This window comes from Equus quagga, chromosome 9 (genome assembly GCF_021613505.1).
Source record: "Equus quagga isolate Etosha38 chromosome 9, UCLA_HA_Equagga_1.0, whole genome shotgun sequence".
Lineage (NCBI taxonomy): Eukaryota > Metazoa > Chordata > Mammalia > Perissodactyla > Equidae > Equus > Equus quagga.
In genome coordinates, this window is record NC_060275.1 from 98,512,070 (window position 1) to 98,800,427 (window position 288,358).

General features: G+C 35.1%; 2 pseudogenes; both read left to right on the top strand.

Annotated features, from left to right (window-relative positions):
* Positions 1–18,792: 18,792 nt before the first annotated feature.
* On the top strand, positions 18,793–208,159 carry LOC124244610 (T-box transcription factor T-like; annotated as a pseudogene).
* Positions 208,160–219,510: 11,351 nt separating this feature from the next.
* On the top strand, positions 219,511–220,207 carry LOC124244611 (casein kinase II subunit beta-like; annotated as a pseudogene).
* Positions 220,208–288,358: the final 68,151 nt, after the last annotated feature.

Genomic DNA, 288,358 nt, shown 5'->3' on the forward strand with positions numbered 1-288,358 from the left:
TTGCCCAAGTTCATATAGCTATTAAAGGTGAAGCCAGGAAAAGAACTCCAGGAGTCCACCTCCAGAGCACTCACTATCAGGTCTGTATTAAACAGAAGTTCTTTTATTTAAAGAAGAATAAAATAAATTAAACATTATATTTGCCTGGCTAACTCTGATGGAGAGCTGGTACATATAGATCAGTCAGAAATCTGAAAATGGTTTAGGCTGCACTGCTTGAATGACAGCCTAGCTGATAATGAGTAGGAAGATGACTCACAACCACATGGTAACTCCATTAAAAAGTCTATCAGATTTGTGAACAGAATCCCCTACTTGCCAGGAATACAGTACATTTATTATGTTGCTGCTAAGACTGAGGAGAGTACATAAATTATTCAGGGTAGGGAGAGACATTAATTTTTTTACAATGCAAAAGAGATGATTCATGGAATAAAAGTGATCAGAATTTATTAATATATTTCTGCATTTAAAGTGAATAATTTATTTCATCCTCCCTGTTTGGATAAAACACAGGCATTAGAATAAAACTAACAGCTAACGAATCTAGCTTTATTTCCTAAAATGTGGGTGTGTTTTAAAAATGAAACTTTGATGATATATGTTATAATGAATAATTTGCTAATTGCAAGAATATTTAAGGTTTGATGCTTTTTAAAATTTTTTCTGTTAATAATGAATAAACCAGTGAACAACTGCTATGTTCAAAAGCATATTCTTTCATTTTTCATGCTTTTACATATGTTCATAAATACGATAGAATCAGCTTTGTTTTATTCATCCCACCTGCTCCCTTTTCAATTCTGGATTTGAAATATTTCATTAGCTAGAGTATAAGGATAAATAATTTTGGTATGAATGAAAAGGAGGATTCTGGTGCATTTAATGAATTTTCACAGAGCCAGCCAGGAAATGTAAATTGAGTCCCAACTATGTGCCATGAACTGTTTTACTTGCTAGGGTTTGGGCAATGGACAAGACTTGAATTTACGTTCTCCTGTGGGAAGATATATAAGCACAGATAAAACACAGAAATGTAAATAATCATTCAAGCTTCTGATAGTTATATGTATTCATGAGAGAATTTAAAAAAATGATAGGACAATAGTGTGTGGAGCAGTCCTTTCTAAGGAAACGCTATTTAAAGTTCAAGATTCCTTAAATCTGAGCTGCCTAAGACTTGCTTTGAACAATAGAATGTAGCGGAACTGATGGTGTGCTAGTTCTGGGCCTAAATTAAGACCCTTGTGTTCTGCTGCTTTCAATTCTGTCTATGAGACACAAGTGAGAAGTGTAGTATAGCCTATTAGAAGATAAGAGATCAAGTGGAGGGAGGTGAGTAGTGCTAGTGGACCTAGCTAGACAAGCTCATCCTAGATTAACCGACCACCAGCTGACCCACAGATATATGAGGAAGTCCAGTCTAGATCAATAGAACAACCTGTCTGACTCACGGCTGACTGGACACATGCGAGTGAGCCCAGTCAAGATCAGGAGACAGACCCAACTTACCACCAGCCTGTGAGTAATACTGAGTTCTTACTGTTTAAGTCCCTGCATGCGCACACGTGTAGATGCACACACACATGCACATGTAAACATAGATTTATGGATCATAGGAGACTTACTATGTGCGGGCTCTGTTTCCCTGAGACATACTACCTGATAATGGAGACTGATGCTCCCACAGTCAGGCCAGTGGAAGCTGCAATTTAGGTGAACGCAGCAGTTATCTGCTCTTTAAACACACACAATACACCAAAAACTCAGCCTGCTACCAAGCATAATGTCTCTGTGAGTCATAAATGCAGGGACTATTTAGCTGAGGAACTCTTCTTAAACTCTACTTGAGAGCTTGCCTTCAGAAAGAGAAAAGATTTGGGGCAGAATTATCTGACCCTTTCCACAGTCAGCATCCTGGCATGCTAGTGATAATCCAATCCTTGCCCTTTCTGCAAATTCCTTAGCTTGAGCAGCTTTTGTTGTTTTGTGCTGCTGAAAGAGCTTCTGGGATACATATTGTGTGTATTGTGGTAGTTTATTTCTGCTAATCATTTACAAAATGAGAACTCTACCTAGTGCACACCTTCTTCGGAAACTTGAAGAGCATACTATTGGCACAAAGACCTTGAATCTTAGGAGTATACCTGTGTATAGATGCTATCCATGCTATAATCGATCAAGTACATTCTAAAGTGCTTCCACGTATTAGGGGATTACGAATGCCATCATGCTTGCATCCCAGTCCCACCTCCACCTTGTTAATATGTTCAGCTGCAATGTAACCCATCTTTTAGGATAGATAATATCAGAATTTCATTCCTAATTAATAGCAAATTGCAACCTGTAACTGTTTGATCCCTGAATTGACAGAATTTTCTGTTTAGACAATATTGCATTTGGTATGATTTTTCCTGTTAGGATTACTTCTTGAAGCCCCGTTTTTTATATTTTAATACAAGTTAACTAGCCCATATATCATTGATGGTCACCATAAATTTACCTCTCATTTTGTCTACTGCAGACTAGGAAATTCTATTACTTCATGTATATATTAATTTATACAAATGATAGGGTTTTGGGGTTTTTTTACCCAGATTTTTAGATTAATGGAGAAGTCTGAAGTGTTTGATGTTACTTTACTTGCAAGTTAACATGTTAGCTTGTCTCTCATTCATGGGTACTGGCAGAAGACATGATATTCCTGGGTCAGAGACAAAGGACTTTATTACTCATGGCAACAGCAGTAGTGACAGAACAATATTTTCTCAGGCCAATTCCCAAGCCCTAACTCCCACAGAGAGATGTGAAGAGAGGCAGGTGACATGAGCACATTGAGTAGGTTTTGTTACAGGAATGCTGAGGCTGGGAAGCCTGATTCAGACTTCCCCAAAAGAGAAACTGTCATTGCCTCAGTTCACGAGAAATGCAAAAACCCAAGGGGCCCATGGAGAATTGTTACCGATATGGAATTACAGATCAGGGAATAAGTTTTCAAGTGCAGATGATTGATCTGCTTCCACAAGTGAAAATCTTATTTTGTGGGAAAAATATAAGTAAAATAGAAACAAAGAAAATAGGAGTCTTGTATAGAAAGGAGCAAAATATGGCTCCAATAAATTATATTAATATATATACATTCAAGTTCAAGAGACCAACTGAAAAATAAAACTGTATTCACATAATGTAAGGCTTGGAATGAGGTCGCTGCATCCTAGCTATTTTAATTCTTACGTTTTTGATCCTTAATAAATGTAATTTTAAATTAATTCTTCCTGTGGATCATGCCCTTAGACCTGTGGGGTCTGATGCTAACTTTGGGTGTTCAGTGTCAGAATTATATAGCACTACAACAGTTGGGGTTGAAATGGAATACTATGTATATGCTACTGATTAAAAATATGTATCTTTTGCTCAGATTTCTCTCCTGACTTCTGCCTATGCTGGTCATCCGTCATCTTATTTCTCCCTAAACTGAACTCATCAGTTAGTTTTCTTTCCACACTTACTGGTCCTCCATTGTTTCTGTATTAGTAAATGGCAAACCATATCCACTCATTCTCAAGCCAGAAATAATGAATTCATCTTTGATCCCTCCTCCTTTTACATGTCACATATACAACCATTTGCTTCTCATAACTCTGGGATCTATCCACCTCTCTGAATCTTCACTGTCACCAGCCTAGGCTGGGTCACCATGCTCTGGATTCCCATACTAGTCTTCAAATGCTCTCGCGTGGTCTTTCTATTTCGTCTTCTCCAGTGACGTTCTTCAAATGGCTTCATTTGTCTTTAAGATAAATTATAAACTTTTTCACATATGTTATAAGGCCATTCATTTTCTGAGGCTCATCACTCACCTCTCTCCCCTTGAAGTTCTGTGCTTTAGTTAGACTGTTCTTCAGTTTCCTGTAGTGCTCAGATAAATTCTCACCTCACAGCCTCCCCACATACTGTTCTCTCCTCTCGTATTCTTTCTTTCCCTGGGTTAATATCTATTTATTCCTACAGTCTCAACCATCACATCTTCTGAGGTCCCTTCATAGACCTCAAGGCTACTTGAAATCCACACTCTGTATGTTTCTAATATACCCTGTGTATCGCATATTATTTTTAAATAAATCTACATGAATTATTGAATTCATATCTTTCTGATACAGTAACCTCAGTGAGGGCTTGGAGGGTACTTGTCATGTTCATGAGAATCCCCTAAGCACTTAGAAGTCTGTAAGTCAAATTGAGACAACTCCTTGACTAATACATGGCGATTGTTTTTCCTAGAGTGCCTGAATTTGTTACTCAGAAGTATAACACTTATTAGCTCACATACAAATGTATATTTCAACTAAAAGTACTCTTTTTGAGGTTGAACCTTCTTTTATTCTTATTTTGACATCGTAGCAAGGTTTCTGGCTCTCTGATTTTTTGCCTGTGTTTTGCACACTTGAAAAGCAGGAATAAATTAGAGAATATTTGTCAAATTTCATGCCTGCTTATCAGTAGCACTTCAGGTGCTTTAAGTGGAAGAGAGGAGAAACATCAACGTGAATAAAATCAGTGAACTCTTCCATTTACCACTGCTAGCAGCAGTAAAATCAATCGTATCTAAGAGGCAAAACAGTATGCTAATAACACCTTTTATTCAGGATTGTCAGCTAAGTGGTCGATTTTCACTTTCTACAGCATTATATTAACCCATTCTAGATCTAACTTCTTAAAATACAGCAGACTAAATGATCACTGCTGTTATTTACTGAGGGTTTATTCAGGATATTTTTAGAAGTAATTTTCAGGGATTATTTTATTCCAAAAGGCCCGCCTTTTGGAATAAAAACTATGCAATAGATAATAAATCAACAAATGTTTATTGAGCACCTATTACGGGGCAGGCAGTGTTCTAGTTAATACATCAATAGCCAAGAACAAATTGGATATAAAACTCCATGCTTTCTTGCAGTTTGTATTTTAGTATGGGAAATAGACAATAACAAAATGAATAAATTGCATAATGTATTAGAAGATGATAAGGGCTATAAAGAAACAGAAAGCTGGCAATGGGTTTTGGGGAGTGGTTGTGACAAAGATTCTCTCCTTGACGAAATTCTACTTGGGCTCTCCTGAACTCTCTTTTCAGCTAGGCCCTAACTTTTGGATTTCTGTGTTCATCTCTGCATTGCCCAATTTTAGCAAGAATCCGTCTAAGTCAGTTTAGCCAGAATCCTTGATGTCTAATCCAGTTCCTCAAGATCCACCACCTGCAGGGTGATGTCTGATCACCCTGTTCTGCCTTCAGCAAGAAGACTGTTATGTAAGTTTAGCCAGAATCCCCCCTTACCTCTGACATTACCTCTTAGTAATTCTCCATCCTGCTCCTTGTCTATAAATTCCTACTTTTTCTTGTTGAATATGGAGTTGAGTCTAGTCTTCTCCTCACCAACTACTTCCCTCTTGGAGAGAATAGTGAAAATTTCCTATTGTCTATGCAAACGTAAGAAACAGAGAATAAATATTGCCCTGTTAATCAAGTATATGCATTGGATATATTTTTCTTATATCCTTTTTTCAACTTTTATTTACGGTATCTTTTCAGGAACTGATTTTCTTTCAATCCTTTTAGGCTCATCAGTATTGCAGTACTGTCCACTGCAGTTATGTTTTACTGTTTTTTTCTTAAGGAATCCTTTACAGCCTTGAGTCATCAGATATTCTGCTACAATTCTTTCTAAAACATAAAGTGTTTATTTTGCATGTTATATTTCTTTTTCTTTCTTTTTTTTTTAGGAAGACTAGCCCTGAGCTAACATCTGCTGACAATCCTCCTCTTTTTGCTGAGGAAGACTGGCCTTGAGCTAACATCCATGCCCATCTTCCTCTACTTTATATGTGGGATGCCTGCAACAGTATGGCTTGCCAAGTGGTGCTGTGTCTACACCCTGGATCCGAACTGGATCCAACCTGGAGCCACCGAAGGGGAATGTGTAAACTTAACCACTGCACCACTGGGCCAGCCCCTCATGTTATATTTGAAATACGCACAAAGTTTATTGGTGTTCATTTTATCTAAGTCCATTAGTTGGGAATGTAATGAGTGCAGAAAATGACATGAAACGCAATGAGAAGCTAAATATTAAGTAATGATCAATATTGTTACTTAACAATATGATCAATATTAAATAACAATCTTGTAGTATTGCCTTTCGATTCAGTGAATAGAGGCCCCTAACTAGGTTTCTCTGCTTAAGAGCACAGAAATGCATCAGAATATAAAATATAGTTTTACACCAAATTTTTCAATTTTGTTTTTAGGCAGGTATAACTTAAGTTTAGAAGATAAAACATGTTTTATTTAAGAGTTTGTTATCTTGACTTATATTTTAAAATATTTGTATATATGGCATGTGGACCTGCATTCGTTTTCTTGTCTCAGGCCCCACAGTTGTTCAGAGCAGGCCTATTCACCCATGGTCAGGCAAAAAATATAATAAGACATGAAAAATTGATAGAGTTACATTAAAAATACCCATGATAAAGTCAAAAGTATAAATCAGCAATTAATTATACAGATAAATGTTAAAGAATAGTCACAGATAACCAGATAGGATGATTTAAAAAATTGATCACTTCTTTCTTTTTCTTTTTTCTGCTTTATCTCCCCAAACCCCCCTGTACATAGTTGTATATCTTAGTTGCAGGTCCTTCTAGTTGTGGGATGTGGGACGCCGCCTCAACGTGGCCTGACGAGCGGTGCCATGTCCGCGCTCAGGATCCGAACCCTGCGGGCAGCGGAGTGCGCGACCTTAACCACTCGGCCACGGAGCTGGCCCCCCAAAAATGAATCATTTCTAACTAAAGATTGCATTATATGAGCGACTCTCCCTTAACGTTAAAATATTTAAGATCATTGTCATATATTTTGAATTATCTTTATGAAATAATTACCAAGCTCTTCCAGGTATGTATGTGAAGAAACTGATCTAGGGTTCAAAAAAGAGTCTCTAACCCTCAAATTGAAGGCTATAGGAAATAAAATTGCCAGAACTGGTGTTATTATCCTTGGAAGAATTTTAACACTGAAGGATCCATATGCAATTACTAATGAATGGAATGAATGGATGGATTTAATGTGTAGAAAGATTATTCTAAATCACTGTGTTTCACAATTATTTTTAACAGACTAATCAAACTTTGTAATGTAATATTTTTAATAAACTGGAGGAAAACATTATTTTTGAAATTCAGATATTGTTATAAAATAAAATATCAATATAAGAAATGACTATTGTGGCAAACCTTACAGAATTTTCTCATATCTGCACATATCGGTACAATATCAGTGTGTGTGTATGTGTGTGTGAGTGTATAAATAAGCTGTAAGAAAAAGGTAGAGGATAAAGACAGATAAGAAGTTGAGCTTTGTAGGCCTAAAGCATTATTCTTAAGGAGTATGATTCTAAATCTACTGTTGGTGTTTATTTGATTCAAATTTTAGGACCAATCTGATTAGGTTAAGATTAATTTGGCAATAATAACTAGAAAAATAAAGATTCTGTAGTATCCAACTAGTTAATATTTTGCTTTGCATTTTTTGGTCTTTGATAGAATCAGTTATGTCTAGGGTGTTCTAAGGTTTTCTGAATCTAGAATACTTGATCAATTCCCAGAATGATCCCAACACTTCTATAGGGGATCGTATCTTCATGTTTACTGGATATTTATGTAAGATCCGTATCTACTACATTGCTCAGAGAGCAAGGTGTACTATTAACTTCACGTGTTCTTTCAGCTACAAGCTGCTCCAAGTTGTCTATACTAGACAAAAGAAATGTAGAATTGAAATAAAATAAGCAATACTATTATATGTGATTTTTCTTCCTGACAGATATGATCTGAATTAAAAACGTACTCAATAAACAAGAATAGTGAATCATAAATACCAGCACTAGATAAGAAGATAAGCTTTTTAATTTTCAGCACAATAAACTTTCTGAAATCATTTAGACATTTGTTCTTTAAATGTCTCAGTTTTGAAAATGGGTAAAGAAATTATCCATTCACCCAGTCAAACACAAGTCATATAAATTAAAATTATTTTTGGATCTCTTGAGGTTCATCACTTACATGTCTGAAGCTAGTTATTTTGACTGGGTCATTGAAGCATTATCATTTTGTAGTCGAGCTACTGTCAATCTTTCATTCCACTCTGAATTAATTTTAAACGGAAACGAAAAGAAAAAAATACCTCAGTAGGTCATGGAATTTGTGACGTATACATTTTTTATTTTCTTTGAGGAGAAAATTTAAATTTATTTATCTTTAAATGAACTGTGTAAATCACCTGGGAAATCTTGTTTTTAAATGAAACCAGAGAACACAGTCTACAAAGAGCTAAACTACAGAAGATTACTCTGGAAAAGTGAGATGATGGAAATGGAGAGGTGAAGGAAGATAGTTCTACAGGATAGTAAGAGGAGACCAAAAACTGAGGAGAGGCCCCAAAGCCAACAAAGCCATTATTGCATGACTGCGTAATTCCTAGGCTGCCAAAAGAGCTGTGCTCCCATGTTTTAATCTCATTAATAAAAATGTCAGTTATGGTCATAAAATTATTGTCAAATGACAGATCTGTTAAACACTATATATTTCTTCTTTTCAAAAATGTGTTTTAGAACTATAAAATAATGACTGGTTATAAACAGTTCAATTAACAAGAGACTATAAAGTACGGAGGGATTAATTTTAATTCATGATTCTTTGGGAAGTTATTCTAAAACTAAATTGCTTCTAATTATTTTGAATTTATTTTTCAGTCGCAAAAGGTTTGCTGTAAAATAATTTTCAAACCATTTCTGAAACAAAGCAGCAGCCCAAACACTTTTGGTCTAGCCTTGTATTTCATTAAGTTCTAAGTATTTCAATTACTAAATAATAAGGCTTCACCATCTGGGGGATTAATGCATACAAAATGATCAATTTATTTAAAGTGCACTTATAGTTGTACAGTAAAAAAGTACATTAAAAATCCGTCTTTCAGAAGACAAGACAGATTTCCCAATTGTTTAGGGAAATCTTCACTTCTTCCCAGAGGCCATCATCCATGTTCTGTTAAAATGAACAAGAATTTGAGAGAGATGTGCTATACTCTCAAAAGCAAGTAATATAATTGAAATTAGAAAATAAACAGAACTTTAAAAACAGTACAAAACTTCATGCAAAACTTACCAAATTCAACCAAAACTTTTGCTTGAGGAAAATTTATAATGTTAATGGAATATGTTAAAAAATTATCTGGAATAAAACAAATTTATCTAAATGGTCAAGTAAATAATTTCAGAAATAAAATGTAAACTCAAAGAAAAATACAATAAGGGAATTAAAACTAACAAGTAAATATAACCAGAGATAAACAACAGAATAAAAATCTGGCTTTCTAACATGACTCACAAAAAAGATAAACTTCTGGAAGAGTGTTCAGGGAAAAAGGAAAGGAAGAATGTATATATTAACAGGCAAAACAGAAAAATAAGGCAAAATCACAGACAGATTAAAAAAATATAGAATATTATGATCAATTTTGTAATAATTTTACAAGAAAATGTACCACTACCAGGAGACAACTCAATAAAAACTAACACACCAAGAATTAAAAATCTGGATTGATCTTTAACCCACAAATTTCAGGAAACCAAGACAATAAAATCAGGCTCATTTCTTTTTACTGGCAGTTAAAAGAAAAAAAATCCCACATCATTCTTATAATATATAAAACAGTCCAGAAAAGAGACAGTTTAAACAAAACTCCTCTCCTAATTATGTATTCCATACATAATCACACTATGTGAATACGTAAATATGTAGTTCTTGACGCTAAAACCAGATAAGGATTTTCCAGGAAAAGAAAAAGAAAACCGTAAGCTAATGTCGTGTATTTGCAGTACTCAGTTCCAAAACTCCAAATGAAATGCTAGCAGAATCAATCCAGAAAATGGAAAAAACAATAAACATTTTAAAAAAGTGGAAACAGCCTAACAGTTTTCTCTGTTAGAGGAATAAATAATGTTGTTAGAAAATATTAAGTAGCAGTAAAACAAATGAATTACTTCTATATATATCAGCACAAATAAATCATAGAAAATGTTGAATTATTAAATCCAGGCAAAAAGTATTACATACAATATTATGTGAAATATGTAACTTTTAGGCAAAAAGAATTAATACAATATTATGCAAAATATGTAACTTTCGAACACAAAATGTGTCTACATGTTTGTACAGATGCACCCAAATTCAGTAAAAAGAAAAGGAAATACTTTGTATGACAAAAATGTACACCAAATTTAGTCTAATTTTTAACTCTGGCCAGGGAGAAAGGTGAAAGAGGTGAGTGGAGTTTTTAGATGTATCTGTAGAATCGTATTTCATTATACTTCATGTACATGTTTAAAGCTCAGATGGCCAAATGTTGTTATTGTTGCTATGTGACCCACTGGGGACCTTCCAGGTGTAATTGCAACTGGTGCCTGAACACACAGGGCAAGGAGAGACCTAAGAAAAAGACAGACCGCCGCAGATTGGCAGGTGGCAAGCGTAACAAGCAAGGGAACTTATTCATGAGGCTTGTCGTGGGCGACTACAAAATGAGTAGATTTCCATACTTGCCCACCAGATTTGAAAAGTTATATAGGTGCCATAACTGGATTCAGTCACATACAGGGGGCCTTAACTGGGTTTGGTCATGTACCCAGTCCAGACATTCTTATCACCCCATTACTGTCTCAAGGCTTTATCCTGGGAGCAGCTTCGGGGAATGGGGAAGGAAAGCAGAATGCACATTCCAAAAACGGCTTCCAGAAATGGGAGCTCATATTGCCCGGCTTCAGCTTGAGGGTCAAACCAGCAGTCGTGTTTTGCTGATGACCTCCCACAACAATCATCCATTCACACCTGGATGATTTATGGAAAGTGGCCTGTAATATTAAAGTCTTATTTGAAATTTTCATCAATAAAAATAAGATATTATAAAAATAATATGACTATGATTTTCATAGAAGTAACCTCTTTCAAAATGTCAATTACTTTTCAAATGAACATGTATTAGTAACAAAAGGATGTATAATTCTCAAAAATGTATACACTACAATTTTAAAAGTGGTTTAGAAAAACCTCAATAAATCAATTTTAAAAAGGCTTTCTGAATTAGTATTATACAGTAGCAGAGCTGGTAACTATTTACGAAACCACCGTTTATTTGCTTTTCCATCCCCACTCTACAGAAAGAAACTATAAGACCTAGATACTTTTAAAACCTTCTTCAACAAGCTTACTCAGTTGAGCTTTAATCTAACTTTATAAGTGATGGACTGAAATGTGTCCCCCACCTCCAAATTTATGTTGAAGCCCTAATCACAAATGTTTCTGTATTTGGTGATAGAGCCTTTAAGGAAGTTAATGTTAAATGGGGTCATAAGGGTGGGACGCTAAGCCAATAGAACTCTTGCTCTTATAAGAAGAAGACTAGACACCAGATCTCTCTCTCAAGGCACATACAATAGAAAGGCCATGTTTCTGTGATGAGACCATGAGAAGATGGCTTCCCACAAGCCAGGGAGAGAGGTCTCATCAGAAACCAACCCTGCTGGAACCTTGATCTCGGACTTCCACCCTCCCGAAGCGTGAGAAAATCAACATCTGTTGTTTAAGCCGTGCAGTCTGTGGTATTTTGTTATGGCAGTCCTAGCAAACTAACACAATAGGTAACACACTAATAGGTTTGCTTAAAAGTCCCCTCCACTCATCTATTGAGGATATGTCAAAATTCAGAGTTCACACATTTTAGATTTCTAAGATAAACGAAGTTTATTCTAAATCATTTATTACACAACATGGAGTCTTCCAATAAGAGTAAAATATACGTGATAATATTTTTCAAGTGAAAGAAATATGGTAAGTTTTTTAATCTGACATGGTTTTAATCTGACATGGTTTATCTGTAACTCTTCTGTGTAAGTCCAATTCAGTTCTGTTCTATTTACACTAGCTTAACCTTCCAAAAGTTTACAACTATGTCTTCATTCAAAACCATTTAATTATTTAGGTCATTTTGGCAATTACGATTCTGTATTAAAATTTAAAACATATATTACATTCTCCTATACTTCAAAGGCCGCTTATTTCCATTTTGTTGTTAGTAATTGGAGGTGTTTGAAAATGAAATTACGTGCTGTTATTTCAACTCACAGCCATATTTCCCCAGATGTTTCAAAAGTTGTTCTCTAATTCGCATTCCATCACTTCTTCATTTTAACATGCATTGCACTGGTAGGTCATTATTATAGAATATAATTTTAATAATCCATTTTGATCAAGAAAACGACTCTAACCTTTTTCAGTATTTTGGAGCAAACATATATTCTTCATCCATATATTTAATACTTATGAATGAATCAATTGTTATCTTCATGCATCCCCACATTTTTGTCATCATACTTTCCATCAGCACATTTATAACAATATTTATAATTTATTAAGTTTATCTCTATTTCCTAGCCATTACTGCAGCCATTTGCAAAGCTACGAGTTCTCCATCCCCTTCCTCACAATCTACGGAACTGAAAAGTCACCTGTCGCATGAAGTCAATTTTGAAAATTCTAGCCCATTTTAGGAATTGTTTTTCCCTTTCTTGAATAATGTTCAGAATCTGTAGCACATATTTAAATGCCTAACTATATTCAGACACATAGTTATGCATGTACTTATGGTTAGCTCTTATCTTTGCCTCATTCAGAGGAGAAGGTAGTCAGGCATGTATGCTAATAGGTATACAATACAGTACTATTAACTACAGGCTTTATGCTGCACAGTAGATGTCTAGGACTTAGACTTCAACTTTGTACATTTTGACTAATTCCCCCCAGTTTTCCCCTACCCCAACCCCCTGGCAACAACCCTTCTACTCTCTGCTTCTCTGAGTTTGATACATTTAGATTCTTCACATAAGTGAGATCATGCAGCGTTTGCCCTTCTGTGTCTGGCTTATTTCACTGAGCACAATGTCCTCCAGGTTCACCCTTGTTGAGAATGACAAAATTCCCTCCTTTTTAAGGCTGAATAATATTCCATTGTATGTATATACCACATTTTCTTGAATATTGAGAAGAGAAGGCTAAACACCTAATTGAAAAATGTGCAGAAGTCACAAGCACACATATGTAAGATGATTAGTACACACACACACAGATTTAAAAGTGGCTGTTGAAAATTTTAAAGAATGCTCAACACATAATAAGAGAAATAAAAGTGAAAACTATACTGAGATACCATTTCTTATCTACTATGACAAAGTTTAAAAGTCTAACACTACACTTTATTGCAAGCTACAGGGTAACAGGTACCGTCACATGTAGTTAGTGCATTTGTAAACTTGTATAACTCCTATGTATAGATTATGACATCTTTTAAAACCTACATTTAGATTTACATTTTACACTTAGCAGTTCTATTTAAAGAAATTTACAGGGCTGGCCCAGTGGCACAACTGGTTAAGTTCACATATTCCTCTTTGGCAGCCCAGGGTTTGCCGGTTTGGATCCTGGGTGCTGACCTACACAGCACTTGTCAAGCCATGCTGTGCCAGGAGTCCCACATATAAAGAAAAGGAAGATGGGCACGGATGTTAGCTCAGGGCCAGTTTTCCTCAGCAAAAAGAGGAGGATTGGCAGCAGATGTTAGCTCAGGGCTAATCTTCCTCAAAAAGAAAAAAAAGAAATTTATTCTGAAGTTATACATTCAATAACACAAATATATGCAAAGAAATTCATTGTAGCATCATTTGAAATAGGAAAATATCAGAAACAACCTAGAAACTTACCCCAGGAAACTGGCAGCAAACTATGGTATGTATAACAATGGAATACCATGAAGCCATAAAATAGAATAGAAAGTCTTTTATGACAATGGAGTGATTTCCAGGACAAGCTGTTATGTTAGAAAAAAGCAATGTACCCGTGGATAAATCATAGATCATAGATAGATAGATAGATAATATATATATAATGCTGCTACTTGTAAGAAAATGAGACATATGAGTGCATATTTGTGATCTTACTTTTGAAAAAAGAAAAGAAATGCAGTCCAAAAACCCAAAACTAATTAAATCACTTACCGATAAGAACATCAGTGGGGTAGTGTAAGGATAGAGAATGAGATGAGACTTTGATATTTGAACTCTGTTAATTATTCCCAAAGTTAAATAATACAATTAAATCTAAATTATATAAAACAGGAGGATAAAAACTAAAATTAAACACAAATATAAAAAATAGTTACATAAATTGATAATACACAGAGAATACATACAAGCACCCACACAGAGAATTAATTGTATCAAGCGACTTTGAACGCTATACTTTGATGTGGTATCTTCCTCTCTGGTATATAGTCTTAAGGACAAAAAAACAAAAAGAATCTTGAGGGGCCAGCCCCATAGCCTAGTGGTTAAGTTTGCACGCTCTGCTTCACAGGCCCAGGGTTTCGCTGGTTCGGATCCTGGGCGCAGACATGGCACCGCTCGTCAGGCCATGTTGAGGCGGTGTCCCACATGCCACAACTAGAAGGACCTGCAACTAAGATATACAACTATGTACCAGGGTGATTTGGGGAGATAAAGCAAAAAAATTTAAAAAAAAAAATGATTGGCCACAGTTGTTAGCTCAGGTGCCAATCTTTAAAAGGAGCTATGAATACCAATATGGATAAAGTGAGAAGAATACTCAATTTTGGCTGTGGGATGGTTGGAATTGAAAGTCTAATGTTAACGTAGAGACAGAAAGATGGACGGGTAGACCATCAACAATGCCTGGAAGCCACGACACCAGCATGACTAGACCCCAGCCATGTTTTTGTAAATTGTTCACAATTTATGAAAATAAGCAATTTGGGGTCTGGAGACTGAAAAATACAAACTAAGCCTCCCACAAGTTTATATGTCAGCAATCAAGGATGTTTTTAAAAACTAATGGACACATGTCAAAAAAGTCCTATTAGATGCTCAAATTGTCTCTGTGCTGCCAGTTACAGCTTCTTTGAGTTGGCTTCTGTTTCCTTTCTGAAACTTCTGCCTCAGGATCTTCCCTTTAGCTGTTCATTCTGCTTTGAGCATTCTCTCCCATGTACCCCACAGGCTCACTTCTAGGCCTCGTTCAAATGTCCCCTCTCAGTGAGGTGAACCCTAATCACCCGATTCAAAATTTTCCAAGCCTCACATGCCAGCACTTGTGATTCTCCTCAGCAAGCTCTACTTTTTCCACCACACTTATAATCTTAGAAAATATTGTAGAAATTAGTTATCTTGATTTGTCTTCCTCCCCAACTGAATAAATGCCAATTAAAGCAGGTATTGTTTGCTCGCTTTGTTCACTATTTTTGTATTGTTCACTCACTATTCACTAGACCTGGCCTTGTGCCTAGTGCCTGGCATAAAATACACTCTCAATTAATATCTCTTCTTGCATAAGTTTACCGACTCTTAAGTGTACGTTCTGTCTACTGTATTACAGACACTTCTTTAAATATGGTCATCTGCTGTATGAAATAGAAAAAAGATGAGTTTCAGAAAGCAAATTATTTGTGCAGTTTGAGATTCTGAGTTATTTTTAATACGCTGACTTCTTTCATCACTTATTTCTAACAGGCAATCAAATCTTGTCAATCCCTCCCTCTAAACGCCTTTAAATGTCTCTTTTTATTTACTTGCTAACTCCCACTACCTTACTTCGGGAGCTCATCATCTCACACCTGGATTACTGAAATAGCCTCTCTTCTGACAACTGTACACAAATCATTTTCTGCATCATTCCTTCCTAAATGAGTGTTTAATTTCTCTAAATAACAGCTTTCAAATGTGACTTCCAACTCAAAAATTATCAATGAATCTCACGAGATAGCATCTTCGGTTTTGCTTTCAAAGCACTAAAGAATCTGTTTCTACTTATAGTTATCACTTATCCTTGCCTCATTCCGTACCTTCTCCTCTGAATGACTACAGGCATTTTATTTTATTTTATTTTATGTTATTTTGTAAGTTTTTGTCTTCCAAGTGACCAGAGGAGAAACTGAAAGGAGATACTCTTTAGGTAGACTCCAATTATCACAAGGGTCTAGAATTACTTCTACAAAGTAGGAAGAATCTGATCCTTCAAAAAACTTCCAAACTTCTAAATCCACTTTATTAGGGAATGTGTTTCCAAAAATTCTTAGGAATTAGGAAGAGCAAATCAAGCAAAGAGAGAGAAAGTGAAAAAATGCAATATTGAGTGGCTTTCTCTCTTTTCTCACCAATTGAGGAGATGTATTAAGTATTCCCCAGGACTGTCCAACTTGGGAAGAAAGATGGATGCACTTATTTATAGGCATTCATTTCCAGCTGGTCAAAAGTTCTCTCCATGAATAATTAACTCCCTTGCACTTCGGGATTGTATGGACCTGAGGAAGGGTACTGTCATATTGCACCAACATGAAGGTGGTTGTGACCCATACAAAACTGTATGTTGCAGATGGATGGAAAAGACAGACAGATGAGACAGAGAATACTAATGGTGCCCAAGCAGTGTCAGGTATGATCCACTCATGCACAACTCAGACATGCTCTGTCCCTCCATTAAAACTAATCTATAACTGAGGCACATTAAAAGTGGTAGCTTCAGTGCGCTCCGCTACAGGCCGCCCAGTGTTTCATTGGTTCGAATCCTGGGCGTGGACATGGCACTGCTCATCAAACCACGCTGAGGCAGCGTCCCACATGCCACAACTAGAAGGACCCACAACGAAGAATATACAACTATGTACTGGGGGACTTTGGGGAGAAAAAGGAAAAAAATAAAATGTTTAAAAAAGTGGTAGCTCCAATATCTTCAAAGACTTAATCAAGAAAGCTAATGAAGCGAGTTACAGACTTTGCAACTGTCACTTGCGCCAAGTACGTAATTGATAGCCACCTCCTTCTTTTCACTTATTTTATATTTTCCTCACAGTCAGGTGACACTGTGACTGGCCGGACTGCTTGCCTTTTGTTTGCCTAAAATTTAATTCCAGAGAGTTTCAAGGAGATGGTTTCCTTTTCTTTTGAGAATGAAGTTGCTGTAATTTCACATTCTCTGTTATTTATGGGCACAGAAGCAGCAGAAAAATGCCAAAATTAGTTCCACTGGTTTTAGATTGCCACTACTCTGTAAAAGGAATTCTAGATCCTTGTGGTATTTGGGGTCTGTCAGTAGAGTATCTCCCTATTTTTTACGCTCCTGGTAATTTAGTAGCATGAGGAACCCACAGTGGTCAGATAGTGGCCACAGATTCAAGTTCAGCAGAAACCTAACACTATTCTTTGGTGGAAGACATGCAATCTAACAGGGCCTCAAATCTTGTAGATTCTAAACTTGCAGTGATAATAAGCTTGATTTTTTCAGTTTGATCGTAGAAATGTTAGCCATTTTTTGGCTCCCGGAAATGTTTCTAACAGCTCCTGGAGTGACTGCACTTTATATTGCCTTGTTGGTTCAGCATCCTGGAGGAGAGACAGAACCCCCGCAGAGATCTCTCTGTGGGCTATTGCCTTAGCTAAGATACTTGTATGCTTTTTGAACATGCTATTAGCCTAGAGGTTTCTGATGATACTGTCTATGGTAAGACAAGTGAATTCTGTGGCCAGGTACCCACTGAAGCTCTTCTTTTGATATTAAAAGAGTTAACTATTTAGAGACAAAGTTATGCAAAATATCACAGTACAGACCAGGCATTCTATAAATCTTCAGATGGTGGTGTTTAGAGAGGCAAAACAGTCAGAGAAAGCAGACTCATGCTAAAAATTGGTGGCAGGGGCCACCCCATGGGCAAGTGGTTAAGTTCACGCACCCCGCTTCCACAGCCCAGGGTTTTGCTGGTTCTGATCCTGGGTGTGGACACACGCTATCGCTCATCAGGCCATGCTGAGGCAGCGTCCCACATAGCATAACCAGAAGAACCTACAACTAGAATATATAGCTATGTACTGTGGGGCTTTGGGGAGAAGAAGAAAAGAAAAAGAAGAAGATTGGCAACAGATGTTAGCTCAGGTGCCAATCTTTAAGGAAAAAACATGGTGTCAAATTACTGCCCCTTTCACAAAGGAAGAGGTCTGATGAAACCTTTCATGTTCAGGAATTAGACTATATTGAAGACACAGTATTGGTTTCTATTCATTCTAGTTTGGGATATTTCCAGCAGCAGTAGTTGAGTTAGTCTTTAAGAGACAGAATCCATTTTGTCAGGTACTTGTACATCCTTTGCCTCTGCCATCATGACCAAAGGTTTATGGTCATAGGATAATATACCTGTCTCCTTTATTGTTGAGGACCTCTTTTGGGATGGATAGCTTCTGATGAGCATTAACCTGAGGCACTAAATTTTCACATTTTGTGTTCTCTCCATACATCCAGCCACATCACTCTTTCCTAAACTTGCTTGTCCTTGATCTTTCAATCCTGCTCCTAACAGGTGAGTCATTTACTGAGTCACTTAAGGAGTTATTTTAGGAGAATATTATAGGGTTCTATATGGAGGAGGTGTATGATTACATTTCAGAATTTTTACTCTGACTTCAGAGCAGAGAATAACTTATCAAATGGCAAACAAAGAGAGAGTGAATAAAGAGAGAATAGGTTTTAGATATTAAGAAAAGGGAAGATTGTGAATGGACCAATGAACGTAGTGGAGGGAAGAAGGCAGATAAGTGACTGAATTCAAGACATGTTTCACCTGGGAAAATGGCGACGGCAGCGGTGGCCATAGCTGTGGCAGTGGCAAGGGCACGAGGTCCTCACTCCGCAGAAGAAAAGGAGGGAAGAAGCTGCCTGCTGCCATTTTGCTTGTGGGCTGCCGCTCTCCGTTGCCTTTCCACAGATGCTGAAGATAGCAAACTGGAGGCAGTAAGGTGGATGGAGAGAATTTCTGTCTTTTTCACAGCAATTCACCCAAGATTTGGAGAAGTTTCACTCGTTGTTGGAATAAGTTCTTTACTCTTTTCCCTGAGTAACCCTCAAGTCTGGGTATTTGTGAGCTTGAGCGTGCCGCTCCTGGGTGGAAGGGTAATGACAGTAAGCCCTGGGAATGGCCCCAATCATCACCCTCCGAAGCCATGCACTTTCTCCCACTGCTGAAACCACCTCTGTCCTGGTCTCCCTCTTATCTTCCCCAGTCTGGCCTCCAGCGCAGTGTCACTCCACGCCCAGTAGAGGCCCACGAGGCTTCAGTGTGCAGGCTCCAGGGGCAGCAGATGAAAACGGAGCTGGGAGTCCGAGAACCCAAAGGCAGGTGGAGGCAAAGGAGAAGCAACAAGAAAAATACTGTCCCCTGAAGCCGTCCCCTGCCACCGTGTATGGGGTAAAAAGCTGCCACTGACCTCGGTGCAGTTGCCACGGCTGCCTCCTGCTTCTTGGCCCTGGAGCAGGATTTCCCTCCTGGCGCAGGCGAGAGGATGTAAGGGAGAGATGGGAATTCCTTATGGGGCAGCGATTCAAAGATGAGGGATAGAGAGACGGTTAGCGCCAAGAAAAAAGGAAGCCAAAGAATAAAACAAGGATTTCCCTACTAAAATGAAAAAAAAAAAAAAAAGTTTCAGGTTTGTTACTGATGGGATTCACAATTGATTAAGGAGTCTAATGAACAAATTAAAATGAGCTTGTGTTTGTCTCCAGAAACTGGGTGAATGAGATTGGAAAAGTGAAAAGGAGTAGAGAAATGAGTGAACGGAGCCCTAAGAAAATAAGTTCACTTTTGGACATTGCGTTAGTTTTCTACTGGTGCCATAACAAATTGTCATGATTTATTGATTTAAAATAACACCAATGTAGTGTTACCTCTCAGCTCTGTAAGTCAGGAGTCCTGGAGGGCTTGATGATTTTTCTGCTCCAGCCTTCACAAAACCAGGATCAAGACATCAGCCAGCTAGGCTGTTATCAGGTGGTATTAAAAAGGATCTGCTTCCAAGTTCATTCAGGTTGTTTGTCCAATCTTGGTCCTTGTGGTTGTGTGACTGATGTCCCTACTTCCTCAGTGGCTGTCAGTCAGGGGTAAGCAAAAGCTCCTAGAGGCTACCTGCATTCCTTCTCTTGCTTTCCATATGGCAGCCCCTACAGCAATGACTGGTCTAATCTCTCCCACCCTTACAATATCTTCAAGGGCCCTTTCTACCACACCTCTCTGACTGGTTCTTCTGTGGTCCTCTTCTGCTTTCTTTCTTTTTTTCTTTCTTTCTTTCTTTTTTTTTTTTTTGGTGAGGAAGAGTGGCCCTGAGCTAACATCAGGGCCACTCTCCCTCTGTTTTTCATGTGGGATGCATCCACAGCCGTACTTGATGAGCAGTGTGTAGGTCCATGCCCAGGATCCGAACCTGTGAACCCCTGGCCACCAAAGCAGAATGTTCAAATCCAACCACTATGCCCCTAGGCTGACCCCTTCCTCTTCTGCTTTTAAGGACTCATGTGATTACCTTGGACCTACCCAGGTAATATAGGATAATTCTCCTATTTTAAGGTCAGGTGCAGGCTTTGCAATTCATTTCTTTTGGAGCAGAGCCCTTCTGGAAAGAGGAATAACCTTAATATAATCTCCTTGTGAGCATGCTAAAGATCAGCCTTTCTGGAAAAGATACTCATCTTGTTTACCACCAGACAGACAATGAAGAGTCCTTAGGGATAAAGTACTTTAGCAGTATATTTCTTGCATAGGTTACTTATTGTAAAAAAAATTCAGTTTGTGGATTTATGGAAATATGTTTCCTGAAGTAGCTCCTTTGCATAATCATTGTCTCTTTAGATATTGCCTAGAACGTACCTCATCTTTTAAATTTGAAACTAAGTACGTTCAAATATGAGAGAAAAGGGGCAATTTTGGGAGCCACGTCTGTGTTATAAGATCTCTTCAATAAAATAATGGTTCATTTGTGTCTGGTGTTCAATAATTTATAAAAATTGGTGCTAAGTAAGAGATATGATTAATTTTATTCTGACTTCACTATTCACAGAGTTTTTGTAACGTGTGTGTATGACATCACTCACAAAGGATTTAATATAAAACCCTGGGGAAGAAAAACCCTTAGAGAACAGTCATAGAAAGAGGAGTCCATCAAGAATTGGCTGAAGCTAGAGAATATAGTATGATAGCATAATGGTTAATTTTGTGGGTCTATTTTCCCGGGCCATGGGGTGCCCAGACATTTAGTTAAACATTATTCTGAGTCTGTCTGTGAGGATGTCTTTGGATGAGATTAATATTTATGTCAATACAGTGAGTAAAGCAGATTGCTCTCCATAACGTAGGTGGACCTCATACAATCAGTTGAAGGCCTGCAGAGAACAACAAGGCAGAACCGCCTGTGACTAACAGGGAATTCTTCCTGCCTGACTGCCTTTGAACTGGGGCATCCATTTTTTCCTGCCTTCAGACTCAAACTGAGACATTGACACTTTCTGGGTCTCAGGTGTGCCAACCTTCAGACTGGAACTGCACCATGTTCTTTTCTGGTTTTCAGGCCTTCAAACTTGGACTCGAACCACATCATTGGCGCTCTTCGATCTCCAGCTTGCCAACTACAGATCTTGGGACTCATCAGTCTCCATCATTGTGAGAGCCAATTCCTTATAATCTCTCTCTCTCTCTATCTGGAAGCAAATGACTTGAAGGAGAAAAAAAGAAGAAACATGAAAAATTTACTCAAAAAGACAATGCAAAATTAATACAAAATGTACAATGTTATCTAATATTTGCTGAAATTATTTTTAGGTTTTTATATAAAACCTATTGGTTATATATATATTAATATATATATAATTGGTTATATATAGCTATTGGTTCTATTTTTTGGGGGAACCTTGACTAATACAGATAGAAAGGATGGAAAGAGAATATTTAAAGAAGTAGAAAGTGGTCAATAATATCTAATACTACTCATTGGATTTGGTTGCAAAAGAAGAATAGCAAAGGTCATTAGAGCAGAGTGATGGGGTTGCTAAGGGGTCAGTGAGAGAAGAGAAGGGGAGAAAGTGAAAAGAGCAAGTGTAGATAATTCTACTAACAAAGCTGTCCTGTCTTCCTTGCTAGACTACACTCTTCATCAAAAGGCAATCTCCACCCTTTGTCTATTTTATTCATCCCTTTATTCTCAGCACCCAGGAAAAACTTAACACATATTCAAAAATATACTTTATAACACTGTATAATTTCCAAGCCATAATCTATATACCATCTCATTTGCTTCTCAAAGACAATGTCAGACAATCTTATCATATTTATAAGAGGAAACTGAATCTCAGGCAAGTATGGTTGCAAAACTAGTTAATTGGTGACTGTGGATTGATCTCTTACTTTCCATTTATCTATTTACAAATATGTAAAAGTGCATGTCCTGAAGGCCATGCGTGATAACTCTTGAAAATTTCAAATATAATAAGGCAGTGATTCAAATGATATGCTATCTTACTATTTCAATATTCTTAGTAGTTAAATTATGTATGTGTGTGTTTACATATATTCAATATACATATATTTTTAGGCTTTTAAATAATTGCTTAGTAAATACAGTATGAAACCAAGTAATGCAAAGAACAATTTTCTGAATAGTATCAACTTTTATCATCACACAGTACATGTGTAAACTTAAATTATATGGCTGAAATGAAGAAAAATGAACTAAAGCATGAGGAAAGTTGTGATTTCAAAAGGCAGAGAAACTGAGTTCAGAGACCAATGTGTTTGGTCTTCTTAATTAAGAATTTATGTGGCTGCCCAGTGATGCAGTTCTTAAGTTCGCACATTCTGCTTCGGCTGCCCAGAGTTCACTGATTTGAATCGTGGGTGCAGGCCTACAAACTACTTGTCAAGCCATGCTGTGCCAGGCGTCCCATATATAAAGTAGAAGAAGATGGGCACGAATGTTAGCTCAGGGCCAGTCTTCCTCAGCAAAAAGAGGAGGATTGGCAACAAATGTTAGCTCAGGGCTAATCTTCCTCAAAAAAAAAAAAAAATATGCTGTGTAATATTGACTCATTTGAAGCACTTAAATAAAATAATAATGAAAAAGGAAATATTTACTTTATTTTCTGTAAAACCAGCCCTATATTAGAGAGCTCTGAGAAAAATAACAAAATATCCTCCAACTGTGGATGCTTCCAAACTAGTAATACAGCTGAGGGCAATGAATTTTGCCAGGCACTATGAGTAATCTAAAAAAGGAATGATATGCATTCTCTACCCTCTAGGAGATCTTAACTTACTGTGGGGCGGGGCGGGGGGGAGGCTAATAAGGTAAAGAAAACTCTAATGAGTAATTTAGTAGCACAAAGAAATTGCAACAGGAGAACAAGGAAAATGAATTTAATTTTGAGATGATTGGTTAAATGGGGAAATGTCTTATAAAGTGACTGTTCTTGTACTAAGTCTTGAAAAACAGGTTGATACTAGGCCGTGATTGGCTTGGTTATATGGAAAGAGGACAGATGCATGGTCTTCTGAGGGAAGATGAATAGAAGGAGGAAAAAGAAATGAGAAAGTACGGTCTGCAAAGCAGGAACGATAGACTGTCTACTATAGCTTGGGCCTGGCTTGTGTGTGTGTTTGCGTGTGTGAGTATATGTGTGTATGAGTGTGCACAGCAGTATAGTAGCTTACTGGGTTTAACAACTGTGGTCTAGGATTTGAATAACATGAATAAAAGACCTGATTTGTTGTGTTCGCTAAGTTCCCTGGTTATAAATACCCAGCATGGCTGATTTAAAGCCACTAACATGATGCCACTGAATGCAAAGTTGAGATGAGATTCACCCAGTTGGCTCCAGCCAGTTTTCATTTATGTGTATGCCTGTGTGCGTATGAACAGGGATAAAGCATGTAAATAGAGGAGTGCAAAGGTATAAGATTTAGGACTGGGATAAGGTACATATAACAGAGTACTGTTGGGAAAAAATACAAATCCATTTCTCTTTCATGTAAAAAACATTCTGAAGATAGCAGTCCGGGTTTGAAATAGTGGCTTTCCGAGAGACTCAGTGTTCTTCCATCTCTATGCTCTACTGTCTTTATAAATCAGTTTCACAATATAAAAATCACCTCTTGTCTTTATAAATCAGCTTCAAAACACAAAAATCATCTCTTGGTCCAAGAAGGTTACTGGAGCTTTATCGTCGTGACCATTTTGCTGGCTAGAAAAAGAAGGAAAGTTGTTTTTTTTAAAAAAAATAGGAAAAAGAACGAAGGTACCACTTCTTCTAATGAGAATTTGAGAAGTTTCACCAACACCTTTATTTCCATCTCATCGTCTAAATCTTAGTCGCATTGAGTATATAAATGTAAGAAAGAATCTGAAGTGAATCTTATAGGTTGGAAAATTGTAGGCTTAAACAAAAATCTTTAAAGAAGATCAATAAATAAAAAGATACGTTACAGCAACTTGCAGTCTCTGTCACAAGCTATTGTGGTAGAAGAATAAATTAGGAAATATGCCAGGGTCAGAATTAAGTATCAGCACAGAAAATTTAATATTATTCTGTACCCGTAACTATGAGATTTTTATCATCATTCCCTTTTTTGATATCGTTTACCGCTAGTGGAAAGGATATTTGATTAGAGATACAGAGACTTTGTTGAAATAAATATTCAATTGTCTTATAGGACAATATTGGCAAGAAAATAAGTGACTGTAGATCCTGAAGACTGTAACAAATCTGATGTCAGCTCTATCCACAGACAATAAGATTTTGCTTACCACCAAAATGAAACTAAGAAATGATGTCCAAGACACAGAAAGCATTGCTCCACTATTTTAGGATAGAACATGGATCCTGGAAGAATGGCTTTAAAGTAGAAAGGACAAGAAGGCAAGATGGGACTTTCAAGCTGTGTGATGGAGGAAGGGAATTCCATGTGTATCTGTGATTATATAACAGTAAAAGTCATTTTCTTTCCAGTTACGAATTTTAATCAAAGCACATAAGTGAGCTTTTACCTATATAGTCTGAAGTCACTGAAGCTGTTTGAGGAAACAAAAAAATAGCAAAGTTTAGGTTTCTGCTTAGAAGACTAATTCTGGTGGCAGATATATAATTCATGTATTTTGAATGAGCAGACATAGGCAGCATAAAAAATGGTAATGAACCAAACCCAACAATCCAGGAAGAGAGTAACGGGCTCCAGGTTAAGCTAACAGTAATATTGCAAAGGGAAGGATGGAAGTAAAGAATCTCGTCAAGTTTCATCACTAGGATTTGCAAGCAATTGGCTTTGGAAATTTGAAGAAAATACATCCAGACTTTCCTGTGTGGGTTACTGATAGAATACAGGATTGCTTAACAAGATAGGGCGTGCTTTGGAAAGAAAATATTTGTGGAAGAAAGAAGTACAACCAAATCGAGTAATGTTTATTTTTAAGCATTTGCTAAATATCCAAATATAGGCATTCTGTAATGTCTGTAGAGATAAATATAGGTATGAAATATAGATGACAAATATAGATGTTTAAAAAGCAATCAGTGGAAAACTAGATAGCTTCTGGGAGAAGAGTATGTGACAGAGAAGAAGAGAAGGAGCAAAGACTGGAGTTTGAAAGACTGACAGAGAAAAGGAAGCTGCAGCAAGATTGGGAGGGGGCAGTGATGCAGTTATAGGAACAATTCATCTGCATGAAGTATTAATTTTTGAATGCTGTGCTAATTCCTGCCTTTGTTCTCATAAGAAAATTGAAGACAGATAATAAAAAAACAATGAATCTGTCAGGGCTCTTGACTGCATGCCTCAGAAAATGATTCTAGCTATTTTAAGAAATGGAGAAAATCAGAGGTTCTGAGGAAGGACAAGAGTCTGGGGGCCAGAGTGGCGGCCAGACGCCAGGAGAACTTCCTGGTGTTCAACAATAAGAACAAAAGCCAAGTGCCATGTGGTTCTCACGTGGCACCCATGTGGTGGCCCATAGCATTTGCTTCTGTAACGACTTTTCATCTTACTCTTCCACCTCTAGTTCTCAAAAGTGCTGTTATAGAGACGTTGCCCATCTCTATGACACCTTCCTGCCCTGCGACTGTGCTCAGAGAGGGATCTGGAAAAACTGGCTCCCTGTGGTTCTGAAGGCTGCGCTGCCTCCCTCATTACTACACTCAATGGGGAATTCTAGAAAAGGAAGATGAGGGAGACAGTAGCAGGAAACGGATGTTCAGAGAAACTATGAATATTCGTCATGTGCCGCACACTGAGCTAAAGGGTTAACCTACATGTTCTGAGATAATTATCACAATTTATGTGGCTTTATAATTCTCAATGTTCAGAAAACGAAACTAAAGGATAGAGAGAGTAAAAACTCTAAGGTAACTCAATTTATAAGTGGAGTGAGAATGAAAACTCAGCAAGTTCAACTCCATGTACACATTTGACCAGACTCAGGGCACTTACACTTTAATACCTTTCTATATTATTAACTGGTCCCATACAATTCAGTTAATTAGTGACTGAATTGTAACTACAAACTGTTAACTATTGTCACTTTCAGGGGGTATATAATAACGTGTTCTCTCCCAAGGACTTGGAAATAATGGGAATAAGAATGTGTTCAGACTAAAATTATGAGTTGAATATGTAATAAATGAGGGCATGAATAGATAGCAGGGTGTAAAGGGAACTGTGTCTGTTGGTTCAGAATTTTGGTTGAGACCCTTAAGATTAGAAAAAATAACGGTGTTACAAGGTCAAGTGATGTTCAAAAGTCAATCACCCAACTTGAGAGTATATAAAAGGAAGTAAGAATATTGGTCAAAAAGTTTAAATAGTGGGCATTTAGTGGGAGAGGTTGGTTGAATGCTAAGCACTTTTATTCCTTCCTTTTTATTGGGAAGCGTGAGTCCATGCTTGCTTCCTCCTTACCTCCAACCAGGAAAGGGGATGATTTAAAGAGAAGCAATTGGAAAATATGACCTGTGCCCACCAGAGATTGTGGGGTACAGAGATTAGTGCCAACCCCTTTCTGGATCAGTGTACATGTAGGGTGCTTAATGTGGCCAGCTGTGATAAAAAAGCACAGGGAGAGCAAGTTGACCTTCCAGACTTTGGTAGGTCTTCTCAAAATTCAGGTGGACCTCAGAGTCAGTAGCTGAGTTTGGTTTACCTTAAAAATACTCCAGCCCATGTGAACCAAGCGTCAGTGTGAGTCACCATATCAAAAAGACTCTTGGGGAGTACTTGAGAAAGGTGATCCATAAGGAACTGAGTCACTTGTATCAGAAAGAGATGCAGTGGAAGGTTCTCAAAAAGGCCTTCAAAAATTCTCAGAACAGCCCCACGAAGCAAAGCACTAAAGTCCCCAGAATCAGATTTCAACCAGTCTCCTTGCCTCTGACTCCCTCTACTCCCTGTTACCATTCTGGGATCTGGAGGCAAAAAGTAAGTGAGGAGAAAGAATAAAAGTGAAAATGGGATAAATAGGATCATCCTGTCATGCCCCACTCCCTCCCCACTGCAGGCATTCAACTAAGTCCAGGTGGGATGATGTGAGTACAGGAAAAAGCTTAAATTGGAGGAACAATTGAAGCTTTAATATTAGACTCAACTCTGCTCTTTAATAACTGAGAACAATAAAGCTTCTTAGCAGGTGAAGATGAGCAGAAAGACTAAAGGATATGTCTCAGGTTTTGAGTAGGGAAGGATGATTTGACAGAGCAACTTAAAAGAAAAGTGACAACAATAAAAATTAAAGTTGATTTCTGCTGGCTTACTACTCCAGCTCATTCAATAAATCAGCTTTAGACATAAAAGATCAGCTGAAAAAGGTAAACTGGTTCGGAGTCTGCGAAGTATGACTGTAAATGAATTGAATTCATAAACATATCTAAAGAAAGAATAGGCCAACAATAGGAAATGGACATGGACATCCATGGATGAAAACATTGACAAATGGTACTATAAGACATTAGGCCTAAGAAGATGAGAGAGAAAAATGGGAGAGGGGATAGGATAATTATGTAAATAATTAAATAGAAAAGTGGTTATAGTGATGTCTAAATATTATTAAATTCTTCTCATGTGGGAGACACTCAGCTAAGCATTGCGATAGAGTCAATTATTTTAATCCTTTCAAAAATAACACAAAGTAACTATTATTTCCATTGTACAAATTAAGAAACTGAGTCACAAAGAGGTAAGAGAATTTGCTCAAGGTCATAGGTAGTTAATGTCATCAGAGATGCATACAAAATTATACTAATTAAAAACTTAATTGTTGGAACAAACTATAAGTGTATCAGGTCTTAAGAGGACAGGATAGAGACATTGAATAGGCCTAAAATAGGATTTAGTTTGGCCTTTTGGCCAATTGTGTTAAATCAAGCTAACCTAATTTTTCATTTCACTGAGTCTGTTGCAAATTAAGTCTGATCTCATTAATGTTGTCTAAGTTGAATGCTTTTGGGGGAAAAAAATAACTCTATTAAGCCATAAAGACACAATTAGTGAAATGTATTAGATGTGATTATAATGTGACGGATTATTTTTATAAGCGTACCAAACTTACAGACTCAAATGAATATTGAACTTTATACTATTAACTTTGAAAGAATAGGCCATGTAGTAATGAAGTTTGTCTTGTTGAAAACTTTTTTTCTCCTCATTTTTAAGTTCAGCTCAGAGAAGTTTTCAAGGCATATCAAAAATATCTGCATTTACAGACAAATAATATTAACAAAAAATCATATTACCCAGTTTGATAAGCCAGACTTTTCCCACAATTACTTTGCCATGTTTCTAGAGATCAAATCGATTTTCTAATTACAAAACTATGTATTGAAGGCATTCCTAAGAGTAATTAGAAGATATTATTACAGGGAATATTCCTCAGATAGTTTGAACGGTGGCAGGAACAGCAATAGAAGCTTGGAGACTACTAGGTAATTACTTTGAAAAGACAGCATTCAAAGTATATTTGAAAAGTATTGGTCATGGAATTTTATACTTATACTCTAATAATATTTACTAGTTGAATAATTTCATACATCCTTATGCATCTAGTGATAGGGATTGATTTAAATCAAAAGCTTCAATATATTAATAGTATTAGACCAAGTAACGCCACTTTGAGTTCACATCTCATATCTATAAATAAACAAAATCTTAACTATAGAAAAGAGAGCATTATGCACTACTATTATGGTTCCTATGGAATTACTTATAACTGCACACAATTGCCAGCAGTTTGCTGAAATATGAAATGTTTATCACCATTTTGTGAACCCCTTATGACCATTTTTTTTTTTTTGAGGAAGATTAGTCCTGAGCTAACATCTGCTGCCAATCCTCCTATTTTTGCTGAGGAAGACTGGCCCTGAGCTAACATCTGTGCCCATCTTCCTCTACTTTATATGTGGGATGGCTTGCCATGTTCACACCCGGGATCCAAACCGGTGAACCCTGGGCCACTGAAGTGGAACATGCGCACTTAACCGCTGTGCCACAGGGCCAGCCCCTGAGCATTTTACAAAACAGAAAATGACACATAGCTGAATGGCAGGAAATGCACGAAACATTCAAAAGATGGTTAGTTTAGGTGACAGGTTTATGGATAACTTTCCTTTTCGTTTATTTCCTTTCCTTTCTTTATTTTTTTTCATATTTTCAAATCTTTCAACAAAGTCCAGCATCACGTATTACTAAAATGACAACATATTAATATTCACTATCAGAATAAAAATAAAGGTGGTATAATTATACAAGGCTATGGAGACCAGGAGGTGGGAGAATTGATCGCCATTCAGAGACTGCCTACCACACTCTGTCCTGTGGCTCCCGTGAGTTATGTCCTTCCTATATGCAAAATACACTCACTCCTTTTGAGGGTTTTCAAAAAGCATCTGCTCAAAATCCAGAATCTCATTTTTTATATCAGGTCCAGCTGTGAATGAGGCTCCCTTGTTCTTTAAGTATTTCTTGAATATTGTTCCACTTGATTTCCCCCTGTGAAATTGAGGAGGCGAGTTATCCGCCTTCTCACATAGTCAATAGGAAGCGGTGGGATAGCCCTAGGAGCGCTCTTACAGACATTCTTGTTTAAAATTGGGAGTAATTGGAGGAACGAAGGAATCACTGACCTAGACCAATTCTGCTATCCAGTTAGGCAAATGCTGGACATTTCTTGAATAGATTGCAAGTCCCTGGAATCGTTCTCCATTGCTTTCATTGTCATCCTTTGGAATCTTAGTTCTGCCCTCTGAATTATCCTTCCTTTTCCATTGCTCCTTTGGCTTGTGTTTGCTGTTGAGCAGCAATTTCAGCTTACTTTCTGCCAGCATAATTTGGAGGGTCCAAAGTGTTCTCCTTCTGTACTGTTTCTGTCCCTCTCAGTAAATGCTGGAACTAATTCTGCATGTGTAAATCTTTAAGAAATTTGTGGATCTTTTGTGAGTTTTCTTGGTGACTACTGTATTAGACGAAAGCCTCAACTGCAGATCTTTGTGAGATACATCCCTCTCTATCTTGGCCTTCTGCTGAGGGACAATGCCTTCATTCTTCTTAGAAGCTTACTGTTTGATCGAGAGAATCTATGATGAATACCTTTAAAATCTTTAGAAGATTTTTGTCTTTGGCTTCATCTTTAGACCATATTTTTCTTGCAGGGTCCTGGATTTGAACTTGGCCTGGAAGTCATTGTTTTATTCTAGTATCAAATACCATCTGAAGAGGCTGAGGATTTTCAAAACTCTTGCATCTTACTCCTTTTATTTAATAGTTCCTTCTTCAATTTATCTCCTCTCAACATTTTACTATAAGAAGCGAGAAGTCAGGTGACATCTTCAAAACTTTGGTTAGAATATTAGACAGATACATCCAGTTCCTTAGGTGCGTTTGCTATACTCCATTTAAATGTTATTCCACTGCATAAGAAGAATGCCCTTTTCTACCATCTCAGTAGGTATGTGTGACTGTCCTTTAAGCCCTCACCAGCAACTTCTTCAAGTCTGAAATTCCGTGGTGTGTTCTAGGCATTTTGACTTTTTGCAAATGTTTTCCTGAAAGCTCATTGCCTGGTCCCATATTTTAGGCTTTTGTTACTGCTACTTATTGGTACCAAAATCTGTATTAGATATTTATTATTACACAACAAATTACCAGAAAACCTTAGTTATCTTATAATTTCCGTGAGATATGGTCCAGCATCCAAGTACAGCTTAGCTGGGTGCCTTTCCCATAGTTTTCTTATGAAATTCAGGCAAGTTGTTCCCTGGGGTTGTGGTTTCATCTGGAGATTCGATTGTGGAGGTGGGTGGTGGTCTGAGTCCACATTCATTCATGTGTTTTTGGCAGGCCTTGTCCCCTCATTGCACGGGCTTCTTGACTTGGATGCCTCATGGCCTGGAATCTGACTTCCTTTAGGGTAAGCAAGTTAAGAAAAAGCAAGAGAGAGCATGCAAGAGCACTATTGTGTGCCCAAGATGGAAGCCACAGTCTAATTTCAGAAGTGATACCCTGTCCTTTCTATTGTATTCTATCCATTAGAATTAAGTTAATAAGTTCATTTCCTATGCAAGAAAAGAGAAGGGATACTAGTAGGTTGATATCATTTAAGCCCTTCTTGTAAGTTAGCCACCATTCCAACACTTCCACCAAATTAATTCACCTCTGGTACTTCACATGTGTGAAACACATCCTGATCCACTCTAATGCAGCTCAGAAACACTTGAGCTTGTCCCTGAAAACAACCAAGTAACCAAGTTGTTATGATCCAATCTATATCATAAATTTACACCCTGAACAACTCACCAACATGCTCTATTAAAATGGAAGATACGCATAGAAAATTCAAAACCTGCTTATAAGAACTTTTTGATAGCATGTTACCTCAAATACAGTTTTAATGATCAAAATTGTTAATGTCAGCTATCTTTGGTTCTTTTAGAATTAAGTGAGCTAACTGTTATAAAGAACATAATATAATGCCAACCAAATATTCGTGCTTAATAAATAATAACCACTGCTACTACTATTACAGTCCTGCACCACATAACGACATTTCTGTCAATGACGAGCTGTATATGTGACAGTGGTGCCATAAGATTAGAACCGTATAGCCTAGGTGAGTAGCAGGCTGTACCATCTAGGTTTGTATAGGTACACTCTATGGTGTTCTCACCACAGTGCAATCGCCTAACGATGCATTTCTCAACATAGCCCTGTCGTTAAGTGATGCATGGCTATTATTATCCTTGTAATCATTATTGAATAAATATGCATCACTTTTTAGAAATACAAGAAGTCTCCTTGAAATAGTTGTTGAATGAATAGGTGTAGCCTTTTTAATATTTTTTTCTGTTTTTCCCGCAACACAGGTCTACAAAATACATGGTTAATAAATCATATTTGAACAGATTTTACCTTCCACAATTTAAGACAAATAAATTTGTGCCAATGGCTTATGCCTGGATTCTTCAAACATAAGCAAAGAACAGTTTGCTTTGATATGGAGATCTCCCTATGTTTTAAAAAAATTATTGAAGCATAACATGCATGGTGTAAATACAGAAAACCACCTATATTGGGGGTACTCATATATAGCTTTCTGAATTTTCACAAAGTACTGATGTAAACAGTACACAAATTTAGAAACATTATCGGTAATCCAGAATTTCCTTGAGCTCTGTTCTGGTCTCCACATCCCCAAAAGGGGAACCACTGTTTGAGTTTTTAAACCATAGATTGTTTTGCCTACTTATGAAACTTGTATGATTTTCTACACTTTAGTGTTTGAGTTATTTCACCCTGCAGTATTTGTGAGATCTATCCACACTATTGTCTACATTTATAGATCATTCATTTTCAATGCTGCATAATATTCCACTGTGTGACCCTACCATAATTTATCCATTCTGTTGCTGACTGGAACTTTTTTCAGTTTTTGTATATTATAAATAGTGTTATGACAAACATTCTTATACATATTTTTTGGTAAACATGGTTTGCACTGCTTTTGGGGTATACGCCAGATGTGGACTTATTGGATTGTAGATTATGTATATATTATGTTTTAGTAGATAGTGGCAAAGAGTGTGTGAATGTGTCTGAGAGTTCCCACCAGCAGTTTATGACTGTTTTGTTTGCTCCCCATCTTTGAAAACACTTAGTATCTTTGTAATGCACTGAATGTTTATGTGCCCCCCAAATTCAAATGTTGAAACTCTAATCCCAATGTGATGGTATTTGGAAGTGGGGCCTTTGAGAGGTAGTTAGGTCATGAGAGTGGGGCCCTCTTGAATAGGATTAGTGCCCTTTTAAGAAAAAGCCAGAGAACTAGATAGCGCTCTTTTCTAGCAGGTGAGGATAGAATGAGAAATCTGCTGCCTGCAAACCAGAAGAAGTCTCTCCCCCAACCATGCTGTCACCTTGATCTCTGACTTCCAGCCTACACAACTGTGAGAAATAAATTCTGTTGCGATGTGGCCCAGTTTATGGCATTTTGTTATAGCAGCCCAAACTATGACAACCATCTGCCATTTTTCATTTCATTACCTTCATTTCATTGGGAATATATTGATACCTCATTACGGATTTAATTTATATAAGACATAGGCTCAATCTCTTAATGGAAAGAGTGTTAAACATTGTGGATATCATTAAGTTGCCAGAAAAGAATTAGATATAAGGACTAAAGAGTAATATCCTAATCACATAGTTGGCATGAAAATATCTGTTAAATCAAGTTTATCTTAGAAGGTTAGGAAAGAACATAAATAAATGTTTTGGACCTTATATTTACATAATAAATTGATTTTTTTATTTGTGGTAAACATCATTAATTGCACACACACAATTTTGTATCTACCAAGTAGTATACACAATTTTGTAATCTACCAAGTACATCAATTTTTTGGCAAGGGTAATAGTCATGAGATCCTATTTACAATAATAAAATTTACAGTCATGTTCCTTCTTATCTCATTCACTATTTCCAAAATTTACCCCAAGCTTAAATATTTAATTCTTTAATGTCCTTATAATGATCAACACAAAAGTATAAACTGATTATTAAATATTTTTGTAGATAGTAAAACAGCTTGTAAAATTTCACTGGGACTAGATCTGTAGATTTATTATTGAATTTTCTTAACACTTGAACTTAAAACATTTTTAAATCATCCAGGAAATCAAGAATGTTGAGATAAGATTCAAAATTTACTTGTACTATTCTAATGCTATAGAAAAATTTTATATCACTCAGTTTGGAATTCGAATATTTACCTCATGTATTAATGTCTGATAACAAGGAATAAATTGCAGAATTCTGAATTAAAATTAATTTCAAATTCCACTTCAAAAATTTCATCTTAGATTCTGAAAGTTCTTTAAGTAAGCATGTCACATGTGAACTGCCTATTAGTATTAGAAAAGGCATAAAGAATACAGTTATAAGGAAATTAGTCACTATACTCATTAAATCAGACAATTAAAACATCAAAAATATTAGCATATAAAATAAAAGTGGATTTCATGGAAATGTATACAGCCATATACATAGCATAATAAATTTCTTAAGCTAGATAACTATCTGCAATAAAAATAAGAATAAAAGAAGAAATAAACATAACAATATAAAACTTGGGTATGTATGTGAAGCTTAAAACTATCTTCATTTGCATATCTAATTGCACCTCATGCTAAATCCAATCAAAATTGTAGCTAGATTTGAAATTGGACTCTCAAAGGTATTTGACAGAATGTTCTACAAACCAGGGTCTTGGAGCAAGATATTACAGTCTTTACACTGGGTTTATAGGAAGCCTGCAGAAAATCTAGATTTAGTGTTAGAGAAAAAGTAGCTTTATTTCCTTTCTATCAAAATCAAAATATAATGATGTATATTTTAGTGTAAATTATTATTTTTTTATTGAAGAGTATAATGCTAATCAATAGCCATTTGCTAGGATACCTCATCCACTTTAGGTTGATTTTGTCTTGTTTTTAAGCTTTGGCTTTGAAATATTTCCCACTAGGCTACCAAGAGAAGTCGTCCAGACAACTTAAAGACTATTACTGGAAACGTAGCACTGTGGACTTTAGTTTGTCTGTACCTTTCCATATTTACAGCATAGTTTACATCTGTCAGCCATATTCTATCACTTTTCCATTTTTTATTTATTTTTGCAAATTCAAAAAGAAAGCTAAGTTTAAAACAAACTAAGAGGACCCAGGCAAATGGGTAACATTGGTTTTGATGGTTACACCTTTCCAAGGAATAATCCATTGTTTTAGATAAATAGTAATTTTTTAATATACAGAGTCAATGTTTTTAATTCAAGGGTATCATATTTCTCCCTCTAAAATATTATTGGGCTTTTAGTTGCAGATTTTTAAATTTATCTAACAAGTTTAATAGTTAAGCAGTTTACTTTGTTTTAATGATCTCAAGTTTATAATAGTATTGTTTTGGTATTATAGGAGAAAGAAAAAAGTTATAAAATATGGCTTTTTATCTCAGGAAACTTTCAATTTATTTGTGAGATTGCTACATAAAAAAACATAGTAAAATAATAAATGAATATTTGTGATAATAATATTGAAATATTTACATTGTCTTTATCCAAAATCTGGATTTAAGTTAATAGATAATTCCTTGTTGATTGTGATAATCAGTAGAATATTATAACTAGGACATGAGCTGACTTTGAAAAATGACTAAATGTAGGCAATATAAATAGAGAAAAAGGATCATTTTAATTTTGAGAAGAGATATAAAAGAGTCAATTAAAAACTTGAAGAATTGCAAGAAAGCAAAATATCTGTTAATAAAATCAGAATTTATATATTATGTTTATACACATTTTATATATAACATATAGTTGTCATATATATAATTTTTATATTATCTATATTATTCTATATATAAAATTATATATATTATGTAATGTGTATTGTAATGTATATGATATATATTATATTTTATCTAAGAAACAAAGTGGGAAGATCTTTGAAATTTAAAATAAAACATGCAGACAACTTTAGTATCTAGATTTTTAAGGATGTATTGGAACCACTGAAATTTTTTGAGCATGGAATATAAATATAAATTTAAATGTGTAGCAAGTCAAAGAACAAATTGGACTGGAAAAAGGAGGAAAACAGAAAAGACTCCTGATGTTAGCTTGCTAAGCATGTATAATCAAATAAAATAAAGGAATCACTCCTCACTTTCATAACCATAAGCAACTAGGATCTATATCCTAGAGTTCAAATGTATATATATATTAGATGTTTTTAAACATCCATAAGACATTCTAGATTAAAACAGATATAGACAAGATGAAAATGCGATGAGATTCAGCAACTTACAGAAATTCTTTTAGTCATGTCTCTTGTTTCTCAGTTTCCAAACACGTATGAGTATATAAAAGAAAGTTACCAGTAGTTTTAAATACACTGCACTCAAAATATGCTAATAGTTTTCAGTATATTGTTAGAAGCAGAAATTTTCTTTAAAGCAAATATTTCTTCTATCCTCCAAATTGTAACTTGAGTAACCTCTCTTACTCATGCAGATGCAAGTAGACAAGAGGCTCATTGCCCTGGAGAAGCAGAAAAAAAGGATCGCTTTTTGTGGTTTGCTAGAGGAGAGACCCAACAACTCAATACTCCCATATTTACAGAGCCAGTTGATAGTAAGGAGACACGGAGATTTGGAGGAATATGGGTATGGAAATGTAGTCCTGTTCTCTCTTGACTTTTATTTTAATGCCAGTTAAGGTTTTCTTGTGGGAAAAATAACCGAAAACGTTGTCCAGCAAAAACCATGGGGAGAAGGCAAGACTGGCCTTAAACTACAATCTCCCACAATGACTTTAGGAGCACTACCATTGTCTAATGAGAAAATCTGTCCTAGATGCATTAAGTAAGCCACCCAGGATCACATAGCAAGAAAAATGGCAGAGCAGGATTTGAGCCTTAATAGACTGACTCTGCAATTCTAGCCTTGACCAGATGTTGGTACTCTACAGAGCCTCGGCAGAACTAGTCATGAGGGCGGCCCTTCCATCCCTCCCTCAAGGTGGATGCATTATCAGTTCTCAGTCAGTAATTGCAGAGTCTTTTTCTACATAGGTCATAATCTCTGGAAAAAGCAATGGTAGACTCCAGACTCAAAAGACATAAATGTTCAGGTTTAAGCATATCTGGGTTCAGGTTTAAGCACAAAGAGGAAGAAAAAAGCTCAGCACTAATCTTTTGAGAACCTCATAAGCCTTAGGATATCTTAGAGTTTTCAGAAAAGGAAGGGAAGTTTAACTTGGACATATTGTTATTTTGGTTTTAAATATAAGATAAACCCAGCATTAGCAAAGCTGTCTTTCTTATGAAAAGAGGTATAATGGGTTAAATTGTGATCCCCCCTCAAAAAAAAATATGTCCAAGTCCTAATTCCCAGAACCTGTGAATGTGATCTTATTTGGACCAGGGGCTTTGCAGATGTGATTGAGTAACAGACCTCAAGATGACACCACCATGGATTTAGGGTGGGCCCTAAACACAATAACAATGTCCTTATAGACACACACAGGAGAGAAGACAATGAGAAGATGGAGGCAGAGATTGGAGTTACTCAGGAACCATAGGAAGACTTGGAGCCACCAACCTGGAAGAGATAAGGAGCTGATTCTTCCCTAGAGCCTCTGGGGGGAGCGCTACCCTGACAACATATTCATTTTGGTCACTGGCCTTACAATCAGTGACAGAATAAATTTCTGTTTTCCTAAGCCAATCAGTTTATAGTAATTTTTTACAGCAGCCCTAGGAAACTAATACAACAGGATTAAATAAAAATCAGCCATTCCTAACCTTTCTAATATTGATTATACATTGAAACAAGGAAAATTCTGATCTGGCCACCTTTTAATCTCTCACATGGATATGTAAGTAAAACATTTCAGAGTCCTCTTGGCAATATATCTTTATACTTGATGTGGAACTGCATCAATAACTTGAATGTTATTTGTTTTATCAAAGATGTCAAATCGTTGGAAGAGAGATTTTGTAACGAAAAAATAAAAATGGAATAATTTGTATCTTTGGCTTTCTGGTTATTAAAAGCTCTTTGGAGGTCGTCTTAGTTTTGGATAAGTACTGCTTCAATTTTTGTAGGTAGTGTGAATGCGTAGTTAAGCCTAGTAATTTCAGACAATGTGAGTTAATGTTGAGCTCCAACACTATGAGTTGTGTGTCCTTGGACAATTTGCTTACCTTCTCACAAGAAAAATTTGCTCATCTCTAAAATGAGTAAAATAAGACCACCTGTTATGTAGGAGTTCTGAAGATGAAATAATATAATGAGTGTAGTGTTCTTTTTTATTGTTAATAGGATAATAGTTCTTCAGAGAAGTAGAGCAATGATTGCAAAGATAATACATGAACCATATTTAGCAGAGTGCCAGGCATATGACAGCACAGTCATATTATTATGACTTTCTTTTTATTGCTATTATCACTTATATTATTATTGTGTTTTCAATTTGACTTTAATTATTTCTCAATTGCAGAAAAATGGGGAAAAAGTGTACAAGAATGCAATTTATTCTTTAATATTGAAAAACCTATATAAACCTCATTATAATGATTTGTTCAATTTCAGAGAGAAAAATTTATTTTAACATCTAAAGTTTATTACTTTTACATTAAGTAGTTAATTTTTACTCAAAAATGAATAGGCACTTTATTTGTTAATAGCTTCTCAAATTTTAATTACCTCAGAACATCTGTGTAGTTACCTCATGTGGCAGGCTGCTTAATCAGTTTGTTAATAAGAAGGAGAAAGATTAAAAATATTTCTATTGTTAAGTCTCTTTTTAGGTTCATTGATAAGGTCCATGTAATTCATATGCCCATATAGTCTAAAAGTCTTTTTTACAAATAACTTATGAAATAATTTCTTTAGACAGAGCCCCAGTGTCAATGGAATAATGAAGTAGTACATATCTCTTAAACATTGCTTGCAATGCTTTTTTTTTACACAGAACAATCTTATGAAACACTTGAAAGAAAGTTCAAATATATTTCAAAGTCATTAAGAGTAGAGGTATAGTTTGTTAACTTATCTACTTTACTATAAATATATCGACTGTAATTTGTAATTACTTGTATATTTGGAGAAGTTAGAAGTTCTATTTTTCTTTATAGAAAACTTCTCTTACTTGAGAGATGGATTAAAATAGTTTATTCCTCAGTTTTATTTTATTTTATTTATGCAGTGTCTAAAACAAAACATTTGGGGAGTTTGGTGTCAAGATGGTGGTGTAGGCAGACTCTGAACTCAACTCCTCCCAAGGACACAACAAATTTACAACTACTCTTGGAACACTTACACCTGAGAGAACTTCAAACTGGATAAGAAGAACCCCTGTGACAAGGAACAGTCCTGGCTGAGGTGGAAAAGGCAGGAATTCTTTTCTGAAGAGCAAAAGAACACCTTCCCAAGCTGAGGTGCTTCATGGCAGGCCAGGAGCAACCATAAGGTGTACAGCTTTCCCTGGAGGAGTGGGGGACCTGAGCAGGGGAACGTTACTGCTATAAGCATCTTACGGACTCAGCACAATGAAGACAAGTGTCATAATAGCTGACTTTGCTGGCTACTAACAACAATTGAGAATACTTGCAAAAAAGCTATTTGACATAAGGGGAAAAAGCTAGGTCTTAAAGGCCGCATGCACAAATTCACCTCTTTCAGAAAGCAACATAAATCACCAGAAAGAAAGAAACACAGTCCTTTGGTGAAAAGAGATTTGATAGGCTCTGGGTACATTTGGTGAGAGGTGACATCTCTCCAGGAACTGAGACATTGATGACAGCCATTATTGTGACCTAGTATAGGCATGTTGACACAGACACTGGCATAAGCCATTGAAGTTCTTCCCTTGGTTTGTTAGCCCAGGGTCTGTCCCAGCCACTAGAGTATTGATTTAATCCAGCTCAGCCAGGGCAGGCAGTCTGTCTCAGGGACCAGACCTACCCAACAGCAAGCCCATGGGGCAACTTGTGGGCCTGCATAAGCTGGGTGCCTTGATCCTCTGAAGCTAGGTGAGGGGTTCCACCTCTGCAGGGCAGGGCATGTGTATTAAGCAGGTGGAGTATGTGGAACATTGGTGGAGTGTGTGGGATCTCCACACTGGGGCCACTGGGTCAGCTTTAGGGGGTTGGGGCATGTGCACAGGGCATGACTGTGTTGACAGTATGTGTAGCCCTGTGAGTGGTTGGGAATGTCAGCTGCAGAAGACTTATGCTTCTCAAACAGCCACATTTGGGATCAGCCCCACATTCCAAAGTTTGCAACAATTGGGTGCTTCCATGCCTTGGGCCAGTCCCATTCACTTGAAATCCTCAGAGAGCTGACAAAAAATAGCCTTGCAGGCTGGAGGCTGACAGCAATTGTAAGCCCCTGAGATTGACAATCAGCACACTGAGGGCCTATTCACTTAACAGAAAAACTGCCACAGGAATGTGTTATTAGATCTTGCAGCTAACCGTGCTGGGGCACCCCATTCCTGATAAAGTGACTGAATTTTCCATAGCAGCCACACACAGCTGAGAATTACAACCAACCAGCCAGGGAGACAACCTAGATTCTCTGGGCACCTGCAGCAAGAGCAACCCTGCCACAATAGAAAGATACAAATAGCCTACACATAGGTCACTCCTGGGACATTTGGAACTGGTGACAAGAGGAAAGCACACTGCTGGACATCATAAAGCATCTCTTACATAAGGCAACCTCTCCAAGATCAGGAGATATAGCTGACTCACCTAATACATAGCTATAAGCACAGAGAAAGAATCAAAATCAGGAGGCAAAGGAATATGTTCCAAATAAGGGTACACGACAAAAGCCCAGAAAAAGAACTAAACAAAATAGAAATAAACACTATACTTGACAATTAGTTTAAACAAAGAGTCATAAGGATCCTCACTGATCTTGGGAGAAGAATGGGTGAACTCAATGACACTGTCAACAAAGAATTGGCAAATATAAAAAAAAAAAATCAGAAATGAAGAATACAATGCTGGAAATGAAAAATTCACTAAAGGGACTGAATAGCAGAGTAGATGATACAGAAGAATAGATTAGAGACCTGGATGAAAGACTAGAGGAAATCACCCAACCTGGACAGATAAAAGGAAAGAGGATTAAAAAGAACAAGAACAGTCTAAAGGACCTCTGTGACAATATCAGGTGAATTTGTGTTATAGGTGTACCAGAGAAGAGAGAGACAAAAGGGCAGAGAATCTGTTTGAAGAAATAATAGCTTAAAACTTTCCTAACCTAAGGAAGGAAACAGACATCCAGGTACAGGAAACACAGAAAGCACCAAAGAAGATAAACCCAAAGAGGCCCACACCAAGACATATTATAATGAAAAAGTCAGCAATTAAAGATAAAGAGAGAATCCTAAATGTCACAAGAGAAAGGCAAAAAGTTACGCACAAAGGAAACCCCATAAGTCTGTCTGCTGACTTCTCAGGAGAAACCTAACAGTCTAGAAGAGAGCGGCATGATATATTTCAACTACTGAAAGGAAAATCCCTATAGGTAAGAATAGTCTAGCTGTCAAGGTTATCATTCAGAATGGATGGAGAGATAAAGAGTTTCCCAGACAGAAAAATTAAAAGAGTTTATCATCAGGAAATCAGTCTTATAAGAAATGCTAAAGGGACTTATTTAAGTGGGAAAGAGAAGACCACAAAGAGGAATAAGGAAATTATAAGAAAAAAGAGCAATAAAATCAATGGTAAAGGCAAAAATAAAGTAAATGTATGTAGCAGGTCAACCACCTATGAAGCTAATAGGAAGGTCAAAAGACAAAAGTACTAAAATTACCTATTTTCGTGATTACAGGATAATGGATACACAGGTACACACAAAGAGATTAGGAATGATATTAAAAACATAAAATGTGGGAGGAGGGGAGTAAAAGAGTAGAGCTTTTAGAAAGAGGCCAAACAAGGAGACTATCAATTTAATATAGATTGCTATATGCATAGGTTATTATAGATTAACCTCATGGTAATCACAAACCAGAAACCTATATAAATACGCAAAAAACAAAGAGAAAGGAACTCAAACATAATACTAAAGAAAGCCATCAAACCACAGGGGAAGTGAACAAGAGAAAAAGAAAGTAACAGAGAAGAACTACGAAAACATCCAGAAAAAAAGGTAACAAAATGGCACTAAGTACACAGTTATCAATAGCTACTTTAAATGTCAATGGACTAAATACTCCAATCAAAAGTCAAAAGGAGGCCAATTGGATAAAAAAAAAAAAAAGACCCATTCATATGCTGCATACAAGAAACACACATCAGACCTAAAGACACCCACCAAATGAAAGTGAAGAGATGGAAAAGGATATTTGACGTGAATGGGAATGAAAAGAAGTCTGGGGTAGTAATACTTATATCAGACAAAATAGACTTTAAAACAAAAAGTGTGACAATAGACAAAGAAGGGCACTACGCAATGATAAAGGGAACAATCCAAGAAGAGGATATTACACTTATAAATATCTATGCATCCAACATAGGAGCATGTAAACGTATAAAGTAATTATTAACAGACATAAAAGGAGAAATACACAGTAACACAATAATAGTAGGGGACTTTAATACTCCACTTACACCAATGGATAGATCATCCAACAGGTCTTTAAGGAAATATTGGCCTTAAATGACACATTAGACCAGATGGACTTAGTAGATCTGTACAGAACATTCCATCCAAAAACCACAGAACACACATTCTTTTCAAATGCCCATGGAACATTCTCCAGGAGAGATCACATATTAGGCCATAAAATAAGTCTCAATAAATTTAATAAGATCAAAAAATTACCAAGCATCTTTACTGAGCACAATGGTATGTAACTAGAAATCAACTACAGGAAGGAAGTCAGAAAAGCACAAATATGTGGATATTAAAAAAAAATGCTACTTAACAACAGTTGGGTCAAGGAGTAAGTCAAAGGAGAAATCAAAAAATACCTAGAGACAAATGAAAATGAAAACATGACATGCCAAAATTTATGGGATACAGCAAAAGCAGTTCTAAGAGTGAAGTTTAGAGCAATACAGGCCTACTTCAACAAACAAGAATAATCTTAAATAAGCAATATAACAGTGCACCCAAAGGAACTGGATAAAGAAGAACAAACAAAGGTCAAAATCAGTAGAAGGAAGGAAATAATAAAAATCAGAGCAGAAATAAATGAAATAAAGGCTAAAAAAAATAGAAAAAAATCAATGAAACCAAGAGCTAGTTCTTTGAAAAGATAAACAGGGGCTGGCCCCATGGCCGAGTGGTTAAGATTGCGCACTCCGCTGCAGGTGGCCCAGTGTTTCGTTGGTTCGAATCCTGGGTGCAGACATGGCACTGCTCATCAAACCACGCTGAGGCAGCATCCCACATGTCACAACTAGAAGGACCCACAACTAAGAATATATAACTATGTACCAGGGGGCTTTGGGGAGAAAAAGGAAAAAAAAATTTAGAAAAATCTTCAGAAAAGATAAACGAAATTGACAAATCTTGACATGGACTCACCAAGAAAAGAATAGAAAAGGCTCAAATAAAGAAACTCAGAAATGAAAGAGAAATTAAAATGGACACCTCAGAAAAGCCCAAGATTTTAAGAGAACACTACAAAAAGCTATATGCCAACAAATTGGATAATATAGAAGAAATGGATAAATTCTTAGAATCATACAACTTCCCAAAACTGAATCAAGAATAAATAGATAACTTGAATAGACCAATCACCAGTAAAGAAATTGAAACAATAATTTAAAACCTCTAAAAAATAAAACTCCAGGACCAGATGGCTTCCCTGGTGAATTCTACCAAACTTTCAAAGAAGACTTGATACATATCCTTCTCAAACTCTTCCAAAAAATTTGAAGTTGAATGGAAGCTTCCTAACTCATTTTATGAAACCCACATTATCCCAATACCAAACCAGATAAGGACAACACACAAAAGAAAATTACAGGTCAATATCACTGATGAACATTGATGCAAAATCCTGAGCAAAATACTAGCAAATTGAATATAACAACACATTAAAAAGATCACACACCATGATCAAGTGGGATGTATTCCAGGGATGCAGGGATGGTTCAATATCCACAAGCCAATTAATGTGATACACCACATTAACAAACTGAAGAATAAAAATCACATGATCTTCTCAATAAATGCAGAGAAAGCTCTTGACAAGATACAGTGTCCATTTATGATAAAGCTGAATAAAATGGGAACAGAAGGAAAATATCACAAAATAATAAAGGCTATATATGACAAACCCATAGCTAATATCATTCTCAATGGAGAAAAACTGAAAAGTATCCCTCTAAGAACAGGAACCAGACAAGCATGCCCACTTTCACCACTCTTACTTAACACGGTATTGGAAGTCCTAGCCAGAGCAATCAGGCAAGCAAAAGAAATAAAAGGATCCAAACTGGAAAGGAAGAAGTGAAACTGTCACTATTTGCAAATGATACTATTTTTTGTATAGAAAACTCTAAATAATAGACCAAAAGACTTTGAGAAATAATAAACGAATACGGTCAAGTTTGAGAATACAAAATCAACGTGCAAACTCAGTTGCATTTCTATATACTAACAACAAACTAGTAGAAATAGAAATTAAGAATACAAACTCATTTATAATTGCAACAAGAAGAATAAAATATCAGGAATAAATTTAACCAAAGGTGGGAAAGATCTATACACCAAAAACTATAAAACATTGTTCAAAGAAATTAAAGATAGAAAGAAATGGAAAGATATTCCCTGATCTTGGATTGAAAGAAGCAACATAGTTAAAATGTTTATACCTCCTAAAGCAATCTACAGATTCAATGCAATCCTTATCAAAATTCCAACGTTTTTCACAGAAATAAAACAAAGAATTCTAAAATTTGCATAGAACCACAAAAAATCCCATATAGCCAAAGGAATCCTAAGAAAAAAGAACAAATATGGAGGTATCACATTCTCTAATTTCAAAATACACTATAAAGCTATAGCAACCACATGTAAAACATTACGGTACTGACACAAAAACAGACACACAGATAAATGGAACAGAATTGAGAGCCCAGAAATAAATTCACACATCTATGTACAGTTATTGACAAACAAGCCAAGAACACACAATGGAGAAAGGAAAGTCTCTTCAATAAATGGTGTTGGGAAAACTGGACGGCTGCATGCAAAAGTGTGAAAGTAGCCCATTACCTTACACCGTGCACAAGAATTAACTCGAAATGGATTAAAGACTTGAATATAAGACCTAAAACTGTGAAACTTCTAGAGGAAAACATAGGTAGCATACTCTTCAACATTGGTCTTAGAAGCATATTTTCAAGCACTATATCTGACTGGGCAAGGGAAACAATAGAAAAAATAAATAAATGGGACTACATCAAACTAAAAAGCTTCTGTACAGCAAAGGAAACCATCAACAAAATGAAAAGATGACCTAACGATTGGGAGAAGATATTTGCAAACCATGTATTTGATAATGGAGTAATATTCAAAATATATAAAGAACTCATACATCTCAACCACAAAAAAACCCCTAACCACCCAATTAAAAAATGGTAAAAATATCTGAGCAGACATTTCTCTGAAGAAGATATACAGATGGCCAACAGGCACATGAAAACATGTTCAACATCATCAACTATCAGGGAAATGCAAATCAAAACTACAATGAGATATCACCTCACTCCCATTAGAATGTCTATAATTAACAATGCAGGAAACGTGTTGAAGAGGATGTGGAGAGAAGGGAACCCTTGTACACTGCTGGTGGGAGTGCAAACTGGTGCAGCCACTATGGAAAATAGTATGGAGATTCTTCAAAATATTAAGCATGGAACTACATACCATCCAGCTATTCCACTGCTTGGTATTTATCCAAAGAACATGAAAACACAAATGCATGAAGATACACACACCCCTATTTCCATTGCAGCATTATTTGCAATAGCCAAGACTTGGAAGCAACCTAGGTGCCCATCAAGGGACGAATGGATAAAGAAGATGTGGTATATATACACAATGGAATAATGCTCAGCCATAAGAAACAATGAAATCCAGCCATTTGTGACAACATGGATGGACCTTGATGGTACTATGCTAAGTGAAATATGTCAGAGGGAGAAAGTCAAATACTGTATGATCTCACTCATAACTAGAAGATAAAAACAACAGCAAACAATCACATAGAGACAGTGATTGGATTGATTGTTATGAGAGCGGAAAGGGGGAGGGGGGAGAGTGAAAGGGGAGATTAGGTGCATGTGTGAGTGTTGATGGATTCTGATTGGTCTTTGGGTGGTGAACATGATGTAATCTACACAGAAATTGAAATCAAATGATGTACTCCTGAAATTTATATGTTATAAACCATTGTTGCTACAATAAAAAAAATTAAGGGGACCGTCCTTGTGGTGCAGTGGTTAAGTTCGCGTGCTCCACTTCAGTGACCCAGGGTTCACAGGTTCAGATCCCAGGAGTGGACATACACACTGCTTATCAAGCCATGCTGCGGCAGATGTCCCACATATAAAGTAGAGGAAGATGAGCACAGATGTTAGCTCAGGGCAAGTCTTCCTCAGCAAAAAGGGGAGGATTGGCAGCAGATGTTAATTCAGGGCTAATCTTCCTCAAAAAAAAAAAAAGAAAGAAAAGAAAAAGTGACCATCTTAATCCCTTGGACTTTTCATTTATGCAACAAAGATAATAATACTGACTGCAAAAGGCAGGTATGAGGATTATATGAGTTACATGTACAGCGCGGCCCATAGTGACTGAAATAGTGTAACCTTCCAATAAATTTTAACAGCCTAGTAATTGCTATTGGAGTGAGGAGCTAAAATTCAATAAGCACCTACCATGTGTCTGAAACTGTTCTAGCATCTTACATTATGAATTCATTTTATCATAACAATAATCTTTGAGGTAGATTTTCTCATTATTCCCATCATGCTGGTAGGAAACTGGGAACAGGCAAATAATCATAACAAATAATCCTAGTCTGAGTAAAGCTACTAGAATTGAGTATAAAATTCAGTTCTGCACCAAGGCAATAACCTTAATTAATTTAGCCAAGCAAAAATAAGAAACAAAAAACATTGATTACCTTTGACGACTGACTTCTCCATTTTACACAATATAAATCATGGGATATTGTCCATTTATTCTGTCGTCTCTTACTAACTCAGATTTTCTAAAACAACATGCTCATTAGCACTAAGAACTTCTTAATGAGACAGATACTTTTGAATATGATGAAAGATTAATATAATTCTTCTCATTTCAAAGACAAGAAAATGCTACTAACTTCAAGTTTAAACGGTCTCATTTGATTTAAGGATGTGTAAGACCATACACTCATCCATGCATAAACACACACTCACAGACACACACAGCAACATTCACTTTAGAGCATGTTCTAAATGATAGAAGACAATTTTCTGTAACTCTGATGTCAACAAATTTCTACCCTTAAATTAATAATCTATCCCATTGACTGGCAAGGATCTATGTTTTTATTTTTCTTAGGTTTTAGTAATCATTAGGGGTTATAACCTTCTGATTAACGGGGATAGCTTACGGTTTTGAGCAGGGAGTTTTAGTTCCCCATGCCCAAACCCCACCCTACACCACAAATATTTCATTTTTTCTTTATTCTTTTAGTGCATGTGATCTTGTTTTCAATGCTTCACTATATAACCCTACCGCCATCCTCTCTCATCAAATTGGAAATTAATTTAAGTAAAGGATCGGGAAAAAAATGTTTTATTGTGCTTTGGTAGGTATCGAGGATGTAACCTGGATGATTTACAACGTGCAGTTACGCCCATAAGCTCTGGGCAACTTGAGAAAGTATCTCTGTGCTAACATGAGGAACTGAATGGTCCAGTTAGACTCCCATGAATCAAAGACCTTGCCTAGGATCCAGCCTTGTTAATTTCAAGCATGCAAACAATCAAGGGGCATCGTCAAATAAGGGGAGGTTTTCTCCCAGATCCTTCTGTTTCACATCAGACACATGCTTTCTGACTCAGAGTAGATCAATTCTCTAAATGAACTATGGGGATAATCTTACACGGTAAAGAACGTTTAAGTTTGAGACATCTCTATTTTATATCCCAGGCAGTTGTGTAGCTTACATGACATTCTCCAAAGAGTCATGTCTTGTGAATCCATAGATTCCAGGTTTACTTACTATAAGCAATACTAAACTGGGCTCATTCTGCTAAGAGCAATCCATAGCTAGTACTCTCAGCAAATACCATTAATCTGTTTACTAAAATATCTATCAGGACATTTATAAGGAGATTAGACTACATCTACTACTTGTTTGTTTTCTGCTGGAATATTCTCCTATAATCTGGAGAGAAATGAATCATAGCCCAACTGGCTTAATTCCTTTCTTCTCAGTCTAAATAAATAGAAATGCAATTTATGAGTTAGGGTACAGGATAAACTTAGTTCTTTCTCTGTTGACTAGCCTAATTTATACTCTCTGTCTCTGAATTATGTTGGAAGATCCACATTCAATATAGGAATCCTCTCTAAACCAGAATGTGTCTCAGGAGAATGATATCTGCTTCATGGGCCTGTATCCAGCCACATTACTAGGATTGGTGGCATCAAATAGGTAAGATCATGTCACTGAAAACAGAACAGTGCTTGAGGTGTCTGTTACTGGAGTGCCTGACTCACTGGGATTTCTGAAATCAGCAAAGGGGTAAGATGATTCTGAGTTCTACAGACTTCTTACTGACTATTTGGAATTGTGTGTACTTAAGAATATAACTGACCATTTAAAAATACTGTATCTCAGAAGAGATTGGAAATTTTAATAGATCTTGCAAAGAAATTATTGGTAGGTTTATTAAATTAACTTTAATAACAGCATTTTACAATTATATTTTCTATTAGGTGAAGAATATCTAAATCATATTTTCATCTTTTATTGTATTTAATAGTATCTTGTGGAACATCAAGTAAATCCCAAATCTGATTGCTCATATATATTAGGTTATCTAGTTGACTATCTACATATATCTATATAATATTCTATTTAAATAGACCTACAGAAAGAAATACAGACAGAGATGTGACTTTTAGTCTAAGGTTGGACTTACATTGAGGTTAAAAGAACACAGTCTAGGAAGCAAAATGTAAAATTAAACTTATTTTTTGTTTTTATTGAACTTGGTCCACACACACAAACCTTTTTAAAATCACCCCTTTGATCCCTAGTACATTTATGCTCACACTGTAGCTTTTCCCCAACTTGCCTCCAAAATTCCTGAGTAATATTACCTCTCCTGGAAGCTCTAGCATCAAATTTTTCTTCCTCTTTCCTGCCTGTGTGGTTTGCAAAAATATCTCAGGTTTAGAAAGACTATGCTTAAAGAATGGAGGAGGAAAAGCCTTGAGTAGAACCAGATTCTCCTTTAGAAGAATGGGAATGGAAACATGATGACCCTTGGGTGTTAACAGCACAGGGCCTGCCACATTTTCCACAGGTTAGTGTTTCCAGATCGCTACGAAGTTATGTCACCTATCAATGCCCTCAAACTACGAACTAATCTCACGGGCATGTGAAATGAATCTTAGGCCCCAGGAACTCTTATTTTCATGGATCTTACCCCATATCACATCACACATATTACAATGAAAAGACTTTTAAACGTATTTTGAAACTGAATAATCTTGAGAGGTTATTTATAATTTTGCTTTTGAAGTTATTTAGTTCATTTAATTTATAGCTGGATATAATTGATCTGGAAAAATTCCATATACCAGACAATTTTTGAGAACTAAGATTTTTTTTAACAATTTTCAATTGTAATGATATTGTATGAACCTTATGTTTATATATTAAAAAGTGTAAAATTCTCTAAATTGCCTCCTGACATGTGTTACACTTATTAGGGCTGTCATTTTCCCTTCTTTTAAACCATTAATCTGAGGAAGAATCGATTTTTACAGGACCAATAGCATTTGCATTTAATTTCTTTCCCTTCCAAGACAAATACTTTATTGTTCTAGGAATCCCACTAGACAACAGAAGCAAGGATAGAATCACCTTCCATGCTAAAAGTGTTAAGTTTATGCACATATGTTCTTGAAAATGGTGGAGATTGTGTGGTTGAACCGCTACGGGGGGGTCCCACTTCTTGCTTACCCTGCTACATTAGAAGAAGATCCATTATGCACTCCACAACCCAGCTGTTTAGCTAGCCTTTGAGAGTCACCTGATCAGATTAGGAGATTTGATTTATCTCTATTTCCCCATATGTAGGGTGATTCTGCAAAGAGTAAGATACATGTCAATTTCAGCTTCCCAAGTTTGCCCAAATGCTTCAGGAAACAGTTTCATTAGCATTCCTGCTTCCTGTAAACTACAAGATTCAAATTCCTGTTTTTCCTTTGTCCTGTATAGACTTACCAAGATAAGAATTTGAATGACCCCTTAGACAACATAAGACCAATGCTACTTATCACTGTCTAAGTGTATCTAGCTCCCATAGTACCTTTCACATCTTCCAGGACACATTCCTGGGGTCCAGAGTAGAAAAAAAATCTGCTTGTATAATTTCTTATGCTGGTTTTAACTTCAACTCAATGATTTCTTCTTGAGAGGCAAAATTTCACAAAAATCTGGTAACAAGTGGTTTGCTCCAATTGTTTCAAAGCCATTCTAATTTTAAGACTCAGAGTTGTGACCATATCTTCCAATCTTTGTCATTGCATTTGGACAATAATTTGATCTTATGCTGAGAGAGTAAAGTACAGACCTCCTTTTGATATTTAAAAAGGACTTTGATTGCTGAGGAAACGATGTTACCGTGGAGTTTTTTGGGTTTTTTAGCAAGATTGGCCCTGAGCTAACATCTGTTGCCAATCTTCCTCTTTTTTTTCTCCCCAAAGTCCCAGGACATAGTTGTATATCCTAGTTGTAAGTCATTCTAGTTCTTCTACGTGAGATGATGCCAGAGCATGGCCTGATGAGTGACGCATAGGTCCACGCCCGGGATCTGAACCAGTGGACCCCGGGTCGCCAAAGCAGAGCATACAAAACTTAACCACTCAGCCATGAGGCCAGCCCCTTGGAGTTTTAAAATTAATTTAGCTGCCCAAAACTAAGAGGTTGAAAGCCTAAAAAAGTGAGTTGGTTTCAAAGAAGAAAGGAAGAGATCCTTAAAATTGTGGATTAAGAATCAAAAACTTCCAGTAATCCAGATTTGGAAAGATTTACAGGCTGAAAATAAGAATAGAAATAATACTTTTTATATCCTTTAATGTCTATTCTATTTCTAAAATGCTTTAATGATTATGTATATATGCTATAATATTAAGATGGAAAGATAGCAAACGTAAATTGTAGCTAACTAATTACCTTAACTCTCTGAAAATGAAACCTCTTTTAAAATATTTGTCAATTTTTATATTCTTGAAATTTAATGATCAAAACATATATGTTCAAACTAAAGGAATGTCCTTGTTAGTATTCTACAGAATAAAAATTATATTTTCGTGTAGTGAAGATAGAAGATATGCATTAAAAATATGCCAATGTATATATCATCTTCATTAATAACCTGCTGATATTCTGAGCAGCATAGGGCACAGGTTTTCTCAGAAATGAGAGTTTTCCAAGAATATTTCCCTGTATTCACATTTTTGGCTGTTCCAGATGTTCATAAAGTACCAAATCATTACCTCCCACTGTAACCATCTATGAAACACCTTAGGATGAATCATTTTATTGCTTTAAACTTGGATCTGACTCTTTATGCCTATAGATTTTGCCAACTTGAATAACATGGGGGGCGTGAGTTACATATAATGGGAATAGCACAGAAAAAGGCAAAGAGAAATGAAAGGTTATGGTGTAATTAATAAACTACAAGTCATTTTGTGTGTATTCAACATGTATTTGAGAATTAAATCTAGGGGTAAAATAGTAAGACAGGGCCCTGAATATCAAATTAAAAGCTTGGGTGACCTGTCAGGTAATTGTCTTTAAGATAACCAGTAGAATAGTGCTGTGACTACACATACATTCAAGAAAGACAACTCTAATGCGCTTTAAGACGAAGATTTAAGTTGTATGTCTTTTGAGATTTTCTTTCTTTTATCCGTGTATATGTACAATTTTAATTTAATTCTTTTGATTGTATCATTGGAGAAGGAAAATAAATATAAATATCTATGCTCCATCTGCCATCTTGAGCTAGGAGAAAAAAATAATTTGCCTTACATTGTGATATATATATAATATACAAATTTTTATATATATAGTAAAATAATATAACATATATTATAAAATAATGCTTACATTGAAATTTCCAGAACTAAATTGTGCAAAATTTTTCCAATTATAAAAATATTTCTAAAATGGATGTAGAAATTTATAATAGCTGAGTATTGAGTAGCAATCTACTTTGTTGTTATAATTCAAAAAATAATTTTACCTTATTATCCAATAGAATTAAAGAATCCTTTTCAAGCTTTGATTTATGAAGTATAAAAACAATAATTTCTATATTACTACTTAAGTTCTTGTGTTGGAGTTATTTTTGAAGATCTTTTGATGGGCAGAGAATGCGGTAACTTGTCCTCGTCTATGGCATCACATCTAGTTGATATTGTTGCTGCAGTGTGTGAAAATGCTTAATTTATGTCTTAAAAAGCCTCCTATTCAACTCGTATGTTAACAGCATTAGTTACTGATAATGATTCTATTGCCCATTGTATAGTACTGAAGCCCTAAAAGTGGCTTTTGAAAACCAATTAATTAAACATGAGTTCTTCTGAACTTCTAAAATCTTCTTATATAGTCTCCAAACAATTCTTAGAAAGCAAAGTAACACATGGAAAACTTGAGTTATACAGCCAGATTATAAGCAGTTTGTGAAGGTTATGTTTAAATTTCCATCTAATGCTGAATATTCTAATCTTTGATTAACATCGTCCAAGCAAAAGATTTGACAGATGTCAATATAAGGTTGAATCATCTGTCTTCACTTTTCATTTAACAAGAATTTTTCAGTGATGACTAATTTTATGGAAGTTAACTTTGAATTTTTTGCTGTTCCTTTAAGGAAAAGAAAATCATAATTAAATGAATTTTTCTTGAAGGTAATTTAGGAAGTGTATATTTATATGTGTGTATTTATATAAAATCTCTTTGTGGTAAACATATCCTGGTTTAATGACATCCTCAAAAATGAGAATTTTCATAATTAACTGTGATACAGTAAATATTGAAAATAAAATTTTCCTCCAAATATATGAGGTGAATCTCCACGTGTTTAATAAATAAGGACTCAATCCATTGACTATGTGAATTTGTTAATATTAATTCTGCAATATGAATGCAAATTTAATGTAAAAACACAATTTCATTTGTATTAATACATTTTGAAAGGATGGGGAGATGCTGAGAATTCTGCAACTTTAAATCATCTCCCTTTTCCATGGGATTCTAACTGAAATCTAGCTGCTTCCCTAAGGGTGGAAGATTCTGAGTTGGCAGGGTGCAGAAAGTCTTAACCATGAGATTAACAGTCAACCCGCTTCTGTAATCTAAACACATGGAGTTAGAAACTATCTAAGTTTTCAATTCTTTTTACTATTTTTCCTTGTACATTTCAACAATCACATCTGAGCCAAAATGAATTGACAAATAAAAATGGTTCTCCTTCTAAAGTGCACAGAATCCAGAGAAAGAAATATGCATAAAAACAAACAAACAAAAAACATGGCACATTAGACCTGCTGGAGGAAAGAGATGGCAATAAGAGTAACAAAATTATCAAAAGTTTAATGAGATTCAAGCACATATCATAAATCATTTCCCGGACCTAAATACTAAGATTTCCTAATTAATTCATTCAATGGATAAAATAATCACCCTTGAGTCCTGAATTAATAGTGTTGAATTTCAAAGACAAGGGATATCTCAAAACAGAGTAAAATGACATAAACAAAAGAATGAGGAAAATTATTAAAGATTTAGTGAATATATCCAGAACATTTGAAATAGGAATAATTTATCTTTCAGAAACAGAAAAAAAAAGGTTAATTAAGAAATGATAATTAGGTACAAAATGGAAGATTTTTCTGAACTGAAGAAAGACATGAACTTACACATTGAAAGAAAACTGGATCAAATTGAGAAAAAACCTCAACAACAACAACAACAATCCATGCACTAGAACAATCTTTCAGTTTCTAGGATGAACCAACAAATTAACTTCAGAGAATAACAAATCAGACCACCACTGGAAACTTCAACTGCTCTAGAGAAGTTAGGAGAAAGGGGTATAGTTCCTAAGAATACAGCAGCTACCAAGAATCCTATGCTCTTCTAAAATAGCATTCTTCTACCAACTAGAAAGTAAATATTTGAACGTAGACAATAATTCAGAGACTTTATCACCTGTGTGCGTCTTATGAGGAGAGAGCTTAAGACGAGCCTTAATCAAACAAAAAATGATGCAGAACAAATACATAGTTATGAGATTATAATCAGCTGTGGAATGTAGCAAATCAATGCTAAATACAAATTAGTTTTTGTTTTTTAGGCAGTTAGGAGTATGGACAAAGAGATAAATCATATTAAGCACTAATATGTTATTTTAATCTTTCAGCATTCCTTTAACAGTGGGTTGTTCTTAAAATATGTATGCCTAAAGGCAAGTATAAAAGAATAAATATTAATACATTAATTGACACCAATTTGAAAAAAAAGCTATCATGAGATGAAAATTACAAAAAGATTTACTGCATAGCCTTTGTTTTTAAAAAATCATGTGTTGTACTCATAAAAATTAAAAATGTAAACATATTATCTTTCTGTGTTTTTTTAAAATAAAAGTTCAAGAAAGTGTGAGCATAGTCTTTACAGGTGCTTGATCAATCAGGTGGGAATGGAAACATGAGAGGAACACAACAAATGAGAACAATAAAAATAAAATGAAAATTATAATTTATTGTATCTTAAGAAAATATTTTCCTTTTTGTTGCTTCAAGTGAAATTCTAGGGGACAATGGCACTAATAACCACAATTTTGTTAAAAGAAAAAAATTATACAGTATTATATGTAACTACTGTTAACTACCTTGAGGTAGGAATAATTAAAGATAAATCTTAGTTTTTTCATGGTATATTTTGATCTAATATTGAAATTTCTGTAATAATCAGAATCAAAATGGTAAATCAAGCAATAACAGCAAATGTAAATACAATTTTGACTGCATATAAATAAAAATAATTGATTCAAAACTAACATCTTTCAACTATTAGTCTTCATAACAAGAAATCAAAAGATAATATCTAAAATTGCTAAATCAGGAGGGAACAATGTATGAACACCATTCAGATTAGAAATTGTAAACTGATCAGTTACGGACTGTATTGGCCCTAAAGAAATGTGTGTTTGGCATTAGATTTTTAATTAAGTAAAAATTAATTTTAAAATGAAATTCGTTTGTGCCATACAAAGAAAAATTATATAATGCTCTTGGAAAATAGTCACATGTCTGGCAATAGTAGGTCTGAATTCTGATTTGAAAGCCAAGAATCAATGTAGCCTGAACAGTGAATGACCATGTCCTGTAGACACAGCACATGCTCTGCATGTTCCCATCATCTGCACCCATCCTTATATACCTACATTAAGTCACAGTATCAAATAGGTTTTATTATCAAATAGTACTTATTATCACAGTTCCATCCTATTTTCTACAGTGAAGTTAAAATTTTCTTGGGTTCATGTTTTTATAAAAATTGGAAATATGACATTTGACAAATAGGATTTTTTTTTTTTTTTTCTGAGGAAGATTTTCCCTGATCTAGCATCTATTACAATCCTCCTCTTTTTTTGCTTGAGGAAGATTAGCCCTGAGCTAACATCTGTGTGAGTCTTCCTCTATTTTTTATGTGTGGGACATTTCCACAGCATGGCTGGTGAGTGGAGTAGGTCTGTGCCCAGGATTCGAACCTGTGAACCTGGGCTGCTGGAGAGGAGTGCATGGAAATTTAAACACTTGGCCATGGAGCCTGGCCTGCAATAGGATATTTTTTAAATTTAAAAAAGTGGGAAAAAACATACAATATTGGAAGGAAAGAGCATTTTGTGCGGGTTTATATGAAAACTCATCTTTACAAAGAAATTTAAATTAAATGCCTTTATTAGATAAATAAGTATAAGAACCATGAAGGATATATGAAAAAATTAATGAAGTGAGAAAAGAACTGAAACTTCAAATTAATTGTTTTTCAATAAAAATAACGGATTTTCTATGAAGAGAAATGGTATATTCAATTCTAAAAAAGTTAGAAAAATATTTTCAGATTGCAGATCTATGAAAGACCACACATTTACTGCAGCATAAATTATATTTAAGTGATACAAACAACTTAAAATACAAATCTATCCCAAATAACTGTTGATCTGTGTATTGAAAATATGGCCAAGCCCTGACAGCATGAGTTTTTTGGAAAAAAAGTAATAAATCTTTTGTCATTTTCTACTAGTTGTTGAGAACATGAATATAAATATTACTACCCAATTAAGTAAGTATATTAATGTAGTCTATTAATTTTCAGTGCCTATGGCAAGAACAATATTAGGAAATGATAAATTTGCTTTTTTAGAAAAGTCTTAAAAATGTAATACGGCCAATCTTTACCATTTGACACTTTCAGTTATAGTAAATGAAGGCACATAGCTGTTTAGCAAAAGCAAGCAAAGATTTAAAACAAAGGGCAATAATACTAGGCAGAAGAAGATAACTTTTTAAAAATCAACAAACAGAGCCTTTATTCATAAACCCCTGCGAGACAGGAGGGCAGTGGAGCTGGACAAGTAATCACTAGTAACCAACAGGGTACATCTGTGGCTCCTTTCACTGGAGTGAGACAAAAACGCTTGTAAAAATATAGTAACACTTGTCTAGGGGCTGGCCCAGTGGCATCAGTGGTTAACATCACATGCTCCACTTCAGTGGCCTGGGGTTCATGGGTTTGGATCCCAGGCACAGATCTACACACTGCTCACCAAGCCATGCTGTGGTGGCATCCCACATACAAAAAATAGAGTAAGATTGGCACAGATGTTAGCTCAGGGCCAATCTTCCTCAAGCAAAAAGAGGAAGATTGGCAACAGATGTTAGCTCAGGGCAAATCTTCCTTACCAAAAACAATATATAGTAACACTTGTTTACTAATGTCTGAGATAGTACTTAATTAGTAATATATATGTCACTAATTTTAGAGCCAATGACATTTGTTATATACAACTGGTCTACTTATTTATGACTTTGTAACCCGTGCTAGACTCTCCGGCTCATCTCTAGCCCAGTAAAGATGTAGTCTCATGATACGGGGTAAATAATTTTTGGAATTTTTGCCAAATCTTGCTAGCTTTTCCAAATAGTTCATCGTATTTTATTTTTGTTACAGGGAAACCCTATAGAATTTCAGTTACTTTCTGGGCTGGAATCTTCTGCTCTCTACAACTTGAAATTGGTACAACTAATATTGTTTTGTATCCTCTCTCTAGAAGTAGACTTTTGAAGTACATTTGTAAAGTGCTGCAGCAAAAAAAGCAGGTAAATAGAGTGAGGGTTATTAAAAGAACAGTTCATTTCAGCTCTCCCGTTAAATGGAGAGTTATAAATAAAACCAGAGGAAAAAATAGGACTCCATGATATGAAAGAGTTAGTACATAGAATTTCAAAAACAGTATCCAAAACAACCCAAGGAAAACAATTAAAATAAACATTTTCTTGATACCTCTGACTCAGTTTTATGTCATTAATTCTTGTCTGACAGTTTGGGGTCAGCAGGCTACTCTCAAAGTCATCTGCTTGTTTTGCTGCTCCTGGGTTTCTGGTCTGCCAGTCAATAATTCATCTGCTTTTGTACTGATAGCGTACTGGAGATGCTGATTCTTCGAGTCCTTGGCACAGCTCTCTGTTTTGAAGATCTAAGGCTGTGTCCTTTAGATGTTTCTTTCAGAGGAATTAATAATTGGCCTCTAGTGTATTGCAGGGAGCCTCAGGCAAGGTGAGGGGAGAACAGAAACTAGCCGCTGATGAAATAATGGATGGATTGTGCTGTTTTATTATAGTAATTGACAATATGTGAATAACTTGGAGTGGAATCCTCTATTGGGAGTAAATATATGGATACATCTGTAATTATTTTTAAAAACAGGGATTTTGATGTAAGACTGTGTTATAGACTTGAAAGAACTGATAAATCTCTAGGGCGCTTATTACATTCTAAAGGGTTTGAGCAATAATCCTCACTCAAAGACAGATACTGTAGACTAAGAATTAAATCTGTTGTAAGGGATTTTATTGATAATCATTGTGTCAACTTTACACTTAAATATTTGTATGTCACTATGCATCCAACTAAAAAAAGGAGGGATAAAAATCACCAAAATATAGTCTAAATAATACTTAACCTATATAAAATTAGTCTAGAAAAGATTGGTCTTATGTCTTTGATTTGATTTGAGACACTTCCCACACTGAAAGTTTGAAAAGCAGACAGGCTTATAATACTTTTGAATTAATGTGAAACATATGGAGCACACTAAAAAATATCCATTTATTTATGTCATCTCTCCTTTTATAAATTGAGGGAATACACTTTGGATGCTAAATATCAGCTATATGGGTAGCATTTAGCACTTAATAAAGTTTAAATAAACTCTAGAGGAAACCTCAAGAGTTTATTCTTCCAAATTTAAAAATCTGTGATTGACTGCCATTCACATAATTTAGATCATCACTGAAATTTAGAAAGAAATGTTTGTTTGTATTAAGACATATTAAAATTTACTGATCTTGAGGGAAAAAATAACTTGAAAAAACAAATGTCAGCAGAGACCATTCAACTGAAGGAAGATTACTGGTGCCAGAGTATAAGGAATTATTATAGCCTTGGATAATTACTTAACCAGAGTCATAATATGATATTAAAAGTAAGCATGGCAGAAAGTAGCATAATAACCATTAAAATGTTTAGTGCTCCCCAGGTGATGAGTCCTTGTTTGATTTGAGAAAACCTGTAATCATGATTAGAAGAAACATACAAGCAGAAATTAGATGACTTGAGACTTGAAAGTAGACATACGGGTAAGGTAACAAAACTTGCATTATCTGAGTAGAATACAGAGACTAGAATGGATAATTATTTGTTCCCTAATTTGGAGAGCATATCATCACCTAGGATCATGTTTTTATTTTTTTACACTACCACTTATATCATACTTGTACTTTATTGATATCAATATATCATTGTAGGTATATATCGAAACACACATATATAATCATAATACACCAAATTAATTTTAACATTATCTATGTTTTAAATTTTAAATTTAAGTACAACTGACTTTATCAGCCTAATACAGTGCATATGTTATATTGATTTTGTTATTTTAATCAGAATTATATGAATATCAAACACTTTTATAGGTAATGAAGAAATAAGGAAAAGCTATTGCATGTAATCCAGTACGTTTGTTGTCTGTATTTTTATGAATCTTGCACTCCTTAGGAATATTCTAGACAATCAACATTTATTCTCAAATTACTTCAAGGTCTTAAGTGAAGTAACTCTGTATAAATTCGATGGTTTGTTGCAACACATGAAGTTTAAAAGAAACATTCTTTTTATAATGATATATTTCATTTTACTTGAAGTACATATTTGAACAAAATTAGTGCTTCTTTAAATTTGAAAGACATAACTTTCGTCTGTGTGTTACGGCTTTCTTACTCATATGCCTACCCTCAGTTTTCTTTTGCTCCTAAGGAGTAAATGTCCTTGTGTTTATACCCCAGCCCTTACAAGTGTGATAGAGTCAGATTCCCACTGTGCAGTCCTATCAATGAAGTCTCTCAATGTGTCAGTGATAATAGCATTTCTAATCCCTTTCGTCCTACAATCGGTCCCTTTAGATTGTGCACTTGTCGCTTGTCTCATGTTTCCCAAGAGGTCAACGTGGTTACCATGGTCAGTAGTCTTCATGCTATCACCACAGTGGCCATATTTTCAGCTTACCCGTTATAATCATTCTAGAACATCTACTTAACCTCAGACATGAGCCCTGGCCACTCCAGCTAATGTTCTGAGTTTGCAAAGAAGTATACCCTCCAGTAACTTGGGCAGGGGCCATCCTGTAACCTCGGCAGTCTTTTCCTCTATGGCTTCTCCATATCTGCTCTTTTTTGGGTACTATTTACATGAAATATCTTTTTCCATCCTTTCACTTTCAACCTATGTGTGTGCTTGGATCTAAAGTGAGTCTGTTGTAGACATCAAATAGTTGGATCCTATTTTTGAAATGCCTTCTGCCAATGTATGTCTTGATTCAAAAGTTTAAAACCATTTACAGTAATTAGTAATGATTCAGTAGTTAATCCATTTGAAGTAATTGCTGACAGATGACTTACTATTGCCATTTTGTTACTTGTTTTCTGTATCTTATGGCTTTTTGTACCCCATTTCATCCCTTACTGATTACCTTTATTTTTAGTTGACTTTTGTAGTGACTTGTTCTGATTCTGTTCTCATTTTCTGTTGTATATTCTGCAGACATTTTCTTTGTGGTTACCATTTGTGACTACATATAATATTCTAAAGTTACAGCAATCTATTTTAAACAGAGACCAACTTAACTTCAATCACATACAAAATTCTATTCTTTTACAGCTCCCCCTTTTGCACTTTACAGTACAAAAATACTACTCCCCGTTTAGCATATTAATTCCACAAGTTATATCTTTATATATCGTATATCCATTAACATTGATTTACAATTTTTTTATAGTGTTGCCTTTTAAATCCTATAGAATAATAAAAAGTGGAGAGACAAACCAAAATTATAGTACTACTTCTTTGATATTAGTCCACGTATTTACTTTTACTAGAGAGCTTTATATTTTCATATGGCCTTGAATTATTGGGTAGCGTTCTTTCAGTTCAACTTAAGGGACTCCCTTAGTATTTCTTACAGGGGAAATCTGGTGGTAATGATCTCCCTTAGTTTTTGTTTATCAGGAAATGTCTTAATTTCTCTTGCTTTTTTGAAGGGCAGTTTTATCAGATATAGAATTCTTGGTTGGTAGCTTTTTCTTTCATCACTTTGGATACATCACTCTACTGACTTCTGGCCTGCAAGATTTCTGCTGAGAAATCCATTGATTATCTTGCTAAGGATTCCTTGTACTGTTTTAACAAATCATTTTTGTCTTGCTGCTTTCAAGAATATTCTCTTCATCTATGTCTCTATAATTATAATTACTTATTATAATGACTATAATATGTCTCTGTGTTGGGTTTATCCTGCTTGGATTGTGTCTAAATTCTTGGATTTGATATCCATGTAGTTCTTCAAATTTGGAAAATTTTTGGCCACAGCATGAAGTCTCATAAATCATTATTAATTAAGTAGTAAGAATATCCTTCACTTTTATTTAAATGGAATTTTTTTTACTTTAATACAGTTTTTCACATACACGTATACATTTATATCAACATTGGTACAAAGAATCTAATAAAAAGTGATATGCTCATATGAAAATGGTATGTTAGAGCATCAAGAACTTTTCCTTTGCATTTACAATTTGGCTAGCTGACACAAAAACCTAGCTTTCAGCCTGTCTCAGCATTTGACATGCCTTCCTCACAGAGTTTGTGATTTATAGCTTTTGGTTTCAAGTGAGAGACATGTGACTCTTCCTTTCGCTTGATAACTTGGAGGCCATTGTGGAGCTATTAATGGGCCTAATTTCAATATTGCTGTGTCTCAGGGAACAGGGTTGCCCAGGAAGACGGAGAGAGAGAGGGGAACGGCCAGTTTGTGGAGCAGTCAGAACACACACAACATTTATCAAGTAAGTTCGCAGTCTTACATAGTCACAGTTTGTGGTGCCTCAAAACAATTACAATAGTAACATCAAAGATCACTGATCATGGACCACTGGAACAAATATAATAATGATTAAAAAGTTTGAAATACTGAGAGAATAACCAAAACGTGACACAGAGACATGAAGTGAATAAATGCTGTTGGAGAAATGGCTCTACTAGACTTCCTTGAAGTAGGGTTGCCACAAACTTTCGATTTGGGAAAAACACGCTATCTGCAAAGTGCAATAAAATGAGATATGCTTGTATATTATAGATTTCTGTAAATATTTGCTTTGTCTTCCTTTTCTAAGAAAATCTAAGCTCTAGATAAAAACAAGAGCAACTCATATCATTTTCCTTGAGTTCTTGACACAAGTTTTGCTAAATATTAGTTGAATGAATGACTAAATGACTGCATAACTTAATAACTAAATGAATACCTGTAAAGTTGAATATCTTAATGTTTGTTTATTAGTATAAATTGAAATGTTAAATTTAAAAAAATTTTAGTGAGGTGTAATTGACATCTGAAATGTAAATTTTTGTTAGAAGTAAAAATAATAAAATATCTTTTACTAATACCTCTATTAGCGTAAGTATTACTATTCTGAACTAACTTAGTTGATCATTTTGGAGAAATAGTTCTGCGCATATTGTAAGGGCCCAAGAAATAGTCATTATTTAGTTAATTTACCAGCAATAGTAAATTGTTGACTCATTTCTGAGACACATTTACTAGTGATTTTAATAATCAGTCTTTCAAAGGAAGAACATTTAAAAAGAATAGTACTTGTAATTTTTAAAATAAAAAGAACATGCTCTTCTCAATTCTCTATACACACGCTTATTTATTTACCCATCTTAGTTGCTTGTCAGTTGTTCCAATCTTTATAAATAACTTCAATAATGCAATGGATTTGCAAGTTAAATAGAGGCAATGTCATGGTCAGTTTTATATGTCAACTTGGCTAACCTACAATCCATCAATCAAACACTAATCTAGGTGTTTGTGTGAAGGTATTTTGTAGATACAATTAAATGCAATTAAAATGCTTACTAAGTAAGAGAGATTATGCTAGATAATTTGCATGAGCTTGATTCAGTCAGTCAGAGGCCTTTAGAGAAGAACTGAGGTTTCACTGAAGAAGAAGAAATTCTACCTGAGGACTGAAGCTCTAATTCATGCCTCAGACTTCCTGTCTCTCATTCCCGAGGGCCTGCACTATGGTTGCAGACTTGCCTAGCCAGCCTCCACAATTCTTTACTCTCTCTCTTGATATCTAGAGAGAGAGAGAGAAAGAGAGAGATTCATAGATAAGAAAAACCTGTCTGATCCAAGTGTGCTTTATATTCAACCTTTAATGAGTTAATACATTAAAGGCTCATCCATTTTCTAGATATTAGTAGACAAGTTTTTGGTACAGATTTCTCCTGTGCATTTCCTTGTTCTTAAGAGTTCCATTTAAAAGATCAGTATTAACAGATGTTCAGCCAATCATTTATTATTGAGAATGTGTGTCACAGCATCATGCAACAAATATTTATTTTCAATTTATTAGCTAAATATTAACTATTTTTGTCATGTCTGTATCATAATGAACAACTAATATTAATATATCTAACAAAGTTTACTGTTGTTTCAAACATCCACGTGGGTAATTACCACACCCCATTCATTCTCAATATTTCGTTTCATTAAAATGTAAACAAAAGAAAATGTTTATCAGGGGATATATTGACATTTCCCAAAGGCAGCAGCTAAGTTCTTAATAATTGTAAAACAATGTAAATATTTACTTTAACACAAAAATTGATAAAGTTGTAATTTGTTTTCTTTATGCTATGAAACTGATTACTCCATTCCCTTTATTTATCACTATTACATTGCACCAGTGCTCCCCATCATTAATATATAAAGATAGACATTCTATCAGGAAGATGTGTCACCAAAATAGGGATCAGATAATTCTGATCTTCAGCCCTCTTGCCAAATGCTCTATTTATCTAAGTTTAACTAGCTTAAGAAAAACACAATATTGGAATTTAAAAAACTGCCAAGAAAATAGGCAGTTCAAACCCTGTTGGTCTCAGATCTGTGCTGATCTGCAGTTGACATCTTTCTTTTTTTTTTTTTTTTTGTAAATGAACTATCCCTGCTTTTGAATGAGGAGCATGGCAGAGGTTCTGAGCACAAGACCAATCAGGGGCTCCAATATTCATCCTTCTGATGGAATTTACATTTTGCATAACAGATTTATTGATCACTTTGACTCTTCACCACCATAACGTTGCAATATTATTGAAATAAGGAACATTTTTTCCTTGTAATGTCTAAACATTAACAGCTATTTGGTTTTATATTTAAATTACAGGGAATCTCTCATTTCCTTTCAATCGTTCTCAACAGCCAAAGATGTGGATCACTACTTCCTAGTATCTATTTTTCCTCATATCTCCACCATCCATGAATTCCAGGTCCAATAAAATGTAAATTACTAATGCAAGAATAATTAGGGTTGCTTTTCCCGGGTTTTGGAATTGTGACAGACAGGAAGTGACAGACAAATACTTTGTATGTGGCTGGACATGTCAATTTGGGGTCTATGACAAGTCAAAATCCACCAAATGGATTAGAGGGCAGAAACATCTCGATTCCAAAAAGCAAAAACAAAAACAAAAACAATAAGTAACATGAAGGATACAGAAGAGGTAAAGATGATATGTAGGCATGGTATAGATTATGAAACCATTTTATTTCTTGGCTGTGATTCTGTCTGAGGACAGACTAAGGTCATTCTAGACTTTGGGTCTGATGAATTTGTCATATTACTTTGTTTAAGTGTTCTGGTGTTTATTGTTTGGAATACAAGTAAAATTAACTAATAAAGTCTAGCTGAGTTCTTATTGATAGTAGTTGAATAGTAGAGCCAGCCAAGTTTTAGGCAAAGGGTACATTTCCTTTTCCCCAACCTGAAGTGGGAGTTAAAATGCACTAGAGAGAAAGAAAGGAAGAAGGGGGGAAGGAGAGAATGAAGGGAAAAAGGAAAGAAAAAGAAGAAAGATTAACTCAGCTTTTCTCACATAATTTCTTACATAACTGACAAATGTAATTTGATCTCCTTCTGCTAAGTAAACAGGATTTTAGAATGAAGACAATGTTATAATTATTACTTAAAATCTTATTCATTTTTTGTGGGTTATAAACCTCTGGAAATTTCCCTCAAAGAGGACACAGTAAATATAATTATCTAAATTATTTTATTTATTCTAAGTTCAGTTTACCAGTTTTTACCATTCATGATTAATTGAGTTTGTTTGTTTGTTTTTTGGTGAGGAAGATTCACCCTGAGCTAACATTGGTTGCCAACCTCCTCTTTTTGCTTGAGAAAGATTAGCCGTGAGCTAAGATCTGTGTCAGTCTTCCTCTACTTTGTATGTGGGGTCCCACCACAGCATAGCCAATGAGTGGAGCAGGTCCGTGCCTGGGATTGGTATCAGTGAACGCCAGGCCACCAAAGCGGAGTGTGCAGAACTTTACCCACTTAGCCACGGGGCTGGTCCCTAATTGAGACTTTTTAAATGCAATATATATATATATTTTTTTAAATATATTTCACCACACTTGTACATTACATCTGTAGGACTTATTTATCTTATAACTGGAATTTTGTTCTTTTTGACCACTTTCACCCATTTCACCCACACCCCTGCACCCCACCTTTGGCAACCACCAATCTGTTCTCTTTCTCTATGAGTTTGGGTTTTTCTGGTCTCATTTTATGTTTTGTTTGTTTGTTTAGATTCCACATATTAGTGAGATTATATGGTGTCTTCTATCCATGTTGTTGCAAATTGCAGGATTTTCTTTTCATGGCTGAATAATATTCCATTGTGTATGTGTGTATACCACGTTTTCTTTTTCCATTCATCCATCAATGGACTCTTTGGCTGTTTCCATGTCTTGCTAGTAAATAATGCTGCTATGAACATAGGGATTCAGACATCTTTTCAAGATAGTGACTTTGTTTTCTTCCAATAAATATCCAGACATAGAATTGCTAGGTCATGTGGCAGCTCTATTTTTAATTTTTGGAGGAACATTCATACTGTTTTCCATAGTGGATGCACCAATTGACATTTCTGCCAACAGTGCACAAGCATTCCCTTTTCTCCACATCCTTGTCAAAACTTGTTATTTCTTGTCTTTTTGATGATGGCCATTCTAACAGGTGTGAGGTAATACTTCATCATGGTTTTGATTTGCATTTCCCTAACGAGAGTGATGTTGAGCACCTTTTCATGTACCTGTTGGCCATCTGTATATCTTCTTTGGAAAAATGCCTATTCAGATTCTCTGCCCATCTTTTTTTTCTGCTTTTTCTCCCCAAATCCCCCCCATACTTAGTTGCATATTTTAGTTGTGGGTCCTTCTAGTTTAGGCATGTGGGATGCCACCTCAATGTGGCCTGATGAGCGGTGCCATGTCCGTGCCCAAGATCGGAACTGGTGAAACCCTGGGCTGCCAAATTGGAGTGAGTGAACTTAGCCACTCGGCCATGGGGCCGGCCCCTCTCTGCCCATTTTTAATTGTACTGTTTGGATTTTTGCTATTGCATTGTATGAGTTTTTTGTATATTTTGGATATTAACCCCTTATCAGATATATGATTTGAAAACATTTCCTCTGATTCTGTAGCTTGCTTTTTCATTTTGTTGATATTTTCTTTGCTTTACAAAAGCTTTTTAGTTTGACGTAGTCCCACTTGTTTATTTTTGCTTTTATTGCCTTTGCTTTTGGTGTCAAATCCAAAATATCATTGCCAAGACAATAAATATATTTCTATATGTTCAACAACTTGGAGATTAAACCATCTTCAATCAGCAAAGAATAAGGGAGACAATAAATAGTCTATTAATCATATTTCAAAAAGAAATATTTGAAACAACATTGTAAAATTTTAAAACTCTTTTAAAATTATATTTTTTCTGTTTAGCATCAAACAATCATTTCTTCATTTTAAATCCCTGCATGTTAGTGTATGTGTGTGTATATGGTATCTGTGGGTGTGTGTAAATCCACTTGCTATTAAAATATTGCATTTCGTGAGAACACATCTCACATTTTCTCCTTTTAATCTTCCTGAACAGTATAATCTTCAGCATCAAGCTGTCTTATGGTATCTTATGGTATTGATTCACTATCACCCAGCTCTCATCCCATACGCTGGACATCATTAGATTAGCAAGCAAAATCCAAGGATTGTATATGCTGTCTATAGCCACTGTTGACAAGGTGAGCCATTCTAAGAAGATAGGACAGAGAGCTGTTACTGACATTTCTGCTTCCTGGAAAAAGGAATGCAGCCATGGGAGTGGTGTTATTGCTTAATGCAGTCTGGCATGGGGCTGTAACACAGCTGGGTTTTGGAATAGTTATATCTCCAGATTCCTGATACTCTAAAAATTCTAAGGAAATGATTCCAGCAAATGTAATCAAGATTCCTAAAGTCAAGTCTTACTCAGAAAGAAGGAATTTCTTCAGAGTTAAATATATCATAATGCTGAAAATAGCAAGGTTAAGAAATACGATTGTTTTGAAATTCAGGCTCATTTAGGAATCCTAATTATTTTTAAAAAGATTTTCAGTAGGCAATTTGTTTCACAAATCATATTGCAAACCTCATTTTGCTGATGCTGTTTTGCAGATTTTTTCTGAGAAACAGCAAAGAATTATAGGAAAATAATAGCTACTAATTTATTTCTATTCAATCTTACTTTTTTCTCATACAGCATTTTCAATGAGTTTATATCAACATATGACTCAGTGACCATCTGTGTATAGCAGTTAGGTCTGATATAAATGTTAATGCTTTCTCATCAAATGACTAACCAATTTTTCCTGTTTGTGTGTTAGTTTTTACAAAATCTTATCTTTTATATCTAAATTTTATACAAAAAAGAATGAAAGAAATGCAAAAGAAAAAGACAATTATGCGTAAATATCGTCACTTTTTACAGTAAAGTTAGAGAGATTAAGCAATTCAAGTAGCAAAGTAGTACAAAATAAGAAACATTTGAATCTTTTCATGTCTTCTCATGCTGTCAACTTCAGCAAACTATTATCCATGAGTTACAGGCTATCATCTGAAACTTTGGGGACAGTAACGCTGACTTTTAAAGGCAAACTTAATAATTTGATGTAATAATTTAAATATATGCCATTTTCCCTTTCCATCAACTACCCCAGTTTTGTTTGGCTTTTTGTACGGGGTTTGCTTGTTTTATTTATTTATTTTTTTAAGAGAACATATTTAGCAAAAGACACGCTGAGAAAAGAATGGCTATGGCCCAGGAGACCAGGCAGGAAGGTGACAGCCTTCTCAGGCCTTGCTGGTGGAGAAGTGGCTGGAACAAAGTGGCGAGAAGTGCTGACTGGGTAAGTGTTGGGCGGTGGCAGGCACAGAAAGAAAAAAGCTCCAGCTGGCTCAACACTGTTGCTGGTCGTAAGTAGGACTAACAGTGACCTGCTGCTACCAGTTCGTGCTGCCGACCGGGGTGACTGTCATCCCCTGGTTCCCAGAGGGTGCCCCAAGGGACACAGGACAGGAAGCCCAGGATAGGAAGTGTAACTGTGGGTGAAGGCTAGGAAGAAGCAGGTGCTCTGTGGTGGCCAGGGAAGTTCCAGATGCTGAGGCAAAAGCGCATCCTATTACTTGACGGTGTTCTGCTCTCTCTTCCAGGCACTCTCTGACTAGGGCGCGGACATGGATGATGCCTCTTCTTTGCATAGGCGGGCCAGATCTCTTTGCCTGTCTCCAATAGCAGGTCCCTGTAGGTGCCCTGGGAGTCCTGGATGCTGGGTGTCTTCGTCACCTGCACATAGCCCAAGGAGGGTGGACCAAAGTCCTTAAATACTGGTCCGAAACACGCAGTGCCTCCGGGCACCGAGTCCCACTGATGGCGATGGGACACTAAAGGCTATGGAGAGCAGGGTGCTGGGCCCAGGGGTGCTGGACTGGGGCTGCTGCTGAGGTTGGGGGCAATGGATTTGTACGACATCGCAAACTCCTGGGTGAGTCAGATGGATGAAGCACCAAAATCCGTTCTGAATATATACCCACAAGGATTAAAAGCAGAGTCTCAAAGAGATATTTGTACAACCGTGTTCATGATAACATTATTCACAATAGCCAAAAGGTGGAAACAACCCAAGCATCCATCAACAGATGAAAGGATAAATAAAATGGGATATATATGCACAGTGGAATGTTATTCAGCCTTAAAAAAGGAGATTCTGACATGTTACAACATGAACCTGAGGACATTATGCTAAGTGAAATAAGCCAGGCACAAAAGGAAAATTGTTTGATTCCACTTATATGAGGTACTTAGAGTAGTCAAATTCACAGAACAGAAAGTAATATGGTGGTTGCCAGGGGCTGGGGAGAAAGAAAAATCAGGAGTTGATATTTAATGAGTATAGAGTTTCAGTTTTGCAAGATGAAAAGAGATCTGGAAATTGATTTCACACAGTGTGAATGTACTTAACACTACTGAACAATACACTTAAAAATGGTTCAGATGCTAAATTTTATGTGCATTTTACCACAACTAAAATTAAAAATTTAAAAAGGAAAATAGTGTATAAATGTTAGGAAGACTTTCACTTGTGAATTTTTTGTTTTGTTGTTTTTTTTGTTTAGGAGAAATTTTATAAAGACTAATGCATGACTTGAGGACATCAAACAGAATCTTATTTTGTTACTATGTAGTTGATCTATTTCTACTTTGGTAAGTATTTGAAAACACATAAATCTTATAGTAGATTTTAACATTCATCTAGGGTTCTAATTTTAGACCCCAGTATATGACATCTCTGTAAATTTAAAGAACCGTTGAGCAATTTAAGTAATGGTATCTTGTCCATTTACATAGGAGGAGTAATGATTTTTTTTGAGGTATAGTTGACATATAACGTTATATTAATTTCAGGTGTACAACATAATGATTCGATATTTGTGTATATTATGAAATAATTGTGTAATTGACTAATGATTTTTTCCCTCAGTCAATATTTAAATAAATAGTCTCTGTTATTGTTTTTTCATTAAATATAATCTTCCTAGCAATGGCAGACAGGTAAAATTTTCATGAAGATTCTTGCAAGATGAAAATATGTACTGGAGTGTGACTTCTATACTTTTACTTTGTTTAAAGAAAGGTGAGTTCCTTAATTGATTAGAAAATTATTCAGTGGGATGGGATGAGGACCTAAAACTCTGGAACTTAGTCTGGATAAAATGTGATTGAGTTACAATAGGGAGGTATATAACTGGCAAATTTTTTTGGTTCCTATAGATTACAAAATCCTTTCCACAAAAAGGAATACAATATTTAAATTTTTCTATCAGCACACTTCCACAGTAACAAGTTTCATCTCTTCAATTTTTAAAACCTGTACATATTGTCTCACTGATTATTCTTTATGCATTTGTGGATGACATCCAGATATTTTTATACCATCACAGAGAAAAATGAATCATTTTATCTTCTTGTATGCACCCAATGAAAAATTAAATTAACAAGAGGAAATGTGCTTTTTAAAGGGCATATGTTTCAACGTTCATAAAGAAATTGCCTTACCTTTCCATAAGTTTCTGGAGTGGCTCACTACCTAGCTTATTATTAGATTATGCTCTCTAATCACTTAGTACTGGTTGGTATTAATAAGGTAACTAACTTTTCAAAATCATTCACAAAGTTGAAATTTGAGTGGAACCTAAATTTTCTTGGCAGATAATATGAAGGTGATAGACTCTTCGCTCTGACAATGGCATTCTTTCAGAATCTAAATCACTTTGACCTATTTTTCAGTATTTCAAATTGTAAAACTCCATAAAATTTTTTCATCTGGCCAGGAGCTCTATCAGCAAAATGCATTGCCATCTTCAACTGTAAAGTAATTTATGATCTAATATTAGAGCAAGAGATATTTAAAAATAAATGGATATCTTTTCGTAGCAAGTGCATGAGACATCTTCTCATCTGACAAATTTAAAATTGATGTTTATCAACAAGAGAGAAATGTGGCAAGATACCAAAGTTTAAATTCACTCTATTCTATAAACCTATAGTATAATGAGCTGTCACACATGTCAAAAGCAATCACTGCCTGAATTTCTATCTGCTTTGAACAGAGGGAAAGGTCCATTTTACTGTCTTTGTTTTCCATTCTCACTCACATTAAATTTTTTTGAGGTTTTAGATACAAGTTTTAATAACACATAGTAGAGAAAAAAAACGTTCAGAATATTTTCTATAGTATGTACACAAGTCAAATACACTCCTCCCACCACTCTCCCGGTCTTATCTTCTACACTTTAATAATATACGTGGTGTTATCATGCTTCCTTTAGATATAATAAATATTGCTTTTCATATTTCATGAATGAAAGGTAGGCAAACCTCACCCCTAAAATTATTTAACTTTTACTTATTTATTTTTTATTTAATAACTATCAGTGGAAAAGCATATTACTTGCTAAGCAAGTAGACTGCATGAGAATATACTATTAACTCCATTGACAAATGCACTATGAGAGAGAGCTTTAAAATGATAGAATTATTTTATATTGAAGTTATTTCAGAAAGAAAGCTTTTGTTCTCATATTATCTACATGATATAACTCATGTTTTTACATGAGTTATAAAGTGGCATTTGCCCAAATGAACACAATGCTCTAAATAATTTCTCATGAAGTTAATGGATGCCAAAGTAAAAATTGTACCAGAGTCCATTAAGTTTATGGAACAACGAAATGATTTTGTTTACACATCACTCTTACATCATTTTTAAATGCACTATACAATATTTTAGAAGTACAGACATGTATAAAGATTGATATATCAAGCATCAGTGTGCTCACCATTGAAATTTAAATAATAAAATAGCAAAAATAGTTCAGAAATCTCTTTTGTAATGCTCCCTGATCACCACCTTAACTTCCTTCCCCATCCTACTCCATCCAAGTCAAATAAATTCTCCAGAATGTACATTTGTCATCCACTCATATTTCTACAGATCCTTGCTACACGTGTTTGTAAATAACTGTGTAGTATTATTCTGCATATTGTAAGTGTTATGTTATCATGTATACCATTTCTATTGTCTGTGACATTCTGATTTCTATGCAGGAATATAGTTTATTTCTTGTCATAAGTATATTAGATATATTCAAAACTGTTATGTTGATTAACATTTAAGTTGTTACTATTGTGTTTTTGATATAAACAATACTGATGAGAACAATTCTGTGACTTTCTCCTTGGGCACAGATTGAGTTTGTATAAACCTTGAGCTTCTCTAAGGTTTATACTTAGGAATACAATCACTGTTTTGTAGAATAAGTGTATTTTTAAATATGCAAGGTATTGCCAGATCTCTCTCCAAAAGCAGAAACAATTTGCAACTGAAACAGTGTATAAGTGTTTCCCTTTTTCTACATATTTGACAATATTTGATGTTGTCATGCTTGAGTGGTTCTCAACAGAGGATAATCTTGCCCCTGGCGTATTTGGCTATGTCTGGAATTTTTTTCCTAGTGTGTTCCCTTGAAGTTTTTTGCTTGTATGTTTATTTATTGTGACAAAATATACAAAGCATACAATTTATGATTTTAACATTTTTTAGTTGTATAGTTCTGTGTTATTAAGAATATTCACTTTATATTGTGTGTAGGGGAGGAAGACATTTCCCATACCACTCTGGGTCCTTATGGCTGGACAACAAATTAAATTCACATGAGACAGAATAACAGGAGAAAATTAAATAAAGTTTTATAACATGTATACACGGGAGAGACCCAGAAAAACTGAGTAACTCACCAAAATGGTGGAGGTTCTCATCCTAAATACCATCCTTAGCTAAAGACAAAGGAGGATGCTGGGGGTGGGGAGAGTCAGTTACGAGAGATACCAGAAAAGCACAGTGAACAAGAGGAAGGTTATTACTCAGATTTAAGTCCTTGCCTTCTGCACTGATAAGAGTTTCTAGAGTTAAGGTGGTCTCCCCTTCTTCCTGGTACAGAGAGGGAGACACCTTTAGAGATGGATATTTTCTTTACAAATGTAAATGTCTCTTAACAAAGGGCAAGTAATTCTACTTTTCATAGTTTCTCTCATGTCTGCAGTTTTTAAAAGTAACCAGCCCAAAATAATCCTCATGCTAAAGAGACATATCTTGGGGTGGCCAACTCCAGTCCCCCACATGTACAACCATCACCCTCATCCATCTCCATAATTTTTCATCTTCCTAAACTGAAACTTTGTACCCATTAAACACTGACTCCCCATACCCTCCTCTTCCCAGCCCTTGGCAACCACCATTCTATTTTCTCTCTCTATGAATTTGACTACCTACGTCACATAAGTACAATCAAACTGCATTGTCCTTTTGTTCCTGGCTTATTTCACTTCGTGTAATGTCCTCAAGGGTTTTTTTCATCTTGTAACATGTATCAGAATCTCCTTCTTTTTTAAGTCTGAATAATTATGTGAATATACCTCATTTTGTTTATCCATTTATCTGTCAGTGGACACTTGGATGCTTCCACCTTTTGGCTATTGTGAATAATGCTTTTATAAGCGTGGATGTACAAATGTCTGCTCAAACCCATACTTTTGTTCTTTTGGATCAAAACTGGAATTTTGGATCCAAAAGTGGAATTGTTGGATCATATGGTAATTCCATGGTCAATTTTTAGGAACTGCCATTCTATTTTTCATGGTGGCTGCACCATTTTACATCCCAACAGCAATGAGCAAGTATTACAATTTCTCCACCTCCTCACTAACACTTCTGTTCTTGTCTTCTTTTTTTTGAAATAATAGCCATCACTGTCCGCAAATTTTTGATTGTCACAACCTGCGGGGTGCTATTGACATCCACTGCGTAGAGTTTGGGGATGCTGTCAAACATCCTACACTGCACAGGACAGGGCCCACCACAAAGAAGATCCAGCCCACGATGTCAATAGTGCCAAGGTTGGGAAACTCTGGTTATACTAAATTAACTTTTTTAACAAGTTCATGAATGTAAAATGGCATCTCACTATATATAAGATATACATGTATACATATTATCTAATATTCTTTGTGCAATAATTGCCAATTTCACATTAATTCTTATTGGAAATTTATGTGAATCATTGATAGACTAAATTTATCAAATAAGTCTTTATGATTTTAGTTTTTTAACTACAAATATAGTAAATATCTGCATTAATGGGTACCCTTCATGTTTGATATAAATTCATATCTGTATTTTCTTCTTTAACTAGGCCACAATTTGTAGGAAACTTGAACTTTACCTGTGGCCTTTTCCCATCTTTTACAGTATTGTTTTTGTACTTTAATCCACACTTGTTTAAAAATTATGAATAATTATTACTATTTTCTATTAATAGTTATGCAGGTTTATCAATATTTTGTCAATGTCTTTTTCATCATTGCTTCTTGCATCCCACTGCTATATTCAGGTAGCATTTTCCTTTGTATTAAATTACATCTGGATTAATAAAGGAAACATCCTGCCAGGCACTAAAGAGCATAGACATATTCCATACAATTGAATGACAATCAGGCTGACAGCAACTTTTCATACACAATAATAGAAACCAAAATACAATGGAATAATCTATTTGAAGACTTAAAGAAAATGATTGTCAAACTAGAATCCCATACCCAAGTAGGCTGTCAATTACAGTGAAGACAGAATAAATCCATTTCAAATATAATGAGAGAACATTACTAATAATTCTTCCTTCTAGATATTTAACATGAAAGAAAATAAAATGAAAACGAAGCGGTGCAGTACAAAAAGTAATAGTTAAAAAGAATCTGTCTCCTTGTTTGTTTTTAATTTACCATGCTAGTGACTTAGAGTATTTTTCAATACAAAACAAAATAAAACAAAGGAAAGGCCTTAATTATGGAAAAATCTTTGCCATTACATCAGTGTTCTATTTTTTTGATATTTCACTTAAATTCACAATTGAAGTCCTCCAACCTCTCTTGTTTCTCTTTCTTGTATTTTAGTTGTGCACGTTTCTAAGCACTATTATATGTTTATTTTCTATTTTATTATTTTCAGATCTATTTTATTTCTTTCCTTTTACTTTCTTTGGGTTTTGTTTGTTGTCAGGTTTTAAATTTTTTTTTGCCTCTTGAATAGATATTTTTCCTTTTTTTATAGGACTTTATTTCTGTAGAGCAGTTTTAGCTTTACAGCAATATTGAGAGAAAGGTATAGAGATTTCCCATACGCCCCCTGCTCCCGCACATGTATAACCTCCCCCATTACCAGCATGCCCCACCAGAGTGGAACATTTGTTTCAACTGATGAACCGTGGCACATCATAATCACCCAAAGTCCACAGTTTATGTTATGGTTTACTCCTGTTGTTGCACATTCTATGGGTTTAGACAAATGTGTGATGATATGTATCCATCATCATGGTTAAATAAAGAATATTTTCATTGCCCTAAAAATTCTCCATACGCAGCATATTTGTTCCCTCACAACCCCTAAGAACTCTTGATCTGTCTACTGTCTCCGTATATTTTCTTTTCCAGAATGTCATATATTTGGAATCATCCAGTATATAGCCTTGCCAAATTGGCTTCTTTCACTTAGTAATATGCATTTAAGGTTTCCTCATGTCTTTTCGTGGCTTGATAGCTCATTTATTTTGAATAAATGTGCTGAATAAGATTGCGTTGTCTGAATGTACCACAATTTATTTATCCGTTTGCCTACTGAGGGACATCTTGGTTTCTTCCAAGTTTTGGCAATTATAAATAAAGCTTGATAAACATCCTTTCCCAAGTTTTTGTGTGGATGTGGGTTTTAACTCCTTTGGGTAAATACCAAGGAACCTGATTACTTGATCTTATGATAAGACTATGTTTAGTTTCATAAGAAACCACCAGACTGCCTTTCAAAGTGGTTGTACCATTTGCATTCCCACCAGAAGTGAATGAAATTTCCTTTTGCTCCACATCTTTGCCAGCCTTTGTTGTTGTCAATGTTCCTGATTTAGGCTATTCTGATAGATATATAGGTACATAGGTATTTCCTTGTTGTATTAATTTGCATTTGCCTTATTACATATGATGAGCATATTTTCATAGACTTCTTTGCCATTTATATATCTTTGTTAAGGTGTCTATTAAGGCCTTTGGCTCATTTTTTATTTGGGTTTGTTTTCTTATTTTTGAGTTTTAAGAGTTCTCTGTGTATTTTAGATAACAATTGATTATCAAATGTGTCTTTTACAAATATTTTATCCCAGTCTGTGGCTTGTTTTCTCATTCTCTTGGCATTGTCTTTCACACAGCAGAAGTTTCTAATTTTAGTGAAGTCCAGATTATCCATTATTTCTCTCATGGATTGTGCCTTTGGTGTTGCATTTAGAAAGTCATCACTACACCCAAGATCATCTAGATTTTCTCCTATATCATCTTCTAGGAATTTTATATTTTTGTATTTTACATATAGATCTAAGATTCATTTTGAGTTAATTTTTGTGAGAGTCTTTGTCTTATTTTCCAACTCTATCTCTCTGAACACTTTTTAAAAAATTTATTTCTTTCTTCCTTTCAATTTATTCTGTTAATATTAATTAATATTAATATTAATATTAATATTCCCTCTTTAACTTTGTAAAGTCAGTTTAACCTATCATTTAAGTTTTATATTTCTTCACCAGTAAAATTTGATTATTGATACTTTCACTTCCAGTAGTTCTTGGTAATTTTTCAATCCACCTATGTTCATATTGCAGTTATTTTTAAAGGTTTACATCCCATCTTCTATAACTTGGAATAGTTCATAAAGACTTTCAGATTGCTTTATAATTATAGATTCTCAAGTGGTTGCTCCATTTATTGCACCTATGCACTATCCTTAATTCTATGACATATCTTGTAATTGTTTTTATGAGCTTATCTTCAGCAAAAGTTATCTTACTCAGTTGGATTAGAGTGACCTGGGGTTAGGGGTACACCGCTTCTAAAACTAGATATTTTCATTAGGCTTTTTTCAGTTTTTTATGACTGTTGCTGTTTTTGCAAACTTTTATTCCTTCAGTGCAATTCAGGCTCTTACACGCCCACACCGTAAGGATGGTTTCCTGTCTTTCACATGGAACTTTTGCGTGCACATCTGTTTTCTACCCCAAATCTCCAGTGGTGATCAGAATTTTTTAGATTCTCATTCTTGACTGCCTGACAAATATAAGACATGTACCCGTGAACCTGTTCTCACATTTTAGACCTAATTCTCTGGTTCAGGGCTCCTCATAGTTTCTGTGGCTTCTAATCCCAGTCACTGCATAGTTAAATATTCCCTGATGAGAATTTTTAAATTCAAATATAAAGTGAAAATTCAAATATAAAGTGAAAATTTTCACTTTTGCCAAGTTAATTTGAAAAATGGTAAGAATTACTTTGTATATAATATATATATATAATACTTTTAAAGTCACTACATTAGAGAGGAAGATCCAAGATGGCGCCGTGAGTAGTCCTCTTTGTCTCTCGCCCTTCGAGTCTACAATTATTTGGACACTTATCGCTTGACAAAGGATATCCAGACAGCATCTCAGGACGTCTGAGACACCCACGCGACTATACATCGGAAGGCGGATGGACTTTCCTCCAGGAGGATGTGGAAATAGGTGAAAACTCTCCGACCCCGACGGGCAGCCTAGTACCCGCAAGCGGCTTTCTTCCAACGGACGCCCCCAGAGGATCCACACACATCTAGGGCAGGAGCGAGAACGCAACAGAGGAGCGACGGTGGAAACAGGTGACCAGAACCCTACCTAAACCCCCCGCAATTACTCCTAAACGCAGAGGGAAACTTTGGAGTTGCACACCTGAGCCCGCGGGGAGAGTCTCTCCCCGCCATTGGCGGGGAGACCCAGCCTGGTGCTCGGGGCGCCCGGAGGGTCCCAGAGAGAGACACTGAGGGCACGGAGGTCTCCCAGCTGCCGTTGCCGGCCCCGTGGGTCTAGGGATTGCTGGAGATCTCGGAGAGGACTGGGGCGGGGGGAACTTTCAAAGGCCGGTTCTGCGACCCGGAGGGGAAGCGCCGGAGCTCCGCCCGGGCAGCAGACAAAACTCTCTGTCTGCCATTACAAGAGGGGCCACGCTGAACATTCACAGCTCCAGGAGAGGCCCGGAGAGAATCCCAGAGGGCGGGGCGACCCCCAGCTGCCGTTGCCCGCCCCGTGGGGCTAGGGATTGCCAGAGATCTCGGAGAGGACCGGGGCGGGGGGAACTTTCAAAGGCCGGTTCTGCGACCCGGAGGGGAAGCGCCAGAGCTCCGCCCAGGCAGCAGACAAAACTCTCTGTCTGCCGTTAGCAGAGGGGCCACACTGAGCATTCACGGCTCCGGGAGAGGCCCGGAGAGAATCCCAGAGGGCGGGGCGACCCCCTAGCTGCCGTTGCCCGCCCCGTGAGGCTAGGGATTGCCGGAGATCTCGGAGAGGACTGGGGCTGGAGAGAGTTCCAGAGACCCAGCTTAGTAGCCTAGGGGGAAACCCTACAGGCTCACAGCAGCCTTAGGGAAAGCCTCTGCACAGCACCAGTAGAAGGCACCCAGCCGCCAGCCACAAGGCTGGAAGACCCCAGGGCAAAAGCAGCATAGCTAGGTGCACTAACCACAGACTGTAGAAGATGCCAATAGCTCTCCTGCGACCCATAGAGGACAACTGAGATTTGGTGGGTGCCGACAGCAACGGAGCGACAAATATAAGTGATCCCACCCCTGGCCGCTGGAAAAGCCCATAACACTGTTGCAGACCCCAAGGAGAGAGCACATCTAGGTGGGCTGCAACAGTAGGCACCTGCAGCCTGAAGCCCCCCTGTGACGGCCCCCACGGCAGAGGAGGGAATCCAAAGGGCCACTGTGGCTACGAAGAGGGGCCCAGGCCCAGTTAGCAACTACGGACAGGGTTCCTGGTTGGTGAAGTATAAACAGCTGCTCCCCCCAACGCAGCAGCTGAAACAAGTGAAAGGAGCAACTAAACTCTATCTCCATGCGGAGGCACAAATCAACAACATCAAGCAATATGAAAAAATACATTAAATCTCCAGAACAGAAAGAAAGTAACAAATACACAGAAAACAATCCCCCAAAAAATGAGATATATAACCTAAATGATGATGACTTCAAAACAGCCATCATTAAGATTCTCAATGAGTTAAGAGAGAATTCTGACCGACAACTCAACGAGTTCAGGAGCTATGTCACAAAAGAGTTTGATACGATAAAGAAGAACCAAACAGAAATATTGGAAATGAAGAACACAATAGAGGAGATTAAGAAAAATCTAGATGCTCTGAACAGTAGGGCCGATAATATGGAGGAAAGAATTAGCAATTTGGAAGATGGCAATATAGAATTGTTGCAGGCAGAGGAGGAGAGAGAAGCAAGACTTAAAAGAAATGAAGAAACTCTCCGAGAATTATCAGACACAATTAGGAGATGCAACGTAAGGATTATAGGTATACCAGAGGGAGAAGAGAAGGAGAAAGGGGCAGAAAACCTATTCAAAGAAATAATGGCTGAGAACTTCCCAAATCTGGTGAGGGAGATGGATCTTCAGGTGACAGAAGCCAATAGATCTCCAAACTTTATCAATGCAAGAAGACCAACTCCACGGCATATAGTAGTGAAGCTAGCAAAAGTCAACGACAAGGAGAAAATATTAAGGACAGCCAGGCAAAAGAAACTAACCTACAAAGGAACCACCATCAGGCTATCAGCAGATTTCTCAGCAGAAACTTTACAGGCTAGAAGAGAGTGGAATGATATATTCAAAAATCTGAAGGACAAAAATCTACAGCCGAGAATTCTCTACCCAGCGAAAATATCCTTCAAATACGATGGAGAAATAAAAACTTTCCCAGATAAACAAAAATTAAGGGAGTTCATTGCCACAAAACCTCCTCTTCAGGAAATCCTCAGGAAAACCCTCATTCCTGAAAAATCCAAAAAAGGAAAGGGGCTACAAAACCAAGAGCAGAGGAGATAAGTAGAAGGACAACAACAGAGAGTAGCAGCTCTACATCAGAACAGATTAAACCATGGGACGAGAAACAAAGGAAACTGAAGAAAACCGGAAAACAAGACACAAAATGGGAGTGGTAGGCCCCCACGTCTCAATAATCACTCTAAATGTAAATGGATTGAACTCCCCAATCAAAAGACACAGAGTGGCAGGATGGATCAAAGAACAAGATCCAACAATATGCTGCCTCCAGGAAACACACCTCAGCCCCAAAGACAAACACAGACTCAGAGTGAAGGGATGGAGAACAATACTCCAAGCTAATAATGAACAAAAGAAAGCAGGTGTCGCTATACTAATATCAGACAAGGTAGATTTCAAAGCAAAACAGATAAAGAAAGATAAAGAGGGACAGTATATAATGATAAAAGGGACTCTCCACCAAGAAGACATAACACTTATAAATATATACGCACCCAACACAGGAGCACCAAAATTTGTAAAGCAACTCTTAATAGAATTAAAAGAAGACATCAACAACAATACAATAATAGTAGGGGACCTCAACACACCATTAACACCAATGGACAGAACATCCAGACAGAAAATCAACAAGGAAATAATAGAATTAAATGAAAAATTAGACCAGATGGACTTAATAGATATATATAGAACACTTCATCCAAAAACAGCAGGTTACACATTCTTCTCAAGTGCACATGGAACATTCTCAAGGATTGACCATATTTTGGGAACCAAAGCAAACATCAATAAATACAAGAGAGTTGAAATAATATCAAGCATCTTTTCTGATCATAACGCTATTAAACTAGAAATCAACTACAAGAAAAAAGCAGAGAAAGGTGCAAAAATGTGGAGACTAAACAACACGCTTCTCAACAAACAATGGATCATTGAAGAAATTAAAGAAGAAATCAAATATTATCTGGAGACAAATGAAAATGAGAACAGGACATACCAACTCATTTGGGATGCAGCAAAAGCAGTCCTAAGAGGGAAATTCATTGCAATACAGGCTCACCTCACTAAACAAGAAAAAGCTCACGTAAGCAACCTCAAACGACACCTAACAGAACTAGAAAAAGAAGAACAAACAAAGCCCAGAGCCAGTAGAAGGAGGGAAATAATAAAAATAAGAGCAGAAATAAACGATATTGAAACAAAAAAGACAATAGAAAGGATCAATGAAACAAAGAGTTGGTTCTTCGAAAGAATTAACAAAATTGACAAACCCCTAGCCAGACTCACCAAGAAAAGAAGAGAGAAAGCGCAAATTAATAAAATCAGGAATGACAGAGGAGAAATCACAACAGATACCAATGAAATACAAGAGATCATAAGAGAATACTATGAAAAACTATATGCCAACAAATTGAACAACCTGGAAGAAATGGACAAATTCCTAGACTCCTACAATCTCCCCAAACTGAATCAGGAAGAAATGGAGAATCTGAATAGACCAATCACAAGCAAGGAAATAGAAACGGTAATCAAAAACCTCCCCAAAAACAAGAGTCCAGGACTGGACGGCTTCTCTGGAGAATTCTACCAAACATTCAAAGAAGACTTAATACCTATTCTCCTCAAACTGTTCCAGAAAATTGAGAAAGATGGAGAACTCCCTAACACATTCTATGAAGCCAACATCACTCTGATCCCCAAACCTGACAAGGACAACACAAAGAAGGAGAACTACAGGCCGATATCACTGATGAACATAGATGCAAAAATCCTCAACAAAATTTTGGCAAACTGATTACAGCAATACATCAAAAAGATTATACACCATGATCAAGTGGGATTTATACCAGGGACACAGGGATGGTTCAACATCCGCAAGTCAATCAACGTGATACACTACATCAACAAAATGAAAAACAAAAACCACATGACCATCTCAATAGATGCAGAGAAAGCATTCGACAAGATCCAACACCCATTTATGATAAAAACCCTCAGTAAAATGGGTATAGAAGGAAAGTACCTCAACATAATAAAGGCCATATATGATAGACCCACAGCCAACATCATACTCAATGGACAAAAGCTGAAAGCCATCCCTCTGAGGACAGGAACAAGACAAGGGTGCCCACTTTCACCACTCCTATTCAACATAGTACTGGAGGTGCTGGCCAGAGCAATTCGGCAGGAAAAAGAAATAAAAGGAATCCAAATAGGTAACGAAGAAGTAAAACTCTCGTTGTTTGCAGACGACATGATCCTATACATAGAAAACCCCAAAGAATCCGCAGAAAAACTATTAGAAATAATCAACAACTACAGCAAAGTAGCAGGGTATAAAATTAACGTGCATAAATCAGTAGCATTTCTATACACTAACAATAAACTAACAGAAAAAGAACTCAAGAACTCTATCCCATTCACAATCGCAACGAAAAGAATAAAATACCTTGGGATAAACTTAACCAAGGAAGTGAAGGATCTATACAATGAAAACTACAAGACTTTCTTGAAAGAAATAGGCGATGACATAAAGAGATGGAAAAACATTCCTTGCACATGGATTGGAAGAATAAACATAGTTAAAATGTCCATACTACCTAAAGCAATATACAGATTCAATGCTATCCCAATCAGAATCCCAAGAACATTCTTCACAGAAATTGAACAAACAATCCTAAAATTCATATGGGGGAACAAAAGACGGTGAATTGCTAAAGCAATCCTGAGCAAGAAAAACAAAGCCGGCGGGATCACAACCCCCGAATTCAAAACATACTACAAAGCTACAGTGATCAAAACAGCATGGTACTGGTACAAAAACAGGTCCACAGATCAATGGAACAGAATTGAAAGCCCAGAGATAAAACCACACATCTATGGACAGCTAATCTTCGACAAAGGAGCAGAGGGCCTACAATGGAGAAAAGAAAGTCTCTTCAACAAATGGTGCTGGGAAAACTGGACAGCCACATGCAAAAGATTGAAAATCGACCATTCTTTTTCACCACACACCAAAATAAACTCAAAATGGATCAAAGACCTAAAGATTAGGCCTGAGACAATAAGTCTTTTGGAAGAGAATATAGGCAGTACACTCTTTGACATCAGTTTCAAAAGAATCTTTTCGGACACTGTAACTCCTCAGTTGAGGGAAACAATAGCAAGAATAAACAAATGGGACTTCATCAGACTAAAGAGCTTCTTCACGGCAAGGGAAAACAGAATTGAAACAAAAAAACAGCTCACTAATTGGGAAAAAATATTTACAAGCCACTTATCCGACAAAGGGTTAATCTCTATAATATACAAAGAACTCACACTGCTTAACAACAAAAAAACAAACAACCCGATCAAAAAATGGGCAGAGGACATGAACAGACATTTCTCAAAAGAAGATATGAATATGGCCAATAGACACATGAAAAGATGTTCATCATCACTAATCATCAGGGAAATGTAAATCAAAACTACACTAAGATATCACCTTACCCCCGTTAGATTGGCAAAAACATCCAAAACCAAGAACGACAAATGTTGGAGAGGTTGTGGAGAAAGAGGAACCCTCATACACTGTTGGTGGGAATGCAAACTGGTACAGCCACTATGGAAAACAGTATGGAGATTTCTCAAAAAGTTAAAAATAGAAATACCCTATGACCCAGCCATCCCATTACTGGGTATCTATCCTAAGAACCTGATATCAGATATCTCAAGAGTCCGTTGCACCCCTATGTTCATCGCAGCATTATTTACAATAGCCAAGACGTGGAACCAGCCTACATGTCCAGAAACTGATGATTGGATAAAGAAGATGTGGTATATATACACAATGGAATACTACTCAGCCAAAAAAAAAGACGAAATTGGCCCATTCACAACAACATGGATGGACCTCGAGGGCATTATGTTAAGCGAAATAAGTCAGTCAGAGAAAGACGAACTCTATATTACTCCACTCATAGGTGGAAATTAGTATATTGAGAAGGAGATCTGATCGGTGGTTACCAGGGAAAAGGGGGGGTGGGGGGAGGGCACGGAGGGGGAAGTGGTGTACCCACAACATGACTAACAAAAATGTACAACTGAAATCTCACAAGGTTGTAATCTATCATAACATTAATAAAAAAAAAAAGTCACTACATTAGATGCTATTAGACAATATATAAAAGGATTTATGTGATATCAGCAATACAGGTAAGAAAGAATAATAACAAAAATAACAACAGCTTGTTTTTTAACAGAAACCAGCTACACAAATTTGTGTATAGTTGACAAATGTGTGCCTGATATCCCAAAGGAAAAATTGCATCACATTTTGTCATTTCACTGAACGTGTTCCCACAAAGCTTCTGTTGGCTTTTATACAGAAGGCAAAAATTGTTGTTATCAGACCTCAGTGAATGACACTGTTGAATTTTTAAGATTACCTTGGGACTTAAAGCCAGTAATAACAACATTTCAAGACATATTGTCTTACCATGACCAGGTCAGTAACTTGGACATAAAAGTCAAAGAAAAGTAATGCAAAAGTAATTCTAAATGAAAGCTAAAACAATGATTAAAAAATTGTTTGTTATGTCTTTCAGAAATAGAAAAAGAAACAAGATGATAAACAATGATGAGAATAACGTTTTAAAATAGAATAGCAGAATTGAAAGTTGAAAGTTACTATATTGCAATTTGCCTCAATTAATAAAAAATTCTTAGTCTCTTTCTTAGTCAATTATTCAGTTTGCTTGAGGGTGTCTATATGTTGTTGACTGTATTTATGAGTATATTGTCTGGTGTGTGTAGTACATGTGATGTAAAAATATATTGATGAACATTCCCATACTCAACTTATTTACCAACGTGTCCTCAGAGCCTGGACTTATTAGCCTTCAATATATATCTATTGAAATTTAATGAATAAGTAAATATATATGGATGCAGGATTGAAACCTATCATACCTTCAAAAAAACTCATAATTTATTTGCAAAAAGCAATAATTTATTTTGCTCACGAATTTTCAGCTTGGGTGGGAATGGTGGGGCAACTCCCCTGTGGGCTGGGTAGCATCAGCTGGGGTGGAACAAAGCATGGCTGGATGCAGGATTCAGATAAAGTTCATACATGCCAGTGCCTGGCAGTTGATGCCTCCTATGAGCTGGAAACTCAACTAGTCCCTACCCAAAAAACCTACACATGATCTCTCTAAACACCAGCCCAGAAACTGTATTGTCTATTGTGAGGTTGTTAAAAAGCATCCAAGTAAATGCATGTCACGTATTTATAATAGAATATGCAAATAAACTCAAATGAAAAATTATTTAATTAGTCTTTTTTTGTTTTTTTTGGTGAGGAAGATTCACCCTGAGCTAGCATCCACTGCAATCTTCCTCTTTTTTTGTCTTTTACTTGAGGAAGATTAGCCCTAAGCTAACATCCATGCCAGTCTTCCTCTACCTTGTTTGGAGATTCCTCCACAGCATGGCTGATAAGTGGAGTAGATCTGTGCCCGGGATCCAAACCAGCAAACCCAGGCCTCAGAAGCAGAATGTAAGGAATTTTAACAGGGCCAGCCCCTAGTCTTTACTTCTTAATTAAGCCTTTAAAATCCTTTTAAAGGATATTGTTACATAGCAATGTATTACCTAAATCCTGAATAAATGTCTTTTAATTTTATCATTAAAGGTACTATACAAAACTTCTTTAATAGAACATGCAATATGACATTTATAAGCACACATTTAATAGAAGCATAGAAAGTTAGATAAATATTTATCTGTGAAAAATTAAAATGAGAATTTATCTTCTTTATTAATTATTGAAGTCATGATAAATTCAGAGTAAGACCTAATAAATTAGTGTTGTAGCCATCTGGGGATAAAAGGATAGTCCTCCAACCAAAATTTGATCCAGCCATTGAACCAGATGATGCCACACATTCACATCAAGGGAATGAAAGGGTTATTAGTGAAATGAAGAGTCTTTCTGGGGAGCACGGTAGGTCCCAAGTAGGTCTGAAAATGAATTGAGAGGTCAGGGAAAGATTAGCTTGTTTTTTGAATTTTTTCTGACAGTTGGAGAATGGGACAGGGGTGAGGTTCCTCTGTGCAGGGGATAAAGGAAGGAACACCTGGGATTTCCTATCAGCTTGCCCAAATGCAGAGCAGGAGCGGAAGGGTAAATAGCGAAGCTTAAAAGCTGTCAGCAGGCAAATATAGGATAAAACATCGAGCCAGACTCCTTAATACAAGTAGACACTTGATATTTTTATATACCATATGTAGACTTTTCTAGATAGCATCCTGTGGAGAGCGCTCAAAAATCCTTGACTTCAGAGCACAAGCAAAAATCGTCTTGGAAGCTGAAGCTGGTGTGAGCAGCTGGGTCACTGAAGAAGCCTCTTCCGGAGTCGAGCGTCTGCCCTGGGGCGCCGCTCACTTGATTTCATACAAGATCGCAGGAAACCGTCAGCGGACCTTGGAATTTCAGAAGTGTTTATTTGTCCCACTTTACAGATCAGGCAAGTCGAAATTAAACGCATTAAGAGTGCTTGATAATTTAGAAATGTGCATGTCTCAGGTTGTGTTTATGGCCAATATTAACAGCGATGTATAGATATATAGGTGATGATTTGGAGAAAATAACCTGATATAGATAAACAGATGAAATAAAAACTATAGTTAAAATAATAAATATGATTTTAAAAGCTAAAAAAGATGAGTCAGAAAACTTTATACTTGTCGTTTTAGTCAGCAGCTGGTACTTTGGTCAGATATTATTTGAACTGAGGCTATGTTTTCTCGTTTATCAACAGCTGTTGTCATCACAATATTTAAAAGATAATATTTGACAGAGAAAGGAGGCAGATTGCAAAAGTCATTATTTATAGAATGCTTAAAATGAAAAACAGCCAGAAAATAATTTCATTTTAACTACATTTAAGCGATGTTTCCTTTTGGAGATACAGCAAAAAATGACAATTGCTTTTGTGTTTTGAATAAGCACAATACATGACCTATTGTTCTAGATAAATATACGATTATATATAAACTATTTTATGTAACATGTGAGAAAAAATTATTATTGGCTCTCTATCAAAAATATATGAGAAAAGAAAAATAATAGAGAAAGAAGGCATATATTCTTAGCTAATTTCTTTTAATTAGGCCATGCATTGTATATATCACTTTCTTTCATGCAATGGTTAACGCTCATTGATTACAATCACTTAAATACTTCAAGTAAAACTAATCTATTCAAAATGATCTCATTGTATCTGTTTTCCAAAATAAAGAATAAGTAACAAGAAAATTAAATATCAAAATTTTCAAAGTTGTTTAAAAGTTATATTAAAAGCTATCTAGGGACCAGCCTAGTGGCATAGTGGTTAAGTTCACATGCTTCACTTCGGCACCCCGAGGTTCGATGGTTCCGATCCCAGGCATGGACATGGCACTGCTCATCAAACCATGCTGTGGCAGGTGTCCCACATATAAAGTAGAGGAAGACAGGCATAGATCTTAGCTCAGTGCCCGTCTTCTTCAGCAAAAAGAGGAGGGTTGGTGGCAGATGTTAGCTCAGGGCTAATCCTCAAAAAAAAAAAGCTATCTAAATTTTGACATTTTTTTAATATTTTATTACTACTTACTTTCTCAAGTATAAAGGAACATTTATTCCTTGAATACTGCCACCACATTCTCCTTGCCTCTTAAACTTTTCCAATATCAAGATATATGTTTAAGGGTTATCACTGTTCCTCGTTAAAGGACATTCCATGGATATACAGTGTGTATATATGTATATGTACATATATATACATACACATAAATACACACATACACACAAATATATGTATGGCTGTGTATACATATATAATACACCAAGCAATTATGTGGATGTGGTAGGTAAAGTCTTTTATTATATTATATATCAAGAAGCTATTGAACTAATGTCACATTAAAACCTATGAGCAAATAAAAAATAATTGAAAATAAAATGCTTTTTCTTAAAAGTTGCTTTTAACTTTCCTGTCATAAAATTGAAATTATCTATTAAATATAGTTTTTTCAAGGTAGCTCTCTTAAAACAAAGCACTGAACAATTAAAAAATCTTTGATTTTGTAAGCTTTTAAAACGATAAACATTTTGAACCAGAAGTTTTCGAACTTTTTACAAATTTAGTTTATTCAATTTTTAGAATGTCTGTCACCTATATTGAATTTCTCCACCTCTATAAAATCTAAAATGAAGAAAAAGTAAAAATATTACCCAACTGCTTTCAGAAAAGAGAGAAGAGGACCTTTCCCAAGGTGTTTTTGAGGCTTGCATAAACCGAATGCCAACACATGACAATGACATTATAGTAAAAGAAAATTGTGGAGTAATATCCCTCATAAAACCTAGACACAGAAATTCTTAACACCATATTAGCAAAGTGAATTAAAAATATATTTTAAAAAAATGCATGCCAGGGGCCGGCCCCATGGCCGAGTGGTTAAGATCAAGTGCTCTACTTCGCTGGCCCAGGGTTTCACTGGTCCAGATCCTAGGCACGAACATGGCACACTCATCAGGCCATGCTGAGGTGGCATCCCACATGCCACAACTAGAAGGACCCACAACTAAAATATACAACTATGTACTGGGGGGATTTGGGGAGAAAAAGCAGAAAAAAAAATGCATGCCAGAACAAGTAGGGCTTATCCCAGGAATGCAAAGCTAGTTCAAGGTTCAAAATCAATTAATATAACTTTCCACACTCATAATATAAAGGAGAAATAACTGATTACCTCAAAAGATCCAAAAATTGCATTTGGCAAAACACTCACACTTATTCAAGATAAAAATTTTTCTCCAAGAATTAAAAGGAATTTTCACAATCTGAGAAAAGGCAACTAAGAAAAATTTACCTCTTCAAATTAGTTCATTGTTCAAATGTATTCTCCATAAGCTTGTTGCTATCTTTATTTTATTTCCCTTAATATATGATCTCCAATGAATTAGCATGTACAAAGTTTTTGGAGCTGTGTCTTGCATATTGTATGTACTATGTAATTGTTGGCTTTTAGGATTTACCCTGAGGCACAAGTTTCTTTTTCATCCTGAAGTATCCCATGTTGTCTTCTTATGGAGTGAAATTAGGTATCTTTTACAGCATCGCTCCTCCTAGTCACTTCTCCTAGTGATACAAGTGTTAAAATAACTGCCCACCAAGACATTCTATGTTCTTCCATTAAATCGTCCTCATGCCTGCATCTTATCATTATGGCCAAGGCCATATTTTGTATTAATTTTCTGTTGCTCAAATCTCTGCCTTGCTTTCAGTATCTTTAAAAGACTCATCTGATTAGGTAAAGCTCACCCAGGATAGTTTTTTCATTAAATCAAAATCAACAGATTAGAGATTTTAATTGTACCTGCAAAAATCTGTTTACCTCTGTCATATAACATACTCCAATTGTGGGAGTTACATCCAGCATATTAACAGATTTCACTCACACTTAAAGGAATGATAAAAGGCACATACACACCAGGGAGTGGCAATTTTGGTGGGCATGTTACAATTCTACATACTACTTATTAGAAAGTCTATTTTTACTGTCATCTAAACTTCAGGCTATGCCTTAAACTCCAAGTCTCAGGGATCACCCATAAGTAACCTACATTCTTCTTCCTTCCACCGGTCTTCACTATGTGACCAATAAGCTTCAAAGATTGTGGCTGGGGATATGAATTTGAGTTGTTGTTGTTAGATTAGAAATGAAATTTCCTTTTTTTCCCTCAGTAGAAGAGTAGAGAATGCTAGCTAATAATAATAAATATAGTTAATAATTTGTTAATAAAAATAATAACAATGTGCCCTTATTTAGACTATGTAATGTATTAGCTATGTTATTTCCAATTTTTACAGCTGATTTTGGCCTCTAAATCTCTAGGACCAATGACACATGCTCATCATTTTACTATACTTCTAGCATGGGAGAATATATGGATGTCCATCCATCTTCATTATGCTCTCTGTGGTACCAGTTCTTGCGGCAGTATTATACAATGTTTCCATATTGAACTTAGACATGGCTATGTAACATGCTTATCTAATTGTTTTTTGGTTTTTTGTGGGGTTTTTTTTGAGGAAGACTGGCCCTGAGCTCACATCCATGCCCATCTTCCTCTACTTTCTATGTGGGATGCCTACCACAGCATGGCTTGCCAAGGGATGCCATGTCTACACCCAGGATCCAAACCAGCGAACCCTGGGCCGCCGAAGCAGAACGTGCGAACTTAACTGCTGCGCCACTGGGCCAGCCCCTGTGTTTATCTAATGAATGAGAGTGGAAATGAGGTATATTATTTACAGACTGAGGATTTAAGAAATAGTGAGTGGCTTACCACGATTGTTTTCTTTTCCTTCTTTTTGAAACTATAAAAGTACATATTGTGATGGAGTCCCATTTGCTATTTCAAAATGGACATATAGGATTAGTGATGGTTAAATTTTTGTTGTAAACCACTAGGATTTTTGGGTTGTGAGTTATATCAGGATAATGTAGCTCTATTCAACTGTTTTCCCTAGTTATGGGGCAATTTTGCATATCACTTTTATTATTGTTAATCATTTTTGCTATGGTTGTGTTTATGAGTATGATATGTGAAAACACACTTTAACTAGTTTCCACCTTTACCAGGTTACTTGCAGGTTAAATAATCTATTTTAAAAATCATAGAGCTTAGTTTTATATTGTCTACTTCATTCAAATCCTCATATGATGTGGTCACTTGCCTCAATGAAACAGTTCAGAGCTTACTTTGCCTTATTCTAAATCCCTCTCCTCCTTTTTAACAGCTTTTGATGCATATTTTAGTATGTCTGTGTGTGTGTGTGTGTGTGTGTAAAAGAGAAAGAGAGAGATGTGGTTGTGATCTCCACCTTAACTCCTTGACCAGTCCTTGCCCTCACTGCCCAAAACATGTCATTTTTGAGGATGCCTCACTTGCTCTGACCTCAGACTTTCCATCTCAACGACAATTCATTTTGGTCAGGTCAAGAAAATTCTTCCGGCTCTTCCAGCTCGTGAGGATCAACTAGTTTAACACAGACACATTAATCTGTGTCTTTGCCAGGTTCAGCCACAGTTCCATGTACAGACTCGCACTGAGCAGTAAATTTTTCTCACGGGCTCTTTTTCTTACAGTAGAATCCAGTCATTGTGAAGGGCAGTAGGCCCACGCTCCTCCTATCTATTGCTCTATCATAACTATTCAACCTTATCAAGGATAAGTCAATGAATGTATTTTAAAATCCTGAAAGCAGGATGGTGTATGTCACTTACCCTATGATATTTTATGAAGCCCTAGTAACATTTCGTTCTTTCTGTTCTCACATTTAGATTATGTAAGAAATGAATTGACTTGGCATCAAGAGGAATTTTGAACTAGCCTAATATTTTCAATGCCTGTAAAAATATACAACAAAACCCACGTGATTTTGTCATTTTGAAATAGAACACCTGGCAAGCTTTGACAGACAAATATTTCAGATTTGCCATGCCATTCTTCTGAAGTGAAACTTCAACTCTGTGTCGATCCAATATTGCTCCTAATCACTAATAATCCTTTATGACATATCACGGCAGTATAACACAAAGTGAACTAAAGCATGAGCTTGTACCTACAGAGTCTTAAAAAATGAAATAAAAGTGTTATGTTTGACCCTGGGGTAAGCCTCTTGAGTATGAGCTGTCAAAGAAAATTTTTTTTAAGTTTATTCAAAAGAAACGCAGCATGCTTATTTTTCTATTACTAGTATTTTGACAGTAGGTATATTAAATGATTGAATTAAGTTTTAAGTTTTGAATATACAAAATGAAATAGATTCTAAATTTATTTTAAATGCAATGCTAAACATAAGACATAGAGTAATCATTAAAATGGCAGATTTTCATTTGCATGCAACTCTACCTACCTTTAGAACAGCACTTATACCACAAATGCATTCACACACATTTATTTATTTATTTGTGAGGAAGATTGGCCCTGAACTAACATCTGTTGCCAATCTTCCCCTTTTTTGCTTGAGGAAGATTGTTCCTGAGCTAACATCTGTGCCAATTTTCCTCTATTTTATGTGGGATGCTACCACACTGTGGCTTGATGAGCAGTGCTAGGTCTGTGAACCCTGGGCTGCCAAAGCAGAGCATGCAAACTTAACCACTCTGCCACCAGGCTGGCCCCATATACATTTATTGAAGGCCAGCTTATTATATGTTTTGGCGCAGTTTACCTGTGGTAACAATTATCTTTTCCCTTCAAATAGCTGATAATTTAGACTCAAGTGTGTTTTAGGCAGGGGAGTTTAAACATACATATTTTCACATCCAACAACAATTCTTTCAAGTAAAATAATAAAACATTACACATAAAGGAAACATCAAGGTAAGATTAACACTAACAAAGACAAGAGACTAGATTCAGCAAAGTCTTCGCAGAAAAAGAATGACATGATTTTAGAAGAAATTTCAGAAATAAGCAAAGGAAAAAAATCTATGTAATAATCTATATATATTAGGTTGTGAAGGACTTCAAGACATGCCACCTCAATATGCCACTTTGGGATATTGATTATTTTGGTCTGAAGGCACTGGAAAGCAGCAAATGCTGGGAAAGGCTTTCTCTGGATTCCCTGTATCTGCCTAAAGACAAATTCTGCAAATGGACTTGATTGTCATAAATCTCCTCTCCAGGAGTTTCATCAACAGGGAAATATGGATTCTTATCACAGGAGAGAAGACTAGAAGTTGACACCATACCCAGACAAACTTCATCACAAACTATCCTATCTACCATCTATTCTTCAAAAGGCCCATTTATCTTTCCTAAAAATGATTTACTTTCTCTTAACTTTCCTATATCCTCCAACCCCTTCCTTTATTATGATGGTATGTGAGCCCTCAAATCTCTCCACCTCTTTGGGGCATTCATTTTGTTTCCCTGTGATGCCCCTGTGCATGTGATATTAAAAATTAGTAACTCTGTATACTTTTGCCCTGTTATTCTACTTGTTGTCAGTTTATTTCATAGACCAAGCTCTCCAGCCTAGAAGAGTAGAGGGAATGTCTTTCCTCCCCTACATCTACTAGGGCTGCTATAACAAAATACCACAGACTAGGTGGCTTAAACAGCGGAAATTTATCCTCTCACACTTCAGAAGGCTGGAAGTTCACAATCAACACGCTGGTTGTGTTGGTCTCCCTGCTTGGCTTGAAGACAGCTGCCTTCTTGCTGTGTCGTAACATGGCCTTTCCTTTGTGTGTCTGCACCTGTGGGGGCTGTTCCTCTTTCTATAAGGACGCCAGTCTTATTAGATTATGGCCCCACCCTTATGACCTTTTTTACACTTAATTACCTCCTTAAAAACCCTGTCTCCAAATACAGTCATGTTCTGAGGTACTGCTGGTTAGAGCTTCAACATATAAATTTTGGAGGGACACAGTTCTGGCCATAATAGTACATTATAAAGAAATAGACAAAGAAAGATACTAAGGAACTTGGAAAGTTAGGAAGTGGTAATGCATCTAGAATGGGGAGAATGGATGGGAATGTAAGAATGATTATTATTTTACACAGTTTCTTTATCTTTTTATTTATTGTGCCAAGGTGTGCGTGTATGCATGCATGTGTGTTTGTGTGCTTGGCTTCCTTTTAAATCAGAAGCAGGAGCTGGATTTTCATCAAATGATTTTTTCACTGCATGTAGTATCAGATTTTGTTCTAGATTTCCTATTTTCTTAGTAGTCGAGGATATAAATTTAAGTTGTCATTGAATTTCACTTAGTATTTCACTCAAGATGTCAGCATCTATATTTATAGGTGTTTCACTTCTTTGATTTTGGGGTCTATTTTTGTGATAAATACTACTTCATAAAATAAACTAAATCATTTTCCATCTGCTGTTATCAGACGAAGTTTATATAAAATGGTGATTGTTTTCTTTATCTATTGTTGTATAACAAATCACCCCAGACTGATGTGACTTAGAACAACAACTATTTATTATTTCTCATAATGTTGTGTGCACGTCTGGATAGGTCTTCTGTTGATCTTGTCTGACATCGTTTGTATGACTGTAGTCACGTGATAACTTCACTGGGATTGGAGCCTCTCAGATTGTCTGATTCACACCTCTGCAGTTGGGACGGCTGTTGGCACCGGTGCCTCTGTTCACCCCACTGTTGCCTGTTATCCTCCCAGAGGCTCTTCAGATCATCTTTGATGAATTGTTTCCTACCAGATCCTTAGTGACACATTGAATAACACAAATACAATTCTTTGACTTCCTTCAAAAACCTTGCAATTCAATGTCGGAGATCAAAATATATATAAATAAGTTATTTTGTGTGTTGTGATAGAACACATGATAATATTTTCAGCAAAGAAAAGAATTTATTTTTTATCTGTTTTATAAAGAAGATACACTTAAGGTGAACTATGAATAATGAGTAGATTTTCAACAAAGAAACAGTAACTGGCATAAAAGTAGTCTCTTTGCTTCTTTCATTCTAAATTTTAGTTTTTCCTGTCATTCTATAATTGGCCTTATTGTTTTTTACTTCTAAATTCCTTATATAGGAGAAATTATTAGAATTCAAAACTATAAACCACTGCTAGATGCTAATTATATATTTAAACACACACATAGACAGGTGAATATATAGATAGCCAGATTTTTTTTCCAGGTATCACACAGGATATGCTTATTAAATTATAGATACAATGGTATTGATACCCAATCAAACTCTGGAATGTCAATGACGTCCAATAGATTTCTAGTAATTTTAGGATACATAAATAGCAAATGGCCTTGCTTGCTCTGACATCTTTTACTGTGAATTTCTTACACTTTGATTTGAATCTTGCATTTTTATATTATCAATGCTTGGGAGTCAACCCACATCAGAACCTTTTATTTTAAGAAAAACATTGCCCAATTAATTTCAATAAGCTTATTTTTTGCTTAATATTATATTGAATTATAAATAGATAAGCATTGCTAAATAAGTATTTCAGGTAATAAGTATATTTACCAAAATTGCTGAATATATAGTCAATGTGAATAAATTAAGTATATTTCTGAATAGCAGCATCAAACAATTTGAATATAAAATTTAAAAATACCAAAAATATAAAATCAGAGGAATACATTTAAGAGGTGATTTCCAATACCTCCACAATAAAGAATACAAAATATTGCTGTAAAAACAAGAAAGAAGTACTAAATAATTAAAGAGATACCATATTCATACATAATATTGTTAAAGTATCAACTTCCCTCACATGGATATGTGGTCACTAAAATCCTAATTAAAAAGTCTAAAATTTATTAAAAATTTGGTACAAAGTGAGAAGCTGATTCTAAAATTTAATTTGAAATTCAAAGAATCTAGAACACTTTATATACTCTTGAATAAAATTGTAAGTCATGCATTACAGATTTCAAGAATTACTAAAACATGTATAGTTATTAGCACCATATAGTATTGGCATAAGAATAGGCAGACAATATAGATGGTACCAAAACAGATCCATATATTTAATTTCTTTATTTATATCACAGGTTAAACAAGGGAAATGATGTAGAAGTAATAAATCAATAAAAGACATTGAATCAAGTAATTTGATCTCCATCATAGAAAAAAAAAGAAGTTTAACTCCTATCTTACACCATTCAATGAAACTGACATAACTTAGCTCATAGACATAACTGTGAAAAGAAAAAATGTCTGAAGTCTCTGTAATAAAACAGAGAGGGATATCTGCAATGGGCAAAGATCTCTAATATAGGAGTCAATAAACACTAAAGAATTAATCATTCAAGAGAAACAATTAAAAATTGACTTTCATAATAGAGATTTTTCTCTCCATCAAAGTGAAAACATCAAATAAATAGTGGAAGAAAATATATATTTGCTATATATATTTTTGAAGGACTGACATTCAGAGCATATAAAGGACTTCTACAAGTCAACAAGGAGAAAATAAAAATAATGGGAAAGATTCCTTGAAAAGAATTTTCATATAAAAGGTATTTTAATGGCTAATAAGTATAATAAATGGCAGTCAACATCACTATTCATCAGGGAAATGCAAATTAAAATACATAAAATATTGTTACACAATTACTAGAATAACTACAATTGACTAAGACTGAAAATACGAAGTGTGTGGAATAGCAGAAGGACCTGAATTCTCATACATTTGTGGTAGGGGCATAAAATTATAAAACCACTTTGGGATAACTGATCATTTCTATTAGTTTCATTCCTAAATGTATATACACAAGACAAGTGAGTCCACACAAAGGCAAGAATATTTATAACAGACTTATTCAGAATAGTTAAAATCTGAAAAAAGCCCACATGCTTAAAAAATATAGAATGAATACATTGTGGCAGATCTTATAATGGAAAGCTACAGAGCAGTACAGAAGAATACACTTCTAATATATACAACATGAATAAATCTCATGAACATAGCATGGAGTGAAATCAACTCACAACACAAATATTATCTACTGAATGATTCAATCATGGGAAGTTCCAGGACAGTCAAAGCTAACTGATGATGAGAGAATTCAGAATAGTAGTTAAATCTAGGGGCTGGTTTAGACTAAGAGTCAAGAAAGAACCTTCCTGAGAGCTGGCATTGTTCTCTATCTTGTTCTGGGTAGTGATTACACGGGAGAGTCATCGTCATGATGTACTCGTAGACTTAGTTCACTTCATTAGCTTTACTGTATCTATCTTGCCCCTTGATTTTAAAAAAGAAAGTAAATACTCACATATGTGGAAAATGTGTCTTAGGCAAGTGCTTTTAATTGAGAAATTAATTTTTTTCTTAAGGAATGGTAAATACTCACATATGTGGAAAATGTGTCTTAGGCAAGTGCTTTTAATTGAGAAATTAATTTTTTTCTCAAGGAATGTAATATTCAAAAAGAGGAAATAGTTCACCTTCTTCATTATCAGAAAAAAAGAAATCCTTGTTCTTGCCCCTAACCATTAGACATAAAAGAAACATGTTCGGCTTGTTGTTAATAATCTATTTAAAGGTAATATTATACCATAGAAAGGGTATCGTGTATGGTCTTCTAAAGAACCTTGTTATATAAATGCTGGTAGAAGGGTGGACTTGAGTACGTCAACAATAATTAACAAGTACACAGTCAAAGAGTATTTCCACAAAAATATTTAAACACTGAAGAGTAGTTAGATAATCTAAAACTTTAGGAAAGTACACCATTTCAAAGTTATGTTCAAAGAATAATGTACAGTTGAAGCAAGTCAAGTTCATTATCAGAAAGCAGCCTATCTTTTTAGACATAGCATATAATTTCACACATTTCTGTTTCACGTTTTGAGAGTGTAGTCATTAATGGAGTCTTCTCAAAGAACTGTAGTCCACTGTGAGATTTCTTTTCCTGGTAAAAAGAGTATTATAATTACAAACAAATAAACAAGCAAACTTTGATATGGCAATTAAAATAGCACATGGTGGACATAGTTGCAAAATATGTCATCTAATTAGTTAGTGGGATACTTTGGCTAGTATGTCCTCAATAATGGATCTGTAGTTCTACAAAATTGCAGGCTTCATCAAAGAAACTTTTCTCCATTATGAGAACCTGCCAGTGTGCTATTGGTACCTACCCTATCCTTTTAGAACCTGATATTTAACACATATGTTGTTTTCTGCATTTACCTTTTTTCATCCTTTATCCAGTCTAAAAGAAATCCAAAGGATAATTATTATATTTATAAACGTTTTAAAATACGGAAACTGAGGCTCAGAGAGGTCAAAAATCATGTTCAGGATTACAGTTAAGAGGAAGTAAATGTAAGATTTAAAGTGGTTTATGTTATGTTTCCAGAAGCTGAATTTTATGGGACTAAGAAAACATTATGGCTAACTTTTCTCCACAATCATTATAAATTTTAAATTATGGTCTTATGTATCAATTTTCCAGCATCGGTCTGTGAATCAGCTCTCACGCTGTGGAGCAAAAGAAGTGATTTAGGGTCAAAAGTCACGAACTGAATAACACCTATATTTTTATTTGAGTTCTTTAGTTCCTATCTCATTTATTGTGATCATCTACCATGGAAGATATTAAATTTGTTCTTGAAGTACTAACTATAACCCCTGAAAGATGCTGTTATAATTTAAGCCAGTGTTTTAACATTCATAGAAGGAATAAGTGATACTTTATATGGAGCAAGAAAAGAAAGGCATCTTCACTGTGAAAGATCTTACATATTCTCTCAAACTTCATTATTCAAGAGACAAGACTATAAATCGTAGAGAGGAAGGCTAATGAAGTTTACCAATCCTTATTCTTTAGGAGCACTTGGCTTGACCACATTAGGAGTGACTCTGAGATACAGAGAATTAACTGTCTAGTACATCCATTAATGAAAAAGCAGAGTCTAATGATGACAATTAAATATTGAATATGAAAAAGAGAAATGCAGTGTTATTTTGAGAAGGTATTAGAGAAGCTTAAAAAAAAATCAAATCGAAACAATTATAGATATTTTTACTGTTCCATAACAGTGAAGTTGTGGTAAGTACCTAAGCATTAAGTTTAACAAAATCTTCTTTAGCTAGATTAAAGATTTTACAAAGATAGTGTTAGTGATAGAAGAATAATAACAATTTTAACATTATGTCAATTTCAAATAAAAGACAACATTCTTCAATTAAAATTATGGTTAACTACTAATATATGCCCTATTTTCCACGTTTTTCTATTTTATTACTTGAGCATGAAATAACCATGTAACATTTACTGCAAAAGAAAATAAGCTTTTTGGAGTTAAAAAATATCTGGGACAGATGGAAATTTAAAGCACTGCATACTCTTAGACCTTAGTAATAAGATATTCATTGATTGTATTTTGTTTATGTTTTTTTATTTCTAGAAAGCCAAGAATTAAATCAAGAAACTACTTTTCTTAAATTGAATTTAATCTTAAACATAAAACAAGTGAATGCAGCTTTATTTTATATCTATATATGAATATATTGAATCCTTTATAACTGGTATTGCAAGTTAAGAACATCATAAAATTAAGTAAATACGTATTCTTGTCTCTCAAAATGGGCTTTTGTAAAAAACAAACACTTAACGGATATAATAATAATATTTTCATAAGGTGATTATTTTTAGAAAATTTACTTTCACATTGTATGGATTTAGTCTCCAGTTGTTTTACATCTATCTCATGTGTCTTGAAGAATATTGGGAAAACTCAAATCTTAAAATAATTTACTTTCATTATACATTTATTTATGTACACGTTTACCTTGTCCTTTGTTCATTAATTCTGTATGATCAGGTCTATTAAAGTGACATCGACAAGGTATAAACATGTGTCAGCTTACTTGAGTGATAAGTACCACGCCTGTACTACTGCTAGGAGCTTTTATACCCCAGCCCTTCAAAACCGATAATCTCTCTCTCTTTCTCTGGCACATATAACCCTTGCAGGACATTTGATTCTATCCAAAACATCCATGAGCATATTTTTTCCATGCCACGTGGTTTTGGATAGGATCAAATATCAAGAACTTTTTGGTGTGGACCCAATGTCTCTGTGGACATTTAGGACAGCACCAAACATAACGAGATATCAAAGACTTTTGGGCATGGATGAACCAAATGTCTTACCGACGTTTTCAACAGGACCAAATGTCTGCTAATCCATATAACACACAAACTCTTCACCTTCCCTTCCAAAAATATAACTGGACACATATAAACCAAATTTTGTCCAGCAAACCAAGTTCTACCTTTGTATATTTAAAAAAAAAATCTTAATAGGAGCATTTTGTTGGCATGTTATTGTACTTTCATAGGCTTAATCTTAATTTTTATGAAGAAAGTTTAAAATATGGAAAGAGTTAAGAGACCTCCAAAATAGAGGGAAAATACAAGAACTTTTCTAAAGGGACCTGTTTATATTGTTGGTAACTGGCTCTTCTTTATAATATTAACTGCTTAATCCTCTGCTAAGCATTTATTATCATTTGAATTTATTTACCTTTAAAATTTTACCTCCTATTTTCTCCAAGTAGAACTGTGAGCTCAATGAAAGCAGGAATTCTGTTTGAATTTTTTATCTCTATAACCCCATTTCTAGAACAGAGCATGACAAAGAGTAGGCACTTAATAAGTCATAAGATTTACAAGATAATAAAATATAGTTAATATTTATTTGTTGAGTAAGAAATAAGTGAACAAATGAATCTAAAAATTAGAACTGGAATTCCCATTAAAATATGGCCTACAGAAACTAAGGAAATCTCTTTTGAAAATTGTCCTGAGTAATGTTGGCAATTTAATTCCCAAATTAAATTCTGCTCTTTCATTATAAACATAAATTCGCATTGTAAAAATGAATCTGCATAATCTACATACTCTTAAACTTGTTGAAGTTAATTTAAAGAGCTCAGTGTGCTTTACTCTAATTGGAAACCATAAGTGATGCTATTGGAAATAACTATTAATCTTTATTAAAATAAATTTCAGGTACATTAAATCTCTACAGAGTCATTGATTACGATTGTAAATAATAATTGTGAGTAAAATCATAGCCATGTTAATTATACTAATAACATTTTCATTCTTCTTAGCTAAAGAATAGAAAATTATCTAGATTGAAAATTCCCTGAATTGAGATTGAAATCAAGGATAAAAAATTTACTTCTGCGCTCCAAGTGCTTCCAGTGCCTTCTAATACTAAATTGAAGTGATTGGACTACATAAACTATTGATTGGGATGCCTTGATTCCAACCATCAAATCCCACAGCATATTCATACATTTGGAACAAAAATAAACAACAAAATATAGTCTTCCCAAATAAAGAACAGAAGCACACCATATTTGCTGTGAATATACGTACTTTTAAGATACATTTTATTTTATCATATTGACATTACATAATGACATATTGATATTAATATGCTATATTTTTAATAAGACACTATTTGTTTTGCAACATTCTTAAACTAAATAGTGGATGTCACTTCATTTATTTAGTCTTAATCATCATTAACATATTAAATTAGCTACTGGAGTAAAATTTCAAAAAAGTTAAACACTTCAGAAGGAGATAATTTTGTTATACTTGCCAAACTAGTCTCTTTAATGTATCATCTTAGGTTTCGACATTTCAGTCTGTTACAAGAATCCTTTGTTGATTGGATTTATTTCTTTAAATTCAGTTTATCTCCACCTAAGAGCTACTTTTTGTGACATAACATGATTTACCTGGATATTAGAGGTAAAGCCTGACAATATTTCATCTCCTGCTTAAATATTTGCTACATGATATTAAATTTTCCTTTATTACTCTGGGGAAAAAAAACATTATAAATAAGCTGTATATTGAATTGGTGAGGAAAAGATACATAATAAAGTACCTAATGTGTTATTTTCCTTTCCCTTCATATTTAAAAAATTTAGTTAACCTCCCCAGTAAGTTGCTGAAAAATCACATGATTTTCTTTAGTTCTATCAAATTTTCATTTTTCAAAACACAGAACATTATTTATTCATTCATTATTAAGTGACCACTAGAATAAGTAAAAATAGAAACTGTCAAAAGCATTTTCCTCTAGGAAATGGGGCTACTTGCAGGGAATGGTGAAGTAAGAGATTATTATTTTCATTATAATTGAATTTAATTTCAATAAATCATTATAATGATTTCTCCTATATGATTAGAAAAATCAGGTGCATATTCTACTTTTAATAAAAATTATAAAAATACAAATTCTCAAATATCTGGAATTCAAAAGCAATTTTGAATTTTGTATTATGTGGCCAATGGAAACAGGCTAGAAAAACATGTGCAAAAATAAAATAAACAGAATTATCTTAGATAAGCATAAATGTCAACAAAGAAACAGAACATATTCCAGAGCTTGATAGAGGAGCAAGAGTTCAATGATCAAGAAAATCTCACTGACCAATTCTCTCTTTCCCCCAACCCCTGGTCTTTGACAACCTCAATTCTGCTTTCTACTTCTATGAGTTTGACTATTTTGTATACCTTATATAAATGGAATCATGCAGTATTTGCCCCTCTGTGACTGGCTTATTCCACTTACCATAATGTCCTCCAGATTCATTCATGTTGACACATGTGGCAAGACATCCTTCTTTTTTAAACCGGAATAGTTTCAGTTATGCAAAATGAATAAGTTCTAGAGATCTAATGTACAACATATTGCCTATATTAACAACACTGTATTGCACACTTAAAAATTTAAGTGGGTAGACTTCATATTGTGTCCTCACTACAACAATAATAATAAAAACACTGAAAAGGTGAAATTGAGCAGATACGTAAATGAAGGAGACAGCCTTAGGAAGGTCATTAGACAGACTATTCCATCAGAAGAAAGGAGAAAACATACCTTTAAAATGGAACAATAAAAAGTCCAATCATGGGGCCAGCCCAGCGGTGCAGCGGGTAAGTTCACACATTCTGCTTTGGTGGCCCAGTGTTCACCGGTTTGGATCTCAGGTGTGGACCTACACACCGCATATCAAGCCATGCTGTGGCAGGCATCCCACAAATGAAAAAATGAAGGAAGATGGGCACAGATGTTAGCTCAGGGCCAATCTTCCTCAGCAAAAAAAGAGGAGGATTGGTGGCAGATGTTAACTAAGGGCTAATCTCTCTCAAAAGAGAAAAGAAAAGACCAATCACTGTGAGAAAAGGTAAAATGAACGAGAGAATAGAGAAGTAAGCCAGGTCAGATTGGGCCTTGTAAGCCATGTTAAAAATCTATTCTATATTAGAATTCAAATAGGATTCCAGTTCTAATGGGAATTCATTGCAGTGTTTGAATAGAATGATATGACCTAAAACATATAGTAAAAATACTATCCTCAGTAAAAATTTAATAAAAGAAAAAAATTCTAGAGGAGAAAAAGTTGCACATGGACATGTGGTTGATTACTTCATTGTACCAGCCATAAAAACTTCAAAAGTGAAGATGCTCTTTTTTCAGGGATACTCTATAAATGATGTTTAATTAATTGTGTCTTTCCTGCCTTGGATGGTGTCCTTGGATGAGCATCCCATTCTTGGATGATGACACTGAACTTCTAAATAAAGTCTGTCATTCTACTAAGGGCATTCAATTATTGTAGTCATAATATTTGTGAAGAACCCCCCACATTGAAGCCTATGCTCCAATGAAGTTTCTAGATTAAAAAAAAAAAAAGTCTAAGTTCAGATCTGCTTTTCAGATGATTAAAAAGTAACCATGAAGTATTAATATGATTTTTTTCCAGGATTCACTTGAAGATATATAGCAAATGGTTCCAAATGATATAAATCTAATGAGGAAAATAGCAGAAAGAATTTGAGAGACCACTTTACTTGCCAGTCAAGGAGCAAATAGCAGAGTAACACTGTGGAAGCTGATTCTAGAGATGGGTATCAGTAATGATGGAGGGTAATCTCAAAACCCAAAACCTGAGAGAGATTTGAAAATGGCTCCCAAGATAGAAGCTACATTCTTTCTGTCATGTTTTATGTTTCTTGTTTATAGAAAATTTTGTAGAAAGAAAGAAGAAAGGAAGGAAGGAAGGAAGGGAGGGAAACAAAGGAGAAAGAAACAGAAAATGGCGAAGGTATTTTTCTTCAAGAATTAGTCTTTCCTGGTTAGAGCAAATGTTTAAATAGAACAGTCTGTGCTACAAAGATTTTTGGTGTTGAATAGTTGATAATCATGTCCCTAGAATTAAAATAGATGAGAAGTGTGTTAAATTTGTATAAATAAAAATTCCCAGAGTGTTGAGCGGTATCTGCTTTAGATCGTGATACAGTCATAGCCACTCTTCAACCAATGTACAGTATCAGAGTCATTTTAATAACAAGAAGACTGGCTCCTCTGAGGAAAGACCTAGATCCATAGGCAAAATCGATGCTGTAAATATTCTTCCTAGCTTTCCTCCAAAGATCTCTAAATATTTACCATGGTCACTGTGAACTGGTGCAGGTGACATCATTAGACTTTTCAAGGACTTTTGACACTGGCTCTGACCTCTCACTAATTCCTGGAGATTACAATAATGCTGTGATGCAGTAGTCAGAATAGAGGTTTGTGAAGATCAGATAATCAACGAAGTGTGTCTATCTCAGAGGAGACCCAGTGGGCACCTAAATCCACCCTGTGACTATCTTCTGCCTTCCAAAATACATAATTGAATCACACATAATCAGCAACTGATCCAAATTCCCCAATGAATCCCTGATCCATGGAAAGGACAATTTTATGGTTAAAAAAAAAAGCCCCCAACTCAACAACAAAAAATCAAACAGCCCGATCACGAAATGGACAGGGGATTTGAACAGGCATTTCTCCAAAGAAGATAGATGGATGGCCAATAGGCACATGAAAAGATGCTCATCATCACTGATCATCCGGGAAATGTAAATCAAAACTACGCTAAGATATCACCTTACACCTGTTAGACTGGCTATAATAACAAAGACAAAAAATGACAAATGTTTGAGAGATTGTGGCGAAAAAGAAACCCTCCATACACTGCTGGTGGGAATGCAAACTGGTGCAGCCACTATGGAAAACAGTATGGAGATTTCTCAAAAAATTAAAAATAGAATTATCATATGATCCAGCTATCCCACTACTGGGTATTTATCCAAAGAACATGGAATCAACAATGCAAAGAGATTTATGTACCCCTATATTCATTGCAGCATTATTCACAATAACCAAGATATGGAAGTGATCCAAGTGCCCATCAGCTGATGAATGGAAAAAGAAGTTGGAGTATTTGTGTATATATATACATAATGGAATACTACCCAGCCATAAAAAGGCAAAATCATGCCATTTGCAACAACAGAGATTGACCTTGAGGGTATGATGTTAAGGAAAATATGCCAGATAGAGACAGAAAAACACCGTATGATTTCACTCGTATGTGGAAGATAAACATATGGATAAAGAGAACAGATTAGTAGTCATCAGAGGAGAAGGGGCTCAGGGGGTGGGCAAAAGGGGTAAAAGGCACATATGTATGGTGACAGATAAAAACTAGACTATTGGTAGTGAACACAATGCTGTCTACACAGAAACTGCTAGATAATAATGTACACCTGAAATTACACAGTTATAAACCAATACGACCTCAATAAAATTATTTATTTAATATGCTGGAGTTGATAACTACCACAGCTAGTTCAACTTAACCTATTTTGTCTATAGGTAAATGTGGATGACAATTATAAAATTGGATTATGGAAAATATAGTCATGCACAGACTCCAATTGCATCTCCTGATCCAGATGTAGTTTCAATGCTGGAGCAAATCGTTATATAAGCTGGTAACTTAGAGGCAGCAATAGATATGGAAAATACTCTTTTTCTCTATACTTGTTAGCAAAGAGTATAAGAAGTAGTTTGCTTTCATCTGGCAGGGCCAGAAATACATCTGTACTGTTCTAGCACAGTGTTATATCAGCTGTTAAGCTTTCTATCATAGTCTAATCTGTAATGACCTGAAACACCTCTTAATTCAAAAAGATGTCATGTTTATCCATTATATTTATGATGTAATGATTTTGAATCTGGTGAACAGGAAATAGCAGCAACTCTAGACACATGCATGCCAGAGCTTGACAAACACGTCCTACAAAATTTAGAGGCCTGCCACCTTGGTGAAATTTCTAGGAGGTCCACCTGAGGGGGATTGTTGAAATATCCCTTCCAAGTTGAAGGACAAGTTGCTGCCTCTGGCCCCTCCTGCTGTTAAAAGAAGTTATAACATTCTATGGGCCTCTTTAGATTTTGGATGCAGCGCATATCTCTTTTGCCTGTGTTACTCTTGCCCATTTACTAAGTATTCTGAAAAACTGCTGGTTTTGACTGGGACCAAGAATAAGTCTCTGCAAAAAGTCCATCTGCTAAGAAAGCTGCTCTGCCACTCGTGCCGTATGACCCAACAGATCCAATTTTGCTTTAAGTGTTTGTGGCAGACAGGAATGCTGTAGGGAACATTTTGCAGGCTGGTATAAATGATTCACAGAACAGAGCTTTGGAATTTGGGGACAAAGCTATGACAGTTTCTACTATAATTTTCTACTATAATTTTCCTTATGAGAAATCACTTCTTCTTGCTACCGAGCCTTATTAGAAATGAAGTGCTTTAACATGGGGCAGCCACTTATCATGAACCCTGAGATGCCCATCATGAATTGGGTTTATCTCAAGGAAACCAGTTGCTACTAATAAAGGACACGAATACAAAAATTCAAATTTACTCAGTTCTGTACAGTATGGAGGCTGAACTATGCAAAGAATACTTTAAATTCATTTAATTAAAGTAAGATCATCTTTATATTGAAATGCATATGAGTAAGTCTTAGGCAACTTATAGAATTTATCATGGGAGTAAAATCTTGGAACAAGAAAAAAAAGAGATGTGGAAGCAAAAGGGCTGTGATGAGCCACAGGGTGATAATTGGGTTCCATGGGGAGACTGAGGAAAATAATGATGCCAGAGATTCCACAGTGCAGTCATTTGCAGTTTTGTATTTGGTTATGATTTTCCTCCTCATGCCCAAATCTTAAATAATTGTTCGCTCACACAATCGAAGTTGTCATTGACAATTTGGAGAGTAAAGCAAAAGACACTTTTCTACAATAGGGGTAGGATGTCAGCAGTTGCAAACAATAGGTCTCAATTTTGGTGATTTCAGATTGAGTTGGAAACAATTTCTGAGCAAGAATAGAACTTCCTTGGAAATTAAAAAAAAATATATCTATAATATATTTTACGTATTTATTCACAGCAATAGTGGTAGTTGTAATAACATAAACAATGAAAATGATTGCCAACATTAATGGACACTTTTTCTGATCCAGGTATTGTCAAAGTGCTTTATCTGGATTATCATAGAATTATCACTACAATATATGAGATAAGAGCTATTGTTCCCTCTGTTTTCTGTAAGGACTTTGAGTCACCAAAAAATTAGGAAACTTGCCAAAGATCAAACTTATAATTGAAAGTGACAGGATGTCAAAGTGGGTAGACTTGGCTCCTAACCCCTATACTAGTCCGCTCTCCAGTCACAGAATAGGAGGAGGAGGAGATTTAGCATTTGATTTACATATTAGTTGACTGAGTAATTCTAGAACACCAAGTTTCTTTCGGTTATCAATGTTATATCTGTATTTATTTCCTAACTTTTATTAAGATTAGTTCCCATTTTATTTATATGAGACATAATTGTGACATGAAATAAATATCACTAGAAATATATTTCTCATACTGTCAACACATCGCAAAGTCACTCACTTATGACTGATTAAAACTGAACAAGTACCATTATGTAAACAGCTAAGTTTCATCCTCCATAGGAGTGGTGATTTAGGAAATGCTTTTCATAATAAGTTAAGAAGACTGTAGAAATATCACTTCACCATAAGTGAAACAAAGGAATCAATCCGTTACACAGAAAATGGGTAGTGTGGAAATTGAATTCTGTGACAACTCATTGAACAAACAGTCATGAGCAACCACAATAAAATGTAATTTCCTTTATCTTAAATTCTGTAAAGTTAGCAGTTAAAGCTGGATTCTCATATATGCCATTCCATATAGTTTATCTTTCAAGCAGATGATTTTGTGTCAAATATCTGTAGCAGGGGTAATTCATGAGCTGAGATTTTAGGGGTGAAGAGATCAATGGAACATTGCACTGCCGTTTCTTTGCTCCAAAGTCATAACTGCACAATGTTAATTTTTTTTTTTCAGTTTTGTGTGCGCTCATGTAGCAGCAGGAAAGCATAAGATAATCAAAACAGCAGGGAGCTTCTCTCTACAACTAGAATGAATTTACATTTGTCCATTATGTAAATGATTCTTCACCATTTTCCTACTTGCCTATTTGAAATAGTGGCAGAGTGAATTTCCATGTGCACTTATGAGAATGTTTTCAAAATCTTTATACAATGATGCAATAACACTCATTTTTTCATTAATAGTAAGATAAGTTATTGGTGTTTTTCAGAGATAACAAATTGATCAAATTTCTTTTTATTTTCCTTATTTACCTTGTATATAACTGAACCTGCAAAGTCTGCTAATAGATTTATTACATAAACTGATTTAGTCATGATTATAGTGATTACAGTTTTAATAGTGATCATTAAATATTTTTTTAATAATTAGTAAATCTTCTAAATTTTTCAATTAAAAAGGCACCAATACTATTTATTGAATAAGAAGAAAAATAAAATAAAAATATTTTCATATCTATATTCTGATACATATCCTCAATCAAGAAGTTCTAGAAATTATCAAATAGAAAGTTTCCAGACTCTGCAATGTTCGAATTATGTCTCTCTAGTTACGTTCTCTTGTTTTATAAATATAGTGAATGAATTTTGTTGCAAGTATGAAAGATATTTTCAACCCCAACAGTTAAAGTGCAATTTAAAATGAATGCCATTCTATGTATTTCATTTAATTGTCAACTTTATTTTTGACTCAGTGAATGCCATATATTTTTTATTCCCGAAATTTAGTTCACTTTATAGCTGCTGTGCAAATCGTCACTCACTCAGTCAGTGCAATTAATAACAGATGGCAGGCAAGCAGTAAAAGTGTTCAAACCATTTATTTTCTTTAGTGCAGACTCTTGGGGCATTTTGCTATGGCAGAGGTTTCTCACAGGTAAGCAAGTTTCTGTTGAGTAATGTGTGACTCTTTTCCTGAGAGTATTGTCCAAAGACTAGTCTGATCTCAAGGCACCATTCTTCTCATTGAATACTTCTCCCAAATTGCTCGTCTACTTTTATGCCTTCAACCATCACCTTCGTGATGACAACCCTCATATTTACAACCAGTGCTCTAACTTTTTTGCTTCTCTAATTATGTATTCAAAGCTACTTTCAAAATGTTTATGCTTTAATTTTCTCCCAACCACACAAATTTAATAGTCATTTAAAAAAAAGCTATATTGTTCTTGTGCTTCTTCTTTCCCTACTTTTCTCTTGCGTCAGTACATTATGTCCAGGCTGCCCTCTCCCCAGGCTTGAAGGCTTCCATTCCTTCTATAAGGTCCACTTACTCCCAGTACCTTCAGTTGGCTTTACTCTGAGCTTGTGTGCCTGCTTTAATTCATTTCAAAAAATGCCATTATTTTGTAGTGTCTTTCGTTTTCCAACTAAATCCCTTTGGCATCTAAGACTTTTCTGTAACTGGAAGAATGAGTCTTTTCAGAATCATGCTTATTTCTTAACTATGCAAACCTCCAATTAAGTCATCTTACTATTTCTCTCCATTGTATCTCCCCCTACACACACACACTCACACAAGCACACACAGTCTTTACTCATATTGGCAACTTTTCCTTTCTTCATTTTATGTGTCTCATGGGCAACCCTTTCTGATATGCTCAACTAATTCAAATCATGTAATTTACCCTAAAGCTGCCTCAGAATTTTCTTAAAAATTCCAAGTTTCTTATGCTTAAATATTCCAACACTTCGGTACCTACTTTTTATAATCTTGACCATTGTATGATGCATGGCGATCTGGAATTTAGGGGAAATTTCCAGAAGGAATTTCCATGGGAGGGTGGATGGTCTCTTTCCCTCCCGTCCTAATTAAATACATTGACGTTACTTTACCACAATGCCTTGTTTAGAAATGCCTTTCCTTATTTATATATCAGTTAGATATAATAGTAGAGGTGATAAAAACCAATCGTGATAAAACGGTGTAAATTTCAGGATCTCTATGGGGACCAGGTGCAAAACGTAACTCAGAAGAGGAAATATGAAGGCGAATTCTTTAGAAATTCTCTGAGTTTAAATATAATACTTAGTAAACTTTTACTCTGTTTCAAAATGACACAAGCACGGTTTAAACTAAATGTCTTTAAATTTTTGATGTTTTGGGGCCAGCCCAGTGGCGCAGCGTTAAGTTTGCAGTTCCGCTTTGGCAGCCTGGGATTCGCTGGTTCTGATCCCGGCTGAAGACGTGGCACCACTTGGCAAGCCATGCTGTGGCAGGTGTCCCACAGCAGATGTTAGCTCAGGGCTAATCTTCCTAAAAAAAAAAGGAAGACATTTTTGATGTTTTAAATTTGTGAATGCATTACCCCTCTAATTGGTGCTTAACCACGTTACTTTTGAGACGTGGCAGGATGCAGGCATTACTTCTGCATCATTTTGCCTCCATGCCATTAGATTTAATAATTTAGCCATTAGAAGTTTCTTACACAATCATGTATATGAAGCCGAGAGAGTGGTCTCAGGATGACTTCTCTGCCCTCTATCTGCTGCAAGTGGCCCATCTGTTGAAGGCAGGTACATTCTTGCCACAAAGACAAGATCTCTTTGTACCCATTTTATATTTCTTAATGGTTGTCAGTGAGGGCCAGTGAAGTGCAAAGTAGAGAGTGCAGGGTTGGTTGTCAGAAATAGCATCAATCTGTGGAATACAGGTTGGATAGGAAAGAAAAGGAGCTGATGGATTAGAAACTATGTTAGATTGAGGTCCTCTGGAAATCAAGTTTGAGACAGAGATACATTTGGAGGAGATTTATCAGACAGTGCTCTTGGTAACAACTTCCATAAAGGAGTGAAGGAAACAGTGAGAGTTTGAACTCTGATGTAGCTGAAATAGAGGCTTCATTCAATCCTATTAGAAGCTCTAGTGTTTGGATGGCCGAATAGACTACAAGACCTAAATAAAAATTTGTGATAATGACATAGAGAATATTGAAAAAAAGAAAGATCAAGGAGAAAATAGTGAAAGACTACAAAACTAATCAAATGAAAAGAAAAAATGAAGAAATGAATGAAAAATCATAAATATCATGAAAAACAAATTAGAAATCATAAACTATAAATCTTGGCAGAACACAAGAGGAAATATGTGATATAATTTTGTGTACTGCAATAAATTTGGACATCTTCATATATTAAAAATTTATTTTCAGGCTTACATACAATTTCATGTTGTAAAGCCTTCTAAATAACCATCAACAAGCCAAAAGGATGCATTTTTAATAGATTAATTTATAATTTTTGAAGCCTGGATTTAAGAATAGTGAAGTCAATGTTGGGGTCTGATAAACTCAGTGGATCACCAGGATATTTAAGAAGACAAAAAAATATATTTGGGGTCGGCCCGTGGCCAAGTGGTTAAGTCCATGCGCTCCGCTGCGGCCGCCCAGGGTTCAGATTCTGGGCGCGGACATGGCGCCGCTCATCAGGTCACGTTGAGGCGGCGTCCCACATCCCACAACTAGAATCACCTGCAACTAAGATATACAACTGTGTACAGGGGAGGTTTGGGGAGATAAAGCAGAAAAAAAAAAAAAAAAAAGGTTGGCAACAGTTGTTAGCCCAGGTGCCAACCTTAAAAAAAAAAAGATACTTCAACATCAAAAAAACCCAATATTCATTGTAGTTAAGAATTAAATTAATCAATACATAAAATATTTACTATGCCATTAATAACTCTCAATAACAACTAAAGTTTTCAGGCAGTATAGACTTTGTCCTTTCTTATTTTCCCTATTTTGCAACTTCTCACTCTTCTTCAGGTTTTCACATTTATCCTCTTACTTCCTTTCATCTGCCTCTTTCTCATGTATATTGTTGAAGTTAGATTTATGGGAGTCAAATGAACATACAGTTATGCATCGCTTAATGACTGGGATATGTTCTGAGAAATTCGTTGTTAGGCGATTTTGTGGCTGTACAAACAACATAGAGTGTATTTACAAAAACCTAGATGGTATAGTCCACTACACACGTAGGCTATATGGTACTAATCTTATGGGACCACCATTCTACATGCAGTTGGTCGATGACCAAACTGTCATTATGGGGTGGATAACTGTGTTAAAAATCACTACCTTTAGTAATACTGACTCCTCTGAAAATATGAATTAAAGGTCAAAATATTGCTGAGTGATAGGTGGAAACTCAAAAACAAATAATATTTATTACAAGATAAGCTTATCATCAAATTTGTGAATATGGAAGTAATATTAGAAATTAGATTTATCTGTCAGTACTTCTCTATCAGCAGAAAAGTGATTGTCAATCAATGGAGGAAGACAAACAATGACATTCCACATGGTATCTGGACTCTCAATATTTGTGAATATATTTGACATAGCAAAGAGTTAATGAAATGGTCACTGGGATAAGGAATGGTGTTGGAGGAGATAGTTATAATATCCCTCTGGTAAATGAAATTAGTCTCCTCCTAAATCTAAGAATTATTCAGCTTCTCTAAGGAAAGATGTATTTTTGTTGTTGTCGTTGTTGATGTTATGCTTTTAGGAGGAGAATGAGATGTTAATTTTGGAACAATTGAAATGAAAGAAAGATGTAAAAATAAAATTGAGAAAGGCTAATTCCAGAACTGATTTTCAAAATTGCCTGAGGGAAATAATTTATATTGTCAAAAATCAGAATAGTGATTTCCTTTGGGAATAGCTACAAGAAGCGAGGATGAAGGAGTTTTCTAGACTAAAATGTTTAACAAAATTGGGTATACCCCTAAAACAGTATCAAATTTTTTAATGCTTCAAGCAGACTTGAAATAACTTTTTAATTCATTAATGTATATTATAGAAATAGCACACAAACAGATACAAAAGCTAATCATGGTAATTAATATCTGTATTTGAATCTTGCGGTAGGAAGATTCTAAGATATGCCCCCAAGATTCCTGCCCCCTGGTATAACTGACGTATGATCTGCTTCCCTTGAGTGTGGATGCAATCTGTGAATATGATGGGATATCACTGCTATGGTTAGTTTACTAATAAGCTGACTATGTGTTAATCAAAAGGGGGTTATCCTGACCTAATGAAGTCAGTCTTTAAGAGAAAGTGAAGCATTACAGATGGAAGAAGACAAATGAAGATATTGTCAATTCCATGAATAGTCTATTATAGAAATCAATTTAATGAAACCTACCTTAAGGTCATGGATTTTTTTCTGTTTTCATTGCCTTTTCTATTTTTCATTTTTATTTAATATTATAGATAAAATTATCTAATTTTATTAATTTCAACTCCTACCTTTACTACTTGCATCCTTCTACTTTCTTTGGGCTTAATCTGGACTTCTTTTTTGAGCATCTTAAGGGAAAAGTTTAAGTCATTGTTTCCATATCCCTTTTCTTTCCCAGTATAAGCCATTAAAGTCACACTTCTCAAGACCGCTTCAGTTGTATTGAAAAGTTTTGATCTACTATGCTTTAATGTTCACTCAATTAAAATATTTTCTATTTTCCTCATGAATTTTTTTGTCCCAAGTGTTATCTAGAAGTGAATTGTTTAGTTTCCAAACCTTTTTTGTGGACTGCTTATTTAATTATGTTATATAAATGGAGTCTTACAATATGTAGCATTTTCTGAATGTCTTATTAAACCTAGAATAAATTTTCCAAGGTTCTTCTAGTTGTGGCATATATCAGAACATAATTCCTTCTCATTAATAAATAATATTCTATTGTATGGCTATACCACATTTTATTTGCCTGCAAACCAGTTGGTGGACATTTGGATTGTTTCCACTTTTTGGCTATTATAAACCATGCTGCTATGAAATGTGAATATAAGTTTTGGTGGACATATGTTTTTGTTATTCATAGGTGTATACCTATGAAAAATACGTAGGAGGGGAATTTCTGGGTTTATATGGTAACTCTATGTTTAACATTTTGAGAAACAGCCAAAGTATTTCCCGTAGAGTCTACACTATTTTTTGTTGCCACCATCACTTTCTCAAGATCCTCAAAAACAGGTGTTATGATCTGTTCTTTTGACTTTAGTTATCCTAGTGGATACTAAGTAGTATCACATTCTGAGTTTTATTTGCATTTCCATGATGGCTGATCATGGTGAATATCTTTGCATGTTTTTTGTCTACTGCGTATCTACTTTGCAATATCAGTTAAGATCTTTTGCCTATTTTTAAATTTGGTGGTCTTCTGTTGTTGAGTTGTAATACTTCTTTATGTAGTCTACTATACATCCCTTATCAGATATGTCATTTGCAAATATTGTCATTTTCTTGATGTTGTTCTTTAGAGCAAAAGTTTTTAAGTTTTATGAAGTTAAATTTATATATTATTTTCTGTGGTTGCTTGTGCTTTTGGTGACATGTCTAAGAAACCATTGTCTAATTCAATTTCATAAAGACATTCCTATAATTTTTGTAAAAGTTTTGTATTTTAGCTCTTACATTTCATTCAGTGACCAGTTTTGAGTTAATTTTAGCTATGGTGTGAGAAAGTGATTGAACTACATGTTTGGCATGTGAATATCTTGTTGTATCAGTACTTTTTATTGAAAAGACTGTTCTTTCCCTATTGAATTGTTTTGGCAATCTTGTCAAACACAAATTGGCCATAAATGTAAAAGTTTATTTCTGGACTCTCAATTCTATTCCATTAATCTAAATGTATATCCTTATGCCAGTACCAAATAGTCGAGATTACTGCAGCTTCGGTTTAAGTTTTGAAATCAGAAAATGTGAATCCTCCAGCATTGATACTCTTTTTTTAAGATCATTATTCTATTCTGTATCCCCCTTATACTTCATGTGAATCTTAGGATCACCTTTTCGATTTCTGAAAAACAAATCCAGCTTGAATTTTGATAGGGATTGCAATGAATCTCTAGTTCTATTTGAGTATTGCCATGTAACAATAAACATAGGATGTGCATGCCTGTGGGATGGCCTTTTCCTTTATGTATATCTTTTTTAATTTAGTTTAACAATATTTTTCAATTTTCTCTCCATAAGTCTTGCATTTCTTCTGAAGAAGTTTTTTGCTTTTCATTTTCCCGTACATATATTTGTTCCTAATCCAGGACATAAAACACTTGGTCTTTCACCAATAACTTTGCTATTAGCTGTGAATTTTTCAAGGTATCCTTTAATAAGTTCCTAGCTTTTTGAGTGCTTTTATCATGAAAATGTGTTGAATTTTGGAAAACGCTTTTTCTGCGTCTATTGAGATGATTATGTTCTGTGTGTCATTTAATCTACTAATATAGTGTGTTACATTGATAGTTTTCACTTATTAAATTGACAATGCATTCTTTGGATGTAGGCCAGGTGGCCATATATAACTATTTTCATATGTCATTAGATTCATTTTGTTAGTATTTTTGAAGATTCTTTGTCTATATTCAATATTGGTCTGTAAATTGTTCTCATAATGTCCTTGTACTAGAAGGGGACACCATTCTTATTTCTACGGCAAGAAAACTTTTTTACGCTAATTCATGAACTCATTCTGTTTTTATCATGATACACAGAAATAAAGCAAATTTATATTGACAGGAAAATTTGTAGTCATCATCATGAGGTGTTTCTTTGGAATGGAAGAAAAGCATATAATTTGTACCTGCAAATGCACATTTAAAGAGAAAATTATCAAGTTTTGCTTTATGGTGCTTTTAAGAAAGGTTTTTCTCCATCATTGTTGTCATTTCAAATCCAATAAATTTAAGACGTATATGTAAGGTAGTGTTTATGTCTCATATGTGGTTGTTCTATAAACATCATTTTAAATGTGCAAGATTTTGCATTAAGGTATTATTTCCTAACCTCTCAACGAAAGTTTATAAAGAGCTGATTCTGGCATTCTGTACATTGTAATATAAATGAGCATAGGGTACAATATCGAGCTCTTAACAAAACTGATCATTAACACTCAAGAATGTTTTATGTTGGAGGAAAAACAGAAAAGTTGACTATCATTGAATGGAAAACAGAAGCATGATTATGCTCAGAAAATAAAGGCAGTAAATGGTTCATTTGCTCTCTTTCCATTTGCAGAATTGTAATAAAAATGCCAACTAGATTGATATTTAGGCAAACAGTACATTGCAATAAAGTTAAGATTACTAGAGAAGATGCATTAATACACAACATTCCTCTTTGAGTCTGCTGTTCTATTTCAATTTCAAGAGTACTTGGATAGTTTAATTTCAGTTATAGATACTCATTTAGCTCCTGATTCAAAGAGAGCTCTCTTTTCCATAAAATAAATGTTAACACTTCTAAGCTATTTCATTATACCATGCTGTCTTAGATTTTAATCTTAATATTAAAAAAACACAGCATTTGAAAGAAGTTACAGTCCTGTACATCACATAAAGCACTGCATGCCTTCCTGTTTACACGTTATTAAGCTGCTGTAACAGCAGCTGCATAGAATTTAGCACAACATATGGTGTTGATTCTTTCTCTTTTTTAATGAAAATCTGATTTATAAATCTCTTGCAACAAACTCGTGATGAGATGTTTAGCAAAGCTATAATACATATTACTTGATATTTAAGAATGCCACATTTTTTTTCTTGTGAGCAAAAGGGTGACAGAATTATAAAGGTATGTTGAAAGAGGAGAGGAAATATAATGGAGAGAAAGAGTGAGAAAAAATGTAGAATTATAAGGCTATAGTTAATACCTCCTAAAATGAGTCTCATAAAATAATAAATTTATTTTTAGGGGTTAAATAATTCTTTAAGCAGTAATCTTAGAGCTTTCAAAAATTTTAAACTAGTAAGTATGTACTGTGGGCATTTTGTGTGCTTTACTGACGGAGGGGAGGGGAGTAGTACAGCAGCTATTTCAGGACGTGTAAGGATGCTAAGGAGGACATTTCCAATAAATGTTTTTAATACGAACTATGTAACTTTGTAAGTACAGAAAAGTTGTGTTATCAATTAAAATAGAGTGAAAAGTGTCATACAGACTCTGGGTGTACATTTTCCAAGACAAAACCTTGATGAAACTTGCCTTTCTTGCTCATCAGCTCTTATTTTTCTATTCCTATGGCATTTATTCATTCTACAAATTAACGAGGGACTTGATGTGCTTCCAATCCCTTCTCATGTAACAAATGATTCTGACTAAAATATTTTCCTTAGGTTTTTGAAGATTCCCTGTTATGGTGCCTGGGATCTTTCCACTTATAAAGAGGGACCACTTAAAATATCCTCCAATGGAAATATACATTATCAGTAAAAGACCTAATAAGGGGGAAAACCATCTTTACCACTAAAGTGATATAATGCAGGAGTTTTAAAAAATAGTAGGCTTTCCTTGTATATACATATATGCAGAGAAGCTTTATTTCCCAACCAAGAAGATTTAAACCTCCATACCACCACAAAACTGCTATTACCAAAGCTGCTATCACAAGCTATGCAGCAGCCCTTCTCACAGACAACACTTTCATCATCATCAATGGTGGTATCTTATTTTTCAATGTCACTTGTAGATTACAGATTAGAAATTAGATGTCTTTCTTCATACCATTTACTTAATGTCAAGCATTCATAGGTTCTTGCATTGTGAACTCTAGGATATTTGGAATGACGGTTTCTGTTTTGGGCCTAATCTTTTCTCTCTATTGAGCAAGTAAACTTTCAAGTCTCCACTTCCTCTTTAGTGAGAGCAAGTCCCCAGCCCTCAATTCCTACCAAAGGAGGACCTCCATGTCCTGGAAGAATCTTCTTTACCCTAATTTAGATGTGGCAAAACATGTCTGAATACGGAGACCGGCCCAGTGGTGCAGCAGTTAAGTGCATGTTCCACTTCCTCAGCCCGGGATTCACCGGTTCAGATCCCAGGGGTGGACCTACGCACCACTTGTCAAGCCATGCTGTGGTAGGCACCCCACATATAAAGCGGAGGAAGATGGGCATGGATGTTAGCTCAGGGCCAGTCTTCTTCAACAAAAAAGAGGAGGATTGGCAGCAGATGTTAGCTTAGGGCTAATCTTCCTCAAAAAAAATAAAAATGTCTGAATACTAACATGAGCATCATTCAGCCACAAGCTGGTAACTCTACTACATATAAAACTAATTAAAGCAATATCAGACTCCTAAGAAATAAAACATTTAGAGCTGGGAAAGAAGAAGGAATTAAAAAAAATAGTAACTAATAACTATTATTGAGTAGTATATTTTTGTTTATTTTATTTATAATAAACAACACAGGTCTTATGAAGCCAAGTAATACAGCTTGTAAGATATATTTATAGGTATTTCTAACAGAATTCATGGTACATAGAAATGGCCAGTCAATATTATTGGTATGACTCTCACTACCATTATGCCCACCATCCCTGAAAACAAATAATTTACTGTTGTCTATTGACGTGTCTAGAAAAGGAAATAGTACCAAGGGAAACAACAGATCAGCAGAGAGGAAATTAATTAAATATTAAATTAAATCTTGACAGCAGTCTCTCAGAGGCAGCAAAGAAATTCTGTTTATAATACAAAGCAAACAGACTTAACAGCTTTCCTCATTTATAGTATCTATTAGCTCAATCACAAGAGACACCTGCCCCGAAGTTTCTATTCTCCCAACTCCTATTTTTGACTCCTAAAATCATGAGCTCTACAACCCAGCCTGGTAGATGCATTTATACCTTTCCTTTTTCTTTTTCCTTTCTCACAATGTTTTAGAGGCTTTCTAGTTTAGTTGTCTGTAATTTCAGAATAAGTTGAGTTATTCATCTTTTTCTGAATTTCATTTTAGTGCCTCCCAACAGACTACCATTGAGTAGACTCAGAGAATCCATCTTTTAAATCAAATATTAGACAAAATTCTGTGAATCCTTGTGTGTGAATATTTTTACCCCTGGCATCGTTTCTGTCAATATTATTTTTTCTCTTTCCAACCTTTGCACTGAATTTGAGTTGTTGCACTGATAAACGCTATCAGGTATTCTAGGTTGCGTAGACTCTAAAGACCTGTTAACATGTACCTTTGGGAAACTATTAGAACTGTCTTCAAATTATCCTGCTGAGGCCAGAATTTTCTGATAAATAAATGCTATTAGTTTTGTAACTTATTAATTAAAAAAAATAATGGGAGAAAGTAGTAAAGACCTTCAATTCCAGAGGTTGAGAAAGCTTGGGAAGAGATGGCTGTGAAGTTCTTTTAATTTTGTCCAGCACAGGAAGACTGCTTTTCCTAGCAATACCACTTTTTTCACTTTCATGGCCATCCTAGGCCCTGAAGCTCTTGCTTCTGTGCCTATGACCCTCCCCTCCAGCCACAGTCCCTTGTTGACAGCTGAGTCCTCTCCACTTGGGTCTAGATTCCAAGGCTGGGTCAGTCTAGGTGGGAATTCTCTCACTTGAATATGAAAGTGATGATGATTCTTATGAAGTGTTGGATTTAACTGAATCTATAAGAATATATGTTTGGTAGAGTTGAGTGTTTGGCCACAGTTCAGGATTTATGGTAGAAAAATACTCAGTAGCCACCCAGATTGTAATGGGTGGAATGACTGGTCTGTGTGCAGGATTTTTGTTCCAGAAAGTTGGAAAACTTGGAGCAACTGCAGTAGGTAATGGCTTTCTTCTTGGTCAGACTTTCAGTCACAGTGGCTATGGACAGATCAACTGGAAGACTTGAAAAAGAAACAAAGCAAGAAGACATGATCAAGAAATGAGCAAATAAAGCAGCACCTGAAATCAACATAATTGAAGAAGCAGCAGTATTTATCAAACAGGATATGATGATGTCCGGTGGATTTGTGGGAGGCTATTTGGTAGGGCTTGCATCCTAAGGACAGGAATGTTCTGTCACAATAGACTCAACTGTGAGAAAAAAAAGTGGTGGTGACATGGTAGTGTCTCAGCAATACAAGCCACCAGATTCTCCAGAGCGACAAGAATCAACAAACTGGACAAAGCTGAACACACAACTTAACACTTGCCTTCTGAAGCTTGGCAAACCAGTATCTGGTGACAAACAACCTATATGTATGTGTACAATAGCACTCCTGAGCAAAACATGGCTTTCATTATTTTAAAAATTTGCATCTGTTTGAAAATTAGCCTATAAAATATCACCTTTGGATGTAGATATGGAGAAATAGCAAATCTGAGTTTGTTCCCCAGTGAAATATTACCCTCTTTTTATTTAAAGAAGATATTCTTCATTGTGCTTTATAAGATAGTGCCAATAATTTAAAATTTGTATCATAACTTCAACATTAGAGCTGACTTTTTTGGGTATGTTTGCAATAAACTGAAGAACTGTAGTGCCCTTCTGTGGAAGGTCTTAGAAATAATAGAAGTATTAAAGATATCAGGGCTGGCCTGATGGTGTAGTGGTTAAGTTCACACGGTCTGCTTCAGCAGCCTGGGGTTCACCAGTTCGGATCCTGGGTGCAGACCTACACACCGCTCATCAAGCCATGCTGTGGTGGCTTCCCACATAGAAGAACTAGAAGGACTTACAACTAGAATATACAACTATGTACTGGGGTTTTGGGGAGAAGAAAAAGAGAGAGACTGGCAACAGATGTTAGCTCAGGGCCAATTTTCATCAATGAAAAAAAAGCATACCTAAAAAAAAAATCCATTAAAGATATTAAGTAAATTCTACTCATGTAAAATAATGATAATAGACCAACAATCACTGCCTTTGCAAGTTCTGCAAGTGGATGGGCCCTGATTTAAAAGTTGTTTTTTAAAATTTATGGCATACCTGGTGACATATTTGGTCAGATTAGTGCAGCATGTGTCTCCCAAATCTTACCATTCTGTTTCTCTTGCAAGACCAGAACATGGTGCTGCCTTTTGTGTTCTCTGCTTCTCAGAACAGAAAACAATGACAAAGAACAGGCAAGGTGGCTGGACTTTTAATCCACACTAAACCACAACTTCTTCTTAAAGGAGAATCTTCTAAGGAACTTCTGTTGGGCGTTTTACACGGATTGTAATGAGTTCTGAATGTATACAACTAAATTAAAAGCTATTTTTAATCAGTTGCATAATCATTTCCTCAAGTGAGAGATGACTAATTTTAGTTTTTCTGTTTTCATTTGTGTTCGTTACAACGTTTTCTAAATTATAAGCCTGGAATCAATCATACTTGTGTGTGTGTTAATAAGACCAATCATTTCTAGGGCTGTCTATCTCATGCCATAGTGTATACAAATATTTATATGCAAAAACACTTTTGAAAATTCATGTAGAAAAAATCATATCAGATAGTCCACTGATTAGATTGTACAAATATTGAGTATATTAATAGTTATTCATCAAAACCAATTCTAGGTAAGTACAGGAACAGTAAAGGGAAGTCAGTTTTAAGTCACTCCTTTGTAAGTCAAAATTCAGAGCCTATAGGGTGTTAAAGATATCAGGGACATAATTTAAAAAACGTAAGTGATTGTGCTAAGGATATACTACCACGCTAGCAATTCAGAAATCTTAACAATTAAGGTCAAAGCTCTTGTGATTATTTTGTAGTGCCAGTCTGGGAATATTCTAGGAAGTATTTTCCAAACTTCCTGCATGGTAAGTGTTACCAGACTAGATCGTTAAATATGTTGATTACCAGCCCTCTGCGCTAAGAGGTCCTCATTCAGCAGGTCGTGTTGAGATGGCGTCATCTATAGTTTACTAAGCATCTCATGGGACTCTTCCGGCAAGCTTGAAAATCACCAAGACTAGAGAAAATCCATGACCTTGGCGCACTCTGAGTCTTCTAATCTTCCTATTTGTACTCAAAGTTTGTGAAGCAGGTTATAAGTATTACATTATATAAAGTATTTTATCAGCACTTGCTCACCTGTTCCTACTTGTGACCGACAGCTGTATGAACTATTTGATATATGTTTCATATATTCTTTACTTGGCCTGAAGAATGCACATGCATTCTCAAACTTAATGTGCATAACAATCTCTTGGACAAGTCATTAAAATGCAAATTCATGCTCTGCCACATAGAATCTGATTCATTTGGTCTCTTCTCTCGTGGGACCTAGGAATTCACATTTGAAGTAAGCACTTCTGCTGATTCTGATGAAAGTGCTGTGAGGGTTACATATTGAGAAACCCCACTGTAGATGACTAATAAATTAAAATCACAGTAACTGCTGGGAACCGCCTCAGACTCGATATTCACCTAAATCTAGGCAAACACCCAAATCTAGGAAATACCTCTGTATTTGGGTGTTCTTATCAGCTGCCAACTTATTAACTGAATTTTACAATAATCGATGTACTTGACTCATAGGGCACTATCTTTATTAATTGTAATTATTTTGAGATGCATTCTGTTAAAAAAAGAGCTCAAGGTCAGAACTTCGAGGTGATTTAATTAAAAAAAACTTATATTTTTTGTGACTTAGGTGAACTTTTTTTTAACATCCAAGCAAAAAAGACAAAGTTTGCAATTCTAATTATACTCTTTACCTATGTATCAGAAACTCCACAAAGAAACTGAGATTGTTTCCCTGCAGGAAATCTTAAAATTTTGCAATTCACATTTTTAGTAGGTAAAATACAACTTTCATTACTATGCACAACAAGATAGAGATTTTAGATTTATGTCAGAATTTAAATGTTTCTGATCCTTTTTGCAATAAAATGGTATGCACACGTTTTAAGACAGTTGAATTACTGTGCTTCTCACTAATGATTTGAGTAAATTTTGCATGAATTGTTATAATATTTCTGAACCTCGTTAAATATTGCGTTTGCAGGATTTTATTTTAGAACCACAGCTATCATGTATCTTAATTGTCGTAATCCTGAAAAACAGTGAATACATTTCACTTGGTCAAATTTCCATTCTGACTTCTTTTAAATGTTTAATCTTGAACATCAGATTTAATAGCAAGAGTTGATTCAAAATTTGAAGGTGTCTGATTTGAAGAAGAATGAAACTATCAATCCTATAGTGATTAAAATAATGGATAAACAAATATATTAACCATATGAACAGTTTATTTTATATTGGTGTATCAGTATTATAAATTCAGTAAGATTTGTCAATGTGTTCAGTTTCATGTTTTGTATTCCAGAAGATATAGTCCAATTTAATGAAGAATAATAACACTGGCTTTCTCATGGAGATATTACTACAATGCAATCAGCAAAGCATATCAACAATTTGGGTAAATAGTGCTTGTGTGTGTGTGTGTGTGTGTGTGTGTGTGTGTGAATGCACATGTATGCCTCCGTCCACACACACACATATGTGCTTTAATTAGAATATGTCTTTTAAATACAATTTAATTTGTCAGTATGGACAAGTTTTGATTTCTATTTTGATCAGAGAACATTATTAATTCGATCATGCCACTGATCATTTATTTCTGATTTCCCAAATAATTATTTTAAACAGAAATCATACTTCTCTTTCTCCAGGTTGGTTTTTCTCATGAAACTCATTTGTAGAAAAATAGCATCTTGATGGAGAAAAGGAGAAAGACTGCACAGTCTGACCCCAGATTCAGAGGGATGGCTTCACATCTTCATCCCTGACATCAAAAGGACAGACATCATAACACTTTAAAGCTTGAGCTTTTATTTGATTGAAATTAGTAAGGTACTATGAGCTTTAAATTTGTTTACCTGAAAACATCAAATTTGATATAACTTTTACAATATTATATCCTAATTTACTTTACACATGCCATTGCCATAGTCAAATGCTCTTTTGTTTTGAGAAATGAAAATAAGTTTCCCTTAATGAATATTATTTTGATTTATGTTATACTGTAAGTAATTGTTTTTAATATCTAAGAATTAATACTTTTACAACAATATTTTAAAAACTGAGCAAGTTACAATTTGTGAGAATTTAAAGACCAAAAAAAGTCCTCATTTATGAAATAAAAAATTGAGAAGTGGGGGCCAGCCTGGTGGTGTAGTGGTTAGGTTTATGCTCTCCACGTCCAGGGGCTGGGTTCACAGGTTCAGATCCTGGGCACAGACCTACACATTGCTCATCAGGCCATGCTGTGGCGGCATCCCACATACAAAATAGAGGAAAATTGGCACAGATATTAGCTCAGGGGACAATCTTCCCCACCAAAAATAAAAAATAAAAAAAATTGAGAAGTCATGATTATTACAATTATTAAAGTTTGGTATGAGCAACGCTTAAAAAGATTCATAAACCTGTGTTCCATCTAATATCACTGAATATAACTGATAACTGTGTTTTCAATTCTAGGAAATCATTCTACATACTTATTTGTCCAGGAGATTAGTTAAACAAATGTCCCTAACCTATTTAAATTTGTCATCTCAATTGAAGACAGGTCTCAAGAAAGTGAATTGGTAGACTCTGAAACACATGGACACACTTTGTGGCTGTCCTATTATTGGAGGCTAAAAGGTAATTACAAATCACAGAGGTGGCAGTGGCTCAAAGGGGTCAGGTTAGAAAGACAAGGAGAAAAATTATGGTCTAATTTAAAAGAAGAAAAAGGATTTGTGTTTAAACCCAATTGAGTTATTTAATGAGTAGATTTAGAGAAAGGATGGTTCCCCGTCATACCACTTCAGCATACTGAATAGCTCAAGGGGAAAATATTGCAAGGAAGCTTTAATTAATTTCCTTCATCTAATCCCTCTGTTAACACTGAATGGGCCTCTGTCACATGCATCATATGAATTCCAAGGACAAAGTAAAAGCCGTTTAAAAGTAGTCTTATCCCAGTAAGGTTATTAAGAGACCATTTCTAAGTTCTTCATTAAAGTTAATGCATTTAACACTAATACCATTCAAAATCCATATTACAGTCTAGCCATTTCATAAAATATTGATTGCTTTGGTGTGTCCTTATATACTATCTTATTATGTTTTTAAGCAACTTAGTGAGGCAAAAGTCCAGGTTATTTAGTTCCAACTTGTTGTGAAAGATTGCAACTCTTGTAACAGCTTTAAATAGCAATAGCTCTTAACGTCCTCCTTTGGGGACATGAGTTTCTATATCTAAAATTGAGGGCTAGCCCTATAGCTCTTGTATTTTATCTAGAGTTTTTCTCTCTCAGGGTCACACAAAAGGATAGGAGATTAATGAGGTGACATATTAAAAAGTTTTATGAATGATAAATATTATTCCTACTTCTCCGTAGGAGAAATGGAGTCATATGTAGGTTAAGTAACCATTAAAACAGTTATCCTTTGAAAGGATTCATTTATGCTGCATTTAACTGCATTACAAGTCCTTACTCTCTGCCACTATTCTTAACTGTCACTTTGAGTGCCATAGGTGTGGTGAGGGTAGGTATCGTGTGTAAAAAGATGCAAATTTTGAATCAATTAAACTATCTTTCAAACAGAGATTAATATATCAAGTCTAATGCTCAAAGAACAGATTTTTGCTTACCCATGCCAAAAAACCACTTTTGTTAGCATTTTCTTTAATATAATAGGACGGGAGAAAAAGAGATGGGTTTGCACATAAACGTATTTCTCTTCAGTAAACTTACTTCCTCAAACCTCTAAGACACTTGCAACTGAAAAGATGGTGTAGAAAGAGCTTCACAGTCTATGTTGAAGAGTAGTTCTAGAATACTCCCCCACTGATAGCTGTAGAGCAGGTTTGAAGGGAATGACGACACCTCTCATGATCTCGAGGAAGTTCTTTTTCTTTTTTTTCTTTCAAAACATAGCTTCATTCAGTATTATGACTACAATAGCTTGTTCTATAAGCTCCCACAACATTTTCAGCATAACAGTAATAAAGTATCATTTTAAGGATTAATTTCTTCACCAAGACGTTTGAAAAATATATTTTGAGCATAAGGGCTAGAATGGAAGAGTGTCTTACAGTGTACTGGGAGGGGAAGTGGGAAAGTTAAAGCAAAGTAAAGTAAAAGACACAAAAAGTATCATTTTCTTATACTATTTTACATGAAATAAAATTTAATTAAATAATAATCTGTAGAGTGCTAAGCATAGCAAAGCATGCTAAATTAAATGACAAATAAAATCAGAGACTAAAGAGAAATCTTCATAGATTTATTCATCTGTAGAAATTGGAGCCTAAGATAAAGAAAGGACATGGAGAGAATTATTTTTTAAACTTTCATACAAAATATTAAAAACCCGTTGATATCAAATAAGTTCTTTGTATTTAGGCCTCCAATGTGAGTGGTGGTAGCTATTTCAACATCCCTAAATCTTTCATAAATGAATTTCAAATTTCATATATATATATATGTATGTATGTATGTATGTATATATAGACGAGAAATGTCATGATTTTTTAAAGTAATTAACTCATATGAAAAATAAGAAGAAATGGAGGAGGAAGAGATGAAAGAGAAGGTGGTAGAAGCAGAGGAGAAGGACAAAGGAAATGCATCCTTAGTACCAACAAAAACAAATGATCAAGAGAAAAATGTACTCTACATACAAAGAACTGGGGAGGTCAGCATCTGGCCTTTCTGGAAATCTGCTTTCCTATCATTTGGTCCAATTTACCTTAGGCATAGCCATGTATTTTCCCCTTACTTTCCAAATGCATGGAAACACACTCAAACTCCCCACATTTTCTAAGATCTGACTGGAGTAAGTTCATGTCTTGAACACACAACGAGTTCCCTACTATCATCTAAGCAGAGCCGAAATGTGCCGTGAAACGATACCACAGGGAGGTAAAGCACAGCATAGGGTGATGTACATTTTTGGAAGCAAGCAAAGAAGACTTTCCTAATAGAGGAAAGAACTACCAAAGCTAGTTAAGGCCTGAGATGTTTCGAGGTCCCTGAAAGTAAAAGTTCAACATGAATGAAACATAGTGAGAGAGGAAGAGAACGCTATAGAATGAGCTTAAAGGAGTAGAAAAAAATCATATCAAGAAAAAATCTAAGATTATTCTTAGCTTTGGATTTTATTAAATAGAAAAGAGAAACTATGGAAATACTTTACATGGGATAACAGTGGGACGATTTTCTGTTTGCATAAATTGTTTCCTTTGCAGTGTGAATACTGGGTTGGAAGGGAAAAAAATAGAACTCAGATTAACCGGTTAGGGATCATTTCAGTGATTAAACAGAGAGATGGTGGTAGTTGGAAGGTGACAGTAGAAATAAAGAAAAATGAAGAAGGAAGTAAAATCAAGAACTCTTGGTGACTTGTGAGAGGTGGGCAAAGGTGTGAAGATGTCTTATGTCATAGCTGTATGAATAGAATGTAAATCTTATTTACCAAGAAAAGGATTTTGGAATAGGAGACATTTTGATGGAGTGATATCATGAGTTAAGTCTGGGATGTATAAAGTTTGAGTGGAGTTGTCCAACTGTCTGTAGGATATATCAAGTAGGGAAAATAAAAGAATTCTAGGTGAAAGAGCAAGCATGTGGGTAAAATGGGCTTACAGACAAGCAGAGGTATCAGATTAGATTTAAAACTTACCTTGTCCATTTACAATTTTCCTAATCAAATGATTTTACCTCAATTTCCTCACCTGCATCTCTTGGCACTTATCTCAGAGGATTATTGTGGAAATTCAATGAGATATTATATGTAAGTCACTTGGCATGAGTCTAGAGTTTTATATATATTCACAAGTGTTAACTATTATCATGATCACCATCATCACCATTTAAACCTCTGAGGATGTATGCAGTCTCTTAGAAGGAAGGGTAAATGTCTCAAGAATAAATGAGCAACCTCAGCATTAAGAAGCAAGGTAGAAGAAGAGAATCCAGAACATAAGACTGAGGAATGCAGGCAGCAGTGGAAGTGGAAGAATAATTCTGAAAGTGTTACGCCATAGATAGGAAGAGGGGAGGGTATTTCAACAGGGAGGGCACAACTTTGTCAAAAAACCTGGGTCAAAGGAAGAGGAAGGCTGAAAAAATGTCCACTATTTAACAATAAGGATATATTGAATACAATTGCAAAGAAAATTAAATAAAACATAAAGGTGAAACTGGCATGGTGTGGGCATGAAGTTTTCAGAAGGTAACTATGCATGAGTAGCTGAAGGCTAGTGTTACTGAAACATTTACCCATAACAGATGGCATGGTTTGGGAGATTGAAGAGAGTAAAAGGAGAAGGAAAAGAAAGGAAGCTGACCATTTTGTCAAATGATTGAGGAAAACCTGGGCCATATATGATGGAATTAATCTTGCTATTTTTTTGGAGGAGAGAATGCTTTTGGGGTATGAGAGAATTGAGCTGTGTTCTAGAAGAGAAGCATATGGTCAAATAATCCTCTAAATATGCAAGTATTGCCAATGGCTTGCTTCAATGGAGTAGTGATCATCAGTAACATGATCTCAAGGAAGTGGTGGGAGCAATAAAAGTTTGTGTTGAAAGTTGTTACAACTTGTTTGGTCAATGGTCCATATTGTCTTATACATGGAAATGTTGCATAATATCAATCATATAGATCCAGGGTCATTCCTTAAAGCAGAGACATTTTACAATGTCTCAATCCTATAATATTTCCCCTTCCATACACAGATAATTCTCATAAAATAAAGCCATCTACAGCATCCATGAATTTTCTAGTATTTCAGAGACCATCTCTCCTTGAAAAGAGACTAATTGTCATCAGCACTTGTTCATTTTCAAGCCCCATCAAATTAATTGCAAATCTCACATCAATTATCATATTATTTCTCTCCTTTTCTTCATCAATAAACATCTTGAGAAAATTTCCTACTCTTAATCTCTATTACTTTCTTTTTCACCTTTAGGAGTTTTTCTGCGTCTTAAATGTGGGCATTTCTATAAAAAATTTTTTCTACCTTCTAATCTCTCCTCATTCTCCATATTCTCATGCAGCAATTTGATTTTCAGACGTGTGCTCATTCTGGATGATATGCAGACACTTTCAGCTCAGACTCAATTCTAACTGCTGACATTTTTAGTTCCACACTAGGAGGTAAGGGACTAGGAATGAAATTGAGCAGAAAGTCAGATAGGTAAACTACTGCTGAAACCATGGCTGAGCCGAGGACATGTGATGGTAAATTTATTCCAGATCCCAAGATTGGAATGGTCCTAGAGGGAAGAGGAGATAAATATATTGGACCAACACAAGACGGTCAGCTGGAATTGATATATTAGATTAATCTGGGACTCTGAAAGGACTACACCCTTTTGGAAAAAGTAACAAAAAAACAGTGCATGCTATTAGCATAACAGAAATCTTCTGAAATGGCCTGAGTGCTAGATGGAGAAGGGAGAGAATGTCTCATGAGAAATCATAACTATAATTCTGCTATGTTGTAGGATTGGGGTTTAATTTAACTTAATTTATTTATTTATTGCTGAGGAAGATTCCCCTGAGCTAACACTTGTTGCCTATCTTCCTCTTTTTGCTTGAAGAAGATTTGCCCTGAGTTAATATCTGTACCTATCTTTCTCTATTGTGTATGTGAGTCACCACCACAGCATGGCTGTCAACAAGTAGTGTAGGTCTGTGCCTGGGAGCCAAACTGGGGCTATTGAAGCAGAGCATGCCAAACTTAACTACTAGACCAGTGGGGCTGGCTTGGATTTGGGTTTTAAATTTACACTACCCATAGAGTCAAGAAAACAAACAGTCAAAAAGTTAAAGACATGACTAACTGGTACAACTCCAGAATCTCAGCAGAAACAAAAGAAAATATTTTTCAGGTTAACCGTTCTGGTGGTTATAAAGTATTGATTTGCCTTTTCCCTGATGTCTAATGAAGTTAAACACTTTTTCCTATATGTATTGGTTATTTGGGTGTCTTTCTTTGCAAAAGGCGGGTCCAAGTCTTTTGTTCATTTTCTCCTGAATGTCTGTCTGTTGCTAATAAATTTTTTGAATTTCTTAACAAGTTTTAATGGGTATCTTATAAATATGTGTATTACAAATATATTTTCCTATGCTGAAGTTGGCCTTTTTAGACTCTTAAGCATGTCTTTTGGTGAGTAGAAAGCCTTTCTTTTACATACACTTGAATTTTTTCCTCTATGGTTAGTGGTTTCTGAGTTTAAGAGATCTTTCACATTCACCAGAATTGCTAAAATAAAAAGACAAACAGTACCAAGTGTTGACAACTATATGGAGCAACTGAACATCTAGTGTTAATTGACTCAACTATTTTGAAACTGTCAGTATTGTACTAAAGCTGAACAATATTATTCCATATGACCCAACAATTCCACTCTTAGATATGTAGCCTATATGTATAAATGCCTATGCATACTTAACTAAAAACGTGCACAAAAAACAGTTGGCATCAACTCTACAAATAATAACCCAAAAATGGAAATTCATCAACAATAGAGTGAAAACACAAATTGTGTGATAGTCACACAATGGAATGATAAGGAATAAACTGGGTCTACACACAATAGTTCAAGGTCTGAAGATGATTTTTCCCTCCTTACTGGTAAATTAATCTTTGTATTATTATTTTTTGCCTTGGGGCTCTAAGACTTTTTTTTATCCAAGAAGTCTAAAATTGTCACTTTGGCTGTGTCTTGGCACTGATTATTATGACTACATTTACTCTGCAGCTTTAGATAATTATTTCAATACATAGTTCTATATATTTTTTGAAGTGTTTCTATTTTTGACTTAATTTGTTATTCTCTCTTCTTCAACAACAAACATTATGCATAAGTTAGATCTCTTTTTGTGCCGTATATATCTATCATTTCCTCCCTATTGATACATAAATCTTCATTTTCCCCAGCTAATTAGTGTTTATTCTCTCAAATCATCCCTCTATGTAACTTTTTCAGCCTATTCTTTTTGCAGCTTCCAGAGTACAATATATTTATTTTTCTTTTCCTTTCTTGTTCTTTTCAACCCTGAGTTCAATCAAGACACTTTTTATTGGCTTCTGTTGTCTCATCATTTCTTATGTGAGTCATATCTCCTATTAGATCACCTTTTCCAAAGAAAACCATTTTCTTTAATCTCTTTTATAACATAGAAAAAGTAGATAAGAATTGGATTGTTCTAATTTCTGATTCAACAGTTGCGGTGTGCATTTTTTTCCTGTATCTTTTTGGTACGATCTTTTCATTATTTTTAGTAGTTTTCTAAATTACGTTTTACAATTGTCTATAAATATGTCTTCCAATAATTGTCAAAGTGCTCATTTTTCTAGGATGGCTGTTTACTGAACATTTTATATTGGAGGTTTAAGAGAGTCAGCTTGGGAAACAGGCCTCTTGGACTTAGAAATGTTTTCACAGTACTTTCCTGCCACCTCAGCACTGAAAGTACGTCTCTGCCCTGTATTTCTTTTCCCTTCCTTTTAGTTTTGCACTAAAGTGGTATATTTTAGAGTGTTTGTTTTCATCTGCTTATTTTCTTGTTAGTTCATTGGTAACGTTTTCTTTATTTTTCTTCAATTGTTTGTATATTGGAGGAGTATTCGTGATTGGTGATACAATTAAGTTAGTCGAGATAAATATTAGGAGACCTTATCGTCACTAATCCAGTGAACTTTATTTCAGGCAAGAGGGTATTACAAAAAGCTTGGTGTAAGACAGTAACGTAAGATTTACATTTTAAGAGGATCTGGATCGTACCAGAGTGAAGGAATTTCTAGTAGTCAGGAGAGAGAATGCTCAATATTGATATGTTGGTGCTAGTGAGATATAAAAGAAAATACCTAAAGTGACTAACAAATGGATGTATGAATATGTCTAGACCCAAAATCTCACATACAAAGGAAAAAAAATGTTTTATAATGAAGAGAATGACCTGGAGATTCCTGTGGAGCATATTAGTTTCTTGAGGCAGCTAAAGTCACTTGGTTAATGTGGTTTCACCTTTATTACTCATTCCTTAACAAATATTTGTAGTGCCTACTGTGTGTCAGCCTAAGAGCTAGGTACACAGCAAGGAACGAAACAGAAAATGTTCCAGTCCTCATATATTCTAGTATATGTAGAGTAAGAAGCAGCCTACAAAAAATGAGTGGGAGAACGTATAAAGGAGAGTGTGTAATTGAGGTTGAAAATATACACAATAAGAAAGATAAAATAAGGAAAGAATGATGACATAGAAGCACTTGCTATGTGTTAAGAATAACATAATTACTAACAGTTAAGAACTTTCCATTTAATTCAATGTGTAACAAATTGTTTGCCTCTCTGAATATTCATAGAGATAGTGAGGATGTGAAAGAAAGTATAACTTATCTCTGAAGCATATAGGTAGGAAATTTTATATAAGAGAAAACATAAGAGCTAGAATGATGAATAGATGTGTACTTATGATAGAAAGACAATTTTAGGCAGAAGGGTAGCATAAACAAGTATATGAAGATGAGGACTATAAGGGTCAGAGCAAGGAACACGATATGGGTGAGGATTATATTGAGAAATAAAACTAACTCAGAGAGTTATTTTTGAATTTTGGTAAGAAATGTGGCCTTTTCACTAAAGATACTTGAAAATGTTTTAATAATGGGAAGACATAACATATTGACTTTAGAAATATCACTTGAATTCAATCTAGAACATTGAATTGGAAATAAAAGCCAAGGACACTAGAGTCACGCCTCACTTACAAACAGGGATATATTCTGAGAAATGCATCATTGGGCAATTCATCATTGTGCAAACAACACAGAGTGTACTCACACAAGCCTAAATGGTATAGCCTACTACACATCTAGGCCAAAAGGTACTATGGGACCACCATCATATATGCAGTCTGTCATTGATGAAAAGATCATTATGTTGCACATGACTATTCTTATGAGCTATGTGTCATATTCAATGAGAGAGCTGAGGTTCTGAATTAAAGCACTAATAATAGTAATGGTTAAGGAAAGCGTTTTATTTATTTTTGATGTGCAGGAATGGTGAAGACCAGTTTGATCTGGTTAATGAAAATTTGGGAGTAAAGCTGGTTTGAAAGGAAATATCAGTTTTACAAATGAGGAGTTTGAAGACATCATATAATATACTGGTAGCAACATGGAGTGGACACTTAGTAAGGTACATGGATATGGGCATCAGTTTCATAACAGGTACAGAAATCAGGAAAAACTTCTAGGCTAATAGCAAAACCCAGGGGTGTGTAAGAGATTGCTCAAATTGAGGTATATGTATGTGTATAAATATAGATACACACACATACACACAGAGAGCTAATTCACAAATGAACATGCCCATGTACTTTACACCCAGATCAAGAAAGAAAATCATACACTATGTACTCTTTTGAGTCTCTATTCATTGAGTCAACAGTATGTTTGAGGGAGTCATCTATAGTGCATATAATTTTTAGGTAATTCATTCTCATTCTATGCAGTATTCTATTGTGTAAATGTTCTATAGTTAACCAATTCTGGTGTCACAGGATGAGGACATCAATATTTTTAAGGTTTGACAGGATTATTGAAGTCATAAAACACATAGAAAGGGACATTTCCTGGTGATACATGGTGAACCATGACAAAAATGAGGAAAAGGTATAGAGAACATGAATTTTTTTAATAATATCTGATAGAATGAACATCAGATAAAACAAGAAATGTAAACTTTCCATTATATTTGGCAATTATTGGCAACTTGTTTAAAGCTGTCCAATAGAGAAAGATGGACAGAGTTGAAGAGTCTGGATGAGTAACGTTTGAATAAAAGGAGGAAGAATATAGAGATTGTTGTTTTATGCAATTTTTTTTTCCTCTCCAAAGCCCCCACGCATGGTTGTATATCCTAGTTGCAAGTCCTTCTAGTTCTTCTGTGTGAGCCACCACCACAGCTTGGCAACTGATAGACGAGTGGTGTGGTTCCACGACTGGGAAATGAACCCAGGCTGCTGAAGTGGTAAGAGCAAACTTTAACCACAAGACCATTGGGGCTGGTTCACAAATGTTAATAAATAATATTTCACAATAATTCACAATATTAATAAATCAATATATACTACAGTAGTCACAGGAGTACATAGGTTTTAGAATACTCTTATTGTTGTTGTTATTTATTTTTTACTTATGGTGAGAAATACTTGAATATTTTTATATATACACAGAAAAGAGTGACTGGTAAGAGGACTAAAATTGTAGAAGGAAGAAAACATTCATTTCAGTACTGAAACAGGCAGAAGAGGAAAGAATTCAATGCAGAGACAGTTGATGTCAGTTTGCAAAAGAAATGAGCACCTATCCTTTGCAGCTGAGGAAAATGAAACATATAGTTGAGTTTTTAAATTAAAAATACAAGTTGATTGACAAAGAGAATAGCTATGAATCTTGTGTCTTCCGATCTCCATAATTCTAGTGAAGTGTAAGGCAAGGTTACGAGCTGAGAAAGGAGGATAGCAGTGACATAGAGGTTACTTCACCCTGTGCCATCTTGTAATAGCTAATTCATGGGAAGCTTTAAGGTATGAGGAATTCGAATGGCAAAGTAGTTGAAATGATTGATGAAGATTTAATAGAGAACTGTGGCCAAAAAACAAGTATTGAATCAGAATGAATGGGTTTGAAACCCACTTCTACCACTTATGTATTTTGTGACTTTAAGTTTCAGATTATTCATCTCTAAAATGAGAGAAGAATAATTTATGTGCCTATAAGATTGCTATGAAGATACAATAAAATAATATAGGTAAAATGATAGACACACTATCTCAATAAATATTAGTTGCTCTTTTTTTTTTGATAAGTCAGGAGACCTATAATGACAAGATAAAAACGTTGAGACGTTGATAGAGTAGGAAAACAGCAATGGTTCAAGACAAATGATATATTCATTTTCACTTTTTTAGATAAAAAATAAGTGAAGCAAGGTGAAGGAACTGAAAGGATAAAGTTTTAACAAAGAAAAAATAATAAAGTAGATTAGCATTCATTGTTTAAGATTTGGCAAGACTACACTTGATGTCAAGGTCTAAAATGTAATAAAAATTTACTAGAAAATGGAAAATTGTCTGTGAAGATTCTTAGTAGATTCAGAATGTCTTCATCTTCACGCTTACTTGTCCTTCAACCAATCTCCACTTGTATTTTGCTCTCAATGCTCCAATGACATTGCTTTGCTAAGATCTGATATCTAATTTTATTTCATCTAGCAACAACATTCAATACAATTGAACTCTCCCTCCTTTCTAAAATACTCATAGCTCTTGACTGGCCTCCAAGTTTGTACTCTTTTCTCATGTTCCTCCTACATTCTTGGCTACTCCATCACCATCTTCTAATCAAGTACTGCCTCCTCTCCAGTCATTCTAAGTACTGAATTTGGGTATCTTCAGTATATAGATGGTGTGTAAGTTGTGGATGTAGTTTACTCAGCTCTGGGAAAAAAGTGTGGATAGAAAACAGGAAAGCTCAAATCTGTATTCTGAGTAAATGCAATGTTTAGAACTGCCTAGAATGGAAGGGTCTGTCTTTTTCTACTATGGCTCTGGTTGCTTGAACCAGTAAGAATAGCCACCCATCTCCATGGCTTCCTCTTTCCCATGGTAGGTAGAATAAGCATGATCTACTCTTCCCGTGGTCTCCAATCCAGCCCTTACTAAAGAATTCTAAATAAGCCATATGTGGTTTTCCTCGAACTCCTTAGCCTTTCACTTTTAGCATTATTTTTCTCAGGCCCTTGACCTTCTGGTGGAGTCTTCTACCACAGCACAGAAGTTAAAGTATTTCCACACATCAGGCCACCTTTCTTTCTAAACGCATTGAATGACCAAGTGTATTGCTCGTATCTCTGCCTAATAGGAGTGTTTCCCATCACCAATGCCCTTCAAGGTCAGCCCAAGGGAGAGGGGGACATTATAATCAGATAGCAGTTCACTTTCCCATAGTGACAACAGACCATACCAAATTTTTAACCAGGCCTGTCTTTTCCACTTTATCCTCTACAACCTCTGGTTGAGGGAATCCTTTATAACTCTACCTGATATCATTATTTGTTTCAGATACATCCCTCTTCATCAGATCTGCTGGATTACATACATGCCTAAGTGGTGAGATGCAGTATGATGCAGAACTCTCTTTTCCTCTATGTGTCAGTCAAAACAAGCAACCCTCTAAAACACCATATAAAACACCAGAGCAGTATCTACAAGGCTTCTAAAATCCGAGTATCCTACTTAAGGCCACAGTTCACTTTTTAGTGGCTGGCAGCTCAAAGTATCTTGTAAATTAGGAAAATTTCCTGGGATGTCACAGACCACTAGACCCACATAAACATCACAAGTACAAGAGATCAATGAATCTTTGAAAGATTTCTCTCTCGCCCTGTGGTTTGCCTGTGTCTTATGAGATAAGAGTACATGCCATTTACTGCTTCCCTGGTCTGATCAGCACAATAGCATTACTATGGTGAATCAACAAGTTGTTTTGTGGAATATCAAGATGGCTGAGGTCTTCATGAACTATAACAGAGAGCAAGAGAGTTAACATAGTCCTGTGACAAGATAATTAAAGGTGAAAATCTACTGGTGGAAATAAGATAGCTCTTATCAACTGTGGCCCTGACTGTTTCTAACAAACATCCTATGACTCTAATCAGATTCGGTTTTGTGTAAAGCAGAACAAAGAGATACAACTACTGGGTCAACCAGCCTCAATGGTTTTACTCTTCAAGAGGAGAATTTCTCATCACTCCATTGGGCAAACAAGTGAGAACCAGTCCAGTGCTGGCCAAAGGGAATGAAACCTAGAATGAATAATGAAGGAAGTAGAAGATAACTATCAATTTTGATTCTGAGATCTTCTATAACCCCAGGGACAGTATCTGAGGATGGCCTCTACTTTGAAGGGTTGTACTTCTTCCTTCTTTCTTGAGGAAGAAGTAAGAGCCTCTTTTTATCATAACAGATTTGTATATCATTAGGGTACATAAGTGCTATTTAATTGGCATGAAGGGTAAACTGTTACAGGTTGAGTTAATATAACGCTCATAGCTATTTGGGTCTCATTCACTTCCTTTGCTTCCAAAGTTGAGGAAATCACGTAAATCATGTAAAACCCTGGCTACATGGACTGTGTCTCATCTCTGAATACCACAAGTTGTCTCAGAGTAGCATGGGACCAGGGATGAATATTAGGCATGGCCACTATTGTGCCCTCCAAGGCACAAGTTGCAGCAGCTCCAGCATCCAGTCCAACTGAGCTGGACTCAGGTCAAAGCGGAAATTTCTGCCTCCCTAGTGGCCCAGTTCAGATGAACTAATGCTTCACAAAGATTTTGATTAATAAGACACAGGCTATGGAAAGGAATTAGCATAGAAATGTCTTTCGTTTCTCCTTCAAAGAACTGATCTAATATCAGTGGTGCTATGTGAGCTCATGGAGATGCCCCATAATTGAGAAATCATATTTGTTTTCTTTGAAGCTATGTTCAGTTTGACAAAACATCACATTTAATTTCCTATCTCTCTTTCCTACTATCTTGCTTTCGTTTGACTTCCACCCATCCAATAAAGATGGAGCGTGCAAGATTTGCCTCATGTTCTGCTTGAAACCAAGACCAAAACACAATGTTTATGGAACAGGTATGTAAGATAAAATTGAGGGCAGAGTAGAAGACAGTTTAAGCATTTTACAATCCAATGACCTTATGAGGCACAAAATTTATGCCTTTAGTTACTTATGCTTATGTTCTAACTCTCACAATATTATTGAGACTATAGGCAGTGTTCAAAAGAGCAGAACTAAGAGTTCATACTAAAGGAAAGTCTTTTACAATTGTTTTCCAAAGATAGTTTTTTTCCACTGTGAACGATACAACAAATTAATTTTTCTCCTTGCAGAGCTATAAAAATATTGCAAATAACCTGTCAGTTCTGACCTTTAAAATGATATTAGCCTTTTAATCTCATAATGGTGAAAACGCAATAAAGTGTGGCTGCACATAAATTGTATTTCAAAAGCCCCCACAAAAGACTGGATAAAATAAGAAGCAGAAAAATACGAGATTGTTCAGTACGGTCACATACAGGAAGTGTAAGAGTGTTTATGGGACAATTAATTATTTTTCACATCCAGAAAAGAAACGTGTGTGTGTGTGAGAATCTTGCCACTCTAGGTTGTGTACATAACTGTTTACACCATGTTCAGCAACATCGAATTCAATTTATCCTAATGTTAGAATGAGTTTGAAGAGAAGGACAGTGTCTAATGAAAAATATATGAAACAGTGAAAAGTTTATGCCTATTTGAAGGCAATCTTATATCACATTGAAGTTTACGCACCAATACTAATGAAAAGGGGCAATAAAAGAGGCTCTTTTATGTTAAATTAAAGAAGAGATGGATATTAGACACTCTTTCTTGTTAATGCTTTAGGAAAGCATCTCTCTCAATGAGCTTTCCTTCAAGAAAATACTTGTGTTATGTATAATCAGCAACTCCAATCTGACACATATGTATCTATGATAAGGCTCCAGACTTGTTTCCCTAAACTTCTATGACAACAAAGACAGAGGCTCCAAAGCCATCTCTTTGAGCTTTTGAAATTCTTTATGTAGTTCCAGGTCCAGGGCTCTTGATCAAGAAGCCAGTTACTTCTAGAAAGTAAAGGAATTATGTGGCACTGTGGAGGGTGCTTATATTCTCTCACTTCCAGTCCCTTAGGGTTAAACTTCAGAATGAAAGCCATGTTCCAATCCACAAGTACTGCCTTTAGCAAAGTAGAATTAATTCATAGATCTTTTAACCAATGACTCAGGGAATTTTTAAGAAATAGTCTTCGATATTTGGGGGTAAAAGACATGGAGTCAATATGATATGTGGTTCTCTGTCCTTTCTGAATGAAAAGCTAGATAGGGCCAGTCAATTTGAACTCCAGGCAATGTTAGAGTGTGATAAGGACATAGATGAGCTAGACAACTTTCGGGGGTTACCCACTAATAAGGAGCCGTATAATACAAATAGAATAATCTCCTGTTATACCGCTTAACTTCTTTATTCCTTATAGAGATGACAAACTGTAATTTAGGCCAACTCTCACCTAGACAGCATACACCACCAAAGACAACACCTTTGCTGCTCCTGTCTCTTCTCTTGGTCATACACATTTCCCAGTTTCAAGTTGCAAATTCAAGTTGAACCTGATTCTTACACAAGCCAATGGTGCCTACCTCTACCATGTTACAGTGAAAATTGCAATTGCAATATTCCTCTTAATTATTCATTTTGATCTATATCCCCCTACCACCCCCAGGAAAGCAATGACTTCTTCTGCTGGCCTAACTTTTTATTTTGTTTAATTTGGTATGAGTGTATCTTTCCTTATTTTATTGCTTTAAAAAAAGATAGTTTCAAAAGTGTTTTCAAAACAAGTTTTCAAAAGTGAGCTTGTGTATCCTCTATTATCCCTATAGTTTCTAAGAATAACAAACAAACTCTTGAGTCATCTGACCCAACTTCCAGAAATACTTCATAACATTTTTATACCAATGACTGTAGGTTGGTTGTTTTATTGTATCTATTTCATTTACTATATATAAATGTTTGAGTTATGATGATGATTATAAGAAGCATGAGAATATTTTTATTAAACGGACTTTTAAATTGTCATCATTCATAAATCAATCTATAGATTTAATGTGATCTGAATTAATACTGCAGAAGATTATTTTTGTATAAATTGACAAGTGATTCTAAATATTTTTTGGAAACGCAAGGAACCTAGAAGTTCCCAAATGATTTTGAAACAGAAAAACAAAGTTGGAACACATACACTATCTGATTTCAAGACTTGCTATAAACCTACTTTAATCACATTGGTATGACATTGGTGGAAATACAGAAATATATAACAGTGTAATAGAAGATCAAGAAATAGACATACTCATACACAAGTAATTCATTTTCAACAAAAGTGCCAAAGTAACACAGTGGAGAAAGGGATGTTTTTAGAACAAAGACTGTTGGAACAAGTGGTTACCTATATGGAAAAAATAAGTGAATAACCTCAACTCTTACATTAACCCAACAGAAAATTACCTCAGAATGGATCATAGACCTAAACAGTAAAAATTAGGAATGAAAACAAATGTCTGAACAGGATAAGTTACTGCCAATATTTTACTTAACGGTGAAATTCTAAAATTTTATTTCATGATTGGACACAAGAAGGGTTTTCTACTTTCTCTAATTCTGTTACAAAATGAACTAGAAGTACTAGGTGGTGGAATTAGGCAAGGGAAAGAAATAAAGATTATATAGATTGGATAGGAAGAAATAAAACTGGCTTCATTCACATTGACATGTTTGTGAACATAGAGTATCTTAAGGAATATATAAAAAAGCTCCTAGAACTTCCAAAAGTGTTTAGCCAGGAAACAGGATACAATATCAGTATTCAAGAGTCACTTGTGTTTCTATATACTAGCAAAGAAAAATTGGAGATTGAAAAATTTTAAATACCATTTACAGCAGCATCAAGAAACATGAATACTTTGTAACAAACGGGATAAAGCATATGTAAGTGTGAGAAGTAGAAATTGTAAACCATTGTTGAGATAAATTGGAGAAAACTAAAATAAGTGGAGAAATATGCAACTATAGTTGGAGAGAGACAACATTATCAAGTTATCCCCAAATTGCTCTATAGACTTAGTGCCATCTTTTTTTGGAGAAATCAATAAGCTGATTATAAAATTTATATGTAAATACAAAAGATCTAGAAAAGTTAAAATTCCTTTGGAAGAGAAGAATAAAGGTAGAGAACATACTCTACATAATTTCAAGATTTATTAGAAAACTACAATAATTAAGACAGTGTAGTATTGGCATATGGATAAACAAATAGATCAATGAAACAGAATGGGGATTCTAGAGATAAACTCGCACATATGGTCAAAGGTTCCAAGATCATTCAGTGAAGCAAAGATGGTGCTTTACCATATGTGATGATGGAAGATATGATTTCCCTTTATTTAATAAGTTAAGTTGAAGCAAAAAGCTTGTGCAAAAGACAAGCTATTAAAATATTTGTATGAATTGTTAATTCTTTCTGCCAATTGACTATAGTCGATTTTGTTTCTTTTCATGTTAATTTTTTTGAAAAACAAAATATAATTTCCCTTCACTCATTCATGTATGCAATAAAAATTTACTTAGGAGCCAGCCCTGATAGCCTCATGGTTAAATTTCAGCATGTTCCACTTCAGCGGCCCAGTTTCAGTTCCTGGGCAAGGAGCCACACCACTCCTCTGTCAGTAGCCATGCCATGGCAATGGCTCACAGAGAAGAACTAAAAGGACTTACCACTAGACTTTACGACTATGTACTGAGGCTTTGGGGGGCAAAGACAAAAGAGAGGAAGATTGTCAATAGACGTTAGGGCGAATCTTTCCCAGCAACAAAGAAAAGAAAAAGAAATTTACTTAGCACAAATTATGGGCCAATGAGATGACAGAGAAAATCTAATTGTAAAATCAGACTCATATGAACCAAAATCTTAACTGGTACCAAGCTTTATTAATAATTTCATATGTACATGGAATGAAGCAAAGAGGGGTCTGGCACTGACAATGCTGCTCCCTAGTTTTTTCTTGCTCCATCAGGATGCAGACTATCTCAGTCTGTGAGTTTATACATTACTTATGCAGAAGGGAGCCATTTACATTGTGAAACATTCCAGTTTATATCAGAGAGGTACACATTTTACATGATATTTTCCAGGAAATCATACCCTATAAATCTATAAATTCCGGGTTTATTTACTATAAGCAATGCTAGGTAGACAGAAATATCCTTCTAGACTCACTCTATAGCTAACGATTCTCCAGCTATCAAGTTCTATTTTGTGCCAGGAGTCTGCTTTATCATTTTAGGAACAGGGTTGACCAAGTCACCTCTTTTGTCTCTTGGGATATCTCCTGGTAAAGGGAGGAATTTGATTTCAGGCTTACCACTAATCATTTGTCCCCTAGCCCGTCACTGGACTGGGCACACAGAATCAGCTATTCCCTTTACTTCATCATACCTGACACTGCGAGACTAAGCATTTCACATGAATTAGCACATGCAGTCCCAGCATTATTTCCATATGATAGATGAGGAAGTCAAGGCCCTGAGTATTCAAGTAAATTGTACGAGGCCACACAGGAAGCAGCAGTCAGGGTTTGCTCCAGAATCATTGCCTTTGATCATTAAACTATAGTGTCTCTTCCTGGCTTGTCAAAGTGCTAGAGATATAAAAGCCAAATGTTCAAATGATATTGTATATACAGTAGGTAAGGTAGATGTGGAGTCTGCATTTTTTGAGTCCACATTAACTTTACTCAGGTGTACTGATTATACTGACTTCTGAAAAATGTATTTGATAAATAGAATATTTGAAAAGGGATCAAGCCACTAATTTATTTTGGTTTTGATGTTATTATTTATTTAATATAATACAATCGTCAAAAAAAACTCTAAACTTCTCTTTTAGGATTCTAAAAGTTAATTAAAAGAGAAAATAGCATGTGAAGAATTGTGTCTTTTCCATTAAAATCACAAATGAAAAACAAAATCAAGTAAACCATATGGAGAGATTTCTAACACAGATCTGAGGGGAAAGGTTGATCAGAGCTTAATCTTGGATATGACAAAAATGAGTTAATTAAATGATTATACCATACGGGTTGGCTTTCCAGTCCAACAACAATTCTAAGTTACTAGTGTTCTTCTTGACAGATGAGACTTACGCGTTACAGAAACGGATTCTAATTGAGGGCTCGCCATTTCTCCTATTGCTGTGGCAGAGCGTTATGGTGAATATTAACTTCATATGGTTCATGAGAAATAATGGACTATTGAGAATCTTCACAATAAATTATGCACTTACATTAAAAACAAAACAAAAAATGAAACTTTTTCAAAGAAAGTCTTGCTTTAATTTACTAAATGTTATCATTTAGAACAACGCTTTAGATGCTATAATAATTATTTAAGATGAAAATTCAAAAAAGATTACGAATGTGCATTTTGATACTTTAAATGAGGCACTTAGTGAATTGGATAAAACAAAGAATATAAATACAATTTGCTTGAAAATTCAGCAAGTAAATATTAATTTACATTTTCCAAGGGAGTAATGATAAAAATCAAATCCTACTTTAAAAATTAGTTCCCTAAAACATAGAAAATTAGTTTAAAAATTTAATAACTTTGTACAAGAGGAAAAACCCTTTTAACTGTTACAAAATACCAACTGATTGATGTAAAAAATGCATACACTTCAAATATCATTCTCCTGTATATTTAAAACAGCATATTTTTAAGAAAAAAAAATTCATCCCAAAAAGTGACAAAGATACTTCCAGATGCCCTACCATGAAGTTATTTTTATTCTTTTATTCTTTGCTGAGGAAAATTCTCCATGAGCTAACATCCGTGTCAGTCCTCCTCCATGTTTTTGCATGTGGGACACTTCCACAGCATGGCTGGTGAGTGGAGCAAGTGCACACACAGGATGTGAACTCACGAACCTGGGCCGCAGAAGCAGAACGCACAGAACTTAACCACTTGTCCACAAGGCAGGGCCCCCATGATGTTATTTTTAAGTTACTGCTATGAAAAATAAAAAAAATATTTAACAGAAAATATGTCCCTAATATTTGAAATAACTTGAATGATTCACCTTTGAAAAGTGATTTGCCAAATCATTTGCCTTTGCCTAATGTTTTAAAACATCAGTTAAAGACTACCAGACTACCATGTATTATTCTATATCAAAGCACTTTGGAAGATATAATGTTAGTGTAAAATTATTTATAGGTAATTAAATCCTTATAGACCTGAGGAGTATGAAGGTATATGGTATGATTTCATTCTTAAAATGAAAACCTAATCCAGGTTTGAAATTTTTCTCTCTACTAAAATTCAAAGCACACATAAAATAGGAACTACTTGAAATTGATAGGGTAGTAGCATCTATTTGCTGAGTAATCTTTACAGACCCTATGTAGGTGTCAGTGCAGCAGGAGAGAGGGCTTGAAGGAAGAGAAGGACGTGAAGGACAGGGCAAGCTGCATTTCAAAAAGGGGAGAATGTTCTAGTGTCAGACCAAAGACACGAAAGGCATGGTTGGATTACTTCACAACTTTACCTCGGAATGAAGCTATGTAAAGGTTAAAAAATTTAGGAATAAATCAAATCAGCAGTGTTGCAAATATGACACCAATCCACTGTTTACTGACTACAAGTTCTGTGTTTGTGGGAGTGTGTGTGAGAGAGAGCGAGCGAGTGAGAGCAAGCATCTATGATATTTCCTCCCATCTAATTAGGAGACATCTTAGAATCTTTGGGTCATCTCCTAGGAATATACAGACCGTGGCACTGACAGCTAGAGTCTACTGTGAGAAAGAGATCTGAAAGACGAGGATTTCCTCTGAGAGCTAACATTTTCAGAACAAATTGGGCAGCTGACAAATATTCGGTCTCCAGATCTCAGAAGATAGTTAAAACCAGTGATCTCAGAAGGCCAGGGAAAACAATTACCGAGATTGACTCAGACTCCGAACATTTGTTGTGACTCTCTTCAAAGAACTCTTGGGTGATTTTTTTTTTTTTAAATCAATGCTTGCAGATTTTGCTGAGTTTTCTGAATTTGACTGCCTAGTAGACTCAAGAACTTTTCTGTGGAATAATATATTTTTCTAAAATAGATTTGAATATAAATGAACAAAAATATTCAATCCAAGATTAAAAAAGAAAGAATAAAGCGTGATTTGAATCAAATTCATACATTCTTCTGTATGTGGCATGCATAATACATATATTTCAGATTGCTTATTCTTATTCGTAGATTTTGTTTTATTTTATTTCACTGAATCCTGGCAGCAACTACTCTGCTCTTTATCAACACATATTTTCCGTTTAATTGGAGAAAGAATGATGAATTTTTTAAAACAGTCTAACTTATATACATGTTCCCTACTCTTCAAAAGAGGAGTTTATTTTTCACTTACATTAGATATTCAACTTTAAGAACATAACAGAGAAAGAATATTGAGACTATATATTTAATAATATTTATGAGATTTCTAGTAAGCTTGATATTCCTGGATAAATACATTTTTATACTAAATGACATAGCTTGAATACTTACTCTTCTGTGGAAAAATGATGAGAATTTGGAGTGTTATATTTGTTCTAGGACATCACATTTAAAAATTGGAGAAGCAGTATATAGTGTGATGGTTAAGAACACACATTAGGGACCACACTATTCTGGTTAAATTAATAGATCTGTGTGTTATTTGCTGTGTTTCCTTGAGAAAGTTGTTTAACCTCTCTGGGTCTTCATTCCTCATTTATAAAATGGAGATAATACCTCCAGATCTGCTGTCAGGATTAAATAAAGTAATGCATAAGGAAAACTTTAGAATGAGGTCTGACCCACATTAAAGCAGGGTATGTTAGTGCTTATAAGCAGTCTGTGCTCCTGTCCAGTGAGAAAAATTTTTATTTCACATTCAATTTCCTAGGGGCATTTTATAATAATTAGAATCCACAATAAAATGCACCAAAAAGTTCTCAACACAATTATTTTCACTTCCGCAACATGCTCTCTGCACGTACATATTTCTCCCTTTGACTAATCTGTATTCTACAACTGGTTAACCTACTTTACCCAACTATCTGCCTGCTGATATTATCCTCATAAATTTCATTTGAGATGCTCCCTCCTCCCTTCTAAAGCCTTCCTATTTCCTCCGATATGAATTATTATCTCTGTCTTAAGTCCCATTGTAATGATCACCTCTGTCTAGCAAAGACTGCATTCTGCTTGACTTTTTTCATTCTCATCCAGGTGTTAAATAACTCATCTTTGCATGCCTGAGCTTTAAGTCAACTCATTCTTCACCACATGTATGCTGTTAGCTTTTTCTGTGTTGCTTCACAGATAATTATTATTTTTTTTGGTGAGGAAGATTCACCCTGAGCTAACATCCGTTGCCAATTCCCCCCTTTTTTTTGTTCTTTTTGCTTGTGGCAGATTAGCCCTGAGCTAACATCCGTGCCAGGCTTCCTCTACTTGGTAAGTGGGCTGCCTCCACAGCATGGCTGATGAGTGGAGCGGGTCCACACCCAGGATCCAAACCTGCCAACCCAGCCTGCAGAAGTGGAATGCACAGAACTTTAACCACTGGGCCACGGGGCTGGCCCCACAGATAATTTTTAAATTATAAAACTAACAGTTTTAGCATATTCAGCAGATCTTAATACTTTATATGTAGATTTAATTACCTACATAATGTATTTTAGACAGATTCGATTATTTTCCAAATATTTTTATTTGCAGATATTGAAATAAACATATGCCCTTGCTCTATCTTCTAATTTTATCTTTAAGAAAAGGTATTACTGGGGCCGGCCCAGTAGCACAGAGGTTAAGTTTGCACTCTCTGCTTCTGTGGCCTGAGGTTTCCCACTTTGGATCCCAGGTGTGAACCTATGGGCCGCTGATCAAGCCATGATGTGGTAGGCGTCCCACATATAAAGTAGAGGAAAATGGGCACGGATGTTAGCTCAGGGCCAATCTTCCTCAGCAGAAAAAGAGGAGGATTGGTGGCAGATGTTAGTTCAGGGCTAATCTTCCTCAAAAAAGAGAAGAGAAAAGGTATTACTTTTCCTCTGTATTTACAAATGGTTTTATAACATTTTAAAATTTATTTTTTATATAGTGTTCACCCAGAATATTACAAGCATTGTATATTATATCAATATTACTAAGTTGCTGTAACTTATTTTGTTTATTAACAGGAATATATTTCAAAAGTATACCGTTCAATTAGTTTTTCATTTGAATAATTTACAGAAATGTTTCTTTTAAACCTTCTAAAAATGGGTAACAATGAATAAGAAAATGTCATATAAATTAGTAAATGTTCTCTCTCTTTATTTATATAAGCACATAGCTATAGTCATCATCTTTGGTCATCTAGATGCGAGATAAAGCTAAAAATTCCTATAATTTAAATGAAATGTATACTAAAAACATCAGTAAGAACAAACATTTATATAGCTCTTACTATTTGTCACACACTGTTAAAAGAACTTTATTAATACATTTTTGAAAGACAGAAAAAATTTACACTATTTCTACTGCTAAAAACGATTTTTCCTTGTACTTTTTTGTCTTGTTCAATAATTTTGTTAATAAATGCGTTACTTTGGAGGTGAAAAATGTTGTCTTTTATGCCTTTTTTCTTGTTTTATTTTTAAGAAGTTACTTTCTTTCTGTTTTTCCAAATAAATGTACCACAATGAGTTTTTCACATATTCTGATATTCTATAGAAGAAATTTTGATACACAAATGTTTTCTAACTCCGTCATAAATGACTTATCTTATCGTATAATCATAGAATTATTTTTAATGTAAAGATTGTCCATGGGGTAAAGTTACTCGCTGAATGCAAAATATGTAATTAAAGAGAGTGAAATATAATCTAGGTCTTTTTCTCCCTTTTTCTAGTACTCTTGTTTACAATTCATTGCTTTTCCCTATCACAAAATAAAAGCTTCCTTGTCTATTTATAGGGAATTTTTAATGAAATATTTTCACTCTCTTAATCCATCCCTTTATAGAGGTCCTCCTGTCCCACGTTATCCTCATCCCTATTTGTGAATATGTGTGTACTTGAAAAGTTTTGGATTTTTCTCGAAGAAACCTTCATGGTGATATTTGTCTCTCTACTAGTCCAACTTGGGGCCTCATTCTTTGGAGGAATTATCACCAATTCTTGTAAACTTCAATCTAAATGCAAGAATTAAGGTCATCGGTGTTATTTTTTAAAGGATTTTTTAGCTAGTTTTTGGATAACTATGAGATTGAGCCCATTTTTACACTATCAGTGACTTGAAAATTACTCCAATGAGCAACGGACATGCTCAAATATCACAATCAACAAAATTACTATTTTAGATATGATCATAAGAAAATATTACTAATAAGTGATTAATTTCTTTGGGAAGTATTTTAACATGCAGTTTATTAAGAAACAAAATACAACACACGGTCTGTTTTACTAAATGAATAGCTGATAACTCAAAGTGTTGCCAGTATTGCAGGCTTGGAAGAAGAATTTCTCCTCATGAAATAAATGTTAGCCATGGTATATTTCCTAAAATAATCTAATCCGTTTTTTTGCATGTTAAGTTTTTTGTCTATGAACTTCAACATGTTTTTGAACGTTTCTTATAATGGTGTGCTATGAACTGAGTCATTCGGCACAAATCATTTTCACAGAGTGGCCTGTTCTAGGATTTAGTTGTTTTAACCAATGAGAGCCACTTAAACACAAGAACATCCTTTATTGAGAAATAGGATACTACCTCGAAATGCATTGACAGAGTTTCAGGATATGTGTTATTTAAACTCACTGGGTCCACTCTGAGACAGACCTGAGCTAATAACTAAACAAGACATTTTAGTAATTTTTTTTCACAAAAAGATCATATGTTCAGTCCAAACTAAATATGAATTACCATTCATTCACTCAAAAATATTTATTGAGCACTGACTTAAGGGCAACTTCTCTTCTAGGTTCTGGAATTTCTATAAATTTACAAAAGACATCAGTCCTAAACTCATGGGGCTCAGAGTCCTATAAATCTTAGTCATATTAAAATGTATTTTGTAAAGAACTTTCGTCGTTTCTAAAACTGACTCTCAGTGCCAAAGAGTTAAAAGTAAATTATATACTTTATATAAAATTTCAGTTAATTTAAGCAAAAAAAAAAAGAGATTAGCCTTTAAATTTCAAAAACAACATTACTGGTTATGTGTTCCAGCCTTTACCACATGTAAAATAAGGATGGTTGGACTTTTTCTCTCACTTCCCTAGGAAGCAGTTTTTATTCTGTTAAGAGAGAAGTTCTGGCATTTTCCTTTTTTATTAAAAAGAAACTATCCTCATATTTTTTTACCTGATTTTCACAGCACCAGGACCTAGAATAATCAAAGTCGTTCGCCAGAATGACCATGCACTGTCACAAGGCCATCTACGGCAGCAGTCTATCAACAACGGAATCATTTTTTAAAGTAGAAAAGCCTGGAAGAAGTAAAATGAAATGCCTGCCCTTTAACATTTCAGAACAGGGGAACTGATTCGCTCTGCCCATTCCACTTAAATGTAATAGATGCATTTTTGTCCATGTTCAAGCCACAGAGCTCCTGATGGACATTCTTTTAAAAAATTCCTATAAATAGAATATTTTTTCCTCTCTGCTTATTTTCTTTGGAATGGCAGCTGCCTCAACTTACTGAGATTGAGACCGTTTCCCTGAGGATCAGGTGCCAGGCCAGTAAGACTAATGAACAGTGTGAAAGCTTAGTTTGATATTTGAAAAAATGATAACAATCCATTTATGCATGTGTGTATTTATATATTTATTTACTGCTGTCCATGGGGTTCTATTCCATAGCCTGTGAATTCTAGTCCCGCCGGCCCGATTCAGGATAACTTGCAGACTTCAAAATATGACCAATAAAATATTTTTTCTACTTTTCTTAGTATTTAGCTCAAATAACACTGGGTTTTGTCCATCTTAATAACTAATTCTGAAAAGAAAAGATTATTATTCTTTATTTACTAATAATAGACTCAAAGTTTATCTTCCTATTTTGTCAATTTATGATAATTTCGTAATAACAAAACATTTTTACATTCTTGAAGCTCTACTGGAATCAGTAGATTTTTAGCAACCTTTATTATTTATGTGGCAATTTATAAAGAGTTCATTCATTTGCATTATCTGTTTCTCACAGCGCATTAGTGAAGAATGATGGCCATGGTTTCTATAAATACACATGCTCAGTTGAAGATAACTTTTCTCTAATCCCTTCCTAGCTTGGGTAGAAATGTTTTGAAAGTAAATATTAGATATCTGCATCAAATTACTTTTCAATACCAGTTAAAATAAAAGTATTACTTTTCCATGTACATATTAATATTGTAATTGCATTGCTGTGTGCTGAAAAATGACTCCTCAAAATATATTCACATCCTAAAGCCTGGAATTTGTGGATGTTACCGTGTGTAGCAAAAAACCAGGGGTCCCTCAGAAGGATCCAAGATGGCACCGTGAGTAGTCCTCTTTGTCTCTCCCCCTTCGAGTCTACAATTATTTGGACACTTACCGCTTAACAAAGGATATCCAGACAGCATCTCAGGACGTCTGAGAGACCCACGCGACTATACATCGGAAGGCGGACGGACTTTCCTCCTGGAGGATGTGGAAATAGGTGAAAACTCTCCGACTCCGACCGAACAGCCTAGTACCCGCAAGCGGCTTTCTTCCAATGGACGCCCCCAGAAGATCAACACACATCTAGGGCAGGAGCGAGCACACAACAGAGGAGCAACGGTGGAAACAGGTGACCAGAACCCTACCTAAACCCCCCGCAATTACTCCTAAATGCAGAGGGAAACTCTAGAGTTACACACCTGAGCCCACGGGGAGAGTCTCTCCCCACCATTGGCGGGGAGATCCTGCCTAGTGTTCACGGTGCCCGGAGGGTCCCAGAGAGAATCACTGAGGGTACGGAGGTCCCCCAGCTGCCACTGCCTGCACGGTGGGGCTAGGGATTGCCGGAGATCTCGGAGCAGACTGGGGCTGGGTGAAGCTCCAGAGGCCGACTCCGCGCCCCGGAGGGGAGGCTCCAGAGTTCCGCCTGGGCAGCAGACAAAACTCTCTGTCTGCCATTAGCGGAGGGGCCACGCCCAGCATTCACAAATCCGGGAAAGTCCCGGAGAGAATCCCAGAGGGCGAGGCGACCTCCAGCTGCCGTTGCCCACCCCATGGGGCTAGGGATTGCCGGAGATCTCGGAGATCTCGGAGAGGACTGGGGCTGGGTGAAGCTGCAGAGTCTGGCTCCATGCCCTGGAGGGGAAGCACCAGAGTTCTGCCGGGGCAGCAGACAAAACTCTCTGTCTGCCATTAGAGGAAGGGCTACTCCCAGCATTCACAACTCCGGGAAAGTCCCGGAGAGAATCCCAGAGGGCGAGGTGACCTCCAGCTGCCGTTGCCTGCCCCGTGGGGCTAAGGATTGCCAGAGATCTCGGAGCGGACTTGGGCTGGGTGAAGCTCCAGAGGCCGGCTCTACGCCCCAGAGGGGAAGCTCCAGAATTCCGCCCGGGCAGCAGACAAAACTCTCTGTCTGCCATTAGCGGAGAGGCCACACCCAGCATTCACAACTCGGGGAAAGTCCCGGAGAGAATCCCAGAGGGCGAGGTGACCTCCAGCTGCCGTTGCCCGCCCCGTGGGGCTAGGGATTGCCGGAGATCTTGGAGAGGACTGGGGCTGGGTGAAGCCCCAGAGTTCTGCCCGGGCCGCAGACAAAATTCTCTGTCTGCCATTAGCGGATGGGCCACACCCAGCATCCACAACTCCAGGAAAGTCCTGGAGAGAATCCCAGAGGGCGAGGTGACCTCTAGCTGCCGTTGCCCACCCCGTGGGGCTAGGGATTGCTGGAGATCTCGGAGATCTCGGAGAGGACTGGGGCTGGGTGAAGCTCCAGAGGCCGGCTCCGCGGTCCAGAGGGGAAGCTCCAGAGTTCTGCCCAGGCAGCAGACAAAACTCTCTGTCTGCTATTAGCGGAGGGGCCAGGCCCAGCATCCACAACACCAGGAGGGTCCCGGAGAGGAGAATATCAGGCAGGGCAGCAGCTGACCAGCTACCACTGAAATCAGGATCTCCGGCTACCACCCAAGACAGGGCAAAGGGCTCCCCGAGTTCCTGGGGAATAGGACTGGGGCTGGGTGGAGTTCCAGCGACCCAGCTCGGTAGCCTAGGGGGAAACCCTACAGGCTCACAGCAGCCTCAGGGAAAGCCTCTGCACGGCACTAGTAGAAAGCACCCATCCAGCAGCCACAAGGCTGGAAGACCCCGGGACAAAAGTAGCATAGCTAGGTGAACTAACCACAGACTGTAGAAGATGCCAATAGCTCTCCTGCGACCCATAGAGGACAAGTGAGATTTTGTGGGTGCCGACAGTGATGGAGCGACAAATATACGTGATCCTACCCCTGGCCACTGGAAAAGCCCATAACACCGTTGCAGACCCCAAGGAGGGAGCACGTCGAGGTGGGCTGCAACAGTAGGCACCAGCAGCTGAAGCCCCCCTGTGACGGCCCCCACGGCAGAGGAGGGAATCCAAAGTACCCCTGTGACTACGAGGAGGGGCCCAGGCCCAGTTAGCAACTGTGGATAGGGTTCCTGGTTGGTGCAGTATAAACAGCTGCTCCCCCACCGCAGCAGCAGAAACAAGTGAAAGGAGCAACTAAACTCTATCTCTATGCGGAGGCACAAATCAACAACATCAAGCAATATGAAAAAATACATTAAATCTCCAGAACAGAGGGAAAATAACAAATACACAGAAAACAATCCCAAAGAAAATGAGATATATAACCTAAATGATGATGACTTCAAAACAGCCATCATTAAAATACTCAATGAGTTAAGAGAGAATTCTGACCGACAACTCAACGAGTTCAGGAGCTATGTCACAAAAGAGTTTGATACGATAAAGAAGAACCAAACAGAAATATTGGAAATGAAGAACACAATAGGGGAGATTAAGAAAAATCTAGATGCACTGAACAGTAGGGCCGATGATATGGAGGAAAGAATTAGCAATTTGGAAGATGGCAATATAGAATTGCTGCAGGCAGAGGTGGAGAGAGAAGTAAGACTAAAAAGAAATGAAGAAACTCTCCGAGAATTATCAGACACAATTAGGAGATGCAACGTAAGGATTATAGGTATACCAGAGGGAGAAGAGAAGGAGAAAGGGGCAGAAAGCCTATTCAAAGAAATAATGGCTGAGAACTTCCCAAATCTGGTGAGAGAGATGGATCTTCAGGTGACAGAAGCCAACAGATCTCCAAACTTTATCAATGCAAGAAGACCAACTCCACGGCATATAGTATAGTGAAGCTAGCAAAAGTCAACAACAAGGAGAAAATACTAAGGACAGCCAGGCAAAAGAAACTAACCTACAAAGGAACCCCCATCAGGCTATCAGCAGATTTCTCAGCAGAAACTTTACAGGCTAGAAGAGAGTAGAATGATATATTCAAAACTCTGAAGGACAAAAATCTACAGCCGAGAATTCTCTACCTAGCGAAAATATCCTTCAAATACGATATAGAAATAAAAACTTTCCCAGATAAACAAAAATTAAGGGAGTTCATTGCCACAAAACCTCCTCTTCAGGAAATCTTCAGGAAAACCCTCATTCCTGAAAAATCCAAAAAAGGAAAGGGGCTACAAAACCAAGAGCAGAGGAGATAAGTAGAAGGACAACAACAGAGAGTAGCAGCTCTTCATCAGAACTGATTAAACCATGGGACGAGAAACAAAGGAAATCGAAGAAAACCAGAAAACAAGACACAAAATGGTAGTGGTAGGCCCCCACATCTCAATAATCACTCTAAATGTAAATGGATTGAACTCCCCAATCAAAAGACACAGAGTGGCAGGATGGATCAAAGAACAAGACCCAATAATATGCTGCCTCCAGGAAACACACCTCAGCCCCAAAGACAAACATAGACTCAGAGTGAAGGGATGGATAACAATACTCCAAGCTAATAATGAACAAAAGAAAGCAGGTGTCGCTATACTAATATCAGACAAGGTAGATTTCAAAGCAAAACAGATAAAGAAAGACAAAGAGGGACATTATATAATGATAAAAGAGACTCTCCACCAAGAAGACATAACACTTATAAATATATACACACCCAACACAGGAGCACCGAAATTTGTAAAGCAACTCTTAATAGAACTAAAAGAAGACATCAACAACAATACAATAATAGTAGGGGACCTCAACACACCATTAACACCAATGGACAGAACATCCAGACAGAAAATCAACAAGGAAATAATAGAATTAAATGAAAAATTAGACCAGATGGACTTAATAGATATATATAGAACACTTCATCCAAAAACAGCAGGTTACACATTCTTCTCAAGTGCACATGGAACATTCTCAAGGATTGACCATATTTTGGGAAACAAAGCAAACATCAATAAATACAAGAGAGCTGAAATAATATCAAGCATCTTTTCTAATCATAATTCTATGAAACTAGAAATCAACTACAAGAAAAAAGCAGAGAAAGGTGCAAAAATGTGGAGACTAAACAACACGCTTCTGAACAAACAATGGATCATTGAAGAAATTAAAGAAGAAATCAGATATTATCTGGAGACAAATGAAAATGAGAACACGACATGCCAAATCATTTGGGTTGGAGCAAAAGCAGTCCTAAGAGGGAAATTCATCGCAATACAGGCTCACCTCACTAAACAAGAAAAAGCTCACATAAGCAACCTCAAATGACACCTAACAGAACTAGAAAAAGAAGAACAAACAAAGTCCAGAGTCAGTAGAAGGAGGGAAATAATAAAAATAAGAGCAGATATAAACGATATTGAAACAAAAATGACAATAGAAAGGATCAATGAAACAAAGAGTTGGTTCTTCGAAAGAATTAACAAAATTGACAAACTCCTAGCCAGACTCACCAAGAAAAGAAGAGAGAAATCACAAATAAATAAAATTAGGAATGAGAGAGGAGAAATCACAACAGATACCAATGAAATACAAGAGATCATAAGAGAATACTATGAAAAACTATATGCCAACAAATTGAACAACCTGGAAGAAATGGACAAATTCCTAGACTCCTACAATCTCCCCAAACTGAATCAGGAAGAAATGGAGAATCTGAATAGGCCAATCACAAGTAAGGAAATAGAAACGGTAATCAAAACCCTCCCCAAAAATAGGAGTCCAGGACCAGACGGCTTCTCTGGAGAATTCTACCAAACATTCAAAGAAGACTTAATACCTATTCTTCTCAAACTGTTCCAGAAAATTGAGAAAGATGGAGTACTCCCTAACACATTCTATGAAGCCAACATCACTCTGATCCCCAAACCTGACAAGGACAACACAAAGAAGGAGAATTACAGGCCGATATCACTGATGAACATAGATGCAAAAATCCTCAACAAAATTTTGGCAAACCGAATACAGCAATACATCAAAAAGATTATACACCATGATCAAGTGGGATTTATACCAGGGACACAGGGATGGTTCAACATCCGCAAGTCAATCAACGTGATACACTACATCAACAAAATGATAAACAAAAACCACATGATCATCTCAATAGATGCAGAGAAAGCGTTCGACAAGATCCAACACCCATTTATGATAAAAACCCTCAATAAAATGGGTATAGAAGGAAAGTACCTCAACATAATAAAGGCCATATATGACAGACCCACAGCCAACATCATACTCAATGGACAAAAACTGAAAGCCATCCCTCTGAGGACAGGAACAAGTCAAGGGTGCCCACTTTCACCACTGCTATTCAACATAGTACTGGAGGTGCTGACCAGAGCAATTCGGCAGGAAAAAGAAATAAAAGGAATCCAAATAGGTAACGAAGAAGTAAAACTCTCACGGTTTGCAGATGACATGATCTTATATATAGAAAACCCCAAAGAATCCGCAGAAAAACTATTAGAAATAATCAACAACTACAGCAAAGTAGCAGGGTATAAAATTAACGTGCATAAATCAGTAGCATTTCTATACACTAACAATGAACTAACAGAAAAAGAACTCAGGAACTCAATCCCATTCACAATTGCAATGAAAAGAATAAAATACCTTGGGATAAACTTAACCAAGGAATTGAAGGATCTATACAATGAAAACTACAAGACTTTCTTCAAAGAAATTGACGATGACATAAAGAGATGGAAAGACATTCCATGCACATGGATTGGAAGAATAAACATAGTTAAAATGTCCATACTACCTAAAGCAATCTACAGATTCAATGCTATCCCCATCAGAATCCCAAGAACATTCTTCACAGAAATTGAACAAACAATCCTAAAATTCATATGGGGCAACAAAAGACGGCGAATTGCTAAAGCAATCCTGAGCAAGAAAAACAAAGCCGGCGGAATCACAATCCCCGATTTCCAAACATACTACAAAGCTACAGTGATCAAAACAGCATGGTACTGGTACAAAAACAGGTCCACAGATCAATGGAACAGAATTGAAAGCCCAGAGATAAAACCACACATCTATGGACAGCTAATCTTCGACAAAGGAGCAGAGGGCCTACAATGGAGAAAAGAAAGTCTCTTCAACAAATGGTGCTGGGAAAACTGGACAGCCACATGCAAAAGATTGAAAATTGACCATTCTTTTTCACCACACACCAAAATAAACTCAAAATGGATCAAAGACCTAAAGATTAGGCCTGAGACAATAAGTCTTTTGGAAGAGAATATAGGCAGTACACTCTTTGACATCAGTTTCAAAAGAATCTTTTCGGACACTGTAACTCCTCAGTTGAGGGAAACAATAGAAAGAATAAACAAATGGGACTTCATCAGACTAAAGAGCTTCTTCAAGGCAAAGGAAAACAGGATTGAAACAAAAAAACAGCTCACTAATTGGGAAAAAATATTTACAAGCCACTTATCCGACAAAGGGTTAATCTGCATAATATACAAAGAACTCACACTGCTTAACAACAAAAAAACAAACAACCCGATCAAAAAATGGGCAGAGGACATGAACAGACATTTCTCAAAAGAAGATATGAATATGGCCAATAGACACATGAAAAGATGTTCATCATCACTAATCATCAGGGAAATGTAAATCAAAACTACACTAAGATATCACCTTACCCCCGTTAGATTGGCAAAAACATCCAAAACCAAGAACGACAAATGTTGGAGAGGTTGTGGAGAAAGAGGAACCCTCATACACTGTTGGTGGGAATGCAAACTGGTACAGCCACTATGGAAAACAGTATGGAGATTTCTCAAAAGTTAAAAATAGAAATACCCTATGACCCAGCCATCCCATTACTGGGTATCTATCCTAAGAACCTGAAATCAGATATCTCAAGAGTCCGTTGCACCCCTATGTTCATCGCAGCATTATTTACAATAGCCAAGACGTGGAACCAACCTACATGCCCAGAAACTGATGATTGGATAAAGAAGATGTGGTATATATACACAATGGAATACTACTCAGCCATAAAAAAAGACAAAATTGGCCCATTCACAGCAACGTGGATGGACCTCGAGGGTAGTATGTTATGCGAAATAAGCCAGTCAGAGAAAGACGAACTCTATATGACTCCATTCATAGGTGCAAGTTAGTATATTGATAAGGAGATCTGATCGGTGGTTACCAGGGAAAAGTGGGGGCTGGGGTGAGGGCACAAAGGGGGAAGTGGTGTACCCACAACATGGCTAACAAAAATGTACAACTGAAATCTCACAAGGTTGCAATCTATCATAACATTAATAAAAATAAAAAAAAAAAAAAAAAACCAGGGGTCCTTGCAGATGTGATGAATTAAGTATCCTGAGATGGGAGACTAATCTGGTGTGCCCTACCTGCCATCACATTATCCTTGTAAGAGGGACACAGAGGGAGAGTGTACATACATAGTGGAGAAGGCGATGTGAAGGCGAAGCAGAGAGAGATTTAAAGATGAGGGCCTTGAAGATTGGAGCGATGGGGCCACAAGCAAAGAGACGCCTGCAGGATGGAAAAGTCAAGGAACAAATCCTTCTCTAGAGGCTCTGGAGGGCATATGGCCCTGCCCTCCCCATGATTCTGGTGAAGTGATACTGACTTTGAACTTGTGGCCTCCAGAACCCTGAGAGAATAAATGGAATGCATTTTGGTTGTTTTAAGCCAAGATTCTGATAAATTGTTGCAGCAGCTCTAGGAAACTAAGGAAACTAATACTTATTTAAAATCTGATTCAGTCAGGGTTCCCAAAGAAAGAGAACGAGTAGGAGATATATATATATACACATAACCTGATATAACTATGCTTTGGAAAACTGGCATGGTCTACTAATATATAGTACATATATGCCTATCCAATGATCCAGCAATTTCACTCTCAAGTATATAGATAGAGATAGAGTTAGAGATAGAAAAAGAGAGAGAGAGAGAGAGAATGAGAGAGACAGGAAAAGAGAGAGAGATTTATGGCAAGAAATTGGCTTCTGCGATAGAGGAAGCTGGCTGAGCAAGTCTAAAATCCTCAGGGCAGGCTGTCAGAAAGGGCAAGCTGGGACTCTGGGGCATGACCATTAGTGCTGCAGTCCACAGGCAGAATTCCTTCTTAAGGCCTTTCTGCTAATTGAATCTGACCCACGCAGATTGTCTAGGATGATAGCCTTCAAGTAAATATTAAGAATATTATTTTTAAGGTTAACGAAGAATCGCATCAACAAAATACGTTCACAGGCTAGTGTTTGAATAACCGAAGACTATAGCCTAGGCAAGTTAACACCTAAAGCTATCACAGGTTTAATATATAAATGTGTCTTAGTTTGCTGGGGTTGCCATAACAAAATACCAGAGACTGGATGGTTTAAACAATAGAAGTTTATTCCCTCACACTTGAGCAGGCTGGAAGGTCAAGCTCAAGGTGGTGCAGGTTTGGTTTCTTCAGAGGCCTCCCTCTTGGCCTTGCAGATGGCTACCTTCTTCAAGTGTCCTCACATGTCCTTTTCTCTGTGTGTGTACCCCTGCTATTTCTTTCTCTATGTCCTAACCAATTCTTATAAGGATACCAGTCAAACTGGATTAGGGCCCAACCTACAGACCTCATTTTAGGTTAATCACCTCTTTAAAGGCCCTATCTTCAACTGCAGACACATTCTGAGGTACTGAGGTTCCTACTTCAATGTATGAACTTTGGGAGAACACAATTCAGTCTATAAAAGTATTTTTTTTCCATTGTTCTGATTTAGAAGATACATGGTGGTGGTGTTTTTAGATCTACTTCTGTCTTCAACTTGCTGATGTATAAGTGAATTTTACCGATAATATGCATCTTTTTCTGCAATCATTTTTTGGTTTTGTTATAAGGCTTATGCTAGAGCCAAAAAATGAATATTGCCATTTTTAGCTACTTCTATTGTCTACAATGTTAAAAAACAAAGCAACTGTCTGATCTGTTTTTCAGGTTCTGAAATGTTTGAAACCTATAATCTTCGGAGATTTGTTATAATTCATCAGCAGGACCATTTGTATCTGCCCTTTATGAAGGTATATTGTTGATTACATATTCAATTTTAATGGATATTCGTATATTTAAGGTTTCTTTGTCTAGAATCGATTTCAAGATTTTATGTTGCTGTTTAAAATGATCTAACATTTTTATTTTCAAAATAATTTGGTATAAATTTAAATGGTTTTCCCATGTATTCTAATTTCTTTTGGATTGGTATTGTAGCCCCTTTTTTATAATGTCATATATTTATGTTACATCTTTTTTTCAATTGATGGAATTTGCCAATAATTTGTATAATTTAATAATCTTTTCAGTGAATATGCCTTTTGGCTAAGTGATTGAGTCTTCCTTTTACGCCCCCTCCCATTTTATTGTGTTAACCCCTTTCTTTTTTTTTCTTCTTACATAGACTATTTTTATTAAAAAATGCATTGTGTTTAAGTTAAATAGTAAGTAACGCAAAGAGAAATGAAATGGTAAATAATAACCCCATGTGACCAATCTCCTAAGTTGAAATTTATATTTGGCAAATTCCTTCGTATCTATCCATACTTACCAATGAACCAGTTATAACTTTTTATTTACTTTGAAAACATATCTTCTAAGCCATATTGTTCTATAATATTCTATAAGAATATTTTTTGCAAAATATATTTACATAACATTCTTTATAATTTTTAATGATTCATCATGTTTTCAAAATGATTTAGCTATATACTTTGTTTTGAATATTAATGCCCTAATAAATTTTTTTGTCATAAATAAAGCGTAGTAAACATACTTGTGCATATTACTATGGTGTAGTTCTGCACAGATTTGTATTTGATAAAAGGTATCTATATTTAAATCTTGATAGACAATGCATTATAACAATTAATAATAAATAAATAATGAACTATGACCATCCAGAACTGGGAAAAAATTATTCTCATGTTATCTTCTTGCTTGAATGATTAGCTTATTTACTAATTAGATTTTAGCTAATTCTTTAGACATTGATGTCTTTCTGGGAACTGTTTTTATCATATCATGAATTCATTGGATCATTATCTGTGTGGTTTCTATTTATCCAAGTTTAGTGAGATTTTTCTTAGTGCCCTTATTCCATGTGTGTAAAACATTATAGACTTTTGAATAGGTTGAACATCATTAATATATTGGACACATATGTTATAGATTAAAATATAGAACAGATATCAGTAGATCATTTTTAATACCTAGTAAACCAAGCTTTCCTACGACGTAATTCCTCCTTATTTTTTCCTATTGGTTGCTTGCTTTGCAATGTTTCAACAAAATTGTTTTCAAATTTGAAATGGATTATTTTTTTATTTCTTCTTCCATTTTTTAGAATACTTCCCTCAGGCACATATATGTTATATTATCCAATGCTTCCACATCTCTGATGCTCCTCTATTCTTGTTTACAATAATTTTTATCCATTTGATACAAACCCCTTAACTTTTTTTATCATTTCTACCATAAATACTATTTTGACTGAAATTTATATTGAAAATACTACTTTAATCTTGCTTAAAATTTCCAGGTCTATATCTAGAGATTACATTAGTTTTAAATGTTTTAAATTTTGCTTTTGATGTGTCTACTATAAATATTTTAGTAGCATACTTTTAAAATGGCCAATCTAAGAAAATTTGTCATTTAATACAAGTATTGAATCAATTTACAATTATTGTGATCCATAACATACTTAGTCTCATATCTGATTTTAATTTAAATTGTTCTCTTTTTCTTTTTTCCTGTTTCTGCATTTTCTTGTATTCCATTTAAAAACTTTCCTAGAAACAGTTGTGTATAATATTTATGGTTTCTGTTTTCCCTAGTTCTTAAAAATATCTATCTTCTCTTTACAAATTATACATCTAACTTAAGTAACCATATTTAAATTAAAAACAACTTTGACAGCAACATAAACATATGTTTATCTAGATATCCGTGGTAAAACAAGCAGACAGCAACAAAAACAGCGATACGCAAAACTTCTCCTACAACATGGCAGCACATTTGCACAGACTTTCTTGATCCTTCTCTCATCCATATCTCTAAACCCAAGGGTTGGTCACATCATCTAAAATATATCTTCTTGAGTCTGGCCCAGTGGCAGAGCAATTAAGTTTGCACATTCTGCTTCACCAGCCCGGGGTTTGACGGTTTGGATCCCGGGTGCGGACGTACACACTGCTTATGAAGCCATGCTGTGGCAGGCGTCCCACATATAAAGTAGAGGAAGATGGTCACGGATGTTAGCTCAGGGCCAGTCTTCCTCCGCAAAAAAAGAGGGAGATTGGCAACAGATGTTAGGTCAGGGCTCATCTTCCTCCAAAAAAAAATAAACAAATAAGTAAAAATAAATAAATAAAATATGTCTTCTTGTTTGTAAACTCATATACATACAAACAAAACCTGCAAACAGCCTGTAAGTTCTTAAATGGTAAAAATGTTGACTAAATTATAATACATATAAATAAATACCTATTACACAGGTTTTAGATATTATTTATATGTTCTTCTTGGCCTGCTACCCGTGCTTGTTGTTTCAGGGATAAAAGCAACTTGCAGAGAACTGTGTGTAGTTTCATTTCAACTTTTAGAGAAACAAACGACAAACACATCTACATATGTGTGTGTATGTTTTTGTATGGGTGCATAGTATCCTTTTAAATTCAGGAGTAAAGGCATAGTTATAAAAGTCATATAATAGACAATATTCATTGCTTAAAGAAGCAGGAAAATATTTTATTTCTGCCATTGAATTAAACATGTATTATTTTGTGATACAAATATTGAGTATTTAAATTGCATTACATTCTTAAGCGGTGTTGTCACAAAGTATTTATGTTTTAGTCAGGGTTCTCCAGAGAAACAGAGCCAATAGGATATACATAGATATGCAGACGGAGAACTTTTGTGAAGGATCAGCTCAAGCGATTATGGAGATTGAGAAGTCTCATGATCTGCCATCTGCATGCTAGAGGCCCAGGAAAGCCAGTGTTGTAGATCCACTCCACAGTGGAAGGCCTGAAACCAGGGGAGCCAATTGTGTAAGTCTCAGTGTTTATCTGAAAGCCTGAGAACTGGGAGCACTGACCTCCAAGGGCAGGAGAAGACAGACATCTGAGCTAAAACAGAGAGTAAATTCACCCTTCCTCTCTCATTTTGTTCTATTTAAGCCCTCAGTGGATTGGATAATGTCCACCCAAATTGATGAGGGCAATCTTCTTTACTCAGTCTACTTATTCAAATGCTACTCTCTTTAACACCCTCATGGACACACCCAGAAATAATTATTTTTTCTTTCTTCTTCTTTTTTTTTTTTTGCTGAGGTAGATTTGCCCTGAGCCAACATCCACTTTCAATCTTCTTCCTTTTGCTTGAGGAAGATTGTCCCTGAGCTAACATCTGAAGAATCTTGCTCTATTTTGCATGTGGGACACTACCACAGCATGGCTGCCAACAAGTGGCATAGGTCCATGCCTGGGAACTGAACCCAGGCCACCAAAGCAGTGTGCTGAACTTAACCACTAGGCCACGGGGTCCCCCAGAAATAATGTTTTACCAACTATCTGGGCACTCCTTAGTCCAGTCAAGTTGACACATAAAGTTAACTGTCACAATTTAGCATTAGTTGTGTCTTGTTATCTTTTTAAAAAATTCATTCTATATGTCTTCTTTTTCTCATATGAATTCATTTTCAGTTTTACTGGGAGTATCTATATGATTAATTTTCTTTTCCAGAAAAAAATGGGTATGTAGTTCATTTTTTAATTATTTCTTCAATATTAGTATTTTGGGTTTCTATACTTAAAATTAGATGTAGAATATTTTTCTAATACCTTTTTCTTGCAACACTTACACAAATTGCTGTATTTTTTTGGAGGTTGGAGTCATCCATCAATATATTTTTTATCATCTCATCAGATATTAAGAAATATGTGATTTTTTTAAAGTGTAAATATTCCTTCTTTCTAGCAGTTTGTAGGATTTTATTATTATTTTGAGTGTTCATTAATTTCATCTGAGTGTTTCAAATGAAGCCATCATCAATCTAAAGCATTTTCTTTTCAATTCAGAGAAATGTTCTACTATTTATCTGAATCTTTTTTCACTTTTATTCTTTCTATATTCCTCTCTAGGGTCTATGTTGCTTGCATTTATTTTAAATCCAAAACTCCCTGATAATTAAGTTTTATATTCATATTTTGTAGGAATGCTATGTTCCCAAACTTTACTCAAGATATTTGTTAAGCTAAGGCTATTTATTTCTGCATATATTTTCTTTCTCTAATGGATAGTTCTTTCTCTTTGTTCCAGCTGATGCTTTTCTTCTGTGTTCCCTTCAAGTATGTGGTGATTATGAATTTTCTGTATAAATGTATGATAGTAGGTAACATCGATCAATACTAATGGTTTAACTGGAATCTTGTTAATGCCTCAGCAAAACATTAAATGTTTTTCCCTTTCAAACAGTGGATGCAATTTTAGTTTACTGATTTCTAGCTGTGGCTGTAATTATGCATTTGAGTCTGGTCCAGCTTTTCTGTTGAATAGGAAAGAAGAGACATTCAATTATCTGGAGCACCTCCCACCTTCTCTCTGCAGCTACAATGTCCTCTCTGAGAACCTACTTACTCGATCGATCTCTTTGTATCTCTCTAATTTATTCTGGGCAAATACTATAGATATGGAAAATGATAAGAGGTAACTGACACAGTATTAATGAATTCACACTTGACTATGAGACATCCTCCTTTACTTTCCCGGATCACGTTTCCTGATCTGATGCACTTGGGGAGATTTGAAATCTTACAATTTTGAAATTTATTAATTTTGTCAGCATTGGGTTGTGGAAATTTCAGATTAGGTTTGTACTCAAAGGCAATCTGATTTTGTTGGCTTTATATCTTCCAGCAATCCTCAATAATTTATTCTTCCAAGGGAATCCTCTTGGTTTTTCAGGACCTCCCAGTCTTGAATTTACTTTACTGTTGGTTTACATTATTTTGTGGTTATTTTGTAATTTCAACGTGATTTTAGAAGGAAGAGTTAACACGTCTTCTTAGTCAGACATTTTGAACCCCCAAATCTTGCATTCTTTTACGTAGTATCTCAGTGAGGGAACAGAAGAAACAGTTAACAGCAGCCAGGGAGTCCAGTCTTAATACATTACTACTATTCTCTGAATGTAGTAATGTGAATTTATGTAAATAGCAGTTGAAATTTAATCCCTACTAGAAGGAATTGCACATTCTTAAATGTGATTATTTTAACTTTATTATGATTAATTTTAATAAAATTACATACTGGTTTTCTGGAATCTGATTTTCCATTTATTAAAATCAAAGGTATGATTAATGCATCCACATTAAAAGTGCTTTTAAAAAATTAAGCGAGAAAAAATACGCTAGTAAAGCAAATATGAATTTTATTAGTAAATAAGGAAAGTCACTTGGTTTCAAATAAATTAGAACTAGATATTTCTAGAATTTAAATTGAGTGTAGAATAGAAATCCCATCAAGAATATAGCTTTAGTTCACCAGCTAATACGGTGATTTTTACAATTTATAACTTGGATCTGAATGCAGAAGCACTTGGGTTTCTTTTTCTAACGTGCATTCCAGATCTGCATTCCCCAATATGCTAACGTGATGCACTAGAAACTAAATTTCTCACAAGATTTCCCAGGCCATTCTCATGAGAGACACTGCTCAGAGACAGTGTGTACTCATTTTACTGCTCAAATTAAGGGCTCCACAGAAATAGATAAGAAGATTTGATAATGCTGAAGCAGTACTAACTATAACAAGAGGAGCAATAGTAATAATAACAATCACAAGAGCAAACACAAATTAATTGCTTTATGGTTGTCAGGTGATCTGCTATGAACTTAACATTAATGATTTCTCCTAATCCTTATTTAAAAACCTTAAAGAGCTTCTGCTCATTAAATTCACCCTTCTGACAAAGAATTTAGTCTATAAAATAGGAAGCTCTTTGTCTAATATCCTGTAAGTAGCAAGTGGCAGCGTTTTGTGACACCGGAGACCTTTCTCATAATCTTCCATGCTAGACAGTTCTTTTCAAAATCATAATTAATTTCAATAATGAAAATTAAAAACAAATGTTTCATATAATTTTGATGTATCATGTTAGTGTTTCACGTCACTAATGGAGATATCGCTATAATATTGAATCTTCTCATTGGAGAACAAGGTATTCATTTTCATTTATTCAAGTCTTCTTTTAAGGCTTTCAATGATGTTTACTGTTTCATCCATTGAATTTGTACAAATTTCTTGATCAGATTATTTCTAAGTATTTGATATTCTATTGCAACAGAGATTTTTTTCTTCCGTTATATTTCCCATCAGATTATTAACTTTCATTAGGAAAAGTATTATTTCTAATATGTAATTAGATCTCCAGACAATTCAACAAATTTTTATTTTTAATTTTTTTGTTACATTACTAGAATTTTTCAGGTAAATCACCTGTAAATTGTAAAAATTTTGCACCACTTAGATCTAATTGTTATGCCTCTCATATAATCATGTCTTTGTTGAATAAACACATACTAACCAAGCCACTATGTCTAAGGCTGGAGTGAAAAAAATAAAATTTGTTCTCAGGAAGCTTAAAATTTAATAGGAGTCTCAGGCATCTGTCAAATTACAAAAATGTAATTCCAAACTGATAGATTTCCTTAAGAAAATACAGAGGAAGTTATGACAAGATAGTGCAAAGACATGTGATCAACAGATTAAGTTTTAGGGAAGCTCCAGATATGAGGAAAACCACAGCACCTTGGAGAACCTAAGATCCTGTGCCTGGGGCACAGTCCACAAAGGGGATGAGATAGGACAGTGTTTTTCTATTGTTGTGTCAGGAATTACTTCCAAATTTAATGGTTTCAAACAAAAAAAATGTATTTTCGAACAGTTTCTGGGGATTTGGAATCAGAGTGTGACTTAGTCAAGCGCCTCTGTCTCAAGGTTGATTATGAAATTATAGCCAAGCCATTGACCAGCTTGGGCTATGGTTACACCTAAAGATGCAAGGCTGCGGGTGGGCCCATGGCCAAGTCGTTAAGTTTGTGTGCTCTGCTTTGGCAGCCTGGGGTTCACCAGTTCAGATCCTGGGCACAAACCTACACACTGCTCCTCAAAGCAGGCTGTGGTGGCATCCCACACAGAGGAACTAGAATAACCTGCAACTAAGATACACAACTATGTACTAGGGCTTTGGAGAGAAAAAAAAAAGCATAAGATTGGCAATAGATGTTAGCTCAGGGCTAATCTTCCTCACCAAAAGAAAAAAGACTCAAGGTGTGGAGAGGGGAGAAATCTACTTAAAAGTCCATTCATATGGTTATTAGCAGGCCTCAGTCTCTTGACACATGAGCCTCTTACTTGGCTGCTCCATAACGTGGCATAACACAGTGAACAAATCCAAGAAAATGTGAGAGAGAGGATTCAAGATGGAAGGCTGCCTTTACAGTATAATCTTAGTAATGACAACCCATCTCACTGCTATATTCTACATATTAGAAGCAACTTCATAAGTCCAGCCCCTACCACCCGCAAGCCCTCCCTAACACACTCAGTTATTCGGACATTCCCCACTTTGCTCTCTCTTCTGTTTCCAGGGTGACTGCAAGCTCTGACTGAACCACAAAAATCTTCACATATGCACAACCTGAGGGTGCCTTGCAAAACACCCATGCTGTGCCCCTCCTTTCTCCTGTCTGAGGACTTCTCCTGTCTGAAGCTGGTAGGAGGCCCCATTTGGCTGATTCACTCACACAACTTGAAAGTGTATGGGAGTTAATGCCCCACGAGGTAATGTTTGAAGAAGAGGATGTAGTAATTTATGGGTAAATTCATTCCTATTTCTCTCTTCCAAAAGAAGAAGCCCAAATAAAGTTCCTATGGATTCCTGAGAGTAATCACGGTATCCTGAAATTCGTCTTACTCACTAGCAGGCAATTCAATAGTCCACGCTTGTATTGCCCTGCCTTCTTCCACACCTTCCTCCACTTTGCCTCTCACTTCCATTTCCTAGATCAAACATAACTCCTCTGCCCAAGGCTCAGCTTTCTGGAAAGCTTAAGCTACCAGTTGATACTTAGAATGCTAATCTTCAGGGCGGAATTTTGGAACTGCACTTTACCCTGACTGAAAGCAATAAGAGCACCATGCAGTGGCACAAATACCCAGTGTTTACTTATAATTTGGATGAGGGGCAGGTGGAAGGTGAAAAGCTGAGATATATGATGGCTAAGGCACTTGAGCAATATAACAACAAAAAATATGTGATTATAAAGATCGTGAAGTGGGTTAGCTTTTTTAAAATGCTGCTGAGCCAGCCCCAGTGGCCTAGTGGTTAATTTGGTGCGCTCTGCCTTGGCCACCCAGGTTTGGTCCCCAGGCGCAGACCTACACCATGGGTCTGTCAGCGGCCATGCTGTGGCAGCAGCTCACATACAAAAAAAAAAAGAGGAAGAGTGGCACAGATGTTAGCTCAGGGCACATCTTCCTCCACAAAAAATGTAAAAACTAAATCAAACTAAAAGCTGCTGACTATAAGAATGTACTGTATACAGTTATTATTTTTAACCAAACTTTAGTATAAAAATATGTGACCTTCAGATATTAAAAGTTTGCATTCATATGTCCTTTACCTAGAGCCTCCAGATTTTATTATTTGCTATTTATCCTCTCTCACTCTCTATGTACCTAAACATATGCACACACAGCAATACACATTTTGAATTACACACTTATTAAATATTTGAAACTGAGTTTTGAATACTTCACACTTAAATATTTTAGCATGTATTTCCTTTTTCAAAAACGACATTCTACCTAATTGCAATATAATTATCACACTCAGGAAATTTAACACTGAAATACAAAAATGTTCTTTAATGTGTATACCATGTAGTCAACATACCAATTTTACACAAATATTGCATTGAATACCGTTCATAGTTGTGTGTATTTGTTTGGTTTTTCATCCAAGATCTAATAGAAGATCTCATATTGGATCTGTTGGTCATGTTTCTTGTCTCCTCTAATCTAGAACTGTCCATCCTCCTTGTATTTGTATAATGTGGAGGATTTTGAAGTTGTGGTGGCCATGAGAATTTTCTTTACCTACCTCTAAATCCCAGAAACGAACTTGACTAAGGGCTCCAAGTCCACCACTCTGAAAGCCATCTCTGTGATGATGCTGAGGTCACAGGCTGTCCCTAAAGCAGATTCTCGGAAGACATGGGATTCCTCTTAGAGCTCGTATTGTCAAATGTCCCTTTATTTTTCATTTTTGATATTGGTGATATTTTATTCTGTGTATGGGAAATTTTTTTTCTTCATGACTGCAACTAGACATTTATCAATTTTACTGAGCTTTTCAAAGAATAAGCTTTTACTTTGCATTGATTTGTCTATCGTTTTTCTGTTTTCAATTTCATTACTTTCTTCTCTAGTCTTTATTAACACTTTCTACTTGCTTCAGGTTTACTTTGCCTTGCTTTTCTTTAAATTGATTAAGATGGAATATTAGATTATTGACGTGAGACATTTCTTATTTTCTAATATAAGCATTTAATACTATAAATTACCCTGAAAGCACTGTTTTAGCTCAATCCCAGGTATTTTGAGATACTGTATTTTTATCTGAAGCTCAAACTATTTTTTTCAACTGCTTTTGAGACTTCCTCTTTGACACTGGGTTACTGAGAAGTGGAATGTTTAATTTTCAAATATTTGACCATTTTTCAGATTTATTTCTGTTAATTGATTTATAAATTCCATTATGCTATTAGAATATAGTTGTTATAATTTCTACTCTTTTAAATTGCTTGAGTTTTTTTTTTTTAATGGCCTATCTTGATGAATGTTCAGTGGCTTTGAAAAGAATGTGTATTCTGCTGTGGTTGGGTGAATTGTTCTATAAATGTCAACTAGGACTATTTGGTTGATAGTAACCAAGTCTTCTATTTCCTCTCTGATTTTCTGTCTACTTGTTCTATCAATTACTGTGAGTGGATTGTTGAAATTTCCAATTATAATTTTAAATTCGCCTACTGGTTTTACTAACATTCATTTTTGTCTCATTTATTTTGATGCTTTGTTATTAGAAACATGTACATTTAGGGTCATTATGTCTTCTTGGAGAATTGACCCTTAATCATGATGTAATATCCCATTTTATTCCTGATTATATTTCTTTTTCTGACACTAATAAAGCTTTTCAGCTCTTTTTGGGGTTGTTTTCATGGTCTGTCTTTATCTATCTTCTTACCTTTAACCTATCTTTATCATTATATAGTAACTGCATTTCTTATAGACAATAGAGAATTGGATCTTGCTGTTTGATCCAATTTGACAGTTGAAGTCTTCAGAAAGTTATATTTGAGCCATTCATATTTAATGTGATTATGGATATAGTTAGATTAAAATTTTACCAAATTGCTAGCTGTTTTCTCCTCATTTCACCTATTGTCTGTGTATTCTTGCACTGTTGTCTTTTGTGTTAAATGAAATGAATATTATCTATTATAATATTTTACCCCTCTATTGACCTAATATTATCTCCTCTACTGATATTACTTATACATTTTTTTGTAATTTTTTTAGTGATTTCCTCAGGATTTAAAATATACATGTTTATATCTTTGATTAGTCAAGTTCTACCTTCAAAAGATATACTATTCTTCTGTCATATAAGGACCTTAAAACCAGCCTTAAGATGCCCTAAGGGCAGCAGCGTTGTTGTTCTTTCAGATGAAGGCTTTTGTTTTGTGGTGGGGATAACAGGAAGGATCCTGGTGGAGATTCCTGCCGCTCTCATGTGGCTGTGTTCCTTTCCTCAATCTGCATCACAGGTGACAGTGTGATCTTTCAGAACACCTGCTGTGAGAGGCCTCAGGGGTTCATAAAGAAAGAACATTCCAGAGCATGCAGATTCCCAAGATTTCTTCTGTGCCCAGATATTTCACCTAGTATTGCCAGCCTGCAATCATCTTTCTCCAATTTGTTAGCTATACTAGCTAAGCTCTTCTCACCAGTGTCCTGCTGTGTCTCCCAGTTTTGTTTTGCTTTGTGTTGTTTTGTCTGTATATAACAGTGCTGTTACATTGTTTGGGACATTAGTCTGTGTCCCTTATGTCACCGTCTAAGAAAAACAACCTCACATCTGACTTTGACAAATTTTAAATTCTTAAGTGTGTGTTAACTGCTAGAATTTTTACATGATAGCAAATGTTACACTGGAAATATTTTATGATGAAAAGCCTTTGGAATAAAATGCCCTTGGAATACTGTAAACAAAGTTTTAACATATTAAACAGGGATGTTCTTAAACAGAAGTACTTAGTAAGTTTCTCACAACATGATAAAGCCTTAAATACGTACTTCACTGAGAATGATTGCTTCTATCATAGAACAGTCTTATGCTGAGATCTATTCCATTACTGAAATAGCTGAAAATCAGTGTGTTATTGGGAGATATATATCAGTTGTATATTCACATTGTGAAGCATACTTTATAATAAATGCTCAAGGACTTTAAATTATTATAGTTAAGTGATTTACCCTTGAAATTCAGGGATTGCTGTTATGTATTTTGACTCTCATATTTTATTTAATAGTAAGTTCAGTTGGTTCAGGGTCCTAAACATTTCCAAATGACTACAATTGTTCCAGTGCCAAGCACTTTGGGAAATAATTGCTTTGAATCTCATTTTTTTTATTACTCATCATCTCTACTATTCCATCCAGACAAAAGAATAGTGAAGTAAAAAAGCATTGTTGATTTTCTGGTTATATTACAAAGTCCTCCCATTAACGTGTGCTAATATGCGGTTGTGGTTTTTTTTAAGTTCAAGGACTGAGATCACTGAAAGTTTAAAATAACGAGCTTTAATTTGTATTGGTCTTGTTAGACAGCCTCTGCTATAGAATTATTGTTTTTGAATGAGAGTCACAAAATGCCACAAAAGTCAGATGTGTAAATGTTATGTGGATTAGAATATATTAGCTCAAATTTAGCTTAATTTTAATTTGAAGAAAAGAACAGAACATAACAGAGACATAACAGACAGTCAAGTGAAAGCTGTCATTTCAAACAAACAAGGATAAAGCAGATCACGCCGTTCTACACTTCATAATATGGACAGCCTAGAACTTCTAACACTCTCGATATCTTTGGCTTAATCACATAAAGTTAACACTAAAACTTTGAGCAATTTTTTAGAAGGATTAACAATGTAAACCAACATAAAATATTTGTATATGATCTAAGATTTACTAAATTAAAACTGAATTCCCTATCTGGCTATCTGATATCCAAGAGATCCTTATTGATTTCTTCAATCCATGAAATGAAAAAGCACATTTTCAATTTCCCTTAGTTTTTCTATTAAATGTAAGATAAATGAGTTAAATTCTCTTATTTCTTCTGTTAAATGTAAGACAAGAAGTATTCAAATATACACTATACTGTCTTCTGTCTGAAGACAACGTGTCAGGCTCAATGCTGTTCACCAACCAAATCTATTCAGCCCCACTCTTTTCCTAGTTACTTTTCATCTAGGGAAAGCAACGTAGCATGGTTCCCACAATGAGATGAACTCAAGTCACTGAGTCAAGCTGTGGGGAATATTTTAGAGAATGGCCAGGCTCAGTGTGCATGTACTTTGCTTTTGCACTTAGATACTTCTCCTTCTTTATGCTTGGAACAATGGCAGGTTGTCAGAAGTCCATCGACTATTTTATGAATAGGAGAATGGAATCTCCACACCAAAGATGACAGAGCGGGAAGACAGAATGCACCTGGGTCTTTGATGGCATTGGTCAGGAGCTGCATTTTTAATAGCAACTAACAGCAACAGCAACAAAACACCTAAGAGAGGGGGAGGAGAACAGAGAGAGACTTGTAATGAAGAATATTCTTTTGTTTCCCTCCCTTGTTTGTACTTTCTTTGAGATAGAGCACCATCATAGAATAATGTACCCCAAAAATACTCAGTATTATAGTTATTCAATATGCTTTCCATAAGAAAAAAAAAAATCATTATGTGGTGTGGTTGACCAAATAGAAAAATGTCTCCCCAAGATTTTCTGTTCCCTGGTTATCCAATGATAGCCTAACGAAGCACTAATGTAGGTACTGCTAAGAAGGAATTTTGCACATGGAATTAAGGTTACTAATCCAGTAATTTATATTAGGGAGATTATCCTGCATTATCTGAGTAGGCCTAATGTAATCACACCAGCCCTTAAAAACCAAAAGGAAAGACAGAATAGTCAGTCAGAGATATGAGGCCGGAGAGATTTGGGGAATAAAGGGACTTGACCCACTCTTGCTGGTTTGAAGATGGAGGAACTAAACCAGGAACTAAAGAAGGGTAACAGCCTCTAGAAGTTGAGAAGGATCCCTGATCCCTGGTCAACAGCCAGCTAGAAAACAGAGACTTTTGCCCTACAATCACAAGGAAGGGAATCCTAACAGCAATTTGCATAAGCCTAGAAGTGGGTTCTCCCCTAAAGTCTTCAGAAAGGAACACAGCCCTGCTGACACCTTGATTTTAGCCTTCTGAGTCCCACATGAGCTAGACTTCAGACCTGCTGAACTGTGAGATAATGTCTGTGTTGTTTTAAGCCTCTAAATTTGTGGTAATTTGTTATAGCAACAATATGAAGCAACCATGGTAATATAGGAAAGCCTGTTTAGAAATTTACAAAAAATGCCCTAACATACCAAACCTTTCAAAAATTATTCTCATCAAATTATAACGCAGAGGTCAGAGATCAGAACCCTGAAAAATTACTACTATGAACTAAGTGTTTTAGGGGAAGAAGAGAGAGAAAGTATCATAAGATGCATTCAGAGTACACAGTGTGTGGCACCATGGATGGTTCTTGGTGAGTGGGCTTCCTATCTGAAGTATGAAAAATTAAATGCCAAAAAATCAGACTACTTCATAGTTTTCACTAGCATCAATTTTTCAAGAGAAATGTGAATTAATATAATTTTGGCAGAACATTGATTTTACTAACATTTTCTATTGTCGTAATTGTCAGATTTAAGCTATAATAATATGATTTACTGGGAAATATAGGGAATTTATAATTATGTACTTTTATGTTTTTTGCAAGTAAAGACAAGGTTGATCAAGACTATGTAATCCCATCTATTCACTCTTTTTGTTGTTGTATTCAAATGTCATTCTCTTTAGAAAAGGAAGATGTAGTGTGCAATTGAAAATGAAAGGATTATAGTATTATGAATTATTCATTCATATTAGTGATATGTTCAATCAAAAGTATTAACTGAATAAGCATTATGCCCAATGATTTTTATACATAAATTTACCTACATTGCCACAACACAATGCATATTTTAAATCTATTCAAATTATTTTACACACACACACACAAAGTAAGACTAAGGCATGATTATAAAATTTTACCTCCAAATATCTTATTAGGTGATTAAATAGTAAGTCACACAGAGTACAGTTAATAGTACCAACTATCATTTCATCACCCACTCATAGTATGAAAATATATTGAATAAAAAGTCAACGTTTTATTTATCCAAGTTCCCTAAGCAACTAAGAAAGTATCTAATACATAGACACATAGAAATACTGTGGTAATGAACTTTACATTAATACTTATAAAATTTAAGCAAGAAACTGACCAAGGATAATTGTATAACTGAATAATTGTGTTCTGTCATTTTGAGGAGATTTTTCAAAATAACACTGAAAAATCAAAATTTAGTTTTATTCTTAATTATTTGACACATTTCATTCTTTAAACAAGCACTTGCCATGTAGCGAGTATTGTTCAAGACATTTAGGATATGGAAATGAACAAAGAGAGTCTCAGACTTTAAGAATCTCCTGGACCCATTAGAACGTTTACCAAATACAATAATTAAAGATGCTTTTGAGAAATTTACTCAGTATCCGGCAAAAGACAGAGGAGGAAGTGCTTAACTCAAGCTAGGCCATTTGCTTTTTGTCTGCTTGCTTACTGAGGGAATATCAGTGAAGTCATCTGAGAACAGATATCATGTGACTGTTTAATTATTCTGAAATGGGAAATGAAAGAACATTTAGTATAGATACATTAAATTATTATATGGTGAACAAATTAAATATATTTTTCGTTGAGGTTTTTAAAAATGACAATGTCTCCATATTAATTATGAACTTTAGAAAAAATATAAGTGGAAGAAGAGTAATGAGTTGTATTTTTGGTATTGACTTTGAGGGGATATATTCCAGGCAATGCAGCAGAAGATACAGCTTACAGGGCTATGAAAACTCATGGACCCTTTGAACAATGATGAGTCGTTCAGTTGAGCTGGAGCAGAGAGGTTGTGTGGAGAGTAGTGACAAGGGATGAGTCTGAGAAGCAAGCAGGGGCAAGATCATGAAAGGTCTCAAATATATTGCCAAAGTATTTTGCTTCAAACTAGGCTATGGGAAGTCAATGACAGATGCAAATTACAGAGGCATGGTCATATCTCCATACCAGAAAAATCACACTGCAGCTATGTGGAGGATGGTCACAAGGGAGGCCAGGATTTGAACATGTAAATGAAGAGATATTGAGCACTAGCATTAGCCCAACGCCAGTGGAAATAGGGTGTAGGAGGGGGCTTCGAGAAACACTGAGGACGTAACGTCGGCAAGAGTTTCTGATCCATTTGAAATGAACGGGAGGAACAGCCAAAGGAAGATTCAAGAAACACCTCAACTTCCTGGCTACCAAAACTTAGCCCATCACATATACATAAAACTATGAACTGGGATGAAAGAGATCTTATTTACACTTGGATTTTCAGAACGAGCCTTAACATTTCCTAATAAAGTTTGCCTATAAATTATTCTTCCTTCTCTGTTCTTTCCTAGCACTCAAAAACAATAATTTTACTGTTCCTGTAATCATGGTGTAAGGAGCATGAGAAATATTAATTGCAGAATATTTCCTTTAATAAGCCTTTCTCTCTTATGTTGGAATATTTCAAAGCATAGTTTGTGATATTAAATAAGAAATTAAAAAGATATAATTAATTCTAAAAGGCACTAAGAAATGTAGACGTGCAATCAATACAATCTAACTGGATTAAGAAAACAAAAAATAATAGGGTATTTGTCCTCCACATACATTGCCCACGGATTTGCAGCAGTACACCCAGTACACACACATAGTAATTCATGTAAATGTTATCAGGAAATGCACATGAGATTGCTTTTGTGCAATCCTGAAGACAGGATCCTGAAAGTATACATTTTGCACCAAAATTGGAATCATTTTCCTGATGATAGTGTACAAGTAAGGCTAAGAGCATTGCATTTTTATGAGTAGTCAGTAAATATGGGTGGATCAAATCATTTATTCCTATTAAAAGGTCACACAATATGTTATTCTTGATGATTTCCAATAATATTATGTCATTGAAATAGCGATATAGTTATAGAAAAAATAATTTACACATTAGCAAAGCAGGGTGAAAGAAACAACAAATTACCCATGATAACAATAGCAATTATATATATTTGAGAGAGAGAGAGAGGAAGCTGACTAGCTGATGAGACTCCTGAGCAAAGTCTACCATTACGAGGATTACAGGAATCCAGCAGTGGACAGGAATTTCCTATTCTAGTACCTCAAAGTGCTTAGTCTCTGGGGAAGCACAGTCTGGCATGAACACATTGACCAATCTTGGGGCAGCTGGAGACTGTCAACCAGCTATCTTTCCTGCAGAAATTTCCCTTAAATGGAGATACAGGTAGGACACCTTTCCTCCATTCCTCGCTTCATGTAGATTGTCTTCTCCGTGCATGTTTGGAAAGCAGCTCCTCCATAGTTCTTATGGATCCATGATTCTGAGCGGAAATTAAGGAAGGTTAGTGGGCAGGTGAGTTGTGAGTACCTTTTATACTCATCATCTCCCTCCTAAACTGTCCATACTAATTTCCTCTACACTCTTAACTATAACCATAGGACTTGGTAGCTAACCTGACTTTGTGACCCAGAACTAGCTATGTAATTTGCAGTGTCCAGTGCAAAATGAAATGCAAGGGAATTTCAAGACAGTGACAGCACAGCAATGAACCAAGCATGAGGTCCTTCTAGACATGGGGCCTTTCATGATTGCACAGGTCAAATGCCCATAAAGCTGGCCCTGATGTGGCCCAAACTAAATTTCCAAACGGACTGAGACCTTGGTCATCACCCTTTTTTCTGGCAGAGGTTGCTGCATTCAGCCATTCACAGGTACAAGTGGGTAAGTAACAAATTTTATAGTTAAAATGCATAATAAATTACTAAATTTGGCATGAGGAATTGGGTTAACATTGAGATTTTATATGTAGAGAGAGTAAATCAGAGCTTAGAATTCACTAAAGTATAAAAATGAGGAATTCTATCTTTAAAAATATTTCAATGTCTATACCAGTTGAATTGTATTATTTTAACTATAAGTTACTTTATTTTCATATGTGATTGGATCTTCCAATTTCCTGAAAAGTCTTGTGATTTCTGGAAAAAAAATCAGTGATGTCTTGAAGTTTTGTGATTGCACAAATACATTGTAAACTAATTGAACTAAATTTTAGTGTTCAAAGGTCTCATGTTCTTAGAAGAACTGACACTTTGTGAAAAAAATTGCTTGAAGAAAAAATAATACTCAGGGAAAATATGAAATTTATTTGGTGAAGGATAAAATTAGTCTGTTGGAAAAATGAATATGTCCTGTCCAGTAATTATTAATGACAATAAATATTTATAAAGCATGTTCTAGGCACCAGGTAAATTCTAATTGCTTTTCTCACCATATGATAGATGTACCCATTTTACAGATGTGGAAACAGAATGAGAAAATCTGTGTGAGAATATCTTTGTTTGTTGTTTGTTTCTAAGTTGTGAAAAACTTCTTTGGTTTAATAAGTTTACGAGAATTTTGCTTCTAAGAGATTTACAATGTCAAATATTGAGAGTGTGATATTAATGCTAGTTTAAATATGCTATACTAGATATCATAATAAAATTCATGTTTTTCCTTACGCAGTCTGTTAAGGGTGGGCTGCTTACAAATTTGAACCCCTTAAAATGACTCTGCATTGAATCTCTATGGTAGCTGTGCATTTACCAGAACACACAAAAACCTTTTAGATCATGCTACTCCAGGAGTCACTGGAATGCCCTACATAAGTTTATTATTATTGCTATTTCCATCCTCCAAACTAATATTAAAACTGCTATAATAGAGTTATAAGGAAACAATTGAGGAGGGTTCATGAGAAAGAAAACTGTCTTAGGTGGTCATAGAAAAAAAGGGATTAGAAGATAGGATGTCAAATTTGAAGCACTCTTGTAAGATCAACATACATGATAGTTTATCCCCCTTTTTTGACTATGTTTTAGGATGAATATGGATCTAGGACACATGCTATTTCCACGTATACTGCTGTTTTTGGAAAATGATGATGCATTTCACCATGTCCTCCAGAGTGACTGAAATTCAAGGCAAATGTGGGACCAATCCCTCAACTTTATAGCGATTCTAGTAGAGTTTGCATCTTCATTTCTTAATTTATCTACTTCATTCAACAACTAGGAATATTTGTACTACTTGTGAAGCTGGTTTAAAATTTTGCTGAGGAAGCACAAATCTGTATTCTTGAGTCACAGTCAGAACCAAGTAACTTTAGGGAGAGTAATTTAAAATCCCTGACTTATGGTGACTAGGAAGGGGGGGCAATAAGTGTGTGGAAAGAAAATAAATCTTTAAATTGCCGCTAAGGAAATACATTTCTTTTCCTCTTTAACTGCAATGGTTACGTTCATTTCATGCTAGCATCTTTTATACTGAAGTGTTCATTTGTCACATAATGTTATTTATTTGTTACTTAGAACCTTCTCATAGTCATTCAATTAAATTCAGTGAAGATTAACTGGGTTCTTCCTAAGTGACAAGCAAAGGGCTGGGTTAGGAAGACAACAAGGATTAAGAAATCTTCTATATCTTCAAAGAAATTAGAGTTAAGTGATGGATATTAACACAGAAAAAAGTGGTTTTGTGTAAGAAAAGATAAATGTAGCAATATAAATTTGCACTAAGCTGTGCTTTGGGAGTTTAAAATGAGTGTGCTTGTCTTCCATTTGAGTTTTAAGGAGAGTATACTGAAACTGTGCAGGGAATATGAGTAAAAATTAATATAAATAAATATCTGAAACAAAATATGAAGAATTAGCCCACAGGTATGCAAGGCAAGGTGTATATGGTGATGATTCTATAGAGTTGTGTTAATGTATTGGGTAAGATGTGGAGCTACAGGCTAGGGGATAAATCCGTCCATTCCTGAAGGGCCAGGGGCTGCAAGACTGGGTGCAAAGTCTGGAGACAACCAGCCTAGTTGGAAACTTGACGTCACTTAATTACCTGGGTGCCCTTAGCCAAATTGCTTACTTCTCTCTACCTAAGTTTCTTCATCTGTAAAATGTGCCTGAGCAGAGGTATAGGCTTCACTTGGATGAGCTATGTCAGCATTGGTCCTCTTTGGACCAAAAAAGATAATGTGCTATTGTTCCCCAAACCAATCATTCAAAGGTATTTTTGCTAGTCAACTAATGTTTGCTTGTTCATGCTGTGCTTCCATTAATATTGAAGTACTTTTTGGCTGGAACTCAAGTGACCTTTTTTTGCCCCTTGTCATTATTAGTGTTTACCTCTCTATATCATGATAAATTAGACATCCTCTTGTGAGTTCCCAACTCAGAATATTTGGGTCTAATGAAACTTTGTTTTAACACTTAGAAACTTGCTACATTGTAATATTTCCAATTTATTATTTTTTAGTCACTTGGTGTTCAGTGTTACTCAAATATTCTAATATAAAACTCGTTAAGAAGCTAGGTTTAACATTTGCTATTTCTCAAGGTTTAGAGAAGTAAAGGCAATTAGAGGATATTAACAAATTTTAGCCGTCAGCATAAAAAATTCTCCAGGGTACACTGTCATGATTTTCTTTTAATTGAAGTATTGCTGACATACAATTGTATTAGTTTCAAGTGCATAACATAGTGATTTGACATTTATTTACATTGCAAAATGATCACCCTGATAAGACTAGTTATCATCTGTCATCATACAAAGTTATTCCAATATTGTTGACTATATTCCCTATGCTGTACATTACATCCTCATGGCTTATTTATTTTATGAATTCAACTTTTACCTTCTTCATCTGTTTTGCCATTCTGCACACCTCTCTATCCTCTGACAACCATCAATTTGTTCTCTGTATTTAAGACTCCATTTCTATTGTTTTGTTTGTTCATTTGTTTTGTTTAGATTTCACATATAAGCGAAATCATAAAGTATTATTGTTTCTCTGTCTGGCTTATTTCACTTAGCATAATACCCTCTAGATTCATCCATGTTGTTGCAAATGGGAAGATTTCATTCTTTTTCATGGCTGAGTAATATTCCATTGTCTATGTGTCTCTTTATATGTGTGTATTTATATACCACATCTTTTTTCATTATTTTCTAATTTTTTGCAAGGAAAGATTCACCCTGAGCTAACATCTGTTGCCAATCTTCTTCTCTTTTTCTTTTTCCTCCCCAAAGCCCCAGTGCTTGGTTGTGTGTCCTGGTTGTAAGTCCTTCTGGTTCTTCTATGTGAGCTCTCACCACAGCATGGCAACTGACAGACAGGTGATGTGGTTCCACAACCAGGAAACAAACCTGGGCCACTGAAGCAGTGAGAGCCCCGAACTTTAACCACTAGGCCATCAGTGTGGACTCTACACCACATCTTCTTTATCCATTCATTTACCAATGGCCATTTATGTTACTTTCTTATCTTGACTATTGTAAATAATGTTGCAGTGAATATAGGGGTGTATATATATAACAAATAATCTGATTTTTACAAATAGACAGAGAACCTGAATAGATATTTTTCCAAAGAAGACATAGAGATGGACAACAGGTAGATGAAAAGGTGCTCAACATCACAAATCATCAGGGAAATGCAAATCAAAACACAGTGAAATATCACTTCACATCTTTCAGAATGACTATTATCAAAAAGACAATAAATAACAAGTGCTGGTGAGGACATGGAGAAAAGTGAACCCTCATGCACTGTGGTTGGGAATGTAAATTGGTGCAGACACTATGAAAAACAGTATGGAGGTTCCTCAAAAAATTCAAAATAGGACTATCATATGACCCAGCTGTCCCACGTCTGGGTATTTATCCAAAGAAAATGAAAATAGTAATTTGAAAAAATATACACTATCATGATTTTTCTGGCCTGGGAGTAAAGAAGGGGGGCAGGCAGACCATTTGTAAGAGCTCATCAGAGCAGAAAGGAAATTGTGTGGGGATAGAGGCATGATGAGAGTACTAAAATTCCTCCCTTCCTCTGAGTTTGATTAACGAGGTTTGCTATACCCGTGGTTCTCCTTACCATTCAGTCACCCAGGTCTTGGTGAGAGGGAGTACAAATAGAAGTGGCTGTAGTGACCGGAAGCAGGTAAGGTTGACTGTGCCACTAGAGAGAATTCTCTCACAGAGGCAAGAGCTTAGGAACTGTCTCACAGAGCCATGAGCTTTGGGGCTGCATGCATCCACAATACAGAAGATTTAACAAAACACAAAATGGATTCACTCACAATGCTAGAATAACTAACAATATTGCAAAAGATGCAATGCTCAGCTTTTCTAAGGAAGCCTGAGAATGAATCAGAAACAGAGCAAAGAACAGGTCTCAGCTAAGACAGAAGTGGGGGGGGCTCAAAGAAAATTAGTGGAAATATGAGAATAAATAGACATGCAGACAGACCTCTCCACAAGTATCGTCAGGAAAAAAGAAATTGCCTGACAACTATAGACAAAGACTTATTCATTTTTCTTTTTGAGAAAACTAGCCTGAAAAAGCCAGAAAAGAACCAAATTTTAGAGAAAAGTTAATTCAAAGTATAGAAGAAATTTTCCCATAGAGATTTAGCAATAAAATAAATCCAATAAACAGAAACTCAAAATTGAAAAGGAAAATTGTAGATGTCCATGGAGAATAAGGCAAACCTCACACAGAACTAATAAATGATTAGACATGGCAAGGAAGAGAATAGACATAGCTAAAAATGGAATCATTGACAAAAAGAAAAGTAAAAACTTCTAAAATGATATAGCTTGAAGAAATTAGAAGATAACCGATAATGAGGACAGAAAAAATTCATCCAATTTAAAGACAAGATAATTGGTATTTCTAGACACCTGAACAGTAAGAAGAAAAAGATTTTAAAATAACGTATTTTTCTGAAAGAAAATTGATAAAAGGAGGAATAACTGAATCTGAAGCATACAAGAGCACACTGAGAAATGATACAGATAATTGACACTGAAACATATCCATTTGAAGTCGCAGACCTTCAAGAATAAAAAAGGAATTTAAGCAAGCAAACAGAAAAAGGACATTCACTTTCCTGGGGTGAAATTCAAGCTGGGCCCAGATCTCTTGCAACTGTCAATCAATGCGAGAAGATAAAGGAGCCATCCACACATTTCCCAGGTAAATAAAATACCATCCATAATATGCCTAACTAAGGTGTTGTTCAACTATGAAAACAGAACATCCACATTGTTGAACCTAAAAAGTTAAAAAAAAAAAAAACAACTAACACCTACTGGTCTTTCTTGAAGACGAAATCCAGTGAAACGAAAGGCTCATAGAGAAGCAAGCAAAGGACTAACGTGAGATTTCTTCAGAGCAGACAGAGGGGTCATGTCTGAAAGTCCCAAAGGAAAGCGTGAAAGAAAAATTTTGTACCCAGCCTTTTTTTTATTAATGGAAGAAAGACAACACTCAAGCATTCACAAACATGCGGAAACACAGACATCTGCAAACTGCTTTCCCCAATATTCAAAACAAGCAAAGCAAGACAACAAACAAATTAGACAATTAAATTCAATGAACTAAGAGATAAATGTGACAAAGTAACTTGAGACTGGACAAACTTTAACAAAGAGACTAGTGGCTATGCTGAGCTGTTGTAAAGACTACCAAGGAAAACTAAGAAATGCGAAGACTTTGATACATTTCAATTGCTATTGATGTAGTAATGGGAAATATCTGGAACATTCTGGCATGTTTTTCACACTCGTTATAAACGTTGGAATAATCTTTAAACCAGGTATGGATGCAGTAATGTAGATCCTGAAGCAATCTCAATCTGGCTTTATATGGTGAAAGGACTTAAATCTATTTTAAGATATAATTTGTATTGAACAACTATGGAATTTAAAGCTAGAGCAGAAAAATTTAAGTAACAGAAATAATGAAAATTGGGAGATAATAGGTGGAGATGTGGGAGGAAATTTAAGTGAGCTAATTCTCTGATCTTTCAAAGAAGGATTCAATCCCAATTCAAATTATGCAGCTTTTTAAATTTTGAGAAAAGACAATGCTCCAAACTTTAAATTTTTTTCACAATCTACTTTCTTTTAACTTTAGAAGGATGTTTAAGAAGAATCTTGTATGTGAATAATATAAATTTGTATCTGAAATTCACCATGACTTTCAGTAGTACTTTAGCTTTTTTAAGTACTTCAAATTCAAGTAAGTGTGTTTTGCTAAAATAGCATGCATTTTATAACAACTCCCTGAGAAAGCACAACTTAAAGGTATATGTGAGTACATTATGGGGGAGGTGATCTCAGGGAAAAATGGCAAAGAATAGTGAGAGGGAATCAGAACTAGAGGGAGGGCCAAAACAAAGAGATATTATTACTATCTCTACCTCTGTGGGCTATCGATTGCATGATGCCAAGAGATTGCCTGAGAAGTGATGTGAAGCGTATCTCAGGACAGGGATGCTAAAGAAGAGTGTACTGATCCATCAGCTCCCATTCCATATTTTGCAAAGATTTACTACATAATACACCAATTCCCCTTCACTTTGGGGTTGTGTATCTAAGGCAGCCAGGTTGTATTTAACGTGATTAACTGTCTTTGTTTTCCTGGGACTGAGGGGCTTCCTGAGAGACTTTTGGTGCTAAAAACAGGAAAGGCCTGGGAATACTGGAATGAGTTAGTCTGGTCACCTTATTTATATGCTAGCCCAATGCCTTACTGTCAATAGGGAAGCAACATGGTGGAGGCAAAAGGAACATGATATGGACTTGAGGTGAGATTCTTCTATGCTGAGGAACAGGTCCCTTGAGTGGAGGTGGACTAAGGGAGAGTAAAACAGGACTTCTGAAGTGGTGTGTAGAAATAGACTACAATTTGTAACTATAAGATAGTGTATCTCTCCGAGATTTCTAGGTATCATGTTGCAAAATGGGTCCTCCATTATTGGGAGAAAAATTTTCCATAACTTCTCTTAGAGAGGGGAGGTATGAGTACCATCTGTTATAGAAAACCCTTAAAGGTAGTATCCAGCCACAGTCCTTGAATGGACTCAAATCAGGAGAGTTGGTGAAATAGCAACAGTTCACTCTGTTGTAGGTGACTGGGGAATCTGAGTGACTTACACATGCAATTTGCCTGTGCCCCCCATAACTATCTGGTACAATCCTGATTGTATCATTTTCATTACACAGTCAACTTCAGCTGTGCTCACTTGACTTTATGGCTTAATGATCTGATAATGTCTGGTTGATTATGGGAAGTTCTGGTCTCATGATCACTTGGTGTCCCAGAGTCATGCTTAATTAGAACCCAATGGCGTGTGAGAGGCAGTTATTCAAACGAAGAGTAATATGTCAAATACATCTCAATTAAAAAAAGAAAAAAATAGGTGGTTGAATTAAGTTTGTTATCAGAATTGTTGCATGTGTCATCTTACTAGCTCAATATCTAGACCTGGCTTCCTTCTGGTTTAAGCTCCAGAATTCAGTTGTACTGTAGTAAATTAAGAAGCAGTGTTTGGGAAAGTCCTGCACATAAAATCCATGTAGTTACATACAGCACATACACATGTGCACACACACACACAAATCACCATCCTTTGTACATCTATTTTAAACAGAAAATGGAATGAGCAGGTGAGTAGTTTCGAAGTTGAAGATTTATTCATTTTTTTGAAATTTTGTTTGAGGTAATTTTAGTCAGTTCAACATGAAAATCTATATACCATATGTTGGTTAGCATTGGCCTAAAAATTTACCATATCTACCAGCTTTGTATTAATAGTAATATAAGGTACTATTGTGAGCTGAGTTGTGTGCCTCAAGATATATTCATGTCCTAAACCTTGATATCTATGAATGTGACTTTGTCTCTGCAGATTTAATCAAGTTAAGGTGAGGTTTTATTGATTGTGATAAGCCCTAAATCCAATGACTAGTGTCCTTATTAGGAGAGAGAGACACACAGGGAAAAGGGCCATGTGATGATGGAGACAGAGATTGGAGTGATTCAACTACAAGTCAAGAAATGTCAAGAATTTGCCAGCAACCATCAGAAGCTAGAAAGAGACAAGGAAGGATTCTTCCCTACAGTCTTCAGGGGGAGCATGACCTTGCTAACCCCTTGACTTCAGACTGCTTGCTGCCAGACTGTGAGAAAATAAGTTTCTGTTTCTTTAAGCCACATATTTGTGGTACTTTGTTATAGCAGCCCTAGGATACTAATACAGATACTACGTGTAGCACATTTGCAAGTGATATTTCAATTAGACAAATGTTTCTTTGACATGTTCTTACAAGGATGAGCATTGTATGATTTGTGATTTATGGTTTGCTTCTGTGACCAGATACATGATATGAGCTTTACAACAGCAAGAACAAAAAGTATTAGAAGATGGAACAGTGATGTTTCCCATGAGAGACAATTAGAAATTGGTCTCAGATAGGACTAGAAGTGGAAAATGCAGGATTTCTGTAAAATAAATAGTGGACTATAAGCTTGTTACTTCAATCTCATCTTTTTCAACCCATAGCAAGTACTCCTCCTCAAAAAAAAGCATAGTAGAAAATTTGAGAAATAGAAAAAATTCACAATTTCAAAATACAGACTGAATTATACAGCCAAAAATGTGAAATATTAAGCTAAACGAGAGTACACAATGTGTGTTTTCACAAACTTCCTCAGTCGCCAAGATATATATTTTTTTCCATGAAATTGTGTCATCCTCCATAATCTCTACAAATTAGAGCTCAGATATCCAGCATTATAGGAAGGCTTTCGATACAGTGGGATATATCCTGTTGGGACCCAGATATTTGGAGCAGAAAAGCAAATAACTGGAAAATAAAAACAAACCATTTCTTCTTTTTCCATTATAATCTGATAGTTGTTCCAATGGAAGCTAAATAAGTTAAGAAAGCGGAGGGGTATTGCCATAGGTGGAAGGTTTGTGTCCCCCCAAATTCATATGTTAAAACCTAATCAGTGTGATGATATCTGGTGGTGGAGTCTTTCGGAGGTGATTAAGTCACAGGGTGGAGCACTTAATGGGATTAGTGCCCCTATAAAAGAGACCCAGAGAAATCCCTCCTCCCTCTGCCATGTGAGGACACTGCAAAAGCATATGTGTCTATGAACTACAAAGGGAGGTTTCCCTAGACACCAAATCTGTGAGCACCTTGATCTTGAACTTCCCAGCCTCCAGAACTGTGATAAATAAGGATCTGTTGTTTCTATGCCACCCCATCAATGATATTTTGTTATGGCATCTTGAATAGACTAAGACAGGAACAGAGAGAGACAATCTATGACTATAAGTTGAGAAATGCGATGGATACTGTCTATGGGCTCTCAATACTACACTTTCCTTTCAGTGCTTCTTTTCATACCTCTGAGACATAAACCTAGAAATCACATTTTTCAGACACATTTGCTAGGTAGATTTCTCTTGGTTTCTGTCAGTGGAAGGTACTGGACCGAATTTGGAAGGAAGAAAGAAGGAAGAGGATATTATCTTGCTACCTTTCTTGGCTTCTGTCAGCACCTTGGTCTGTAACTGTAACAGTACTATAAGGTCAAAAGAAGGTATCTTTCCCATGGTCTTCATGTCATAGAACTCCTGTTATTGGCTCAATACAAGGTTGACCTAAGGGAAGCCATATTGTAGAAAATAAACCATGTTGTAACTTTGAATGACCTCTGACTAACTAACCCAGCTGGATATGGACCCTCCAGGAGATCCACCTGTTCTGTAGATTTTATGGCCCCTGCTTGTGCATATACTTCCCAGCTGCGATAAGACGCTAACTTTGTTCTTTTGAGTTCCTTAGGAATGTGATGACCCCCAAACAGAGCATCTATGCTGATAGCCATCGTCAATGACAACTGAAAGATCTGGTGTGCCGACTCCCAGTCTGTAACACCAGAGAGACAACATTCCTAACCCCCTCCCCTATAACCCGCTGGCCTATATAACTGTTTCAAGATTCTGTGCCCCCTTAAGATGGTTCTTTTGGACATTAATCAACAACCATCTTCCCTCTTTCTAGCAAGCTGTAATAAAATGCCCTTTCTCTGCCACCATCTTGCCTCTTGACGTTGGTTTTTGTCTCATGGTGGGCAGATTGTGCCCTTTGTGTGATAACACCTCCACCCTAAGAGACAGGTATGTATGCAGGGGTGGGAGGCAGAGGCAGGCAGACTAGCTCTGCAAATATACTAAAATTCATTGATTTGTTTGTGTTTAAAGTGGGTGAATTTTATAATATGTAACCTATATTTCATAAAGCTGTTTAGAAAAGAAAAGGTGATTTCAGGCAGCAGCTTTGAGAATAGTTTGGAAGCAGTAGGAGTGTAGGCTCCTGGTTTTTGCTTAACAGCGAAATACATTTCCAGCAGTAGCAGACACAGAGAGACAGCTTGCACCTCACACTGTCAGCAGCTTTGGGGCAAAATGAGTTGCGGCTTAAAGGTAGTGACAGTTCCTTGATCTATGAAGAACAACCTTCCTCTTCCCTTAACACATTTAGCCATTCCATCACTCTTGTAACCAATGGTTGGCTATAAATTTCTCTGTACTTAAATACTGAACAGTTTCCCTTTATTGGAATGGACATTGGCTAAATCAAGCAAGGGGCTTTGCTGCATGATAAATCATATCTACCAAATGCATGCTGAATACTAAAGAAGATTTTCTGTTGACCAAACAATTTGTTGAGGAAGAATTTGGAAACAGCATCTTTGAATCCAATCCCCCGATAGCCCCTATTACGAGTTGCCAAATTCTCTGATAAGCATCAAAAATAATTCAAAGATGGGTCATAATTACAAAGAAAATGATATAAGTTCTATGCTATGATATTGTGATTTAGGAAAAACAGTATATATTTGCTCTCTGTCCACCATTCCTAGCTCACAGCTCCCCAAAATCTTGGAATTTCCTAAGTGTTGAGAGTAGAAAATGAGTCTTTTGTTATCTTAATGAGATTGCATTTAGAAAGCACCTAAGGATGGGGGCTGGTTGCCAGTGGAGCCAACTATATGATCAGAGGGTGGAATTTTCAGTCCCACACCTGATCTGCACAAAGGGCTGAGGGGCTGAAGATTGAGCTCAGTCACCAACAGTTAATGATTTAATCAATCATGCCTATGTAATGAAGCCTCCATAAAAAACCAAAAGGATGGAGTTTGAATAGCTTCCAGGTTGGTGAACACATGGAGATGTGGGGAGAGTGGTGCACCTGGAGAGGGCATGGAAGCTTCATGCTCTTTCCTCATACCTAGCCCTATTCATCTGTTCCATCTGGCTGTTCCTGAGTTATATCCTTTTAAAATAAACTGGTGATCTAGTAAGTAAAATGTTTCTCTGACTTCTGTGAGCTACTCTAGCAACTTATTTCAACCCAAGGAGGAGGTTGTGAGAACCTCTGATTTACAGCCACTCTACCAGATGTACAGGAACAACCTGGAACTGGGACTGGCATCCTGAGTTGGAGGAGGTCATTGGAACCTCTAACCTCTAGCTGGTCAGTCAGAAGCACAGGTGATAACACGGGTTTGCAACTGACATCTGAAGTTGAGAGGGGCAGTCTTGTAGGACTGAACCCTTAATCTGTGAAATCGGATGCTAACTCTGGATGGACAGTGTCAGAATTGAGTTAAGTTGTGGAACACCTAGCTGGTGTCAGAGAATTGTCTTTGGATGTGTAGGAAATCTCTTCCCTCCAGACATCAGAATTGAGTCTAGAGCTCTTATTACATGCACAAATCTTTTTTCTTTAAATCAATAAAAGGACATTTCTGATGAAAAGATGGTCACAGAAAAATAAAGTAAAAATGAAGAAAATCATTCTCCAAATTCTCAAAGAATTTATAGATAATATCACCTTTATAAATAATAAGTGAAACGTGAACAGTGAGAAACAAGTGTTCAAAGAAGACTTTATATGATGCCCAAAGAATATGAAAGTGAGTTGGAAAATGTCACAACATGACAAAAAAGTAAAATTAGTACCATATAGCCTAGGTGTGTAGTAGGCCATACCATCTAGGTTTGTGTAAGTACACTCTATGATGTTCGCACAACGACAAAATTACCTAAGGACACACTTCTTAGAATGTATCTGTTTTAAGTAATGTGTGACTGTATCTAGATAGAGAAGAGACAGAGGAAGAGGTGGAACTGGGCTAGGGATAAATAGGATTTCCATTTTCTTCATCTTGTCCTTAGAAAAGAATTTGCAGTAGATTCTGGTGAGTTTGACTAGAAAAGCAGAATCCAAGTTGTCTATAAGTAGTTCACAGGAAGGACATAGATACAGTTTAAATTTCATTCTGAGTGGTATTGAGTGACTTGAGTCTGAAAAAGCTGTAAGCATAGAAATAATTGAGCTTTGCATATTGACAATACTCCCTTATGGAGACACAGTCAAAGTTAGGGAGTCTGGAAACCATAGGAAGCTGACTGAAAACTCCTACTTTTGCTCTGATCATTGTGGCTACCTCACTTGCCCTTCTATGACTTTCCTTAAATAAAAATTAACCTTAACATATTTGGGCAGAAGTGAGGGTGGGTGGAAATGGGTGGCTACTTCCGTCAATTCAAAAAACATATTGTAGCTCTCACTATCTAATCAGCTGATTTGAGCTCCATTCTCCCCTTTTCTTACTTTATCACCATCTAGCCTTCTTCCCCAGGAGATTCAGACCTTGTTACTCATAAATGGTGTAACTTTGTGCTTACTTTACCTTTATACTCAAAAGTTTTCTTTATGATCAAAGGATAACTTGGCTGATTATAAAATTTTTGCATCACATTTTCTTCCTCTCAGTGTATTTTAGATACTGATCAAACTGTCTTCTGGTATTGAATATTGCTGTGAAGAATTTGAATCCATTTGATATTTCACACTAGTGGGAAGCATGACTTTTTCCCCTGCCTATTCCTAGGATTCTTTCTTTGTACTTGAATTTTAACATCTTTACCAGAATACGCTTTGATTTGGAATGTTAGGTATGAATGTTAGGTATCATTATTTCTTGGGAATCTTTGAGCTCCTTCAGTCTGCACATTTAATTTGTCTTTATTTTAGAAAAGTTTTTAAAAATTATACTTTTGACCCTTTCTATGTTTTAAATGTTTCATTTGCTTAGTATTTCTTAAAAATATCAATAATACATATTAGATATACTCTTTTTTGTCTATAATTCCTTCTATGATCATATTACAGTCCTCGTTCTTTCTCCCTTTCCCTCTTCCTCTCTCTGATAATCACTTTCATAATTACTTATGAACATCTAACTTTTCTACCTTTAATGGGCATTTATTCTCTGCACTGGCATCTCCAATGATAGAAATCACAGATCAAGTTTATGAGGATCATAAATTTTAAAGTAAAATATTAGGCTTTTTGAGATTTTTATTTCTATTGTTGTAGTTATATGGTGCCCTACATAAAATAACCCATACAAATATCAATGTTCCCTGGCCAACTATCATACAAAATAAGATACCTTGGAAAAACTACTTTTCAGAAATTAAGATGTCTCAATGGTAAAGAGAATAGTAAAGTACTATTTCAATAGACCTTATTAAATTACCCAGCCCAGGGACTCACAAACTTTGATGGTGTTCACCAAGGTAAGCATATGTCGAACTCACCTATCTTACCCATTCTTAATGGTCAGGGGAAAAATAGAGTCACGGTAATAACAAAGTGTTGAAAGATAGGTAACTGTGTTTTGGGAGGTGTGATTTATTCTTCTGTACTTACTATAAAGATATTAATTATTTAAATTTAAGTATTAACTTCAATATTTATTTGGATATATATTCATTGAATGGATTTTGAATATATCAGACATATTATTTTTATGAGCTTACAGGAAAATTATAGTTAAACAACCATATTTCATAACTACATACCATAGACTAATCAAATAATTATAATAAGTACAATAAGCAAGAGTAATTTATAAATTAACAACAAAAATAGCATCATTAATTAATTAATATAATCAATTTGAGATATCACTGTCAATGACATAAAAATAAAAAATTCCCTTCTGAAAAGGCCACATATATATATATACATATATATATGTGTGTGTATATATATATATACACAGTAGAAGGTCTATATATATATAGTATATATATATATACACAAAAGGCCACATATATATACACATATGTATATGTGTATATATATATATATGTATGTGTATATATATATATATACAGTAGAAGGTAATTTCTGAAGTAGCCAAAATTTATGTCAATATTCTCAAAGCTTCTAGTATTGAAATGAACCCAATTATTAGGTTCTTAGAAACAAAATCCTGATGTTTATAAAAATGAGGGTCTATCAGTTTGCACTTGATTTCACTATAAAAAAGACATTTATTTCTTCAAAAGCTCACAGTCCAATAAACATAAGCCTTCAATATACCTACAAGCACACTTTAAGACTCCCTGGCCCAGATAATGATGATATTCCATCCAACAGCACAAGAGAGAGCCAGATCGCCCCTTAAATAGAGAAATGAAAGGACAAAATATTTTCCTTTGTTGTTGGATTATTGGGTGAGTTAGCTAGTCACATTTCCCACACAAATCACTTCTTAGAGAATGCCTACATGATAGATATGCAGTATCCTACATACAGAATCCAAACATAGTAAACACTCAATACACGTTTATTAAATGAAGAAATGAATGCTCCATATATAAGACTATTCATGATTATGTTCTGAATGTTTCATACTAGGGATACACAATTGTAGCTATTTAGATAGATAACTAATAACTTTCAAAAATAGTCTAAAATTCCTAACATATACACTGCTATGTTATTTAAACTCCAAGATAATAATTTCTTTAATTTACGCTTGTATATATGGCTTTATTTTGTGATATTTCAATGAAACTGCTCAAATGTTACCTCTCTTTACTACTGTTTTCCAGGCAATATAATTCCATTGGTAGGAAAGACAAAAGGTGTGACGAATAAAAACAAATTAAGAACAATGTGAAGGAAACTGTAAAATATATTCATGAGTTGGTTAGTAAGTGTAATTTTTATTTAAGAATCTAAATGTGGCATTTAACGTATTACATCCATGGAAATTGTTATTATGGTAAACAAACTTTTTCCACATTCAATTTAGACTTTACATCTATCATAATTTAGTTTCATTATAATCCTATTTTTCATTCTAGTACTGAACAGTTTTCACTTTTTTATCCTATATTTGCTCTCATAATTGGAGTTATTAATCTAAGGCAGATAATTATTCTAAAAACCTAAATATCAGATTATTAAAATTACACATTTGGGGGGTAAATTTCTTCAAATCATCCATCTCATTTTAACTGTATTAAACTAGTATACATTACAACAAATAAAAGAAAAAATGTATAGAAATGATGCACACCATACATTTATTAAATAATGAATTTCCATTTTGTAGATTTTTAGGTTTTTTTGCTTCCCTTTTTAATGGAATACAAAACCTTAAATTTTTATAAAATAAGCAAAACAGTATGTACAATGTATATTTATATTGGTGAGCATTAAAAAATAAAGGTGAATCACCTGCCTAGCTTCTAGAACAGAAGTAAAATCTTGGTGCTTCTCATTAAAGAAACCATATTGGCATTTTGTTTTTCTCATGTGCTTCTAAAAAGCACTTTTAGATGAAAACATAAAATTATTAAAAAAAGAGTAAGTCATCAAGAGGTTGAAAATTTTGTAATAGTGATTAATAGACAAAGAGGAAAAATGACAGCCTAATTTTCAAGCATAGAGCAAGGGGAGACCATTTTCCTGTTGTTATCCAGGGAGACTCGGTGCTCAGACTCAGGAGGAAAGTGAAGAAATATGGATGAAAATAGAAGAATTTATTAATGACTTTTTTATGAGATAACTGCTCTAATCATGTAACTAGTATACTTCCCACCAACCTATTGATGCCCTAAGAATGGAAGCATCAGGCATTTTCCCCAAAGCAAAACATTAGAACGTTTACCCTTAAAGCAGCACTGTCACATTGATGTTTTAGAGATGGTATAAATGTTCTATTACCTGCTCTGTCCAATATGGTAACTACTGGTCACATGTGGTTGCTTTATAGCTAATATGGTATTGATTTAAATTGTTAATTTTACTTAAATGTAAATTTTAATATCATTTCATTTTAATCAATTTAAATTAATTTACATTTAAATTTTAGCTTCTAGGAAGGTGGATAAATTATACTTTTCCCTAGTCCTCTCACTAAGTACAACTAAAAACTCTAGGTATTATATACAAAACAAACACAAAAGATTCTGAAAGATGAAGAAAATATAAGAAATTCTTAAGATTCGTTAAGATAAGATAAAGAGACAAAGATAAGATCTGATAAGGAATTCTGTGTCGAGGAATGATACAGTGGTGAGTTTCTGAGGTTTGATTTTTGCTTCATATATCTCAGACATGGAGCTGAAGAAGCTGAAAACACGGAAGAGCCAACAGGCCCAGAAAATACAAGCTCTGCAAAAAGACTGCCCTCTTGAGCCAAAAGACCAGGAGAGAGCAGCCTGGCAAGATAGTAAATTTTTAGACAATAAATGTTGCACTCCAGGAAAACATTATAAAACAATGGTGGCTACACTCCTTACATTGAAGAAGAAGAGAAAGAGGACATGCTGAAAAAGTACTTGAAGAAATTATGGCTGAAAGCATCTCAAACTTGGCAAAAGACGTGAACATACAAATTCAAGAAACTAAGCAAATCCCAAACAGGATAGAAATTCACACTGAGACACATCCTACTGAAACTTCTGAAAACTAAAAACAAAAATCTTGACAGTAGTGGAAAAAAAATGACAGTGTACCTAAAAAGGGAGAAACTATAGAAATGGTAACCATTTTCTCATAAACAGTCAAGGCAAGAATAAAGTGACACAATTTTTAAGGGCTGAAATAAAAGAATTATCAATCCACAGTCCTATATCTAATGAAAATATCCTTCAGGAATGAAAGGAAAGTCTTCTCAAATGAAAGAAAATGAAAAGATTTGTTGCCAGTGGATATACTCTAAAAACATTTTTTAAATTTACTGAATAGTAAGGAAATGATAAAAGAAGAAAACTTGAAAATTTGGAAGAAGAAAGAATAGAGGAAGCAAAACCAAATAATTCTATGTACAACTTTCCTTTTTCTCTTGAGTCTTCTAAATTATGATTAATGGTTGAAGCAGTAATTATAATAATAATCATTATTTAAAGTGATTCTAAACATTTAAGACGATTATATTATAAATTGGGCTGTATAAAGTGACTTAAGATTTCTAGGCTTTATTCAAACTGGTAACCGGATGATACTAGTGGACTGTGCTAAGTTATGCATATATAATACAACACCTAGGACCACTACAAAAGTATACTAAGAGGTGCATTCAAAAATACTCATTAAATCAAAATGGAATTCTAAAAGAAGGTGTTCAAATAACCCACAGGAGGATAGAAAACGGAAAAATGGAGAGAATACACAGAAAACAAGAAAAATAAAGTGATAGATTTAAGCCTAAATATATCAATAATGACATAAAATGTAAACAATATAATGCACTACTTAAGAAGTAGAGATTGCCAGAGTGGATTAAAAAAATCACTCAACTATACACTGTCTGCAAGAAGCACACTTCAAATATAACTGCATAAGCATATTGAAATGAATAGGATGGAAAAACGTCTTCATGTGAAGAATGCAGGAGTCACTATATTGGTATCAGAAAAAGCAGACTTCAGAGCAAACACAAAAGTATCAGAGACAGAGAGAACTTTATTATAATAAATGGACCAAACCACCAATATGACATAATCCTAAGTGTGTATGCATGCATATAACATAATGCAAATAAAAGAACTACAAAATACATGAGGCAAAAACTGATGAAACTGAGAGGAGAAATAAACAGATGCACAGATAGAGCTGTAATGGTAACACTCCTCTCTCAACAATTGATAGAACAAGTAGACAGGAAATCTTCAAGGATAACGAAGAAGTTGAAATCATCAAAAACCAAGAGGGTAATGTTGACATTTATAGATTATTCCATCCAATAACAACAGAATGCATGTTCTTTTCATGCACCCATGGAACATATATCAAGATAGACCATATATTGGGCCATGAAATATAGCTCAAAAAATTTGAGCTGAAATCATACACAGCAAGTTCTCCAGCTGCAGGAGAATCAAACTGGAAATCAATAACAGAAAGATAATAGGAAAATCTTTAAATACTTGGAAACTAAACAGCACACTTCTAAGTGATCCATGGGTTAAAGAGAAAGTTTGAAGGAAACCTAAAAAATTAATTGAATTGCATAGAAATGAAATACAACATATCAAATCTTATGGAACACTGTTAAAACTATGTCAAGAGAAATGAATAGCAATAAGGGTATACTTAAGAAAAGAAGAAACAGAGAGCAAAGTAAACCAGAAGCAAGCAGAATAAAGGAAATCATAAAGATAAGAATAGCAATCAATGAAATTGAAGACAGAAAAATGATCAAGAAAATCAATGAAACAAAGAGCTGGTTCTTTGAAAAGTTTAATAAAATTGGCAAACTTTTAACAAGTCTGACAAAGTAAAAAGGTGATTTGTGAATATCAACGTAGGACGAAGGGATATCAATATGGACTTTGCAGACTTCAAAAGGATAATAAGTGCATACTATGAATAACTCTACATGCATAAATATGATATATTAAATGAAATGGACCAATTCCTAAAAAAATACAATCTAACACATTTACCCACTATGAAATGGATCATGTGCATAGCTCAATAACCGATAAAGGAATTGAATTTCTAATTAAAAAAAACTTCCGAAAAGAAAATATCCAGTTGTTATGTGGTTTCATTGGAGACTTCTACCAAATATTTAGAGAAAAATTAAGATGAATCCTTCAGAATCTCTTTCAGAAGATAGAAGAGGAAGAAACACTTTCAATTCATTTTATGAAGGTTCTATTACAGTAATATCAAAATAAGAAAAAGACAATACACAAAAAGAAAGCTACCAACCAATATCCATCATGAAATCAATGCAGAAATCCTAGCAAATTATTAATAAATAGAATATAGCAATATACAAAAAGAATTATACACTATTTCCAATTGATATTTATTTTCAGCACACAAGGCCAGTTCAATATTCAGAAAACATCAATGTAATGCACCCAACTAACGTCTTAAGAAAAATTGCTTGATCATATAATTCAATGCAGAAAAAGGATTTGACAAATTTCACAACCCACTCATGATGTAAAAGAGCAAAAACAAACAGAAAACTCTGAACAAAGTAGAAATAGAAAGGGACTTATTCCACTTGATAAACAGCATCTATCAAAAACAAAAACAAAAGTCCTACAGTTAACTTCATACTTAATGGTGAAAGACTAAACTATTTCCCCCCTTAACATTAAGATCAGGACCAAGGCTAGGCTACTGAGTCTCACCTCTCTCATTTAACATAGTATGGGAAGTTGTAGCAAGTGCAATAAGACAAGAAAAGTAATTAAAAGATGTATGGGAAAGGAAGAAATAAAATTTCTTTTTTTGTGTATAATCAAGATGACAATTATATATAAAGAAAAATCTAGTAACACACATACACTCAAAAACACCCTTCTAGAATTAATAAGTCCAACAAGGTTACAGAATAGAAGATAAATATAAAATATTGTATTTTTATATGCTAGGAATTAAATGGACACTGAAATTAAAAATCCAATGTTACTTATAACCACTTTGAAAAATGAAATACACCTAAAATAACCAAATATTTACAAGACCTGTCATTGGAAAACTATAAAATGTTGAGAAAAAAATCAAAGAAGTTCTAAATACAGTCATGCATCACTCAACAACAAGAATATGTTCTGAGAAATGTGTCATAAGATGATTTCATTGTTGTGTGAACATTATAGAGTATACTGAGGGTGAACAAAATTTGCCACCCCAAAATGTGTCTCTTTAACATGAGGGTTATTTTAGGCTGATGATTTTTAAGAAACAAAAGACTTAAGTCTTGCTTGTTACCTCCCCCTTAACTGGCTAAAATAATTCAGATTAAAAGACCTATCTTAGGGCCTGGCCCCGTGGCCAAGTGGTTAAGTTCACGTGCTCCGCTGCAGGCAGCCCAGTGTTTCGTGGGTTCCAATCCTGGATGCAGACATGGCGCTGCTTATCAAACCACGCTGAGGCAGCGTCCCACATGCCACAACTAGAAGGACCCACAATGAAGAATATACAACTATGTACCAGGGGGCTTTGGGGAGAAAAAGGAAAAATAAAATCTTTAAAAGACCTATCTTAGGAAGTGAGCTATCACCTTAGCATAACATGAACTAGGTGGTAAACAGGGAGGAACCTAGAAAAGCCTGTTTGTTGGGCTTCTATTTCTCTGTGACTAAACAGATACTTGTTTTCCAAACATTTGCTGCTTTCACTCACCTGTGAGTTATCGTCCTTCCCTTTGAAGTCCCTGACTCTCCTCACCCCCAACATATTCTTTTATCTTTAGCTGAGGATGGTATTTAGGTAGGCTTTGGCCATTTTGATGAGCTACTCAGTTTTCCTGGGTTTCTCTCATGTATACATGCTAGTAAACTTTTGTTTGTTTTTCTCCTCTTATTCTGTCTCATACCAATTTAATTCTTAGACTAGCCAGGAGAACATAGAAGGGTAGAAGAAAATTTTTTCCTCTCCTATAGTACTCATGCAAACCTAGATGGTATAGCCTACTATACACATAGGCTATATGGTACTAATCATATGGGATTACCATCCTGTAGGCAGTCTGTCATTATCCAAAACATCATTATGTGGTGCATGATTGTAAATGTAAAGACATGCAGTGTTTGTAGATTGGAAGATTCAACTTGATAATTGTATCAGTTTACAAGGGTTATCATAACAAAGTATCATAGACTGGTTAGCTTAAATAACAGAAACATGTTTTCTCACCATCCTGGAGACTAAAAGTCTGAGATCAAGTTGTCAACCGGCTTATATTTAGCCTAAGACCTGTTTTCTTGACTTGTAGATGGCCATCTACTCTCTGTGCTGTCACACGGTCTTCCCATGTGTGTGTCTCTGTCCTAATTGCCAGTTGTGTTGGATTAGGGACCACTCTAATTACTCATTTTAATTTAATTGCTTTTATATATAGTCATAGTCACAGATTGTTAAATCTGGGAATAAGACTTCAACACCCAAATTTTGAGGAGACAGGATTCAGCTCATAACAGTAAGGACATCAATTCTACAAAAATTGATATGTAAGTTTTAACCAATTCCCACCAAAACACCAGCAAGAATTTTTGTATAGACTAGATTATTTTGAAATATAAATAGAAAACAGCAACAAAACTGGAAGAGCTACAATAATTTTGAAAATGAAGAACATAGCAGAAGGAATAAATCTACCCAATTTTAGGCCTTATACTATCTATAGTAGTCAAGACAGTGTGGCATTGGTGGAGGAATAGACACACAGGTCAATGGAAGTGAATACAAAATTCAGAAATAGACCCACAAATATGACCAAATGATTTTTTACAAAACTGAAAGGAAAACAATTCAATAGAGAAAGGTTGCTTTTTCAACCAATGGTACCAGAACAGTTTGATAGGCAAAGAAAGCAAGCCTTGACCTAAGTCACAAGCCTTATCTGATAATTAACTGAAAATGGATTACGAAGTTAAATGTAAAATATAAAATATAAAACTTTTAGTAAAAACTTAGGAGAAGGTCTTTGGAATGCTGAATGTTCTTAGATTTTCACACGAAAGACACCATTTATAAAAAGAAAAATTGATAAATTGTCCTCCATAGAAATTAAAAGCTTTTGGTCTGTGAAAGACCTGTTAATAGCATAAGACAAGCTGTAGAGAGGGAGAAATATTTGTAAACCACATACCCAACAAGGGACTAGTATTTACAATATATAAAGAACTCTCAAAACTCAATGGTAATAAATAAATAAATAACAAGCAGAAAAAATAGAAGTTGACAAAAGACATTTCTCCTAAGAGGATATACAGATGGTAAACAAGCATATGAAAGGATATTGAACAGCATGAGCTGTAAAGAAAATGCTAATTAAAACTACAATAAGATGTGATTATATACCTATGATAATGGGCCAAATAATGCCACTATAGTGACACCACCAGATGCTGGCAAAGATATAGGGAAACTGAATCTCTCAAGTATTACTGAGGGGAATTCAAAGTGGGCCAGCCACTATGGAAATCAATTTGGCAGTCTCTTAGGAAAAAAACATGCAATTATGATATGATCCAGCAATTGCTCTCTTGAACACTTATCCCAGAGAAATTAAAATTTATGTTCACACGAAAACCCATCTATAAATGTTTATAGCAGTTTTATTTGTAACTCAAGGCTCAAAATGACCCAGATGGGGGCCGGCCCAGTGGCGCAGCTATTAAGATGGTAAGTTCCACTTCAGTGGCCCGGGGTTCACTGGTTCAGATCCCGGGTGCGGACCTATGCACTGCTTGTCAAGCCATGCTGTGGTAAGCATCCCACCTATAAACTAGAGGAAGATGGGCACGGATGTTAGCTCAAGGCCAATCTTCCTCAGCAAAAAGAGGAGGATTGGCAGCAGATGTTAGCTCAGGGCTAATCTTCCTCAAAAAAAAAAAAATGACCTAGATGTTCTTCAGTGGGTGAAAGCTTAACTCATGGAATACTACTCAGTAATAAGTAGCGAGAGACTATTGGCAAACACAGCAACTTGGATGAGTCTCCAGAGAGTTATGCTGAGAGATAAAACCAAAGTGACAAAACTGAGTGAAAAAATCTACATGCTATCAGATTCCATTTATATAATGTTATAGAAACTATGAAATTACAGAAAAGGAGAACAGATTACTGTTTCCCAAGGGTTAATAAAGAGGTACATGTGTCTATAAAAGGACAACATGAGGGATCCTTGGAGTGACGGACTTGTTCTCTGTCTTGACAATAACAGCGCCAATATCCTGGCTGTAGCTCTGGTCTGTGAGAAGTCATCCCTGAGAGAAACTGGGTGATGAGGACATGAGAACCTTCTGGAGTATTTCTTGCAACTGCTAGTGAATCTACACTTACCTCAAAATGACAATTTTCTTAAAAAAAATAAAGGAATAATAGTTAAATCCTAAATAAGAACAGTAGTTTGAATGTTGATATCATAAAACAAAGGCTTTGTCAGTTTGGTGCTTGTGTTGTCAACAGCTAGGCAGACTGCTAGGATCAGGTCAAAGGAAAAGATTACTCTGTGTGTCCTCTCATCCTGCAATACTCAGGATGAGTTCAGACCTAATCAGGAGAAAGACCTACTTACCAACCAGCTGAGGGAACACATACTATCTAATTTTATACGTATTATAAATATACATATTTGTACATATATAACTACACATATAGAAATATATATATGTATATAGTTTAGGACTCAGAAATGTTACATGTTAATTTCATAGCTTAGAAAGATCCTTCATTGTGAGCTTAAGGGAAGAAAAAAACCATAATATGTAAATTAAGCAAAAGTAAGTTATGATAAAAGAGAAAGAGAGAAAACCCAACAGAGCAGGTAACGAAATTCCAGTGCAGACCGTTACAGGTACTTTTGACAACGAGAAGCATGATTTAAAACTGAAAAATGTTGAGTATAAAAGCAGTAAATGAAATTTTTAAAATGGTTAATATAAATTCCAATAATGACAGAAACTGAAGATGAAAATTATTTTTTAAGCATGATTTAAAATGATTTTTTACCAACTGTGGAAATCCTTTTAGTCTAACATTCTCCTTAAAGTGGTATTTAGGTTGTGACTTTGAACTCCTGGAGATGGAAAGATAATTGGTATTTCATTACTCAACGTGTTCACAATCATGGTAATGCAAATATTGTTTATTGGCTTCCAATTTTGAGAGTCAATCATCAGGCCAAGGAAAGAAGATGTTATGCTTAGAGGATGAAATGAAAATCTGAGATTTAAAAATGTGAAAAGTGTTATTAGTACACAGCAGATTGTGGGGAAAATTTGGTAGAGAAGGAAGGGCATTAATGTTGTCATATAAAGTATGGAAACAATAAAAAGATGATAGAAAAATGAATTGAGACTTAATCACATTGTTTATATTAAAGATAACTGATACAAAACCGAAACAGTAAAACAACTGTCAAACATAGAGAAGGAGGACAGGACTCCAGCAAGTGAAATATTTATATTTGATTTGGGGGAATAATATATGTTTTCTGATATTAATAAATTCAGAAAATAACATCATATTTTGGAAGGGAAATAAAAATATAAACAATTTTTAAAAGTCTTCTAGAGAGTAGATCTAGAAGGGGTATAAGACTGTTAATTTTCATTATAAGACATTCTTTAAAGTGATTTTCTAATGTGCATATATTACTTAATCAAAACAAATATTTTAAAATTTTAACCTTATTTACTTATAGGAGATGATTTATGATATAAGAATGCTTATAGTTGAATTAATATGAAAAAATTTAGAATGAAAACAAGTTACCAAATTGGAATTGCGCATATAAATATTTATCTAGCATTTTTTATGTGAAAATGTTATTTTTCCCTGCTTTATAATGCTGAGTTTGAAATATTAACCACCCAAGGTGTTTTGTTTCTTCCTAGTTACTTGGCTAGCAGCTGCTTCTATTTGCAAGCATAGAACATGTGAATTACAGGTAAATAAAATAATTGGCCTTCAATTAGATTAAATTTCTACCAAGTGTATTGTTGTGCCCTGATTATGACTTCATGGTCTAAATAGCCACACTCACAACTCAAATGTGCTCTTAATTTAATTAATTATACCTTTTAGTTAGGAAAATTTTGTTTTGTATAAAAAATATGATTTCTTGAAGATAGCAACAATAAAAAATAAGAATTACTTGGAGTTGGCCCTGTGGCCTAGTGGGTAAGTTTAGCACGCTCTGCTTTGGTGGCCCAGGTCTGGTTCCCAGGCACAGACCTGGAGGCCATGCTGTGGTGGTGACCCACACACAAAATAAAGGAAGATTGGCACAGATGCCAGCTCAGGGTGCATCTTCATCAGCAAAAAAAAAAAAAAAAAAAAAAAAAAAAAAACAAAGAATTACTTTTCACTGGGAACATACATTTAAGAGTAAGATTTAAATAATTTTAGCATGCAAAGTATAACACTGCTCATTTCTAATATTTAAAGTTAAGAATCTTAAAATCTTCCTGGCTCTACTTTCAAGAAAAGTCTTCATCAATATTTAAAAATGTATGCTTGTGAAATAAATCATTTGATTATTCTATTTCTATGTTTAAACCCCTCAGTTCTTCTGGCAATAGAGTGTAAGTCGCTATATCTTTGTTCCATATAGAAAATGACTGGTACCTCTTATCCTACCCCAGAAACTCACAATTGTATTGTGTGAAATACCTACCCAGATATTTTTTATTTCATTTCCACAGGTTTAATGTTTACCTATGATGTGTTACTTATTTTCACAGCTAGGTATCACATCACACACCTTTACAAATAAATTTATTACAAATTAAAGGATATAATTTTTTTCTCTGACTAGTTTTCTACTATTTCTTTCTCCCAGTAATGACTATAATTTAAAACAATCATTGATATTTGTTTCAATTTTTCAGAGGAGATCATCATTTCCTGATAAGTACATCTCTGTTAATAATACATAATTTGTTTTTTTAAAAAGGACCAAAATGATCAAGTTAATAAAGGTCTTGAAATATTTTCCTTTCTTAATTTAGAAATTTAAGCTATGACAGAATATAATGTTTTCTTTTTATAAAACACATACAAAAAGAATAGCAAGTTTTTAAATAGTTAATTAACTTTGTTATCCCACAAAGATGATGAAAATTAAATCATTGGATGAAAGACTATATTTCATCATCCAATCGTATAATTAGTTCTCTCAATATTCACAAGTCTTAGTTACAGATTTATAATGCAAATATATGTATAACGTATGTTTTAAATTTTCAATTACAATCAGGAATCAAGAGAATTTAACATTAATAATAATCAAGCATTTATTATAACGTTTCTTTTATTCTTTAATTATATTTATCCAATACTTTAAGGTTAAGTTCAATTTCATTACCCTAATTAAGAATTAAAAATATTGTTACTTTTGCTTAAATTCTTCCATTAGCAAGAAAATAAAAATTGAGTGATATATTTCCATTTATTTAAAAATTTTTAATAAATAACTTAAATTATTTATCAAATATAAATAACTATGATTACAAATATAATGTTTCAAAAAAATGAGAAAATGAGAGTAAAAGATAGATTTCACAAATTTGTGCTAATGATAATTATACTTAACTTTTATTGTCAATTTCAAGTAAAAACTATCACAAGACAAAGAAGGACATTATACAATGATAAAAGGGTCAATCCACCAGGAAAATATAACAATTATAAATATATATACACTCAACATCAGGGCATCTAAATATATTATGGAAATTTTGACAAACTTGATGGGAAAAATAGACAACAAGGTGACTTCGGTATCCCACTTTTAATTATGAAGAGAATATCCAGACAGAAGATTACTAAGCAAAAGAGCACTTGAATGAAACTACACACCAAATGTACCTAACAGACGTATACAGAACATTCTACCCAACAGCAGCAGAATATACATTCTTTTCAACTGCACGTCTGTACAGGATAGATCACATGGTAGTTTACAAAGCAAGACTTAACAAATTCGAGAAGGCTGGAATCATACCAAGTATCTTCTCCAACCACAATGGAATGAAACTAAAAATCACTAGCAAAAAGAAAACTGGAAAATTCACAAATATGTGGAAATTAATCTTCAGAAAGAAGAACAAAGTTGAATCCATCCTACTTCCTGATTTCAAAATATATTACAAAGTTACAGTAACCACAACAGTATCATACTGGCATAAAGATAGACATAGAGACCAAAGAGCTGAATGGAAACCCCAGTAATAAACTCACATATACAGTCAACTGACTTTTGATAAGGGTGCTAATAATACACAATGGGGAAAGGATAGTCTCTTCAGCAAATGGTGTTGGGAAAACATGCAAAAAAATGAAATGTAACCTCCTATCACACCACACACAAAAGTAGATGCAAAATGGATTAAAGACTCAAACATAAGACTTGAAAGTAAAACTTTTAGAAGAAATCACGAGGAGAACTTGATGATATTGGTCTTGGCAATGATTTTTTTTTTTTTTTTGATATGATGCCAAAAGCACAGGCAACAAAAGGAAAAATAAACAATTGGGACTACATCAAACTAAAAAGTTTCTGCATAGCCAAGGGAATAATCAACGGAGTGAAAGGCAACCTATGGATTGGGAGAAAATATTTGCAAACCACATATCTGATAAAGGGATAATCTCAAAAATAAACAAGGAATTCCCATATTTCAATAACAACAAAAAACCTACTAAGCCAATTAAAAAATGGCCTAAGGATTTGAATAGATATTTTTCCAAAGAAGACATCCAAATGACCAATAAGTACATTAAAAATGCTCAGTGTCACTAATCATCAGGGAAATGCAAATGAAAACCACAATGAGAAACTGGAAGCCTTGAACACAGTTGGTGGGAATACAAAATGGTATACCCACTATGGAAAATAGTACGGAGTTTCCTCAAAAACTTCAAAATAGAACTCCTACATAATCCAGTATTCCCAACTGGATGTTAATCCAAGATAATTGAAAAATCAGGGTCTTGAAGAGACGTTACGTCTCCTGTGTTCATTGCACTGCTATTCACATTGTCAAGACATGAAAAAACCTAAACATCCATTGGCAGATGAACTGATAAAGAAAATTTGGCATATACATACAATGGGGTTTTATTCTGCCTGAAAAAAAGAAAGAAATTTTGCTATTTGTGACAACATAGATGAATCTTGAGGATATTATTATAAGAAAAATAAGCCAGTCACAGAAAGACAAATATTGCATGATTCTATATGAAGTATCTAAAATAGTCAAATTCATGGAATCAGAGCAGAATGGCAGTTGCCAGGGGTTGAGGGGAGGAGAAAATGGCGAGATACTAACGAAAAGGCGTGAAGTTTCACTTAAGCAAGATGAAAAATTCTAGAGTTCTGCTGTACAACATTGTGTCTATAGTCAACAATGATGTATTACATAGCTAAAAAATTAAGAGGAGAGATCTCATGTTACGTGTTTTGTGCACAATAAAATAAAACAAATTAAAAATTTTAAAAAAGAATGGTATTTAGATAGCAATATCTTGTTACAAGGGATGTTCATTGTTATTGGATTGTTACTACTTCTAGAGTTTTTCAGTGGAGAAAGCCAGGAAATATATAATTTTAAAAAGGGAAAAATAATAAATCCACCTTGATATATTTACATTAAATTGAAAATTACAGTTTTGCTAATTTTTAAATTTCTTATTTGTATTTATTTTAACTATTGTTGAAAAAACTTGGATATTAAGAACAGTGATACAATGAATTGTTTCAATTATAATATATTTAAAATAGCTTCAAACTCATAATAACAATATTATTACTATCAAAGCATGAGTACAGTTTAAGATTATTTGCAGTTTTTGGGTTCTTGAGATTATAAACCACTGAGTGAGTGCTGTCAAAATCCTGTGTTCGACATCAATTATTATCTTCTCTGTGTGGTTGTCACCTGCACAATAAACAGTTGTTTCAATTTCCTACAATATTTAAAATTTGCTTTTTATTGTCTTTTTAGTTATATTAAGAATCTATAAGATTCCAGAGGGAGGGAGGGAGGAAATGAGGGAGGGAGGAAGGAAAGAAAGGAAGGTTTTCTCCTCCCATTCCTACACACAAAGGTACCATACTATACCCATTTTCCTGCAACTTGCTTTTATCACTTTAGACTCCAAAATATACAAAATATAATCCATTACACAGAGATCTTCACAGGTACATAAAGCACCCCATTGTGTAGATACACTGCAATTTATTCAACTGTTGAATTTTGGAGTTGGATTTTTGGATTTTGGGGTTGATTCCAGTTTTGTACTAGGTCCAATAATGTTACACTGAAGAACATTTGGCACATGTCATTTCAAATTAAAGTGAGTGTACTTTTGGGTCTTTGGAACAGATTTCTGTCCCAAAGAGGTATTGCTAGGTCAAAGGCTAAATGCATTCGTGATTTTGTTAGATGTTGCCAAACTCCTCTCAAAAGATTTTATCCCATTTTACATTCTGAGAAACAAAGCATAAGACTTTTTCCTTCCTCCTTAGCCTCATCAACACAGAGTGTATTATCAAACTTTTTATATTTTTCCAATCTTACAGATGAATAATGGTTGTAGTTTTAGTTTGCATTTTTCTCATGAAGATGCTTTTAATACAATGGAAAATACAATATTTTACAACCCTGTTTCATCTAAAATATGAAATCTACATTCTTTGGATATGAGTGACCCAGGGAAGTATCTGGTATTAATGACATAGCTGTTAATTATAATCGATTAGGTTAATCTTAAGCCATCCATCTATTTTACCCACTACTGCAGTTTAAAAAGATAGCTAGGAGAAAAGAAGGAAGGGAGGGAGGAAAGAAGGAAAGAAGGAAGGAAGGAAGGAAGGAAAAAGGAGGGGGTTTCATTGAGCTGGCTCTAAATTAAGACAATAAAGTGTATGAATAAATGGGAAAGATCTACTTAAACTACCTTTGTTTGTTTAAAATCTGCGTCACAGTTTGAAGTCTGTGCCATCCCACTAAATCTACTTATTTTGCTTGTACTCACATGTCTTAGACTGCCTGGAAATTGCACATTTAAAAACTCTACTAGATTTCAGCAGTAAACCATACATACATAGCCTCAGAAATAGATTGATGGCTCTTGTTAATGCATATGTTGCCCATTTTATGCTGGGTAGGAGTTAAAGATTAATATTTTATCCTCTAATTTTATATTGCATTTAACACAGCACCAGATGGGACACTCCACAACAACTAATAAGAGGTGAAGCCTGAGTCAGCTGTTTGATCAAATGTGTTTCATGCAACCTGCCTAGGAACATCAAAACAATTAGTCAGACCTGAAATTCCATCTGAGCTAGCATTGATATTCAAAGATAGGAATCCAGGTAAGTTCAGAAACCAAATATTGTATTTTGATTTGTTTTGAAGTGGCCAGCTGCCCACATCAAAAAGCTACTGCAACAGTTTGGCAGGCAGCTTAAAAACCAAAATAACTGCTCTGTGCAGGTCAGGTTCACAGGCATCCCAGTGTTGACGGGAAAGCACAAAAAGTAATGCTGACAGGATGTAGCACTTTCCCAAGTTGCCATCCCAAAGCGTCTATAACTTCTAACTTGTCAAAAGTTGCAGCTCTCATAAGAATCCTTTAAGGAAACTTTACAGATCCATATCAAACTTCAAATATCAGTGGCTAACATATTTACAAACAGCATAGAAATCTAATAAAATATTGTATAAAATTACATGGTGTAATAATCCTGATGTATGTATAATTTATAACCTGACACATTTAAAATGCTCCTTTCAATTAAAAAAGAGCTTCAAAGATATTGATAGTTTTATTTGTACATTTTACTAGGATTTATGTGTGGGTCAGTAGTCTAACTTTTAGTTGTTTAAAGCAAATCCAATACCACAAAGACTTGCTTTAGTCACGCCTTGTAGGAGGTCAAGGGGAATAACCTCTACCTTCACGACTCTGCCCTGCCCCCCTCTTCCTTTCAAACCCCGTCTTCACCCTCTAAGTCTATGCCTAGGAAATGCTGGCCTTAGCAGTCCCTCTTTTTGGAAGAGGGGCAGTTGAAAGGAGTTGAAGAGGGCTCTCGGGTGTCGAGTGAGGGCTGGGATGCCATGAGGAGGGGTAGGTAGGAGGACAAGCTCCTTTAGTATCAAAGAGCTTGTGGAAGAGCTCGCAGTGGACCACCAGCTGAGCTCCTTCGAATGAGAGCTGCCGGCTGGCAGGGAGAAGGGCAACCCGAGCATCAGCCTAGAAAAGCTAGATGTGTGCACACTTCAAAGAGCTCACCAGCCAGGTGAGTCACCAAGAAGGGCAGGAGGATGTTCCCATGCTGAAGGTGAGTGTGTCTGACCTGGTCTCCAATGCCATGTATTCTTTCCTCCTGGACTCTGTAGTGGCGGACAGACATCGTTGGAAATATGTGAACACAGAGTGGATGCCTGGGAGTCAGTCTGAGCTGCAGGTGCCCAGCTGAGTCTATATCCACTCTAAGTCTCTGAACTTGGAGCCCAGTGGATGAATGCACCTGTATCCTTCAGCAAAGTTAAACTCACCAGCAAGCACAATAGAGGGTGCCAGATCATATTGAACTCCTTACATAAATATAAACTTCAAGTCCACATAGTAATAGTTGAGGGTCTACAGAGGATGCTTACCAGCCATTGCATTCCCAAGACTTAATATATATCTGTGACAGCTTATCAGAATGAGAAGATTATAGCTCTTAAAACCAATACAATCCATTTGTAAAGGCTTACCTTGATGCAAAGAGAAGCAGGAATCACAAAGATAAGATGGAAGAACCCAGAGCGGAACAGCAACCCAGGTATTCTTAATGGAAGTGGCTTATCCCTAGAACCAGTACTTTCTGTCTGCTGCCAACCTCCATCCTCAGTTTGGAGGTCTTCTTTCATTTTCCTTCAGCCATGACTGTGAAAGATGCCCTGTCCTGAGGAACCACAGTTTAACCCCTTCCTCAGCCAGTACACTCTTTGGAATAATTCTCCAACCTATTTTGACAATTCATTTGCATGTTAGCCATGCTCCAATCCTATGAGAATTGGCCCAGCCTTAGGATGTCTGTACATACCATCATGTTACTCCTGACTCCCAACAGGACTCCATTGGTACCCCAACCTGTGGCTAGCTGGTAGGGTGCCATCACACCAGGGTCTCAGACAACAGGACTGTCTAATGGGAGTCCAGTTCTTCCTCCTGAACACTATCTTACTCAGATAATCTCAGGTCCCTCCTCCTCAGAACCTTCACTGTATAAAGACTTTGTCATGGTCACAGACATTCCTGGCAATCAATATTGGCCTCATAACCTCATGGACACCCCTGCCACTACCTTCCATGTAAATCAAAGCTTTTGCTTAAAATATACACTGAATTTTTCTGTTATGTCAACTAGTGCTGATTTGATCTACTAAGTACTGAATGACAGTCTCATGGGTCAAGCGAAAAAACATAAAACCTCATTAACTTCACTTTAAAATATGAAAAGGAATACATGTTCTGCTATTTATCAAAAGATAACCCCACCCATCATCTGTAGTACCTATTTAGTCCTGAGTTGTGTTTATATGCAACAAATTAATTTCAGTATGGAAAAAAATTCAGTTGGCCTAGTTAATAGTTACTTGTTTAGAATAAAAATTCCTTTGCTAAGGTCCAGAAACTTATTTTTTGTGTCTCATATAGCATATAGATGACTGACATGCTAGAATTAATAAATTCAACAGGTCTTATTTAGTGAAATAAAAAGCACATTTTTAATTCTATTTCCTTTTGCTTTGGAGTAGTTTTCAGGTCTCTTTTTGTGACAGTTATCATACTTATAGTTGGGTTGTTAAGGACAGAACAAATTCATAGATGAGGACAACAGATTTTAACTGAAATGGAAATTTCACTGTTCTGCTCACTAGAATGTGTTTATTTTGAGAATATGCTATTGTCTCTTTTATTGTTTAACTTACAACTGTTATATTTGTCTTTGGAAAAAATAGCCAAAAAAATCAACAAAATATATTCTGCAAAATAAAGGTAATATGCAAAAAGCAAAATGAATCAACAATAACGAAAACAACAAATACATTGCTAAAAAGTTTAGTGAGAGAATTCAGTATTAGAAATTAGTAACTCAAACATAACTACTAAAATTTGCCAAAGTTATATAGCTCAGCCCTCATTCTGGAACAAAAAGATATATTTTAGGGATGTAAAACTCTATTACGTATGTATATTTTTTAAACTAATAAAAAATTTAAATGACTTTTCTTTTTTGAGGAAAATTGGCCCTGAGCTAACATGTGTTCCAAGTCTTCCTCTTTTTGCTTGAGGAAGATAGTCCTTGAGGTAACATTCACGCCAATCTTCCTCTACTTTGTATATGGGATACCACCACAGCATGGCTTGATGAGTGGTGTGTAAGTCCACATCCAGGATCCGAACCTGCGAACCTTGGGTCACCAAAGAAAACTAACCACTACACTGGGCTGGCCCCAAAATGACTTTTCTTTATTAGGTATCTGTTCAAGTTGCCAAATGCATTGCACTAGCAGATTAAAATGCAGTACATTTTAAAAATTAACAGGTTACTTTTTAGAGCAGTTTACAGTAGTTTAGATTATCAGAAAAAATTAAGCAGAAAGTACAGAGTTCCCAAAAACTCCCTGTATTAGGTTTTTAGCATTTTTTGTCTGGAGTATGAAGATCCTTGACTCAGTATACTTCCCATTTTAATCCATCCACAGCTAACACTATCAAAGCAATCTTAAAAATGAAAATCTCACCGACTGTCATATCTGTGTTGTAAACTAGAGTTGAAATATTGAGAAATACATCAACCCAGTAGTAAACATCCCTGACTCTACCAGGTAGGTAAAGACGTCATCGTGGCCATGGTTCTCAATCCTTCGCATGCTGTGGGAATCACCTGGAGAGCTGTCCAACACTGGGTTGCTGATTCAGGGTCTGAACAGCAGGTCTGGGAGGTCTTGAGAGTCTACACTGCTGACAAGTTCTCAGGTGAGGCTGGTACTCCTGGTCCCAGAGCAAAACTGTGAGCACTATTGCCTTACAACTTTCACACTTCTGATGATAAGTCTGCTGTTCTTTCTTTTGTAAGCATTCTAGTTTTCTATTGCTGCTTTAAAAAAGTCCTGGTATTTAATGACCATAAAATTACAATTTATTTAGCTCCCAAATCTGAATTTTTCTATGTCTCTTCTAAAAGGAGACTTTCTTTTCTGCTTCCTCAGTCAGTATATTTCTATACTCTTTGTGTCTATAATACCTTTTATCATCTTGTCCATTCTTCTTATTCCTCTGTTCCCTTTCTTTTGTAGTTTTGCATCATTTTATTGTTAAATATTAGTTTGTTGAGATCTCTGGAAAAGGAAAAAACAAGCTTGTTAAAATCATTTTGAGTAAACACATCTACATAATTTTTTAAATGCCTAAACTATATATGGTAGCATAAAAAAAGAGAAAAATATAAGGATAGATCAGTGAGGAAGCTCCATGTTTAGGCACAAGTTTTAAGAGAAAATTAACCAACAGGGAGCAATCAGAAAATTTGGCGTTTGTACTGTCACAGAAACCAAGAGAAAGAAGGAAGAGTAAAATAAGATAAGAATGGGAAAATAGTGTTGAGTTGGTTAGTGTCTTCATGCACAATTTCGGCAAAAAGTTATAATTTTAAAATAAAATTTGATTAAGCTACACAGCATGTTCCCTTAGGAAATATTTTCCTCTCCTCATGCCATACAAGGAATAGAATTATCTGGAGAAATTCAAGGAACTCGCTCTGGGTGAACTAGGCAATGAGTCACTGCGGCCATGGTCTACCCTTCTTCAAGAAAGAGGAGCTTGCTCAGCTCTTCCCTTGGGAGGTGTGGCTAAAGCCAAATAAATTTCCCTTGGGCCCCAAGATATCTCTGGATGCTGAGGAACTCGTTTGTCCACATAACTCCTATAAGCAGCTGGTATCTCAAATACAGACTTCTTGACACCAAGCACAGTCTGTTCATCCCAAAGCGAGAAGCTTTCAAGTTTGAACTATAAAAAGAAAGAGTAACGAAGGGTGAGTCTTTCCCGTGAAAGTCAAGACTGACCATATCGGCCCAGCTGCACACTGGTGTTGCCATACATCTCTCTGTGTGGTAGTGGGGGAAGGAAGACCTGTGCATCTTTTCAAAATTATTATCATAAAATATACATAACATAATTTGTGATTTTAACCACCTTTGAGTATACACTTCAGTGACATTAAGTACATTCTCATTCTTGTGCAACTATCACCATCATCCATTGACAGAACTTTTTCATCTTCCCAAACTGAAACTTGGCACCATTAGACAATAACTCCCCATTCCCACTCTCCCCAGCCTCTAATAAGTACCGTTCTACTTTCTGTCTCTATAAATTTGACTATTCTAGGTACCTAATATAACTGGAATCATACAGTATTTATCCTTTTGTAACTGGCTTATTTCACTTAGTATAATGTCTTCAAGGTTCATCTATGTAGCATGCGTCACAATTTTCTTGTTTTTTAAGGCTGCATAATATTCCATTGTATGGGTATACCACATTTTGTTTGTTCATTTATCTTTCAATGGGCATTTGGGTTAATTCTATCTTTTGACTATTGTGAATAATGCTGCAATGAATATGGATGAACTGATATGTGTTTTAATTTCTGCTTTCAATTATTTGGGGTATATGCTCAAAACATGAAATTGCTGGATCATACAATAATAATATGTTTAAATTTTTGAAGAATAATTATACCAATTTCCATAGGAATTGCAGTATTTTACATTCCCACCAGCAACATATGTGTTCCAATTTCTACACATCTTCATCAACACTTGTTATTCCATTTTGTTTTTGATTGTAGTCATCCTAATAGGTTCAAAATATTCTCATTGTGTTTGTTTTTTTTTAAAGATTGGCACCTGGGCTGGCATTTGTGGCCAATCTTTTTTTTCCTTTCTTCTCCCCAAGGCCCCCCCAGTACATAGTTGTATATTCTAGTTGTAGGTCCTTCTGGCTCTGCTATGTGTGCAGGCACCTCAGCATGGTTTGATGAGTGGTGCTAGGTCCATTCCCAGGATCTGAACTGGCAAAACCCTTGGCCAGCATAGCAGAGTACATGAACTTAACCACTCGGCCACAGGGTCAGCCCCCTCATTATGGTTTTGCTTCAACCTCCTTTTCTCTTGCAGTTCCCTTTTCTATGCAAGTTTTCGTTTCCTCAATAAAGCCTATTTCTTAACACATGCTATGTAACATTGAGAACTTTGTCCCAAAGCTGGTACATGAAAGGTAGCAATACAATAAAGACATTATCTTTGTCTTGGTCAATAAAATTTTTCATTAAATGCATAACATTTAGCTTGACTAATTAATAGTCCACCTGATGCTTCTTGTAACAATATTACTGTATTAATTCATCTATAACACCAACATTTTGAATAGTCATAACATAGAAGACATATATGATCTTTTTTTATTGAGTTCATAATAGTTTACATCATTGTGAATTTCAGTTTTACATTATTTCTTGTCCATCACCATAAAGTGCCCCCCTTCACCCCCTGAGCCCATCCCCCAGCCCCCTTCCCCTGGTAACCACTGAACTGTTCTCTTTGTCCATGTGTTGGTTTATCTTCTTCATATGAGTGAAATCATATGGTGTTTGCCTTTGTCAGTCTGGCTTATTTCACTTAACATAATACCCTCCAGATCCATCCATGTTGTTGCAAATGGGATAATTTTATCTTTTTTATGGCTTAGTAGTATTCCTGTGTGTGTGTGTGTGTGTGTGTGTGTATATGTACACCACACATCATATATGTATATATATATGTACATATGTATATGTACACCATACATCATACCTTCTTTGTGCAATCATCGGTGGATGGGCACGTGGATTACTTCCATGTCTTGGCTGTTGTGAATAATGCTGCAGTGAACATAGGGTTGCATATGTCTCTTTGCATTGTTGATTTTAAGTTGTCTGGGTAGATATCCAGTAGTGGGATAGCTGAGTCATATGGTATTTCTGTTTTTGGTTTTTTTGAGAAATCTCTATACTGTTTTCCACAGTGGCTGCACCAGTTTGCATTCCCACTAGCGGTGTATGAGAGTTCCCTTTTCTCCCCACCCTCTCCAACATTTGCTATTTTTGGTCTTAGTGATTGCAGCCATTTTAACAGGTGTAAGGTGGTATCTTAGTGTAGTTTTGATTTGCAACTCCCTGATGATTAGTGATGTTGAACATCTTTTCATGTGCCCATTGGCCATCTGTATATCTTCTTTAGAAAAATGTCTGCTCATATCCTCTGTTCATTTTTTTTTCTTTAAAGATTGGCACTGGAGCTAACATCTGTTACTGATCTTTTTTTCCCTCTTCTTCTTCTTCTTCCCAAAGCACCCCAGGATATAGTTACATATTCTAGCTGTAGTTTCTTCTGGCTGTATTATGTGGGGCATCGCCTCAGCATGGCTTGATGAGCAGGGCCATTTCCATGTCCAGGATCTGAACCTGTAAAACCCTGGGCCACTGAAGTGGAGGGAGAAAATTTAACCATTTGGCCATGGGGTCAGCCCCCATCTGCCCATTTTTTCATCTGGCTGTTTGTTTTTTTGTTGTTCAGTTGTGCGAGTTCTTTATACGTTATGGAGATCAACCCCTTGTTGGATATATGATTCGCAAATGTCTTCTCCTAATTGATGGCTTCTCTTTTTGTTTTGATCCTTTTTGTTTTGATTTTTGTTTAGTTTCCTTTGCCTTGAAGAAACTCTTTAGTCTGATAAGCTCCCACTTGTTTATTCTTTCTTTTGTTTCCCTTGTCTGAGAAGACATGATGTTCAAAAAGATCCTTTTAAGTTCAGTGTCAAAGAGTGCACTACCCATATGTTCTTCCAGAAGGCTTATGGTTTCAGTCCTTTATTGAACGAAATAGATGATGACATAAAGAAATGGCAAAATATTCCAAGCACGTGGATGGGAAGAATAAACGTAGTTAAAATGTCCATACTACCAAAAGTAATCTACAGATTCAATGAAAAGAATGTTTCTGTTCCAGACCATCGCAATAAAGCAAATATTGCAATTAAGGGAGCCACACAAGTTTCTGGCTTCCTAGTGCCTATAAAATTATATTTATACTATACTATATCTGTTAAGTCTACAATAGTTATGTCTAAACAAACAATGTACGTACCTTAATTAAAATATATTTTATTACTAAAAAATGCTAACCATTACCTGAGCCTTCTGCAAGTCCTAATCTTTTGCTGGTGGAGGGTCTTTTTAAAAATGTAGTATCTATGAAATGCAATAAAGCAAAGCACAATAAAATGAGGTATGTCTGTAATCCTATAAAATGTTCCAGAGTATCATTGAATATGGAAGGAAAAATCGCAACAAGCATCTTGTCTTGGTAAAGATAGGAGAGCAGATGCAGCGAGGAATGATGTAGCTATTGGACCACTAGAATCCAGGCTTGCCTAGCAGGCCAGTAGCCATCACTGAGAGTGGATAAAATCAGGAGGGCATTAGATGTCCTGAATTAAGCACTTTGGTATTTAGAAACACCCAAGTGACTTTTTTTTATCTTTAAAACATGTTTCTCATAGTATGGACAGTTTAGACAGTTTCACACTTCTGTAGAAAGCTAAACTATGTTTTAAAGTGCATGTAAAGAATGTGAGCATTTTTTCGTGTGTGCGTACGTGCCGTTACTTCTACTAACAGAAAGTTATTGCTAAAAATCACTCCACTTTAAAACAAGTATTTCTCAGCTATTGGCTACCAATAAGCTAAGTTGTTTATGTCAGCACTGTTTACATTTAGTGTCAACATGAGTCTTCTTTTTTTAAATTTTGAAATAGACTTTGCAATGCTCACACCATATTTTCTGTAGTGCTTGAAATGAACAATCGTCTACTTTTGCATATAGCTGCCACTTCTGTTTAGGGTAGTCAAAGTATATGCAAAAAATTAACGTGAACTTTTTATCTTGTTTATGTTTTGTTCTTGCAGAGGTCTAAAGCAGTGTTTTCAAATGCCCTCTAGCAATTTCCTTCAAAGTTACTGATTATTAGCACAATATGAGCCTAATCATGTAGATAAATTGAAGGATGATAAAGATTTGTCTTGCCTTGAAATTATGTGATATCCCTTTTGACAGCAATCTTATATCACCATTTATATATGATTCACTTGGGAAATTATAGTAAGTGATTAAAACTAATTTATTTTATTTTTGGCAAACAAGTTTTCCTAGCATCCTAAAACTTATGGTAGATTTTTCATACTTGAAGTTGGATTACCTAAAGGAATAAGTGCTTTTGTTTCTAAAAGAAAATTAGATCACATTTTAGAATCAGTCAGTGAAAATTTTTAAAGGTTAAACAATGTTTCAATGGGGTCAACTTCTTCTCTGAATTTTGCTAAAATTCTCACCATTTCTCTAGTGAAAAAAACGTAAAAATGAAAATCTTGTTTGTGGAACACTGAGAAGGCACATTACACCAAGGCATTCAGGTATTTTTTGGTTGGCAACCATAGTTCATTCCTATTGACACATCAGCATGAATTTGGGAAATAAATCCAAAAGTTATTATTGTGAATATGTTATAGAGAGATAAGTAAAATTCCAGAACAGTTGTGTTTGAAACACATAAGAGAATAATAGAAAACTATTTTGGGACAGAGAAAAGAAAAGAGCATGTGGAATAAGACATCTGGTTGGATTCTGAAATGATAACCTTGGTAGGAAATAATATTCATTTGTTTATTAGTGCCAGTCATTTGCAAAAACTTTTTTGTTAGAAAGTTTATAAAGAGAGTTACAACCAAAGCTACTGTTTGTAAGGCATTAAAATCATCACTGATTTTTACCCACTGAAGCCTCGAAAGTGTACAGTATTCAAAAAGTATCCAGCCTGCAGAAACACAGAGTTTCTTATTTAGGGTAGCTTAGTTAGTAAAATGTTTTTCTGACACAATATCTGAAATATTTAGAACCAATTTTACTTCTTGTTCTTTTGTGAAGGACATATGTGGACATCTTTACTTAACCATTCTAAGGCTGATATTTCAGCAGAAATTCAGCATTAAAAGTTCCAACCAAACTTTTTTATACTGATAAAATATGTCAAAAATGAAAGACACACATTCATGGAATTGTTAGGTGTGAACATCATTTCATATTGCTAATAAAACATTCGTTTCTTTAACTTAAGTAACGTTGTGTGTATCTCGAGCTTGTTTTATTGCATTAGACCTATACTTTGAACGTCAATGCTCTAATCATTCTTCTAGAAATTAAATTCCATAGCAAGTTTTTAGTTTTCTATTCAATACTGTCAGATTCTAGTCTTTTGATAACTTACTATGCATCTAGAAATATTTAATTTGGAAAAATTGAGCAAACTTCTTTTGCACAGAATGAAAAACTTTAAAGTTTAACATGGATTACACAAAGGCTTTTCTTTTCAAAGGAGAGTGGCTTTAAAAGCTTAAAAAGACTTAGCAAAGGTTTTCTGAAGATCAAATGCTTCTTAAATACCCTTCTTTTGAGTGGTAATTTCTAAATTAATTGGAAGCATACAAAGTTGTTCTAAATTAATGATAAAAAAAATCAACTTCAAATTATTTTAACTGGCTCTTTACATTTTATATTAATAAAGCTCAGTTCATGGCATACCTTAAAATTTCTGATGATTTATCCAGATTAAGTTCATCCCAAGAAGAGATAATGCATTCTACACTCATTTGTGATAACTCGAACAATGACTGTCTTAGACTGAAAAAATTACTTAGACAGTATTAAGGTGCAGATGTATGTGAAAGTGACATTTTGCCAAAGATGAGAAAATGTATTTTTATGCTAGTTCTGATTTAGGGCTTTTGTACAGGATACTTCTTTTGTCTGGAAATAACTGTTCCCACCTAATTTTCTGGGTTACTTCTTCAATTTCACTTCTCGTGGAGGCCATACCTAACCATTCTACATCAACCACCCCAATCCACTCTGAAAACTCCTTGATCTGTTAGCTCTTTTTCAAAACTTATCAGTTTTTAATCTACTGTTATTTACTCTTTTATTTTCAGTATTGTTTATTGGTTGCCTCCCCTGCACTGCCAGAATTTAATTTCCTCAAGGGCAGAAATATTTGCTTGTCTTGTTAATTGGTCTATCCTCAGGACCTAGAATCATTTTTTGGAGCATGGTTGGAGCTCAGTACCTATGTGTCAAATAAAAAAATCAATGATCTAGGAGAAATTTCAGAAAACTTGCTGTCATAATCACATAAAAATATGTAACCTCTATGAAACAGCAATAACTAATCAGATGGGAAGAACAAGCTTAAATGAAAAGGTAATAATAAGATGAAAAAACAGATTTGAATGAGATTTAAAAAAACACTACTGAGGAAGTAAGAACCCAGCCTAAAAACTGCAGCCACAAATAGAGGCCATCAGACAAAAAGAAACATTAATATAATTATAAATGTTATAGCAATAACCCCTTTTTTGGTTAAATTCCTGAATCACAAGACAAAGTATAAAGTCTGAGTTTAAAAGACAAACCATCTCCAAATATAGAAACAGTTAAAACAAAAAAAACAAATATTTAACCAAAAAATATTAAATATGAATGGTTATATATAAGGAAGAATATTTAAAAAGTGATAATAAAGGAAATGCCAATTGATATTGACAAATATTCTAGTCTAAAATAGGGATATAATTAGTCTGAAACCGTTGATTAGCAGAAAAATATTATCAGAAGTACAAAGAGAAATTAGCGAAAATATAGTGATACGAGAAAAAGAAAAAAAACTTCAACATAAGACGGTGATAGAAAAAGGAAATAGACGTAATGAATTATCAAGCTGTGGACTAATCTTTCTATGTATCTATGTTCTCTGGCTACCTTTCTGTGTCCTATTTTTCTAGCATACTTTGGAAATTTTAAAATAAATCACAACACATTTTGAAAATTGTATAAATAATAAAGATTTAAGTCACATTTTCTTACCACAGTATTATAAAACTAGTAATAGACAACAAAATTTGATAAAATAAATGCAATATTATAAAGTTAAAACGTACACATTTTTGAATATTTGTTTAAATAAGAAAATAAAAGCTGAGTTTGTACATTTCTTAAAAATGTCCAACACAATTATGTACCTCAAAACTTAAGCATAAGGCTAGTTCAGAAAACTGTTTACAGTATCTATAAAAGCTGAACACACACTTTTCTAAAAATCATCAATTCCACTCGTGTACATACCTGAATCCAACACCAGTGCATCCACAGATTCACTGAAAGGCGTGCTCTAGAATAATTATAACAGCATTATTTGTGAGCCCAAACTGGAAACTACTGAAATGTCCAGTCATTGGAGAAGCCATAAAAAAGTGACAGATATTCACTTCATGAGAATTAATGATCTACAATGTATACAATGTATAATTTCTTTAATATTAAGCACAAAAAAAGAGAAACAACACTAATGTTTGGTTTTAGAAGTCAGGAGAGTGGTTAACTAGAGTAGTAATTGGGAAGAGAATGTTCTAGGTTGATGGCATTCTGTTTTTGATCTGAGTCTGACTAAACAGGTGCCTTGATTATGAAGTCAATCCACTCATCTGAACCCTTTTGATATGGGTGCTATTCTCCACAGATACTATACTCAATAAAAACTTAAAAATACCTAGAAATTAAAAATGTCATTATCATGTGTTGCTTTTTATAAATAATTCATTAAAAATAAGTAGGAAAAATTTTTAAACATTACATGCTTTGAAAAACAAAAGAAAAGAAAAAAATAACTTTCAAAGACTTTTAAGATCACTTAAGTAAACAAAATCATAGAGACAAAGAAGCATCAAGAATCAGTATGAAGGGGCCAGCCTGATGGTGTAGTGGTCAAGTTTGTGCTTCTGCTTTGGTAGTCTGGGGTTTGCGGGTTTGAATCCTGAGCACAATCTTATAGACCGCTCATCGGGCCATGCTGTGGAGTCATCCCACATACAAAATAGAGGAAGATTGGCCACAGATGTTAGCTCAGGGTCAATCTTCCTCATCCAAAAAAAAAAGAATCATTATGAAAAAATAAATAATTGATAAGTTAAAAATAAACGATTTGAACATCAGGAAAATAGTGCTATTTATACTGGTTCTATGGGCTTCATGGCAATAAACTCTTCTGTGAAGCATATGAAGACCACACCCAGGACAAATTCAATCTCACTGGGCTCAGTGAGCAGGTGCCTCACTATTGACAAGCTCTAGAATGGTCTTCGACATGGAGCCTGAGGAAAAGCTGAAAGACAGCCCCAACCAAAGTGACCTGATTAAGCAGGCAGCCGAGATGCTCTATGGATTGACCCAAGCCTGTTATATCCTCACCAAACATGGCATTGCCCAGATGTTGGAAAAGTACCAGCAGGGAGACTTTGGCTACTGTCACCCCATGTGTGCCCTGAGAACCAGACATCCCACGTGAGGCCATGGTGAAGTTCTACTGGCTCAAGTGCACATATGGGTACACACCTGAGGCACCAACACACAGACCATGCCTATGTCGGCACCGATTTCCTTCACGTGCTCTTCATGGTGCCTCCAGAGTCCTGGCCCGACCGTTCCACCAGCCAATTTGTGTGCAGGCTTTACAGTTTCGAAATCCATCCAGTGGCCTACTGGCAGTAGTTCCAAGTCGACTGCAGCTTCAGGAACCCAGTCAAAATGATTCGCTGGTTCCTCACCCCACCTGTCCCTCAGTCTTTGAAACCCCCATTCCTTTGCTGTCACCTTTTCAGGAATCCTGTATGGTTTCTAGTTTAAACTAAAGGAATCATTGTTGTGGTGGGGACATGAAATAAAGTGGAAAAGGAAAAATAAAACTATTTATTCAAAATTTATATAAAATCTTAGATCTCTTTAGGAAATATATTTAAAGGGAAGGGCTTTATGTCTCCTGATAGAGAAATTGAAAAATGATAGAGTACTACTGATAATTCCATGCCAATATGCTTAATTATTGAAGTTATTTTTATTAAAATACATTAGCAAAGTTGATTAATGAATGACAATATGAATAGTATAATAATAATGACAATTTTTTTTAATTACCATATTGAAAAGGTACAGGAATCATAAGGCTTTATAGAGAAATATTTTTTTTATCTAAAGTCAAGTAATTCTTAAGGTATTTAACCAGTTATGGGATATAGGTTGAAATGGGCGCTGCACATGTTAAACCACAAATTGAATAGCACGTTTTTAAAAACCAAATTTCAAATTTCACTAGTAAATAGCAATTAAATCTTAAGAAAAAATATTTTTATACCTGGTAAAATTTAATTAAATGTTTAATAAAATTGAAAAGGAAGTATAAATAACAATAGACATAAATAAACATGACTAATAATACATATCTCAATATATATATATTCCAAAATATTCTGGAAATTAATTTAACAGATTTAATATTGTAAATGTGAAAAGAAGCTAAAATTGAAGTATCTGGCCTAGCAGTTACTATAAGGTACTATAAAACTACATGTTTTGGCCTTGAAATAGAGAGTCAAGTTCAAAGATAATGAATAATCTAATTAAATAAGAATGTATGCGAAATTTGCAAATATCAGTGGGGAGAGATTAGATAATACCTTGAATTGAGAATTGGCTAATTATGTCAACTTGGGTTGATAAACCAGAAATCTCTTAGGTGGAGAACCAAAATCCCAATCCCACCCCAGTGGAAACAAGCAAGGTGCCTATCTGGAGAGTGTCCTTAGCCATCAAAATCTGGCTAGGCCAATTGGATGACCAGTGAATTCACCACTTCTATGTGAGAGGCAACAAACATAGACGCTGTAATGCCCAGATTCTTCACAGCATGTTAAGAGACACTGTTTGCTAAACTCCATGTTGCTCTAGTTTTTCTCATAGTATAAGTGTTACTATCTTTTTAGTATTTTATAAAGGTAAAACTAAAATTATATTTAGAGTAGATTCATTTAAAAATATTTTTTCTCAGGGCTGGCCCTGTGGCCGAGTGGCTGAGTTCGCATGCTCTGCTTTGGTGGCCCAGGGTTTCGCCAGTTTGGATCCTGGGCATGGACATAGTATCACTCATCAAGCCATGCTAAGGTGGCATCCCACATGCCGCAACTAGAAGGAACCACAACAAAAATATACAACTGTGTACTGGGGAGCTTTGGGAGAAGAAGAAAAAATAAAATCTATAAAAAAAAGATTTTTTTCTCAAGATTTTGTTTGAAAAAAATGTATTTACTGTTGCTTCCACTCTTAGAGGGATTAATTGAGTCTCTTACTGTTAAATAACACACACCTAAAATCAGGAATAATTTATTTCTTAATCTCTTGGGTTACGAATCATATTGTCTTGCTTCAAACCCTCATTCTGACACTTTCTAGTTTCATAATCCTGGGAAAACATACTGAACCTGTGTTATACTCAATTTATTAATCTGTGAAGCGGACATACATACATTATCTGTTCATAGATTAATTGCAGGGATTAAATAAAATGAACCACATAAAGCACACTACTACACGTAGAATAAATGATCAATATGTGTTGACTATCATTGATACTAATTTTAACATAAGTAAATGTATTTGATAATCCCACTCTTACAATCTCTCTAAGTGCTCCTAGCTCCTGAGGTATTATGTGAGTTACTGTAGCTAAATGTAGGGGATGATTCCGCTTCACATAGAGCACACTTCATTCAAGTATATCTTCGATCCTGTTTCCATTTAGCATCCTCTGAGGTACACGGAATTTGCCAAAGGCAGCCCATCCTCTTTTGTTGCATTTTGTAAACAGATTTTAATCTTACTATCTGACAGGACAACAGAGCTCATCTCTTCAGCACACCTTGTGTTTGTCACTCTACTCACAACATCGCTCAGTGTATCCTATTTTCTGTGTACTATAAATCAGTTCCTGCATCACCATTGCTAGGGATATTTATTTCTGTACTTTCTGTGTCACCAAATGATCCCAAGCATAGATCGATTAGTTCCTTGGATATTTTGTATCTCAAAGACACTCGCTATCGCTTGAACAGCTCCAGAAACCCAGATTTGTGCCCTTATCTCCCATCTGCATTGAGGAACATCTAGAGCAGTGGCCTATATGTCTTTCTTCTCAAAAGCCCAATTGCTTCAGATGATTTTCCCTCCTATTTTCTGAAACCTCTGAGACTGAATCTTGGAGTTGAATTTGATTCTGCTTTTGACTTGTCCTGACTACATCCAGAGAAGGAAACTTACAAACCTGCAGATTTGTAAAATTACCTCAAATAGTTAAGACTTTAACTCCCCCGTACACCATGCCCTATAATCATGATTGCTTCCTTTGAATTTGTCTGGGTGGGGATCTCCTCCTCCTTTCTTGGCAGGAGGTGAAGTCATATCTTTATGCTTGAGTTTGTTAAATTCCTCCTCTTAAATTCACCCACACTATGTTTGGAAAGGCTGTTTTGATTATTCTACATTCTGATGTTCAATTGCAAGCATGTCTACTGCAACCAAAACTATTCAGTATCCAGGAATAAATCATCACCTTTCTGTTCTCAGAAGGACAAATAGTGCCACTGTTGAAAGAAAAATTGTTTTTAGTAGATCTATTCAATTTTTCTGAAAAGATGCAATTTAAATGTAGACCACAAACATATATCACAAGCATGATACTGCATTGTGTAAGGAAACAAAAACGCGGGTAAATAAAAGTAAAACTTTCTTCAGAATTTCACAATTCACTAAATAGCGCTATAAAATGTCTTTGTAAAAGAAGATAGGTCTGTTGTTGGTTTCAAAACAGTTCTAGGAGGGTAAATGTCTTGAACTGTCACCAGATGTGGCATCCATCTTATCTATTAACAGTCTTGAGAAGACCATTTTCAGAATGCAAAACTTTAAAACCGAAATTCACTGCTTGGGGTTAGAGCTTTTAATGGACTGACTGTCACTGATAAGGAAATGATGGAGAGCACAGTGTCTGCAATCTCATTAGCTGGACGTATTGTGCGAGGTTGAATTTCCCAATCTTCAGAATACTAACATATACTTCTAGCTGAGGAGAAAAGAGAGGCAATTCAAAGATCTATACTTAACTTTTATTCTTTTGAATACCACATCAAAATCACAATTTCCATGGCATTGTATTTTCCTTATTTCTTTAGTGGGCAATAAAGATAAATCTCAGATTATTTTAGCATAATATCATCCTTCAAAATGAACTCCATTGTGGACATCTCAAGTGGTCAGAGCTTCCCTTAGTTCAAATAAAGTTGACAACTACACTGCTTTCCTCATTAGAAAGAGGCAAGATAATATATTCAATCACCAATGTCACAGGGGCATTCTTCACAAGTGTCTGCTTAAAACTTTTAATGCTGTGCAACTGTGACATTTAAGAAATATCTATTTAGAGGAAACCAAAATAAATTTGTTGACCTTGATTCATAATGCCCATGAAATATGATTTTCTATTGATCATTTATACTAACTGTCAGTGTATAAAACTAGATTTCAAAATGCAGAAACATCTGGATCTGAATGCAAACTGTCAATCATGTAGAATTGGTTGTCAGATACCCAGCTATTTTGCATCCTATAGCTTAACCAACAAATTTGCTTCTCTATAAAAACAATCATTTTTGCTTGTTGATGTATTCTTTCTATCCAATTTAATGGAAAAATTTTTATGAATTAAGACCTTCAAACTTTGTTTCTCATATCTATATTTTTAACTGAAATGCTTTCAGATTGAAAGATATAATGAAGGCAAAACAAACAAAAATCTTGCTGTGGTCCTGGCTATGCCATTTCTTCTTTTTTCTCTGTCCTAGGCAAACCAGTTAGTCTCTCTGATCTTCTGTGTATCCATTTGTGCCTAATAACTAGATAAGTGTCAAAGCCACTTATAATTTTATGGTAATTTTAAAAAGATCAGAGAAAGGGGAGAGTAATCTCAAACATGCAGCGGTGAATAAAAATACTATTTTTTTCCCCAAGAAGTTGATTGCTATAAATGTGTGACGTTTCAACTGGGGGGAAAATGTATCTTCTGACACCTACAGCAGCATTTCCGTGTAAACGAGTGAGAAATAGAATGACTTCAAAGGACATCATAATAGACATATGGAACACCTTGTATTTTCCGGTTGTTATGTTCAATGCTTTAAAGATTTCCTTACAAAATTTTCGTAACAAGCCTGCGAGGCAGATTCCATAATGATCATTATTTTCTAAATGAGGAAACTGGCACTTAGGGAGTTGGGGTAAGACACACGAGGTGGAATAGCTAGTAAATGTCAGAACTGGATTCAGAATCCAAGAGTCTGGCTACAGAGGTGATGTAATTTAGTCATGCCTACAGCTACAGTTTTGAAAAAATAGGAGACTTCCTTTAGAGTTCTTGAAGAGACATGGAAAGAGACCATATAGTTTAGGCAAAACATGTGTTGAAAGCAATCTCTCTTTGTTTCAGAAAATACCTGTACTACGGTGACTTTTTAAAATAATCTTTTAAATAGACTTCATCCTTACCAAATAGGAAATGATTATTTGATTATTGGGAAACATAAAAAAATCTTACATTAACTATATGCTTAAAGTTTTCTTTGCCTTCAACCAATGCCTTTTGGCAGAAAATAAATTTTTCTTTTGATGCTCCCCAAGGAAAAATTAGCATGAGGAACAACTGTCTCTTAAATATTTTTAAAAAGCTTTTACAGACTTTGATTACAATAGCTGGGGAGGAGACAGCTCCAAGGTCAAGCAAATACTTTTTCTGTTCACTTAATAAGGAGGAGCGTCTTTATTTTTTCTCGCTCACAAGGATGTTTTTTGTTAACACCAATATTCAAAAATTGAGAGAGTTCACATTAAAATATGAAATTCACTCTTTCCCACAAACATCAAAATATCTGCCAAACCTGGTTGCGAATTCCAATGTGGCGATGGTCCATGGGTGCTGGGGCGCAGCTGCCACATTAGGCAGGCTGTGTACCTCTCAGTGCTTCCAAGCCATCGGAGGCCTACTTCACTCATTTACATTTCCAATCTGGCATAAAAAAAGAAGTTGAATGGTTTGCAATGTCCTCCTTAATGACCCCATTTAATACTTTTTTTCTTCCCAGTCCTCATTAGGGTCTTGTGAAACTCCCTGAGTCCAAAGCAGTGAATAATTTTTGTTGCCAGTTAGAAAGAAGGATGGATTAATTTGATTAATTTCCTCTGGCTGCTTTGAAGTAAAGCATCAAAGAATCACTGTTTACCTCTTGAAATGCTCAGATTTGATGCTAGAATAAAGAAAATGTGACTCAATTTTCATTCAAAGGACCATTGCAGAGTATTGGAGCTTTGTGCTTAAACAAAGACTTGTCATTTTATTTTATTCTCTTCTTAAAGAATATGGATTTAGCATTAATATTATTTACCCCCCAGCATATATCAGTAAAAAGAGTTTCCCTTTAATAGGATTTTCAAATGTAGATTTCTAATTAAAAGACATTTGCACTATAAAAGAAGCTTTCATCCAAGGAAAAGAAAATTTGAAATTATTTTAATTTACTCAAATTTGTGCTTTCAGAAAAACTTCTTGAGTTATTGTATTATAATTAAGTGCTATAGAATAACCTAGTCCATGCAGTTCTGAAAAGAACCTTGCATGTTAGCTCTATAATTATCTAAGCTAATTAAAACAATAAAAATAATAAATTATATTAAATTTATATGTATCATTTAGAGCATCACTCAGATTTTTCAGAAAATAATTAGTATTTTGATTCTATGTACTAAAAAACAAAAATGAGATATAGTCGTGCTCTCTTTACAATCCTTAGCATCTCTCTGTAGCTCTCTCTTTCTGTCTCTCTTGCTCCACAAACACACACACACACACACACAGAACTGCAAGATGTTTCCTCCTTGAAGTGTGAGAGATAATGCTTAAATGAAGTTTGGAACAAAATAGTTAGTCATATGACATACTTACTAATAGACTGTGGTGTACTCATGTATGCTGATGATTAAAATGGAAACTATTTTTAAATGATACACAAGACAGCAATCTTCCAAGAGCTTTAATAGTGCATGCCCTTTGACCTGACAGTTGACTTTGTAGACACTACACTGAAAAATCCTAAAAACAGTTCACATTACCTTTATGCATAGAGCTGTTTATCACAATTCCACAATGGGAAAACCTGAAATTAAACTTTCAAACTACGTAGGATGAAGTACTCAGTCCTGAATGATCTTTTTGTACTAATCCTGAATGGTTACTTTTTGTTAGCATTCCTCCTTTGCCAGCTGATAAGATAGTAAGGTTTGCCAGTAAAGGGCACCACAAGGTTGTTGCAAGAGGAAGGGGCTTCTCGGTTCCCTTCTGCCTTCTTTTCTTCTTGCAACCAAGGTGCTCAGCCCACATTCAGGACACTGAAGCTGGAGTAACCCTCAGTGCATCCTGCAGGCATTTTCTCAGCCAGTTCTGTGAGACCTCAGTTGAGCAGCATCCCAATGGGAGCTCCAGCCAGTTTCCCTGAAAGTTCAACACCCACCCTACCCACCCGAAATGTAGCATCCCCTGAGTTTCCTCTATGCGCAAGGAGGCAGTTTCCTGCTTGCTAGCATCCTCCTTTGAAAGCTAAATGAACTTCTCCACCATCTGGTGAGCTACAGCCACACCCTATCCAGGTAGGTCTGAACCTCAGCTTAGGGATGTGTAGCAGGGGTGAGGATGAGGGAGGAATTTGATACTGTACATCATCCCTAGGAGCAGTGGCTGGTCTCTATCTTTGGTATTATTGCATTCTTTACTCCATTCACCTGTTATCAGCTATTAATTCTTGTGGTAAACTGCCCCTCCAACCCCAGTTATAGCATGGTTTATCTCCTGCCTGGACCCTGTCAGAAAAATCAGCATTATTTAGAGAAGACAGATTGAAAGAATATGACTAACAAAATGTAAGGGCAATATTTAGGTCAAATGTGAGACACACAGCAACTTCAAAATACTCTTTGTAGTTAGAACCTTCCTCATTTGAGGAAAAAAAGAGAGAAAAAAAAAATGTGACTATGGATCTAATGAGTAATCTTCTGAAGAAGGTAAAAAATCTTCTTGTCAAACTAATTATACAAATTATTTGCAACTGTAAGCATAAAGGCAGTCTTGAAAACGATGTCCCATAATTGATAGATCGGTTCTACATAAAAAAAAAAAAATCAGAACTTCATAAGAATGGAACTAACAGAAGCAGAAATAAACCAATATAAATCAATAAATCAAATGTTTGCAATGCCAGCTCCAGGGCCATGCGTCACGGATCACCAGTGTGCTTGATGCTCTGGTGATGAGACCACGTGTGCATTTTCTTGAGAACCAACAGCTTCCAACGTGTTCGCAGAACATCGCTCCCCATGGCCCTCACCAGACAGTGCCCCCTCCTCCCCAGCACTCATCCCTACCGAGCACCAATCCCACTGTCCTATTTGGGACCCAAATTGCCTGTCCACATGTAAAATTTTAAAATACAAATTAATCATTATAAGCTGGAGGCTATTTTAAGAATTCTATCACATTCTAGAATTTATGGTTGAAATAATGTCTATGAGTTTATTAGGTCTCAGAGCAATCGAAAACAAAGAGGAAGGCAAGTGAGTTCTCAAAAAAACAATTTTACTTGTAATTCAAATTCTCAAACTTGGTGGGAGCACCCTTCTGAGTCAATAAATAAATAAATTGAACTCTCCTGCTTCAACTTGTGAAATCTCTTCCTCAGAATGTTAACATAATAAATTAATTAGTTTAATTCACCCTCAAGGCAACTTGAAGGTTTTCATTGTAAATTCCTTAAAGCAGAACTCGAATGTAAAAATTCCATGGATCTCTATGAAACAAGGAAGTTTTTCGAGTCAAAACCCACCTATAGCTATATACTAGTACAGTGTGTTACATGTTATTTGTTTGTATGCACTTTATACACAAGGTCACAAAAGAAATTTGAAATTGTGGCTTCTATACTCCCCTTGTGCTATTTTATCTTTCCATAGAGTTTTACTTTTTTTTCCTCAATGTGGAATTCTGAATGTTACGTAAATTTCATTGAAAATTTATTTAAAAAGTAATTTAGAAAGAATGGATTCATGCATCTCCACTCTTAATTACACAAAGAAAAAATTTTCTTTCTTCATTTGATTCTAAGAAACAGAGTAATAATTTTAAACATTTCCTTTCAAATCCACTCCCTGTACAAATTCAAGCCCATTTATATTTACGACATGAACCAAGATAGGAACTAACTTCACATTTCAAAACAGATATTCTTTTCTCCATGCCTTTTTGTCTGTAACAATTTGGAGCTAGTATCCATGATCACTAAAATATATATATAACTCAACTGTTCTTATTCAAAAAAAGTGTTCATACAAAAACATGCCACTCAACTAGATGACAGTTTTATAAGTCACTTCTTTCCTTTTTTGACAGCCTATTCATCCTACTATATAAAATCCTCGAAGGCAGGCTTGTGGTAAATGATAGTGTATTTCACAGGTCATGTAATTTGCAATTTGTCATTCTTCATTTTGCAGGAAATGGTACATGATGTCAACAACACATAAGCAATATATTAACATTTTTGCTGTATTTCAGTATGAATAGACTTTTTAAAATTTTGATGACAGTCAAGGCAAACTATAAAATGTTGTGGTCAATTATGGGCTGTATAAAAAGAAGATATGTATTAAGCCATATAAGATGCTGTTACTCTGGGATGTCTCTAATTGATGTGTCTTGCTTCTTTGGTGGAGCTGTTCTCTAAACTTCTAGAAAGGAATATTCTTTTCATTATTCATTTATTCATCCATTCATTTAAATATTCACCAACTATGTCAGCAAGATTTTATCAAATGTCTAATGAATTCAAGAAAAAATCATTTAAATAACAAAGGATGAAAACTATAGAATAGTTTCTGTTCTTGTGAATCTCATGGAACAGGAAAAGAAACAAACAAGCAGCCATGTATTTTCAAATGTGAGCTTTTGTTGTTTGTGCATGTCTTTTGGGCTACCTGGACATTCTACTTGCCAAACACTCTTCTGTTGCCATGTATGTGTTACTGACAGGAGAATTCTCATGCCCATTACATATTTCTCATCTTAACACCTTTTATAGAAGTGGAGAGGGCAGCTACTTCATTGGTGGCTATGGCCAGATGTATGACTCAAGCTTAACGAATAGCACATTCACCCTCTGAAATGGGATCTTTCAAACTGGTGACATTTGGCTAAAGATTTGGGAGAGTTTGGGGTTGTTGAGTCATCCCATTGGTGACAGCAGTAATTGCCTTGGTATCTCTAGCAGTGGCAGCTGTGACCATGGTCCTGGCAGAGATAATGTTGGTGACATCCTGAATAGATGAAAGCTGTTGTGTGCCTTTACTGGTGACCTCTGCTCTCCAGCATGCATTGACATGTACCTTATTACAGTTCTAGGATTGCTGTCTCCCCTTGATTCTATGAGGCTTTCATTGACATCTACTTCCAATGCACCTTGCTCCCTCACCCACCTCAAAAGAAAACATAGCTAGGGTCAGAGAGATCAGCAAAAATGATCTTCACAGCTTAAAACTTATTGGGCAATAGTGTATGCCCTAAAAGAGTGAAATTACAATTAAAAGAACAGAAGTCCCTTCTGTGCTTTAATTTCATGGTTTTTTTTTTCCCAATCCTCATTCACTAAAACATGTGAACCACTCAGAACAGGGCTTGGTGAGTGGTAAACATGTGATCAGTATGAGCTATTTTATTATGTACCAGGGGTAGAGCATAGAGGTTAAGAGCCCAGATGATGGACCTACACGGATTTAACTCATGAACAGCTTTTCCATTGACACAGCTGTGTGACCTTGAGCAAGTTGCTTAACATCTCTGTGCCTGAGCTTCTTCATAGGTGAAATGAGGCTAACAATAATATCATTCAAGACTAAAATACATCATTCGTGCAATATTTGTAGAACAGAATTGACATATAATAAGCTTTCATTGAATGGTGTCTATTTCTATAATGACAAAGAATTTATAGCTTTTCATATTTTGAGTAAAGCTTTAAGTATATAAAATATATAAATATACAAATACAAGTTCTTAATTTCTAAATAGTCACTGTAATTTTGATTTCCTCTTAGAGCAATTAGAGCTATTTAGATGAGTTCTATATTATAATTTCCTACTGGTTTTTGTGGTATTAAGCCTATTAATTTTTCAAGTTATTGCACTGAGGCCAGAAACTGTGGTCTTTTTCTACTGACAATTGATTAATGTTTACTTATTACTTTGAGAACATAAATTGTGAACATTTGCCAGACATCTGGGAACTCTTTAAATGTCTGCTTGGTCTAACTTTCAATTTCTGCATAAACTTATTAACTCAGACTTGTTAATTATGTTCTTCAAAATCTATATCATTTCTGATTTTTCTATGGACTTGCTTGATATCATTTTGAGAGAGGAGTTAAGATTTCCACTTACATTGTAAGACCTGTGTTAATCATGTTCTTATGACTCTGAAAGTATTTGCTGTTCATACTATTCTATGTTCTCTGTGGGTAGTGCATTTATCATTATAAAATAATCCTCTTTGTACTCAATGTAACTTCTCCTTAAATTTTCCCAATTTAATATTGATATTATGCTTCCTTCTGGGTTTTTTTGTTGTTGTTATTTATTTGATTGCTTTTGTCAATTCCGGAAGGGTCTCTTCACCTCCTGCTGAGAATATCTTCAGCAGATCCCAGGCTACATTGCAAAGTAATGAAATGCAAGGTTATGGGCTTATTCTGACTTTCAGAGAACAGTCACGTTCTCTCCAAGTATTCCTGAAACGAATGGCTCATGTAAGCCACATGGCCAGCAGCATGCTCAGTCAGTCTCTTCTTGACTCAGACAGGACAGATTCCCACGTTGATGTCACCTACACCTTTGACACTGTTTATAGCTATGTGTACTCAGGACTGGATTTAGAATTTGCAAGGCATAGAGCAAAATAAAAATGCAGTGCGACTCATTCAAAAGTTCTCCAGAATTTCAAGATGGCGACCCAGAGCATTAAACCAAGTGTGTAATCCTTCTAACTCTGGGGTCTTGGGTGGCTGCACTGGGTGCTGACCCATGAAGCTGGCTCTGTGTGCACCTTCTCCTTTTCAGTGGTAGTGTTTTCATCTCCTAATAGAGTTACTTCGGGAAGAACATGGAGGAAGAAAAAAATGCGAATTTATTTTTTTCCAATCATTGATTTTCAGTTTTAGCATATGATGGAATAAAACCCACGGAACCAAAGACCCAGGTGAAGTACAGCATTCAGAATAAGCCACTAGAGTATTACATGCTTTTGATTTTATAGTGTACATAAGGTTCCTTTTTGTAACACATCTCCAGATTAAGAAATTTATACAAGTTAACAATCACAAAATCGTTTTTGGGAGTTAAAGAAACTATTTAAGAATGCATAAAATTTGCCTTGCCCTTTTTATCTGTAATATTATCGTACTTTTACTCTCAATTTTATCATATAAGGTTTTTTCTTAGTTATATAATTATTACTTTTTAAATTCTTCATTATGTTGTGATATTCCTTAATGTCATTGATTTGAGTTTTGTTCCAAAAACTGCTGTGTTGATGATGATGATTGATGAATGGTGGATTAAATGTACATTATCCATGAATTATTTGTATCCAGATTATCTACATGTAAGAATCAATGGGCTCTAAATCTCAGTTATAAAGTTCCTAAATTAATCATGATCCCATTTACTCATTCTGTTATTTTTGTTGATATAGTTTTATTTTAAATAACCCATTGATAAATGAGTCTTTTGCAATTTCGAGGCCAGAAACAATTTATTGCCACTTCTTCTCAATTTGAGCATATTACTTAATTTTAAAATCTAAATGGATCATAATTCAAAGTTAATTGTAGAGACTTTTTGTTAAATTATTTCAACATATCCTGTTCTTTTTATTTATAAGCTCTCTAACCTTGCGTTTATTCAAGATATCAAAGTAGCCTTAAAAGCTTATTACAAATGATACCTTTTTCACTTAGATTAATCTGCTACTATGATACAAAGGATGTTTTATTAAATATTCATTTTCTTCTATCAGCACTGATATTAGTAATTTAAGTTTGGCCATAGAGTAATCAATTAAAGTAAAGCATGCTGTGTGAACACTGAACCTAAGACATTAATTTAATCTATTTTGGCTACTCCTGCTGTCTCACAAATCATTTCTATGGTTACAACACATTTGTCAAAGTTTCTAATAGAAAAACATCTCATGATGGCAAGGCCTCTTCTAAATAAAGCTGAGATTTATAGATAATAAAAATATTTAAATTTAATTTCTACAAATTAAGTGAAATTTTTCTAATCAAAGAACACGTACAATTAAAATGAGCTAAATATACCAAAATTCTTTCTAATTATTCTGGAAAAAGTAATTGTAGAAGGTTAATCATAGAAGGTGCACAAATGATTATATAAGAAAAACACAAAATTTAATTAACTCTGATGAACCAAGAAGAGTGAACAGGCAAGCCACATGTTAGAGCTGGCATATAAGTGGAATTTATGGATCTTTTTCCATATTCCTAGTAAGCACTTGTTAATATTTCAGGAAAATAGAAAAACAAGAGAATTTACAAACAACATTGTCTGAAACCCTAGGAATCACTATTATAAATCTTTAAAGCGATAACATAAATGTGACCTTTGAAAATGTACTTGTGCTGTAAGGAATTTAAATTTACCCTGAAAGAGGTCTGGCTTTTACCTTGGGCTTCTGGAAGATGTCTCCTTTGGAATGCCATGCCTGACAAGGGTGTCTTTGTGTAAGGGTTCGAACACAGCAGATTAAGGAGAGGGCTGACCAGGACAGAAAGACCAACAAATAGGACATAGGGTAGGGCTTTGAGTCACACAGCATCATCTGAAATGGAGACTGATATGGACAATGGGGTGAGTGGAACCCCAGTAACAACTAAATCCTGAAGCTGAATACTGGGTTGAGCTGCTCAAGCTGCCAATACTGAAACTTAGGCTTTTGTTTCACACTGGTTGTTGTTGCTCACTGTTACCAGCAAAGTAACACTGCCTAACTCCACTGGGAGAGGACAATAGAAGCTCCGCATTTAGTACTTCTCCAGACGCCACCCTGTGTGCTTCTTCCCTTGGTTGATTTTAATCTGTGTCCATCTCCCGTAATAAACCATCGCCAGCCTATAATAAATTGTGTGAATCCTTCTGGCAAGTCCCCTGGATTTGCAATTGGTGTCAGAAGGAAGGGTTGTCTTGTTTTGTTGAGGACTGTGTTTCCTCTAACTTTGTAGTTGGCCTAAATTCTCACAAAACTATAGACTGCAGTGGTTAAAAAATGTATAAAATGTTCTTTTCTGGGCCTTGACAAAGAAAGAAACAAATCTATTAACAGAAAATGGCCCATGAAAAATTGGACAAAGAATTATGTGCATAAAAATAAGTGATATATTCCATGTAACAAATATTTCCTGTGATTTTTTTTTAGATTTGCACCTGATTTAACATCTGTTGCCAATCTTCTCTTTTTCTTTTCTTCTTCTTCTCCCCAAAGCCCTCCAGTACATGTAGGTCTTTCTGGTTAGGTTATGTGGGACACCACCTCAGCATGTCTTGATGAGAGGTACCACGTCCGCATCCAGGAACTGAACCTGCGCAAAACCCTGGGCCGCAGAAGTGGAGTGCATGAACTTAACCACTTGGCCATGGGGTTGGCCCTTCTCACTTATTTTTGAGCTGGTTAGAACTCAGAGTCTTTGAGCAGCTCACAGCAAATTTTGTTTCCCATAATTACTTTATGTATATGGTGCATAATTTTGTTGACCTTTTTATTGGAATTCTCAATTCTCTCTCTCCTTCATCCTTTGCCCCAACATAAAAATCTACAACTGAGAGTATATTTCCAGAAATCTCCTTCTGTCTTCTTGATTTAAAACTATCGTTCTCTAAACTAGAAAGCATAATTATTTATGTGCTTTGTTTTGAGAATTGTGCTAGGCACTGAAGACACAATGCTAAACATGATGGACATAAACTCTGCCTTCCACAGAAGTCATTTGGGGGAAAAATAAGGAAGAAATTACAGAGTCTTGTAATAAGTTCTATGAAGGGTTAATAGAGAGAGCATATCAGGATGAGCCAGCCAAGTCAAGGACAATGGAAAGGTCGATGACTACTTCCCAGAGAAAGTGCTATCTAAGCAACATTCATTGGCAGCCTGTAAAATCAAGTTGTAAAACACAGCCCTAGTCAGTTAGCTAAGCCCTGAGAAACATTTGCCTTTGCTCTTATATCTATGGTTTCCTGATTCCATATTTCCATTCTGAGCGTATCCATAATAGACTACATCCATTTTTAACCCTCATTCACTTCCCAAATAATTACAGGCTTGCTTCCCCTTTCCAGTGTACCACTGAAACTATTTTGACAAACATAATAACATGTTTTCAATCCTCTGACTATATTAGTTTTTAGAAGTATTTTTAGGTATGCATTCTTTCACAGATTGTTAATCTAGAGATAAATATATAATCTTTTAATAAAAAGAATTTAAAATTAACCCCAGAATCCTACTACTTTTGAAGTGTAATCATTCTTGACTTCTTGAAAACATATTTAATATTGATTTCCACAATATTACTTTCCTAATTCTTCTATTTTTATTGATGTTTTCCTTGTTTTTAATTGTGGTAAAATACACACAATAAAATTTACCTTCTTAACCATGTTTAAGTGTCCAATTCAGTAGTAATATGTATATTCACATTGTTGTACAACCAGTCTCCAGAACTCTTCAATTTACAAAACTGAAACTGTGTAACAATTAAATACCAACTCCCCTTACTCTACTCTCCCCAGCCCCTGGCATCTACCATTTTACTTCCTGTCTATATGAACTTGACTGGTCCAGGTATCTCATATAAGTGGAATCGTACAGTATTTGTATTTTTCTGACTGGCTTATTTCAGTTAGCATAATGTCCTCCACGATCATCAATGCTGTAGCATGGGTCAGAATTTCCTTCCTTTTAAAAGCTGAATAATATTCCATTGCATGTATATACAACATTTTTTTAATCCATTCATCCACTGAGGGAGAATTGGGTTGTTTCCATCTTTTAGCTCTTGTGAAAAATGCTGTTATGAACATGGGTATACAAATATCTATTTGAGTTCCTGCTTTGAATTATTTTGGATATATATCAGAGTGGGATTGCCAGATTACATGGTAATGGTATTTTCAACTTTTTGAGGAACCACTGTATTATTTTCCATAGCAGCTACTCCATTTTACATTCCTGTCAACAGCGCAAAAGGGTTCCAATTTCTATACATCCTCAGCAACACTTGCTATTTTCTGTTTTTATGATAGTAGCGATCCTAATGAGTGTGAGGTGACAACTTATTGTTTTTAGTTTGCATTTTTGTAATGATTAATGCTATGGAACATCTTTTCGTGTGCTTGTTGGCCATTTGTACGTCTTCTTGGGAGAAATATCTATTCAAGTCCTTTGCTCATTTTTTAGTTAGATTGTTCTTTTTGTCTGTGTTTTTGTGTTGAGTTTATATATATTAACCTCTTGTTAGATATACGATTTGCAAATATTTTCTCTCATTCTGTAGGTAACGTTTTTACTCTATTGATTATGTCCTTTTATACACACAAGTTTTGAATTTTGATGTAGTTGAATTTGTCTATTCTTACTTTTGTTGCCTGTGTTTTTGGTGTCAGATCCAGAAATCATTGCCAACTCCAACGTCTAGAAGTTTTTCTCTATGTTTTCTTCTAAGAGTTTTGTAGTTTTAGCTCTCATGTTTAGGCATTTGATTCATTTTGAACTGATTTTTTGTATATGGTTTAAAGTAAAGTTTCAACTTCATTTTTTTTTTTTTTTTTTGCATGTGGACATACAGTTGGAGTCCCTTGAGATTTTATATGAATTTTAGAATTTTTTTTCTTGTTTCTGCAAAAAAATGCCATTGGGATTTTGAAATGGATTGTATTGAATCTGTAGATTGATCACTTTGGGTAATACCAACATCTTAACAACAGTAAGTCTTCCAATCTATCAACACGGAGCATCTTTCTATTCACCTGTATCTTCTTTAACTTCTCTCAGGAAGATTCTATAATTTTCCGTGTATAATTCTTTCGCTTCCTTGGATAAGCCTATTCCTAAGTATATTACTCCTTCTAATGCTATTATAAATGGAATTATTTTCTTTTTTAGATTGTTCATTGTTAATTTATAGAAACACAACTGACTTTGTATCTTGAAAATTTGGAGAATTAATTTATTAGTTCTAACAGATTTTTGTGGAATCTTCAATATTTTCTACAAATAAGATTAAGTCATCTGTGAACAGAGATAATTTTATGCCTTCTTCTCCAATTTGTGTGTCATCCTCTAATTCTTTTAATTCATTGATCCCCTTAGCTTCCTTCCCTTCTTTCCTCTTCTTAAATATTGCTCTCTCCCACTTCTGCATTTAAACTTCCACTGTTTTTATTTGAAACAGACAGTGCTCTCAATTATCTATTTTGTGATATTGACTCCCTCATCAATACCATTAATCCCAGTTTTGTTCCATCTCTTATTGCCAACTGCCTGATGGATCTCACTAGCTTGATGTCTACCAGAAATCACACATTTAGCCTGATGAAAACCAAATATACTGACCGTAGTAGCCCAGGGCTCACTACTGGACACTTTACTGTGGTCCCAGAAATGTGATATCTATACAGATGCAACATATGTCTATAGGCTTTTCCATAACTTCCCTTTCACGCCCCGACTCCAACAGCAGGATGTACATGGGCTCCAAGATTTCTCTTTAATTTCTGATTAATTTCTGAGTTGTCTACCTATACTGGTGTTTCAAGAGTCTTGTTACTGATTTTTTCCCCTGACTCTTCAAACTTTCCAGCTTCTGACACAGTTATATAAGGGTTTATATAGTAAATTCCTTATTCTATAATACTCATACTGGTTCTGCTTTCCTAAATGAATCCTATCGGATACAGGTGCTATTACTAGAGGTGTGCCGTTGCTGTAAAAAAATCTAAGATATTTACATTACATTGGCTCTGAAGAACCAACTAAAGGTTATTGGAAAGATAATAAGAATTTTCTTTTGAAGGCTGAAAATAAGGTGGATATGTTATGTATGGAGAAATATTTGAAACCTTGTGTCCATTTAATGTGGATGATCAAAAATATAGCTAACCCAGTACTTGCGATATTGGAAAATAAAACAATTTTTCACACTCAGCTCTCTTAGCAGGAGCAGGAACAGCAAAAGGAATGTTTCCGGGAAAAAAAGACTAAAACCGGGGCGTTGCCAGCCAAACAGCAGGGTAAACTCAATGGAGTAGATTGAGGACCTTTTATTAAGCATTTTATTAAAAAATAAAATTGGAATATTGCATTATAGACTCACTTAGCTATTCAAAAAGGACTTCAAATATTATAAAAGTCATGTAACACAGCACCTTGGCCCACAGCCCAAAATGGACAAAAAGATTTGTTGGTATGGGTTTTGTTTAATGGACAGAATGCCAATAAGATTTATAAGTCCACAGAGTTTTTGGGAGAATCATATAGATAGAAGTACCAACAATTTGTACCAAATGAGACAGAGACACTTTAAAATGAAAAGGAGCCTCAGGGCCTCCAAAAGATGAGAAAACTACGCAGCCTACGACTTTTCTTTGTGGAAAACAAAACAAAATAAAACAAAACCCAGAAAAGAATGGACAATAAGATAGAACTAAGACCTGAGAGGTTGGAGCAAAGTACCTAAAACAGCTATTCCCAAGGATCAGAACAGCGCCTTGATCAGTGTTCATTATCTTCCTCCAGAGCAGGGGAAAATGGTAACAGGGCCTGGCTCAGTTTCAAAATTACTATGATACAAAGTGCCTTTTGAGTTGTGTTTTTCCAAATAAGAGTGTCTACTGCACATTTGCCTTCCCTATCTGCAGTGGTCTGAATGGTGGCCCCGCAAAAGATAGCTCCACGTCCTAATCCCCAGACTGCAAATTTTATCTTATACGGCAAAAGGTAACGTTTGCCTTTTATGGCCAAAGATTTTTATTAAGTTAAGAGTCTTGGGAGGAGGAATTTATCCTGAGTTATGTGGCTATGCTGTAAATGCTACCACACGTATTCAGAGAGAGATGTGAGGGAGACCCATGGAGGGGAAAGTGATGAAAAGTCAGGCAGAAAGAGATGTAGACCAAGTCAGGGAATGTCAGCAGCCACCAAAAGCTGGAAGAGACAAGAAACAAATTCTCCCCGAGAGACCTTGGAGGGAGCACGGCCCGGCCATAATTGAGACTTCCAGGCTCCACAACTGTGAAAGAATAAATTTCTGTTGTTCTAAGCCACCAAGTTTGTGGAATTTGTTACAGCAGTCACGGGAAACTAACTTACTATCTTCCATTATATATTGTGTGGGTGGGGTTGGGTTCAGATAACTAGTCTTTTAGGTTACAGATCTCTGCCATTGAAGATCTGTATCAAAAGACTCACCCACAAAGCCTTGATTTAGATGGTTGATTTTGTGCCTAGAGCCTGAACCTGTGGTGTGATTGGATGAGAGTTTTCAGGTCTAGGTTATAATTCGCATATGGAAATTAGGTAAATAATTTTTAGCAAGAGGACATTCTGAAATAAAGATGGCCTCAAATTCTTTGCCACTCATCCATTCTAGAACTGAAGTACATTTTCTCTTGAACTGTAACATTGTCATTAGAATTGCTGGTCTTGGGGCTGGCCCAGTGGCATAGTGGTTGGGTTCCTGTGCTCCACTTTGGTGGCCCAGTATTCACAGGTTCCGTTCCTGGGCAAGGACCTACACACTGCTTATCAAGCCATGTTGTGGCAGGTGTCCCACATGTAAAAAAAGAGAGGAAGATGGGCATAGATGTTAGCTTAGGGCCAATGTTCCTTACCAAAAAAAGTAAATAAATAAAATAATGCTGATCTCCTCTAAAATGGCTCTATTCTTTGTTACCCAATTTTGTGATGTTTAAGAATTGTTACTGTCTTTCCTATTCAACTTCTTTATTGGGAAAACCAAATTAAGGAAAATAAAAGTGTTGAATTTTCAGTTGAGTTAGGGAGATGCAAGTGAATGATCACACACACACATGCACACACTGTGAAATGACAAATGTAGTAAGTGAAAGAAGGCTCCTGATGTTACAAAACAATACAGTGAAGAGATTGAACCTGGTTATGGGGATCAGGAAGTTTTTGTTGTTGTTGAGAATGTGACCCTTAGGTTAATGATGCAAATTTGTCTTGGTAGAGATGAGAGAAAAGGATTATCTAAAAAGGATGCATTATGGAGAAAGGCCAGAGAGTAAATGGATCCAAAAATCTCAGAGAGGACTCCTGCAGCTAGAACTAAGAAAACAAGGGATAACATGGTACAGAATGAGACAGAAATATGTAGGGCCCCGACACAGTGACAGTTGGAGGACATGTTAAGAAGTTTTTTTAAGTCTAAGAGTAATGGAAACTGTGCAAGGGTTTTAAATTAAAGGTGAAGCACAGAATAAGATTTGTTTTATGGAATGATGTTTTTTATTTTGGTGAAAATAATGTTTAAAACAAACCAAAGTCAAAGGGTTTAAAAAAGTTCTTTTTATTAGATTAGGTGAAAGCTGATGGCAGTTTAGACTAAGGTGTTGGATACAGAGAGAAGTCCAGATTCTAGAAATATTTACATCTTAAGAGAGAACACTCTTATCCATATCATTTCACTAGAGTTTGAGGAAGATTAAAATCATAAGAATATTTCTTTCAGTTGGTACACTTAGTATCCTGACAAAATTAATCCCTCTTTACTAAAATAGAATATGTTGCCACAACTTATGATTTGAATTCTTCTTTTAACTTAGTCAGCTCTTAAAGGCATACATTGAGTTCTACTTAACGGAATTTACAATGAAAACCTTCAAATTGCCTTGAAAATGAATTTAATTCATCCATTCATTATGTCAACAGTCTGCGGAAGAGATTCACCAGTTGAAACAGGAGAATTCAGCTTGTTTATTTTACTGACTTAGAAAGATACACACATGAATCTTGAAAATTTAAATTACAAGTAAAATTGTTTCTTTGAGAAGTCACCTACCTTCTTCTTTCTTTTTGATTATTCTAGCCCTAATAAACTCACAGACATATTTTCAACCATAAAGTGCAACTTTTCATAGATTTCTTAAAATGGCTTCCATATTATAATGATTAATTTGTATTTTAAAATTTCCCTTGTGGAGAGGTGATTTCAATCTCAACTAAATTAAATATTTAGACCAGAGGTAGATAGAAATATATGATTTATTAAACTGAAAATATTCTTGAATTTGACCAATATAATGTTATTCCACCAGTGATCAGAACAAATTTTAAATAACTAAAATTTTGGAAAATTTACTGCCTATCTTAACATGAGTGAAAAATGAATACATTCATGATTACACTATAAATTCTGGTGATATTTTAAGCATATTTATGATAACAAGTGATTCAGTCTCAATTTTCTCTTACTTTAGAGAGGATGTAAATTTAGTCTCCTAGGTCTTCTAAGGACAAAATTATTAAAAACACAGAGACACTATATATGACAATGTTTACAAATTTAAACCTTTATAAATTTTGTGTATAAATTACCCTTTTATCCAGTTGCTAGAATGTCAAGCTTAAATGCCACACATTTCAAAAATTTTTAAATTTTTCAAAATGACTAAGTGGAATGATGCCCACATAGAACTGTCATGTAAAATATATGTCCCTAGAGGTTAAGTTCTGCCTTCATATTGTTATTTTAGACCATCTACATGGAAGAGAACGGAACAAATTACTGGCGAAAATGTGTGACTGAACATTTTATTGTTAAAAATTGAGAAGCTTTACAAAAACTAGTAGTCCAGGCTCTTTTTTAAAGTTTTAATCTCCAAGCCCACATAATTATTCAACTTTAAGTACAGTTTCCCCTCAACTTATTTTCCCAGCACGCTTTGTGTGAATCTCATGTGAATGAACAAATAGTGCCAAAATTTATCACATGAGGAATGAGGCCAAGATTTAGGCAAGGTTCAGTTTCTGCTGTCTCCATATTAAAAAATTGTACCTGTTTTGGGGCTGGCCCCGTGGCCGAGTGGTTAAGTTCGCGCGCTCCGCTGCAGGCGGCCCAGTGTTTCGTTAGTTTGAATCCTGGGCGCAGACATGGCACTGCTCGTCAGGCCACGCTGAGGCAGCGTCCCACATGCCACAGCTAGAAGGACCCACAATGAAGAATATACAACTATGTACTGGGGGGCTTTGGGGAAAAAAAGGAAAAAATAAAATCTTTAAAAAAAAAAAATTGTACCTGTTTATACTAAAAACTAACCATTTTACTTTTTCACATAGACACAACTACTTCAACACATACGCACATGCACAAAATAAGCTTACTTTTAGGTAAAAGATTTGCTTTTCACATTAAAAAATCAGACTTTAATTTAACCTGCTTACTCATGATGAAATATGTACTTATGAATTGAGTCATGCAAGTTATTAAACATATTGTGTCTTAAAAGATCATATGCATAAAATTTGGTTGATCAAACGTGTTTTAAATAAAAACCTTGGGATACAATTAAGGGATTAATTTGACAGCAAAAATAATTCAAACATTATTTTCTCTCCAATTGTTTTGTAAAATAAGGATATGTTTTGATTGCTAGGTTATATTAATCAATTATGAATGAAAAGTTTGAGATATTCTTCATATCAGTTTTGTTTCAAGCAATGTTAAAAAATCTGATATCATACCATGTTTTAAAATGTGAATCTTCTCTAAAATAGCATGTACTGTCATTATGATAGAATTTTATCTAATCTAGTGATAAATAGTTAATTAGAATGAGAAGGTGGAGAAAATCTATTGGCCCATTTAACCATTGTCATAACAACAAATTCAAAATATACTGCCACATTGTCCCTGAAAAAATAGGCAACTTAAATTTTATGTTAAACAAAATGGGATATTTATATATGGACTTGTGGCTGTAGCACATTCATAAAAAATAAACAGTAAGTATTAAAATATTTATGTAAAAATATATTTATTAGCTTATAATTATAGAACATTTCAACTTGTTTTTTAATTTCATAAGATATTGGACCATGTTTTTATAAGGGAAATGTAACTCTTGGTTCTCCCTTATTTGTGTGTGTTAGTGTCAGCATAAGCCAGAATCATTGCAATCAACCCAATTTACCCACAGTAGCAGGTTCCCACTGGTAACTGTTTCTCCACTGAAACTGCAGCCAGGCATACAGATTGGGTGGCCTATACTTGTTTCCAGATATGTTTTCTCAGTTATTTACTCCACTATTGGAAATCTGGGAGAAAAAAGCAATTCTTGATAGTTTCTTCACTTTCATTATTTACTCTCAGTTAATGCCCTCGCCCTCTTTTCTTAAAATTATGAGTTAATTCTAATTCAGAACAAAAAGAAAGCAAACTCTGGAAGAGTTTTAATTATTTCCAAATGCCTCTCTAGCATATAAATGCTAAACTGTGTGACTTTTCCATTTATGGGCTGTGAGAAATAAACAGCTGGGATAAACAGCAGGCATTTCAGGATATTTTATTTATTTCTCAGCAGAAGTTTAAGCATATGTCATAATGATGGCATTTACATCATAATATATGTTGCTTCATACAGCTCTGCAAACCCATCAAAATCTGCACAAATGACTGTGAAATGGTGGGATAAGAAGAGTCTATCAAACACACTTCCATCTGCTTCGATTTCAAAAGTTCAACTTTTATTATAAACTAAGCAACTGAAAATCAAAGTTCTGAAAACTTAATTGTCTTATTTAAATCTTCATTTTAGTTTAACTTTTCGAATGATCTAACATGCCGTGACATAGGCACTGACATTTTCTGTTGTATTTTTCGTTTTTTCAACATCCTGTTGCCTTGGCTTCCTGATATTTAATCAGTGACATCTATCACTTTATAGAGAAAATATGTACTGTTTAAGATCAAATAGTCAATATCCTGTTAATTCTGTAGTGAAACCATCCTTTTGAGAATTTGATTTGGTAAAAAAAGGAAAAAGAGATTTTTGAATAATTGTAGCTCTTATTAGGTTTTGGAAGACAGTCCTTGGAGAATTGATCATACGATAATATTTTATTAGATATTTTATTAGATAATATTTTATAAGCCAGGAAAAACTTAGGGTGTGATGTAGCTGTCATCATATTTTGTCAAAGAAGAGGAAGAAATGGAAAACTTGTCCCTTCCAGTTCAGAGAATTATAGGGAGGAAGAAATTGCTAATGACTTTTTGCAGATGTTTGGTTTCTGTGTGACATGGATGCCCCATTCCAGACCAAAATTTTGTAAGAGTTAAGGTAAGGTGCTAGGTAGATGTGGCTCCAAAGGCAGAGGGGCTTTGCCATGTTTCATTTGGAACCCTAGAATATTGCCACACCACGTCGGATGGTCCTGAGGCATCATGTAGTAGCAAAGGATGCAACAATGAGATGGAGCTTCTGAGCAGCACTTCTGCCGTTCCGTGAACTGTTCTCAGTGTGGAAGAAACCAAGCTTTCACGTGCCCTGAGACCAGGGTGTGGACAAACAAGCTAAATGTCTGGTTTGGAGTGTGCTAAATGTGATCATGCGGTGAGGTTAAGTGATTCTGTTAGATAAGAAATTCTGTGGATTTTGTCTGGATGGGAACCAAATGAGAGTCATAAACAAAACATGTAACTCTAGAGAGCCAAAGAGGGGTCAGGTCACTAAGAGCAGTATAGAGAGTCCTGGAATTGTCAAAAGTGGGGAGACCATGACTTCCCCTGCCATTGTGTTCACTTGCAGATGACAGGAGAAAGCCAAACCAACTCCATGGCAGAAATTAACAGCAGCTCCCAACTAGCTCCAAAATTGCTACTCTGGAGCAAAGACGGCCAAGGAGACCAGCCTAACACCTTCATCTGCCACGTTCCTAGGCTATGAAATACTGCCTTCTAAAAGACCATCATTGGAATGAGAATAAAAACATGGCAAATAAAACATACACAGGAGATTGTAAGCTGAGAATGTTAAGATGGACTAACTTGGATAGGGAAAAAATTAAGTATTTTCAATCACTTTTAACCAAAATGTAGCATTTCCATCAATTTGTAACATAAGCAATAAAACACAGTATTATAGTTATACTTGTGACTCTTTCTACAATAGAAACCATAGATATTTTTATATCACGTTACCGTTATTGCACATATCTCAAATTATCTTTCACAGTCAAGACTACTTTCAAAGGTAGATTAATTATTACACCTTCTGCTAGCTCCTGTTTTTTACTTCATTAAACACAGCTTTTACTTTACGACCTTTTAATGTTTTGAGAACCATATTTCAGTGTAATAATTTTATTCCATAATCTTTTATATTTTTGTTTCATTTATTTATTTACCTATTTATTTATTAATTTATTCTGAGAAGGGATCTGTAAGATTCATCACACTGCCATTGTAGTCCATGGTGCAAAAAAAGACAGATATGACTACCACCCTCTGAGTGACTTTGCAGTGACTAATTACTGTACCATGCATGCTTAAAAATTGAAAGAATTTAAACCTGAGATGATTGTGTTATTTTTAACTAGTAATTTAAAGTTATTTTTGTATGCCCACATGAATGTTTACTTATTTTCTCTGCTTTTGGCAGGATTGGGGCCTTGAAAAAAATTGATTATTACACCGCTTACAAAAATAAAGAACTTATATATTCTTTTAGACATCTAAGTTGTAGTGTGAATGAACTCATAGCTACAGAAAGCAAATATATTTTCTCAAGCAAAAATATGTCTCATTAGTCTGAAAAATGCACATTTATTGAAAGGATGGAACATATCCCCTTTTTGTTGACGAGTCCTGCAACACTTCACACCTATACTGCATTCCTAGCGTCATCCTAAGTAGGCAAGACTAACTCTGATAAGATTATACAGAATCTTCTAAGGAACAGTGTAGGTACAATAGGAATTTTAGACTATTGCCTTTTGTTTTGGTTTGTTGGTTTTTTACATTTTTTTCAGCACTACTTATTTATGCATCACACAGAGACACTTTTCCGTTTCTTTTAAAATGAAAGTAGTAATGTTACGCTGGGAGAGATCCAAGGAAAATAAAATTAAGTTTCACAGAATGAAATCAGAGAAATTACAAGAAATCTTAATAACTTAATATAGAGAGTCAAGATATTTGATCTATAGAAAAATCTCATGGATCAAAATCAACCAGGCCTAGACTTTCCTTTTGATCTTTGGCCTAAAATGTACATAGACATTCACAGACACGCTGCAGCCCATCCACCTATTGCAATCCTTAGGCCAAAGATCTGAAGCTCTAGAACAATGCCTGAGGTACTTCCAGCGAATGAGATATGGAGATCAGGAGGCATCCGTTTCCCTCCTGGGCAACTGGGAGAAGTGTTTTACCAAGGCAGCAGTAGGAAGGAAGAGCAGTCACCACTTCTCTAGCCTCTGTTTTTCAGCTGTGTGATCTGGGCTCTTCTCATTGAGAAGAACAGTCCTACTCATTATTGCTCAAGGGGAGTTCACTGTGAAAATACATGAAGAAAGTAGCAAAACAAGAATGTCAACCCTATGGCCCGTCTCACCCAGGGGAATCTGCACAGCTGAGCCTTGTGGTGACATGGCGATGGAGACTCATGGATTGGGGACCTGGAGGTTATTTAGGCCTCAGGGAGGCTCCAAAAGTGGGTCCCTGTATCTTTTACTTTAGCATGCACCTGCTTGTGTGACTCTGCTACTCTCTCTCCCTCCGTTTTGCTCTATGGGTCCACTTGTGTGATCACCTCACTGATTCTCTGAATCATAGTCCAGCTCTCAAATCTTCAAGTGATTCCTTCAAGTGACCACTATCCCTTGTAGGTGGGCTCTCTTGGGGTCAGATTCTCTTCCCCGAAGCTAGTCAGCTCTGACCCCCTTTGACTTGGAAGAAGTGTCTCAGAAGGAGTCTGGAAATGGCCAGCCTTCCGAAGTTTGGTCTATCTACTATTTTGCCTAAAGATCTCATGACACTATGTAAAAGTAACTCCAAGTATATACCTGTGAAACCAGGGCTTGGAGGCTGTTCTAGACAATACGAAAATAAAAAATATTAGACCTTCATAAGCGATGATTAGTAAATGAACACTCAGAAAAGAAGCTAGATCATTCACAAACCAGAAAGATATTACGAGTGGAAAATAATCCATTAGAGAGTCACTTATTAGACTAATTGTCAAATCATGCTTGTAATACTCTGAAAGAGAATTCTGTAACACACTGAAAAGAAAATAATTTTAATACTATAAATTTTTTCCAAAATAATTTATGCCTAAAATGGGCAAAAGTATGTAATTTGTAAGCTTTTTGTACTGATTAAAAATATGCTTTGGAAGGAATTTTCCTTCTGTAAGCAACATCTGAATATACTCATAAATGTCAATTATATTAAATAATACACACATTGGTCCTAGGTGTTAATGATTATATGATATGTAACCAATATGAAATACAATCAAATACGTGTACTGGACTATTCCCAAACATTGAATCCCAGACATTGTTCACAGTCCTTTACTAATGTTTTTGTCATTGTATATTAACTATCAAGTGAGTAATAGTCACCTCAAGAACAGAATTTGTAAATACCAAGATATTAAAATCTACAGCTAATTTGTTTTTTCTAGAGCACGTTACATCAAGTCTTTCAAGCACATTGCATCAGTTCTTCCAACTATTGTTCATGGCTGCTTAATCTCACTATTGACCTCTCTCTCTCAGGTTGTGTCCTCTAAAGATAATACTTCAGTAATTTACCAATGACATTTCATTTCTGATTGGGTGAGTTTGGAAACTTGCTCTCTCCATGATTTACCACATCATCTTGGCCAATTACTTAACTGCTCTCTGCCCCATTTATCTCCTCTGTAATATGGAAATTATAGGTTACCCTCTAGGAGAGTGGGGCTGTAGGGAACGGATCTTGGCATGTTGTACATATTAGCTAAGTTTAGACAGTAAAACGTAAGTTCCATGATGGCTGGAATTTTATCCTTTTTCTTCACTGATGTAACTCCAATGCCTAGAATATGACTAGCATACAATAGATACTAAATCAGTACTCATTGATTGTATAAGCAAGTAAAATATAGAGGAAAATAACAAAATTTTATTTTAGCTGTACAATATCTTTTTTTGTTCTCAAATATTTATTTTCATGGAACTAGCAACTAAAGCATTAAAAAAATTAATGTACATGTGATTTCGCCAACAGGCAGACTTCCTGGGAAAAAAACAACCGACTGTAAAGAAAACGTATTTGTTGCTACCCTTTAGCATGCTTTATTACGATCTTTGAGCTGAGTACCCTTGTGAGTACTGAGACAGCACTTTCCACCTGGAACATCAGGCACATTTTATCGATCTATACCCAAGCCAAACTCTTTAATCATCTACCTATTATTCTCATGTTCTTATTAGAATATCTTATTGTATATTACCTATTATGCAATATTTTCATTTTACAATCTTCTGTAAATAACTTGAAGATATTGAGAGATCTGGAAGTTCTGCAGAAATATTGGGGCTAGAGTACTCAGGGGGGAGATGTAGAGGACACTAGAGAATTCCATGAAAAAGGCCATTATTTCCTCTATGTCTGAGGAAATGTGTCCTATTGGGTGATAAAATGCTCAATTTTGCTTAAATATTTAATGAATGGAATGGCAAGATATATTTTATATTTATACAAGTGATAATCTAAATGCAGACCATAAAGACTTTATATTTTGCATTAAAGTTTGCCTAATTTTGATTATCTATAAGATATTTTATGAGAAAACATATTAAACTATCAATATCCAGGGTTGTTAACTACAGCTCTCACAATTCTCAAGGTTACTTTTAGCAATATGTATCCATATGGCATTGCAAGAAATCAACTACATAGGAATCCAGGAAAATTTCTCTCAAATTTTTTAATCATCTAAATTATTTAAAACCCACGTTAACATTATTTCCATGAAGTCCCATGACAATATTTACATAGACTAAACATTTCCTTTCACCCACAAAATGGCCACAAGGAATGGATTCCAGTTCCAGTGTTATCACCCAGGTGATTCTGGAGTAGAGGAGGCCTTGACATTTGCACATATTTAATAATGCATAAGGTTCCAATATGTTTATCTGCTCAGAACCTAAAGAAATTACCTTAGTAAGATATATTTTTAGTAATTTGTTATTAATATTGAAGTGTTCACCATATGCTAGAATAGAGCTTCTCAGTTGTGGTGTGCACAGGAACGCCTTGTTAAAATGCAGTTTCTGATTAAGCATGTCTGGGTTGGAAGCTGAGATTCTGCACTTTTAGTAAGATACCAGATGATGCTGAGGCTGTTCTGACGACCAGACTTTAAGTGGCAAGATGTAAAACACTATACAATATACTGAGATGCTGCTGGATTTTAAAAAACCTGTTGTCTACCTTCTGAAAATTCATAAGCTGGAAGGAAATTAGATATAATTAGTCATGCTAATTTCTCTGAAACAAAAGAGTCACCAATATATTAAATACAAAACAATCTCAATGATGAGAAAGGCAATGCAAAAGCTACTGGAATTAATTAAATTTCTTCCCAGCTTAAGAACATGGTGTGCTTTTTCAAGTCTTAAAATATCATTTAAATAATCTGTCTGGATCTGTTTAAATAAGAGATCTGTTTAAACATCTAATGAAAACAACAACAAAAACCCATCCGTGTTATGGGAGGTGATTGGGAGTGGTAGTGCTTCATTCATATGACCTACAATCTATGGCCTACAGGCCAAATTCAGACAACCACAGATTTTGCAAGGACTCCAAGCTACGAATGGTTTTTACCTTTTTTTTTTTTTTGAGGAAGATTAGCCCTGAGCTAACATCCACCACCAATCCTCCTCTTTTTGCTGAGGAAGATCAGGCCGGAGCTAACATCCGTGCCCATCTTCCTGTTTTATATGTGGAATGTCTGCCACAGCATGACTTCCTAAGTGATGCCTCAGGTCCATGCCCTGGATCCTAACAGGCAAACCCCAGGCAGCCAGAGGAATGTGCAAACTTAACAGTTGCGCCACTGGGCCAGCCCTGGTCTTTACATTTTTTAATAGTTGAAAACAGTTAAATTTTTCTGATGCATTAAAATTATATGAAATTCAAAATTGAGTGTTCATAAATGCATTATTGGCACACAGCCACACCCATTTATGTAGGCACTGTCTATGGCTGTCTTCCCACTGCTGCAGTAGAATTCAATGGTGGTGACAGAGACTACATGGTCCACAAAGCATAAAATTGGCATTCTCTGCAAATTTAATAAAAGTATGGAAACCAACCAATGAAACAATTTGTGTGTGCATTACATGTTTTTTTAATGTGGTTGTTATGTAAATGTGCGTCTTTTGTTTCTTAAAAGAAGGCACTTTTGAGTTAGGAAAATACCCCAGGACTTGAAGCCAGGAGTCATGTCTTCAAGGTCCTGAAGAATCCATCCAAGTTGTCTAGACCAACAACCGAAACTCTATTAAACAAGATCTTCATATCACAGGTTGCTGGGGTCTTTTCTTGCCCCAACATATGTTTACATATTAAGCTTTTATTTGTTTCTTTGTTTTAATTTGTCAGTTCTGTGATGTTTTAATAAAAAAGAATATTGGTACTATTTAAATTATTTCACACATGGCTTTCTTTTCTACCAAGCTTGAACTTCTTCTTGTTTGAAAGTGTTTTATTATCTTGGCTTTATAAGCTTGTTTCTCTTGCAGACTATGGGATTTTCAAATAGGTTATTTGTGTAGTCATCTGATCAAAGCTAATGAAGTTTTATTGCTATAATAAAATAACACAACCAAACTCCAAGTTTTAATAAAAACTCATCTATATCCAGATATAAAATGCAGTGTGAAGCTTAGTCATAATGTTTTCCTAAAATACGTGCTAAAGATTCAAGAAGGAACCTAAATATATGAAGAATTTAAATAGCCACATTAAAGATAGAATTATTTATGCTTAAGGACACTCTTTCTCTAGAAAAAAATAAAATAAATGAAAATGTGTAGCAGTTTTGCAAACTGCATTTAGCATTTAATGTAAAGAAGGCAAAACAATATGACTTCAAAGCATAGTACAAGAGATCCATGTGTTATTGGAAAACTTCTTATAGAGAAAGGATTCTATAGTGGATTAAATAAATAATCCAATGGAACAAAGAAATTCTCCAATAATTCCTAATCTTTAGGAAAGTGTTGTCTGCTTTTACTTAGGCTATAATTCGCAGCACTTATTGGCTGGATGATTTAGCCTGAACATTTTATCTCTTTAAGCTTCAATCTCCATTTACATGTTAGTTAAATCTCAAAATATTTTTGTGAATGTTCAATGAAATAACTTATGAAATGTAGTTAATATTATATCATTAATAATAAATCCTTGATAAACATTAACAACTATTATCAATTTTGTGCACTTACTTTCCAGGAAAGGAAAGGCCCAGATTTAGGAGACATTTTCCAATGTGTATTTTTAATAAAACTTATGAACATACTTTAGCAATTATAATGCTTGATATTCTTTGATATTTTATAAAATGTACCCAAGCATGCAGAAATAAGCCACCCTGAAAAGAAATAATCCTGCAAAGGATGTTTCCTATTTTTTTAACAGCTTTTTTGGGATACAATTGTACACTAATGAAAAATGCACGTTTAATGTATACAATTTGATGAGTTTGGACATGTCTATACACTTGGAATATCATTATCACAATCAAGGTGATAGACATATCTAACACCTCCCAGAGTTTCCTTGTGTCCTTTTATAGTTATTTTATTTAATTAATTTTTTTTATATTTGTGGAAAGAACACAACATGAGATCTACCCTCAACAACATTTTAAGTGAACAATATCATATTTTAACTATAGGAACTGTGTTGTACAATGGGTCTCTAGAACTTGTTCATCTTGCATAACTGAAGCTTTATACCCACGGAGCAACAACCCCAATCCATTCTAAGGGCCAGATCTTTGCTCAAATAGCCATACATATATTCCCATTCAGTTAGCTAAGATACACATACAATCATGAGACACATAATGGCGTTTTGGTCAAGGAGAGATCACGTATACGATGGCAGTCCCATAAGATTAGCACCACATAGCCCAGGTGTGTAGTAGGCTATACTATCTGGGTTTGTGTAGGTACACTTTATGATCACACAATGACAAAATCATCTAACGATGCATTCCTCAGAATGTATCCCTGTATTTAAGAGTTCAAAGGCTGTATTCTATAAGTAAGTGCTTTTCCAGGCAACAAAGGACTTCTCAGGGGTTATCCATGCTTTTATTTGTTTAACAAAATTTTCAGAGCTATTGATATGCAACACTTCTAGAAGCTGATACTGTAGTAGTGATAAAACAGAAATGTCTCTGTTTTCATGGAACTTATACTCAGGTGGAAATAAATAACTGAGATGATTTTTCACAGTTATATGTACTATGAACACGGTAAAATAGAGGAAGAAGAGAGTAACTGGAGGAGAGGAAATGATTGATATGAGAGTTGCTTGATATGTTGGATGAGCAGTTGCATATATGAGTTTGGAGGACAGGGGAAATATCTGGCTCTAAGATATGAACAGGAGTATCATTAACACATAAATGATATGTAAAACCATTGCACTAGAGATCATGGAGAGAAGAGAGAATCAATCATATCACCATTGTGAATACTGAGGAGCAAGGGCCACAAAAGGAGACTCGAGGAGGCATAGTCTATGCTTGAAAAGTTCTCATGTTGATTCGGTAGGAATTATAATTTAATGAAAATCTAGGATTGTAGAAAGCGTCCAATAAAACTGACAGAAAAACTTATAGGACTAAATGATTCCATACACGTGCTTAAGGAAATTATGTGGAGTTTAGGTGATCAGTAATATATCGTTTATTGGAAGTTAAAATGATTTACTAATTATGTGAACATACGCTCATACATCAGACTTACAGACAGCATATTGACATGGGAGATTATGACATTCTGGTTATGTAAAAACAAAAACAACCCATATATTTTCCAGATAAGATGGAAAAATAAGCAGTTTTATCAGGGAACAAATGTGCATTAACCAAAATTATAAAAAGACAGAGCATGGATTCATATCTTAACAGGAAGAGGCTTAAAAATCAAAACTTTTAATTTTCTATTATTTGCACCAGACATATGATATTATCGGAATGAGAAACCAGTTTATTTTCTCAGATGGTTAGAAACTAAGTTGGAATAAGCCCTCTAAAAGAGCTGGAGAATTTATTTCAACATTTTATCAACCTTAATTCATTATCTTGTCATCTGATTTCCCAATTTCTTTTACTCGGGCCTCTCAGAAGCCATGAATTATTACACTTTACAAACTAATCTAAACTCAAGCTAAGCAGTATTTACCTTAGATTAGTACTCTGTCAGGATCGTTTCTAACTTTGGAAATAAACAGTCCTAGTAATTAAACCCTGCTTTGTACCACTTCTTAATGCAATAATTGAGTTGCGTTGTTGGCTTACATATGTTGTACTTGATATCCCATTCCAAGAATGAGATCGTTTCTTTTAATCTCCATTTGGAGTCTAGAGACCAAGAAACCCTCATGCAGTTACCCAAGTTACTTTCCCACTTACTGGAGCCTCAAACATGACGATGTTTAGTTACCTGCTTCTTTATTTACCTGCTTTGTTTAGTTACCTGCTTCTACATATCTGCTGAGATAATCCTCTCCTGTTTTGAGGTCCCACTGCTCATCATTTATTGTGCTGTATAAATGCAATGTCTCACTTGTCAGGTAAAACTTCATTTTCTTCCGTGGTGGGTGGCTCATGCCAGGTTCAGAGCCCCTTCCCTCTAATTCCTGTATGTCACTGTGAGCAGATGACAAGCCTTAGAGATACAATGCAGCTTTCAATAACTTCAACATATAGGTCATCTAAATTTTTGCCCGGGAGAGATGTGTCATCCTTCAATAATATGCTCAGCATCCTAGAGTTACATTGAAATTAGGAAATCATTTTTTTCTTTCCAGAAAAGCATTAATTTAGTTCTAAGATGCATATAGTCCCAAACCCTAAGAGATTTCTCATACTGTCATCAGTAACATGGAAATTTGAACAAATGTTACGCTTTGCATATTAAAAGTGAAATAAACTTTGGAAGAAGTAGGTTCAAAACAAAATGGCTTGACGACAATGACATTCTTTCAAAACAGAGATGATAATTTGTCTGTAATTCGGTCTCTCATCTGGTTAAGGCCACACAGGCACTTACATAGCTACCAATGAGGTGCCATTTTCTTGGTAAAATCACCTCTGCTGAAGACTGTTTCCTTAGTCTAAGCCTTCAGCCTAGAAAATTTACCTCCTCAGGGGTCCAGAGCTGAGCAGATTCAGGGTGTGTGCTCATGATATTTAGAGAGAGCAATTTATAAAGTTTTGAAAGAACAAATCAGTTGACAATAAAAAGATGTGTCCAGCACAGTCCATTTACTGATGACTGTCATAGTCAGTGGTTGGTGAATGGACAATCAGAATATTGAGAGTTACTTCAAACAAAGGCACAATGGTATCAAGTTGTCCTGGCATTTGTTACTACCACCTGCCAGGTAGACCAGCACTGCGCTGTCTACTTGGGTTGTGTGAGGGTGGACCCTGCCAATTCTCCACCCAAACATTTGAGTCTCTCTCTGGCTATTCACCACCATCCCTCATGTTTGAACACTGAGTTCCTTTCTAGTGATTTTAACTGTTGTTTTTTTCCTCCAACAAAAGCCTTGCAGCACCTTCTTCTCCAGAATTATTCATATTTACATTTCCAGCTATTCCTGGGGAATTCTTTCCATTTGTACTCCCAAAGCCATGTTTGGACCAGCCACTGGTATGCTCTTGTGACGACTCGTACACAGGCCCATCATTGAACAAATTCCATGGTTTCCAACTAGCTTCTAGTATCTCGCAGTAAACATGCCAACTTTTGAAAATAATATTTATATTTAGTTACATTTAAAGTGCAGTTATATTCATTTTGCCTTCTCAACTATGGTGCATTATTTTCACTTTCAAATAGCACTGGATTTTTTCCTTTTCCTTTTAAAGTTGTTGTTCTCTCATGTTCTACTTAAAAAATAAAACTTCAATTTTCTAAACTACATCTAAGAATCTTCTAACTCTAAATACTAGCTATTGTTAACTAACTATTTACAGCCCAAGTTTTTAAACTGTATTTTAATTCTCAGCTTTAAATCTGCAGATCTAATGCTTTATTCAGATGTATCACTAATGTTCGAGTTGAATACCACTTGTTTGATAATTGTGAAAAAATTAATACTTATACTTTCCTGAACTTCTACAGCATATATCTTCTACATATTTGGCACAATCATTTACTATATAAAAATGTAAACCTCCAGTAATTTTCTATCATACGGGCAGAGTATTAGCTAAGTTTACTTTGAGTTTTTAAAATTCTTTTCAATCTTTCCCTTTTTTGTTTGAAATTCTCAGGAGACTAAATCCGTTAAAATGAAGTTCATCTTCAATTAGCAAGAAGAACATATGTATGCTCTTCATTAAAATCCCCAGGTATCATGAGTAGCAGTTCATTTCAGGTTTTCAGATAATTAAAGCCTCAGACACATTTTCTGATATTCCATCTGGCATTAGAGTGTATTCAACTATAGACCACTTGAGTTACCAGACAGCTGAAAAGCTTAATAAGAAACGTTAATATTGGGAACACCTCTCCTTTGATGTTGTGCAGATAAGTGCATTATTATAACCTCAAATATCCTCAACAAGAAAAAAAAAGATGGTGAATCTTATCTTCTTTGATAACCTTACTAGACAGTGACAATTAGAAGTCTCTTGAAAGTTCAGTTCCAATAGATCTTAAATTATTGCTAAAGTGGAAATGGAGGTACAAAATAAGGTTTGAATATTTCTTTCAAGAAATACTGTTTCTATACCATTCTACAAGTAAAATGCCCCTCAGCCTTATAGCCACTGAAATATGTATGTTGTAAAAGCAGTGATCTTGCGACATTTGTTCACTGAGTAAATAACGTCTATTACATAATTGGTGCCCAGGAAATAGAAATCATGATTTTCAAACTGAGTCAGAATTTTCCATGATAAACAGATTAGTTTCACTTACTATATATTTGTTATATATTTATCTAATCATGAACATTTCTGAAAAAAATCACCTATCACTGAATAATCTTCCATCCAAGGTTAAGTACCAACATCTGATAAATCACCAGACACCCAGGTGAAGTGTCATTTCTGGTAAGGGGAAGATGAAGAACTTGATGGTAATGGATGTCCAGATAAAGCCTCAAGGAAAAAATGGCAGACTTTTATTATAATGTATGCTGGTCTTAAGACAACAGACATTTTATTGGATATGTACATGAGTTGGCTGCATTCACCTCAAAGATTCAGAGGTTCATTCTACAACACCTTCGTGCACTGGGATCTTCAGTTTTCTCCAGCTTACATGCTACTACTTTGCAGAATGTGGGTGACAGAGCAGCCCTCTTGATAGTCTTTCTCTTCCATCACTTTAGTTGATGAATACGTACTTACCATCAAAAATTGAGCAGATTAAGAGATACCGAGGGAGAGAGTTGACTCAATAGTGATAAGTTCCAATACGTCAAATGTAACTGCATAAACCAAACTTTCCCCTTGGATCAAAGTCAGTGCAGTTGTTGTAGATACTGAAAGAATCTGCTGTATTGCTGTTGTTTTGGAAATCAGTGTTTTGAAATAAGGAGAAATAAACGATAAATGTTGCTTCCAAGAAAAGTTAGAGAGTTGGCATTGACCACCTTCATAAAGACTCATCCATTGTGATCCAAAATAGCAGTTCCCACAAGCATCATGAGTGCTCTGTTGAATGCCAGTGATGTTGAGTTATTTAAAAGTGGCTAGATGTTATGTAAATACAGAGATATGTGGGGTGGGGGGTAAGAAGGTGGGAATAAGACAAAAATGGGCTAATGAAGAAAATAGAGAACAGGCTAATTGGAGAGACAGGCAAATACTGGATAACACAGGTGACCTCCAAGCCTAGTGTCCTGGAGTTAATGCAATTGCTGCATGAAATTGTCAGGTTAGTCAGGGCAATCTGATCAATGGTCTCAGTGAGAATGGATAGAACTTAAAATGAAGACTAGAAGGGTGAAATTATACTGAGGCTCTGATGCAGGAACATCAAGAGAGGAGGGATGATTTGGTTCTTAAGAATATATGTAAGAGATTTGGGGTGATTTATTTTTTTTGGATAATTTTTACTTAAAGTACCAAATAGGGAGGCCAACCTTGTGGCTGAGTGGTTAAAGTTCCACGTCCTCTGCTCTAGCGGCCCAGGTTCACAGGTTCGGATCCCAGGTGCGGACCTACTCCACTCATCAGCCATGCTGTGGATGCATCCCACATATAAAGTGGAGGAAGATTTGCACAGATACTAGCTCAGGGTTAATCTTTCTCACACACACACACAAAAGTACCCAATAAAATACTACTTCTCATAACGTTAAGCCATTCTTACTGCACAGAGAGAACCATTTATCAACATTTTCTTTACTGCTGATAATGTATTTTGATATTATATTTTTCCTGGAAAAGTTGAGAGTACTTATTTTATTGAGGATATTACAGAGGAATGTTCAATTTAAACTATCATCAAAATAAGTGCTGCATACAGAAAGGTTTATATTTAATAGAAAATAAAAATTCATGTCTAAAACTTTTATCAGCAAAGGAGAACAGCATGGAGTAAGATGAGTTCTGAGTTTTGGTTTTTAAGAAGGGTACATAAAAATTCCAAGACATGAACTTACAAAAACAAATTGAGAAAAACAGGGAGATTTAAAATAATCTTTATTTTCTGATAAAATAGAGATAAATATTTCTTTTAAATGTGTGATAAAAATATATGCTTCAATCAGGGATATTAAATTGAGGTAAATATGAAATGTGTTCATTTTTAGTAGTTTAGTTTGATAAAGTGAATTGGTATATCAGGATGCATAAAATGAAGATCACTTCAGTGGTCCAGCATAAACCTAAGCTAGCCTGCACTTCAGGGAAACACCTCATTGTCAAGGAAACAAAACAACAATCAGAATCCTCCAACTCAGGTTCAGCTAGTTTATCAGACCCTAGAAAATAGGACCTGTTAAGCTTATAAGGAAATCCTTGATTTCCTAGCCAATCAAGCTCTGCTTCCACGTTGCCTTTTCTAATAAACTCTCTCTTGCCCAAAATCTCTCAGGAGGAGGGCTCCGCTGTGTGTGAGGCACTGTACTTCCCATCCATGGATTGTTTTCTCTAGAATAAAGGACATCAAACTTCTTACTAAAGTATTATTTTCTTCATTTGACAAGCTATATCTGCCTAAGTATACTAATGATACATGTCATTTACTGAATACTTCCAGTGAACTAAACAGTAACTTACAAACTATTCCTGTTAAAAATTATGTATATTCTATTTCATTATATTTTCACAATCTGTCAAGAAATGTGTCATTGTCTCCACTTTCCAGATGAAGACATAAAGGCTTTGAGCCTTTAAACTGGCAGTGGACTGAATAAGGATTTAAACAAAGTTCTTTCTGACACTAAAGGATATGCATTTAACTACCATTTATACACAAAATAGAGTAGGAAAATGTAGTGTGTGTGTGTTTTCTGCTGTGCTCCTGGGCTTCTCGATCAGTATGCATCTTCCAGAAATGTATCACTTACAAAGTTTTGCTCCCTGGAATGAATCAGGCCATGCCTAGCATGCTATAATCCATTTTATCAGCTTCGTGTCGACAGGTTTAGTATCTAATTCTTGTTCTTCCTTCTTCCCCATATGTCTTTTGAACCACTGGGTCCTCAGTGGTGGAATTTACTTTTTTCTCCTGCTGCAAACCCCTAGGGTTGGTGAAAAATTGGTTCTTTTCCCATTGCTTGATTGAAAGGGGTATGAATTCAAATCATTTCCTAGTTTAAATTGGCTTTTCATTTATGGAGCCCTTCCTCACGTATTTATCCCGGCTGACGGCTGAGATTTTTCACTGCTAAGGGCTTTGGCTTTTTTCAGGGGGAAAGCACTCTCGAAGTGCAAAATATTACAATTAATATTAAAATGAGATTCCACTGGGTTTAAAGAGACTATTTAAATGAAGGACAAGGAATTGAAGAAGAAAAGCAGCATGTGGCTCTTTGTATTTTATAGATATGCTTTTTCACAAAACAGGCATAGTTTTTCAATATATGTAATTTTTAGAAAAGAAACATAAAAAACTAGGTATGCAAACAAATGCAATATTAACAATTCTGAAATATCAAAAAGGAACATGGCACTTAAGATGTTTTTTATATTAGACACATTTTAAGTTTAAAGTGACAGAGAAATTTCCCTTGGCTCCCTTTTGGAGCTTAATAACTGATCATACACATACTTGACTGTACTGATTGTGCTAACAGTTTCGGAGAGCAAGAAGGGTCTCATTGTTTCTTAAGTGCAGTAATGATGCAGAAGGAGGAAGTGAGAAAAACACCAACGTAGCAACTGTTTGATAATGCTCTAAAAATAGTAAAAATGGTGCTCATTCAATTCCGAGTTCTGTCTTTATTCAATATGAAAATAAAGTCCCACTTGATGAATACAAAGGAGATGTGCTTTGAATAATTCAATGTTTACATAATGAAATTATTTCTTATTCAGACTTATGTATATGGACTTTGAATTTGCCAACTAGTACAATAATAATATGGTTCTTTAGAAGAAGACGTGAATAAATCATGCCCACTACAACATGTTTTCCTAGAGAAATTACATATATAAATATATGATATAAATATTAGTAAAATGTATCTTACTTTAAAGTATAAGGTAAATACAGTTTCAATATGTGTCTCTCTTCCCTTACCTATTTATGTATCTCTCTACCCGTGTGTAAATAACTATTATTACATGTAACTGCTCCTTCAAACAACATAGATCTCTAACCTCTGTATCACATGAGCTATGACATCTGACAAGTGATTATAACTTTTCATAGAGAAAATGGCAAGTAAAACTATAGGTACTACAGCATAACATTTTAGTGTGATATTTTAAATTTTAATCAAACCATGTTCATAAGCATTATTTTAAACATTTAAAAATTAGAGACCTTTAATGAAGTCCCATCCATTGGACTGATGTAACTCCAGAACGGATTTTATTTGTTCAAGAATATTTTATTATTTTAATGTAATATGAACCTCTCATCATTAAAAAAAAAAAAATCCTGCCAAACACAATAGCTTTGGAGTGCATTTATTACCCATAAAACATAATTGAATTGAATTCACACAGAAAATGAATACAAGGCAAGGATTTGGTGCCGGATCTATTTCCTCTTCCCGGATTGAATATTTCTAAGTTTGTTGAGATGAGTCACCAGAAACAGATATTCGATGGGGAAATTCAACTTAAAATATTGTTAAAGCATTTGACAGGTGATAGAAATCATTTACTGGATGTCACGATACTTCCCTTAAACGTTGTTACGAGAAATAAATACTGCCAAGGGAAAGAAGAAAAGGTTTCGATAGTTCTAAGTGCTAAGAAGTAAGAATAATTATAAAGTACAAACTTCAATAGTTGTAGGACTAGCTGATGATCTGAGTAGCTCCATTCTTCATTTCCACATATTTGGAAGGGAGCCTGTAGCTCATTTTCCAATGAGATAATCTGGCTTTTCACTAGTTTTATCCATTTCCTGTTCAGCTGCAGAAGCGTATTTCTATATCTTCCCAATATCAGTGGAAGCAGTTCATCTACAGGTTCAAAAAGTGAAGTCTGATATATATTGGTTGCATTAACTCAGAGTAAAATCATTTCCTACATTCTGTTTTCTGGCAAAATTTTCAGGAATTAATTGTATCACTTTTGAGACAAATGACTATTTAGTAAATCTGATTACTTTAAAAATGTTCTTATTTTGAGAATGTTGCCTATGTGTGTACACATACAAATTCATAGATGAAAATTTATCAAAAATTACTGTTTGTGATATTTTTGGTTTGTGTAATATAAAATATTTCAAATATGTAATGAGTATTTAAAACTTAGTTATAAAAAGATAAGTTGAACAATCATCTCCTCTTTTGAGCACTATGTATTCACTACTTTTTCTTCCATGTTTTAATATCCGAAATTTATCTTAAGCTTAGCATTTATTGTTCAAGTCAATTTCAACAGCCTGGTTGCTTAAACAATACGCAGAAAAACTTTTTGACAGCTGTATAAACTATTAAAAATGTTGTTATGTTGTGTATGTAAGTATTTATCCACATCTATTAACTCACTAATTGATACACAAAACTTTTGTTCTGGCAATATTATCCCTGGTGAAGGCAGGGGAATAGAAACCAGATCACGTTTCCATATTGTAGCTCGTAAACATCAGTTACAGTGAATGAATGGAGACTACATGTCATAAAAATTCTAATGTTTTTCTCTTGTAAATTTGCCAGATGTTGAGTCATATAGTTTGGAAGGTTTGAAATTAATTATTCAAATCATTTCTCTGTCATTATATTCTCTGGTGTGATACAAAGTTGTAGCTGAGAAGTGCAAATGGCTATCTCATTCGGAATATAAAATTAAGATTTCTGTCTAAATATGTAAAAGGAAAAATGAAAAAACAATATGTACTCTAGAGGATTTACTTAGACACTGTTCTTGAAGAAAGTATAAGATTTATCAAGTTTGTAAGTAATAACCATTTATAACAGACACCATATTCTCTTAAACTCACCTCTATGTGTCAATTACAATCAATTATAATAATGGAAGCCAGGAAAACAAAAGAACTGTTTGAGGCACATTTAAATGGAAGAGCTAATTTGACTGAGAAGTCACTATATAATTTTATAGCCTAAGCCGTCGCTTACATTAATTTCAGATTATATTTCATATTAAGTGTAGAAAAATTAAATAGATATGAAATAATAATTAGAAAACAGCTTAGCACATCTTTTAAGAAAAGGTTACTTTCATTTTTATGACATATAAAAGTACTCAGATAAAGATTTTTAAATAACTCATCTCCTATACGTATTTTTTTTCTTTTTTATTGAAGTAACATTGGTTTATAACATTATATAAATTTCAGGCGTACATCATTATATTTCCATTTCTGTGTAGACTACATCATGTTCACCACCCAATAACTGATTGCCATCTGTCACCATACATGTGCCCTATCACCCACCCCTTTTGCCCTCCTCCCTCCCCCCTTCACCTCTGGTAACCACAAATCTAATCTCTAATGTGTTTGCCTATTGTTGTTGTTATCTTCCATCTCTAAGTGAAATCATACAGTATTTGAAATATTTTTTTTACTTTGAATTTCTAACGTATTGTCTTAATATACTTATGAAATTGTTATGCAGATTTAAATGAGCCTATAATTATCCTTCTTCACGTATCGATGCACTTAAAACTATGTTTTTAAAACTCATTATTTCTCCCCTCTTGCATATAAATCAAAAAGAGAGGTAACTAACCTGACTATACCTGATTCATTCCTTTTCTTTAGTGAATAAAGTGTTGAAAAATTCTTCAGTGAACGGGAAATGCAGTAGATGCTACATTTGGCGTAGTGGAGATGTACTATTCAATCAAAATATGGGTGATTGAAAATAAATGCTAAAGTTACTTATCCTTGAAAAGCACTTGGCAGAGCAGTCACTGACTCGATCTACATTAACATAACTCCAGATACGCCTTACCAAACATATTTCAAATTCATTTCAGGACAAGATCATAAATTTAACAAGCATTTAAAAAATTAAGGTCAGGTTGAAAATAGTTATTCTCATCCAGTCCATAGGCAATCATTTGTGGGTACAAGAATGTGCTGGCAAATATTAAAATTTTCAGCACATGTTGAGACTACAGTTGTGAGTATAGAAGACTGGAATATTATATTTTAATACTAGATAGATGAAACAAAGAGCATTTCCTTCAGTAAAAGTTTTATTTATCTGCAGAAGAAATGTTACTGAGACAGTCATTTGTTTCTATAACTATATTAGAGCAATATGTCTTTCACTTGCCTAAAGTAAAAACTTTGCTTTAATTAATACCTCTGTCTTATGATGAAAACATCAAACACTACATATGCTAAACTCTCACACCACATACAGCATATACACAGGGGCTGCTTGAAAATTTTAGCTACAGATGCAGCTCTGGTCATCAGGGTTTATTGGAAATCTCTTGAAAAAGAACTGTTTCATCTCTTTTGTGCAAATATTCATCTGACATTTATAGTTGACAGTATTTGAATAAAACATATCACAAGAAAAAATACATTAAATTAGAGATTTAGCATTGATACGCTTTGAAATCCCACAGTGCTAAATGGTTATTTTAAAAGACTGACGTATGCATGAAATACTGTTAGTATAAAATATAGGCTATTTTACTATTTTCAGTAAACAATTTGTGTTTTGTCTGAGGATTATGTTATTAGCATTTGCATTACAGTCATGAGAAGAACTGGATAAAATCTAAATCCTTAGCTTATTTTTAAATTTCAAATCAATCCAAAAAAATGTGTGAATAAATAGAGATAGCAGAATTCTGAAAGCATGCTTACCTAGTAATAATTTACCTATTTTACCCAAATGCGTTAAAGATGAACAATTGAAGGAATTTAGAGAGGGGAGCAGAGAAGGTGGAGATCTTTTTGACCATTTATAAAAATTATAGGTTTTATTACTTCAGGGATAATGTTGGGAAAATGGACAGATAATTAGTATGCTAGGTTTCTTTTCTTCCTGAGGCCTCAATATTTACTGAGGACCCAGAAGGGGCTCTAATAGGAAAATTATACTACAAAGAAGTTCTTTATATTAATAGGTCATATTTGCGATATTCTCTCTCTCTTCTCCTCTCTCCTCATTCACCTGATTTTATCTTGGCTTATTTCTACTATCAATGTCATTTATTTTCAGCATCTGAACAATTGGATCAGATTTCTTTTTTCTTTATCTCCCTATGAGAACCAAATTTTATATTTCGGTTAAAATATTAACAAAGTCCTCAAAAAGTTGTCAAACCTTCACTAACAGCTATTATCAAACCACCATTCTAATTTGAGCAATAATTCTATTGGGCATTTCATACGTGTCTAAAACAGTAGTTCCATGATGTTAGCAGTTTCTTTATGGGTCTACATTTTTAATGATATATGTAGACACAACTTTAATGAGACACATAGATACTGACAATTCTTAAACTCATTTTTTATGATTATATGGCTGCTTCTGGGTCCTTAATCACATCCACATTCCATCCAGAAGCAAAGGAAAAGAAGTATTGTGGTATCAAACACATTCCTAACGTTGCACAACCATCACCACAATCCATCTCCATAACTCCTTTTATTTTGTAAAACTGAAACTCTATATCCATTAAACAATAACTCCCCATACCCTCTTTCCCCGGTTCCTGGCACCCACCATTCTACTTTCTGTCTCTGTGATTCTAACTACTCTAAATACCGCATAGAAGTGGAATCATGCAGTATTTGTCTTTTTGTGTCTGGTTTATTTCACTTAGCATAATGTCCTCAAGGCTCATCTATGTTGTATCATATGTCAGAAGTTTCTTCCTTTTTAAGGCCTAATGATGCTCCTAAACTCAAGAACAAAAAAATAAGCAACATAATTAAAAAATGGGCAAAGGACTCGAATAGTCGTTACTCCAAAGAAGATATACAAAAGGCTAATAAACACATGAAAAGATGCTCAAAATCACTGATCATTAGGGCACTGTAAATCAAAACTGCAAGGAGATATCAAGCTTCATTCATTAGGACGGTGATCACGTTAAAAAAAAAAAAAAGAAAATAGCAAGAGTTAGTGAGGATGCAGAGAAACTGGGATCCCTATGCACTGTTGGTGGGCATGTAAAATGGTATCACCCAGTGGAAAACAATTTAGCAGTTCTTTAAAAACTAAAAATAGAATTACCAAATGATGCAGCAACTCTTCTGGTGAATATATACCCAAGAGAAGTGAAAGCAGTCTCTCAAAAAGATATTTGTATACTCGTGTTCATAACAGAACTCTTCACAATAGCTAAAACGACAGATGAGTGGAGAAGCAAAATGTGGTAGAGACAACTAATTTTTTAAACAAGTAGACAAATATATGAATTTCATTCAACTAGAGTAAATTTCCTTTTGCTTCCTGAAAATCTCATAACTCTTTTCTATGATTTCAACCTTGTGTTTTTTTCTATACTGAAATTGTAAATTTTCTAATAAAGAATAATATAGAAAACACACTATATAATAAACAAATAAATATAAAGAGCTATGTTCTCATCATACACAGTTAACAACACTGACATTTTATAACATCCCCTCAAAGTGTTTTTAGATAAATAAAATTCATTAGAAATAGCACTTGATTTCCTAATAGTGATATATTTCCCTTTTTGTAAATATTTTGAATATATTTTAATTCTTTCATACATACAAATTCATATCATCTATGAGAATGACTATTTCCCTAACACTTTGACAACCCAACCAAGACCTAAAGATAACATTTCATTGCTCTTTCAATTTATTATTCTTCTTATTAGAAAGTGAGCATTTTTTTATATATTTATAAGCCGCGTAGAATCTCTTTTCTATAAATTGCCAGTTCACATTCATTGTTTATTAGATTGCTCCTATTCTAATTTGCTTATAGCAATTCTTACTCATCAGAATCAGTTCTTTACTTATGATAGCTACAGCGAATATTTCCAACCATTTTACTACGTAATATTTAGCCATGATTTTCTTTTGTCTGTGTACGCAGAAATCTTTGATTTTTATGTATGGTCAAAATTTTTAGACTCATATTTTATGACTATTTTGTTTTCTGTCACGTTAAAATTAAATATGTGTAATATTATTCTAATATTTTAATTGATTTGCTTTTGTATTTTATCTTTAGCACACTAGGGTTTTTTTAGGGTAAAGAGTGAGAAAAAAATAATCATACCTACAAATGACAGCTAGTAGCTGGCCTGGCTGCTCCCAGATAGATCATGCGCTTCCCTTACTGACAACAATTTTACAGAAAATAAGCATCTGACTAGAACCCTCTGTGACATGGATACAACAAAAAACAGATAGCTCATAACCGTTTCTAATTAGAGACTAGAAACACAGGTAGCATATGACCACAGAAATGACCAAACCTTCTCATGGTTACTTACATGGGGTGGTGTCTCTTGCTGCAGCAAATTAATAAACCCAACTTCCTCTGCCTATGTGTGTGTTCCTCAGGTCTCTGGTTTGTAGACATTAATTGGAGTTGATGAAATAAATACAAAATATTTTTTTCAGGATGGCAATCTATTTTATCAAATTCTTACTATAATTTCTTTGCCAACTCTAGAACACAAACTAATGTATATGTGACCAGTAGCATATTAAAGGTAAATAGAATTAAGAAGTCAACACAAACATCCTATATAAATGTAAAACTAAGTAATTGATAAACAATATATAAATAGTTGAATGCATTTAAAAGAGAAAAATGAACAAGCTATGGTAATAATACAGAGTTTTAGTTTATCCTTATTCTTTAGCATTATAACAGAATGTCCAAATGTCTTTGGAAATGATGTTGCATATTTACATTTTTTGCCAACTTAAGTTTTATAAAAATTACATAAGATACTCCTTTATATTGTAAAAGGAAAGATAACAGAAATAATTAGGTTTGTCTTGACATTCTATAAAGACTATTTAACTCAAAACTATTTTAAGAACTGTATTGTTCATCATACTTACTATCAAAAGAAAAGGTCAGTCTTTTTTAAATTGAGTGTATTAAATTAAAACATATACACTGTGATGATTTTATATTTTCCATGATTAATAATAAACACTCAAAATCAATCACAAAGACTGTCACAATAATTTTCTGTATTTATCTGTCGATCCATCCATTCATCTATCCATCTATTTATTTTAGTTCCACACCCTCATCAATCAGGAAGAATACAGTGAATTTTTATGACAATTTTCTGAAGTCATATTATGTCGAAAGATAAGCTCACTGTTGATATAATCTGTTTTTGATCCAAGGAACATACACAAGTACATACTTACATATTGTGTGTTAAAACTCAATTTTGCTGTTCTCCGTTTTTGCTAATGGTCTTAGCCATATGCATTAGCGAGAGCTATTTATTGTTTTACCACAATAAATAGAAATTGGCCACTGTTTTCAATCAAAGTTTGTGTGGAAACTTTACTAAAATTTTTGAAAGTGTATGTTTTATCTGTCACCACCATAATTCTGGTGAAATTGTAAATGAAAACATTCACAAGAACCCAAACATTGGGGTCTCTTTGAACATCTTCTACTGGATTTTGTGCAGCTAACCTGAAATACATTTTAAATATGTTCCTCTCATTGTGTACTTATTCTTGGGATAGGCTGAAGATTTTCTCTGCTGGAATCCTATTGCTTTAACAGTAACAAAGACTTACTTGATTTTGTGTTCAAGTAATTCTAATTGACAGAATTACTGATGAGAGAGGCACTCATTTTTCTGGGACTATTATAAATATTTTTGTAAAGCTTTGGCAATTAATAAGGTATTTAACTATCCTCATCACCTCCAATCTTTGGAAAAATTGGTAAGTACAAATGGAATTCTGAAACTAAGAATGGCAAAACTTTCAAGGACTCTTAAACTTTCCTGGCCTAAGATATTACTATTGCCTTTAACGACAGTGAGATAAACACTTTCTGGGTTTATCCCTCCCTTTAAAAATTACTAAGAGGCTACCCTATGTTTCTGAGAATCACACCATCAGTTCTAATGTTCACACTCTGACAAGCAGACATGAACAAATATTGCACAACATTCATGCGATACAATACGCCATGAGGAACGGGCAGCCCTTCCTTAACATCTTCCTAAACAACCCGTGCATGAACAAAATCTGGAGAACTGATCTTTGAAGCAATATCAGAGAAAGACACTATTTGAACCCCACTAGAAAGGACGTTATTAGATAATGTTAACAACTATTACATCAGTGAACTCCAAGGATTTCATCCCTGTATCAATATTTGTCTTGAGGAGACATAAATAATTCTCAAATCACTGGAAAATTGTCAAGATTATAGACCTCAAACTGAAGACGTTAGAAATCTTCTAGAAGCAAATAGCCTTCAGGAGGTAGACACCTTCCACTCAAGATCCAGAGAACAAGATACAGATAACTAGAGTCATACACTGTCACCCTTTAATATGCATGCATTTGTTTTTTCCTTAGCCATTTTCTTTTTTTTTCTTGTTTAAGGTTTTGGACAATTAGTACACATCTGTTACCTATAAGTTCTCAACTTCTTTCTGTCTCCTTATAACTTCCTGGCATAAGTCAATAACTAGTTGCAATTTACTCATGATTTGGCCCAAGTGAATGATGAAACTCACTTTTTGCGTCTGGGTGCATTTTCCTTTCAGAGCCATCCAACTTACCTTGATACCACTTTCTCTTAATCATCAGTTTATTTCCTGTGTAATTTGGCTCATTCACTAGGTAATTCTTTACACGGCAAACACCAAAATAAGCCAGACATCCAAGAATCTAAAATGCAAATAATTCAAGGCGAATTCTAGATTGCTTTTTTGTTTTAAGTCTCTTCAAATTGTGCTTTATAAGAGGCCACACAGCAGGGAGGACACTACATGCCGTAGTTCAGAGACTAGCAAGATAACCGGGAAAAACTTCCAAGGCTACAGAACTCCTTGCCCCAAGGGTTCATTAAATTGAGCATTAGTTAGTTTCGAATAGGTCTCCATAGATATAATATTGGCTTCTTGAAAAGGAATATGGGGTTTCAAAGGTCTGTAAGCACAATTGGATGTAAGCACAATATTCTTAAAAATCTGAGAAGCACAAAAATAACATAAACGTAGATATTTTGGATAATAATGCCATATGTTTCCGTGGGCTCTTAACATTGGAGTTGTAATCTGGTTTCTTGGCTTAATTTAGGCACTCCTGCGCCATGCCTTAAAAATTTATTCACAGGCTCTGATCACAATCTTCTCTTGGTATTGTCTGTGTTGCAGTGCTCAAATGTGTAATCTCCGGAATCGTAAATGCTTTGTGGGGCTGCTATCCTGTCAAATGATCCAACAAGTGACCCTCCAAGTAAAAGAATAGGAATATCTGACTTTCATAGCGGTTGAAAGAAACACTTTCAAATACTTAATATGTGATCACAGCACTTCATAAGAAATGGACCGATCACTTCTCCAGATGTCGATGTTCTATCCTTAGCTTAAGGTGAAGAGTGACAATAGAAGGTGATGCTGAGAACCAAATGCATCCACACCCACAGACCCTACTGTCGTCATTCACACAATCGACAAGGCCATTCCATTTTGAACAACATTTGTTCAGGAAAATCATACCATACATAACTTTTATTGTTTGTTTCAAAAACTTTCAGAAAGTATTCAACTACTAAAAACAAATAGCTCAATTAGGCTTAATGACTCTACAAGACTTGCCTCTAAGCCCTGGCTTTGACTCTTGACCCTCTGTTTCCCCAATCCTAAATTATTTATCATCAATTTTTCCTGACCCTAATCAAGACCTCGTCTTACATCATACTCCCCAACCAATCTTTAATGTATTCCATCTATGCCCATCTCCTTTTGTGATGCTCCCAAAATGTTGTCAAGAATTGATCTCCACTATTGTGCTAAGCAATAAACTCCACATTGCTTTATCAACAGATTGTTCTGGAGAGTCAACATTTGGCATATTGAATGCTTTGCTGGGAGAAAAATAGAGGCAAAGAGACTAGTTAGGACTCTAATATCAGAAAGTTGCTTGGATAAATGTGAGTAAATCAAGAGAATAAACTTTCCTTTTGCAGATAAAACTCTCACCTGATCAAAAAGTGCTTATGTATTAAAAGAGGAACGCCTTTTCAAACACAGTAATTTAGAATATATTGTGTATCCATATAAATCATTCACATATACACATATACATATATTTACTTTTATATAGACAATATATTTTCGTAAGATTCAAAGTACCTGGCTGAATAATCTGGGAAGGAGGAATGGCTTGATTGAACTGCCTATGCCAATTATGTTACATTATCCCTACTTACTTCTATCTATCTTTAAAAGCAAAAAGTGATAGAGTATTCTATGGTTACAGCAATAAAATACTTTGAAAGTATGCATATATTCTGTTAGTTCTTCACTTTCATTCCCAGAGCAATAAAATCTATGAGGATAAATGGTCCATCTAAATCAAATACGGTATCATTTACAAATTCTTTTTGCATCATATCTTAAAAAACAAAACACTTGTGAAGACAGACATACCTTTGATTAAGCTTTAAGGAAATTTGAAATGAAGCACAATACATCTCCGAATTTTCAGTAGAAAAGCATGAGTAAACTCAGTGTCTGAAATTGTAGAAGACGGACGTTTTATTATGTCTTTTATGGAATTTGTAAAATTTGTAAAAATTCTTCACTATGTACACTTGATTTCTAGATTTTTATGTGTTATGCTGCAATGTAAATAATACAAGAAAATGTAGATTCTCCATGAGTGTGAAAAACACAAGCTGTTTTCCCATTTTGCAAATTAACTTTATTTCTTTGAGAGTCCTGTATGTGACAATGAGATGTACCTTATACTAGAAGTTTTTGCCTGACTTATTATGTATCTTCTTAGGTGTCCCAGCAAGGTGAAAGAGCAAGAAAAGCAGATGGAAAACAGCAGGTAAACACTTTTTGATGCGTGAAACTCATTCACGATGATGACATTGTTGCTCTTCAAGATGGAAACAATGAAATGTAATTTAAGGTGAATAAGCAACAGAAGTGCAATAAATCAAAGTAAATGAATACTAGCTCTGTCTGAAGAACAAAAATAGTGATAGTGTATTTTATTCAGAAATAACTACTCTCTTAAAAGTCAAATGAAGCCTAATAAACTCCTTAGTAATAATTACGATTCCTTATTAACAGGAATTTCTCCATTACCATCTTAAAGATGCAAGCACGTATGAAAAGAATTCCACTCAAAAAGCAATATCACACTTCAAAAGTTTTAGTATCATTGCTTTGAAAAAGCTACTGAATTGTATTATTCTTAAGCTAAAAACTGTATCAACATTGAGATATCAGAAAAAAATTATGTTCTTACAGTTCTCCTAACCAAGATATTTGTCATGCTTTCACTATATTCGATGTGAATATGTAAATAGCATTTATGTCTTTCTAACTTCAGTCTATATGACCATAGATCACTATTTCCTCTTATCTTTCCTTAGAATCAATGAAGAGCACTTGTCCACTATCTCGATACCATGTTCCTTAATGCACTTTGTGATCCCCCAAAAGTGTTCATTCATTTCCTGTCACCTTACTTATTTAATTTGGATTTCCAGTCTTTTAATTACAGCTGTGTCTGTCACCTGAAGTCCATTTCTCTTCAATTTCAGAGCACAGAATTATACATAATGCCTTAGTCAGGTTTATTCTTTGTTGAGTACGAGAAAAGATGGTCTTATTTATTCCACCAAATGATCCATTGCATTTCAGTATATTTAGTCTTAACGAAACACTACTTTTTCAGTTCACTATATATTTTGAAGCTTTGATTTTCAATTCTTAGCCAGATATGGTAAAATCTTTCTACTTAGTGTTAAGATATTCTGTGAAGGCAAAATGGCAGTGCCAAATAAAGACAAATCAATCAGAAAGAAAGTCTTTTTTTTTTAATGGAGGAGGTAAGCATGGCTGGCAGGAATTTTATTTGTGCAGGGTGAGTGGTGGAGTTGAGCAGACATGATCAAGACAATTTAACAGAAAAAATTTATGTTACAGTCAGAATGAGTCATTAAAAGAAGATGTTTCCTTGATTAAGCTTAGAGATTAGAGATGAGCCAAAGTTCAGGGGCTTTGGAGAGAAGAGAAGCCTACCTGAAGTTTGGTCAAGCCAAGTAACAGGCAATTCTGAGCACTCGGTAAGCAGAAACACACGGCTTAAATGTAAGCCTAGTAATTACAGAATCTATATAAGAAGTTACAATATGAGAATTTTTAAGATAGTTAAATTAGGCATCACAGAAGTAACTCCCAGCTGCATGTATAGATGACATCTATTTATATTTATTATTTATGATACACGATAACAGCTCGAGGACCCAATATACTATTCTATTTTTTGTATATTTTATTACTGCCTTAACTCAGGCTGCTATATCAAAGTACCATAAACTGGGTGGCTTAAAAAACAAAACTTATTTCTCACACTTCTGGAGGGTGGAAGACTAGGCTGAGGGTGCAACATGTTCAGGTTCCGGTGAGCACCCTCTTCTGGGTTGCAGAGTGCCCACTTCTCATCTTATCCTCATGTGGTGGAAAGAGAGAGAGCTCTTGACACTTCATGGCCTTATAAAGAACCAATCTCACCCATGAAGGCTCCACACTCATTACCTAATCATCTCCCAAAAGTCTTACTTCCAAATCTATCACATTGGGGATTAGATTTCAACATATGAATTTTGGGAGGACACAAACTTTCAGATCATAAGAATTGCTCATATATTATACTATCTATTTTAGCAAGATTCTATCACATGAAATAAAACATAAGTGTAGAAGTTGGAAAAGACACAGAGAGTTCTTACTAAGCACTTTTCACACATTAACTCTATAAAAACAATGCACACTTTGAAAAATCAGCTGCATTTTAACTTAAAATATAGATGATTTTTATATAAAGAGGACATTTTAGTAAAAAAATGGTCTATCCTTACCTTAGTGGTTTCTCAGGCATGCATTTTAACTAGTAGTGTCCTTCACTCTGAGATAGAATGATATGTGATAGCCTAGAAGATAAGAATATATTTTGCTCCGATAAAATAACAGACCTATCAGTTTACTACGCTATAATAATTGACTTTGCTTTTCACTTCAGAATGGAAATTTGTAGTTTAAAATTTTTAAATTCTAAATACTTTTGATCCATATGATTAAATATCATATAAATACTTGCTTGTGAAATATTAAAGTCCAGAGGCTTAAGGAGAGGCTTACTGGAATATCATATCCTTGAAAGTATGCCAAATCCCCTTTGACCAAGAATAGTTTCTTTCAATTCATCAAGAAATTTATCTAGTATTACTGAAGGTGGCCTACATTTAAAGAAATTTGCTGAGTTAGTTTCAGCCTGTTGAAGGTTAATTGATCATGTAGCTCTGATTTATAAAAGGAAAGTGGACAAGAACTGTAATGTCTCAAAATCAGCCCTCTTTCTCCAAAGGCATATGAAATATTCACACGTATCTTACAGACAAAAGGGAGTGGAGAGTTGTTGCAAAATTTTTATTGAAAATTCAATTAAAGATGTTTTTCTGCTTTCTCTATTGTAATCTTCTTGCTGGAAGGGAAAAATGAAGGGGCAATAAAATATATCTCAAGATTATCTTGTACTTGATTAATTCATTCATTGTTAAAATAATATTCTATCCTTTCTCTTGAATATGTTTTGATCATATCCTTTGTATTGTTACTTTCTGCTTCTCAGAAATAGAAAAGCTAATTGAAAATGAACAGTAATGATCCGCCTTGTATTTACATTTGAATAAGTTGTTTTTTTCTTACCTTCATTCAAAGTAGGCTCAGCAGGATCACTGAGGCATTTGGTCTGGCCTACCAGGCACAGTGAGCCGACAGACTTAGATTTTACACGATTCACTGTAGGAAAATATAAATGGATAATAGGCTCTAGCAGAATCCAATAACCTAATTAAAAGAACTTTTTATACTTGATATCAAAGATCACAAGACATTAATAACTGAAAATTAGCCTACTTGTGTATCATCTGCCTATCAGAGAAATGAGCAATGAGGGAAAACATGCTATGCTTATGTTCACTTTGTTTCAAATTATTTGGTTTCAGAATGCAGAATGAATCAGAGACAAATCAGCCATTTCATTTTATTGGCTTGAGGTCAATTAGAAAACTTTCAATACATATAAATTAAGTAGAAAAATATAGCATAAATAAAAATGGTTATATATAAATAGAGGCTTAAAGTTTCAGAGCTTCATTGGACAATACCAATTTAATTGAATACTTTTAATATTCACCCACAAATCAATCTAATGGATACTATGTGGAAAGCTGTCAGAAACTACCACATTTTGTTGATACTTGAATATCAATCCAATTTTTAATGCAGAACCTATGTTTAAATTGTTATATTTATGGAAATCTTACTTAGTTTTATTTAAATAAATTTTTTTCATATTAAATCAAAAAGATTTATCTGTATGATAGTTTGACATGGTCAAAAATGTAATGTTTGAAATATTACATATCCTAAAAATCATAGATTAATGTCAACTAATCATAAAATATAATGTTCATAATTAAAAATTCATATAATGGTAAATATTCCCCTTAATTTGTAAAGAATTACTTTTCATGATAACTATATATCATAATGTTAATTCTCATTATACATCTAAGACAGTTTCATTTTCTAAAAGCTGGCAAACAGAAAACTATAAGTAAGCAATAACTGGCTGGAATATATCAACATGGAGCCACTTTTAGAAATTCATTTTGTTTATTTATTTATTTATTTTCTTTGGTGAGGAAGATTGGCCCTGAGCTAACATCTGTTGCCAATCCTCCTCTTTTTAGCTTGAGGAAGATTGTTGCTGAGTTAACAATTGTATCAATCTTCCTCTATTTTTTGTATGTGGGATACCACCACAACATGGCTTGATGAGTGGCATGTAGGTCCATGCCCAGGATCTGAACCTGCATACCTTGGGCTGCCAAAGTGGAGTGTGTGTACTTAACTACTACACTACAGGGCCAGCCCCCATTTTATTTATTTTTAAGTACCTTTTCTATTTCTTTCTCACTCTCTTTCTAACTACACACACATACACATTTCACATTATTATATTATGTTATTATCTTATTATAACATATCACTATTTAATATTTACATTATCTTCTCTGATACCTACAGTCAATGGTAATGTATTATACACTTAAAAATTTTTTATATATTAGAACTTACGTTAAGTGATCTTACTGAATTAAAATAAAAGAAAAAGAAAAAAGATAAAACAAATTAAAGAAAAAAGGATTTTATTTCCTTTTTTTAAACTTAGAAACATGTAGTACTATAACAAATAGATCTTGTCAAGCCCTGATAAAAATCTCTTCCATGTTTTTCACAGATATGTCTTAGATTTAAACTACCATTTAAATATATTTCTTTTTTCTATGACAAAGATCAAATACTATGTGCTTTCCCCAACAACTTTCCCATCCCATTTTTCTTATGTCAAGCTGTTACCTAGTGTGTTATTCAGAGAAGAATAAAAAGAGTGGCATGAATTAGCTTTATCTATAAAATTTGTTGCAGTTTCCATTCATTCTTTAATTTATAGTGGCTTAGAGTGGTTCTTTACTGGTCAGGAAGGAGCAAAACAAAGCAAACAGGAGACGGGTGTGCATTCCTACATGCTCGTGAATATCCTCCTTTCAGTGAGTCGTATAAAGAATAATGTCCAATCTTGAGGGAACAGCGAGTGATAGTTCCAGGTGAATAACAATACAATACCTCACCTAGGTGAGCTGCCGTCACTCTCCCCATGATTCCTATTCACAGCATCTATAGCAGCATGAGAAGAAAGCAAGGAGATTGTGTAGCGACTAAAATTCTAGAAAAATCTCAACTATGTCAAAATTGAAAGAATTTTTTTTAATATCCGGGTGAAGGAATACAAGAAATATAATTTTTGTCTAGTATAAATATACTTGCTTGGGAGCTCTTCCATCAGGGACAATATGAAAACTTGTCAAATTATCATTAAAGTGTTTCAGACTGATAAAAGTCTGGGGTAAGAAATGGAACTCTCAAATCCTGACATTTTAACCACATGTGTTATTTATTGTAAAAGTAAACTTTTTAGTAATATATTTTTGTTACATAGCAGATGTATGGATTCTTCTAAACTTTTTTCCTTTTAAAAGGATATTCATTAGCTGACTTGTGCCTTAAAAAAATAAGGTAAAATAAAGTGATACAGAGGAATGATACCTTGACTGGAATTTAGCAATAATGAATCACAGAATGATCCCTGTGACTAACAAATTGACAGACCTTGATCAATAGATGTTTACAGGGAGCCAACCCCATGGCCAAGAGGTTAAATTTGTGCATTCTGCTTCGGCAGCCCAGGGTTTCACTGGTTTGGATTCTGGGCACGGACCTAGCACTGCTCATCAAGCTGTGCTGAGGCGGCATCCCACATAGAAGAATTAGGACTTACAACTAGAAAATACAACTACATACTAGGGGGTTTTGGGGAGAGGAAAAAAAAATGATTGACAATAGGTGTTAGCCAGGGCCAATATCCATAAAAAAAAAAAAATACATATTTGTAAATCAAAGAGATTAGTGCAAATCAAGATCAGGAACACATTCTTGATATTTGGGAAACAAAGCATAGACCAATTAAGAAATGGAAGTACCTCCCATGCAGTGCTCATCATTTCTCTGTATAACGGTGTTCAGAGAGCAGGGCAACTCCACACTTCCATGTCTCCAGATTATTGAAAACTCATTCTGGACTCTGAGATCTCTCCCGGAAGATTGGTTAAACAAGGAAAAATTCGCTAACAAAAATTAATACTTAGTAAGATATAAGTTTGAAATGTAGGTGGTTTCCTCATCACTCCACAGGACATGGTCTCAAGGTCACAATTGTCACCTTATCTTTGTGTCTGGTCCCATTAAACAAGGTTGGAATAAATCAAACACTGCACGAGACAGTAGTGTGAAATTATAAAGCAAAGCATTTTTAAAGAAATCTCAGTCATTAAGTTTCACCTCAAAAACTATTTGATATTAACTTTTTGATTATCTCATTTCATTCCTTTTATGATCTCATTCTAAACCACTGACTTTCAAAAATGACTATTATGTACTTGTACAAGGTAATATGAATGTTTCAACAATAACTTAAGTGATATAATGAATGAGGGTGTCATAATGATTTAATTTTACTTTAACCCATACAAAATGAAATATTTTCTAAATAAAGTGGTTTTACTTATAATACCAAGAAAGCTCACTATAAATACGAATAAAAGAATTGATAAATTTTAGTAGTCATAATTTGACAATATTTAAATTTGGATAACCATGCAAAGCTTAGGATATGCATAAAGATCTAGTAAAAATAATATGCATAGGAAATTTCTGTCTTTCAGATGCTTAGCAAATTTCTTTGTAAGGATATCTTCACTTCAACATTTGTATTTAATTTGCAATGTATCAGATTTTGGTACATTTATCAGATTTTTACAGAATATCTAAGAGTAGTAAATCAATTGGACTCATGTTACTTTTCCAAAAATGCCTCTACATTTGCAGAACTAAATATGAGTCCAGGGGAGCAAGTAATACTGCCCATATCTTATGCATAATCACATCTAGATGAATTTGAAAACCAATGCAAAAATAATTTGTGAGAATTCTCTCATTCTATGATATTGTAACAGACGGATACTCTTTAAAATATGATTTAACCAAGGCAAACTTCAGGTGACTGACACTCAGAAGATTGTGGTAATGCCTGATCATAGATGAAAACTTCCATGAGGGCAGGATCTGCATCTGAATTCTTAATGACTATAGTCATCTAACACAAATACTTTCTCATATATTGGTAATAATTAACTAAATTGAATCATGCTATTGTCTTGTTTATTCAACAAATAATCTATTAAGTAAGAATTATCTGCTGTGTTGAGTGGTAAACCACAATGGTGACCCCTTTCCTTGTAATGTCCACTGTTCATGGAGATGAAGTCAAGAAGCAAAGGAATGAGTACCCAGAAATTGTCACAATAGCAGATTATCAAACAAGCAGGGGAAGCAAATATCCATGAGGTGGTAAAGGTCACGGGGTGTAACAAGAAAGGAGCAGAGGACTATATAAAATTGGACATAAAAGTTATTTCCAAATAACTTAGCAGGATGTAGATGATGGCCTGTGACCAGACTTTCAGTCTATGTTTCCAAGGGCCTTCTACTCAGGAACTTCTCAGAGCATTTTATTGCCCATTGTGACTCATGTAAACTGTGGGAGCCACACTCCACACTAGGGCTTAGGTAGAGTAGGCAACTGTAGTTGATAATTTCAACTTAGGTCAATATAATATTTTTTCCTATTTATTTAAAAAATTTAAAAAGTAATTGCTTTATTATCTTTGTTTTTTTCACATGTATGCTAGAAGGAAAAAATAGCATCCTAGATTGTACCCTAGAAGGAAAATAATGTTATCTAACTATCAAATCCATGTGAAGGATGCACAAAACAACTAAATATATAAACAAAAATGGTATTGCTTCAATACAAAAAAGACATGTTTAGTATTTCCTTATATAATGTCAGGATTATTCATATTCTGAATAGAAGAACGTGTATATTATAAAAATTGTTTACTCTACCGAATGACAGGAAGGCAATATAGACACTTCCCATGTTTGTGTCTTTCTATTTTTATTTTAGGGCCTAGGATAACAATTTCTATATTCAGCAAGTCTTGTCACCTAATTATATTTACTGCATGTTATATAAACAGGAAGATAGGAAATCTTTGATTTTAGTGAAGAATTCTTTAAGAAAGCTTGTTACAGCACTGAAAGTATTTTGATATATCAATAAAATGAGGAAATATGCTGGAAGTAAGTCAATAAGTTTTACAATACCATTTTGTTTGCAAACAAACTCCAAATGAGAGAAAAGTGCATGCAAATGACTCCATTAAGCTTAATCTAGATTGAAAAGAAAGTATGCTTAAGGATGTAATGAAAATTGAAGCACTTCTTTAATTATCTGCATAAATTACTTAGCCAACAGTATAAAAAAAAACATGCAGTAATGCTTTCTGGTTAACAATCAGGTATTTAAGAAAGGCAACATGACTAAGTATACACTAAAAGTCTAAGAAAAAAATGTCATATCAACATTTGGAGAGGCAATTATACAGAAGATAAATCACAGTGATATTTCATTCTTGATAACTAGTAGGAGATGATCAAATATTGAATACCAGTTGAAGTTTAATGTTACTATAATATATTTTACTATAAATCCTCAAAGCAGTATTTACAATCTAATGTGAATATAATTTTCAGTGTTTTGAAAATCTTACATGTAATTGAGTAATTTACAATATTATGCATCTGCTCAGGTCAAAATTAACACAAATTCATCCTTATATGCTTCATCAGGCCTTTCAAGATTATAGAGACTCAAGAATTATTAAACTGATTACGTTATGGAATAAAAGGAAAAACAACAATTTCACTGTAAACACTTTATTCTTTCAAATTAAGTTAATTTAAATTGTTGCAACTTATACTTTCAAAAATATGCTTTCAGTGAGTTCATATACATTGACGAGATTAAATCATTTCCTAATATTTTAAGATGGTGTTCCCCAGCAGTTGAATTGGGGGTAGGGGGCAGAGTAACTAACCTCAAAGGAAATTCAGAATCTTTGAAGTATTTGAAATATACATAATTTTAAAAAAGATCAAATATAGTTTGAGAACTATTTGGAGGTGAGACAGGAATAGATAGTAGCAAGGGAAATAACTATTTTACCATCCTTTTATATCAATTTAATTCATTCAATTTAATTTACTTAAAATAGTTTAATTAAGGAATTTATAATAAGGTGAAAGTGTTAAAAGGATGCCTACATTCCAGAAAATTCATGTAATTTCTCTGATAAAGATTCTAGGTAGCTTTTATCCCTAGGTTAATTCAAATCCAAATTCCTTTGAAATATTCCAAATATTTCACTCCCAAGATCCTTAAGATCAAAATAACCTCTAAGAGGGGTGGCTCCCAACACGATAATTGTCGTTTATGCATTTCACATGACAGCTAATTTTGGGAAGACGGAACCTCCCACTCTTTCAAATTTATTTGTAAAAACTACGTGTCACAGAATAATAGAGCTTCATTAATAACCAAGAGGAGGCTCAAAAAAATTTGTAATCCAGTCCACTTCCTTATTTTACATACAAGGAAATCAATTCCTCAAGTTGGGGACAAAGATGTACTAAATAAAATCGTAGCTTTCCCACAAGAGAATTCACTGGCTTGAAAGAAAGCTCTCCTACCAAACACCTCGACTTTTCCTTGTATGCTTCTCAACTTTTTTTTTCACTTAGTCACCAGATTTGTATAATTAAAATCGTCAATCACATTGCTTATAAACTGTAGCAGAGTGCTAATCAATATTGAAGATTATTAATAAATTACAGTGTTAGTTTTATTTGGGAATCCCCCGTATGTAGCTAGGATTGTTTTCCAAAAGCAGTAAGGCAGGCTGGAATCTCCTAGCTTCCCATCTTTGCTCCCTATGGTAATGACACAAAAGCTCAGAGACGTCCAACTATCAAGCAGGATGGGGGAACAGATTGTGATATGAATGGAGGACCCAAGGGCGGCCTGGAGTGGGGTGGAGGGACGGCGAATGGCATATGAATTGAGATCGCCTATTCCCAGGTGCACAACACTTACTACCTCAAATTTTGCTTGAAAAAGCACAAAGTAGGTTTTGGTAAATTTAATTAGCTTTGGCAGCAGAGACCCCCAAAGGGGAAAACAAGAGGAAATCACAAGGAAAAATAGTGAGACGGCTAGAAAGAAGCAGCACTAACAAAAAAGAATCAACAAATGGAAAAACTTGTTATAGAGAAAGCAGAATTAATGAAGAAAAGTCAAAATTTAAACAATATCTTCAGATTGATAAGATGTTAGAAATGCAAAAATCATAATTGTTGAACTAAAGAATCCAGTGTTAGAAATGAAAGGCAGAATAATACAGCAACAAAAATGTGAGTATGCTAGAAATCAGGATCAAAAACTCACCCAAGTGGTACTACGAAGATGGATAAGATGAGAGAGAAAATGAGAAAAACAGATTGGAAATATCAACAACTGTTAAGAGATCGAGAAGATATGAATGACATAAGTAGAAAAGAATTAATATTTGTACAAATAACAAACAATAATTCCTGGAATTATAAAAACAAGCAGATTGAAAGGGCTCATTAAGCTCTGAACAGAATCAATAAGGCAGATTAACAATTTAAAAAAAATGAAAAAGCCACTTCAAGAACCATAGACACACGTTGTGAAATTTGAGATGATTTAACAAAGAAAAAATTCTTGTTTCCTAGAGAAAAGAGGATACCACTCATAGAGGAATGACAGATAAATTGAATATTAAAAAGTTAAAATATATTTCTCTAATCCATTCCCAGGTGAAGAAAGACAATGTAGTGATATCTGTATATAACAACAACGAGAAAAGTAAACACACAATTTTATGTAAATCCCAGGCAGTTATCAAACTATGGCCTGCAGGTGAAGTCCAACCTGCTGGCAGTTTAGTACCCAAAATTTTATTGGAACAGCCCTGTCCATTCATCTATATTTTGTCTATGGATGCTGTCCTGCCATAATGCAGAGTTGATACTTGAGAGAGAAACCACATGGCCTGCAAGGCCTCAAATATTTACTATCTCACTCTTTACGGAAAAAAAATTTACTGATCTAAGCTTTCATTTAAATGTCAGAGTCAATTATATATGTTTTCAGGCATACAGAATCTCAGGAATATTATCACCAAAAAGACAATCTTTGAAACAACTTTGAGGATATTCCCAGCAAGAAGTTATTAATCTAGTGGAAGCAGTAAAATATGAAAAATTGGATAAATAAAATCTTAATAAAAGCTTATTTATGCCTGAATTTAAAAAATGACCAAAGATTGAAAGTATGAACATAGAAATCAACATATAATTTTCCAGGTGTAACCAATATTGGACCAGTGAAAGGAGGGCAGGAAGAGCAGCAGAGACCAGAGTGGTTGAAAACATTCTTGTTCTAGGAAAGATATCGATATTGGAAATTTCAACATTGATAGGAAAATTGAGTTTGAGTCTTAATAACCTAGTATTACCCATCAGAAGAATAAAAAATATGAGCACATTTCAAGCAGCAGAATAAAATGAAATGCAGATAAATTTAAAAAGGAGAAGAGGAAAAGCAAACTTTAGTTTAAGAGAAAGCATAAAGTAGCATTTTAAGAAAAGTGTTAATTGGTTATACTTAATGATGATTGAAAGATACATTTTTTAAGATTAGATTAATGAAGTAAACAAAGAAAGTCAAGTAATATGTTGTCTATGAAAGATACATTGAAGGGGCCAGGCTGGTAGTATAGTGGTTAATTTTGCATGCACCACTTTGGCAGCCCAGGCTTCCTGGGTTTGGATCCCCAGTGTGGACCTACACACTGTTCATCAAGCTATGCTGTGATGGCATCCCATATACAAAATAGAGGAAGATTGGCACAGATGCTAGCACAGGGCTAATCTTCCCCACCAAGAAAAAAAAGAAAAGAAAAGAAAGCAAGCTACATTGCAAACAAAGGTATAGAATATTGTTGGAAATAAATATGTAATAAATATATACACCTGAAAAAACAAAATGGGGAAACATTTAGTAGGTGTAATAGAGGTGAAGGTTGAAAATGATTAGAGGGGCTGGCCCCGTGGCCGAGTGGTTAAGTTCACACGCTCCACTGTGGCAGCCCAGGGTTCGGATCCTGGGCACGGACATGGCAATGCTCATCAGACCACGTTGAGGTGGCATCCCACATGCCACAACTAGAAGGACCCACAACTAAAATATACAACTATATACTGGAGGGATGCTGGGAGAAAAACAAAATTGGCAATGGTTGTTAGTTCAGGTGCCAATCTTAAAAAAAAAAAAAATTAGAGAATGTTTATACGTGTAAACGGATTAACACCCTAAGAAAATATAATAGTCACAGATATATTTAATAAGTAAAATACAGAGAGTTGTAGATATATTAATAATTGTAATTTAATATTTTATAACAAACATTATGGTATATTAATGTAGAAAAAGATAGGAAAATTTATGAAAGATTAGAGTAAGAAAGCATTATATTTGCAGCCCTCTGACAGAATTCTGGGTGAAAGATCTAGTTTGAAGAAAACTGTATCTAGGATTATACCCTTATACTATGTGAAAACAAGCCTAAATCACATGTATTCATAAGAAAAATTTTATGGTAAGTAACAAAGAATAAATCTTCTTTTCAAGAAGATGTAGACTATTGATAGAATTGACAAATGTCCAGCCCACAAAACCTCAGTACATTTCAACAAATCAATGTCATTAAAAATGTCAATTAAATTAAAAAAACTATAGTAGAAATCTTGCTAAACACCACTGCAAAGATCTGGGAAAAAGAGAAAATAAAAAATCATAAGAGGTTAAATAATTTAAAAGGCACTGAAATTCTTCAACATATGACAAAATTGGTAAGCTATAGGTGATATGGGTGAAGTATTATTTGGAGGGAAATTTGTAATCTATCAGAAAACAAGAAATCAACTGTTCAACTAAAGAAAGCATTTAAACATTAAAGATAGATATAAAATTTGATTTTACAATATTCATAAAGTCATTCCCTTACCAGAAGCAACTATTATTTTAAGTAGGTTTAAAAATTACCAAATACAAAATTATATTTTACTAGATTTTGAAAAAGCATGTATTAGCAAAACAAAACAGATCAACAAAAATACTAAACATGAAAAAGAACTATTAAAAATTAAATATCTGGCCTGGATTTTCCTTTGGGTGAATTCTATCAGCCATTCAATAAATATGTATTTTCTGAACTAGTTATATGATTCAAAACATAAAGAAAAGATGAAAGATTTCCTAATTTATTTAATAGCTAAAATAATTCTGAAAAAAACTGCAAAATGCAGTTATAATTACTACTATTGATGAAAAAGTTACAAATAATCAGTGGGAATAATCCACTTACTGTATGTTAAAAGCTAACAGTTCACAGACAAGTAAGGATTTCCTAAGGAATAAAAACATGGATGAATATTACACAATATAATATAGAAATATCAAATACATAAACTAAAACAAAAACAAGCCTCATAAATATGTATACCCTGATTGCCACCAAACATCATTTCATAAAATTCAACATGCATTCTTAGGTAAAAAAGATAAAAGAGGGGCTTGCCCGGTGATGTAGTGGTTAAGTTCGTGTGCTCCATTTCCGAGGCCCAGGGGTCGCAGGTTCGGATCCCAGGTGCAGACCAACCACCGCTCAGCTTGTCAAGCCCCACTGTGGCACTATCCCACATAAAATAGAGGAGGATTGGCACAGATGGTAGCTCAGGGCCAGTCTTCCTCACACACACACAAAAAAAAGTAAAAGAATTTTAAATGTTTATATTCCCCCTCTGTCTATATCTAGTGGGAACTAAGGAGGAAGAAACAAAAGCTTTAGATGGAATTAAGAAATTCTCTTTTGGGGCTGGCCTGGTGGCTGAGTTGCTAAGTTTGGGTGCTCCACTTTGGCAGCCCAGGGTTTCACTGGTTTGGATCCTGAGTGTGGACATGGCACAGGTCATCAGACCACGCTGAGGTGACGTCTCACGTAGCACAACCAGAGGCACTCACAACTAGAATCTACAACTATGTCCTGGGGGGCTTTGTGGGGAAGAAGAAGAAAATACGTAAAAGATTGGCAAGAGTTGTTAGCTCCAGTGCCAATCTTTAAAAAAAAAAAGGAAATTCTCTTTCTTCTCAATAGTTTGATTTAGTGTGAGTAAATTTGTGACTCTGACACAAAATTAAGAAAATATTCTCCATTTCACCCATTTTTCATTAACAGGTTGCTAAAATACTATATGCTAATTTGGATTTTATTCCATGCGAAAGAAAAAAAAAACAACACTTTGATACTGAATTACTTATTTCGCCAATAAAACCAACTCAAGCAACTTAAAACTCAGGAAATCACGTCATATTCAAGTAGACCTTTCAAATTAGATGTGTGAAAACAATGTAGAGTAAGAAAAAGGGCAAAATACTTCATATTTGAACATGTTTTGTCAGAATTTAATAATTGTGTCCTTGAGCTACATCAACTTTTTTACTTAAGATTTTATCTATTAATATGACATGTATTCAGAAAATATCCTTGAAGAATAGAGAACAGAGAATACTTTTGCTTGTAGGAATAAATTATTTTTTCTTGATTAAATATTTCCTTTGAATCAATTAATTAGCAAACATTCAAAGAATTTCAAATTATTCTTACTCCTTCAGGAATATTTTTGGGTGTGTAAATTAAGAGATCAAAATTAAACAACTACTTTTGTATAAATACTAATTTGTATAAGTTTATAAGCGACAAAATATTTCATATGATCTCTTAAATGAATCTCAGTAATCCTGAGAGGGGACATTATAATGTTTCTCCTTTTAAAGTGAGGAAGTGATATTCAGAAATGAAGTCATATAATTAAATTGAGAAGCAAGAAATCTGCCTTACATATGTAAATACAGATCTCCCCCAAATGCCTTTAACAGAGGCCAGCCCGATGGCATAGTGCTTAACTTCGTGCACTCTGCTTCAGTGGCTGGGGTTGGCAGGTTCAGATCCTGGGCATGGACCTAGCACTGCTCATCAAGCCATGCTGTGGTGGCATCCCACATAAAATAGAGGAGGATTGGCACAGATGTTAGCTCAGGGCCTATCTTCCTCACACTCAAAATAAATAAAATAAAAAAATTCTTTAACAAATGGTTTAACCAAACAACTTCCTGCCTTGCTACATCTTGGTTTTGCTGCTAATATGTATATGCCGGTCTGGGGTACAGCTGATCTACAAGTAGTTTGCTAACTTGTTTCAAACAGTAATCTAACAGGCATCACACAACCATAAGATTAATGACTATGTGACCTGTCAAAAGAAAATTTAGACAGCTTTTATAAATATATAAATGTATAAATCTATAAATTATATAAATGTTTTATTGAGCAAGAAACAAACTGTTTTCGAACAGGGAGACTTCAAACCTGAAAGTGGTATGGAGCTCAAAGTCATGAGATACAAGATGGCTTAGAAAGTGAAAAGGAGGAAGTCACTTAACCTTTACAATGATTGGTTACCACCATGGGCATTCCCACTCTGCAGGGGATTGCCTAAAAGTGATTATCTCACACCATGTTAGGAAGACGATTTAGGTTTTGTTTACGATTATCAGAGGCATTTAGAAGAAATAATCCAAGTTAAGTTTTACTTATGATCCTGAAATAAACTAGGTTAAGTTTGCTGACTGGTTTTACTGGTTTAACTGGTTTTGTCTGCTCCAGAGGTCTTCCAGCCTGGTTTCCATTGTATTTTAACAGACTGCAACAAAGTATTGTTTAAAACTGTTTTGAGATCTGAAATATGGTTGTGGATAGAGGACATTTGGGCCACTACTAAAAAATATAAATTAACTGAAATTAAAAAGTGAAACCCCTTAATCATATGAATTCAGTATGATGATTCCCACTTCAGTAATTGAACAATGAACTAAAGATATTCAGATGCCCTGGCATTTTCTGTTTTCCAGCCCTGCAGGCTAGGAGAGTGCTTTGACATAAAACGACTCTTCAAGAGATTTTGTTAAATGAATGAATAAATGACGCTAGAACACTATGTGATATTATTGATATACCAGTAATTGTATTATAGAATATTTTTGACATGTCAGTAATACGTGAGTAACTGCAAGTATTATTCAGTTTATTAGTGGCTGTTTGAACCCTACCTGCTAACTAAGGACTGAGTGGGATGGTACTAAACAGAGAGAGAGAAAATATTTATATTTGATGTTAGCTATTTCAGATTCAGAAGTCCTGAGAAAGCCAGAGAAAGACAATGCTATAATATCATAGAAAGCATTTAATATCTGAGGTTAGAAGACTGAAATTCCAATCCTGGTTCCTTTATTTATTGGACAGCCGGGCAACAAACTTAGTTTCCTTGATCTTACTGAGATATGTTCAAGATAAATAAATGTTTGAAAATCTGTGTCAAGGATTAGTTATTACTATTGCCTAAAACATCTGACTGTAGACTCAAAATTCTGACACTGAGGTTTACTTCTTTTTGCTGAGGAAGATTGACCCTGAGCTAACATCTTTTGCCAGTCTTCCTCCATTCTGCTTGTGGGATGCCTTCACAACATGGCTTGATGATCCGAACTCGGGATCCGAACCCGTGAACCCTAGGCCACCAAAGCAAAGAGCATAACCTCAACCACTACACCACGAGGCTGGCCCCAAGGTTTACTTTTTATATCATTGGAATTTGCATCTGAAACTGGAACTGAAGCTCTGCTGTTGTGAGTCCCACAGCAACCCTACATTGTATGTGGGGACACACACACACACACACACACAGAAGAACAAGAGAGAGAGACACAGGGAGAGAGAGAGAGATTTGCACACACACATATATATTCACCTGCTCACCTATTTTTTTCAAATGTATGTGGCATTTTAAAATCAGATCTCTGATGCTTAAACCATGGAAAACTTATAAAAATATGTCCTGTTGAAAGTTAGTTTTACACTAACTTAACAATTGCATATCATTGTACAACTGCACGGCTACGTTTCCTTTCAATTTCATTTGGCTGCTTTTAAATTTTTGTACAGAGGAGAGAACATATTATGCATATTGTGTAAAGAACATTTACTGTGCCTTTTCTTTAGTCATCTCTTGCTACACAGCATTGCTCGAAAAGGCAAACAAAACATACTGCTGGTTCTCTCCACAGCGTCATGAATTATGATAAAGCTTAGACATATTACATGTATATAAAAACACATGTACTTACTGAAAACACAAATTTTATCATTTATTTTATTTACTTAAGTACAAGTCAGAGTTGTTTCACTGTGATACATTTTGCAACCATTTTCATTGATATGGTGTCCATATAAAAAATATTACTCTATTCTAATGAGTTTGCCAGTAATATCAGAAAATGTATCACCCAGAGTTCCTTCTTTATTCAAAAAAGTAGATATGCATATGTTAGTTTTATAAATTCATTTTATTTCTTTGGATTATGACGGTTATGATTATTTTAAAGTACATTGCTATTTTTTTGACTTAGTTTACATGAGATACAAATGCTTTTGTTTTCTCATTGCCTTGTTAGTGTGTCCAAAGTAATTTAGTATGATCTAAGTTTGATGTTACCACAACATGCAGAATAATTTTTAAGATAAGAAAGTTAGAACTATGTTATAAAGATTATTTTAAAAGCATTGCAACAATTTAATAGACTGAATTTCTGTTGGTAGTTTGTTTAAAATGGTAAAAAATGTATGGAGCGGAATGACAATAACATTTTAAAGAGAAGTATGATATAAATTCAAATAAACTCTAAGAATCAAGAGATCAAAAAGGCTTCACTTGTAACTCATCTTTAAAACTATCTTTAAGTTTTACGTTCCTCATAGAAAAGGAAAGGTGAAGAAGAAATTGAATTTCATTTGTATGCAGAACATTTAATTTGACTATAATTCTGGGATTTAATTTAGCATTTTCCATGGTAGTCTTTAATGGATATTGTTATCTCT